This window comes from Mastigoproctus giganteus, chromosome 3 (genome assembly GCF_048544385.1).
Source record: "Mastigoproctus giganteus isolate SK-2022 chromosome 3, ASM4854438v1, whole genome shotgun sequence".
Classification (NCBI taxonomy): domain Eukaryota; kingdom Metazoa; phylum Arthropoda; class Arachnida; order Uropygi; family Thelyphonidae; genus Mastigoproctus; species Mastigoproctus giganteus.
The window spans coordinates 228,035,353-228,314,943 of record NC_143577.1 but is presented as its reverse complement, the minus strand read 5'-3'; the positions used below and the strand labels follow the sequence as shown (position 1 = coordinate 228,314,943).

The 279,591-nt window shown below is 37.1% G+C and overlaps 2 protein-coding genes across 5 annotated transcripts in view; both read left to right on the top strand.

Annotated features, from left to right (window-relative positions):
• Positions 1-83,766, top strand: part of LOC150088812 (3'-5' RNA helicase YTHDC2-like) — a 281,725-nt gene extending 197,959 nt beyond the window's left edge. For both annotated transcript variants that reach the window (XM_090369668.1, XM_090369667.1), the window contains exons 19-27: positions 4,226-4,332; positions 14,218-14,489; positions 17,697-17,950; positions 30,591-30,703; positions 34,711-35,137; positions 57,606-57,886; positions 67,660-67,811; positions 77,035-77,119; positions 83,118-83,766. In XM_090369668.1, the coding sequence (XP_090225794.1) occupies positions 4,226-4,332; positions 14,218-14,489; positions 17,697-17,950; positions 30,591-30,703; positions 34,711-35,137; positions 57,606-57,886; positions 67,660-67,811; positions 77,035-77,119; positions 83,118-83,345 (1,919 nt within the window). In that variant the 3' untranslated portion in view covers positions 83,346-83,766. The remainder of the gene's footprint in view (positions 1-4,225; positions 4,333-14,217; positions 14,490-17,696; positions 17,951-30,590; positions 30,704-34,710; positions 35,138-57,605; positions 57,887-67,659; positions 67,812-77,034; positions 77,120-83,117) is intronic.
• Positions 83,767-147,345: 63,579 nt separating this feature from the next.
• LOC150088811 (uncharacterized) lies at positions 147,346-279,342 on the top strand. Of its 3 annotated transcripts, none has more exons than XM_090369669.1 (14): positions 147,346-147,910; positions 230,094-230,345; positions 237,798-239,627; positions 242,733-243,208; positions 255,931-256,077; positions 257,272-257,427; positions 258,375-258,455; positions 260,816-260,897; positions 264,669-264,745; positions 270,094-270,231; positions 270,461-270,595; positions 272,885-273,033; positions 278,440-278,599; positions 279,110-279,342. In XM_090369669.1, exons 2-14 carry the CDS (start codon positions 230,276-230,278, stop codon positions 279,176-279,178), a joined length of 3,570 nt encoding a protein of 1,189 aa, XP_090225795.1. In that variant the 5' UTR covers positions 147,346-147,910; positions 230,094-230,275; the 3' UTR covers positions 279,179-279,342. The 3 variants fall into 3 exon arrangements, with proteins under 3 accessions (XP_090225795.1, XP_090225797.1, XP_090225796.1); XM_090369671.1 differs by lacking the exon at positions 147,346-147,910 and adding an exon at positions 198,079-198,179; XM_090369670.1 differs by lacking the exon at positions 147,346-147,910 and adding an exon at positions 199,212-199,497.
• Positions 279,343-279,591: the final 249 nt, after the last annotated feature.

Below are 279,591 nucleotides of genomic sequence, written 5' to 3'. Positions count from 1 at the left end.
CCTCTGAGGGCGGGAAAATTCATGTCTAGGAAATAAGTGGACTCATATGCCAACCATTAAATGAATTTTACTGTAACTAAAATTTACAAATAAATATATATGAAAAAATTATGTAATTAACTATAATTTACAATAAACTGATGGCTGTATATTACGGAATACTAAAACTATAATAAAATCATTTACTATAAAATATGCTAAAATTAAAAGCGCTAAAAAACCTGAAGCTTTCGAGAGCGTCAGCTCCCTTCTTCAACAGTGATAAGACTTCCTGCAACATCTCCTTATAAAACAGGCTCATGGTACCTCCACATAGAATACCACTCAGTTCCTAAAGTGTGACAAATCCCTCCCATTCAGTTATTGTCCCATTTACTTCTACTCTTTCTAAATGAATGGAGAAATTAACTGCCAACTCCTAAACTATTTAGAAACCTTCCAGCTTATTAATGAATGCCAGTATGGATTCCATCAATATTGATCCATTGGTAATATACCGGCTTATATTATCCATCCATGGACAAATTCAGTGGAAAAGTTTGGTGAAACTGAAGTAGTTGCTCTTGACATTTCAAAGGCATTTGACCTTATTTGGCATAAAGGTCTTCTAAATAAGCTACCATCTTATGATTTGGCAACTAATTTTTGTAATTGGGTATCTAGTTTTCTCTTTCTCTGATCGCTCACTGTGGGTGATGGTAGTGGCTCTCTGTCATCTAACACTTCCACTGATGACCTTCTTCCATTGACCGGAAATCCTATCCATAGTTTTTCTGATGATAGTTCATTACATTCCACCTTCCAGTTTGACAAACCTTGCCCTGCACAAACAGCTTCAACTTCTCAAATATCCACTACCAGTTCCGTAAATGCTGTTCTTCGGGTAATTCTACAGTGGGGCAAAAGATAACTTCGTTGATTTCAATCCTTCTAAAACTCAGTCCTGTCTTATATCTCACAAAAAAGGATTCTCTTGCTCCTATGCTTAACTTCAATGACACTCAGATTTCTAGACAAGATCACATATCACTATTAGGGATTACCTTGACTTCTAATCTCTCTTGGTATAAGCACATTACAAATATTCCTTTCTCTGCATCTAAAAAAATTGGTTTTCTCTTTTGCTCTTGGCATTACTTTTCTTCCAGACAGCTGTTCACTCTGTACAAATTACAATTCACTGTGGAACATTACCATGGGATAATACTGTGGAATACTGTTCTCACACGAGGAGTGGTGTCCCTAAAACCTCTCTCAGACTTCTAGATTCCATCCAGAGAGGGCAGTTAGGTTAGTTGATAATTCATCTCTAACAAAGTCTCCTTATGCTCTGTCTCATTGACATTCTGTTTCTGCTGCATGCCTTTTCTGTAGCTACTTCCATGGGCACTGTTCTTCTGAATTGGCTTCTATAATTCTCTCTCTCTCTCTCTCTCTCTCTCTCTCTCTCTCTCTCTCTCTCTCTCTCTCTCTCTCTCCCTCCCTCCCTCCTTCCCCCCAAACCAGTCCAAATGCATGCCACAATCAATCAGCATCATTTTACTGTCCAACTTCAAACTCACAGAACCAACTTTTTTTCCCTCATTTATTCCTTCAACTTCTGTTTTCTGCAGCAACCTCCCTTCATACATATTTTCTGAAAATTACAATCTACATAATATGAACAAGTATCTTCTTTCATGTTCTCAACTTACAGTACTAAGTACTGTAGGTTCTAATACCTCTCATATTTGGGGTTTTCATTGAAAAAAAAAAAAAAAAATCATTGATATGAGTGCCAGATTGCTTTCATAATATGTATGGATTGTAAAATGTTGGTTTTTTGTAAAATATACCAGATTTTATAGTTTACTGTAATTAAGATCTGTTTAATATGTTTCTGAAAACCATATAGAATTTGGGGGGGGGACCAGGGTCATGTTTAACACTCTTCATTGCCTAAGTTGTCTGTTCCTTTAATGTAACTACAGGGGATGGAGACAAGGTGATAATGGCAAGTTGTACTGTAATAACCATCTCAGAAGAAAAGGTTGTTAATATCAGACAACTTCTGCTTTAATAAAGCTGCAGTTGTCTGATATTAGCAAACTGTTAGTATCAGACATATCAAGTTAATATGTGACCAGGGTCATGTTTAACACTCTTCATTGCCTAAGTTGTCTGTTCCTTTAATGTGACTACAGGGGATGGAGACAAGGTGATAATGGCAAGTTGTACTGTAATAACCATCTCAGAAGAAAAGGTTGTTAATATCAGACAACTTCTGCTTTAATAAAGCTGTAGTTGTCTGATATTAACAAACTGTTGTCTTCACTATGCATGGCCTCCTGATTGACGGATTTTTCATAAAGTGTTATATTTGCTTCATTTAGAAAACTTGTAAAGCCATCCCAAATTTTGTTAAAATGTGATAATAGAAATCTAGCAATTATTTCTTTTTTCCGCCCATCTGCACATAATAACTCAACTCTAGGTGATGGATTTTTGTGAAATTTTGTTTGGCTCTTTTAGAGCAACTTATAGCACCTTCTGAAATTTCAATAAAATTGGACCAATAGAAATCTGCCAATTATTATTTCTGTTTTTTCATACATATCACATAGGCTATATGTATACCATATATTGTAGCTGAAGCACTGGATATTCATTTAATACAATCGGTGATGAGGTCAAGGTGATGATGGTGAGATGATTGTTACATACAAGTATGTATTGTACTGTAACAACCATCTCGGAAAAGTACAAGGAAAAAGAGCTCTACCACCCTGCCTCCTGTGTCTCATCTTAGTTGCCTGTCAATATCAGACAACTGCTGCTTTATTAAATTATTATTTTTATAATAGTTTGTTATAATATAAAAATTATAATAGTGTGTTAATATCAGTCAATTGCTGCTTTGTTAAAGCAGCTGTTGTCTGATTATTAACAACTATTATCTTTGTCATGTCTATCCATCTGCAAGTATTAATCGAACTCCTACTTAATGGATTTTTCATAAAATTTATATTTGATTTAAAAAATTTGTCGAGTTTCATTAAAATTGGATAATAGAAATCTACTAATTCTTATTTCTTTTTCCATCCATCTGCATGTAATAACTCAACTTTCAGTGATAAGAGTTGAGTTATTATGTGCAGATGGATGAATTTTCCTTAAATTTTGTTTGGCTCTTTTAGAAAAACATATTGAGCTTGCCTAAACTTCATTAAAATTGGACCAATAGGCTATCCATATACTGTATATTGTAGCCGAAGCATTGTGTTGGTTGCTGTGTGTGTATTAAAGGAATGAATGAGCAGTAAGGTGGATACACAGAAATTCTCTTGGTTCATGTAGCTTTTCTGTTTTTCCTAAATTATGATCATTTGGCATATTACTTTGCTACCAGAAACACTTATTGTTATTATATCTTGTGTTTTTCGTTCTTCTTGTTGTACCTTTCATTCTTCTTGTTGGTTCTAAATAGTCACTTAATTTACTCTCATAAGGGACTCACTGATGCTGTGTTCTCCCTATGTATAAGTCTATGAAGAACTGACTTTCCACCAACTCCAATATCATGATCATGGTTTTCCATGCTCTTTTATTTCACATTAGTTTGCTTTTAGCACTCACTGCACATAGTCTGTAACACAAAATAAATGTTAGTAAACATAATGGTTAACAAACATGCAAATATACAGAGCAATACAACAATATATCCACACAATTACTGCAAGAATGAATAGAAAGAAGTTCAGTGTAATGGGAATGAAAAAAAAAAAAAAGTATGTGCAGATAATTTTAATTTAGGAATACTCTATTCTGAAAGCTACTTATGTATATTTTAGGGCTTTTACTGCTGTTGCTTTTCATTTTTATCTATTTTTAATTTTGTTTTATCTTTATATTTGTATCTTATTTTGTGTATTTAATTGCTACCTATTTTTTTATTAAAAAAATTTGCTATTTGAACTGTGTTCAAAGCCTTTTTTCCACATATCAGAAATTGTTTGCTTATACTGTTAACATTCAGTTGCACTTGCAGAAAATAAAATTATTATTCTAATTATAATTTTCCAGTTATAATCAGACATAATTTTGACACATATCACACAATGGTGTAAAAGTGAGCACATACACCATAAGTAAATAAACACGGGAAACGTTAATTGATCAGGCTGATTATTATTTTTGATGATAAAATTAGAAACATTAAAATCCAACATTCTTTTCTATATTTTAGTTCTTCTCCCTTCCCAACCTGCAAAAAAGAGGGCTGTTATATTAGCAAAGAAAAAACTAGCTGCTGATACTAACAGTGATCATATGGCACTTCTTCGATCATTTCAAGTAAGAAAACTTATTTAATAAAATTTAGTGTAAACTAATTGGAATAGTAGAAATCTTGCCTTTCAGTTGTTTTGTATAATTTTTGTAATTTTGTATTTTGCAAGGATATTTTGGTATACTTGTGTGCGTGAGCACGTCAGATTTCAGGAAATATTTTAAGAAAATGTTTTCTTAGAATTTTGATTCATGACTGTTTGAATTGAAAGCAGCCAACATTTTCATTTTCAAAAGTTTATTATGATAGTGATATCCTATAATGTCTCTGAAATGAAGTACAAATTAGTGATGCCAAAATATCAGCCATGAGAAAGTAGAGAGAGAGAGAGAGAGAGAGAGAGAGAGAGAGAGAGAGAGAGAGAGAGAGTGTTCATAAGATAAAAGAATGCCATTGTAAACCTAAGGATTAAGGGTACATAGCAACAAAGAGCACAATAGTAGTAACATAGGAGAATATTTTGGTCTTCAGACTAATTTGCATAAATATTCTTTCTTCAAAAGAGAAATATTTTTTTATTTCATAGTCACTTTGTATTACATATAATAATTACCACCCTTTATATAAATGTGGATGAGTTTGAACAATAGGAAAATGTCTGTGGTCTTTAAAGGAATAAATTGGTTTAAATATGTTTTCTAAAATAGATCATAGGTACAGAGATATGCAAAAGTCCTGCATAAGCAGTAAATGAGTAAATGTTTTTGCCTTTGAAGTGCTATAATAAATATGGAGTTAAGCTATTATCATTCTCAGCACTGCTGTTTAATGGCAAATTTTATACATATTCAATATTTGAACAGTTTTATATCTTTATTAGATCAAAAGTTATAAGAAAAAACTAAATGTATACTCAAACTTGCAGTACTGTGGAATGTTGATTACTAGTATATAGGAATAAGCAATACTACCACTTTGAGCTGCTCACAAACATACAATCTACATTTCTTCAAACAGGCCTCTGAGGTTGGGTATATTCATATTGTAGTTTTAAATGTTTTTCACCAACCTTATGTAGAAATAAAACACAACGAAAACAAAAACTGGAATCTTGATAACTATGTATTTATAATAAATTATATTTGTCTGTATTTACAATAAATTATATTTAACTTTACAACTAAAATATATAAAATATACATTAAAATATACTGGGTTAAGACCAATAAAACCATAAAATACATTAAAATATACTAAATTAAAAGCGATAAAACCATAGCTTTCGAAGGCTCCTGCCTTCTTCCTCAGCGGTATTTTCTTTGTTCTGCGGTGCATCTTTAAATACCAGCAGGTTCGTGGTACTCATCACGTGTTTCATTCCCACGTGTTCCGTTCTCTTGTGTTATGGAACCAGAAGTGGCTCGGGAGTGGGTCATATGGAACGTTCATCCCTTCCGAGGATAGTAGCCTCGAATACGGGATGGATCCGCGTTCCTCTATCTCTATTAATGTTCACTGTGGAACAGATCCACAAACTCTCGAGTCACTTGCGGTCCCAGAACTTATGCGCCCGATCGGTGATGATAGCATCATCCGGGGAGATCTGGTACTGCTTCTCCCAAAAATGCTCGGCCATGGCGGACTTACCATACTCCGCATTTCTTATTGCCTTAGTGTGCTCCCCCAGACGATCTTTGAGACGGCGTTTTGTTTCCCCTACATAACACTCCCCACAATACGGGCATCTAATACTATATATGACCCCACTTGCATTCTCTTTTTGAATGGGGTCCTTTACTTGTGACACGATTGTGTGCAGCCTCCACCTTGGAAGCCGCACACAATGCGTCTGATAATTGCTTAGTACTCTAGTTATATGCTCGGTTAGACCCGGATAGAAGGGAATGTATGCAGTGGATACTGGCGTAAAAGATTCGCCTCTCCTCTGATTTCCTTTAATATATTTTTCTATAATCCTCTGGGGGTAGCTACATTTTGTAAGATCCATCGTGACGCGTTCATACTCTACCTTCCTATCCTCGGAATCTACAGTGTGATTTTGCCCTGTCAACTAATGTTCTAACCACACTGTTCCTATGATGGCTGGCCTGAGCTGAATTGTAGTGCGAATATTGACCTTTACACATCAATTTCCTATAGACCTTAGTCTTTATTTGTTGGTCTTCCCTACAGACAAACACACCTAGGAACAGCAAAACTCCTCCTTCTTCTACCTCCGAGGTAAATTGTATGAATGGGGAGAAGCCATTTAAAATATTCAACACCTGATCTTCACTCACCTTTCGAATAATTGAAAACATATCATCCACGTATCTTTTCCAGGGACGCATAGGGAGAACACTAACATTAAATATTCTAGCCTCGCGCTCTCCCATAGCTAAATTAGCTATAATTGCTCTAATGGAGGAGCCCATGGCTGTACCGTTAACCTGCTTATACATAATATTATCAAACACCATAGTGGTGCTTGAGCGGCATAATTCTATACCTCTCTCAATATCTAAATTTAATTGTGTTCTAGTATTTAGGGTGGTATCTCTCTGTAAGGCCATGTGTGCACAACGCACTCCATCGTCAATCGGAATACATGTAAATAGAGATGTCACATCGAAAGATATCATAATTTCATTCTCTTCTATGTGTTGACTTATAAAATGCACAAAGTCTTTACTGTCCTTAACACTAAATTCAGAAAGTCCTACTAATGGAGATAATAATTTGGCTAAGAAACCAGATAGTGCATATGTGGGACTGCCTATGAATGAGACTATAGGTCTAAGTGGTACACCCATTTTATGAATTTTAGGCAAGCCATAAAATCTTGGTATTTGGCTCCCTGTGGCATGCAGTACCCAATATTGTTCTTTGGAAATTTTGCTAGACTTAAGCCAACTCTGTACCGTTCTGTTCACTTGCTGTTCCAAGTTAAGCAGTGGACTTTTCTGAATAACCTTATAGGTTGTTTGATCATTCAATAAATAAAACATATTAAAACTACAATATACAATCTACATTGAAAACAATTACAGAACTTCAGTATAAATATTGGAATATGACTACAGTGGACCACTGCTTTATGATATTAATCAGTACAGTCAGTCCTCATATAGCACGATAGTTGTGTTCCTAGAAACCCTCGTGCAATGCAAAATCGTGCAATATGAACAACAGACCCTATGGGAAAAATAGGGTTAGGTGTCGACCACCCAAGATTGAACACACATTTGTAACCAAAACATTACCAAACACAATAAATAATCATAATAAAATACTTATGTATTTTTTAATATGACTATTATGTTGACTATTATTTAACACGACTATAAAATATTGCTGATGCTTTTGCTTCTATCGTAAGAAAACTTGTTTTTTGTTTAATTTTCTATCCAAAGAGATGACAGCCATTCCATCTCTTCCAGTTCATTGTGTCTTGATCTAATGGATTTTAATTACACTTTGAGTTGTTCCTGCTATGAAAGTTGTTTTTATTTTCTCTGCATTCTTTCTAATTCTCGGTGTTGCCTCATTTAGGCCTGAAGCACATGCAAATATCACATGGTCTTTTATTTCGCTCAAAGTGTTTCACAATTTAATATTTTTTCTCGATCAGCAGAGGCAGACTGGCCATTAGCCTTACTGAGGAAACCCCGGTGGGCCGGGGCCAGTGTAATTTTGGCCATAAACACTAGTATGAGGCCACTACAAATTTTCCTGGGTAAGAATTTTTGACCCATTCCGCCTCTGTTTATCGATATTGCTTTTCTTTTTCTCTCTGAATCTGTAGTGTCTTCACCAGGACACTTACTTTTCACACCTTCTAAGTATTCTACTCATTTTTAGGGAATAAAGCACAATTACAAATGAGGAGGCACGCTTGATACACATAAACAAAGCTGCATGCGTGTAGCAACTGAATAAACAACACTGTAAAGGCAGAGACACATTATTAACACCTCACTAGCTCACATTTTACTAAAGCACATTGCTAGGGGTTACTACCATAAAACAAGGCACCTCCGTAGCCAGGTGAGCAGGAGCAGTGTGTAGCACACGCTTCTTGATCAGACCAGGGTTCGAGCCTATGACCACCAAATACAGAGGATGTGGAAAGGTAAGGGAATGACCACCGCATATCCCCGGAGAAATATGGCCTAATTGCTAATGCTCCTAAAAACCAAATAACAAACAAACAAACATAACCATAAAACAATAAAAACAATTTCCAGTTGCGTTTCTGTTAGTGGAATCTGTTATAACCTGGTAGTATACTCTATCTAATTGCATTTGCAATAATACCAATAGCTGGAATTTTGTGGGTTTTTACATTATTATGGTGAAATGTGTTTCCCCTTCACTGATATAAAAAACATAAATACATTTTCAGAATCTTCTCTTCATTCCTACATTGCATTCAGTTGGGGTGATTCCGCATTTGACTGCCATTTCTTGTAAATACAAAGGCGGATCGTGCATAAGCGAATTCAGTTCATGTTATATACAATATCGTTCCCCTATTTATAAATCATGTATGATCGAATTCGTGTAGTGTAAACATGTGTTATATGAGGACTGACTGTATTGTGAAAATATCGTAATGTGAACCAAATAACACATTTAAGTAGACACCGGTTAACATAATCACTGGTTAGGAGAATAAGCCGCTTTATAAAATCAAATTTCAAAAAACTAATTCAAATCATTAAAATGGACTACACTTTCACCTTTATCATATGTTCCACTATAAAATTCAGTTTTGAACGTTTTTGTGATATTTTTCTAAAGCACGTTTCTGGAAGTCACTACCATAAAACAATAAAAACAATTTGCAGTTTCCTCTTTATTGGCCTTTTCTGTTAGTGCAATCTATTATAAATGGTAGTAAACTGGATCTTATTGCATTTGTGATAATGCTGATAGCTGGCATTCTGTGGGTTTTTACGTTATTATGGTGAAATGTGTTTCCACTTTCATGAAATCTTCAATCGTATAAAAAACAAATTTTAAGAATCTTCTCTTTATTCCTATTTTTTAAGCTTTATAAAACTTGTTACTCCATACCTCACTTGTGCATATCATGTTAGTTGCAATTTGTGCATGCTGTGTTCTTTGTTATTGATTGCTTATCTTTTTTACTGTTTTAAATTTTACAACCCAACAAAAAAAAAAATGTTAGTGAACAGAAATAACAATTAGTTAGTATGTACATTTTACAGTATTAATTAAGTTACGTACATAAGCATAAATTTACTTTTGTTTTGCTAAACTGTGGAAAATATTCTTCCGATTTTCACATATTTAAATTTGTTAATTGGCAAGGTAATAAAGTGTAAATTTGTGCTTTATATCTTTACTTTTATAGGCTGTGGATAGTATTCCTCCTATTTTCACTTATTAGAATTGCCGTTTAATAGAATCAAAATTCAATTTGCAAACATGATCACAATGGCCGGTGCATACTACGCATAGTGAATGGTATTTTATGGAGAGTCCATCATAATGTGATTTGATTGTACAGTGAATCAATTGTAAAGCAGGGATCTATTATATTAATATTGGATTGGCCGTCCTTTTTCTTTGATAACCAGATAATAATGATACATTTCTGACATGATGTGTACCAACTTTCTCAACAAGTTTGCTGTAATGATATGTTGCCAAATGTGAATTATATATGCATTAATTTTTTTGGATATTTTAATATGCTACTGAGATTCAAGTGTAATAACTCTAAAAGTCAGTCAACTCTTTCAGTATGATTTTGTCTGTACTAAGTTGAACACAATGGTAAACACAATGGTTGTCGTCCTATTAAACGAATGTTGCATCCACAAAGCATTCTGTAGTACTGAATAGCATTCTACTTAATAGAACATTGCAATATTGCCAGCATACATGTTACTCAACAATATACAGCTCCTTAATACCAAAAATGGATGTGCAAGACCATATCATTGCCAAATGCTTTATGGCCCAATTTTGTATGATTTGGTTTGCATTCTTAACCACAATAATGATGCATATATACTGCCCTGTGATTTGTAGTTCAAGAAAGAGTTTCTCACTAAAGAGAACTCTTTTCTCAGTTGATGCAAACATACTGGCCAGCAGTTTGAGTTGCTTCTTTTGCTATATTTCAGATAATTTTTTTTTTCTTCTTCTTTTTCCCTCTGCCAAGCCCTTAAGTCCACAGAAAGTAATCACCAGTGAACAGTAGGCCACATAGGCTTACAAATTTACATCAATTTTCAAAATAACTGTGGGGATGTTTGCTTCCTATCCTGTATGAAATCTTTCATAAGCACCTTATTGTCACAAGTTGTTGAACATCATGATCTTCCCATAAAAGGCAAGTGCATAATGGATTTTTTCTTTCTGTACCTTTTGAGAGTTCTTACAATAGTGGATTGTTTGCGTTTAAACATAAAGGAGCAATAACAGTACTGCTTTGCTTCCTCCTTCTGATGAAAAGCAGCAGCGGAATAACATTGTTCTTCCATCAGGAAAGTCCTTTTCATGAGGAGAAGTCAAGTGCCTAACTGTTGCTGCATGTTGTGAATTGATTAATAGAGAAAGAACAGTGTTCTTTTGGACCAAGTACATTTACTTTCAGGGGAACTACACTGTAAAAAAATGATAATAATACAAATTATATTAAAATTTGGCATTCTCAAATTACAAACGTTTTTCTAAACCCTTATGGTAATTCAGTTATTGAATTATCATGATTGCTGTACCTCATATGTTATTTACATTTGAAGGCAAAGAAAGCCAACATAAGAACAATAGCAAACTATGGAAAACTTATTTTCCATAGTTTGCTGTGGTAGCAGCAATAGACAAACTATTGCTGCTACCGCAGTTTCTCCCTACATTCTCAGTAAACAAACAGTGCATGTGATTGACACATAGGCATGACAGACAATGTACTGATTGGTGCATGAACACAACAGACGATAACATCATAGTGTTAAGTGATTGATTGATGTTATGAAATGCATATATATATAAAGATCCTTTCTTTTCCTATTATTTCCTAACTGAACATTTAAAGTCAGATTAGGAAATATAATGAAAAATAAAACCTTGGTAAAACTTCAGAACAGGGTACACACTCCAGTGTAACATAACATAACCTTTTTTCACTAGCCAAAAATGAATGTCTATCAAAGAACCCACACTTCTTTTGCCCTGTTCTAAAATTTTACCGATTATGGACATCATTAATTGCTTGAATCCATTCCAAATTATTGGCTTAAACTAACCTAACCTTTTTTTTTTACTAGCCAAGAATGAAAATCTATCAAAAAACCCACACTAAAAACACCCCACAGAATTGAAAAGTGCCGATAGTCTGGAGTGTGCAACATGTTCTGAAGTTTAGTCTTTTTCTTTGTTGCCTAACCTTAAGGTAGAGGTCTGCATAGGCCCAGGCCTGGACCTTGAGCCAGGTAACAGCCTTCGGGCTCGGGTTAGGTACAAATAATCGTAATGAATTATTTCAAACATTTCTGACTTTCTTGAAATAGGCCTCTGGGGTTGGGCATATTCATAATATAAATTTTTAGTAGTTTACACCAACCTTGCGTTGAAATAATAAAACAAAAAACAAAATTAATAGTTTAATAACTGATATTACTAATTTACAATAAATTACTATTTACAAAAAGCATATAAAAAGAAAAAAATATCATAAAATACAATAAAATATACAGAATTAAAAGTGCTAAAATCTGAAGCTTTTGAAGGCTCTGCCTTCTTTCTCAACAGTACGCTTTATTTTTGCAGTGCAATCTTAAATACCTGCAGGTTCACAGCACATGTCACGTGATTCAATGACACATGCATTGTTCTCATGAGTAACGGAATCGAAAGTGGCTCGGGAGTGTGTCAGGTGAAATCATTCATCCCCTCCAAGAATCACTGTCTCAAAGAGGGGATGAAACCGCATACCTCTATCTCTGTTAATGTTGCTCCCAATGGAACTAATCCGCAAGCTCTCGGTCCCAAAACCTATGCGCCCGGTCGATGATAGTAGCTTCATCCGGGGAGATTTGATGTTTCTTCTCCCAGTAATGCTCTGCCGTGGCTGATTCGCATAATCTGCATTCCTTATCGCCTAATCTGCATAATCTGCATTCCTTATCGAAGGCGATAAGGAATGCTAATTATGCGAAATCAGCCGTGGCAGAGCATTATTTGGAGAAGCAACATCAAATCTCCCCAGACAAAGCTACTATCATCGACCGGGCGCATAGGTTTTGGGACCGCAAGTGGCTCGAGAGCTTGCGGATTAGTTCCATTGGGAGCAACATTAATAGAGATAGGGGTATGCGGATTCATCCCCTCTTTGAGACAGTGATTCTTGGAGGGAATGAATGATTTCACCTGACACCCTCCCGAGCCACTTCCGGTTCCGTTACGCATGAGAACAATGCACGTGTCATTGAATCACGTGACATGTGCTGTGAACCTGCAGGTATTTAAGATTGCACTGCAAAAATAAAGCGTACTGTTGAGAAAGAAGACAGAGCCTTCGAAAGCTTCAGATTTTAGCACTTTTAATTCTGTATATTTTATTGTATTTTATGATATTCTTTTTCTTTTTATATGCTTTTTGTAAATAGTAATTTATTGTAAATTAGTAATATCAGTTATTAAACTATTAATTTTGTTTTTTGTTTTATTATTTCAACGCAAGGTTGGTGTAAACTACTAAAAATTTATATTATTTCTGACTTTTTCGGGCTACTTATATATTTTTTTTTTTAAATATTTTTTTTATGTATTTAAATTCTTAAAGGTGTTTTAGAAAAAATGTGTATTATTTGTTTGCTGACACTTTTAATTGATTAATAAGATGCACTTCACCACCGTTTCCAAAATTCACCGAAATTTGTACTCTTTTGTAGAAATGACCTGCCAGCAGTGCAAGTGCGTATAACAATTTAAGTAGCGGTAGTTTTGACTCTATTTTATTTCTGCACAACAATTCGCAATAAAAAGCGTGAAGAGAAGGTGGCTGATAGAGGTGGATATTGAGATTCGTTTTGGAATTATATTAAATATGGTAAATTGAAAATTTATTACGTTTTATTTTTTATAATTAATATCGATAATTATTTTGGATAATTATTGTTGTTATATAATTAATATTGAATTTTGAATCTGAAAGTTTTTTTTTTTTTTATTATTAATATGAAACTTTCCAAACTAATGCTAGTGATTTTATTTATATAATAAGTTTCAGTCAGACTGGGATAAAAATCAGTTTGGGTGGGTCCGGTATGGGCAAAGAATTTGAAAAACAAATTTGGGCCCAGGTGAAAATAAAAAATGCAGGCCTGTGCAGACCTCTACTTTAAGGTTAGGTTAGGAAACCTAATCTTAAAAACGCGCAAAGAAATCAGTAATGTGGTTTTTTAATAGCGAACACACTCATCAACTCCAATAATCTGTTTTTAATAATGAGAAAAAACTAATCATTGCATTGTCTTTCAGGCCTACATGTCAATCAGTGTATCGTTCTTGACTTCTACTGTCACTACCGATAACATGCACCGTCTGTTTACCGAGAATGCAGGGAGAAACTGCGGTAACAGCAAACCACATTGTCCAATAAGTTTTCCATGGTTCTTGCATTTGCTTTCTTTACCTTATCCTTACATTTTTCTCTTTTAAATATGTATACTAGATCAGAGAATGAAGATATGTAACATTGAATATATTTTATCCATGAGATGTATTTGTTATCAGTCATCCATTAAAGTTTTTAAATGAAATTGTACTGATAAATATTATTTGGGATGTATTTTTTGCATTATCTTAATTTTTATCATTTACTTCCCCCAACTTAACAGTTTGAATGCTTTATTTTACTTATGAACCGAAAAATATATATTTTATATACAGTATCTGTTTAACATTTTCAGGCATGGCAGAAAGCCAGGACTGACGGCTATGAACATAGTTTCTGTGAAAAAAATTTTCTTTCTGCCGCAACCATGGAAATGATAGTTGGTATGCGGACTCAGTTGTTGGGTCAGCTGAGAGCTTCTGGCTTTGTGAGAGCTAGAGGTGGTGGAGACATTAGAGATTTAAACTCAAATTCTGAAAATTGGGCTGTTGTGAAGGCTGCATTATGTGCGGGAACATACCCTAACCTTATTCGTGTTGATCGTGAAAGACAACAGCTGATAACTCAGTAAGTTTATGTAAGTTTATTTTTTGTTGTTAGAATTAGCAGAGGCAAACAATGCAAGAAAGCAAGCTTATACAGCATCAGCCAAAATAGAAAACACGACACCTCCCATTTCACCCCTTCATTCCCTCCATAGTTAGTCTAGTTCTTCCTTGAATTTATTTAAACTATCAACTTCCACACCAACAGATGGAAGTTTGTTCTAGCAATCAACCATCCGTTGCCTAAAGGAAAGCTTCCCACATCTATTCTGCAACCATCCTTCCTCGGTTTGAATTTGTGCCCCCTCGTGTGTGGCCTGAACAAGAGGAAGAATCCCATTGGCATTGAGCTTGCTCAATCCATTCAAATCCTTAAACACCTTAATCAGATCACCTTGCAGGGGCCTAGTCTGCAGACAACAGCATAGTAAGAGCATCCCTTTGTTCCCCTCACCATTATCATTGCCCTTCTCTGTACTCGTTCCAGCAGCTTCACATCCTTCCTAAAATGAGACCTCCAGACCTGTATGCACTACTCAAGATGTGGTAGCAGGGATAAGGAGGTGATTATCCCATTGTATGAGGCAATGGGATAATCACCTCCTTATCCCTGCTACCAAAATTCCTGTATATCATTAACAAAACCCCATGAGCTGTTCTGTCAGCATTGCTCAGAGAACTTCACATCTGACTTCACAATTACCCCCAGATCTTTTTCATTTTCCACTACCCTGAGTGTAGTACCACACAGTTGGTATGTTACTCTGGAGTTACTGCTACCCATATGTAGTACTTTGCATTTATCAATGTCAGACTTCAGTTGCCATTGCTCAATTGCCATTTATTGTTAGGAATGAGTTTTTTTGATCAGAAGTTATCATTTAATGATTTTAAAAGAATGGGAAAAAATGAATAAAATTACAAATATGTTAAAAGACATGAGTACTTAAGCTGAAATTGTAAGTGTACATGTACATGTGGTTCTCATTCGATTTTTGTAGTTTGTGCAGCCATTATGCAATCATTTTCAGAGCTTTAGCACATAATTCTTATATGTGCATCTGGGCACACGTGCACATTTAATAATCTCGTTAATAAGAATCTAGGATACTGAAAATTGGGACTTGGTGTTAAGAGTGCTTCGTAATAACTAAGAAGTTATTCCTGATTAAGCTACTTTTTGATATCTTAGGATTGACTTGTTTCTGCTGAGTGGTAAATTCTAGTATCATAATCCAATTACTGACTAAAGGATTTTTCTTAGATATTTCATCTAGTGTTAAGTTCGTTTATCCCAGGTAAGAGGTATCAGTTTTCCACCAGAAAATTGATTCTTCCCTACAAAACAGGTAAACTTATTCTTATGATACACAGTTTAAAAACACAGTACACAACATACATACTATAAAGTACACAAACACTGATACAACATGGATCTGAATTGTCTCTGCACCAATCTAACCCTTCTATAGAGTCAAGAACATCTTATTTCAACCTATAGTTGTTGTAGTACACTGGTGTGCAAAATTTAAGGACCAGTCAGGTTTTCACCTGTAGCTTCTCATAGGAGTGGCCTGGATATGGGAAAAGCATACCAAAGGAATCTTGTGAGGTATAGAAATGAAGGAAACAACACCGACACAACAACGAAAACAAAACGGTACAGAGGGACTTTATTCAAAAATGGCAACATAGCACTGGCTGCCATGATACAGATGCATCACTGCCAAAGATGGAACAAAGGGAAGAGGTGGTCCTTAGTAGGAGATATGGCCACCCCTAATGTCGATGCAGGCTTTGCACCACCTGTCCATACTTAGAACAATGTTGTTCATAAGTTCTTGCGGTAATATCGTCCATTCCTCTGTCAGAGCAAATCTTCAGCTGGTGAACATTTTCTGGTGGGTGTGGATGTGCCGCTAGGCATCTCCCCAGAGCATCCCTTATGTGTTCAATAGGATTTAGATCGGGGGAAACAAGGCCAATCCATACGAATGTCCTCACTTTCCAAAAGCATATCACAGCTGCAGTGCGATGGGGTGTGGCGTTATCATCCATAAACACGAACTCGGGGCCAATGGCACCTTGAAACAGATGCACATGGGGAAGGATTATCTCAGTACAGTAGCATGCACCAGTTACAGTAACGCCTTGCAGTATTTGGAGTTGTGTACGTCCATCCACGATAACACCTCGACCACATATCAGTCCCTCTCAGTGATGTTTGCAGGGTGATACCATGTGCCAACCTCTCGCCAGATTAGCTGATGTCCAAAATCGCTGCTGAGACTGAATCTACTCTCATCAGTAAAGAGTACCTTCAGTAAAGATTTTGTGGTTGTAACCTTTAGAAATTGTGTGTTGGTCCTAAAGTTTTGCACAGCAGTATATTAGTACTGATAAAGGAAAGTTCAAACAAGGAATCTGGGCTTATTTAGCATTAAAAAAACTTTTAAAAAAATATCCACCTACACTTTCATATAGGACACTTTCTAGTTCTAGAAGATTAGGTAATAATTTGTTTGTTCCAGCAGTTGTTGGCCCTTTCACTAATATATTTTTTTTTTTATATCCAGTCTACAACTATCTTTCCTCAATTTAAGTACATGTCCTCTAATTTATGCCATCTGCAAAAAAAAAAAAAAGATATTTCCATTATTTAATTTATTTAAGCCTTTCAAAACTTTTTTTTAAAAAATCAACCTACTGTAATTATCAAATTACTGGACTCTAACATCTAGGTTGAGCAGAAGTCAAATAAATTTTACAAAATCAAGTTGTAATTAAAAACTGAGGAACTATTTAACAACAATCGTGAAGGAAGGAAGTTTTTCTCATATTAAATTTTCTTAATCTGGGTGATTAAATCATAACTAATTATATTTATATTTCCATTTCATGGTTAAACTCTCCCCATATATTTCCATTTCAAAGTGCAGTCCTTGCATATTTTGATTTTAGAGGTGCTGCACTCATTTTACATTTTACCATTCATTATACATCCCTCATGCAAGAAAATTGGGACCACTGGGATAAATAAAATAATTTTCTTTTTAATTTTTACTTTTATTTACGCTAAAAATTTTAAAGGAAGTTATGAAAAAATATACTCTGTAGTGTGTGTGTATGTGTCTGTCTGTGCATCCATGCATGTGTGAGAAAGAGAGCGAAGTTTCAGGTTAAAATCAACTGATTCCCTGTTGTTATTTTTTTCTTTGTTTCTGCTCAGAAAAGAAAGCAAAGTCAGATTTCATCGATCATCAGTCTTAAACAAATTACCAACATCTAGCAGACAAACTGTAGCTATTATGCATGCAAAGGTTGTTTCAAGTCTTCCATGTGATTGGCTTATTTATGAAGAGATGACACGTACCGGCTGCATAGCTCATGCTCATTGCTGCACTTTGGTATCTCCTATTACTGTTGCACTGTTTGCAGGACCAGCTCGGCTACCATTAGATGCACTTCATGAACCTGATCATGGTAATTGAAATAATAGTTATTAATGTCAGTACCTGAATATTGTTTATTTTTTGCAACCATACAGAAATATCTAACAGGATTAATATAAAACAGCTGCAAGGCTCCATAGATTTTACGTTGTATTGATATTTCTAAAAGAATAAAGAGATTACCTCAGTCTAGGTCCATAGAATAACTTCAAGGTGACGCTCTCCAAATATAAACGGCTAAAATAATTTTAACGAATTCTTGCACTCAGCCCACAAATGATTCAATATACCCCTGGATTGAAGGCGAGGGACATCAAACCACCCCCACGAAACTCTGAGTGAAAGAACACTTTGTGTCACAATAATTAAAATTTAACCAAAAATGGAAGAATTGATCACAGTGATGATTATAAATTAAAAACACAGGCAATGAAATAAATGAAAACTATTTTTACGAATCTTTTCTTTCCTTAAGCCGACTAGGCTTTTCGACTGACTGTCTTGTTCACAGGTTGGAAATGAGGCGTAATGTATGTGTGTCAAGACATTAATAGGAGATTATTTGTTCTGGCGCATGCATATAAACAACTATGATTCCGAAATGAGGTACAGTTGCCAAACTTCATAGAATTTTCGTGAAGCTTCATTTCCAAGGTTTCCGCGATTAATAACGTTGTATAGTTGTGTTGGATGTTCAGGATTTTTGTCTCATTAAATAGAAGTGTTTGACTTTCGTTCACAGCGTGAAAAGCCAATTCTGATGCAGTAGCACGTGAAGCATGGACAGAGGTGGCATGTTGCTTCAATCTCAAGTACACTGGGTTGAACCTTGATAAGATGAATAACATTCGCCACACAAAATGTTGCATACAAGGCCATATACTTGTACTGAAAAAGAGGAAAGAACAGTATGATTTAACTAAAACAATTCTTTCATTTTTGGTTAAATTTTAATTATTGTGACACATCTTCTATCACTCAGAGTTTTGTAGGGGATGGTTTGATATATTTTTGGGTTGGGGTCCTTCGCCTTTGATCCTGGGGTATGTTGAATCATTCATGGGCTATGAGTGTAGCGATTCATTAAAATAATTTAGTCATTTATATTTGGAGAGCATTGCCTTGAAGTTATTTTACGGACCTAATTGAGGTAATCTCTTTATTCTTTTAAAATATTGATACCACATAGAATCTATGATGCCTTGCAGCTCTGTTTTATATTAATATTATTCGAATTTTATATTTCATTGACTACTCCATTTGCTTTTTTGTATAGTTTGGTGTACACCTATATTAAGTTAATATTGAGATATTCCACACAAAAATATATTTCGTTCTTAAAACATTGCCTCCTTGAAAATATCATTCCAAATTCGCTAGAGTTAGTTTTAGTCATAGGATTCTGAGTGTAAACCAGCTAGGCCTTTCTATGTCACACAATATTATTAAACTCACTTTAAAATTCAATTTTTTGATGAAAAGGAGATACTTTGCTCAGGTTGTAAAACTCTATAGCAAAATAAAAAAATATCTACACCCATCCGATTGGTCAGTCCTTAAGGCCTCTATAGATTTATGCCATGAGGCTTTAGCAACCTGGCACTTCCGTAGCCGGGTGGGTAGGAGCAGCAGTGCGTAGCACACGCTTCTTGATTAGACCGGAGTTCGAGCCCATCACCACCAAATACAGAGGATGCGGAAAGGTCAGGGAATGACCACCTCATATTCCCGGAGTAATATGGCCTTAGTTGCTAACACTCCTAAAAACCAAATAACAAACAAACAGCTTTAGCAACTGAAATAACAACCAGGCACTTAAATGAATTACAGGCATTATTACAAGTTCCTAACCATGCTCATACAAACATTACAGGAACCCTCACATACATGTGCAAAGTGCCCGCTAATATCCAAAATCCATTATCACTAACTTTAACACAATCACACACAGATTCTTCTAGTATTCCCATACATATGTGCAACGCAGCCACACAGGGCCAGGATGCAAACATAGCTGCTATACGTTCCTCACCCTCTACAACCGATATGTAATGTGCCCACACAGACCCAAGACCCAAATCTAGCTCAAATACATTCCTTATCCCTACAACCAACATGTCCACACATAAACAAATTATTAATCTTTCTTCATACGTGTTATTGGAGGATCAGATTTCCTTCGTAGCAAAAGGGTTAATAAATTTTAATTTGCTGCCACGTAAACTACCCAAGAAACAATTGGTGATAGATTTTGTTTTGTCTCAGAAACGTCCCACAGAAAGACTTACTCATTCAACAAGTCAACCAAGTAGTGAACAATTCACAAATAATGCATTTACCAAGATTAAATAAAAATGAAGTCATAGCTTTGAGGAAGCTTCAGGAAAATAATGACATCATCATTCAAAAGGCAGATAAGGGAGACACAGTGATTGTACTAAATAGATTGGACTGCATAAGATTGTATTATATCGGACAGCTCAACTTATCAGGAGGTAGACTCAGCTATATTTTCAAATTTAGTTAACCAATATAACAAAACACTAACTTCATACTGGAAAAGGGATTTCATTTCAATGGCTCAACTAAAATAACTGAAAGCCAGGACATAATATTCCAGTACTCTTTGGACAAGTAAAACTCCATAAACCGGCTACCCTATTCATCCGATAGTGTCTTACAGAAATTCTGCATTTTTGCAATTAGCCACACATTTGTATAACATTATAAAACCCTTTAGACAGATAATAAAATTCGGCATTCAGAGCTATGACACATTATATAATAGTCTTAAAGATTGCAAAATTGGCAGCAACGATAAGTTGTTTTCGTTAGATGTAACTTCTTTGTACACAAACATTAATGTTGAATACATGCTTGATGTAGTCTGAAATTTATTGAATAATAACATCATCGGAATAAATCATACTAAACTACCAAAAAAATAAATTTTCTATTTGATTAAACTTCGCATTGAAGTGAATTACATTGCCTTTCAGGACAAGATATATAAGCAAATTTTCAGTTTACTGATGGGTCTAAGCCTGAGCAGCCTAATTGCAGAGTTGTATTTGACTAATATCGAACACATACACTTAACAGCATTTCTTCCCCAGTTTACGTAATATGGAAGATATTTCGATGATGTGCTTATTATCACCGATGATAATGCCACTCAAGACGTTTTGCAGACATAATGTTCATACGAGATCACATTTTACACTGTAAAAGGAACATGAGGGAACGGAGTATTTAAATTTCCTAAATTTTACACTTGCACAGGATACTAATGAAATACAATTCAGCCTTTACCATAAGCGTACCAATACTGGTATGTTTCTCCACTATAAGAGTTATCACCCGTTTGCTTACAAAAGATCCATCACATTTAACCAATTCCTCAATGCGTATAAATATTCCACTACTGAGCCCACCTTACGCTTAGAAATTGAGGTATTAACCAACAGGTTTTTAAGCAGAGGTTATCCTCTCACTACCATTAGTCAAATAAAATTGCAAGCAAAAGACAGGTCACAAAATATCACACAAAGCAATAAAATGAATAATAAAAAAATGCTTTATTTCCATACTGTATGTAGAACAATGGCACAAGCAACTTTTTTAGCACAAGTAGACTTTTTAAGGATATGACTTTAAAATCGTAACATAACCTATGCAGAAACTACAGTCTATACTAAAAAATCGTATTGGCTTTTCACACCATGAATGAAAGTTATACATTTCTATTTAATGAGGCAAAAATCCTGAACATCTAACACAACTATACAAAGTTATTAATCACAGAAACCTTGGAAATGAAGCTTCACGAAAGTTATATGAATATTCGGCGTCGAAAAGCCTAGTTTGCTTAAGGAAGGAAAAGTTTTGTAAAAATAGTTTTAATTTATTTCATTGCCTTTTTTTTTAATTTACAATCATCACAATGATCAATTCTTTCATTTTTGGTTAAATTTTAATTATTGTGACACAGTGTCTTCTATCACTTAGAGTTTCATGGGGGGTGGTTTGATATGTTTTGGGGTCGGATTGGGGTCCTTTGCCTTCGATCCAGGTGTATGTTGAATCATTCGTGGGCTGTGAATGCAAGAATTCATTAAAATTATTTTAGCCGTTTATATTTGGAGAGCATCACCTTGAAGTTATTCAATGGACCCGATTGAGATAATCTCTTTATTCTTTTAGAAATATCTAACATAGCAGTAAAAAGTTATTTTTATATGTATTTTATTTTTTTATTTCATTTTTCATAATTCTCATTCTGCTGAAGTTTACTTCTAAGCACATTAATATTTTGACAACTTGGTTTCAAAACATAGATTCTCTGTGACTGCTCAAGTGGTCTGCAAGTCCTTAGAGGTGATTTTCCTGGTTTAACTAGGTATACATCTTATTTGATATGGCCAAATAAAAGTTTTTGAAGCTTGATGAAACAAAGCAAGATTTCTGTGTACTTTATAGACATGATGTGACAATGATATCCACAAGGATTCTGAAATATCATTAAAATTAGTTATTGCCTGCAATACATATTTCTCCCGAGAATTTTTCTATTTATTTTTATTATTATATTTGTTTTATTATTTTTTACTGTCTGGTTTCCATTTGATTTCTTATTACTTGTCAAATTTTTTTCTGAAGTTGATAGATTATATTAATTCTCTATGATGTTTTTAGCATACCTTTTTTCTCTGTGAGGATTTTAATTATAGAAAAGGAAAAGCAAAGAGAAAATGGTGTGGATATTTTAAAAACTTACTATAACAATTATTAAGAAGTAAAGGAAAAGAATTATTTTTTCCCTTTACTTCTTAATAATTGTTATATACAATTATTGGCTACATGGCCTTAGTTTTTAAATTTTTTTCAGTGAGACCAACTGATGATGTTAACATCTGCAAGTTCTAAATGAGAATTGTTCAGGAAAGTATAATACTACTAAAGTTTTTATACCAAATAATAAATATTGTTCATGGTTTAGACCTAATTGGATGTCAGATCAACTGATGAAACTAGTTCAGAGAACTAAAATGCATGGTGTGATTATAAATTATCAGAGGACATAGAAACCTACAGTAGGTACAAATTAGTCTATAATAAGTCAGGAAGGGATCAGACAACCTAAGGCAGGTAATGAGAACTTGGCCACAATACAAAGAAAAGTAACAAAGCAGTCTTTTATTATGCTAACTAGAAGGAAGGAGACAAACCACATTATTCCACTAGATCTTGTAACTACTGATCCTCTTCAAGTTGATGACAAACTGAATAAATGTTTTGTATCTGCATTCACACGTGAAGAAGTTTTTAAAGATGAGAATACCAAGTGGCAGAACTATAAATTATGCCCCCCCACTATATTGCCAAACAGCCCCACGCAATCTTAAAATCCATACGAAAACAACCATCAAACTCCTTGTTTCCCTCCCCCCTCAAAAGTGTATACATGTGAGAACTTGAAGTATGTGGTATGCAATTTGGGAAATCACACATTTTGTATAATTTTAATGATTTTTTTTTTTTTGCATCAATATAGTAGTAGTAGTAGTAGTAGGAGTGGCACTTGATGCAAGAAAGCAAGTGTAGGAGCTTATGCAGCATCAGCCAAAAAAAAAAAATCACACCATACCCTCCAAATGCCTGTCCAGTTCCTCCTTAAATTTATTTAACCTATCAACTTCCACAACGACAGATGGAAGTTTGTTCCAGCAATTAACCACCCGCTGGCTAAAGGCAAATTTCCGCACATCTATTCTACATCTATCCTTTCTTAATTTGAACTTATGTCCCCGTAGGTTCGTATTCTGAACAAGGGGGAGGATCCCATCAGAATTCAGCGTGCTCAACCCATTCAAGGCCTTATAGACCCCAATCAGATCACCGCGCAGGTGCCTAGTCTCCAGCCACTGCAATTTGCAGAAATTAAGCCTCTCTTGGTAAGAGGATCCCTTCATTCCCCTCACCAATCGTGTTGCTCTTCTCTGTACACGCTCAAGCAAATCTACATCCTTCCTAAAATGAGGCCTCCAGACCTGTACGCAGTACTCAAGGCGTGGCCATTTCCTTATACAGAGGGACAATCACCTCCTTTTCCCTGCTAGCAAAATTCCTATATATCATTGACAAAACCCCATGACCTGCCCTAGCAGCCTGTCTGCATTGCTCAGAAAACTTCATATCTGACTGCACAATTATTCCCAGGTCTTTTTCATTTTCTACCACCTTAAGTGTAGTACCACACAGTTGGTACGTTTCTCTGGGGTTACTTCTACCCATATGCAGTACTTTGCATTTGTCAAGGTTAAACTTCAGTTGCCACTTCTTAGCCCATCTGCCCAAATTATCTAGATCCTGTTGCAGTAGCACACTGCCATGACTGTCATTAACAACCCTGCCAACCTTCGTGTCATCTGCAAACTTCGACATTAAGCCTGATATACCTTCATCAATATCATTGATAAATATACAAAACAACAGTGGACCCAACACCGAACCCTGTGGGACTCCACTAATAACATTAGTCCACGAAGAGCAGCACCCATTGATTACCACCCTCTGTCTTCTCCCACTTAACCATCCTTTTATCCATTGTAGCAACTTACCCTTAATACCATTCTGCTCCAATTTGTACAGTAGTCTTCCATGCGCAACAGTGTCAAAAGCTTTCCTGAAATCCAAGTATATGATATCAAAATTATTTTTTGCATCCAGTTCCTTTGTGACCACATCATAATAACCAATCAAATTTGTCAGACAAGACTTTCCCTTAACAAACCCATGCTGTGTCTGAATTATTGCTGCAGTCTTGTCTAGATGATCTTGCAATGCATCTTTAACCAGTGACTCCATTATTTTACCCGGAACAGAAGTTAAACTAACTGGTCTGTAATTACTCGTGTCACCCTTCGAACCTCCTTTGTGAATTGGGGATACATTTGCACATCTCCAGTCCGTGGGAACCTCCCCTGAATCCAAGGATGCTCTCATAATTATGGCTAAGGGTTTGCTTAGTTGCTTTGCCGCCTCCTTTAATATAACTGGATAGATCCCATCCACCCCAGGTGCCTTTCTTATGTTTAACTTCAACAATTTTTCCTCCACTTTGCTCTCAGTTATTACAAAATCATTAAGCACACTGCTACAATTTGATAACCTTCTTCCATTTTCAAACTGTAATAATTCCTCACGTGTGAATGTAGATGCAAAATACTCATTCAGTTTGTTTGCTATCTGAGCAGGATCATCAACAGTCGAACCATCGATGTCAAGTGGACCAATCATATTCATCCCCTTCCTTTTAGAGTTTATATAAGTAAAGAAATCCTTGCTGTTTTTCTTAGTATCTTTTGCCAAAGATTTCTCGTAATCCGCCTTTGCCTGCCGAACCTCCTTTGTGACCTGATTACAGACTAGCTTATATCTGCCACAGGCTTCTGCGTCGCCTGATAATTTATATGCATCCCGTGCATTTTTCTTCTCTGTCACGAGTCTCATTAGTTCATTTGATAACCATTTAGGCCTAAACCTTGAACAATATTTCTTCATCAGTATGAAAAGTCTAGTAGCTTCCACAATTAATTCCTTGAATGCTTCCCACTTAGAATTTACTGTTTGTAACATCGTCAGTTGATCCCACTGTACAGAATTTAAAAACTGTCTGAGACCACTGTACTCCCCTTTACGGAAGCAAAAACCCTTTCCTTTACCCCTGACGGTAGTTACCTCTTTGAGTAAATCCCACTGCAGCACACTGTGATCACTGCCACCTAGTGGTTCCTTTATCTGCAAATTCTTAATACACGAATGATCACTGCTGATAACCAGATCAAGAGTATTACTTTCTCTGGTTGCCTCTCGAACATGCTGCTAGTAAACAAAATGAATTACATCTGCAACCACAAAGCAAGTTACAGTTATTTGAATTATCTGTAATGTGATTTCACATTACAAAATTTTAAGTCATGGAATTTTAAGTAATGATTTCAACATATATTGAGTTGCTTGGCATCTGGTGCCTACCACTGATCAGTGCAGTGAACTCATACCGGCATCTGATAATAATTTGTTATGCCTAGAGCGAGCCCCTCATCTGATAATAATTTGTTATGCCTAGAGCCCCTCATCACTGAGGATTAGACTTATTGTTTTTTTCTGTGACACACAAGTGTGGATTTAAAGTCCTGGAAATCACCTTATTTGTCATGGTAAAAAAATATTTCTTCAAGACAGGTCAAAAGAGAAAGCAATGTCAGAAATTTTTTGACAATCGTAGTATTGTGCAGTATGAATTCATTCCTCAATGTGCTACTGTGAATAAGGAATGATACATACACGTGTTGTGCTGGCTGTGAGAGACAATTTAGGATAAGTATTTGGATAGTGCACAACAAAAGATTGGAAAATTGTTGAACAATAATGGACCTACATGTTCATTTCTCATGCAACAAGAGCTTGCTAAATACAATACTTTGCCTTACCACATCTCCTACACTTGCTCGCCTCACTTCTCACTTTAAAAATTTTTCTGTTTCCAAAAGTGATATACAGCCACTCCCCGGCTTACGTAATACTCGACTTACAGAAATTTGACTTTACGTAAGTTTTTGCCAGCCAGGGCAAACTTTAAAAAATCGTGGAAACGTATTTTGCATCCCGTAGGAATAAATGGAGGTATCGTAATGTGAACCCAATAACACATTGGTTTTTTTTTTTGTAATCCTTTCCAAGACCTTGGAAGTTGAAATTTTTGCTATATAACTAAGCTATTTATCTCTCTAAAAGGTCATTTTTATAATGGAAATTGCACTACACCTTCATCGTTATCATGTTTCATTATAAGAATCAATTTTGAACGCCTTTGTGATATTTTTCTAAAACACATTTCAGGAGGTCACTACCATAAAACAATAAAAACAATTTTCACTTTCCAGTTTATTGGGCTTTTCTGTTAGCACAATCTATTATAAACGGGTAGTATACTCGATCTTATTGCATTTGCAATAATACTGATAACTGGAATTCTGTAGGTTTTTACATTGTGGTATTATGGTGAAATGAGTTCCCCTTCACTGAAATCTTCAATCATATAAAAAACATAAATAAATCTTCTCTTCATTCCTATTTACTTATAACAATGGTGAAGGGGAAAGGGACCAGTGGAAAGTACAAGTGCTGGCAGTGCTAGTAAACGAAACAAATTGATTTAGAAATGAAGATGATTATGAAGTATGAGCAGGACAAAGTTTGTCATCTATTGCATGGAATTAGGTCTCGCTGCTTCAACAGTGAATACTATTTTAAGGGACAGTGCACGTATAAAAGAACCAGCGCATTTAAGATCACCAGTTATCACAAAACAGCATTCAGGTGCTATCGAAGATGGAAAAGCTATTAATAATATGGATGGAAAATCATATTCAGAAGCAAGTGTCCCCAAGTCCAATGACCATTCAAGCAAAAGCAAGATATATTTATGAATATATTAAGGATAAGTACGGCGAACCCCAAGCCAAGTTCGCAGCAAGCAATCAGTGGTTTAATAGGTTCAAGCATCACACTGGTTTCCAAAACATTAAAGTATCTGGTGAAGTCACCAGTGCTGCAAAAAATTTTGTGATGCGTTGGAAAAAACCCTGTCTAAATCTCCACAGCTCTCAACTTCCGCAGCAGCGTGCTTATCAGCTGGAGAGTTAATTCTGGCAACGAAAGGTAAAACTTGCTGACATTATGCCTGTCTCCTCTCTCTTTGTAATTTTCTAATTTTGAAATTTTTATAATTTTGTACACTTTTGTAATTTTTCCTGCGCATGAGAAAAAAATTTGAATAAATAATTCTATTTACATGTTTGTCAAACATTTGTTTTTTGCTTCAATCAAATTTGCGAGTGCTGCAGAAGCATTTAGGGAAATTCCAACTTACATAGAGTTCCACGGAATGCAACCCTTACATAAGTCGGGTAGTGGCTGTACATTGTTTACAAAGATGTTGCTTCCACAGTGAAAAAGAAGTTAATGATGCAACTCAAGATGGTTTCCATCCTGTCCCACCAGAACAGTTACAGTACTAATAGCATAAATTGTGCCATTCATGGAAAAAGTGCATTGCTGCCCAAAGAAAGTGCTTTGAGAGCAGGTGTGTATAGGTTTAGTTACATTTCATGTGCAAATCCAAGAATTTTTTGACTGTGCCAAGTATGTATGTTTACATAAATTAAACTACATTATTAGTTTCCCCATTTCAAATTAAATTAATTGTGTAAGATATACCACATTATATACCAATCTTTTTTAAGATGATGTTGAACATAGAACTTGGAAAAGAACCTTAGTTAAAATCCTTATAAAAAAAATGCTTTTGCCAATTATATTTCAGTGCAAATTTTTATCCTTAACATTAATTTCAGAATATAAAAGATTAGATCCAAAGAACTAAATTTAACTGGAAACTTTTCAGAAAAGAAAATGGATTAGGATGAAATATTTTTGCCAGAATACAATATTAACTGTGATGAAACATATACAGTGCTGCACTTTTGTAAAATGTATTTGCAGTCTGTTATTAGTATTAGTGGTGGCAAGTGATGTAAGCAAGCAAGCTAATAGAACATCAGAAAAAAAAATATATATCCAACTTATCTCTCCATCCCCTATAATAATTTGTCCAATTCTATCTAAAATTCATTCAAAATTCACTTGCACAACAGCAGATGGAAGGTTGCTCCAGTTATTCTGTAGTAAAAGCAAATTTTCATGCATCTCTCCCACACCACACTTTTTTAGTTTGTTACCTTATTTGTGTTGTCAAAGAATGAATAAGGATGCCATCAGCATTTAGTTTACCCAATCCATTTAAGCCTTAAACACTTCAATCAGGTCTCCTTGCAGGTGCCTAGTTACTAAGTGCTGCAGTTTTCAGAACTGGTCTTTCACAGTAATAGTATCCTTTTGTGTCCTTGACTAATCTCGTTTCTCCTCTCTGCTCTGTTCCAGCAGATCTCCATCCTTCTTAAAATGAAACTTCTAGACGTATGTAGTATCTATGCAGCCTAACCACTGCCTTATACAATGGAACCCCACGAGCTGTCCTGGCTGCCTGTCTGCAACACTCAGAGAACTTCACATGGATCTTAGAGTTGCCCCAGATCTTTCCTTCTCCACCATCTTGAGTGTGGTACTACCTAAAATTATGAAAACCAATAATAACAAAAGACACATGCTATCACCTTATAGTGCCAGTTTAACTTGCCTGATTTTTTATAATTAAAGTTATCCTTTGAAATTTTAATCTGCAAAAGTCATTCATGCATGCTTTAGTGATGTTATAGTTAGAGAGGCTATAAGAGGAAGTTACTCCTGTTTTTAATAAAAAAAAAAAAAAAAAAGAAGAAGAAAACAAAACTGCTAATGTGTATAAGTTGAAAATAAAATAATTTTTAATTATTCATACTTCCTCTATTATTATTCTGGATGGGTATAAGTTTACTGTAATCATATACTACCTGGAAACAAAGAAATGCTTTGTTCCTCAGCAGACTGGCTGCTGAACTGAACCCAGGTCAGAACTCATAGGCAGAAGTCTTCCAGTTCCAGAGCTTTCTGACTAAGATGCATGTGACTGGCCAATAAGTGTTTGGCCTGTTTGCTGACACTGGGGGAGGATAAGAGAGCTTGAGCCAGGAGTGGAGGTACTTAATTTCTGTGCCTTGTTAAGAAATAGGATAAGCCAATGTTGTGGTTACTTTCTCTTATTCATCCTTACATATTATGGGATACTTGGAATATGGTAGACCTTAACAAATTCCTGTCATTAACAGTAATAATATAGTGACTATAATCCTGGACTGATTCAGGTTATCATTGTTCTCCCCAGGACCTATCGAACGGACGCACTGCCCGGCAAATTTAACTGACCGCCCAGCTAAAATTTAAGTGAGTTCTGCAGTACCGCTCACTGATCTCGATCAATATTAATTCGAACATACTATGCGGTCAAGGTCAATGCGACAGGAGTATATAATGTTAAATTATGCAATTAATTTTTGCTCTGGATTGCTTAAGTCACATTTATAAATAGCAGAAAATTTTATAATATTGCGAAGTATTACACTTTCCCGCCCGGCTACTTCATAATGCCACCTGGCTGGCAAAATTTTCTGTGGAGAACACTGGGTTATGGACATACTCACATCACTTACAGTTCTGTATTTAAAGTAAATGAAATTTTTAAATTTAATCTACTCATCATGTAATCTCTAGCCATTAATTTTTTTTTTTTTTTTTTGTCTTTTTGTGTGTGTGTGTGTGTGTAGATTTATATATTTTGACTACTACTACCAAAATGGTATTGGCATTCCTCAGGTGTCAACCAGACAATTTCTAATCTAGTGAATCATACAAAATTATAATTATAATAAAATAAAAAGCCAAAAACCACTGCAATAAAGATAATTAATTTAATAACACTAGCTAGTAAACTTCTTATGAAAATATTCTTTAATTCTTTAAATATCCAATTCTTGACTATATTACAAGAGGTTGTTTCTTTCCTGTGGAATGAATGACTGAAACTTCTAAAAATGTAGTTTGAGATATAAATGTTATGTTTTGGATATTAAAATGTCTTTCATAGTTTGTGCTTTAATGATCTTTGTAAGGTCGTATGGAAGGTTATGGTGAAGACAGTGACAGTGAAGCTGAGCAGAAGACTGATGGGCAGAAAGCAATGTTTAAGCTTGATGATTGGATTTCCTTTAGAGTTGAACCAGAGGTGAGTTATTTGTTTAATCATGCTGATGATTAAATGGATAAACAGAAAAACACATGAATGCTTTTTCATTCTAAATTACATTACTTTAATCGATCAGAAATTTTATTAAATTTCTAATTCTTTGGACTCTGCTTCCACATTTCTCCTTTTTTTTTGTTAAATACTACTATATTAATCTTTATAAAGTTGTATACTAAACTAAAATATCATTTTCATATTAATTATTTGCTAAAAAATTTCAAACCACAGTGGCTGTTTTTAAATGTGTTTTGGGTTCTCTTTGAAGCATTATAGCATGGTCAGAAGTATTAGTAGATATTTGTCACTGATTTCTAGTCAGTCAGTAATACTATAATCATTTATGAAAATAAAATATCATATTCCTAATTATATTAATACATTTTCACATACAGCCTGTGGTCATGCTGGATTATAGGCAGAGCATTATTATTATTACAGCCGACCGGGCTAGCCGAGTGGGTAAAGTACCTGCCCGGCAACCCAAAGGTCGCGGGTTCGATTCCCGCCTCGGGCTTGGATCAAAGTACTGCAAAAACCTTGGGAGGTGCAATATGGCCACAGAAGCCGATGCGCCAACAACTACCAAATCAAAAAAAAAAAAATTATTATTACCTTTTCTTCTTTTTTCCACTCAGATGGGACACATACCAAGTGGTTGTTTGTGTCTGATTATTCTTATTATTACTATTACTGTTGGTCGGGGAACTTTCTGACTATCCAACAGGTGTTCGGGATTGCGGCACTTTCTGGAGTTCCATGTAAATGTTTTCTGGAAGGCCTGTTGCTGCTAGGGTCTTATGGAAACTCTTTGGCATCATGCCAGAGATTAACATTGTGATTGGAATGGTCATTACTTGTTCCATATACCACATTTATATTTCTTTGACTTCCTGTCTTAAGTCTGTGTACTTCCTAATCATTTCCTTGTAGGTTTTCTGGAGGTTGCTGGTGTTGGGCACCACTATATTAATCAGGTGGGTAGCCATTTTCCTCTTGTCAATGAGGGTTATATCTGGTCTGTTGTGTGGGATCATCTTTTCCATTATTATGGTGCAGACTCAGTATAATTTGTGATATGGGTCTCTAGTACAGCTAGGTGTTCATTCTTGTAATACAATACACTTTCTTTGATCAACTGTTATTTTTGCAATAATAATTGGAAACAAGGAAAGAAATACTCACCTCATTCAAATTTGGCAAGACGACTGGAATACCACCCCTAAATGGTTTGCTACAAAAAGATTCATTCCTGAAGTTACCATCACCTTCCCGCAGCCACCCCCTTGGTTTTCACCAGGTCTTTATGTCATTTATCTTCTCACAGGACACAGCACATTAAACCAGAAGCTTGCCAACCTGAGCTTCGCCGACAGTCCATCCTTTGTTTGTGGCACCCCTGAGGACTGGGAGCATGTGCTCTACCACTGTGAAAATTACCACCCTTTCAGAAGCATGATGCTTCTGAAAGATGAACATTTTTTCATTATAGATGAGCGGCACTACAAAGAACTCTCCACATTTGCACAGGCAGTCTTCACACACAGATCTTCTGCAAAAGTGTGGCTTACAGACGTTTTAGGAAAGTTTACAGTCTTTTAACAAGCCGTGTTTCATGGAGGTTGTTGAACCTTTAACAGGATGTAACTCCACTTGTAACAGTAAGACATTGTAGAAATGGATTTATTTAAAGTTATGTCCCATATCTTTTCATGTCCTTGGGATGACCTTTTGAGAGCCTTGACTTGAATTTGCTGAACTTCAAATTATAGAGTTGGAAAAATTATGACATGCCACAAAAAACACCCTAATTCAATTTGAAGAAGTCAAATCCATTGCCAGTATTTCATTGGATACCGCATTCTGCAACATGTATATACACAACCCCTAAATTCTTGATTCTGTACACTACATGCCACTTTGAATAACACTGTTGAAATTTGTTTGCTGATACACTTCTTCAAATTCTCTGCCCAAAGTTAGGTTCAGGACTCCATTGACGCCATTTTTCTCTATCTTGTACTTTCCTTTTAATTCCTGCCTAATTTCCTCTTCCCATCCAATTCTCCGTCTCCCAACAGCTCTCTTCCCACATATCTTCCCCTCTATCACTTTCCTCAGCATGCTTTCTCTTCTCAAAACATGTCCTATAAAGTTCTTTTGTCTTCTTCTTAGTTCTTTTACTAACATTCTTTCTCTCTCTCTTTTCCTGCTTTCCTCAAAACTTCCTCATTAGTCACTCTGTCCACCCATTTCACCCTTTCCATTCTCCTCCACACCCACATCTCGAAAGCTTCTAGCCATCTGATCTCCTCTCTTCCCAGTGTCCATGTCACTGAGCCATAAAGTACAACAGTCCATATTAATGTTTTCACCATTTGCTTTCTTAATTCCTCCTTGAAACTTTTTCTCAATAGTTCTTTTCTATTACCAAATGCTTCTTTGTCCATTGCAATTCTTATTTTTATTTCCTCCAGGTTTTTTCCATTTTTTATCATTATGCTTCACTAAGTACAGTCGGTTCTGCTACGCGGTACATATGTTCCTAAAAATCTCTTCGTTGTGGTATTTCATGCATTAAAAACAACAGAACTTATGGGAAAAATAGAGATAGCGGCAGAGAACTCAAAAAAATGTTCAGTATGGTAAGTAAACAGTAAAAAAAGTTTTAAAATTTAAGATGTTTAAACATCTTAAATTTCTAATAAATAAATAAATATTACAGTAAATAAAGCACTTTACCATGACAAGATATGAAATTTGCTTGATTGATATTTCTGTTCACTGACATTTTCTTTTTTTTTTTTATTGTAAAATTTAAAACAGTAAAAAAGATAAGCAATCAATACAATGAACACTGGGCGCACAAATTGCACAAGTGAGACAAGTTTACGAAGCTTACAAAACAGAATGAAGAGAAGATTCTGAAAAATTATTTGTTTTTTATATGATTGAAGATTTCAGTGAAGGGGAAACATTTCATCATAATAACATAAAAACCCACAGAATTCCAGCTATCAGTATTATCACAAATGTAGTAAGATCAAATTTATTATCCATTTATAATTAGATTTCACTAACAGAAAAGTCCAATAAACCGGGAACTGCAAATTGTTTTTATTGTTTTATGGTAGTGATCTCCTGAAAACATGAGTCGGCCTACAATATAACATGTTATCTTGTGAATACATGAATGAAAACAGTGTGTCTCCAACCAATACAACTACAATAAATGGGAAATATAGCTGTCACACATTTGACGTTTAACATTTTTTAAGCTTCGTAAACTTGTATGTATTGCTGCGCAGGTTGCTACATTCAGCTTGGTGGACACCTGGTGTTACTTGCAGATGGAATCACGTTATACTTGCATAGTTCCCTAATATATCAGTCGCGTTGGAGAAAATCTGTGTTGTGAAAATGCGCATTAGCAGGACTGACTGAATCTGTATCTGTCCACCTGTTCTAATCTTATTCCATCTAATGTTACATTGATTCTTCTTACTGGCCACTTTGAAATTAACATCCAACAAAATCATGGAACACTTATAGTTATGAACAAAGCATGTATTTATTCACAAAAAAATTTCTTATTGGGATGAATTGTCCTGGAAAAGGCAGTAGGGTTAAAGAATGCACTAAGCATATAGAATGTAATATCAAGAGCAAATACAAACCCTTGTATTATTTATGAGCTATCTTCAAAAATTTTCTTTACACTGTTAGGGACTTGGAATGAAATCCATGTTTACTGGAATTTAGGAAATGGATAATTAATATTTTCCAAATGGTTAAGTTTGAATAGTACAGTTAACAAAAACCTAGACCTATAATTTATCATTATTGCACAATATTCAAATCATCATATACAGTTTCTTTATTACAGTTTCTTATTAACTTCATATGAAAAATATTTCAATTACTATATTTAAAAAAAGAAATAATTACATTTTGAATACTGTGTTATGAAATTTGTGTTATTATTGTAGGCAGCCCGGTTGACTCTTCAGCTTCGACAGAAATGGCATGCCCTCTTCCTAAGACGTATGCATGCCCCAGCAAAGCCTTGGTCCCAGGTAGATGAGGCAGTAGTCAGAGCAATTGTTGGAGTTCTTTCAGCTGAGGAGCAGTCTCTTGGGTTACAACAACCAGCTGGCATTGGCCAGCGACCCAGACCAATGTCAACCGATTTTTGCCCTCCTGTCAGTATGGGTCCACAGGCACCTTCAAGTCCTGGCTCTAGTAGTTTTGGAAATCACAGTCCTTATAGTGCATCTGATATGCACTCTGGAAGACACAGTTCTTTTGAACCAGATATTCCTGATGATGGATCTGTGAGTGTTGAATCATATTCCTCTTCTTATGCTGGTGCAGGAAGTTCATATCAACCTGTTAGAAGGATTACTATGGAGAAAAGTATGTTTATATTTCTTTTTATAATTACAGTAAACCCCCACTATTCGTAGGGGTTACGTTCCTGAGAAATGCCGCGAATACCGAAAACGCGAATACTGAGTTATGGCTCCCATAGTAATAAAGGGGTTCCGTTCCAAAGTATGAAATATATAAGAAAAACTAGTCTAAAATTTTGTCTATGAATGTATTTATATGTACTTTCATAATATGACTATGTACATAGACAGTACATAGTGAAATGCAAGCATATGGCATTGAAATGAAAATAAGAAACAATTTAATATTAAATGTAATATTTAATATTAGAAATTTCAAACAAATCTTTCAAACCAATGCCTTTGCTAGCTAAAAAACTTATCCCGCCAGTGCTATCACCAATTTCGCTAAAGTGTTGATAAAGGTGTTTTGCCTTTTCACGAATGATGAGTGAACTTAACGGAATTTTATTTTGAGTTCGGTCTTCTATCCACAGATTTAAAGCCTTTCCATTTTTTCTAATTTAACATCACGAGTTACAGAGCAAATTTTTGAAGCAATTAGCGTGTTTTCACGGACACTACAGCGGATAGTGTTGATTTTATAATGTTTGACTTTTTTTATAATGTTTTGATTTTATAATATTGATTTTATAATGACTCGTTGATTTTATAATGTTTTGCCACTTTCACCATTAGAAATTTTGTCTAATAACTCGATTTTATTCACTAATGTCGTCATCTTCTTTGATCTTTTCACATTTCCCTTGTTATTCGTAGCCATATTTTTGTACAGATTAGAAAGGACTTGTCCACAATAAAGTCACTTTCTTCCATTAACACGCTCGAAAAAGTCTGTTTTACACTGCAAAACGGTAGATTTATCACTTTTGTAAGCATATCAATTTATAAATTGATAAACTTATTCAATTTATAAGCATATAAATTAAAAGCAAACGACGAAACTTCATGACAAGTGCATAACACATACTGAACAAAGATTAGCGAGAAACATCCATGCTCGCGATTTTGTCACCCCTCTCCCCACACCCACTGGGCACTGTTTTGACCGGGAAAGATAATTTTAGCCATGCCATGTTTTTTTATGGCAGAAAATGTTCACAGTGCTTTAAAATTCACATTTTTTTAGGTTTCATTTTATATTAAATCAGCGACCGTGAATACGCGGAACTGCGAATACAGATACCGTGAATAGCGGGGTTTACTGTATATATTTTTCATATTAAGACTGTAATTCTTTGTATGGGAAAATTTCAAAGTAGATATATCAAATCATTTAATCTTTGGAGGCTCTTTTTTGCTCTCAACACTGGATTAATGGCTGCAAATATTTTAATGCAGGGCATCAATCTAGACTCTAGAAGCCTAGGTAACTCTTATTAAATATATTCATGATTATCAAGATAATATTTCATTATTATAAAATGTTATCTAGATAATCTTTTAGACACTATGGATGTAAAATGAATTTTGTTTACAGCATGATCACGGGACTGCAACAAGCTCTTCTGATCCCACAGAAATATTTCTCTGGGTTCAAGAAGTAGGATCAGCTGGCCATATGCAAAATAGAAAAAAAATATATCCAATTTACACTACACTGAAATAAATTATTTTTAGAAACACTCCAAAGCTTGCTGAGACATTCTTGTCTCCTCTGCAGGTAATACTTTCAAAAATTGCTGGATTTTGAAATAATATACAAAAGATTAAAAGAATAGCTTCAGTTAAATATAAAAAAAAGAAAGATTTCATCTATTATTGACTTCATCTCATTGGAAACTACAAGGCACCAGCAGTTAAAAAAACCAAAAGACATAGCATTTCGGTTACTTTGAAATCTGCCATAGGGCTGAGTTGAAAGACTGTGGTCCTGTGCCCTGCAATAATCATAATCACTTGAAATACTATAAAGCATTTAGGGCTGAAGCTTCAAGCTATGGAAAAGTCTAGACTATGTATAAGTATAGTGCAAAAGAATCAATAATACATCGCCAAATCTGAATTAACAGAATGTTAGCAAAACAGCTTCATTTTAAGTTATATCTCATATTGTGAATACCTTCACAACGAGTTGCCATGATATTGCACTACTTTGAATAAGTAACGTTTCACCTGAGGAGGAGACTAATGTTACTTATTCTCAGATGGATACCACCACCCAGATGGCACCGTTACACCATCAGGCATCTCTCATATTGTGGAGTTATACTTCGTAATTTTTTGCCATCATTGCATCACTCGGGTACTTACCCACCGAAGAAGGGCCAAATAGCCCTGAAACGGTGCTGTCTGGGTGGTGGTATCCATCTGAGAATAAGTAACCTTAGTATTCTCCTCAGGTGAAGCGTTACTTATATTGCACTACTTCGAGTAGTGGAATATCATGGCAACTCATTGTGAAGGTATTCACAATATGCGATATAACTTAAAACGGTGCCGTTTTGCTAACATTCTGTTAATTCAGATTTGGCTATGTATTATTGATGCTTTTGCACTATACTTATACATAGTCTAGACTTTTCCATAGCTTGAGGCTTCAGCCCTAAACACTTTATAGTCTAAACGCATCATACACTATCAGGCATCTCTCATATTGTGGAGTTATACTTTGTAACTGTTTTGCCAACATTGCATCACTCGGGTACCTACCCACCCACCGAAGAAGGGCCAAATAGCCCTGAAACGGTGCCGTCTGGGTGGTGGTATCCATCTGAGAATGAGTAACATTAGTCTTCTCCTCAGGTGAAGCGTTACTTATCCGAAGTAGTGCAATATCATGGCAACTCGTTGTGAAGGTATTCACAATATGAGATATAACTTAAAACGATGCTGTTTTGCTAACATTCTGTTAATTCAGATTTGGCTATGTATTATTGATGCTTTCGCACTATACTTATACATAGTCACTTGAAATACTTACCAGGTTGAGACTGAAGAACCAAAGAAAGTGTTTGAAGAACTTCACTAATAAACACCTTTCCTACCCTCTACCCCCCCCACTCCCAGATGCCACTGTCTTGATGGAAACTTAATCAGACTATTGGAATGACTATATTTCGGCAGCCAGGACAATTTATGAAATAATAATAACAACAAAGCCAGTAATAAAAGACTGAACTCTTAGTATTGTATGTATTTGTCAGCTTGTTGCTAAAAAATTGGATCAGGGAGGAGGAGGGCAAATAGTGACAAAGGAAGAATGATGATAATGCTAGCTTTGCTTTGGTTCCAATTTTCTAGCCAAACTGGTGAATATAATATACTGGCTTAAAGAGTTTTATTACAAGCATGACGATATGTACTGAGTGATCACTGAATTATGACCACCTACCTAATACTTCGTAGGTCCTCCTTTTGCCCTCAGTACAGCAACTATCTGATGTGCCATTGATTCAACAATATGTCGGAAGCGTTCGGGAGGTATGGCCAACCCAGCTGTGTGTAATGTGGCCAGCAATGCAGGTGATTGGTGTATCCAGACACCTGATATGCCTTTCCATAGTGTCCCATAAGTGCTCTATAGGATTGATATCAAGAGTGTTCAGAGGCCAATCGATATGCTGGAAGTCAGAACTGTGTTCCTCAAACCATTCCTGCACATCAAGTGCCCAATGGCTCGGCGCATTGTCATCTTGGAAGACACCATCACCATTCAGGGAAAAGTGTAACATAGCGGAGTGTACACAGTCATCAAGCAGTTGACGATAGTGGAGACCAGTAACACGTTGTTCCACATGCACCGGGGGGGGGGGGGTCCGAGTTCCTGCCAGTGAAACATGCTGCACACCATACAACCGCCTCCACTGGCCTGCATGATGGATGAAGAGCCTCATGTTGTTGACGCCAAATCCGTACATGACCATCCACAGTGTGGAGTAAATAACGTGACTCATCCGACCAGCACACCTTCTAACATCCAACTTTCATACTTTTTGCACCCGGTGAGTCATTTACTCTGATGAACCTTGGTTAGGAGAAGATGCCGTAGGGGTTGTCTGCTGGTATAGCCCATACGTGCAAGTGTGCGATGCATGGTCATGCCAGATATTGTTCCGGGTTGGCCCATATTGTATTGGGTAGTCAACTCTTCAACAGTGCTGCGCCTTTTCGCCTGTATGAGTTGTCTGACCCAGCACTCACCTCTAACATTAACCTTTCGCTGACCTTTGTAGTTTTGCCGTTGGGTCATTGTTTGACCATTTTGATGCCAGTCCTGGTACACTTTAACAACAGCAGCTCTCGAACACCCCACCAGTTCAACCATTTGGGAAATCGAGGCACCAGCTCATCGAGCTCTCACAATCTATCCTTTATCAAAGTCCGATAAATCCTTCCTTTTACCCATCATGCTCGGAATTTTACTACTTACTGAACCACTGACACCTTATCTATACTACGTAAGTCGACTAACTCCACACTCTCGTACCTCACATGGTCAATGGGTCATATTCAATTTTCATATGGGTGGTCATAATTCAGTGATCACTCAATGTATTTGTTTACTTTTTTTTATTTTATTTCTGTTCCATAAATTGCCCTGGTTGTTGAGATATGGTTTTTATCACAGTCTGATGATTTTCCACTGAGAGATTGCTCTCTTGGGGTATTTATAGGTGAAGTTCTTCAAAGCTCTACTTTGGCCTTCAGTCTCCAATGGATAAGTATGTTACATGACTGTGGTTTGTATAACAAAAGGCCAAACCTTTCAACACATCCCAATGGTAGATTTAGAGGTTATTGAATGTCCCTTGGATTTTTCAGATGCTGGCACCTTGTGGATTCTGACAAGATGCAGTTCCATGAGAAAATCTGTCTTTATTCTATTTAATTGTATCCTATTCTTTATCCTTTTGCATTTTATTTCACAAATCTGACAACTTTTGAGAACACTAGCAACAGAGGAGACAAGATCATCTCGGCAAGTTTTGATGTTCTTCAAAAATAATCTTTAGCATAAATTGAGTAGTTTTGTAATACGCAATAGTTTACCCTTTGCATACCATATTTTATAAAGCAGAAGCAACTGTAAAATTGTCAATGGAGCTCCACAGATATTAGTATAATTTGATATGTGGGTCACAATAAAGGTCTTTGATGTTTCAGTGAGGTTTGATCATCAGATAACATCTACAATCATTGATCACTGCTCGCAACCCTTTTGAACCTTCTGAAGCCAACTGTAGTTTTGAAAGAACAGTAGTAGCATGCCAGTCAAGAAGTAATTGGATGCCAAATGCACACAGGCATAATCCTATTTGGACATGATCAGCATTTCCCAGCATTCTTTGATTCTGCTGGTGGTGGGGGTGGAGTGAGAGTCTACCACACACTGTTCAAGTCAGAGGTGAATTTGGAGAACCTCTGTTTGCCAAATTAAAATTTTTAGTTTAACAGCACCAGAGCTTGTCATTCATGTCCATACTATGTGTATTGGTTTGTGAAAGTGTGTGTTCACAGGTTACTTTGCGTGTTGTGTCGACCAAACTCAGAAACCTATTGGGGAAAGCCTTACTTCCTCAACCTGTGATCATCTAAACTACTGCCTCAATTGAAGAGGACTTCAGAAATTCCTCTGGTCACTGATAGGAATCTAATCCAGATCTCTTCAAAAAAAGTGACAGATGATAATGATGAATCATGCTGACTAAGCTGCCACAGATACCTGTGGAAGCTTAGTTAGCAAAATACATCATAGGACACTGCTATTTATCAGTGCACATCACAACATCCAACAGTAAAATTTGGAGGGGGGCTAATTGTAAGGCAGCTTCTTGCAGTTTAGAGTGGAAGCTGTTAGCCTTAGAGCACAGAACTTTTGCAGCTATGTCTACCTGTTGAAATATTATTTTTCTCTAACCTACTGTATTGGCTTTGTTGCTTGGAGCGACAAAGTTATTGCAGAGTTTGACTGATTCTATACCTGACTATTACAGATTCTCAACCTGATTAAAACATCTTTGGAAGGTCTTCAAATGTAACTCAAGACAGTCAACTTGCCTCTCTTCGATTGCAGCTGATTACTACTTTGAAGGAAAAATTGAGCAAGTAGTGGAAAATGAAAATGACCTGGGGATAATTGTGCAGTCAGATATAAAGTTCTCTGAGCAGAACAGACAGGCTGCCAGGACAGCTCATGCGGTTTTGTTGATGATAGACAGGAACTTAACTTACAGGGATAAGGAGCTGATTATCCCATTGCACATTAATTTTTAATTTTAATTAAAAATTACATTTAATTTTACAAAGAGCATTAATTTTTTTAGAAAAGTATTAGTATCTTAATACTTTTGAGTGTAGCCTATATAATAAATAAATAAATCTGCAGCCATTGTCAATCCACTGCAGGATGGAGGCCTCCTCGACAAGTCATGTTGAGAGAATGGACCATAATCTGCTATTCTGCTCCAGTGGGGGTTGGCAGATCAACCATATTTAGGAGTCAGGAGCTTGAACCCCAGTCTACTCAAAGAATGTGTGTTAATGCACCACTCAACTACAGAGGCTGTGACATAATGTATACAGGGTGATTCACTACCAGTGCGACAAACTTGCAGGAGGTGTAGGGGGCACAAAGACGAATCGGAATCACATAGCATTGCAGGGTCCGAAATGCCTTCATCATGCAGTAGAGGACATTGAGCGGGAGGTCGCGTGAACAGCGATCCCCCTGGAAGTCAGCACTTGCGAACCATTTCTGTTGAAGAAACCAAGTAGCAAAAGTCCTCCGGACTTTTTTGGTTTGTTGACAGTATCCTCCATACAGTGGATTGGGAAATAACCAATCGTTGGCCTATCGCTTGAGTACTTGTACTCGGATTGCCTTCTGCAAGACGTAGGACATTCTCATTGTCTGGCATCCTCGTCGTTTGCTCTCGATTCATGGTACCTCTCTTGAAACAACCAGTCTCACGTAACCTTCTGTGCACATGTGCGAAAATGGTATGATGAGGAGCACGCCTGTGTGGGAAACGTTCCTGGTACAAGCGCAAAGTGGTGCACCCGTTACAGTCCGCAGCTCCATACGCAAGGTGCATGTCGGCCAGTTCAACGTTTGAATACTCGTCCATCCTACTGCCTCGGGAACCGGTTCGCAAATGCTGACTTCCAGCAGGATCGCTGTTCACGCGACCTCCCATTCAACGTCCTCTACCGCATGATGAAGGCATTTCGGACCCTGCAATGCTATGTGATTTCGATTCGTCTTTGTGCCCCCTACACCTCCTGCAAGTTTGTCGCACTGGTAGTGAATCACCCTGTATATACATATATATAAAGTGAGGGAGATAGAGAGTGATGGAAGGGAGATAGAAGATAAAAAAAATATACATAATAAAAAATAATCACAAAATCGATAAAATAATTACAAAATTGACAAAATAAGAATGTTGCCACACAACTTACAAAATCAGCTTCTTATGAGGTGTCAAGGGTCTAATTACTTCCCCATTTTTCTCTCTTCTTATTTCCATTTTTCTACCTTCTTATTTTCACTTTATTGTTATTCTTTTCTATATATATATTTATTTTAGTAATCAGGTTTTCTCTTTGGACACAGTGCAATTTAAATTTTGCATTCTTTATTATAATTTAATTTTGCATTCTTTATTATAATTGCATCTCAGGATGAAGTTCTGAGATGAAATTAAAATACATTTTGTGCAAATAAAAGGATCTTAAACTTACCTATAACATAAAGTCTTGTGATTTGTATAAAAAATTTAAATTCAATTACTAATATCAACTTTAAATAACTTTAAACAAAACTAAATCACAATTTGAAATGAATCAATGAAGTGGATCCAGTGTTTCTGGGTTTTATATGTTCCTGGATCCTAAAATCTATTTATTTGACATGTATACTTTTAGAACTTATTAGTTCACTTTAGAAAATACTAATAATTTCTAATATATTACCTTACTCCTCCATTTTGTTCACTTTGCTATTATAGTAAATCAATTTAAAAAAATCAATCAATTTATCACAGTAAGAAACTGCTAACTTTAAAGTTAGCAGTTTCTTACTGTGATAAAAATCATCTGTACTAATTAGCTAAATAATTTGATTGATACAAAGTAGTCCAAAAGGAAATTTACAAATATTTTATGAAGATGAGAAATGTAGTCTACAACTTTCATAAGAGATGTTAAAATGTATCTAGCTGATTCAACATCATCAACAAACAGTAATTTAAAATGCCATTTACCACTTGGTAGTGTTTTTTTCTCATCAACAGTTGCTTCTCTGACTATTTAAAGACGATGAATTCATGAAGTCATTCATAAATTGATATGGGAAACTGTGATGTCATGCAACAGGAACAACTTGATGTGGAAGACCAATTTTCTTGGCTCCAGACATATTCAAGGTGTCAATAATAACTATTTCGAAGCATTCAGAAATCACTGCATCACCTGCACTGCCATTCTGGAGTATCATATGGAACTTGCCAGAGAGCCATACAATATTAAAACTTCACCACCTGTTCGATCAATACTATCCATTTGTTGAAAGAAGCATATAAAGGTAAGTGATTTGCTTTTTGTCAAATGATTTAATCTGCACAATTCAAGGCAGCTTGAAGGTGTTGGATTGTACATTTTACACTGAAGCTTGGCTTTTTTTCTCAGATTACATTAACTGCAGAAACAAAAGGATCTGGATCAGCAATAATTCACAAGATACCTGTACATTGTCTTAAATTTCTCTTTTGAGATTATCTCAGAAGTTTATGACCACCATATTCTCCTGATCTGAGTTGGACAGGTTATTTCCTGTGAAGTTATTTCAAGGAATATGCTTTTGAAAACAATTCACAATCACTTTCAGACAAATGGAAAATTACCAACCATATTGAAAGTATTCCTAGTGAGACATTTGCATGTTGTTTCTAATAATACATGTTGTCAAGTAAATGTATATTGATTTTGGCAGGAGGTATTTTCAATACCTACTTTGGCTATCTCTTATAAATTTTTAGCTACATTTCTCCCTTTACAAAACAGCGTATATCTTATCTGTTATAAAAGTTTGGATTTTCTGACTTTTCGATTATGTTATATATATTGATTTATATATATAATAAATAATATAAAATATAATAAATTATATATAAATATATATTAAATCATTTGTTTGTTATATTATGTTGTATTAGTTACCTAATATTATTATCAGTGTGCCATTGAAAGGTATTATAAGTGTTAGTTACTCATTAATAGATGGACACTTTGCTGGATAGAGCTCATTTAATTTGGATGAACTCACAATTAGAATAGAATTTTTAATTAAGAGCCATGTGTTTCAGGCAGTTTTTCATGCTCTTTAGTGACCTTGTTAATAAAATGATGTATCATCATCATCTGATCAGAATATCATTGGGTGCAGTATGTATAAATAGTATAAATTATCAGATATGAATTATCAACCTTACCCATTCACTATTTACCTCCTTGCCATCCTAGTTCCTATTAGATCATTATCCCTAGAGATTGTGCCCTCATTTTTTTTTTTTTTTTCCAACATTTTCTTGATACCATCAATCCACATTCCTCTTGCTCTGTTTCTTGGCCTATTGCTTTTCATTTTTGCATTGACTACCTGTTAACTCCCTTCTTTCATGTATTCTATATACCCATAACATATTAAATGTGCTTAATTTACCTTTAATATAAGTTTGCTCTTGCTTCCATCTGTTAGTTCCATTTATTTTTCATAAAATGCTCATTTCTGAAGATTCTAATTTTTTTTTATCATTTCTTTTATTCATCACTCAACTTTCCATTTTAATTTTATCCACCTAACTGCTGTATAGTGCTTCCCACTCAGCTTTCTTCCAAATTAGTTCTAAAAGCTGAAGTTATATCTTAAATATAACTTCTCTCTCATATTCATTCTCTTGGTTTCCAGGAGGCCTGCTATTTTTATATCATATCATCTGAATTCTGGTTGTTCCAGTAGTGTGTTTAACGTGTTTAAACCTATAATTTATCCAGTCTGGTCAGCTTAAATCCCATATCAGCAGCCTATCTTTGTTCACTTAGTAACCATATGTCTGTCTTTCTGCTAACAAGTTACACCACTAGAATATAAGGAATGAATAATGAGTCTGAATACAACTCAGTTCTCTATAAATCTACCTTTAGGAGATGCAGAAGTCTCATCCTGGTAAAATAGCCTTAAGACTCTTCAGTAACCCATAAATTATTTACATAATTAGAAATCAGTTAACTTACATGCGACAGTTTTGTGGCTGCCTCCTACTCTAGTGATGCAGAGTACAAGGTTATCACAACATTGTGCCATGTAAGTTTTGTGGCTGTGAGATAGTGAAGAATTTTATTGATGTGCTAATTATGTAACTAAATTATTAAATAGACCACATTAGAAGGGCAAGAAAAATTACTTGAATTGTATGCCTATTAAAAATCCCAATTGTAAATTCATCCAAATTAAAAGAGTTAAGAGCAACAAAACGTCTTTTTTTTTCTACCATTGAGAGATATTTTAACCCTATCATTGCTAACTGAAGTTGTTTTATTAACATCCTTTTAAGTTACTGTACAAAGGGACAGGAGTTCAAAAAAGATTTGTATTCACCCAGAAGTAGTTGCAATAGAAGGTTGAAACAAACACTGTGTATTACACTTTTTCAACATGGTCACCAGACAGAATGACACTTTGCCACCTCTCAATACACTTCCACAGGCCAGTTTTGTTGAAGTCCTCTGACTATCAAATCACAACTCAGCAGCAGAAATCATCTCACCATCAGCAGAAAAGAGGAAGAAATCCGAGGGTTGCAAGGTCAGGGGAATAAGCAGGATGCAGTAATATTTCAAATCGACATTCATGGGCACACCTCACAGTAGCATGTGAGACATGCAGGGGCATTATCATGAAGTAGGTGCACACCTTTTGACAGCTTTCCCTGTCTTTTTTATTTTATAGCAGCATGTAGTTTTATGGGGAGGTTGGAATAATACTTTGCTGTCACAGTACAGCCCTTTTGAAGATAATCTGTTAATATTGCACCATGCTGATCCAAAAAAACTGACAGCATCACCTTTGCTTTTTTTTTTTTTTTTTTTTGTGGGAAGGGTAATTCTGCTTGCTTCCATTGTTTTCACATTTGCTTAGTTTAGGGATCACAATGATGGATTCAAGTTTCATCGATGATGACTTGCTGTGAAAAAAAACTCCTCTTTACTTTTCCTGACACATCAACATTTCATGTGCACATTGTGCCCTTTTCTTCTTCTGGTAAGGGGTTGGAAGTCTGGGAACCCATCTAACAGAGACTTTACTCATATGCAACTGTTGATGGATGATGTTCTCCCCAGACCCCACTCTAATTTGGAGCTCTGCAGCTAGTTCTTTTGATGCTGGTACGGTGACCTTCCCAGATCCACATTTGAATTGCTTATACCAATGTGCAACAACAGTACTGTAACCTGGGCAGTCTTCTCCATCGGTGCTTTTCCTTGCAGAAAGAGGAAAAAAATCAGTGATCTGTGTTCCACTTTATCCATTGTGACACTTCACTTTATTAATTCCTCCAAAAAAAAAAAAAAAAAATTGTCAGATCAAAACCAAAATTTGTGTTGTTGTTATAGAGATTTCAAGGTATTGAACAAAAAAAAAATTGCAACTACTTCTGGGTGAATACAAAAGAAATACAATACTCTACCTTGATATTGCTCCTGATTCACAAAACCTTCTGTCATGCTTTGTAAAGCAGCCAGAATTACCAATTCCTGTTGATCAGGAATTGGTAATTCTGTGGTAATTGGTAAAACAATTACCAATTGGTAATTGTAATTGTAAAACAAAACCTGACACTTGCACAGTGTCAGGTTTTGTTTTCCTAATTTTTTAATCCAAATTGGGGGTGATGATAACTAAATGTACATTCAGTATAATTACTATACAAGTCTCAAACCCTTAGAGCTAGCAGATCAGTGCTTTCAACTGCTTTCCTTCCACACCATTTGAAAAAGGTCCATTTCAAATCCTATCAAGACAGGATTAATGGATTAATGCCATGGATTAATGCCATGGCCACGTTAGTTGGCCTTGGGTGATAATTGCAGAAACCAACAACAGTAGCATCAGCCTCATCTGCTTATTACTTGAGTATTCTCTTCATGACTGCCTCTGCTCTCATTACTATTTGTTTAATAGATTAGAGATTAGGCCAAGAGTAAACTTTAAACCTACAGCTATATTCCTTGTAGTGGCAATTCAGATTTTCTAATTTTATGTTGCCAAAATACCTCTATAACCTATGGTGTTATCTTACACTCTTACATATGTTACATTAATAATTTAAAACCTTAAGACACTCAACTTCAAAACATCCTACTGCTTTAAGCAACTGGTCAACCAGTGCTAGGATGATAGATTCTACTTAACCACTACTGCATGCTGAAAGCCCAATAATATGGCACATTATCCTCTTGTAAGTAGCCATCATCAGAGAGTCCCCATGATGGGATTCAGCTAGTCCACAGGTAACATGACTTTTTCCTGCTTCCCTGCAAAGTCTGAGAAATTAGAATCAACTATGGAATTAAATATACAGACACAGTATATGGTATGTCTCTCCTGATACAGTCTAGTTTGCATATACCACTGGTGTGCAAACTATGGGGCATGACCCCCAGAGGGTTTGTGGGATAAATTAGGGGGATCGTGGCAATTTTAAAATAAAATTAGTTATTGTGTACGTAAAAGCAAAAAAGCCTAATGTTAAAATTACTTTTTCAATACTGTGTGTGTGTAGAGACATTACTATTCGAATGATGTCTGAGATACGAATGGACCCTATTGCCACTTTATTTTTTAGGGTGGTTTCACATGTGATGCAGGTGGCTTCTTACTGATTGTCCTTGTGGGTAATATGTCTTAATTTTCTCACTAGCTATGGACACACAGAAAGCAGCTGACTAGTGTGACTTCTCAGTACTACTCAATTGCTGAACCATAATCCATTTAGCTCTTAATTCGTACTTCCTACAGCAAAAATTTCTGAAATTGCTTAAAGGCCAATAAATAGCAAGCCTGTTGCACGCACGCTTTATACTGCTTCGTAATTTGGTGCTTTCACATCAAATTGGATGTGTTTTTCATTCTTCTGCTACTTTTTATATTATTGTTGTTTTTAAGAAGGAAAAAATATATTTTTATATATTTTACCATGGATAATTGGGTAATCAGAACAAAATAGTCCAGGAATGACGACAGTAATGTTGATACAAATACTTAAGAAGCTGAAAGGGTAAGAAATGTATTGTGTGAAAATTTGGACACTAACGTTATTTCAAATGTAGTGCAACCAACAATTTCTAATAGAGAGCCATCGTATTTCAAATGAAAAGGAATGAAAAAGAATAGAAAATATCAAGAAGAATTTATGAAGTACGGCTTTACTTACAATGTTGTTTATGATGAGCAGTGGCGTAACTATGCCAATGCCGTGCATTGGGACCCACGACCGAAATGGGGCCTACTGCCCGAAACAGAAAAAAAATGTAAAAATATAAGTTTTTTAGTTATGTTTATGGTAAAATTTACTATGTCTATGAACAGTAATTTTTTTCACACAAAGCATGTTTACTGTTAGCTAGCTGCCCAGCACAAGCGAAACTGCAGTGAATAGAGGTGAAATGATATTAACATAGCTGCTGCTTCCAGGGCAATTTTTAGCTGGCACCTCCATAGCCAGGTGGGAAGGAGCAGCAGTGCGTAGCACACACTTCTTGATTAGACCAGGGTTCGAGCCCGTTACCACCAAATACGGAGGATGCGGAAAGATCAGGGAATGACCACCGCATTTCCCAGAGCAATATGGCCTTAGTTGCTAATGCTCCTAAAAACCAAATAACATAACAGGGCAATTTTTAAAGATTTGTGACTGCGGAAACCAAAGTCAAATAGGAGCCCATTTATTGGAGGTCATTATTATTCAGTATAGTATTACTATTGCACCTATTTTACAGGGGGCCCACATTAAACTTTGCATTGAGGCCTACGTTTTCTAGTTACGTTACTGATGATGAGCAACATCCTTTGTGCATAATATGTTACGAAAAACTGGCTAACAAAAGCATGAAACTTATTAAATGAAAACAACACATACGAAGCATCCAGAGCTAATGAAAAATACTGAATCCTTTTCAGAAGACATGCCAACACCATAGAAGGTCTGAAATCATTCATGAAGAAACATACGGCAGTTGTACAGCTTTAAAGACATTGTTAGAAGTTTTGTATTTAATAGGAAAAATTTTGAAATCACATACTATTGCCAAATCTCTTGTTCTCTCTGCTGCTATAAAAATGATTTCAATTATGCATGGAGAAAAGTACAGCAACGATTTAAATACCATTCCTCTATCTAGAGACAGTCTCGCAGCATATTACAGTTATCGTGGACAACATAAAATTCAGTTTATTAAATCAATTGAGAGAAAGTGCAATTTTTGCAATACAATTAAATGAATTCACAGATATTTAAAACCCTGCAAAGCTTTTGAAGGAAGAACAATGAGCAAGAAGATTTTTGATGATATAAATATTTTCTTTCAAACAAATACTCTAACGTGGAACAACTGCTATGCGATTTGTACTGATGGTGCAGCTGCATTAACAGGATAAAATAGTTTTAAAAGGCAAAGTAAAGGAAATTGCTCCAAATATAGTTTTGAATCATTGCATTGTACAGTACAGTACATAGGGAAACATTAGTAGCAAAGGAAATTAAAACTAATTTGCACGAAGTTTTGAAAGATGTGATAAGTGTGATCAACTTTATAAAAATAGTAGAAGCTTAAATAGCTGACTTTTCACAATGCTTTGTAATGAAGTGGGATGAAATACTTCTTTTATATACGAAAGTAAGATCGTTGTCCAGTGGTCAAGTGTTGTGTCATGAAGTTTGAGGTCAAAGATCAATTAACCAGATGAAAAGTATCTTTAAACCCATTTTTTTTTTTCACTTTACTGTGTAGTCAAAACATTTGAACAAGCTGAAATACTTATGCTTTGGTTCAGAAGCAGGAGATTGGCAACAGTCATTCAGTTGTTGTTGACAAATTTTAGATGAGCATTTAATTAGTAGGCATCCCAGACATCTACCTTGAAAGACTTATATGTAGCTGATATGTGCTACAGCCTTTCAGGCTTGTACCTGCAAATTTCTGGTTAAGGAATCATTTCAAATTTTGGGCATACCAACAAAATCTCTATTTTTAGTGTAATTCTACTGTTTTAAATCAAACAAGAGTGCAGCAAAGGATACATTGAGCATCTCTTCCGTATACCAGAAATGATACAAAATCTTGTATTCTCTGTATTATGAGCTGCCCAGAAAACACCACAAGGGAAAATTATTATTATGCTGCGGATGTACTATATTGCAACGTCTGATGCATCTCTGCATGTTGAATTCAACTTTATTCTGCTATATAGTGGAATCTTGTTAATACAAAGTTCAAGGGACCTAAATTTTCACATTTTGTAATAAAGAGGTTTGTAGTAACGAGGTCCCCCAAAAATTTCAAAATGAAAGTTTTGACATTTTTGTCAAAATTTTACTGTTTTTTTTTTTTTTTTTGTACATACCGTATATCTAAGAATAATAATATATAATATCAAAAATAAATTAATAAAAATAAAATAAAATAAAAACGTCTAACAATACAGTAATGGGAATAACATTTTTTTTAAAGATTTTATTTTATTTGTAAGATAAACTAAGAGAAAAGCAATACTAACGGAAATTAAAATATTGTACAGTATATACTTTGATAGTATGAATCAGAGCTGTAATACTCAATATGTTCTACGTTGATAATAATATTAGTAAATTAATAAGAGGAGTTTACCTCAATATAGTACGTAGAACACTTCCGTATGATACCCTCCAGAAATTAAAACGGAAAAAACGAAAAAATCGACAATTTACCGGTACATTAAAGTAAAATATAAATAATTAAATAATCAAATTAACACAATTCAAAATCAATTTAAAACAATTAAAATTCAAATTAACGCAATTAAAAGAATCTAACGAAAATATTCAAAACGATTTTCCTTCCTTCTAACGAAAATATTCAAAACGATTTTCCTTCCTTAACAAAAATATTCAAAACGATTTTCCTTCCTATAGTATGAATCAGAGCTGTAATACTCAATATGTTCTACGTTGATAATAATAAAAATAATATTAAAGGAAGGAAAATCGTTTTGAATATTTTCGTTAGATTCTTTTAATTGCGTTAATTTGAATTTTAATTGTTTTAAATTGATTTTGAATTGTGTTAATTTGATTATTTAATTATTTATATTTTACTTTAATGTACCGGTAAATTGTTGATTTTTTTCGTTTTTTCCGTTTTAATTTCTGGAGGGTATCATACGGAAGTGTTCTACTTACTATATTGAGGTAAACTCCTCTTATTAATTTACTAGTATATACTTTGATATATACAGCAGACTCTCGATTAACCGGGACACTTCAAGACTCCAAATTAAAAAAAAATCAACCAGAAATCAAAAAATTCAAGTAATAACTAGAATATTTATAAACAGATATTTTGCAAGTCATAAATAAGCGACAAGCGGCATTATAAGTCGTCATTGGGAGATTAGTGTACTATTATCTTGCAACCCCCACTGTCTTCACACCCACAACTCGAAAAAGAAAAAAAAAAAACCAAATGTTTAGTTTGTTTTAGTGCATCGCAGCGATTGTTGTGTTCCGTTGCAGCTCAAAAAGACAAATTTTGTTTCGTTTTTTATGTCAGGGATGTCAGAATTTTTTTATAGTAATTTTTTTTTGTTTAGAAATCATGAAAATGGTGGGTAAACGCAAAAGGAATCCCAGAAAAAATATCCCATTTTCTTGTTAAGATACGTAAACGTTTGATTATAAATTGTATGATTTTGTGTGTAACTCGATTACTGATTTTAAAACAGCTGAATAGGGGGAAAACACCTTACCTCAGCTAAGACTCCCCCTCCTCGACAGCACAAATCAATCAGAAAGAAAACACTCTCACCTTCACCAAATTGCAAAATTTTCTTATTATTATAATATTATTTAAGTAGGTAAAACTCCAGATCAGTGATTGACAGGTGCCACTCACTGCTTTCTTCACTCACTGTCCTCCTACATTGATATGCCTAGGGTGTTTCTCCCCACTTGACGATGTTTTTAAATCACGAACTTGTTTACCGATTTTAAAACAGTTGGATAGGGGGAAAACCACCCTACCTCAGCTAAAACCTCCCCCCCCTCGACACAAATCAATCAGAAAGAAAACGCTCTCACCTTCACCGAATCACAAAATTCGACTGTACAATCAATCCATTTTATCTGGGGGATATTTTTACCGGTTACCATGCAAAAGAGTTGCGTTTTCAGTTAAACTAAAACTTGAAATTATTCCCAAGTTTGAAAACGGTGCATCCGTTAAATCTCTAAAGAACCATTATGTTGGTGACGCAACCATATGCAACATCGTAAAAAATAAAGGGAAGCTATTAGACTTAAAATCAACATCGCAAAAAATAAAGGAACGCATCGTATTGGACACGCGAGTGGTATGTGGTAAGTTTTTTCGTTTTTTTATCTATCGCCATATTTTTTACGTAGGTTGCCGAACATTTTTCGATTCAATAAGTCCCGACTTGCGCAACTACGGATTTATGTAAATTTTTTTTCGCTCAAATTTTTTTTTTTTTTTTTAGGATCTAAAATTTAAAACAAACAAAAATAAAATAAGCAATCAATTACGACGATCACGGCACACACAGATTGCACAAGTGAGATTCAGAGTAACAAGCAAAAAAATAGGAAAGAAGAGAAGATTCTTACAATTTATTTATGGTCTTTTTTTTTTTTTTTTTTTTTGCATGACTGAAGATTTCAGTGAAGGGGGCAGACATTTCACCATAATAACGTAAAAACCCACATAATTCCAGTTATCGGTATAATCACAACTGCAATAAGATCAAGTTTACTACCCATTTATAATTAGTTGCACGAACAGAAAAGCCCAGTAACCCGGAAGGTGCAAATTGTTTAAATGCAGTGACCTCAAGAAATGTGCTTTAGTAAAATATGAGTTCGCATGAGGTGATAATAATGTGTCTCCTCCTTAACCCTGTGAAATGAAATTGAAATTTCATTCATTCAAACGGTCAAAATGAAATTTTCTTTTCAGAAAATTTCATTTTGACCGTTATCATGGTGCCGACTAAGAGAATAAGTGACAGCACTACTAGTAAATCTACCAAGAAAAGAAAGGCCATCGATTTGGATCAGAAAATTAAACTAATAAGGATGTATGAAAATGGCCAAACATTAACAAGTATCGTGCAGAATTCTGATTTGTCAATAAATATAGTAGCAATATGTTATTAGTCATTCCCGAGTTACATAAAACTCGACAAAGTAAGAAGTCCCGTATCTCTTACATATGTCGGGGACTTTTGGATTAACCAGGAAATCGATTATCCGGGATTTGTTTTTTACCATCTATCCCAGAAAATCGAGAGTCTACTGTACAATATTTTAGTATCACAGTTAAAAAAAAATAACAATCTTAATATAAAAGGAGACATACAAACCATTGACTTTTTAATAAATTAATCTAATTTAAAGAATCCAATGGTGTTTGCACGGTTTTTGTCCTATATGCATTTTTAACTACAGCACAGACGTCAAATGCAATAGTTGTTTCTTTATTAACATTACTGCAGGCCAACACATTCTCTATTATGTTCAATGCATTTTGGGCATCTTTTTTAGATGGCCGTGTGCGTGCTTCTTCACTTTCGCTGTCACTGGTTTGGTACCCAGCAGCTGTTCTGGTGTTGGCGTTGCAGTGGTAGCAACTTCAAATTCCTCACTGTTGCTATCACATTCGTCTGCTGGACCATGTTTTTCGATGATGTTCTCTCCAAAGCCACTGTTTCTTATTACACTTGATGTAATACTTTCCCAAGCAATAACAAGATTACAAATAGCATCCAAGACATTCCAATTTGGCTGCAAATTGTTCCCTCCTTCTATGTTGCAGATCAAGTACCCTATCAGACGAGCTCTATTTGCTCTCTTGAGGTTATAAATAATGCCTTGATCCAGTGGTTGCATTAAACTGGTGGTATTGGGGGGTAAAAACAACAGCTGTATATTTGTCAACTTAAGTGTCTCGGCAGAATATGCTGTACAACAGTCTATAATCATCAAAATGTTCCTTTTTTCTGAAGCCATTCTTCTGTCCAATTTTGATAACCAAGACTGGAAAATTTTGACCGTAAGCCAAGCACTTCTATTGGCCTCATAAACACAGGGAAGTTGGTTAACTGCTTTAAAACATCTTGGATTGGAAAACTTACCAATCACAAGTGGGCATAGTTTTGTACTGCCATCTGAATTGCAGCATAACAGAACAGTGAGTCTTTGTTTACTTAATTTTCCACCACGACAAGACTCTCCTCGAACAGCAAATTATAAACTAAATCTGTCTCGTCTAATCCAGACTCACCACAAACATTTCGCGAAACCAAGTTATTCCAGTCTTTAAATCTTTGGAGCCAGCCACTGCTGCATTTGAAGTCGCTAATCCCATGTTGCCGAGCTAGATAATTTGCCTTTTCTTGCAAAATCAGACCTGATACTGGCAAATTAGATGCACACATTTGTTGGTACCACTCGAAAAGTTTTGTTTCAAGCTCCTCATGTTTTGCACCACGAATTCGTTTCCTGTTTTTCATTGCTGCTCCAGTGTCACGCACTTCAAGTCTTTTTCGGTTTTTCAGTATTGTAGATAAAGTAGGTAAAGGGATGTTGTGTTCCTTTGCAATGTCCATTTTGCTTCTTTCCATCCTATCAGCCTCTTGTATAATTTTTAGTTTAATTTCCAGGCTTAATTCTGTCTGTTTACATTTTGTCGCCATAATACTGCTAGATAAGATGTAATATAAACAAATTTTAAATTAATTTAAAGACAGAAGTTCCGAAAAAGATATCAGCTCAGATAAAATGGCACAAAAAATAGATTGCTGTATACGATAGCAAAAGACTCTTTGAACTGGTGTAACAATTGCGACTGACCTTATTAAATAAATTTTCTGCTTATACTCCGGGACAACCAAACGGTCAGAGGAGTTCACAGGATAGAATACAAGAAACAGCACCGTATTCAGTAGTCACGGGCTTGAACCCCGGTCACTCAAGGCACGTGTACTTATGTACCCGCACGCCTGACCACTAGGCTACGGCAGCCTTCACTAGGCTACGGCAGCCTTCCTGTGGAGAGTGAGGGAGTGCATGTAAACAACTTAGAAAAACCTTTTATTCTTTTGTTAATTTAACAACTCATCCTTCAGAGTGCACTTGACGTTGTAGCTACCATAAACTGCTTTGCTTTTGTTTACACAAAACTAATTTCTAGCAAGTCAGTGCCATCCTTCGGGAAGTAGGGAGCCAGGTGACCGGGAGCAATAATCAATCGCTGTGCCAAGATTTGTATTAAACATACAAAATGACAATATTTATTTCTCACTGGTGAAAAAGAACTTTGTAATACATATTAACTGAATTTTGTAATAAACGAATATATTTACATAGAAAAGCCTATCCTTTCGCAGGGGATGATATGTGCTTCATATAAACGAGTACTTTGTGTAAACCGAGATTGTATTAACGAGATTTTACTGTAATACATTTATATTTATTTTTTCTTTAGAGTTTTGTTTTGGTTAGTTTTAACTTTTATTTTATTATTTAAAAAAAAAGTGTGATGTCTGGTTTGAAATTTTTGAAATCATGGTTTTAGCCATCAAAAAACATTTTCAGAATCTATGTCACTGTCTGTAAATAAATTTTTCCAAAATTATTTGTGCCTGTAAGCTCCTTTGAATGGTTGTGAGTTAGTGTCCTGAATCAAAAAAATATTAATGATAAATAAGTTTCTATTTTTTCATAACAAGTAGTATGCACTGAGTGGTCAGTTTATTGGATACACTGGCCTAATAGCAAGTAGGACCTTTTTTGGTCCATGGAACAACCTCAAGTCCTCAAGGCATACTCTCCACAAGGTGCTTAGAGTATTCCACAGAGATGCTGGCACATACACACTCAGTCACATCTCACAGTTGCCTCAAAACAGCTCATTACACCTCATCCCACTGGCCTGCTAGTTGATGGAACTCTAGCTAATTGGGCAGCTAGAGTTCCATCAACTGAGCAGGCCAGTGAAATATGGTAGTCTTGAAATCATTCTCTAATGATCTATGTCTTGTGACATAGTTCTGAAAGTAACGATTACCAGATATATAAACTGTGAGCATGAAGGAATGCACCTAGGCAACAATATTCAAGTAAGCTGTGGCATTTAGGTATTGATAAGTCAGTATCAGGAGATCTAATGTGTGTCATGAAAACACTCCTCACATCATCACACCTTCACAGTGCTTGTAGTGTTGATATCCGGCAAGGTGGGTCCAGTGATTCATGCTGCTGTTGCCATACCCTGGTCCTGCTGTCACCATGGAATGGTTGGAACTGGGCTTCATCAGACAAAATGACCTTTTTCAACTCCTCAGATGTCTAATGTTGGTGTTCTTGTGCCTACTGTACCCCACAGCTGCTTATTTTTAGCTGACAAGGGTAGAACAGTGAGGTCATCTGCTATACTCCTTTTCACACCCTGTCAGCCCTTCACATCAGAAAGCTATCTCTAGCTACAAGATTGCCATTACCATTGGCTAAATGTTTTCCAGTTGTTGGACCATTCTCAGTACACTAAGCATTGTAGTGATTGGACACTTCGCAAAGTTGCTGTGTCCATGATACTTGCAGTGGCATGTCTATGGCTCTGACTGTTGTGCTGAACCAGTGGTTTTCAACCTTTTTTTGTTAACGGCACCCCTAAGTCATTTATTTTATTTTGGGGCACCCCTACTCAATTTTCTGCTTGTTAGATCCAATTCTCTCTCTGTATATATATATATATATAAAATATTAAAAAATATATAGAGGTACTAAGTAAACATCAATTATAGATTACCACAAAATTAAAAAGATACTGTACACCTTTTTATAATGAAATAAACAAATTTAAAAGAAAAAATAATAAGTTTAAGTAACTTAAACCCAAATTACGTGTCACCCCTGGAATGTTGTTGTGGCACCCCAGTTGAAAACCACTGTACTAAACCCAAAGTTGTGATGTTAGCTCATCCTCTCACTTAGCTGTGCAGAGGCTTGGTATCTACATACCTGCTGCTTTATATAGCCTGGTACAGACCCATGATACTGTCTCTAACAGAGCTTTCTTGAATGATGCGGGTATACTTAATAAACTAGCCATGCAGTGTATTTTGTTTAACATAATGCCCCTGCATGTAGAAGCATGATCTTCAAATAAACTTATCAGAAGCTTTTGGTTCTTTTTAGGACAGCAGTCTCGAGGATCTGATGAGCGCTCAGATACATCATCTGTTCATTCTGTTGGAAGTGGCAGTGGTAGTTCTCCAATAAGCCCTTGCACTAGTCCTTCACCATCGTCTTCAGTTAGTGGGTTTAAAGAAAAAGTTGAAGGAAGCTGTGCTAGTACTTCTCATGTCCGCTACTATGTCATAAAAGCAAATACACCTAGAATGATAGAAATTTCTCTGGCTAAAGCTGTTTGGGCATTCTCACCTTCTACTGAAAGGAAGCTCCTTTGGGCTGTAAAGGTATAGTCTACCAAATCATAAAGAAATGTAATGTTTTCTGTTATTCATTTTAATAAGAACAGTAAAGTATTTTTCTTTTTCATAGAAAAGAAAATGCAGTAAAGGTGTTGTATACAGGAGAGTTACATTACAGAGAGAAAGGCCTTACAGAAAATAGTTGGTTACATTTTACTGAAACAAATTCCCTATCGTTCTTAAACACAGAAAAGAAGTGTAAAATCTAAAAATATCCTTTATTGTAGAAAATTACAGCATTATAATTACAGTAATTTTAAAAAGCAAAAATGGAAATAATTTTCACAATGCATTGATATCTACTTTTATTTTTGATTGATAGTCTTTGAGTTAGTTTGCTGCTGTTACTACTAAAATGTATCATTAAGTAATACATCTTGTAAGTCATGAGTCCAGTATATTCATCATTGTACAACCAGTGGCCTGTATTCTGGGCTCAATCTGGTAAATAATCCTAATTCAACTGATAATTGTCCCATGTGTAAGGAGTGTATCAATCTTAAACTAAAACTTGAGACCTTGCTGGATGAAACTGGGAACCTATCAGGGATTCAGTAACCTACCAGAAGTGCACTCCTGATTTAGGCTTCAGAATGATTAATATTTTTGGAAGATATTATTGTCAAGGAAGTGGATAACGTTTTTTTTTTATAATATAGATAGGTGAACAAGAACCGGGGTATCTCTTTCAAGAGCTAAAACTGATACTGTCGCCAACAAGTTGTCAATTTTTAACGATGGTGTTATTATTCATATTGTGGGACTGCACATGAACTGATGGATAAGTACAGTAACATTCTTTAAAAATGCTCTAAATTAGATCAGATGTATAAGTATTTCCCATTCTGCTCAGGCACGTGATAAGAGGGACTACATGTTGAAAGTTACGTGGATTAACTCAATACTTGAGTGACTCAGCAAGGCAGTGGGAATTTTTATTAACATGACCTACGCTAATTTGTAAAAGGAATCTATTTTGTAGAGATGGAAAACACAGGGAAATCTTAAGGGTTAAAGGAAACTGCTAATCGGAGGGGACAGGGTAATACAAATATATGCACGTTTTTGATAATATAGGTCAAAATAACACTTGCACACATCTCAAGGGGGGAGAGTTAGTGTGGGGCCACAAAAGCCAAATCCCTCTGATATTGGAAAGATATTCTAAGAACAACATATATTTTTTGTAATATGCAAGAAATGGTCAGCCAGTTATTGGCCAGCAATTCAGCTGTGTGCACATTGGCCTCTCAGTTACCCAAATTCACCTTTTAATGAGCAACTCCTCCCAAGACATTTGGAGTAAACAGAGTACTATAGTAGACCATGCTATAACAGGGAACAACTACTGTACAAAAGAAATTAAAAGGGTTTATAATTAACTTTACAAAGGCAGAAATTTTGTGTAGAAAATCTTTAGATTTTAATTATAGAACTTTAGATATTTCTTATTTAAAGACGAAATATGCTAAAAAGATCCTATTATTTTGGCAAATAGCAGTCTCCATATAATGGCATACAAGCAGTGTCATAACTAGAAAAAGTGGGCCCCCTGTTTTGGTAAAAATAAAAAATCCTTAAAAATTACCCTGGAAGCAGGAGCTATGCTAATACCATTTCACCTCTGTTCACTGCAGTTTCACTTGTGCTCTGCAGCTACCTAACAATAAACATGCTTTGTGTGAAAAAAAATTATTGTTCTTAGACAGTAACTTTTATTGTAAACATAACTAAAAACTTACATTTTTACTATTATTATTAAATTACAGTCACTCAGAGTGAAACGGATACAAAAATATAGATTGTGACAAGTTTAATAATAAGAAATATACATATATTAGATTAGATACGTACAAATAAAAGCTTTCGGTTGTTTAGTCAACTTTCTTCAGTTAAACTGACAGTTAGAATGGAGCATGAAGGCATGTACTGCCAATCTCGTACGTGAAGTGCATAATTAATTGTTGGATGTTGAAGCCTGTGACTGTGATGTATGTGGACGTGCTCAGCGTTTGTCAATGGACAGGATTGCTATTTCGGTGATAGGGTGGACTTGACAACCACTGTTCCTGTTCACTGAGGTATTGAAGCATTTGATGTTTAACAACTCCAACCAGACGCGTTGTCGATAATGGCGAGACTTATCCACAATCACGACATCGCGGTGTGGGTCAATGTCATGGTGGGTTGCCCAAACGTGTTCGGTAATAGCTGAGTGCTCCACATCTGCTAAGCGGATTGCTCTTTTGTGTTCGGAAAGGCATTTTTCGAGCCGTCTCCCAGTTTCCCCGATGTAGCAGCTAGTGCAGTCACGGCAAGAGATGTGGTAGACCAATCTGCTTTGTAGTTGGGTGGGGACAGGTGTTTTTATCTTAGAGATGAGGGATCATAATTTTCTGCCTGGGAGTTGTACGCATTTTATCCCAAGTGATTTTAAGATTCTACAAACCTGTTGTGATAGGTTTGGGTAGATGGGATAAAGGCACTTGTGGCTGAGTCATCACCTTGGATGCTTCCGTGGGTCGTTACGTGGTCGCATGTCTATAGGTCACACCTGTCAAGGGTATTGATGGGATAGCAACACCTTGTAAGATCTGCCTTGACTTTAGCGATTTCGGTGCGCCTCTCATTTACAGAGATAGAGTGTGTCCAGGCATGAGTTAGCAAGGTTCGTGCAGTGGCAAGAAGATGGCTACGTGCGTGTGCTGACCGGAAGTTGGTAAATTGGCCAGCACACATAGGTTTACGATGGACAGTTGTGTTCAAGCACGTGCCCTCGCGCCGGAGAAGGGTGTCTAAGTATGGTATGGTGTTGTCCGAATCTAGCTCGATCATGAATTTTATGAAAGGTGACAGAGAATTGAGGTGGTCTAAGATTCGATCACCTGAATTTCTGGGGATAACTACGAACACATCGTACACATAACGACACCAAAAGGCAATGGGATCTGGTACGTTTGTAAATGCACGACCCTCTAATTCCTCCATTGCGATGTTTACCGTGACCAAACTAACCGGGGAACCCATGGCTGTGCCGTGTACTTGTTGGTAAATGGAGTCGTTAAACATGATTGCACTGCCTGTTAAGCACAGTCTGAGGGCAGTGGAGATATTGTCTGGTGTTAGTTTGGTTCTACTGCCAAGGGTTTTGTCATTATCTAAGAGTTGCTTCGCACATGTGATGGCAAGTTCTACTGGGATGGAGGTAAAAAGTGAAACTACATCAAATGATGCCATAACTTGATCTTGTGAGATGGATATGGTACGGATCCTTTCTATGAACTCACTACTGTTAGAGACGGTGTTGGTGGTCTTGCCTAATAGGGGAGAAAGGAGCCTCGAGACAAACTTAGCTAATTCGTAACTTGGTGAGCCACAGTGGGTCTTAGTGGTGTGCCTTCTTTGTGAACTTTCGGTAGTCCGTAGAATTGTGGAATCTGGCAGCTGGAGGCATGGAGGTGATTACATATTGATTCTGTTATTTTATTCTGTTTGAATTAATTGTTGACGAGGATGTTCACTTTCGACTCCTCGTTCCAAGGCTTTGATGGGGGAGAACAGTTAAGGGCTGGTAAACAGAAGTGCCCTGCAAGAGCAGCAAGGCTTTTGTCTCGTAATCTGTGCGGTTCATTACGACTGTTCGACATCTTTTGTCTGCCGCTAGGATGATGATGGATAAGTCTCGTAACAGTGTCTTGACAGAAATTTGTTTGTGGCTGAGATTGGAAGAAGCGGGGCGAGCATGGTGTAAAATTGCTACAGTTTTTAGGCGAATTGTGTTTGCCACATCTTCAGGGAAACGTGTTAAACACGCTTCTACGCCTAAGGCAATATCAGTGATCGGTGGGTTTCTTGGGAGTACAGCAAATTTCATACCCATAGTCAACAGGTCTACTTGTTCTGCAGATAACTGTTTGTTGCTCAGGTTCAATACAAAATCTGTGCAACTTGTGGAAGGGGTATTATGCCGATGACGAAATTGACGGGATTCACTAATTAAAGCATCAAACTTACATTTTTGACATGTACAATAGCATTCAGATTCTCTGATGGCTTGGTAGCACAAGGTATGGATTATATTGGTGTAAACAGAATCGGGAACTAGACTTCTAAGTTCGATCAGTAGGGCTGCTTTATTCGTTGAAGCATATTGTAAGTCTCGATGAAGGCAGCCAATCCATATGCTCAGGGTTTTATAGCTGAAGTTTTGACAGGCACGTCGCATACATTCATTAGGAAACAGTGGTTTGTAGAGAAATCCTTTCGGGATAACTTTGTTTGATTTGCACCTGTGAGCAAATCTGAGATGTTGTTTGCCATGGGCTATAAAGATGACATTCTTTTGCAGTTTCACGATTATAATCGTATGTTGGTTGGCCAAGAACAGTTCGAATATGATTAAAGAGGCCTGTGCGCTCTGAATTCATTATTATTATTAATAATGACTGCACTAGCTGCTACATCGGGAAAACTGGGAGACAGCTCAAAAAACGCCTTTCCAAACACAAAAGAGCAATCCGCTTAGCAGATGTGGAGCACTCAGCTATTGCCAAACACGTTTGGGCAACCCACCACGACATTAACCCACACCGCGATGCCGTGATTGTTGATACGTCCCGCCATTATCGGCAACGCGCCTGGTTGGAGTCGTTAAACATCAAATGCTCCAATACCTCAGTGAACAGGAACAGTGGTTGTCAAGTCCACCCTATCACCGAAACAGCAATCCTGTCCATTGACAAATGCTGGCCACATCCACATACATCACAGCCCCAGGCTTCAACATCCAACAATTAATCACGCACGTCACGTACAAGATTGGCAGTACACGTCCTCATGCTCCATTCTAACTGTCAGTTTAACTGAAGAAGGTTGACCTTTTGTTTGTATGTATCTGATCCGAACCGAACTGATCTGAACCGAAACCTTTTCTTTGTATGTATCTGATCTAATATATGTATATTTGCTATTATTAAACTTGTCACAATCTATATTTTTGTATCCGTTTCGCTCTGAGCAATTGTAAATTAATAATAATAATGAATCCAGAGCACAACTCTCTAATCATATTCGAACTGTTCTTGGCCAACAAACATACAATATAGTCATGAAACTGCAAAAGACTTTCATCTTTATAGCCCATGGCAAACAACATCTCAGATTTGCTCACAGGTGCAAATCAAACAAAGTTATCCCGAAAGGATTTCTCTACAAACCACTGTTTCCTAACGAATGTATGTGACATGCCTGTCAAAACTTCAGCTACAAGACCTTGAGCATATGGATATGCTTCAGGGAATAAAGCAGCCCTGCCGATCGAACTTAGAAGTCTAGTTCCCGATCCTGTTTACACCAATATAATCCATACCTTGTGCTACCAAGCCATCAGAGAATCTGAACGCTATTGTACACGTCAAAAATGTAAGTTCGATGCTTTAATTAGTGAATCCCGTTGATTTCGTCATCTGCATAATACCCCTTCCACAAGTTGCACAGATTTTGTATTGAACCTGAGCAACAAACAGTTATCTACAGAACAAGTAGACCTGTTGACTCTGGGTATGAAATTTGCTGTTCTCCCAAGAAACCCACCGATCACTGATATTGCCTTAGGCGTAGAAGCGTGTTTAACACGTTTCCCTGAAGATGTGGCAAACACAATTTGCCTAAAAACTGCAGCAATATTACACCATGCTCGCCCCACTTCTTCCAATCTCAGCCACAAACAAATTTCTGCCCTTAAGACACTGAAACAAGACTTATCCATCGTCATCCTACCGGCAGACAAAGGACGTCGAACAGTCGCAATGAACCGCACAGATTACAAGACAAAAACCTTGCTGCTCTTGAAGGACACTTCTGTTTACCAGCCCTTAACTGTTCCTCCCATCAAAGCCTTGGAACAATGGGAGTTGAAAGTGAACATCCTCTGCATAATACCCCTTCCACAAGTTGCACAGATTTTGTATTGAACCTGAGCAACAAACAGTTATCTACAGAACAAGTAGACCTGTTGACTCTGGGTATGAAATTTGCTGTTCTCCCAAGAAACCCACCGATCACTGATATTGCCTTAGGCGTAGAAGCGTGTTTAACACGTTTCCCTGAAGATGTGGCAAACACAATTCGCCTAAAAACTGCAGCAATATTACACCATGCTCGCCCCGCTTCTTCCAATCTCAGCCACAAACAAATTTCTGCCCTTAAGACACTGAAACAAGACTTATCCATCGTCATCCTACCGGCAGACAAAGGACGTCGAACAGTCGCAATGAACCGCACAAATTACGAGACAAAAGCCTTGCTGCTCTTGAAGGACACTTCTGTTTACCAGCCCTTAACTGTTCCTCCCATCAAAGCCTTGGAACAATGGGAGTTGAAAGTGAACATCCTCGTCAACAGTTGGCTCAAACAGAAGAAAATAACAGAATCAACACGTAATCACCTCCATGCCTCCGGCTGCCAGATTCTGCAATTCTACAGACTACCGAAAGTTCACAAAGAAGGCACACCACTAAGACCCATTGTATCCTGTTGTGGCTCACTGAGTTACGAATTAGTTCATGTTTGTCTCGAGGCTCCTTTCTCCCCTAGTAGGCAAGACGACCAACCGTCTCCAACAGTAGTGAGTTCATAGAAGAGATCCGTACCATATCATTTGATGTAGTTTCACTTTTTACATCCATCCCAGTAGAACTTGCCATCACATGTGCAAAGCAGCTCTTAGATAATGACGAAACCCTTGGCAGTAGAACCAAACTAACACCAGATGATATCTCCACCGCCCTCAGACTGTGCTTAACAGGCAGTGCAATCATGTTTAACGACTCCATTTACCAACAAGTAAACGGCACAGCCATGGGTTCCCCGGTTAGTTCGGACATGGCAAACATCGCGATGGAGGAATTAGAGGGTCGTGCATTTACAAACGTACCAGATCCCATTGCCTTTTGGTGTCGCTACGTGGATGATGTGTTTGTAGTTATCCTCAGAAATTCAGGTGACCGAATTTTAGACCACCTCAATTCTCTGTCACCTTTCATAAAATTCACGATTGAGCTAGAGTCGGACAACACCATACCATACTTAGACACCCTTGTCCAGCGCGAGGGCACGTGCTTGAAGACAACTGTCCATCATAAACCTATGTGTGCTGGCCAATTTACCACTGCACGAACCTTGCTGACTCGTGCCTGGACACACTCTAGCTCTGTAAATGAGAGACGCACCAAAATCACTAAAGTCAAGGCGGATCTTACGAGGTGTGGCTATCCCATCAATACTCTTGACAGATGTGACCTACAGACACGCAATCACGTAACGACCAACAGAAACAGCCAAGGTGATGACTCAGCCACAAGTGCCTTTATCCCATCTACCCAAACCTATCACAACAGGTTTGTAGAATCTTAAAATCACTTGGGATAAAATGCGTACAACTCCCAGGCAGAAAATTATGATCCCTCATCTCTAAGGTAAAATCACCTGTCCCCTCCCAACTACAAAGCAGATTGGTCTACCGCATCTCTTGCCGTGACTGCACTAGCTGCTGCTGCATCAGGGAAACTGAGAGACGGCTCGAAAAACACCTTTCCGAACACAAAAGAGCAATCCGCTTAGCGGATGTGGAGCACGCAGCTATTGCCGAACACATTTGGGCAACCCACCAAGACATTGACCCACACCGCGATGTCGTGATTGTGGATAAGTCCCGCCATTATCGGCGATGCGCCTGGTTGGAGTCATTAAACATCAAATGCTCCAATACCTCAGTGAACAAGAACAGTGATTGTCAAGTCCACCCTATCACGGAAACAGCAATCCTGTTCATTGACGAATGCTGACCATGTCCATATACATCACAGCCACAGGCTTCAACATCCAACAATTAATCATGCACTTCACGTACAAGATTGGCAGTACTCATGCTCCATTCTAACCGTCAGTTTAACTGAATAAGGTTGACTAAACAACCGAAAGCTTATTTGTATGTATCTAATCTAATATATGTATATTTCCTATTATTAAACTTGTCACAATATATTTTTGTATCCGTTTCACTCTGAGCAACTGTAATTTAATAATAATAATGAATCCAGAGCGCACAGGCCTCTTTAATCATACATTTTTACTCAATTAAATTTTTTTATGTTTCAGGCAGGAGGGCAGTAGGCCCCTTTCAGTAGTGAGCCCAATGCACCGTATTGGCTGCATTGGCATAGTTATGCCACTGCATACAAGTTTGATTATGGCATTAATACTTCCTTGAGTATGCATGTAAATTTAAAGTTTCAAAGTTTTTTTTCGGTGTGATTTCAACAAATTACATCTGTATATGTATAGATTCCCTTAACTCTACAGAGGCATACTACTATCTGTGAACTGTATTTACGAGTAATATTTGCTGTTTTTATATTTATGATGGTTTTGAAAATTGCCTTACACAAGCTGAAATTGAGAAAATTCTCTGAAATTCCTCTGGATCCAGAAGTTGATTAAACTGGATCAAATAATACATATACAGTCGATTCCGGTTATTTGGGACATATCGGGACTAGTGCATTTTGGCCCGATTAAGCGGCTGCCCCAATTATCCGAAGTTTCACGTAAAAAAAGTTAAAAATGCAATGGACCCCCCCCTTTACAATTAGTTCACTGTACAATCAGATCACGTTACAACGAACTCAAAATAGTAAAGTACCGTTCACTATACGATGTGCAGTAAGCGCCGGTCATTATGATCACGTTTGTGAATTGAATTTTAATTCTATTAAACAACGATTCTAATTAGCGAAAATAGGAGGAATATTATCCACAGGCTATAAAAGTAAAGATATATTAAGCACAAATTTACCCTTTATTACCTTACCAATTAAAAAATTAAATGATACGTGAAAATCGGAAGAATATACGTGATAAACGGAATAATTAATACTTACTGTAATATGTACATACTAACTAGTTGACATTTCTGTTCACTGACATTTGTTGGTGGGGGCTGAAATTTAAAACAGTAAAAAGATAAGCAATCAATAACAAAGAACAGGGCACACACAAATTGCAAGTAACACAACAAGCGCAAGTGAGGACGGAGTAACAAATTAGGAAGCTTTAAAAATAGGAATGAAGAGAAGATTCTGAAAATTATTTTTTTTATATGATTGAAGATTCCATGGAAGTGTAAACACATTTTACCATAATAACCCACAGAATTCCAGCTGTCGGTATTATCGCAAATTCAATAAGATCGAGTTTACTGTCCATTTATGATAGATTGCTCTAACAGAAAAACCCAATAAACAGGTGACTGCTAATTGTTTTTATTGTTTTATGGTTGTGACCTCCAGAAATCCGACCGAACTACGTGGTACGGTCGGAGACAATCGTAGGGTAATCTCCAGTGCTGAGGTCTCCTGCCCCGATTAAACGGCATTTTGTCCCAATTAAGCGAAGTAAACCCTGGCTATTTTCTCGATTGGTTTTTGTTTTTTAAGATTTGCCCCAAATAAACGGCTGCCCCGATTAACCGGTGGCCCAAATAACTGGAATCCACTGTATTAATGTAAGTGATATCTAAGAATATAAAATTAAATAATGATGATTTTTTTTTTTTTTATGAAATTTTGATTTTATTTTTATTTTTGACCATAATTTCTCTGTGATGTTCATCCATAGAGGCAAAATATGAAAAAATTAATAACATCTGAAATTAAAGTAGAGTTTATTGCATTGTAAATATCTCAATATTCTATCACTAGGAAGGAAGAGATGTTGTTCTTATTTTCTCTGTACAAGGAAGTGGACATTTTCAAGGTTATGCTCAATTTACAGGCAACCTTTGTGACCACAGGCCATCTGAATTCACAGCACCAAATCTTGGAAACTGCTACCAGATTGATTGGCTAAAAAGGTATGCGTTAAGTAAAGTTACATTTCACTGTCATAAAATAAAATTAAATAAATAAAATTTTTTTAAATCAAATTGCACAGACATTTCTAAATGCTAAGAATATGCTGTTGTGACAAATCAGTGTTTGATGTGTTTTTTTTTTATTATTGTTTTAATATGAAGTATGGTAATGTCTTTCTATAGTGGTTATTAAAAAAAAAAAAAAAGAATGAATGAATGAAAAAAAGAAAAAGTAATTAGACCAAACGTTTTCATTATCATAACGTGAATTTTTCCTTGGCTATTACAATTATATGATAGAATGTGTATACAGATTATACACCAATGAGCCAAAACATTATGACCAGTGAGTCGTTATGCAAATCGAAGCAACTGCAGGTGAACTACAGCACGGGTTGGGACATGGTACATAAAACACCTGATCCTGAGCTCTCTTAATCAGTATTACTCTTGATCTTCAGATGGGAAGGGCAGCGGACAAAGGCCAAATTGTAATGGCCAGATGACTGAGTCAGAGCATATCTGAAACGGCACGGCTAATGGCATGCTCACGGTCAGCCCCTACCAAAAATGGTCCTAGGAGGGGAAACCCACAAACCACCGGCGAGGTGTTGGATGACCACAGCTCATCGTGGCAACAGAAGGGCGACTGTGGTGCAACTCGCCAGTAACTGGAATGCTGGTGACTGGAGTAATGTGTCACAACACAGTACATCGAACCCTGCTGAAAATGGGGCTGTGTAGCCGCTCAGAGTGCCCATGCTAACCATGGTTCACCGGCGACAGCACCTGCAATGGGCACGCGAGCATTGAAACCGGACCTTGAGTGATTGGAAGGTCGTCTGGTCTGACGAATCACGTTTCCTGTTGCACCTTGTGGACGGCCGGGTACATCATTTACCTAGGGAAATGATGGCACCTGGATTCACCGTGGGACAAAACAATGTTCTGCTGGGATACCCTGGGGTCCAGTCATCCGTGTGCTGGGCACTCTGACATCTACCACCTACCTAAACAGTATTGCTGAGGTACACCCTTTCATGGCAACGGTCTTCCCCTCTGGCAGTGCCGTCTTTCAGCAGGATAAAGTGCCATGCCACACCACCCGGATTGTTCAAGACTGGTTTGTGGAACATGAGGAAAACTTCCAGGTATTGCCCTGGCCTCCAAATTCCCCAGACATCAATTCCATTGAACATCTGTGGTTTGCATTGAAACAGCAACTCTGATCTGCAGCATCTCAACTGCAAACCTTACAGGAATTAAAGGATCTGCTGGGTTTTTTTTATGACAACACCAAACATGAAAGGTATTAGAACCTATAGTACTTAGTACTGTGCTTGGATTGGAGGTTGAGAAGATGACAGAAGATATTTGTTGACATTAGACTTGAACTTCTGTAGACTGTAATTTTCAGGAAATACGTATGAAGGAAAGTTGTTCCAAAAAATGGCAGTTGAATGAATAAACGAGGAAGATGAAAAGTTGGTTCTGTGAGTTTGAATATGGACAGTAAATGGATGTTGGCTGGTGACAGCACGTGTTCGGACTGTTTTGAAAGAGAGAGCGGGAATTATAGAAGCCAATTCAGAAGAACAGTGCCAATGGAAATATCAGTAGAAAAGGAATGCAGCAGAAACAGTACATCTATCACACAGCAAGTGGAGAGACTCTTTTAGAGATGAGTCATTAATTAACCTAACTGCCCTCTTCTGAATGGAATCAAGAAGCCTGAGAGAGGTTTTGAGGACACCGCCCCAGATGTGAGAGCAATATTCCGTGGTAGGTGGATTTGCGATTTGTACAGAGCAAACAGCTGTTTGGAAGAAAAGTAACGCCAAGAGCAAAAGAGAAAAACAATTTTTTTAGAAGCATAGAAAGCAATATTTGTAATGTGCTTCACCAAGAGAGATTAGAAGTCAGGGTAATCCCCAAAAGAGATGTATCATCTTGCCTAGAAATCGGAGTGTCACCAAAGATAAGCATACGATCTGAAGAATCCTTTTTGTGAGATATAAGGCAGGACTGGATTTTAGAAGGATTGAAATCAACTAAGTTGTCTTTGCCCCACTGGAGAATTACTGGGGATCGGCATTTAAGGAATTGGTAGTGGATAATCGAGAAATTGAAGCTGATTGAGCAGGGCAAGGCTTCTCAAACTGGAAAGTGAAATGCAGTGTGCTATCTTCAGCAAAACTATGGATAGGATTTTCGATCAATAGCAGAAGGTCATTAATATACAAGAGGAAAAGAGTGGGGGAAAGAACTGAACCTTGGGAGACACCAGCATTAGTGGAGAAGTTAGAAGACAGAGAACCATCTACCATCAGTGAGCGATTAGAGAGATAAAACTTGATAACCAATTACAAAAAACAGTTGTCAAACTATAAGATGGAAGCTTGTTTAGAAGACCTTTATGCCAAACATGATCAAAAGCCTTTGAGATGTCAAGAGCAACTGCTTGTGTTTCACCAAACTTTTCCATTGAATTTGTCCATGAATGGGTAACATAAGCCAGAATATCACCAGTGGATCGACACTGACGGAATCCATACTGGCAATCGCTGATCAGACGGAAGAATTCTAGGTAGTTTAAGAGTTGGCAGTTAATTGATTTCTCCATTACTTTAGAAAGAGTAGAAGTAATTGCAATGGGACGACTGCGCCTCCATAGCCAGGTGGGCAGGAGCAGCAGTGCATAGCACACGCTTCTTGATCAGACCGGGGTTCAAGCCCGTGACCACCAAATACGGAGGATGCGGAAAGGTCAGGAAATGACCACCACATATCCCCAGAGCAATATGGCCTTAGTTGCTAATGCTCCGAAAAACCAAATAACAACAGCAATGGGACGATAATTGGATGGGAGGGATTTGTCACCCTTTTTAGGAACTGGCTGGATATGAGCAAATTTCCAAGCAGAAGGAAACACATCTTTGGAATAAGAAAGTGAAAAAAGCGGCAAAAAACAGGAGTAAGTTCAGGAGCACAGGTTTTGAGAACAAGTGGAGAAATACCATCAGGACCTGGAGCTTTCTGAACATCTAGATTCGTCAAAATCCTTCTGACATCCTTTTGATGGAAGACCACAGGAGGCATTGAATGGAGTGTGTTTGGAATGGTGGGAGGTGTTTTACCAATGTCATTAATACATGAATTGGAAGAAAAATGGGATGCTAGCAGGTCAGCTTTATCCTTGGCTGAAGTGACAATAGAACTATCTGGTTTTGATAGAGGTGGAAGCAGAATATGGGCAAAAGTTGCAGCCAATAGCTTTGGAAAAAGACCAGAATGCTCGGCTACCATTAGGGTAAGAACCAAGTTTTCTAATCTTTGCCTGTTCAAAATCTAGTTTTGACTAATTAATAACTGCTTTACAATTGTTGCAAGCTTTGGTGTAGGCAGAAAATGAAACTGAAGAATTGGAAACAAGCCAATTATGATATGCAACATTCTTCTCTTGAAACAGCCTTAGCACATTTATTGGAAACCAAGGTTTAGACAAAGGACGAGATTTTAATGTTGAGTGTGGAATAAAGGATTCCATTCCTACAAGAATAATTTCACTGACACAATCTTTTGAAACAGCAATGAGATAAAGGCTCCATTGGAGAAGAGACAATCACTAAGTTATGATCTGGGGTGCCTAAAGGACCACTCACTTTGACCGTGTACATAGGTGGGTTGCTTGTGAAAAAAAGATCAAGCGTGTTGGCTGTATTAGCATTAGTTGAGGCATATGATGCAAGAAAGCAAGCTTATACAGCATCAGCCAAAAATTAAAAATAAAAGCCCTTCCCATTTCACCCATCCGGTCACTCCAAATGTTTTTCTAGTTCAACCTTAAATTTATTTTATGGTATGATTAGGATTGTCCGGTATTCTGGTAGGTATATGAACAATCTGTGCGAGGTCATTAGTAATTGCAAAAGCCTCAGCATCTCGACCAGCTGGGCTTGTGTGAATAGAGAATGGAAGCCAACTGCAGTTGTAAACATTAAAATCACCAAGGAAAATTACCTCACTGTTAGGAAAGTTGGACTGGAGAAAGTCAAGTTGCAAAGAGAGGAAGTCGTGTGAAGAAGTTAGTGGAGTTGGGAGAATGGTAGGGACAACAGATGAATTTGACAGAATGAAGTAGAAAGATTTTAAGCCAGAGAAGGTCGAAAAGAGGAGATTCCAAATTACCAAGTCTCTGACAGGAAATATCAGAATGGACATATGCACAAGTACCACCCTTGAGACGAAAGGAATCATACAGCGAATAATTTGGGCAACTGAGATGAGCAGTGATCGAATCAACTGATAACTGAGATTCTGTCAGAAAAGTACATGGGGTTTGGCAAACTGCAGTTAGAAATGGACATCGTTGAGATTAGAACTGAGACCACGCATATTTGTGAAATGGACTAGGAAGTGTTTGAGAGGTTTAGATATTTTTGCAGATAAGCTTACTCTATTAGTTTGACAATTCATGGTGTATTCAATAGTAAGAAAAGTTTTATTTTGCTACTACTCAGACTCCCTCCAGTCACTATCCGGAAGCCTCCCAGAGAGTTACCGAGAGGTTCAGTCCGGTGTACCGATTAGCGACTGGCCTGCAAACACTGTTTTAGTGCTGAGTTACATGTTGGTACCAGATACCACAAGACACATTTAGAAATCTTGTAGCATCCATGCCTTGCCAGGTGTGAGCTGTTTTGGCTGCACATGGAGGACCTACATCATATTAGGTAGGTTGTCATAATGTTTTGGATCATCAGTGTATCTCTACTATGTGTAAGTTCAAACAATATATTTAAATTCACTGTATTGCTGAAAAAACACAATAAAAAAAAATCAAACTTGTGATTAGTAGCAAAATAAAACAAATAAAAGCACAGAATGCACAGCATACTCTTAGAAAACACAATGTTAGGAAACCACAGATCAAATTCACATTTCATCCACAGTCCACATGACCAAGACAGCACATGTGTATATGTAAAGAGTGGCTCCTAGAATATCAGTTAAACCCTGCCTCATATCTCTGTGAAGAACAGTATCACTACAAATGGGCCAGATATGTGTGTGACGTAGGTTTGTGTGTATTATGTGTGTATTCTGTTGTTCTGTTCTGGCCTCTTGGCTACCGAGAAGCATCAATCACCTGGACAGATGATTCTGGGTACTTCGTCCACACCACGGGAAAGTGGACCAGTTCCAATAGTGCTCGTACTGTCCCAATTCAAGACGCTGTGCCAGATCCCTCTAAGGGCCTACTCCAAAGGGGCGGAAAACAATTTTTTTTTTTTGTTCAGTTATACAAAATTATACATAATTAAGACAAATGAGGTCCTATTTCAAGACCAAGGACATCAGGACTACAATCTGATTGGTTCCCACCAGGAAGGTCAGTAATTATTACTATGGCTCATAATGAACTTAGCCTAACCTCCTCTTTTTCAAGGACACCTGACAGGAAAGCTTTGTATGTCAAGAGTGAGATCAAAGTCTAAGTTGGAAAATAACTTGAGAGCAGAGTTGAAGAAACAATTTTCATTTTTTGCTCCTTGATAAATTTAAATAGTGAACAGAATTGCCTCACAAAAGGTGACAAAGAATTCTCCAGTGTAAATAATTCCAGATTAAAATGTTCATCAGTCCCAACCAATAAATGGATTTCAAAGTTGTCAGATTACATATCTGACAACTCTAAAAATCCTCAGGGCCTTCACAGAAAGAATACAGATCACTCTAGAATGACACTCAAGAGTGTCATTCTAGAAGGTACAACAAGCAGTTCTTTTAACTTCCATCTTAAATCTAATATGAAAGCTGAGAATGAATTTAAGATTTGACATTGCAACAGATAACCAAATCATTGACCCATATGTCATTTTCAGCCGAATATAAAGAGAAACGTATATAGTGATAAATTAACAGAATCTGATTTTGCAATTTGGATGCTTATTTCTTAATTCCTCAGTCATTATCATTGTCATCCAATTTACATGGCATATGAGTCCTTGATAGCTCAGTCCTTTTAAATAACAAACAAACAAACAAGTGTTTGTTTGTTATTTTGGTTTTTAGGAGCATTAGCAACTAAGGCCATATTGCTCCGGGATATGCGGTGGTCATTCCCTGACCTTTCCGCATCCTCCATATTTGGTGGTGATGGGCTCGAACCCCGGTCTAATCAAGAAGCGTGTGCTATGCTCCTTTCCACCTGGCTACGGAGGCGCCAAGGATTTGAGCCGGCCACAGTCCAACTTTTTGACATTTTTCACAAATTTGTATGACCCTTGCTGTATGATATATAGTGTTTTCATGCTGATGCAGACAAGTATCATTTTTATAGTACTGTCACAGGTAATGCATAATGATCTAAAATGTTCAAGTAAGTCATGGACTCCACAGTTTCGGGAAATACCACAAACAGACCAGGTCTGACTCAACTGAAACACTCCCATACCATCAGACTGCCTCCAACAAACTTCGTGGTCAAGATGTTAGACTATAAATGGAAGTGTGCTCCTAGCAAAACACGTCCATCAAAAAAAAAAATTGTGTAGTGAGATTCATTACTCCATAGCACCTTCTGCTACTATGGAAACCACCACTCCAAATACTGTTTCACATTAGTGACCATGATGTGGGGCTTATGTGCATCTGTCCTTTCAATAAATCTATGACTATTCAGCTTGCTGTGAATGGTGGAGGTGCAAAACAGTGTACCTGTGGCTTCTTGGGCCTGCTCCATGATGTTTTCTGCAGATGACATAATGAGGCACAAACCACCCTCTTTATGATTTGTTGAGAAAAATTCCAGACAGCCTCACAAACTCAGAGGAGTTTGTGAGGCTGTTTTGACTTTTTTTTTTTTTAAACTTAAGTGTCACTTATAGTCTTTGATCATTAAATAGCATCCCCCATCCCCACAGTAGAGCTTGGAAGAAGAGTTTCTGTTGTGCCCAGAGGAAGGTTATTGATGTGGAATCCAACCACATACTCATCAAAGTCTCTAAGCTCCAATCCATGGCCTCTAACTTACTACTGCTACATAGGCAGGACCCCAAGATTTATATTGATATGTTTGAACTTGATATATTTGTGTAGGGGACTTCTGACATAGCACACACTATTTCTCCATGTCTGAACATATGCATGTTCGGATGTGGAGAAATGTCTGAACATATGTATGTTCAAATTTTTAGTTAAATCATCATTGAGGCATGGAGACAATCATAGCATCATACATCTCTTATGAGGGAAGTGCTGTTTATAGTGCTGGACTGTTGACATTCGTGGCGAGCAGACATGCCTTGTGGAGCTCTTCATAGTTATTACAAAAAACTATATATAAGAGGGGATTAGTGGAGCAGAAAAGGATTTCAGAGATTATTTAGTATATTGTAAAGTTTATTTTGATAAAAAAAATTTTTTCCTGTAATAGTTTGATTTTTATATTATAAATATAATTTTTTGAAAGTTTCTTTTATTGATATTTAGTAAATTTTACAATGGTTGACAAAGTGTTCAAGATCTGCCTTGAACACTGTGTCAGAGGTTTTGGTTTGGTTTTTTTTTTTTTTAGGAGCATTAGCAACTAAGGCCATATTGCTCCGGGGATATGCAGTGGTCATTCCCTGACCTTTCCGCATCCTCCGTATTTGGTGGTCACCGGCTCGAACCCTGGTCTAATCAAGAAGCATGTGCTACGCACTGCTGCTCCTGCCCACCTGGCTATGGAGGCGCCCTTTGTCAGAGGGTACCATGGCTCATATGGAAATCGCCAATGATGATTTTCGGGTGAGTCATGATTTTATCTTTTGCAGAACCTGTGGTATGTATTCCGAGGTCGACCTAGTGGATAATCATAGCTTACCTGCCGATTCTTTTCTTTGTCACCATTGTAAGGCGTGTACCGATCTTAAGTTAAAATTTGATGCTCGTCGAGGACTCAAGACTCTAGTAACCTACCAAGTGATGCACTCCCAATTTGGATCTCAGAACAGAATAACCAAGTGCAAATTACTCCGGTTCAAAAGGACTTAGTTCTATTAGGAAACTCCATTGTCAAGGAAACGGGAAATATTTTTGTAATAAGGATAGGTGGGCTAGAACCAGGGTATATCTGCTGGGAGCAACTATTAATGATGTCACCAACAGACGGTCAGATTTTAAGGGGGTAAAGAGAATATTATTATTCATGTGGGGACTATTATATTAAGCATACACGATCTGACGATTTGTTAGACAAATATAGGACTATGCTGAAGAAATGCCACGAGTTAGGTCACAATGTCTATGTGTCTGCAATTTTTCCCAGGCACAATAGGAGGGATTATATGCTAAAAGCTTTGTGGATTAACTCAAGACTTGAAGGACCCTGCAAGGCTTTTGGGGGGAAATTTCTGTCAGCTTGGCCTGCACTTGTAAGTAGAAGGAATCTGTTTTGTAGAGACTGGATACATCTAAACAAAAGTGGTGCAAGAGTTTTTGCTAGTATTATTGAGGATACCTTAAAGGTTCAGGGAAACTGCTAGTTTGGTGTGGTGGCAAGAGTAATATAGATACACGTTTGTCTGATAATATCGGTCAAAGTAACGCTTGCACATACCTCAAGAGTTTTTGTTTGTTACCCCAACAACATATTAACAAGATGTTCTGAGGTCAGAAAAGTTTGAAATGAGTGGGCAGCTAATGCCGGGAAAGTGAGCTTAAATAACTTTAAGGGGTGTGTCAGGGTAGTTAATTGTACAAGAACACTAAGTCTTAATTGTTTATACAGTAATGTCACAAGTGTCATCAATAAAATGAGTGAATTTGAACTGCTGGTTAGGACAAGTAACGCTGACATAATTAGGCTTACGGAATGTAGTACCACCCTGAGATAATAACATTATCTCAGGGTGGACTAATAAAATTAGTCCATGAAGAGCAGTTTTGATCATGATGTAATACTGTAGTAATTTAAAATATAGTTATCTGTAAATGTTTTTTTTTTTTTTTTTTTTTTGTGGTTATTTTTAAGTACACTCCATCAATATATCATCTACTCAGTGGGAACGTTTTTCACTTTGACAGCCGTTTCTCCCCTCCCCCAAGTAAAATTTCTGTTTACATAATTCTGGATGAGGACTTCTATTGTATTGGTTTACTGTGGATTCCTAAAAATTTGATTAAATTCGATCTTAATTCTATCATTGTACAAAAGTCTATTTTTATGTCATTATAGAGCTAATATTCCTTTTCAAAGTACAAGGCATCTTCAAAATCCATGGAATGAAAATAGAAAAGTTCAAATAAGTCGAGATGGTCAGGTAAGTAACTATTTTCTGTACATATTCTCTCTTTCATTCATTGTTTATTATGTTTATTATCCAGTTATAACTGTGTAGAAGCCCTAAATTTTCTGACTCTGATACAGTAAGTGAAAGCACTCTAAAAGAAGATTGAAAGTAATATATGAGGATAAACTGAGAAGTCATGCTGGTAGTTTATATTGTCAGTGCTGCGTGATGAAATTCCAACTAAGTTCTGCATGTGGCTGATAGTTTATAGTTAGTATATGCACAATAACATTTCCATGTCGTTGGTTGTTTTCAAGTTACAGTTTTAAATGGAAGCATCTTTGAACACATTTGAAACAGTGTGCACGGTCTGACTGCTGAAAATATTAGACCTGTCAAAAATCATTAACAATTACTAGCCATGTATAAAGATGAAACTTGATGTTGACACTGCTTGTCAGTTGGTTTTTCGAGTCAAAGGTAGTGAAATTGGTAAAGCTGTTGTCAATGATATGGGTTAAAGTAGATGGCAAGAATTTTCTCCTTTATCAAAGGAGCACATCACTCTGAAAGCTTCATTATGTGTATATTTTCATCACTTTTAATGCTTTTAACCATGTATGTAGTTTTATTTTTCTCTGTGCTATTTTAATAAAAGTTTTACTCTTCTGTATTCATTGGTTGTTTCAAGAATTTTATATTATAGAATTGCCCACTGACAGTGTAGGCCTGTTAAATGTTCACAAGCCTGCACTCATAGTTAAATAAAATATTGAAAATTGTGTCAGTGACTAAATTATGATTATTTTGTTACACAGAAAGTGCTTGAAAAAGGCTAATCATTTTCTCAAACTATTACATAAAATATCTACAAAGAATGGTGGGTTCAAATGATCAAAGAGTGCTCTGATAATACAAAGAATAAGTTAGTGTTGATATGCAACAGTGACTAAAAACTGAATTTATTTGGTCTCCTTCATTTCAATTTGGTTAACATTATTGTACATCTAGGAATAAGGCATTGAATTAGGCAGCTGAGTGCTCAAATTCACTTATTCTAGAAATCTCTGAAGTTTGTTGATGTCAGTTAAGAAATTGATCCCAACTATATTTGCCAGTCATGTTCTATGAATAAAATTATTTTTCACGACTTCTAGAATCAGTTTTTTTTGTATAGAAAATTTGCTGTTATAGGTTTGATATTGTATATTTATTGATATTAAGCTGCTCTGAAAGCCAAAATACTGATGGTTACATCAGTATTTTGGCTTTTAGAGTATTTTGGCATCACTAATGACATGAAACTGATTACATCAGTTTCATGTCATTAGTGCTTCTTCGTTTCTCTAGTAGTTGAAGCTTAAAGTATTTTCAAAGTATAGTATTTTTATGATACAAAGGTTGGCATGGTTGTTAATGACACTAAAGACAGTATGCTACTGCAACAGGATCTATAAAAGTTAGGCAGGTGGGCCGAGAAGTGGCAACTGAAGTTGAACATTGACAAATGCAAAGTACTGCATATGGGTAGTAGTAACCCAAGAGAAACTTACTAACTCTTTGGTACTACACTCAAGGAGGTGGAAAATGAAAAAGACTTGGGGGTAATTGTGCAGTCAGATATGAAGTTCTCTGAGCAGTACAGACTGGCGGCCAGAGCAGGTCATGGAGTTTTGTCAATGATATATAAGAATTTTGCAAGCAGAGACAAGGAGGTGATTATTCTTTTGTATAAGGCAATGGTCAGGCCACACCTTGAGTACTGTACACAGGTAGCCGGGTGGGTAAAGTGCTTGTGTGGCAACCCAAAGGTCGCGGGTTCGAATCTCGCCTCGGGCTTGGATCAAAGTACTGCAAAAACCTTGGTGGGAGGTGCATTATGGCCACAGAAGCTGATGCGCCAACAACTACCAAAAAAAAAAAAAAAAAAAAAAAAAAAACTGTATACAGGTCTGGAGGCCTCATTTTAGGAAGGATGTAGAGTTGCTAGAACGAGTACAGAGAAGGGCAACAAGATTGGTGAGAGGAACAAAGGGGCGTGCTTATGAAGAAAGGCTTAAGTTCTGCAAATGGCAGCATCTGGAGACCTGCGAGGCGATCTGATTGAGGTGTATAAGGCCTTGAATGGTTTGAGCAGGCTCAATGCTGATGGGATACTTCCGCTTGCTCAGACTAAGAACCTGAGGGGTCATAGATTCAAATTGAGGAAAGACAGTTATAGAATAGATGTTTGGAAGTTTGCCTTTAGCCAACGGGTAGTTGATTGCTGGAACAGACTTCCATCTGTTGTGGAAGTTGATAGCTTAAATAAATTTAAGGCTGAACTAGACAGACATTTTGAATGATCGGATGGGTGAAATGGGAAGGGGTTTTTTTGGGGCTGATGCTGTGTAAACTTGCTTTCTTCCATTATATGCCTCAACTAATGCTAATGTGTTAGAGCATTAGTCCACAATTTGTGAGATGTAGTAGTAGTAGTAGTAATCTAAGCATGTGATGCAAGAAAGCAAGCTTATGTAGCATCAGCCCATAAAAATAAAAACATTTCGCACATCCATTCCCTCTAAACGTTTGTCCAGTTCTTCCTTGAATTTATTTAAGCTATCAACTTCCACAATAACAGATGGAAGTTTATTCCAGCAATCAACTGCACATTGGCTAAAGGCAAATTTCCACACATCTATTCTATAACTGTCTTTCCTCAATTTGAATTTATGTCCCCTCAGGTTCGTAATCTGAGCAAGAGGAAGAATCCCATCAGAATTGAGCCTGCTCAACCCATTAAAGGCCTTATACACCTCAATCAGATTACCTCACAGGTGCCTAGTCTCTGGATGCTGCAATTTTCAGAACTTAAGCTTTTCTTGGTAAGATCACCCTTTCATTCTCCCTCACCAATCTTGTTGCCCTTCTCTGTACTTGCTCAAGCAACTCTACATCCTTCCTAAAATGAGACCTCCAGACCTGTACACAGTACTCAAGGTGTGGCCTGACCATTGCCTGATACAAAAGGGATAATCACCTCCTTTTTTCCTACTAGAAAAATTTCTGTATATCATTGACAATACCTCATGACCTGCTCTGGCAGCCTGTCTGTACTGCTCAGAACATTTCATATCTGAATGCACAATTACTCCGTCTTTTTCATTTTCTTTTTTCATAAGTGTAGTACCACACAGTTGGTATGTTTTTCTGGGGTTACTTCTACCCATACGCAGTACCTTGCATTTGTCAATGTTAAACTTCAGTTGCCACTTCTCAGCCGATCTACCCAAATTTTCTAGATCCTGTTGCAGTAGCACACTGCCATTAACAACCCTGCCAACCTTTGTATCATCTGCAAACTTCGACATTAAGCCTGATATACCTTCATCAATATCGTTGATAAATATACAAAACAACAATGGGCCCAACACCGAACCCTGAGGGACTCCACTAATAACATTAATCCACATAGAGCAGTGTCCATTTATTACCACTCTCTGCCGTCTCCCACTCAGCCATTCCTTTATCCATTGCAGCAACTTGTCCATAATGCCATACCACTCCAATTTGTACAGTAGTCTTCCATGCACAACAGTGTCAAAAGCTTTCCTGAAATCCAAATATATGATATCAAAATTATTTTTTGCATCGAGTTCCTTTATAACTACATAATAGTATCCAATAAAATTTGTCAGACAAGACTTTCCCTTAACAAACCCATGCTGTGTCTGAATTATTACTGCAGTCTTGTCTAGATGATCCTTCAGTGCATCTTTAACCAGTGACTCCATTATTTTACCCAGAACAGAAGTTAAACTAACTGGTTTGTAATTATTTGTGTCACCCTTTGATCCCCCTTTGTGAATTGGGGATACATTTGCACATCTCCAGTCCATGGGGACTTCCCCTGAGTCCAAGGATGCTCTCATAATTATGGCTAAGGGTTTGCTTACTTCCTTTGCCCTGATTAGAGGCACCTCCGTAGCCAGGTGGGAAGGAGCAACAGTGCGTAGCACACGCTTCTTGATTAGACTGGGGTTCGAGCCCATCACCACCAAATACGGAGGATGCGGAAAGGTCAAGGGCATGACCACCGCATATTCCTGGAGCAATATGGCCTTAGTTGCTAATGCTCCTAAAAACCAAATAACAAACAAACAGCCCTAATTAGATGTCTAATGAATATTTTATTGTAGTTTCTCTGGTTGGTTTATAAGACCTGCTGGATCAGGAGTTCAGATTTCTGATGAAAATTAAAAGTTTTGAAGCTCAAAAGCTTTCGTTATCCAGGTGCCCACATGCTTTTGTCTTCTTTGGGTGTGTGCCACAGAGATTGTCAAGCCACTGCAGGGAGTTTTGGTGATTCTCTTTTAACAAATGGTAGGCACATCACTGCTCTCATCTTCCTCAGTCTTCCTGGAGTGTCAGCCTATCCTTAACTTCAGGACAGGTGAACCTATCCTAGACCAAAGAATATAATGTAAGGCTATATTTACTAAATAGCAATATACTATTTCTAAGTTCCAGTAAATTCTTTGGCCCAGAATGATGTCGGCACATTTCCTAAATTGGAAAACATGCCCATCAACCATTATATCAGAGACTGATTAATACTGTTTGTTGATCAGGGGTTATATTTTCTGCTGAGTAAAAAAATTGCTTACAATTTTCTGTTATTCAGTTTTGATGACGATTACATTCTGTGTAGTAGTCTACAGTGGCAAACTGGCCATAAGACTTACTGGGGAAACCCCAGTGGGCTGGAGGACAGAGGCCAGTGTGATTTTGGCCATAAACACTAGTATAAGGCCACTAAAAGTTTTCCCTGGTAAGAATTCTTGACCCAATCTGCCTCTGATAGTCCATCAGAAAAGAGAGTGTTTTTATGATTGGCTTATTGAGAAACATAGGAATGCAAAGTAGCTATGATAACACCATTGAGTAGAGGAGTAACCATTAGCTATAGTAGGCACGGGGAAACTAATTTAATCAATACTCAGTTTCAAATGAAAATGACAATGAGGGGGGAAAAAATCTGGTCATTGGTATATCAACTTGCTAAAACATTATTTTTTTTGACATATAAATGAAACAAATTTCTTCCACTTTCCCATTCTTTCGTGCAGGAATTCTGAAACTTTGCAATACCACAACTTGCTAAAATAAATGAATTTGTGTGACCCTTCCCATGAATAAAATTAATGATTTCATTTAAGTTAGAGTTTGGCAAGAAATTAATATGCTACTTACTTTTAATAAGTAAATTTTAATCTATAAATAAAATAAAAGAGTAGTAGAACCTTACAACTTTATAAAATAAAACTGTTTAATTGGAAATAAAATTTAAAACATGAAACATTTTCAAAAAATGTGATCTCCTAGGGGAGTGCAATCTAGTTTCATAACCCCTGCTTTAACCTATCCACAGTACTGTAGGCTTTAACAACCTTTCGTGTTTTGGATCATCTAAAAGTACAATGCAGACTGTAAAATGAATGTAAACTACCCACTCAAGAAGAACCATATAATTATCACTAAATTTGCTGTTTACAGCATGGCATGCCAAAATTTTGGATATTTGGCGTAGCGCTATTATACATCAATTTGGCACTTGTATGTGCCAAATTGATGTAAACTTTGGTTTCTTTCTGTAATGTGTTAACAGGGTTCCATATCTTTATTGTATATGATACAAAAATATAAATAAGTGTTATGATGCCAAATGTGTATCAAGCACTTTTTAAAAGTGCAACTGTTTCTTCACTTTTAATTTTTTGATATTACAACAGGTCAAATAGATATGATCCAATATAATAATATTTTAAAAAGTGTCATCTTATTACTATTTTATTTATTTATTTTTTTTTTTTTTTTGTTTAAATATCAGTTAAATCCTCCCATCAGAAAATTTTTCAGGATGAAAATCATATACGTTATACTTACACAAGGTTTTTATTAAAATTCTGCAGATTATGTTGATATTTTAAGGCATGCAGCTAAAGGATATATTTGCAATTGCTCTACTTAGATGAACTTCTTTCAGGAATTAGAACCCTCAGTTGGTGAGTCATTATGCAAGATGTGGGAAAAGGTTCCACAGTATCTCTCCAAATCCATCTTGATGCAAGGAAGGCAAATAGGATTTCATCATGAGAACCGTGGTTCAGGAGATTCATGCATTAGCCATCCTTCGCAAATACCTAGCAGTCCATGGTCAGATACTCTGCCTTTAACAACAGGATCAAGTGTCTGGAGTACTTCAAGTACTTAGTTGTATAATAAAAATATAAATATATTTCAAAATGTAGTATTCATTTTATAATGAAGAATGAAGTCAATCAGCTACAGTGTTTTTGAAAATGGCAGATTTATGTTTTAATCACAATAATAGCAATGATATAAAAATATAAATGAGTGTTAATATATCCAGATGAGTATCAAACAGTTTTTAAAATAGCAACTACTTCTTCAGTTTTAATATTTTGGCAATGTAACATGTATGAGTAATTATGAAATAATTTCATAAAAACAGATTTGAATTGCCTTACGCGAATTTTTAGCATATGAAAAAGCATTTAAATTACTGAGTAGTAAGTCAAGCTGCTAATGCAGATGATATTTTCTTTCCCTCCATATGTTTAATATTTTTAACTTTCGCTGAAAAAAATCAGAATAGTTCCATGTCATATATATAAAAGTAAACAGACACACTAACATTGTGCATATGTCGATACTCAGTGTTACAGTTGTGTATTTTAATATTTATAAAATATTCATTTTTTTAATCATTCACCTAGAATGTTCGAATATTTTACGTGTATAATCGGTTTATGTTTTTATTTATATTGTCTTTATATTTGTGTTTTACGTAAAGTCATTGAGAATTAAATTAGAAGGCTGTTAGACTAGTTATTTTGTTTTTATCTTTGTACACAGAAGATAGAAATTGTTGTGTATAAGAAATATTTAAATTAAAAATTTGATGTAAGTTTAATACATTGTGTATTCAAACATTCTTGTGAAACAAAGTAATTTAACATTAAACTGTTTGTTACCTAACTTTATATAGTATTCACTTCAAACATTTGTTTTTAGTATACATATTCATTTCACGCATGCGTGTAAACAAATTACTGGATGATTAGTGTGATTTTTTTTTTTTTTTTTTTTTCAGATGGTTATAATTACTGTATTATATTCTAGTGGTTAGTGGAAGTTCTTCCACATCTTGTAACCTTGCCCAAGTATGATATTTATCTTAATTCTAAAAATATCAGGAAAAATGCCTAAGTAATAACTAAATTGAATGTAATAAAATGACTTATTCAATTAAGTCTAGAAAATACATTTTGATGGGAAAGGACCATAAATAATACGAAACATGATGATATGGAGTAAACAAGCAAAGGAAATTGCTAAATGAGAATGTATATTAAAATATACACACTTGTTTTTGTTTGAGATTAATACAAAAAGAAAGGCAGAAAAATATTTTCAAAACTAAGATAAAGATAAAAAAAATTCATATTAATGCCTTACACCCAGATGGAACAAATTCCAGTTGCTGTATTTTGACAGCCTGTATGTTTGTTCATTAGTGAAAAATTGATAGTAGAAAAACATATACAGTATACAAACATTCACTATAACAACAGTAGAGGTAATCTGAAAAACAGTCATTATAGAGGATTGTCATTGAAGCTAAATTAATAGCAAAGAGGCATATAAATACTAAATAAAAGCACAGCAAATTGAGAAAACCTGTTGTATATCACTTCTTACTTCCATCCATTATAATACTATTTCACCGTGCATTAACCCTTTCATGAGTGAGTTTCCAAACAGTATGCAAGTCATCTAGCGAATTTTATTTGAGAAATTTGTAAAAATTGAAAACTATGGAATAAAATGATATTAATACTGAGAAAGACACTATTAAACTACGTTAAGTAAGTTTGTTTAAATGGTTACAAAAGAGCTAAATAACCACCACAATACAGGTACTAACCATCAAGGAAGAAGCTTGATGAGTAATGTCATCAGGCTTCTTCAGATTTCTCCCTTGACGTGCATAATTGATGATCTGTACATATCAAGGGAGAAATCTGAAGAAGCCTGATTGGTACTATTACTTGTAAAGACAGTTAAAGATGGCATCATGTCCATAGAGTTTCAAGGCATTCTGTACATATTTGATGTAACATGTTGACAGTGTTAAAAAAAGCAGCCTTGTAAACATACAGTTCTTATTCCAAACACACACACAATAAAATCTGGAATTCTTTAAAATCCAGCACATTTTACAAAAAAATTTACATTTTAAAATCCAGAAATATTGAGGAAGCAATCCAGCACTGATATCAGTGATCGCATTTGTCTTTAAGAATTCATGCAAAGAAGGTTGACATTTCTCTCTTTATAAGATGTTTTCAAGGCTATCTTGTTTCTTTTGTCCATTTTTGTAGCCTGCAGGATTTAAACTACTTAGATATGGTCGTAATTCTCACAGCAGAACAAGATTTCCTTTGCAACAAGTTACTGTGTATTGCACTACTTTCAAATGGATGGCCTTGCCCAAAGGTTAATTGTCCATTTGTTTAAAAGATAAGATAATGCTATGACAACTTGTTTCGGGACTAACCAATCTCTCCTCAGATAGCAGATCTCTAGCGAATGCTCAGACAAAATTCAATGAAGTATACGAAATCAGGCATTAGATTTATACCATAACTAAAGCTATCTGTTTTGTCTGAGCTTTGCCACTAGCTGTCTAAAGAGAGACCATTTAGCATTGTCTCCCTTGACTTGTACCAGTTGAAAGACTGGTTAGCAGTGTGTCTCATCTTTTGATCATGGCCAAATTAACCTTCTGGTGAGGCAATCTATTTTGTCAACAGACTGCTTAGGATTGCCTCTGCAAGGTTGTTCTGCTGTAAGAATTAAGACCATTGCATTATCTATGCAATTTAAATCCTGCTGGTCACAAAAACAGATGAAAGGAAAAGACAGTCCTTCTGACATCATGTAATTTCTCTGAGACCCTACAGTTTTAACTATATTGTAACTTTCAATTTCTCTCTTTTAGTGCTATCTCTTATTCAGTAAACTTCCTAACTTAGCTTGAACTGCTCTTGCTAATTACAGTTATGTGGCTGGTCATAAAGTTTACGGCGCCTCTGTAGCCAGGTGGGCAGGAGCAGCAGTGCGTAGCACACACTTCTTGATTAGACCTGGGTTTGAGCCCGTGCCCACCAAATACGGAGGATGCAGAAAGGTCAGGGAATGACCACCGCATATCCCCAAAGCAATATGACCTTAGTTGCTAATGCTCCTAAAAACCAAATAACAAACAAACAACATAAAGTTTACACATATTCGTCATACAGTGCTCATGTGAATCAGTAGCCATTTGAATTCACTTTAGAACAGCTGAAAGCAAAGAAAGACAGGAAATGCCTAGTGTGATTACAGTAGAAAAAATATATGCTTCATTAAATCTGTGGTAAATCTCCTCCATAAACAGAGACTTAACTGATGTGCACAAACAGTACATTTAATTTTGCAAAATCGAGATTTTCACTGCCATTACAACTAATCATACAGCTTGTGAGCTGCATGGCTAAATTAGGAAACATCAACAGGTGGCTCAAAATCAATCAATTGGATTCCCACTCTGTACTAATACAATGAAGAAAAAGCATAGTAAGTGACCTTGGGCCACCTTGGTTTTTCTCTCTACTGGAGTTATAATGGCAACAAAATTGAACAAATAACAAAAAACAAGTTTTCATTGATCGAATTCCCCAAGAGTACATTAATAAAATAAAAATGTCATGTAAATTGATAAAGATTACATAAACCCTGTTATAATTATTCCTTAAGAAGAATAGTCATTCTAAAAAAATACATCAGAGAAAGTATTTTTTCTCTGAAGCACATTCATTGATAATCTCTCTAATACTGTGCTACTAGGCATGCATTTAAAATTAACCTTACAGTGCATTTACTGTAATTTTGTTTATTACCATTTGTTTACATTTAACACATAGAACTGTTATTTATATTTTAATCATAATGACTAGCAGATAGTACTTCCCTGAGAAAGTACTCTAGCAGGGTTTACATCAGTAAACTCCTGTTATAGCACTTTCTAGGGGCCCAGCTCTAAAGAGTACTACTGTATTTCATATTTTTCATATTTCATTAGTATTATGGTAGATAATCCCCCCCCCTCTCTGATATATTAAGCAATGGTTTTATATTGTCTCCCTAATTAGAAAACCTCGTAACTCCAAAAATTTTCATTTTACAGGAGACACAAAAAAGTATTTTATTAAATAACCTATGGCCACACTTATTCTCTCAGTTTGAGTAATTTTTAATTTTTAGGTGCCGGTTTTAATTCTATAGGCTAAATTGGGTTATATATATATATTTTTTTATTAAGGTACTGGAGTTACGTAGTTTTACTTGAAGATGTAAATGGTTTACTGGATTTACGAGTTTTTCAGTATTAAAATAGGAAAAAGTTTTAAAAAAATTTGCGTTCATATCATTTTATTTCATCAAACTTTAACTTATTGTCATCATCAGCCATTTTCAGTCCACTGCAGGATAAAGGCCTCACCAGAAACTTTCCAGTTCCTTCTGTTTCATCTGTCCATCTCCGTCATTGTCTTCCAGGTTTTCTTCTAGCTCCTCTTGGGTACCATTCTGTTATTTTCTTAGTCCATCTGTCATCGTGTCTTCGAGCTATGTGTCCTGCCCAAGACCATTTTAGTTCTTTAGTTTTGATAAATGTCCTTTACTTGAGTTTGCTGCCTAATCCATTTTTTTCTCTTCTTATCTAACAGTCTGATTACCAATATAATTCGTTCCATTCTTCGCTGTGTTTTTCTCAGCTTATCATCCATTCTTTTGGTGAGTGCCCAAGTTTCACTTCCATTATCATATTAAATAACAAAATAATAATTCTTATTCGTAGTGAATGTTATCATAATAGTAGTGATAGTCAAATGGAAGAGTCTTTTCTAGCTCCTATAAATCATCAACTTTGTATTTCTTGATTTTAATTCAAGTAGTATGTAACTGGTGCAGGTCTTCAATTTTTTTGGTGTCAAGTTAGTTTTTCTTACAGGTAACGGGGATCACTCTTCTGTGAACCTCAGTTTAAAAAAAAATTGTCCATCTGGGTTGTATTTTAATGCCCTGATGTCACAACTGGGTCAACCACTTTTTTTCCATTTCTTATGGTTTTGAAAAACTAAATTTCCTGCAAATTTTTAAAATAAGGATACTCTATAGCAGCAATTCTCACCCTTTTTGGTCTGCGGAGCCCTTTTTAGAATGAATTTCTTTGGAGGAGCCCCTTAGGCTTACCCTATGTTTTCAAGCTAATGGTATTTAAGAGTAGTGTTACAGGGGGGGGAAGAGGGGATAGATAATAAGGGAGTGTAAAGTAAAGAGATATTTAAACAATTGTACAATGTCCATGCAATAAAATTATATTTTACAACAAACCTAAATTAAGACATAACATAAAATAACGTATAAATATTTAATGAGACACCTGTGGTTGTATTTTATTTATGTTTCTAATTCTTTAATTTCATTCAATTTTTAGCTATTTTATTTTCCTGGAGCAGCTGCGGAGCCCTTAGGGCTCCACGGAGCACAGGTTGGGAACCACTGCTCTAAAGTTAAGAAAAATTGTAAATTTTTAATGTATAACTCAATAGTTGTATTTTAACAGTCATTGTATAATTGTATTCTTGTATATCATGTATTTTAATTACATTAAATGTACAGTGAAGGAAATTGGAGGATGACGGTGTTGCTATGGGTTCCATAATTTTGCGACACCCAGACACCCATCGTTCCCAATATGATTTGCATAGGTCATATTTGGAATTGTTGCATTAATATTGTGTCTTATGGTAATGCCATTGGAGCTGTTGTGCCTCTCATAATTTTGTTTAAGGGCTAAAGAATATAAGCCTGAATATGCAGACCCATACCCACTGGATCAGTTCCCATAGCACTGCACAGTAGTAAGACTACAAAATCATTTATTGAGTGGCTTCATAATTTTAACAGTTTCAAGTTGCAGGTCCTCAACACAGTGCAGTGTCGAGTCAGTTTGGTGTGACATAAGAACTGGGAAATCAAAATTGAGAGGAGTGCGTTATAGGCCTAATGACTCTGATGAGTATAATAAACAACTGTACAGAGAAATCAGAGTGTCTTATAATGGGGGATTTTAATTTCCCAGATATTGACTGGAATTTGTGGGTTGGTCACTCACACACTAGCAAGGCTTTTGTGAATTTATTGGATGATTGTTTTCTACATCAGCAGCATGTTTGGGAGGCAACTAGAGGGAGTAATACTCTTGATCTGATTATCAGTAGTGATTCTTCATGCATTAAGAATCTGCAGATAAAGGAACGACTAGGTGGCAGTGATCACAGTGTGCCGAAGTGGGATTTACTCAAAGAGGTAACTACCATCAGGGGTAAAGGGAATGGTTTTTACTTTCGTAAAGATGACTACAGAGGTTGGAGACGGTATTTAAATTCTATACGGTGGGACCAACTGATGATGTTACCAACAGCAAACTCAAAATGGGAAGCAGTCAAAGAATTTATCTTGGAAGCTACTTGGCTTTTCATACCAACTAACACATACTGTTTGAGGTTTAGGCCTGAATGGATGTCAGATGAACTAATGAGACATGTGGCAGCAAAGAAAAATGCATGAGATACATAAAAATTAACAGGTGACACAGAAGCCTGTGGTAGATATAAGCTGGGTCTGTAATCAAGTCACACAGGAGGTTAGGCAAGCAAAAGCAGATTATGAGAAATCTTTGGAAAAGGATGCAAAGAAAAACAGCAAAGAGTTCTTTATTTGTGTAAACTCTAGAAGGAAGGGGATGGATGGATCAGATTGGTCCACTCGATATTGATGGTTCAGCTGTTGATGATCCTGGTCAGGTAGTTAACAAACTAAATGAGTATTTTGCATCTACATTCACACATGAGGAGTTATTTAGGGAGGGGAATGCCAGAAATGAATTGAACTCTGGCTGTGAGCTAGATGATTTTGTAATAACTGAGAGCAAAGTGGAGGAGAAATTGTTGAAGATAAACATAAGAAAGGCACCTGGGATGGATGGGATCTATCCAGTTATATTAAAACAGACAACAAAGGAAGTAAGCAAACCCTTAGACATAATTATGAGAGATTCCTTGTTCTCATGGGAGGTACCCATGGACTGGAGATTTTCAATTGTGACAACAATTCACAAAGGAGGATCAAAGGGCGACACGAGTAATTACAAACCTGTTAGTTTAACTTCTATTCCAGGGAAATTAATGGAAGCACTGGTTAAAAAAGCACTGCAGGATCATCTAGACAAGATTTCAGTTAAAGCTCGGACACAGCATGGTTTTCGTTAAGGGGAAGTCTTGTCTGACAATTTGATTGGATATTATGATGTGGTCACAAAGGAACTGGATGGAGGGAATAACTTTGATATCATATATTTGGATCTTAGAAAGGCTTTTGATACTGTTGCACATGGAAGACTGCTGCACAAATTGGAGCAGTGTGGCATTGGAGGCAAATTGCTACTATGGATAAAGGGATGGTTGAGTGGGAGAAGACAGAGAGTGGTAATCAGTGGACACTGCTGTTTGTGGACTAATGTTAAGTGGAGTCCCTCAGGGTTCAGTGTTGGGTCCATTGTCATTTTCTGTATTTATTAATGATATTAATGATGGTATATCAGGCTTAATGTCCATGTTTACAGATGATATGAAGGTTGGCAGGGTTGTTAATGACAGTAAACTGCTGCAACAGGATCTAGAAAAGTTGAGCAGATGGATTGAGAGGTAGCAACTGAAGTTAAACATTAACAAATGTAAAGTACTGCATATGTGAAGCAATAACTCCAGAGTAACGTATCAACTGTGTTGTACTACACTGACAGTGGTAGAGAATGAAAAGGACCTCGGAGTAATTGTGCAGGCAGATATGAAGTTTTCTGAGCAGTGCAGATGGTCTGCAAGAGTAGCTTATGTTGTCTTGTCAATGATATACAGGAATTTTTCTAGGCAGGGATAAGGACGTGATTATCCCCTTGTATAAAGCAACGGTCAAGCCACACCTTGAGTTCTGTATACAGGTCTGGAGGACTCATTTTAGGAAGGAAGTAGAGCTGCTAGAGCGAGTGCAGAGAAGGACGACAAGATTAGTGAATAATAGAACAAAGGGTTGCTCTTATGAAGAAGAAGCCGACTGAGCTAGCCGAGTGGGTAAAGTGCCTGCCTGGTAACCCAAAGGTCGCGAGTTCGAATCCCTCCTCGGGCTTGGATCAGAGTACTGCAAAAACCTTGGGAGGTTCATTATGGCCACAGAAGCCGATGCGCCAACAACTAACTAAAAAAACAAACAAACAAAAAAAAAACATCTTGTGAAGAAAGGCTTAAGTTTTGCAAATTACAGTGTCTGGAGACTAGACACCTGTGAGGCGATCTGATTGAGGTGTATAAAGCCTTGAATGGTTTCAGCATGCTCAATGCTGGTAGGATTCTTCCTCTTGCTCAGAATAATCGCCTGAGAGGGCATAAATTCAAATTGAGGAAAGACAGTTGTAGGATAGATGTGTGAAAGTTTGCCTTTAGCCAGAATGTGGTTGATTGCTGGAACAAACTTCCATCTGTTGTAGAGGTTGATAGCTCAAATAGAGAGTTAGACAGACATTTGGCGGGAGCAGATGGGTGAAATTAGAAGATTTCTTTTTTTTTTTTTTTTTTTTTTTGGCTGGTGCTATATAAGCTTGCTTTCTTGCATCATGTGCCTTTACTAATGCTAATGCTAATTTGTTGTTTGTGTTAGTGTGGTGTAGGGTTGTGTTATTCTTCTGGCCGTTTAGCTGCGGGGCCCCTGATGGTAGCATTAGCATTAGTAGAGGCATTTGATGCAAGAAAGCAAGCTTATGCAGTATCAGCCAAAAAAAAAAAAAATAAATAAAATAAAATTAAAAAATTAAAAAAAAAAAAGAAAAAAAAAAAAAAGAAAGACACCACTTCCACTTCACCCCTCTGTTCGTTCAAAATACCTGTCCAGCAGAGCCTTAAACTTATTTAGGCTATCAACTTCCACGACAAGGGATGGAAGTCTGTTCCACCATCCAACCACCCGCTGGCTAAAGGCAAATTTCCGCATGTCTATCCTACATCTGTCTTTCCTCAATTTGAATTTATGCCCTCTAAGGTGATTGTTCTGAGCGAGAGGAAGAATCCCATCAGCATTGAGCATGCTCAAACCATTCAAGGCCTTATACACCTCTATCAGATCACCTCGCTGGTGCCTAGTCTCCAGACACTGTAATTTGCAAAACTTAAGCCTTTCTTCGTAAGAGCACCCCTTTGTTCCATTCACTAATCTTGTTGCCCTTCTCTGTACTCGTTCCAGCAGCTCTACATCCTTCTTGAAATGAGGCCTCCAGACCTGTATACAGTACTCTAGGTGTGGCCTGACCATTGCCTTATACAAGGGAATAATCACCTCCTTATCCCTGCTAGAAAAATTCCTATATATCATTGACAATACACCATGAGCTACTCTTGCAGCCCATCTGCACTGCTCAGAGAACTTCATATCTACCTGCACAACCACCCCCAAGTCCCTTTCATTCTCTACCACTGTCAGTGTAGTACCACAAGAGTTGATACGTTGCTCTGGGGTTGCTGTTTCCCATGTGTAGTACTTTACATTTGTCAATGTTAAACTTCATTTGCCACCTCTCAGCCCATCTGCTCAACCTTTCCAGATCCTGTTGCAGCAGCATGTGTCAGTAGTGTCCTTGACAACCCTGCCTACCTTTGTATCGTCTGCAAACTTTGACATTAAGCTTGATATACCATCATCAATATCATTTATGAATACAGAAAACAATAATGGACCCAACACTGAGCCCTGAGGGACTCCACTAATAACATTAGTCCACGATGAACAGTGTCCATTGATTACCATGGTACTCCACATTTCCTATCACCACCTCATGGAGATAGGCCAGGCAATAGTGAGGGGAAAGAACTCTAGCTAGTCTCACCACAGAGTTGCCTGAGCTTTCCTTGACAAAAAAAAAAAAAAAAAAAAAAGTGAGAGTGAGGAGATAGTTTAAGAGTGGGAGTTAAAGTGGGGAAGAAGAAAGGAGGACGAAGAAAGAAGGGATCCTCCAGTTGAGTGAGGTGGTGATGGGGGGGGGAGAAATGTCCCAAGCCTAAATAAGGCATCAGATATCACTGGATAAATGTTAGTCACACCTGTCCCACAACAAGTTATTCAGGTGGAATCCTGCCCTGGATGGGACAGCAGCTGTTCCGCATCCTGAAAAGAGGGTGCCTACAAAGTGCATCACACCTGCATACCTCAAGGTATGTAGGTGGAATCCTGTGCTACACTGGTTTGCAAAGGTCCCACACCTTGAAGACATAGTGCCAGCAGATCCCATACCTCAGCTGGTCCATGAAGGTATTTTTGCATGCAAGCGGGTGTCAGCCGTAGAGGACTGTGAAAAAAGGTATTTGAGGTTGGCAATTTGAGACATCACAACCTCTGGGGATGGAGATTTGCTCTTCTCGGTATGAAAGCATCCTGTGTGAACGTCAAGATGTGAGTATAGTAGTGCTCATCCATAACAGAGGAGAATTCCTCTCCGCATGGAAGAGAGTGGCGTTCCGTTAGCATTTTGCTTCTGGGTAGGTGATATTGATCACAATGATAGAGAACATGCTCCCAATCCTCAGGCAGTCTGCAGAAACAATGGATCCTCTGTAAGTCTTAGTTCATCAAGCTTGGAATTTAATGAGCCATGTCCTGTAGTCAGGCATGTTGCATAGAGTCCTGAAGAGAACCACAGAGGAGGTTTCAGATATGTAATTGAAACATTTGGAATGAATCTCTTGGTAACACTGCCCTTTTAGATGGTGTTCCAATTTGCCTGCCAGATGTCAGTAAGGTGAGTAGTAATATTTTTCTTTTCTTGCTTTCAGCAATTTTTAAGGTTTAGATTGTAGTTTAGGATGGATGCAGGGTAGGCCTCTGGCAATGATTTTGAGGTGCAGAGGAAGAGCCCCTGGAGGGTCAGTGTTCTGACAGTGCAGCAGGCACGAGTGATGGCTAAGAGAATATGTCGCTGAATTGAATCCAACTTGTGCTGATTTCTAGTGATGATGGCGCGATGGTGCCAAACACTAGCACCATAACACACCATTGGACAAAAAACGGCATTGTTCACTTTTTTAGCATTAGCATTAGTAGAGGCACACGATGCAAGAAAGCAAGCTTATACAGCATCAGCCAAAAAAAAAAAAAAAAACCCCTTCCCATTTCACTGATCCATTTGTTCCAAATGTTTGTCTAGGTCTGCCTTGAATTTATTTAAGCTATCAACTTCCACAACAACAGATAGAAATTTGTTCCAGCAATCAACTATCCACTGGCTAAAGGAAACTTCCACACATCTATTCTACAACTGTCTTTCCTCAGTTTGAATCTATGCCCCCTCAGGTTTGTAATCTGAGCAAGCGGAAGAATCCCATCAGCATTGAGCTTGCTCAATCCATTCAAGGCTTTATACACCTCAATCAGATCCCTTCGCAAGTGCCTAGTCTCCAGAAGCCGTAATTTGCAGAACTTAAGCCTTTCTTCATAAGTGCACCCCTTTGTTCCCTTCACCAGTCTTGTTACCCTTCTCTTTACTCATTGTAGCAACTCTACATCCTTCCTAAAATGAGGCTTCCAGACCTGTATGCAGTACTCAAGGTTTGGCCTGACCATTGCCTTATACAAGGGAATAATCACCTCCTTATCCCTGCTCGCAAAATTCCTCTTTATCATTGACAAGACCCCATGACCTTCTCTGGCAGCCTGTCTGCACTGCCAGAAAACGTCATATCTTGACTGCACAATTACCCCCAGGTCTCTTTCATTCTCTACTACTTTGAGTGTGACACTGCCCAGTTGGTACATTTCTCTGGGATTACTTCTACCCACATGCAGTACTTTGCATTTGTCAATGTTAAACTTCAGTTGCCTATTCTCAGCCCATCTGCTCAACCTGTTGCAGCAGCATACTGTCATTACTGTTATTAACAACCCTGCCAACCTTTGTATTATCTGAAACTTTGACATTAAGCTTGATATACTTTCATCAATATCATTGATAAATATACAAAACATTTACTTCATTTTATTTATACAGGTAGCTCTCGAATTTACGAGTTAATTCGTTCCTAGCGGCTCGTAAAACGAAAACTCGTAAAGCGAGAATTAATCTCATAGACATAATGTTAAAAATAAGGGTTATGTTCTCAGCAATGAAATTAGCTAATTAGTTTGTTTAGATAATGATTGATTTATCCAAAGAAATTAAAACGCAGCCTGTAAAATCAAGCAAATTATAATAATAAAGAAATTATTTATGGCTTACGAATTTTAAAGAATATTTATTCTTCATCATCAACTAAATGCACACTCGTTGATCATTGGCTCGGCACTCGTTGGTTGCACAACAGTGGCGTAGCTAGCATGTAGGCGGACAAGGCAATTGCCTCCTGGCCCGGGCGTTTTAGGGGCCCGACGTCTTTGGCTGTCTCCTGTTTTTGCAATTTTATTAATTAAGTATGGGCCCGAAAAAGGGTAGCTACGTTACTATTGCACAAGGAGTCGTCTTGTTCAGAAATGCTCCAAGATAATCTTCTATTTTCTTTATAAATTTCAATAGATGCATAAGCATTTTTTAACGGAACGCACAAATTTTAACTAACACGATTTGTGCAGAGTAACAAGTTTACGAAGCTTTAAAAATATATAAATAAATAATGAAGAGAAGATTCTGAAAATTTTTTGTTTTTTATACGATTGAAGATTTCAGTAAAGGGCAAACACATTTCACCATAATAACGTAAAAAAATACACAATTCCACCTATTGGTATTTTCGCAAATGCAATAACATCGAGTTTACTACACGTTTATAATTGCTTGCAGTAATAGAAAAGCCCAATGAACTGCAAAAATGCAAATTGTTTTTATTGTTTTATGGTCGTGACCTCCAGAAATGTGCTTTAGAAAAATGTCGCAAAGGCATTCAAAATTGGTTCTTATAACAGAACATATGATAACGATGAAAGTGTAGTGCATTTCAGTGATTTGAATTGGTAACTAATACAATTTGCACTATAAAAACAACCTTTTAGAGAGTTATATGGCGAAATTTTCAACTTCCGAGGTCGTGGAACGAATTACCAAAAAACAATACTTCATTGGGCTCACATTTACGTTTTTTTTTTTTTCACGATACGATGGTGTCTGTGAAACGGATTAATATCGTAAAGCTGGGTACACTGTATTGTATAGCTACGCGCATGGTTTGAAATGTGGTATTTATGAATGTTTAACATTCATTTTTTGCGATTAATGTTCATATTTTCGATTTTGCTGATACTTTGGAGAAAAAAATACTCGGGAACTCGTAAAGCGAGAACTGCCTGTATTTTTTATTTATTTGGACCAAAGCACTATACACATGCCTAAATTTTGTTTGATTCACAATCTTAAAACTATAAGATTGTGAATTAAAATTTTTTTTTAAAAAATCGGAATTTTGTTCCCTTAACTTTTCTGTAATTTTTGCCCAATAGCCATTCGTTTTAACCAGTTTTGACATTTGGATATTAAACTCTTCCAAGTTTGATAAAAAAAAAAATATCTTGGATTCTTGTTTTCTTATTTTTGAAGCATTCAGAAGATTTAAAAAAAAAAAAAATCACCTTCAGGAGGCCACATTTGGACCATACGTTCTGAAATAACCTAACAGTAATGTTTTAGAAAAAAAATCTTACTTGGAGATCTAGCAAGCCAATAAAACTGGGGGGGGGGAGAAATCGAATGTATATACTCAAATAATTATTATTATATTATACTAGTTTTGTATTCAACATTTAGGAAAAGGGTTTAAATAATAAAGTTTAACTTTAAGTTAATACAGTTAATACACGCGTTCTACCTTACTGTAGAACGCGTGTCGCGCCCACCCATTTTACAGTACGTACTTCTTGGTTAACAATAAATAAATTATTTTTAAATCCTACGTTTTTAGGCTTCTGGTTCTAATGCCCTATCGAAAAATTTCCCTGACTGACCCGCCCTAATTACGAATCTACTTGGCTAAATGACGCATTTCAATATCACGAGAAATATGTACGTTCATTAGCATTAGTAGAGGCATTTGATGCAAGAAAGCAAGCTTATGCAGCATCAGCCAAAAAAAAATAAAAAATAACCACTGCCACTTCACCCCTCTGTTCGTTCGAAATACCTGTCCAGCTGAGCCTTAAACTTATTTAGGCTATCAACTTCCACGACAAGGAATGAAAATCTGTTCCACCAACCACTCGCTGGCTAAAGGCAAATTTCCGCCCGTCTATCCTACATCTGTCTTCCCTCAATTTGAATTTATGCCCTCTCAGGTGATTATTCTGAGCAAGAGGAAGAATCCCATCAGCATTGAGCATGCTCAAACCATTCAAGGCTTTATACACCTCTATCAGATCACCTCTCTGGTGCCTAGTCTCCAGACACTGTAATTTGCAAAACGTAAGCCTTTCTTCGTAAGAGCACCCCTTTGTTCCATTTATATTCCAGTTTGGTTCTTTTTAAACCTTTTAAAAATGTTTTAGGTGAAGCGAGGTTCCACTGAACGTAATCTGTTCTTTATACATATGGCTGAGCAAATTCTACGTTTGCGCAGACCGCAATACGACTATTAGAAATAAGTGTTAGAATTTTACAAAAAATAATTATATCTTGGTCTTAAAAGAAAATAAAAATACTTCTCATCTAGGTTTCCCCTTGATATTGCTAAATGAAAGCAGGACCAGCTTTCTCTATCGCAAGTTTAATTTGCTTTTCTATTAAAAAATAAATTCGTAACAGCGTATGTATGTCGCTGTCCACCAATTCTTTGACTGGTTCGGATAATCGATATCTTACTGTAGATATGTAAGATGAAGAATTATAGGCAATGTAGAGATACTCTTTGTCTAAATGCACGTGTGATATTATATTTTTTTAATATAAATTTTTAATTTCGTTTGTCTTCTGTAACTCCATGCAGTCATTCTCGATAGAATTAATAATAATCATTAGTGCCCATGCCATTATGTGTGCAGTTTCTTTTAAAGTAGGAAAAACAGGGGTATAGGTAAAGTTTTCTAGCAATTGCATTAATCATGAAATTGAGTTGTTTTTCTATTTCTACTAAAATTCATCTGCTGAAATGGTAAGGTTTCTTTTAATATTCCGTTGCCATAGTTTCTAACAACGAGTTTCATTCATTATGTTCTATGGAGTAGCGCAATGTGACGTCAAGAAAGGAGTCTGCTATAATTTCTGGGAAACCAGTAAATTGGTAACTCTTTAAAGATCAAATTTATCCAAATACCACGTGTATCTTTTTTGGTTTTTTTTTTTTTTTTTTTTTCCCAAAAAAAAATGTTACATTAAAAAATTCTGTGCGCATTGTATACAGGAATTTGTATACGGGGGGGGGGGGTGTTAGGCGAAAGTGAAAAGGATGTGGCAATAAAAACAGCAATGAGTAGGCTAGTATTTATGGTCAGGTGCCACCGATGGTTTCCCACATGTGTGCCGTATGTCGTGATGGAATGCAAAACTACTGCAAAAGCCAGAAAAAAATGTAGTGTCTAGTTTATGCAGTATTGTGTTTTGTCCTGTTGTGTCTGGCTACTTGGCCGCACAGCCCCTAGTGGGACTGTACGATGTCTGCCCCCACCACTGGGAGGTGAGCCGGGCTGCCCATCATATTCTGGCTGGTCTCCGCCAGGGTCGCCTGAGCTTTTTAAAAAAGAAAGAAAAAAAGAAAAAGGAAGAGAGTGGGTAAGATAGTACAAGTGGTGGAGGAGCAAAAGTAGGAAAGAGGAGGAGGATGAGGAAAGAAGAGGTGGGAAGGGAGAAGTATGAATTCTCTAGTCTGGGAGCCCACCGAAGACAGCTTGCAGAACAAGGAAGGTCTGCAGGGAGGGGGGAAAAGTCACAGGGACAGGCAGGTGTCCCAATGTGATCGCCAGAGTCCCTTAAGCCACTTCACAAATTCACTTTTTTTTATTCATCCACTTCTTTTATTCTCTAAGAGTGTCTCAACACAACGCCGGCTTATTATATTACCCCATAGGACAAAAAAAAAAAATGGTCTGCAATCATCTGCTGGAGGATGTATTTTTCTTTTCAGTTACATTCAACACTGTTCGTTACTCATTTTGAGAAGGTCCGTACCCCCGAATTAACTTTAATGACAATGAAGGGGAAAAAAAATTACTTGATATTTAATAATACTAAACTAAAATAATAATAATGACAAACTTGATATTTAATAATACTAAAATACACTCAATAATAATGTTCGAAAAATACCTGTTTAAAGCAGTAATGATGCAAGAAGGCACTTGAAGCACTAAAGTAAAACCTTTCTTTTGTATTAGAATCCTCGTTCTCACAGTATGAGACAAGTGTGAGGAATGCTTAAAAAAATGTGAAAAGGGGAGGAAACTGAGCAGTGGGAAATTCCCTAAGCCCACTTCCTTATTTGCAGGACCAAAAATGAATTTCATGATGGTTTGAAAAATTACTTGCCAACTACACTGGTGTTCAAAAAAAGTGCATCACCCCTTAAAATTGTAATTGTCGTCCGAATAACGTAAGTATATGGCAATATTTCTTACAGATTGCATGAGATAAGATTGACACGCGTAGGTGATGACGTAATATTGCATCAACTGTTACTTTCAGCTATATAAGCACGCTCTGCAAGAGTTGCAGTCATTCCTTGCTTGTGTCAGGATGGCGCGTTACGTGCAGGTGCAGTTGACGCCACGAAGAAAGAGTGCTATTGTTCCTTTACGTGAGGAGAAATGTTCTTCCCGTCATATTGCTTATAGAGTGTCTTGTAATCAGTCGACAGTGAGTAGATTTCTTTCCAAACTCAAGAATACTAGTTTTGCTGATAGGAAAAAAGGAACCGGACACAAACGCGTCGTCCTAAGAAGAAGCCCCTCCTCACACAAAAAATGAAAAAGGCCCAATTAATTTGGTGTAAGGAGCATGTCAAATGGACCACCGAGCAGTGGAAGTCATTTATTTTCTCTGATAAGAAGAAATTCAAAGTGCATGGCTCTAATGGGAGACAAACGATTCGCCGTACACATGGTGAAGAATACCATCCAGACTGTATGGTGTCTACAGTGAAATTCCCTATCAGCCAAATGATATGGGAGTGCATTTCGTATCGCGGAGTAGGCCACCTGCAGTTTATAAAATGTTCCGTAAATGCCAATGGATACCTGGCTATATTGGAAGGCAAATTACTGGCAACCATTAGACACCATTTCAACCTGCCAAGCAGCTGCATCTTTCAGGACAACTCTGCTCCTTGTCATTGGGCGAAAAGTGTAAGTAGTTACTTCTGTAGTTACTTTAGCTTCATTTCTGTATTAGAGGTTCGACAGCAATGTGTTTACATTTGTTACAAGTGAAAAAATGGTTGGAAGAACGGTCCATTACAACTCTTAGCTGGCCAGGAAACAGCCCGCACCTGAATCATATAGAGAACTGTTGGCGTCGTGTGGAATCTGCAGTTGCCAGAAAGAAACCAAAGACCCTTCGTGAACGTCAGGAAGCTATAATTCGTGTTTGGAACCACAAACTATCAGTTGATTATCTTCAGAAATTGATCTTGTTAATGCCTCAACAGTGTGCTGCTGTCATCAGGGCCAGAGGCAGTTCAACTATATATTAGTTTGTATCTGGTGAACTTTTCATTTTGTTTTCAATTTAAAATGATAAACTGAAGCAAATTGAGAGCTTCTGATAACATTTCAGCCATAAATGTCGTTTACCAAAACTGCTGTATAAAGGTTGCAAATGCTCATTTTGGAATATTTTGAGAGCACCTGTCAAATATTACTTAGCTTTGCTTTAATTATTAATAAATATCTTGTTTATATTTCTATTTGTGATGGTAGTCATTAATGTAACATACCATCGCGAAAAAGGGTTAGAAATGTGAATTCCTAGGTGATGCACTTTCTTTGAACACCGGTGTATTTCCCATAAATAAAAATACGAGGCAGACTCGTACATAGGCATTAAATCGGGTTCGTTTGCAATAAAAAATCATACATTTAGTAATTTCCAGATATGGCAGCTTGCGGGGGGTGGCACTTTACCGAGGGATTCTTATGGAGAAGATCGGTTCACAAATAATCATTGGCACTTTACGGGGGGGCATTGTATAGGGGAACTACATCAAAGTTTGACTAGTATAATTTCTACTGAGCAATAGGACATGCTGGCTGTCCTGTGTGTGTGTGTGTGTTCGCGCAGAGATTAATGCAAAGGCAATATTGGCTTTCAAGATTGATGGGTAGTCGAAGCTAGTGTACTGTAGTGTTATTCAGTTTTTTTCTATCAGAGAACATCTCTCCAAAAGGACTTAACTAAAAATGACTTGGATCACACAATGCACTCATGTTGCATTGCGATGAGGCATGATGTACCTATAATGTAGCTCAATGTGGTGAGACAGTGCAGGTACACTGAACCAGATGGCAAGTGACAAAGCATGCAATGAAAAAATTTGGAACTCAAGACTTTTGAGAGCGAGGGGATTACTGCTGTGCTATTTCATGTGCAGAGGCAAAACAGTAAACTCATAAAATTACATGCAAATCTCCATATTTGATCTGTGAAGTGCCTTGAAAACAAGAAACCCAGATGTTTGATTGACAGTGTCATTTTGTTAAACAACGATGTATCACCACAGTTCAGGGTCAAACAGTACCAGGAGTTTCTCCCATCACCACGAGTTTACATTGTCGTGTGATACAGTACAATGTAAATGCCAGAGATTTAAAAGTGTATGGATATTGGACAGTAGTGTTGTGAACCATTGTTCATCTGGTCATTTAGCCGCTGAATCCCTAGTGGGACCCAACGTTGCCCACACTTCGCCCCGTAGAGACAGGCAGACCAGGTACACCAGTACATAATTTGAACTCTGGCAGGCCTTGCCACCTAATTTTCCTGGAATTTCAATGGCAAGGGGCTAAAAAAAAAAAAAAAAAAAAAATATGACGACTCTGTAAGGTTTATACCCAAAAAGGTGTATAAGACCAAAAATTTGGGCGAACAGAATTTTAATGCTTTTAAGTTTCGACTGTGTGGGACATATGCTGTGCGAATTAGACAGGATGGGTGGGGAGACTGAAGACTGAGGGGATAGAAGTTGGAAGTAAGGGGTCGATAGAGAGATTGACTCCTGCATTTGACAGTGGGACAGGCCTGTGTCCCACCAGAAGGAAGAGTGAGGAGGGGACGGTCCCTGTCCCCTCCCCTCCCCGGGAAGTGCTAAAGAAAACACCGTGCAAGAGAGCACTGGTATAGGTTGCCAAATGCCTTTGGTGTTGTCAGTCCAGTTGGTAATGTCCAAATCAGTGGTGGTCGATTTCAGCAGGTTTGTCTGGAGGGGGTCAAGAGTTGTCCTTACAGTTCTGTTTCACTAATGGGCATCTTGGTTCGTTGGATATATCTTTCACTATTGTGGATCATCTTGTTCAAGTCTGCCTTTGTTGTGCCAGCAGGGTTCTTCGTCTTGTGAAGAGATCCTTTGCAAAGCAGGAGAAGGCACTATTCATCCTGGGTGTCTAAGAGGTGAGATTCTTGATCCTTTGGAATATATCTGATCTTTGTAATGAAGATACAACGAAGGTCCTCATCTAGCTTGCAGTCTTACACAAGGTGATGCCAGCTCTCAAGCCCCCGCAGGTACATGTTGGGTTCTCTGTGATGCCGAGAGCGGCGAGTTTAGTATTTATAGAACCGTGACCAGTAAGTAAAAATGTGTATAGGCCTGGCGAGAGCCATGGTGGGGGTCTGGAGAAGGTTCTATTGACATCTGGTAGGAATTTTCTGGTGATCTCTCCCTTGGTCGAGTTGAGCACGGTGGCGATGTTTTTCAGCTGTCTTGCCATTTGCTGGATTAATTGTAAAGTTGAGGAAGGTTTGTGATGTTCCCTTAGAAAGATGGTACAGTAGATCAGTTCTAATGACCTCGAGGTCGAGAGGTAAGACGGCACCAGCCAGGACCTGGAGTGCGTGAGTGCTCACAGTGCAGCAGGCACAGGAGGTGACGAGCAGTATGGAGCATTGGATGGCATCCAGTGTCCTTCTCTTGGTAGCAGTAGTAGCTTTGGTATAACGGATTCCAGAGGCATATGTTATTATCGGTGTGAAAGCAGCTTTGAAGAATAAAGATAAGGTCTTCCGGTTGAGTCCCCAGTCACGACATGAGACCCTGGAAACCAGGGCTGCATAATTTAATACCTTTTTCCTGAAGTATTTCAGATGAGGTTGGAATAAGCATGTTGTGTCGAGGATAACTCCCAGGTATTTTAATTCTGTTGAAAACTTGGTTGTTTGTTCCATTTATTCTGATCAGTGGGAGTCTCCTGATATCCAGCTCGCCTTTGAGAAGGAGAAAATTGGTTTTACTTGGGGTTAGATAGAGATTGTTGTCTGAAGCCCATTCTTGTAGAGTATGGAGGGCTTGGTTTGCTAGGGCCTCGAGGCTGACTCTGCTGTCAGCAGCCACAGTGATGATGAGATCATCGGCATAAGCTTGGGCGTATACCTCTCCCAGGTCCTTGTTGAGGAAACTATCCATGACAATGTTCCAGAGCAGGGGGACCCAACACCGGACAGCCCTGGAGAACTGTTCTAGAAACACTCTGATATGGTTCTGATATCATTAACCACTACTTTCCTGTTTGAGAGGTATGTTTTCATAGTTCATATAAGTTCCTTGGTAAAGTGACTCTGCGCAACCTGCCGAGGATGTCGGCCACCAGAGGGTGTTGAACGCCCCAGCGAAGTCGACAGAAATCAGCAAAAAATATTTTTTCTCACAGTTGGCAGCCGAAGTGAGCAGGTTGCGAAGTGCATCCACAGTAAAGCCCAGGTTTAAATCCAAATTGGTTTATAGCTGCAAGGTTAGTATTTTCATAGTGCTGGAGAATTCTTTGGTATAGGAATCTTTCAGTGAGCTTACTTATAACAAGAAGTAAAACGATTGGCCTGTAGGACTGCAGTAGGTCAGGGGACTTCTTGGGTTTTTTTATAATTATTTTTAAGTTTACAACTTTCCAGTCACTGGGAAAAATTCCAGCAAGAAGGCAGCGATTGAAAAGATCAAGGATCATCTCTGGGAAGAATTCAATGGTCTTTTTTATTATCTCCGGCTCCAGAAGGTCTGGCCCCGGGCATTTATATGTTTCGAATGAATGCTGCTGCAGCATGTAGCTCTTTCAAGTTAAAGAGAAGTTCCAGGCCGACCGGGTTAGCCGGGTGGGTAAAGTGCCTGCCTGGAAACCCAAAGGTCGCGGGTTCGAATCCCGCCTCGGGCTTGGATCAAAGTACTGCAAAAACATTGGGAGGTGCATTATGGCCACAGAAGCCGATGCGCCAACAACTACAAAAAAAAAAAAAAAGTTCCAGGTTCTGCTCCCATGAAGTAGTCATGGTACCTTGTAGGGTCCTGGTGGTGGTGACCACTTCCCCCCCCCTCTGGAGCTTATTGTTGGTGACTTTGTACACCATCCACCAGGGGTTGTCATTACCAGTAGTGGACACTAGTGTTTCCCAGGAGCGTTTTTTGCATTCTCTTATCTTTGCTGTGTATCTGTTGCGGGCCTCTCTGTATAGGTTTCGTAGGGCTTCGACCTCATGCGCAGACCAGGAACGCTGTACTCATTGGAAAGCCTTATGTTTTGAAATTGTTTCTCGTTGTAGACAGGCCAAGTCCTAACACCACCAAGGGACCGCACCAGGCACTGGATTCTTTTTCCTAAATGCTTTGTCAGTCGCGTTTGTGATAATCTTTGACTTCTTGTTGGAGCTCATCTGCGTCCCTTTGAGAGCATTAATCTGGTGTCAATTGCAGTCAGCAGAGCCTTGAAGAGCTCCCAATTCGCTTTCTGGATTGCATATCTATGTATTATCTGTTTGGGTTGGCACTGCCGGGCAAGGTTTCTGTTCAGTTGGTATGTGATGACTCGGTGGTCCAATGTGGTCCACGAATCTTGGACCATCCAATCTGTAATGTTGCCAGAGAAGGATCTGGTTGAGAGCAAAATGTCAATCGTTGCCACCCACAGGGTGTTACAGAATGTTGGGAGGTTGTTTGGACGGTTGAGTATTGCAAAAGTTGGAAAGGAACTTCCATACCGGATATACGAGGAACCAGAAATGGTTCCTCGTATATCCGGCATGAAGTGGTGCCAAACTGGGAAGCGACAGTTGACATCAGCTCCCACGACAATCTCTTAATTTGGGAGTATTTGCAGGATAGATTCTATGTATCTGATGGCTGGGTCAATGTTTCTCCCCTAGCCTGCAGTACAAGGACATGATAATGTGGGTACACACTGCCCAGGTTGTACAGAGTTGGGAAATCTTGCCATGAGGTTTGGATTTCGGACTGCAATGGCAGCCCAGGGTGTGTCACCATCCGACTGAATGATTTTATATCTTAATGGGTACCCTCTAACCCGGCACATGTGGGTATATGGTTCCTGTAGTATAATGAGATCAGAGTTTTCTTCATCTACTTTTAGCCGAATTTGGTCAGGAACAACTCGTGCCCACTGTGCGTTGACTTGGAATATTTTGATCACTGTTGCAGTGAATCGTTTAGGGTGTGGTGCCATAATCGGTTCTTGTTTGGCGTCTTGATAAACTGGGCACTTGTTGTCCCAAATTGAGTGGGCACTGTCCATCTTCAGGCTTTTGCAGATCATACAGATGGGCTGCTGAACTTTGTTTGGGCAGGTGTTATAACCGTGCCCTTTCTCTGAACAGTGGCCACACGTGGAGACAGCCTGGCTACAGGTGTGGGATGGGTGCCCAAATTTGCAACATTTAAAGCACTTGGGTACAGCCATGTGCTCACGAAAGCGGCGGCTGCCCCAACTGATTTAAATTCTTGACTGCATATTAAGAAATTGCCATGAGCCTGGTCCCAGTTCAACAATCCAGTTGCAGAAGTTTCCAGTTTTGGACTTTGTTGAGAATTTTGGTGTTATGAGTTTCTGATTATTTTGGTTGGATAGGTAGTTTAGGAGGTTGCGCTGATATATCTCCTGAGTGAGTTGTTCCACAGTGATATCCCTGTCCAGGTCGAAGATTATTATGGAGGGTCCTCTGGTTTTAGAGGACTCAGCTGCTAGGCCGAGCGTGGGGATCATTGGATTTTATTTGATTCTCTCAGCCTCCTCCTTAGACTCCATCTCAATAACCACACCGATATTTCTTGTCTTACGTATTGTCTAATTCTGATTGTTTTAAATTCTTCTGGCAAATTGGTCATAACTTGGGTTTTAACCCCTTCACTAGACTGGTGAACACTTGTGTCAAGCGGGCGAAGTGCCACTAGGTGTGGTTGCTTAGATGGTGCGCATTATAGCCTTAGTTGCTAATGCACCAATAAAATCCAAACCAAACCAAGCTTAGGTGGTGGTTTCTTCTTTGGGACCTGTCTGGTTGTCACAGTGTGCTGTTTATCGGTCTTCAGCATGTCTGCATAGGTAGGGGCGTGTTGTGGCATTTGGTTTCCCCTACCTTCAAGGAATGCTTCAAGCTTGGCGGCATTATTTTCAGACTCACCTAGAGTCTGAAAATAAGGATTGTTTTAATTTTCAGTAGGATTGTTCCTAATTTTCTCCAAAGGATCACAATGTCTCCCAGAAAGACGGTGGTGATGCTGTTACAGGATTCCTTCATTAAATCTTCGAGCTGTGTTCTGAGGCTCAACACCTGCTCTAGGGCAGTACTCTCAGGCAGGGCGGGATCTAAGGTATGTGTTGACTCTGTTTGGTTGCATCAGTAAAGTGGGGGACTTCTACTTGGGAGCTTGAGTTGTCTTGTGGCTCTATTGTTATATTTGTCGTTTTGGAGGCAGGTCTGAGTCTAGTATCATACACCTCGTCATTTATTTCTGTAATAGGTCGGTCGCTCTGCCTATTCGGGCACCCAGTACATCCATGAAATGAATTTTGGGCTGTCTTATCCATTTCTTGTATGTGTGGGGTAATGCGGATAATCGTTGGGGTCAAGCAGTGAACATGGGCCTCCGTGTTCTGGGCGTGGGGTGTCAGTAGTGCTGTCGGGAGGGTTGTCTGTTTTGACTGATTGAGTCGCTTTCCTTTCCTCTTCTGCTTTTGCTTCCTGGTATTTTTCTGTAAGGCTATTAGTTGTAGTTTCTTCTATTGGAGGGCTGTCTTTAGCTTCACCTTCCCTATCGCTGTTTCTAGTAAAAGCCTTTCCAGGTGGCTCCATATTTCTGTTATGCCTGATATCAGGTTCTCTGTGATTTGTGAACCTTGTTTCAGTGTCTAGGAAAGTTCCCCTAAGAGCAATGATGAGGTCTATTGTGGAGGTATCAAGAGAAGTCTCATCAGCTCTCTGAACTCTGGGTCCTCTGCATCTTTTATTGTCGTATCTTTCTGTTCTTGTGTCCTTACCGGGAACTCTTTACATAATAGGTCCACTGGTTGGATGGAAGGCTCCTGTGATTTCTCAAGATTAGCTCTTAGGTCCTCCGGCTTAATGGAGAGTTCTTTTGGTGGGATCACGCCCAGAGGCTCACACTCCTTTGGTGCAGGGTTGTTGGTAGTTATCCCTGCATTTCCTTCATTATTAGATTTTTCTTCCACTGAGATAAGTACATTTCTTTCCCTAGCAGTGGGGTTCTTGTCACACTTTTTTGGCATTTTTGTTGGAGTACGCCACGTCCGTTTGTGTACGTAGTGTGTTTGGAAAGCTCAGTTTGGCTGCCTGTAATAGAGGGATGCTCCCCCCTTTCCAGTAATGTCCTACTGCCACTTTTCCGATCTCACTATCAAGAGAACGAAGAGAGAAAATTGCACCCAAATTGTGGAATTTTCTATCTCTCCGTTCTCCTGATAGAATATTGCGCACAAAAAGCCACTTCTCCAGTAATCGTGGCGGTAGAAACAATGGCGGAGCCTTTGTTTACAAGCAACGGCAGTCACTTGTAATCGCGACGTGTACAAGAGCAGTTAAATTATAAGCATTGCAATAAATCATATGAGACACTACAGCAGATAATATAGGCATTATAGTATATCATTGTTTCTCTCAACAAGCAGTTAATTAATTAACGCAGCAGTAAAAAGTAACCTATATCATCGCCCTAGAAATGTATGTAATGGCAACCATAGCATATGCACGATTACATATGTAAATATTTAATCATTGATTTCTTTAAATCTATCATACAGAATATTTCAAAAATTCACCTGAATGTCCTAGATGATTAGTTCTTCCAGTTGAGATCCATGGTGGGTGTTAGAATATTTTATATCCATAAATACAAATTAACTTAGCACGAACAAACACACAAACAACCATACAGGGAAAGAACAGTGGCGCCCCTACACACGGCTCAACACATTATGACAACCATCCAGAACTTGTGATCGCTAGAGGCCTGGTAGCACTGAAACCACACGCTCCAGGGAGCGCCAGCAATTCTGCACCAAGCGGTACCAGCAGTATCCTACCCTTAGTGGGGTTTCAGTTTATCCAGCATTCAACAGGGTGCTAGAAGGTGCAAGCCCACTAAGGGTCCAAACTGCAAACCCACTAAGGGTAGGACCCTTAGTGGGTTTGCAGTTTATCCAGCACTCAACAGGGTGCCAGCGAATCCTACCCTGAAACAGGTTAGCAGCTTGATCCCGCATCGGAGATGCTAGCATTTGTTCCTACTAGTAACGGTTAGTGTTTCTTCCAGCACTGTGTATTCCTGTTCTGTCTTCACTCGATCCCACTCCAAGTTGGGGGTGGTTGGGTGCACTTCCTTGTTGGACTCTAAATTCTGCGAGTTTTGTTCTTCGGGTGTTGAAGACCGACTGAACGAATTTGGTCAGAGTTTTGTACATGTTTTCATTCTGGAGCAGGTAGCTTTCATTGTTCTGTGGGTTTCATTGAACGTCAATGAAAAATCTGATTCTTTCATCCTCATAGGAGGAAGAACTCGTAAACTACTTGATGCCATGTCTCATCCTTACCACAGTAACAGTGGGGGTCAGCTTTAATGCCCATTGACGTCAGTTTTTGCTTGAATGGGCCATGAGTAGGATAAGCACTAATATCATTCTACTGATATACAGGAATTTTTGGAGTACAACATTTGAATGATCTAACATTCACAACCGTACAGGACCACTCGTTTCGGCTAGCAATTTAGTTGATAAACAATGATGGAGAATCATTGAGTTCAGCATTTCTTTTTTTTTTTTTTTTTTTCATTTAATAATAAATAAAATAAATGAAATTTGACCTTGATTTCTTGAAGGGCCTCTTTTTTCTTGAGAAAGTCTTGAAGATTGCTGGAGATAATCTCCTTGGCATCTTTAGTTGCAGCTGCGTCAACGTAGTCTACAGAGACTCAATGATTGAGCAGAACTTAATTTTATCAATATCTGAGTAGGTAGAATTGCCATCTCCATGGCAGTTCCTTTATTTTGATCTTCCTCGCCGATTTGACCTTTATGCCACTAAAATTAGGTTTAATGGTTTTGACCACCTCAGTCTTCACTGGTGGTTATCTTGCTATCCTTTTGCACTTTCAAGATTAAGACATTTTTGGGTAACATGACAGGAGCCTTGGGCTTTCATGCACTTTAATCGGAGAGAGGGAAGGTATGATCGACATCAGCTGGCAGGCATTCAGCTTTTAGCTTATCATTTTCGATCAAATAGCTCTACAATCATATTTTCCATTCTGCCTCATAATCTGGCTATTTTAGGGTAGCTGCCTTGGAGATAAGATTTTCCTTGTTTGCGAGACAGTTTTTTAACCTCCTCTTGAGAATTGTAACTCTATCAAGCACTGTAGGATATTTCTGTTTGAACATCTTTCATATAAAGTAGGGGTGGGCATCCACCTCTAATTCCCCAGGCCCTCGTGGGTAGCACAGTTGGTAGAATCCCCGTCCTCCTCACACCAGGTGACAAAGGCCTGAGTTCGAGTCCCGTCGATGACATGAGGAATGTTTATGGGCCTTTTTCACAACGTGGCTGAGTTAGTCGATCTCAGGCGAGTGTAGGCATGGGTTTTCCTTCCGGGAACTCTGGTTTTTCGCCCAGCAAACAGAAAATCAACAACAGACAGTACACATGGAGCAATATGGCTTAGTCGCTGACGCTCCTAAAACTCCACTACTACCACTAAATCCCCATCTGAGCTCACAAGAGCTCTAGTTGTGAAGGGCGACTTAGGCGGCTTCTTAAACATGGGGGCCAGGGAACGGCATCGTCGGTATCGTTACCCTTTCACTGTGTGGTCTCCCATTAATATTCTTTCTCTTTAGACTAAGGCGCATTTAGGGCTAGAGCCTCAAGCTGCGAACAAATTTAGACTATGTATATAAAGTGCTTAGCATCATAATACACAGCCATTTCTGTATAAACAGAAAATTTTTAAGGTGGCATCGTTTTAGGTTATATCTCATATTGTGAATACCTTCACAACGAGTTGCCATGATATTGCACTACTTCGAATAAGTAACGCTTCACCTAAGGAGAAGACTAGTGTTACTTATTCTCAGATAAGTACCACCACCCAGACAGCACTGTTTCAGGGCTATTTGGCCCTTCCCACTCACTGACGAAGGGCCAAATAGCCCTGAAACAGTGCTGTCTGGGTGGTGGTACTTATCTGAGAATAAGTAACACTAGTCTTCTCCTTAGGTGAAGCGTTACTTATTCGAAGTAGTGCAATATCATGGCAACTCGTTGTGAAGGTATTCACAATATGAGATATAACCTAAAACGATGCCACCTTAAAAATTTTCTGTTTATACAGAAATGGCTGTGTATTATGATGCTAAGCACTTTATATACATATTCTTTCTCTTATATTCTGTCTTCGGCTGAATACCCTCATCTATACTTCTCGCCTAAGTTCTTGCGCTACCAAAAGCGGATCCGTCTACAGGTTAGATTTATAACTACCTACCAGATTTAAAACATCGTGACGTTAAATCTATTTCAATCTACATCATTAACAGACGTGTGGGAAAACTTCGGTTGTGTTCTCTCCATCCAACGATACCTTTTTGACTCACTACCACCACTTAACTGTATATTGATCTATTTATTATTTATGAGAGCCGTACGCAGTACTGATGTCACCCTATTCTATGATCATCCGAGTTCATTTTGACATGCAAATATAATTATTCCTTCCTTACCTGAATATCTGTTCGTTTGCATGATTTGAGCTGAATATGTTAATTCTTTCCTGCAGTCCCAGTTTCGCGTAATTCAATTAGCCCATCAAAACACTAGAGACCTTTAATAGTTTAATTTAATAATGAATGTAAACGTAGAAGAGAAACCGGGTGGGTGTGGGAAGGAGGGTAGGAAAATGGCATCCTTTTCGCTCGATATCACAAAAAAGTCAAGTGGAATGGAAATTATGAATAGCGGAACTTTAACAAGTTCCTACATCAACAGTGCGTAAAAAGTTACGTGATCAGGACAGGACGTTCATTCATGATTGGCTACAGAAAATCCGTTTTATTTTGATATGAAAATAATGAGAGATTTTACGCCCAAAGGATTATAGCAATTATATTTATTCAGTCATAAATTATGACGTTGTATAAGGTTGTCGTGAAGCAACGTAAAAATGAACAAAATGTTTGTTTTAGATAACATATTAATATCCATACATTTTCATTTAAACTACGTAAAAAATATAAACAAGTTTTATTTTGAGGTCTCAATCTGAGTTTACGTGCGCTCAAAATGTCAAAACAGTATCAGTAACAGCTGCGATTCGAGTTTATAATTTTAGAGTTTATCTTTAAGTTAATTATTAATTAAATTAATGAAAGCTGGCGCTAGCGTTTGTAGCGCCTGAGGCAAAACCTTGTAACGGCGCCTAATTCATATTTATTATTAACATACAATACACACAACAGGCGTACGCCCAGTTTATTATTATTATTATTATTATTATTATTAGCATATGGTGCAAGGTAAGCCTGAGGGCTTATGCTACACCAGCCAAAAAAAAAAAAAGAAATTTTCCGAATTACCCCGAGAGAGAGAGAAGTAGAAGGGAATCACTAAGAAAAAGAAGAATGATGATATCCAGCTGAGGACCCTGGGTGTGCCAAGCCCATACTCACCAGATGTCAGCCCCTGGGGTTGATTGAGTGTATATCAGACCAGAAAATACATCAAGATACAAAGATTGTACATTAACATCTAAATAAATAAAAGAATACATACTATTTAATCATAACTTTCACCTTCAACCTGTCAATCAGCCAACTTGAACCAGATAGTTCTGTGAAACTCTTTCCTGTCCACAGCCGTATCTAGATCATATTTGTTCATAAGAGCCATAGTTCTTGGATATCTCTAACCCAAAGGAGTTCTTGGATATCTCTAACCCAAAGGATTTCCTGGATATCTCTAAGCTAGAACTACTGATGTGGAATGTCGTCTTCTGTTTAGTAGCCACCACTGGAACGTAAAGATCAATATGGCATAAAATATCAGGTAGGTAGGTAGAACCAGTGAAGATATGGTACAACAGTTTTAGATCGAGAACAGTTCGCCGAGTTTCCAATTTGCTGTATCAAATATGTATAGTGCGGGTTCCATAGGAGTAGCAAACTCTAGTGTGGGGAGTACAGTTGCTTTGAATAAAAGCACAGATAACTGAGAATCTTTGAATCGATATGTCTTTTTTTTATTTTTAATCACAAAAAAAACAGCAAAAAGCCTTACATATGTGAAAAACAGTTTGAAATATAATAACATATAAAAGTAATAACAAATAAACTTCAGTAAAGTTAAAATATAGAGAATTAATACAAAATATGAATGGGCTAAAACAACAGTTTGTGATATTCATTTTAATACTAGTTTTATTAATAAAAATATCAATTTTATTTTCATTTAACAATGCAGCTATTCTGTTGAAAATTTCAAATTTAAGATGATTTGTTCCAAATTTGGAGATGTGAAATAATTTGTTTCCTCAAAGGCCTAGGGGGACAATTGAAGTTAATACATGATAGTAGCAGTGGAGCATATATTTTGCCTCGAATAATCGAATGTAGAAGGAAGCAGTTAAACATATTCCTTCTAACCTGGGAAGGTTAAAAATTTTACACCAATCTTTATATTTACGCATAAAATAGTCTAAATCTGATTTGTAAACTAAGAAGCTGATGAGAGATTTTTGAACACTTTCAAGCGTATTAATATTATTTATACCAAAAGGGGTCCACACTTGTGTTGAGTACTCCGGAATTGGACGAATATATGATGTATAAGCAAGTTTTGGGATGTTAGGGCCAACAAAGTCAAAAGAAGCCCTTTTGATTAAGCCAAGAAATTTAGAGGCTCTGGCAGTTACTTTATTAATATGAGTTATGTACAGAGCCATTACTAGTTCATAAAATTCCTAAATATTTTATTTCATGAGTTCTATTAATGCCTGCCGTTTGATCAAGCCAATTTGTTTTTTCGCTTGGAGTAATATATTTCTAATATATTTATCAAATCCACATCCAGCGGTAAAAGTAACATCCAGATCTTTAACATCGGCAACCCTGATAATCAGAATATCCTTGATGTAGTACTGAAATCATAGATTTCCTCGAACCTGCAAAGGAAATTGAGCTGCATTTCCTAAGATTAACCTCTAGACCGTTTAAAGCAACCCAATTAGCAAAACAGTTGAGAGCAGCTTGAAGGTTATCTGCATCAGCTTGACTGTTGATCCGTGAGTAAAGTTCCACGTCATCTGCAAACATTGAAATCTTAATACCACCTCCCTCTACAAATTGCGGTAGATCATTGACAAAGATGGTGAATCCCAAGAGATGATCCTCCTTTTGATGGAATAAATTCCCTTGAAATTTCCCGTCCGTACCGTATCTTAACACGCATATAACAGCGCCTATTTTAGGGCGGTGCCTGTGGCAAGTGGCTCACTTGTGCACCTCTAGCGCAGAGCCTGCACATTCATTAAATTATCTAATTATCTATCTGTTGACATAACTTTTAAGATAAATACATAACCAGTAACTCCTCTAATTACATGTGGCATCCCAGAAAATAAAGAAAAAATTTAGGACTAACAGCCTCAGACGACAGAAAACTTGCTGACATTCAAGTTAGTGCATTGCATCAAATCTGTACGTAGCAAGTGTGGGTAAAGTGCCTGCCTAGCAACCCAAAGGTCGCGAGTTCGATTCCCGCCTCGGGCTTGGATCAAAGTACTGCAAAAACCTTGGGAGGTGCATTATAGCCACAGATATGTGGCTATAATGCGCCAACAACTACAAAAAAAAAAAAAAAAAAAAAAAAAAAAAAAACGTAGCAAGTCAACCGAATTTGATTACGTGGCACCGTTTTATTTAAATCTCATATTGTGAATGCCTTCATAACAAGATGCCTCTTCGTTATACTTCGAATAAGTAACGCTTCCAAATTGAGAAGACTATTGTTACTTATTCTGAGTGGATACCACCACCCAGACGACCGTTTCAGGCTATTTGGCAATACCACACACGGAGCAAACAAGGTTATGAATTATGCGCTATACTCCAGAACATAGTGCACCTTCAGCCTGCCATGGTCTTGGGGTGTTTATTCCCCCTCTTCCAGCTGTTTTAAAATAGGAAAACGAGTTCCCGATTTTAAAACAGCGGCAAGGGTGGGATAAACACCCTAACTAACGCTAACCATAGCAGGTTAGGCACGTGATTTTCAAAGGGGCACCGTGTTCTGGAGTTTTACCGAATTATGTAAGAAAATTATAAAAGGAAATAATAACAGAAGAACGTGCAGAGGCAGATTTACCCTGAAGCTAATGAAGCTTAAGCTTCAGGCCCTCACTTTCACGGGCATCTACAAGGCCCTGGGAGGGATCCTAGCAATATGTTAGCTGTGTTCTTGCCAATAGGGTCCATAGGGTCACTAACAGTAAAATCCAGGCCAAACTCCTTTCCATGCAAAGAACCATGCTACTTGCGACACACCGAGTACCAGTGGCGTAGCTACCATGTAGGCAGGCAAGGCAATTGCCTCCGGGCCCGGGCTGTTTAGGGGCCTGGCGTCTTTGGCTAATTTTATTTAATTGTTTTCATATTAATTTGTGACCTCCTTAGTTATGTGTTTGTGTGTGGAAAACAAATAGGAAAGGTGTTTAACAGAAAATCAAGTAAATTCATCTACTGGAAGCCACACTGGAAACGGGAAAAGCCTGGTATAAAACTGATAACACTGCAATGCGCATTTGATCAAAAAAAAAGTTTGCTATTGTTTTTAGGGAACAATATCGGAACAGCAGTTTCCTTGGATGTATATTTGATCTTCTAACGAAATTTCAAGAAAATATTTAATATTTTTATTTATAGCTGAGTTATAAACTTCGAAAACTGGTGTGCAAAAGAAGAAGAAAAAAAATCATCCGCTATGAATAACGGATTGTTTCTTGAAATGTGTCTTCTTCACAATACTGCAAGATTTCTCACAATACAAAGCTAACAGATTGCGACTAACGGCTGCTCAAAAACTATTCTTAGAAAATATTTGCTTGTTACGCTTTGATGTCATCGCAAAGGGAGAAATTCAGTTTTAGTACAGAAGCCGAATAAATCCACGGTCATATGCTGTTCTGAGCTGTAATAAAAAGAAAAACCCCGTTGAAAAATAGATTTTCTCTCCATCACTTCTCTTGTTTTACTGTGGTTTTTGGTAGATTGTGTAATTTCACACAATCAATCCGTGACTGCTAAACACGATGCGGTTTCTTGTATTCTCTCTCTATTTTGGGATCTCCTCTGACCGGGGTCGTCCAGGAGTATAAACAGAAAATTTGTTTGTCGGAATGCTGCCCACCAGTGGCACCGATTATCAACTCTTTTGCTGTTCTTCTAATTTACATTGTGTTCAGATGATCCACTTTGCGAGAATTCGAAAGTGTTACATCAATTAGGAGCATAAACCGTTTCCTCCAACATAAGGAATTACTTTAGTAGTAGTAGTAGTAGCATGTGATGCAAGAAAGCAAGTGTATGAGCTTATGTAGCATCAGACAAAAAAAAAATCACACCATTGCCTCCAAATGCCTGTCCAGTTCCTCCTTAAATTTATTCAACCTATCAACTTCCACAACGACAGATGGAAGTTTGTTCCAGCAATTAACCACCCGCTGGCTAAAGGAAAATTTCCGCACATCTATTCTACATCTGTCCTTTCTGAATTTGAATTTATGCCCCCTTAGGTTCGTAATCTGAACAAGTGGAAGGATCCCATCAGAATTCAGCGTGCTCAACCCATTCAAGGCCTTATACACCTCAATCAGATCACCGCGCAGGTGCCTAGTCTCCAGCCACTGCAATTTGCAGAACTTAAGCCTCTCTTGGTAAGAGGATCCCTTCATTCCCCTCACCAATCTTGTTGCCCTTCTCTGTACCTGCTCAAGTAAATCTAAATCCTTCCTAAAATGAGGCCTCCAGACCTGTACGCAGTACTCAAGGCGTGGCCTGACCATTGCCTTATACAGAGGGACAATCACCTCCTTTTCCCTGCTAGCAAAATTCCTATATATCATTGACAAAACCCCATGACCCGCCCTAGCAGCCTGTCTGCACTGCTCAGAAAACTTCATATCTGACTGCACAATTACTCCCAGGTCTTTTTCATTTTATACCACCCTAAGTATAGTACCACACAGTTGGTACGTTTCTCTGGGGTTACTTCTACCCATATGCAGTACTTTGCATTTGTCAAGGTTAAACTTCAGTTGCCACTTCTTAGCCCATCTGCCCAAATTATCTAGATCCTGTTACAGTAGCACACTGCCATTACTGTCATTAACAACCCTGCCAACCTTTGTATCATCTGCAAACTTCGACACTAAGCCTGATATACCTTTAGTACAATAAAGCGCTACTACTAATGATTTTACTGGAAGGAAGTATCCACAATAAAACATCTGTACATGACGAAAACTCGAAAGAAAGTAACCGTAGTCATTTGCATTCAAATTTGCCCCATACCAAAATCGGACTTATTAGTACTTCCGCATCCTAGGATGAACTGACTAATTAGAACTTCAGCATGTGTGATGAAACGTCCTGCACACCGACACTGTTGGCTACAGCAATTACGTAAAGCAACAAAGCAAAACATTGTAACAGAGCAATAATGTCAAGTATTGTTAGAAAGTAAAAATGCTAAATATTGTTCCCTGAAACAATTACAGTAAAGCAAAGTGGATTTTTTTCTCAAATTCGCACCGGACCAAAATCGACCTTATTAGAACTTCGTCATCTTAGGATGAAGCTGACTTAGAGCTATAATGCTTTTTTTTTTTTTTTTTTTTTTGTGTTTTTGTATGGGCGGCTCCTAGAACAAAAGTTCATCTCCGCTTCGTTGCTCTGTTCAGTTTTTACAGACTCTGTTAAGGTGAGGCCAGTGTGTGTCGTGTAAAATAAAAAAAAAAAAAAACATTTATTCCACATAGCACATAGGAATATCCCATGTTGGATGAATACAGATGAAAAAGAAGGCAAGAGAGAGAGTGAGAGAAAAAAAAAATTTCATCTCGCACGGGAGAAAGTGACAGAAAAGAAAAACTGTGTTTGTGAGCTTATGTGTGTGTTCTGTAGTGTGATGTTGTGTTTTGGCCTTTTGGCTACCTGGAAGTGATCAGTGCCCTCCTCCCTGGGGAACGAGTTTCCCAGGGAGGAAAGAAACTTGTATAAGATGAAGAGAAGGACTATCCCAGCCCAGAGAAGCCCCAATCCAGGATGGATTGCTAGAACAACAACACAAGCAAAAAAATAAATAAATAAAATAATAATAATAAATAAAATAGATGAAAAAAAAAAATAAATAAAACGTCTCTAGAGCAAAGTTTCCGGCATCCCCCTCCCCCCATACTTCTCCTTCAACCCATGCATGGTACTAAGTATTATAGGTTTTGATACCTTTCGTGTTTGGGGTTTTCATAAAAAAAAAAAAAAATATAGGGTGAGAGAGGAGCTGGCCTGGTCTGGGGAGCCGCAGCCTAATGCTAGGATGAAGCTGACTTATTAGAACTTCAGCATCTCTAATGAAAGTTAGAGCTCTGGAGCTTTGACAACCTCCTGGCCGTCTCCTCACCAAAAGGGTATTTTTATTTCTCTCTCTCTCTCTCTCTCTCTCCCCCCTCCCCAGGGTCGGACTAGAAAGGGTGAACTCCCTCCCCTAAGGAGTTTTTTCCCCCCAAGTGAATGAAAGGAACTGGAAATTTCAGGAAAATGAACCCAGTTTTCCTTCATTCGGCAAATAGCTACTCTGTCAGCGCAAGAGAAGTGAAATTACATTTGCAGCTCAGAATGAAATTCAGGCATCCAAACATATGACACTTTTTAAGGTGAATTTTTCCGGCGTGTGTGTGATAATGAAAATTCAATTTTTCTCTTGAAATTTTTTGATTGTATCAAATGCATATCAAGGAAATATCGAAGTATTCAGTAACAATTTTCCAATCCGTTACTCGTAGCATATATATATATATATATATATATATTTTTTTTTTTTTTTCGTTTGCACACCAGGTGAGATGCGTGTGAAGTTCCTTCGACATCAGTTTTCGAAGTTTATAACGCAGCTATGAATAGAAATATTTTCTTGAAATTTCGTAAGAAGATCAAATATACATCCATGAAACTGCTGTTCCGATTTAGACCTCTAAAAACAATTACAATAAAGCGAACCTTTTTTTTATGAAATGCGCATTGTAGTCATCAGGTTTTTTTTTTGGTTTTTTTCCCCCGTTTCCACTGTTGTTTCCAATAAATGAATTTCCTTGATATTTTGTTAGTAGATACAATACATACTGAAGAAAGGAAATGCGATATTTTTGTTTTTCAAAAACGATTCGTTGCAATTCTTTTGTACAACAATTTCGAAAAGCAGTAAAAGCAAAATGTTGGGACAGAGCGACAATCAATGCAAAATATTGTTCGCAAAAAATGATGCTCAACTTTCAGAAGAAAGTTTTCCATGAAAGTTGTTTTTACATTTTTATTTTCTCCTTGGTGGATCACCTTGGTAACGCTAATGACGTAAGCTCGAGTGAATTAATAGTTTTTGCTGCAATTTAAAGGTAGGAAATCAAAGAATATACTTCTGTTTATGTTTATTGAAAGTTACAATTTTGTAAACTGAGTAGAAACTATAGAAATTATTAGTTTTTTTCAGGGGGGGGGGAGACAACTTTCAAGTTAGGGTTAAAAATAACAATATCTATTTTATTCATTTGAATTTTCGGTGAGCCCTTCCCCCGGGAGATACCGGGCGATCGTAAAAATTTTACAGCCGTTTTTTTTTTTTTTTTTTAAACGGGGGGGGGGGGTTGTTAAATCATTTTTATTTTTAGAACAAAAATTTAATTATTTTTTTATTAAAGAAATCTCATTTCTTAATACAAAAAATGTTGTAGATAGTTTTAAAATTTTGAAACCAGAAATACTTATCTTTTAGCGACGAAGCTCTGCAACAAGCGGCTGTAGAATTTCAAAACGATACAATAAAGATATTTCTGATGACTTTCCACAGCAGCAGCAGCAGCTATTAAATTTAAGATCATCTTCAAGACAAGAAATTTCAAAAATTAATTTAATTCGGGACTTGTACAACCTTGTTTTAATTAAAAACATGTCGTTATCTGCATTTGTTACAGACATTATAACGGCATGTTTTATATTCTTGACCTTGCCGGTTACTGTGGCTGCAGCTGAAAGGAGTTTTTCAAAATTAAAACAAATTAAAACATATATAAGGAACACAAAAGGCCAAGATCGACTTAGCGATTTGTCCGTCTTAATGTGAATAAAGATTGCTTACTACCTAGTTAGCTTTATTTACTTCGTAGATACACTAAATTTTTTTTTTTCACCGATCATTTTGTATGTATTTCTGTTGATCTTAATCTGTAATTAAAGCTATTGCGTTTTGTTTTACGATAATAAAAAATAGGGTTTGATATAAATTCGATATTTATTTTTAAATACATCATTTTATACAGTACCTTCAAAAATGTATTCATTATATTTATTACAGTGTCTACAGAGGCAGAGGAGGAATTATGATGGTTTCAATTTTTTTTAATCTTCTCGTGTTTATATTTTTTACTCCTGTTTTTGCAATTTTCATTAATTAAGTAGGGGCCCGAACGTGTTCTTTGCCCCCGGGCCCGAAAAAGGGTAGCTACTCCACTGTCGAGTACCAAGAACAACCTCAACTAATGCACAGCAGGTTGTATCAGGGGCCCTTCCCCTGGACCTATATATAGCTTATAGAGCAGGCCCGGGCAAACTATGGCCCGCGGGCCGCATGCGGCCCGCCGCACATTTGTGTGCGGCCCGCGAGCTTTAATTGTATTTTCGAAAAAAGTTTACTTATTTTATGCCCTTTGCGACGCCTTTTTGAAAAATAAATTTGTACAGTCCATTCCGGTTATTTGGGACACATCGGGACTAGTGCATTTTGGCTTGATTAAGCGGCTGCCCCAATTATCCGAAGTTTCACGTAAATAGTTAAAAATGCAATGTACTCCCCCTTTACAATTGTTTCACTGTACAATCAAATCACATTACGATGGAGTCAGCATCGTAATGTGATTTGATAGGTAGCATGTAAAGTACCGTTCACTATTACAATGTGCAGTAAGCGCCGGTCATTGTGATCACGTTTGTGAATTGAATTTTAATTCTATTAAACAGCGATTCTAATTAGCGAAAATAGGAGGAATATTATCCACAGGTTATAAAAGTAAAGTTATATTAAACAGCACAAATTTACCCTTTATTACCTTACTAATTAAAAAATTAAATGATACGTGAAAATCGGAAGAATATACGTGATAATCGGAAGAATTAATACGTACTGTAATATGTACATACGAACTAGTTGACATTTCTGTTCACTGAAATTTGTGGGTGGGGGTTAAAATTTAAAACAGTAAAAAGATAAGCAATCAATAACAAAGAACACGGTACACACAAATTACAAGTAACAGGATACGCGCAAGTGAGAACGGAGTAACGAGTTACAAAGATTTAAAAATAGGAATGAAGAGAAGATCTGAAAATTAATTTTTTTATATGATTGAAGATTTCATGGAAGTGTAAACACATTTCACCATAATAACCCACAGAATGCCAGCTGTCGTTATTATCGCAAATTCAATAAGATCGAGTTTACTGTCCGTTTATGATAGATTTCACTAACAGAAAAGCCCAATACACAGGTGACTGCTAATTGTTTTTATTGTTTTATGGTTGTGACCTCCAGAATTTCGACCAAACCATGTGGTACCGTCGGAGACAATCGTAGGGTAATCTCCAGTGCTGGGGTCTCCTGCCCCGATTAAACGGCATGCTGTCCCAATTCCAACGGGCCCTTTTATAACAATATAATTTGCGATTATAAACTAACCGCGCGAAACTACAGTAACAGACAACTGGTGATGACGACAACAGCTTTGCTGAGGTGGCGGAGTAATAGGATAGAACTGCTGACTGCCCTCAGTTCCAGTCTGTTTTCTCTGACGGTCATCCCGCAGTTAGTTTTTTGCGTTATCTTCGGTTATCATCTTTGGTGCCAGTAGCGATAAAAATATTTACGTCCTTTTAAAAATGAATAAAAAACGAAAAATTCAACAAGAGCATCGTGTCTTCAATGAAGAGTGGAGCACAAAATATTTTTTTGCTAACATAAATAATAAGCCTATTTGTCTCATCTGCCGGGAGAGTGTCTCAGTGTTGAAAGAGTACAACATTAAAAGACATTTCACTACTAAACATTCCGAATATGGTGCCAATTTAACTCCGGTAGCGAGAAAGAAAACTGCTGATGGATTGATTCAAAATTTATCTAGACAACAAAATGTGTTTACGCGGGTAACTAAGGAACAAGAAGCTACTGTAGAGGCAAGTTTTGTTATTTCTCATATAATTGCAAAAAGCAACAAGCCTTTTTCTGATGGAGACTATATTAAAGAATGTATGACTGAAGCTTGTGGAATTATATGTCCTGACATTAAACACAAATTTGAGAATATAAGTTTATCTCGGCGAACCATAGTAAGAAGAATTGAATGTATCGATACAAATTTGAATGAACAATTGTTATCAGTATTAGAATCCATAACATGGTACTCGATAGCTCTCGACGAAAGTAACGACCAAAAGAATACTGCGCAGTTATTAATTTTCATACGTGGATGTACCTCTAATTTTGAAATTATTGAAGAGCTTCTTTCGATGGAATCTCTTAAAGACCAAACAACGGGAGCAGATATATTTGAAAAAGTTGAAAAATGCTTAACAAGATATAATCTACAATGGAACAAAATGGTAAGCGTAACAACTGACGGAGCACCAAGTTTGACAGGTAAAAATGTTGGAGCGTTAAAGAAAATTCAGGATAAAATTTGTGAAAATTATCCTGATTATAATTTAATTACAATTCATTGTATTATACATCAACAAGTATTATGTAAAAATGTGTTAAAAGTTGAACATGTCACATCTTGTATTATTAAACTAGTAAATTTAATACGATCGAGGGGCCTGAAACACAGACAATTCATTAATTTTCTTCAAGATATTGAATCCGAGTACACAGATATTCCTTATCATAGCCAAATTCGATGGCTTAGCTTAGGAAAAGTTCTTCGGCGAGTATGGGATCTTAAAGATGACATCATTTTATTTTTAAAACTGAAAAATATTATGGACTTTCCCGAATTAACTGATAATAACTGGATTTGTGATTTTGCGTTTACCCTGGACATCGTGACACACTTAAATACTTTCAACACCGCGTTACAAGGGAAAAATTTATACGCCCATGATATGGTAAAAAGTTTGAATGGATTTCAATTAAAACTCCAGTTGTTCCTTCGACATTTATTAATTAACAAGGTAGACCACTTTCCAACCATGAAGTTGCTGAAGATTCCAGAAAATAAATTTCAAAAATATTGTGAAATTATCAGCGCTTTGAATGACGACTTTTCACGAAGATTTGGCGACTTCCGAAAAATTGAGACAAGTTTGGCAATAGTGCGCGACCCATTTTCAATAGAAATTGATAGTGCACCGAGTGAACTACAGCTTCAGATTATAGATCTGCAGTGTGATACCGATCTGAGAGAATTGCACCGTCGTGAGGAAATCTGTAAATTTTACAATACTCTTAATTCGGACAAATTCGACGAACTTAAAGATTTTGCCCGAAAAATGTTGGTTATTTTTGGATCAACTTACATATGTGAACAAACATTTTCCATCATGAATCTAAATAAAAATTGTTTACGATCAAGCATCACCGATGAACATTTACAAGCAGTTTTAAGAATCTCAACTACAAAATTAACACCCGAAATTAAAAAAATGGTAAAAGATGTAAAACAGTTCCATTCATCTCATTAAATTCTTGGTTGTTAGAGAATAATTTTTTGTTGTATTTCTTCTTCATGATAACAAATAATATATGTATATCTAAAAATAGGAATTTACGTGCGGCCCGGCCTTCTTTGTGAATTTCTAATGTGGCCCTTCAGCCAAAAAGTTTGCCCAGGCCTGTTATAGAGGCTGCATCTACAAACACAAAAAAGCCCTACCAACCTCACTTCTTGGAATAGATTGCAATCCTGAACTGTTTCAATTCGGACTGGCGACAAATCCTCATTGTTCCTGTTGGGAAGAGGAATCGTGGAACCACATCCCATTGTCCTGCCCTAAATACGAAGAACAACGGACAACACTTAAAAATAAGGTTCAGAACATCTCAGAAGACAATCTTAAAGTCTTAATTGAAAATGAGACTAACTTTCAAGCCATTCAAATCTTCACCAACGACGTCTTCAGCAGAGGAATGCAGATGCTTCACCACACTGGATAATTCAACAAACTTTTGCTGAGCTGTTCCCTGTGTCACCTACCAGCCATCCTGGACTCGAATTCTTTTGATCACTGAGGGTGTTCAGAAATGTCAACCACTGGTGTTTTTTTATTATTATTATTTTATTTATTTATTTATTATTTTTTATCATTATCGTTATTTTTATTTTATTATTATTTTTATTTTTTTATTATTTTTATTATTTTTTTAATTTTTTTATTATTATTATTTTTTATTTTTATTTTTATTTTTTTTTTGCTAGTACTGTACTCGGGACTGGGTAGTATAGGCATCAGGCAGCAGTTGCTCAGGTGTTGGCTGCTCACATTTCAGGCCCTGTTCACACGGATTCTGTAGTCAAGACAGAGACAATTTGCAGAGATGGACCCGGGTCCTGGAGCCGCTACAAAAAGGCCACACACACATACATAAATGTCATTGAGTGTGCATACATGCATTTATTTTACTTTTGAGTCTTTGAGAGTTTTGCTGCGTTTTACAATTTTGTAAGAGAAGCCCCATTTTATGCTGGAGTTTCTTACACAGGTTCGAATATAGAGAGAATGTAAATATAGTGTGTTTCTGTTTATGTATTTTTGTATTTATGTAAATAAATAAAAAATATGTTCACGTGGTCATATGTTTTTGTAAAATTTACAAAAATAAGCTGTTTTAACCACAATTGGTTAAGACTGCTGTCTCTTTTCACTCCGACTCTCCCTCATGTCGGGTGGCGTTGGAGTGGCCACCAACTTTGGAAAAAGAATACAAAGAAATTTTGCATTCTTTTTCTTAAATTAGGGAGCTCCAAAATTTGTATAAGCTTCAGGTTTCACAAAACCTGAACCCGCCCCTGCACAGCTAAGAAAAATGCTATGCTGCTTTCTGCCTTTACACCTTGTGTATCACCAATTTTCTTGAATGGCAATACTCTCTAGTGCTGAAAACTAAAAGGCTCTTCGGTTTTGTTGTGATTCGTTTGTATTACGATGCCTTTCAATATCACATAATTTGGCTGTCAGGTGCTTTACAATATTTACAAAAACATTTTAAATAATCACCATCTAATTTGCAGAGCCACTTATATTTAGCGTCTTTGAGCCATTGATCACGAAAGTGTTGAATATAATTTTCGCTCATTTTCACAAAGGGCAAAATTACACGCTATAGTTTAATATGAAAAATCGCAAGCGGAAAAAAAAAATAGTTACCTCCTCAAAGTAATTGAATCATCACAAAGGAAAAATGACAAGTTTCGTCAACACACTGTATTCAACATATTCAGAACAGTGGTTTGCATGCGGAAACGATTTAAGTTACTGTATCTATGTTTTGACCAGGATACTCCAGTACGTAATTCAAAAAGTGAACCAGCATAAAGCGACCCTCTGTATTAGGAAAGTTAGACTGCCGAAAGTCGAATTTCAAAGAAAGGACGCTGAAGAGTGATTGGTGGATATTCATATTATATCTTTCTCTGATCTGTAAATGATCCAGCAACAAATTTTCAATAAAATAAAAAAAAATACTGACATGAGAGTAATAAAGTTACAAATCGTTCTGTCAAATTGTAACAAAATGCAAAGAATAGTAAAATAATAAATAAATAAAATAAATCTACAGCAATGAGTAACATATATTAATATCAAAACTGAACATTTGACGATCGCCGACGTCATGGATCATTCATAATTTGTGAATGGTCCATCATATGTTTACATGATGGAATAGTCCATCATGTAAATTTATGATGTTTGGAGTGACGTGGGACGAGGGCCTTACCTTCCAAAGGCACTTTCAGAACACGAGAACAAAAACTCTTGCTACCATTTGGACTGTAAGACAGGAAATAACTGGAATTCGAAACCAGCAACTAGTGACCCAATATATCCAAAGATGTATCGTTCCTGTATCCTTATATGCTTCAACAATTTGGTTCTCTGCCCCAAATGCCTATATTAGGAAATTTCTCAGCCTGGAATACTGGTTGCTCCGGTGGTTGAATAGGATTGCTGGGAAGCCCTTCACAATTTCGAAATCCATACTGTACGCAAACTTGAACACAGCTCCGTGGATTCAGATGATCACAATACGTAACAAATGCACTCTAGCACAACTTCTGACTGGGAGTTTAGATGCCCCTCAAATTGAAAATCTTGTAGTAAGGCCCCGCCCTGGAAGCCCGCTTCCACAACCCTCATAGTCTCCAAAGCGCTCTCAATAACACTGACGGATTAAGGCGGATGTTTCCTGCCAATACTCTGGAGCTGTTCAGAGACTCAAAATAGACCCGGACAGGTACTGCCATGAGAAAACTTATAGCAAGCTCATTGCAGCGGATCTGTATACGAAACTACAAATATGATCAAGAGTGTAATCCAAGAAAGACCTGAAGTGCCCTCGAACTCATAAAAATCTTAAATGAACGATATATTGTGTTTCCAAAAGACTCTTATAGGACTGAGGGTATTCCTTTTGTTCAGAGAATGAAAATGAGGACCAATTCATAGTGTAAATGCCGATGTCATTTTTCTGTATGTATAATGTTTTGTAATTTTTCTATGAATGTATGATTTCTGTTCTATGTAATTATTCCTCTATATTTATATATCTTATGTATTTACTGATATTTTATCCTATGTTACACTCTAATAAGTTTAGTGGGATGTATGTACGAGCCACCCTCCTAGATAATTTCTGTACAGGGGTGTTTGTTGAATAAACTGATAATAATAATAATAATAATAATAATAATAATAATAATAATAATAATAATGTAAACTTATGAAAACTGGAATAATAAATTTATCACAAGTTAGAAAATAATGGTTATAATAGTAAGGGGTAAATTTTTTCGTGCTGTGAGATACTTGAAAATGTAGAATCACAGAATAGTACATGATATTTGATAACGGCTGCAGAACTTTCTTTTTCTGCCAATAAAGCAAATGAAAATCTCTGTGATTGGCTGAATTTTTTTTTGTTTCATTTCCCAAGTTACTCCTTAAAGTAACTTAGCAACAAATTTTCCGACCACAAACGAAAACAGAACTGAACAGATACTGTACATCTAAAAGGGTTATAAAATGTACTATTCATGGCCAGAAAGTCGTGGTCCTGTTGGCTGTATAGAAACAAAGCAATATACAAGGGTAGAATGTTGTTGTGAAAATGGCAAATAAAACTCAAACCAAAAATTTAACGAAACTTTATGCTTTAGAGCAGGGCATTTATTTAGTATGTTATGTTAAATAAATGTTTTCCATACTATTTTTTTTTTTTTTTTTTTTCGGGTACTTTTTTTTTTCAGAACCTATAGTACTTAGTACAGTGCATGGGTTGAAGGTTGAAAAGATGAAAGATACTTGTTGACATTAGACTTCAATTTCTGTAGATTGTAATTTTTAGGAATGGATGTTGACTGGTTGCAACACGTGTTCGGACTGCTTTGAAACAGAGAGAGCGGGAATTATAGAAGCCAATTCAGAAGAACAGTGCCCATGGAAGTATCTGTAGAAGAGGCATGCAGCAGAAACAGAACTCTATGAGACAGAGTGGAGAGAGAGAGACTCTGTTAGAGATCAGACATTAATTAACCTAACTGCCCTCTTTTGAAGGGAATCTAGAATTCTGAGAGAGGTTTTGGGGGTAAAGTGTGTTAACTGTCTAACGGCACCAAGAGTTTTCCCCATCTCCGCGTTGTGTACTTCGTACAGAGGCCAGAGATTTAAAAGTGTGTGGGTTTGGTTATGTCGTGTAGTACAGTATTATATTCAGTTGTTTCTCTGATCATTTAGCCGTCGGGCCTCTAGTGGGGCCCACCGTTGCCCACACTAAGCCACGAGGAGGCAGGTCAGATACACCCAGTAGATAGATTATTTTGGTACTCTGGCAGGCCCTGCCACCTAGTTTCCAAAGATTTCAGTGGCAAGAGCCTGAAAAAAAAAGAGAAAAAAAAAATGCAGCTGAACGCTGGAAGTCAGAAAAGGCCGAAATGGAATTTAAGCGAAGATGAAATTAAATTTTTGGCTTTGGTTAAATTATGCAACATTACGTTTGGGGCGTAATCCGTCGGTTTAGTTAGAGTAGTGGGGGGAGAGACTGAAGGCTGGAGGGGCAAGCAGAAATATGGTTTTGGGGATACCGCCCAGGTGCGGGAACAATAATCCATCATAGACCGAATTTGCGATTTCTACAGAGTCAACTGTTTGGAAGAAAAGTAACGCGGAGAGCAAAAGAGAAAACCAAGTTTTTTAGATGCAGAGGAAGCAATATTTGTAATGTGCTTTATGCCAAGAGAGATCAGAAGCAAAGGTAATCCCCAAGATCTTGTCTAGAAATCAGCGTGTCATCGAAGTGGAGTATAAGAGAAGAAGAATCCTTTTTGCGAGATATAACAGAGGACTTAGTTTTGGAAGGATTGAAATTAACTATCTTTGCCCCACTGGAAAATTACCCGGAGGTTATCATTTAAATATTTGGTAGTGGATACTCGAGAAGTTCAAGCTGTTTGAACAGGGCAAGGTTTCTCAAACTGGAATGCAATGTCCTATCGTCAACAAAACTATGGATAGGATGTCCAAGTCAATGGAAGAAGGTCATTAATATATACAAGAGGAAAAGAGTGGAAGAAAGAACTGAACGTTGGGGAACACCGCATTAGTAGAGAAGTCAGAAGACAGAGAGCCGTCTGCCATCACCCGCAGTGAGCGGTCAGAGAGAAAACTGGATACCCAAATACAAAGAACAGTGGCAAACCATAGGATGGAAGCTTATTTAGAAGACCTTTATGCCAAATACGATCAAAAGCCTTTGAAAAGTCAAGAGCAATGGCTTGAGTTTCACCAAATTTTTCCATTGAATTTGTCCATAGATGATTAACATAAGCCAGAATATCACTAGTGCAACGACACTGACGGAATCCATACTGATGATCGTTGATCATGAAAGATTTCCAGATAGTTTAAGAGTTGGCGGTTAATTAATTTCTTCATTACTTTGAAGAGAGTAGAAGTAATCGCAATGGGACGATAATTGGATGGAAGAGATTTGTCACCCTTTTTAGGAACTGGCTGGATATGAGCAAATTTCCAAGAAGGAAAAACACCTTTGGAATAAGAAAGTGAAAAAAGACGACACAAAACAGGAGTAAGTTCAGGAGCACAGGTTTTGAGAACAAGTGGAGCAATACCATCAGGACCTGGAGCTTTCTTAACATCAGATTCATCAAAATCTTTCTGACATCCTTTTGACGGAAGACCACAGAAGGCATTGAATGGAGTGTACTGGGAATGGTTTGAGGTGATTTACCAAGATCGTCAATACATGAGTTGAAAGAAAAATAGGATGCTAGCAAGTCAGCTTTATCTTTGGCTGATGTGGCAACAGAACCATCTGGTTTTGACAAAGGTTAGAACATAGATGGGCAAAAATTGCGGCCAATAGCTTTAGCAAGAGACGAGAATGCTCAGCTACCATTTGGACAAGAAGCAAGTTTTCTACTCTTAGCCTGTTGGAAATCTAGTTTGGGCTGAATAATAACTGCTTTACAAAGTATAAATGATACTTAATAATAATTTGTATTATTACGCAATGTCGCTTATAAAAACGTAGCACTGTACTGGAAATATTTTATAAAAAAATTCGGAAAAATTGTACGATTTCAGAGAATATCGGCTTAGTGTTTCGCATTAAAAATATTATATTGAAAAGGGTGAGAAGGTTGGGAACCGCTGCTTTAGAGTGACTAAAGCAGATGCTTTACTCTGTCTAGTCACTGTTTAATCCACTCTCTGAACACCATGTGATAAAAGCTAATTAGAGGAAGGGTTCCTTCCAATGCATTGATCAGTTTCAGAACGTAATACGCGAGGATCAAAGGATCTGCAATTTAGTTGTGTCTCTGGTTAGCACAGTAACAACTCATTCTTAGTCCTAGTTTTTCGCTTCATATATATAAAAAAAAAAAGCCAAATCTAGCGTAAAAGGCGGTAAAACAACAACACTGGCCATAGCTAAACTGTTATGTTGCAAATTTGTGTATTGTAAAATAAAACATATTGCCCTCCGACAACAGAGTACAGAGTACGCACACACACACAAAAAAATGTAAAATTCACCAACGCTAGAATAAAATCAGACTGTGATATATATTTATATTTGACATTGGTTTTGCTGAATATTTCGCAACTATCTTTTATTTACTAATATTTCTACAAGCATGGCATCAGTCTAAACCAGGGCCCGGCAAACTACGGTCTGTGGGCCAAATTCAGCCCTTTGCCTGTTTTTGTACGGCCCGCGAGTTAGATGGTTTATACATTTTTAAATGGTTGAAAAAAATAATAATAATAAATGAAAAGAAGAATAATATTTCGTGATAACGTGAAAATTTTACGAAATTCAAATTTCAGTGTCCGTGCATAAAGTTTTAGGAAATTATTAATAGAAGAATCTAATAGAATTCTATAAATGCCTCCAACATTTGCAATCGATTTTGATGATAGGGAACACTAACTTTCAACCCCAATTAAACATAATATTTTCCCCCAAAAAAAAAAAAATTAAAAAAGAATTCCATTCTTATTAGTACACCTGTATTCCAAAAAGTTTGTACTCAATTATAATTATATTTTGAATTTCGTCAATAAAAAATTTGTGGAAATTGAGTTTTCTCTCTTATTATATAAGTACTTAATAATATCCTCGATTTTGCCTCTTGGCTCGCAAAGCCTAATCTGGCTCTTTACAGAAAGTTTGCTGACCCCTTGTCTAAAAATTACTCAGGCGGCGAGTCACTGGGTTGAAAAGAATGCGTTACATTTAATTTAAAAAATTGCTCGTTTATTAATGAAATTCGTTGTCTTGAGAAATGAATCTGTCTTCTAAATTTCACGGGCCCCTTTCAAGATTGGGCCCCCTGTGCAGCTGCATTGGCACAGTTACGCCACTGAACAAAATCATTGGTGTTTCCGGAGATTTTGCCTTTCAGTTAGCTCTTCTTAGACTGGAACCCACCCCTTGAGAGTATAGAGAAGAAGCGGAACGCCTCCTGCATTCTTTTTCTTTAATTTCTAATTTTTGGTTAAGGGGACATATTCCCCCCTCTGCCCCTCTGAGTGTCTGTATATACTGTAAATAATAATAATAATAATAATAAAACGTTTTACAAATTAATGACAATACCCTAACACAAAAAAATACAAGTTAGATATTTGGGCCCCTGAACTCGGGGGGCCAAGGGCTCAAGCCTTATTAGCTGTGCCTGGATCTGCTCCTGGGTATATCACATAGATATCATAAATTAAAAAAAAAAATCAAAAGTAAAAAAGAAGTAAAAGGTTTGAGAAACGAGAAATTTTGGCGACCCAAAAGGAGGAATGCAGAAATTTAGAAAAGAGAAAATGATATATTTTTTATCCATTTATATTATATAAAGAGATTCACGCCAATCCTTAATATATATATATATATATTTTTTTTTTATTTATTTTATATATATATATATATATAATAAAAGATAGTATTAAGAAAGTATTAAGAAGCTAAGTAATCATAGAGGGCGGAGAGTAACAGTACGAAAAGGAAGATAACGTTGATTATGGATGAGGGACACTGCATTAGCAAAACGTACCCTACAGCCATAATGTGTGTATATATATATATATGTAGAATGGGTGAAGCAGATTTTTGTTTAATCCTATTGAATCTACTGTATATACCAGAAATGAATTCAACGAAATGGATAAGGAACGTAGCGATATATGGTAGGGTGAGTTGACCAGGTAAGATATGAAAAAGAGAGGGACAGATAGTTGGCAAGAAATTAAAATAAGAAATGAAAAGGCGACCAAAATAAGACTACACTGCAGTGTTTTTCACAATTATACTGGCACGCCACCATCTTGGTCATTTTCAGTCTTACCTTGTAAGACTGAAATTTTGTTTCTTCTTGCCTATTCCTACATTCCGATATCATTACTCCAGTTTTTCAATTCTTTTTACTTGCTTCTGTAAGATCATCCATGATCTGCATGCCCTATAATATAATTACATTTATTGGCACAATTTATTAGACCTTATTCTTTCCGGAAATTTTCAAAATTCGTTAACACCTGTCTACAGCACACGTCCACCATAGCATACAAAAACAGAAGCATATCTGTACACCATAGCATACAGAAACAGAAGCAGAAACATATCGGAAACAGAAGCAAGAACATTGCCGTCTTTCTCATAATTTCGGTGGATGGCCACTGACGAAGACACTGCAATGTAGTCTTATTTTGGTCGCCTTTTCATTTCTTATTTTACTTTCTTGCCAACTATCTGTCCCTCTCTTTTTCATATCTTACCTGGTCACCTCATCCTTTAGCATTAGCAGTAGTAGAGGCACATGATGCAAGAAAGCAAGCTTATGCAGCATCAGCCGAAAAAAAAAAAAACACTCCCGTTTCACCCCTCTATTCGTTCGAAATACCTGTCCAACTGAGCCTTGACTCAAGCTTTACTAAAACCATTCACTAAAGAGAACTAAAATTGCAATTTAAAGTAAGCCAAAGAATTTAGTGTAACCACACACTCTACATTATAAAATAACAGATATTGAGATCTCAAAGACTCCCACAACAAGGGATGGAAGTCTGTTCCCCCAACCAGCTACCCGCTAGCTAAAGGCAAATTTCCGCACGTCTATCCTACATCTGTCTTTCCTCAATTTGAATTTATGCCCTCTCAGGTGATTATTCTGAGCGAGAGGAACAATCCCATCAGCATTGAGCATGCTCAAACCATTCAAGGCTTTATACATCTCAATCAGATCACCTCGCAGGTGCTTAGTCTCCAGACACTGTAATTTGCAAAATTTAAGCCTTTCTTCGTAAGAGCAACCCTTTGTTCCATTCACTAATCTGTCGCCCTTCTCTGCACTCGCTCCAACAGCTCCACATCCTTCTTGAAATGAGGCCTCCAGACCTGTATACAGTACTTTAGGTGTGGCCTGACCATTGCCTTATACAATGGAATAATCACCTCCTTATCCCTGCTGGAAAAATTCCTGTATATCATTGACAATACACCATGAGCTACTCTTGCAGCCCGTCTGCACTGCTCAGAGAACTTCATATCTGCCTGCACAATTACCCCCAGGTCCTTTTCATTCTCTACCACTGTCAGTGTAGTACCACAGAGTTGATACGTTACTCTGGGGTTACTGTTTCCCATATGTAGTACTTTACATTTGTCAATGTTAAACTTCAGTTGCCATCTCTCAGCCCATCTGATCAACTTTTCTAGGTCCTGTTGCAGCAGCGTACTGTGATTAGTGTCATTAACAACCATGCCGATCTTCGCATCGTCTACAAACTTGGACATTAAGCCTGAAATATCTTCATCAGTATCATTAATAAATACAGAAAACAACAATGGATCCAACATTGAATCCTGGGGGACTCCCCTAATAACATTATTCTACGAAGAGCAGTGTCCATTGATTACCACTCTCTGTCTTCTCCCTCTCAACCATCCCTTTACCCATAGCAGCAATTTGCCTCCAATGCCACACTGCTCCAATTTGTGCAGCAGTCTTCCATGTGCAACAGTATCAAAAGCCTTTCTAAGATCCAAATATAAAATATCAAAGTTATTCCCTACATCCGGTTCTTTTGTGAATGCATCATAGTATCCAATCAAATTGGTCAGGCAAGACTTTCCCTTAACAAAACCATGCTGTGTCCGAGCTATAACTGAAGTCTTGTCTAAATGATCCTGCAGTGCTTCTTTAACCAGTGCCTCCACTAATTTTCCTGGAACAGAAGTTAAACTAACAGGTCTATAATTGCTTGTGTCAGCCTTTGTGAATTGGGGTCACATTTGCACATCTCCAGTCTATGGGTACCTCCCCTGAGTCCAAAGAAGCTCTCATAATTATGGCTAAGGGTTTGCTTACTTCCATTGCTGCCTCCTTTAATATAACTGGATAGATCCCATCCACCCCGGGTGCCTTTTTTATGTTTATCCTCAACAATTTCTCCTGCACTTTCCTCTCAGTTATTACAAAATCATCTAGCTCACTGCTAGAGTTTACTTCACCTCTGGCGTTCCCGTTCCTGAATAACTCCTCATGTGTGAATGCAGACGTAAAATACTCGTTTAGTTTGTTAGCCACCTGAGCAGGATCATCAATATCCAGTGTACCAATCTGATTCATCCCTTTCCTTCTAGAGTTTATATCAGTAAAGAACTCTTTGCTGTTTTTCTTTGCATCCTTTTCTTTACATCCTACCATATATCGCTACATTCCTTATCCATTTCGTTGAATTCACTTCTGGTGTATACCGTAGATACAATAGAATTAAACAAAAATCTCCTTCACACTTTCTACATACTATATATATATATATTTTTTTTTTATATAACACTATCACTATTTTACAAACCTAACACTATTTTTTTTTCCAGACTTGTTTATGTATAATAAAGTCATTCATATTAGGTGGATTTGGACAAATGTCTAGGCGCCACCAAAGACTATTATAATAATAATAATAATAATAATGATAATAATAATAATTATTATTATTATTATTGTTGTTATTTTCATAGTCTGCGCGGTAGCACAGTGGTATCGTCACTGTCCACCCCACACTGGGTGGAAAAGGCCCGGGTTCGAATTCTGTCGATGACGCGAGGAACTTTAATGGGCTTTTTCACTCTGTGGCTGAGTTAGTTGGTCTCAGGCGTAGATAGCAAGGTTTTCTCCCAGAAACTGGGATTTTTTCGTCCAGCAAAACACGTGCAATTTACAGCCAGAAATACAGGTTTATATAAGAAATTACGGGTGACCTTAAAATAATAATTTGAATCCTTCTCATAGGCAGGTTGGAGAGTGAATAGGTGCCTATTTCATATGGTAACACATTTAATACAGCTAACATTATTGACGTTAAAAACGTTTTTACTGACGTTATTCCAAAAATTCTGCAACGACAAACCGACATGCGAAAAGCGTCGCGGAAGTGACGTCATCTTCAGCTTCGGCCAGAAGAGAATTATTGTAACTTGTATTGTTGCAATCACTTGTATAATGGCAACAATAATTTATCTTATACTGGACCAAATTTAATGAAATTTTAACGGATCTTCATCTTAGCTCTATACTAGAGGAAAAACTTTCAAACCTCTGAAAATTGCAGTAGTTTTTCCAGGATAGTTTAAAATATGAACATGTGATCAAGAAAATTTTCTCGGGTAATAAATGGGATAATGTGGACGTATAACATATCGTTGGAAATCTAAGGAATTTAGAAACAGAAATATTTAGGTTTTAAGATACAAAAAAACTTTCGGAAACTGGGAAATACGTTAATTCGAAGTATTAACGTATTTTCCTAGGTTTCAAGTCACCTAGTGTTTTCAGATTGAATCTAGTTTTTTTTTCTTTACCATTAAACTCTGAGGCTGTAAAAGAGTTCTGCACATTTGTGAAAACATTCTTCAACTTGGACATGTCATCAGATCTTTCGATAAATACTACACGTAATGGAAAAACTATAGATGGTGTTTTAGTCGTGAACTAAAATCTCTTCAATGTAAAAATTGTATATCCTACTTTAGTTATCACAGAGCAATACTTTCAGTAACCGATATGTAATTATTACTAATAGAATAAAAACATTGTTATGTCCATGAATTTTATTAATATCTGAAAAAACGTTTTTAACGCCTGTCGATGACTCTTAAATGTAAAACACGTTAAATATGCTAGCGGCAGGACATTATGTACCTGGTACAGAATTTTTATTAATTTTTTTAACATACCTACTCAGTTGGATCCTATGATTTTCCAGAGGCATGAATTGATTGAGGGTCGGGGAAGCTTACTTGCCTACCCTTAACCCATCCATTATACTAGCTTACTACTAACTTCTTTTTATGACAGCGCACTATGACACTTCACATGAATTCACAATTGGGGATGTCCGTGTTAATTCAACCTCATGAGGAGCTTGAATTAACACAGAGTTTTCAATGTAAAACATAATAAAAGCATTAAAAAATAAATAATAAGCAGACATGTACTCGTATGACAGACCAGATTTACTCCAAAGTCAGGAGACCTCAGGAACAATGCAATTACTGTTGGCCCAGGATCCTCGCGACCATAATTTAGGGCCTATAAGTATATATGTTTCTGAGCACAAACTACATAAATCCGGCATTGCTCTAATAAACATTTTACTGGGTGCGTATCTGTTTATTGAAGAAGTCTCTGCACCATTTGTAGAAGATCGAACAGCTTTCCGAGGCTGTGAACATCACGTTGAATTGAATCCTTCTTAAACAGTGAAAATTTTTTTTATCTTAAAATAAGGACATCGCAGTACCTATTATCTGCTGAAAGTTGCCCGTATTTCTGAAATAAACTTCGAGTCTGATTTCATCAGCTGAAACTTTGGTTGTTGTGGGGTTTTAGGCGCATCGGCAACTTAAGCCATATTGCGCTGTATAATATGTCTGTAAATTGCGTGTGTTCTGTGGTCGCCTTGCTGTATTTTCTACGAAAAACCCGAATTTCTGAGAGAAAAAAAAAACATTCTACCCTCGACTAACTCAGCCATGTTGTGAAAAAGACCCATTAAAATTCCTTGTCATTGGCAGGATTCGAACTCAGGTCTTTTCCAACTGGTGTGAGGAGTACAGTGATTATACCAACTGTGCTACCCGCCAGAGCAGCTGAAAACGTGTGGCTAGCGTTTACTTTAAAGGCTAAAGAAAAGAAAGGACAGGAACCGACATTGCGTTGAGGGTAGAGACAGTTTTTTAACGGACATAATTGAAGGGAAAGTAAAGTGGTGGGCAAGAGACCTAGAGGCAAAAGGAGAATTGAGATGTCACGATTTAATAGAGGCTGTAGAGTCAACTTGGGATGAAATTGAGTTTTCTGGCTGCCATGTAGCAAATATCGCATCCATGCTAAATATGACGGCGAGAACCTAAAAATTAAGCAGACGACTCGCTCTTCTGTCGTCTTCTATTCTTTGGATATCTTTATGGCATTAATAGTGCGATAAAAAACCTGACAACTGATACCCAATTGATGCAACATTTTAAAAATATTTCCTGGTGCCACGTCGACTTTATACAGAAAGTGACAGAGGTACGAGTCTCTGTTCAGTGACTAAAAATCAACTAGCTATCTGAGCACACTCACGGTCAGGGCTTCAAGCTCGTGACTGCTGAATACGGTGCTGTTTCTTGTGTTCTGTCATCTTGTGAACTCCCCTGACCGTTTGGTCGTCCCGGAGTATAAACAGAAAATTTATTTATTTATTTAAAAGTTATGTTACAGATCATTATTTAAATATTTGCATATTTGCATATTCGCATATATAGCAACTAAGTATAAACTTTGGTGGTAAACAGCATTTCAACTTGAAAATCAAGTTTTGATATTAACATTAGCATTACCATTAGTAAAGCATGATGCAAGAAAGCAAGCTTATATAGCATCAGCCAAAAAAAAAAAAAAAAAAAAAAATTCTAATTTCACCCATCCACTCGCTTCAAATGTTTGTCTAGTTCTGCCTTGAATCTATTTAAACTATCAACCTCTACGACAGATGGAAGTTTGTTCCAGCAACCAACCACACGCTGGCTAAAGACAAACTTTCACACGTCTATCCTACAACTATCTTCCCTCAATTAGAATTTATGCCCTCTCAGGAGATTATTCATGAGCAAGAGGAAGAATTTCATCAGCATCGAGCATGCTCAAACCATTCACGGCTTTATACACCTCAATCAGATCACCTCGCAGGTGTCTAGTCTCCAGACACTAATTTGCAAAACTTAAGCCTTTCTTCGTAAGAGCAACCCTTTGTTCCATTCACTAATCTTGTCGCCCTTCTCTGCACTCGCTCCAACAGCTCCACATCCTTCCTAAAATTAGTCCTCCAGACCTGTATACAGTATTCAAATGTGGCCTGACACAGCCTTATACAAGGGAATAATCACCTCTTTATCCCTGCTAGAAAAATTCCTGTATATCATTGACAAGACACCATGAGCTACTCTTGCAGACCGTCTTGCACTGCTCAGAAAACTTCATATCTGCCTGCACAATTACCCCCAGGTCCTTTTCATTATCTACCACTGTCAATGTAGTAGTACCACACAGTTGATACGTTACTCTGGGGTTACTGCTTACCATATGCAGTACTTTACATTCGTCAATGTTAAACTTCATTTGCCACCTCTCAGCCCATCTGCTCAACTTTTCTGGATCCTGTTGCAGCAGCGTACTGTCATTAACAACCCTGCCAACCTTGGTATCTGCAAACTTGGACATTAAGCCTGATATACCATCATGAATATCATTTATAAATACAGAAAACAGCAATGGATCCAACACTGAACCCTTGGAGACTCCACTAATAACATTAGTCCACGAAGAGCAGTGTCACTGATTACCACTCTCTGTCTTCTCCCCCTCAACCATCCCTTTATCCATAGCAGCAATTTGCCTCCAATGCCACACTGCTCCAATTTGTGCAGCAGTCTTCCATGTGCAACAGTATCAAAAGCCTTTCTAAGATCCAAATATATAATATCAAAGTTATTCCCTGCATTCAGTTCCTTTGTGACCACATCATAGTATCCAATCAAATTTGTCAGATAATTTGTCTGACCAATGAATGCATGACAAGCTTTATTTAAAAAAAAAAGTTTGGATTAAATTAGCTGAAGAGGCTTGTTGTATGTCATCAGAATTTTAAAAATTTCGGCTTCCTTCAGGTAGTTCTTAAACTCTGAGAAATAGCGTGCATGGTACGTTGTGTTCGTACACGACACAAAGAAAATAGTGCATGGCGCAAGCAAGTGATATATTAATTTTACTGTCAATATTTTATTTTTTATTTTTATTTTATTTTATTAATAAAAAGATACACAACAGGTAACCATTAACAGTGTATCTGAGATCAGATCAATAAACATAATAACAATAATGTGAAATCCTACAGGACGATAAACATTGATACAAATTCAAACAATAAAGCATATGTACAAAAGAGGATTGTATTAAGTTAAGTTACCGGTAAAACAAGTAATAATTAATCCGTTAGAGAATAGAAAAATAATATAACAAATAATAAGCTACAATAATTAGATGTGAGCTAGTCACTTTGCAGTTTAAGTGAAGAGGCAAACTTGTGGATGGAGTTCATCAGTGATTGGGAGTTGTCAAAGAAGTCAATGCGAGAGTCATTTGCTGATTTGCTGATTCTGTTCAGTGGACTGAACTTCATTAAGTCCGTGTTGGCAGAGTCAAGGCGAAACGGTGTAAGGTTCCTGACTTGTCTACAGGGAGCATTGAAGTTTATTTTACTCAGGATATCAGATGCTTCATAAATTCCAGTGATTACTTTGGCTAGGAGGGCGATGTCAGCAGTAACTCTTCTAGTGCACAGAGGCCTTAGATGAAAGTAATCACACAGCGATTCATAATACACTGAGTGATAGAATAGAGGATTGCGGTACGTAAGGTAACGGATAAAGTTTTTTTGGACTGCTTCAATTTTGTTAGTTAAAGTCTTTGTGTGAGGATTCCAGATGGGTGAACTGAATTCAAGGATTGGCAGTACAATAGTTTTATAAAGGATCACCGCATATCTGTAGTTTTTGAACTTGTATGTGTTCCGTTTGATGAATCCCAGTGTTTTGAATGCTTTGCTGGTGATTTTAAGGACATGGGCATCGAATTTAGCACTGCTGGAAAAGAGAATCCCTAAGTCGTTAACTTGGTCACACCTTTCGATGATCACAGAGTTAACAGTGTACTCCGTATTCATTAGTTGTGGAGATCTGCAAGATGAGAAAGAGATAACTTTGCACTTCGAGGGGTTAGCAGACAAGCCATTCAGAGATAGCCACAGAGAGAATTTATTGAGAGCACATTGAAGTTGTTGAGAATCGGTAGTCTCCTTCACTGCTGAGTAGATCTTAAGATCATCTGCATAGAGAGCAACTTGAACATTGGAGGTGTAGATGAAAGAAGGAAGATCATTTACGAAAACAATGAAGAGAAGAGGACCTAAGGGAGAGCCTTGTGGTACTCCGCTTAGTGGTATAAAACAGTCTGAGTTCACTTGATCGATGATAACGCTCAAGGAACGATGCGTAATATAGCTGCGTAGCCATGAGAGCAAAGGGTCACGGATGCCATACAGCTTAAGTTTTTCCAGAAGTTGTTCGTGCGGGACTTTATCAAATGCCTTAGATATGTCTGTGTAGACTGCATCAACTTGTAGGTGGTTATCAAGAGCTTCAGAGGTGTATTGCCAGAAAGGAAGTAAATTTGTGACTACTGACTTGCCACTGCAGAAACCATGTTGATTCTGATCGATAAAAGGCTTGAAGAATTCGAAGAGATGTTTGTGCACTGCTGTGTCGAAGAGTTTAGCCAGGCTGTTTTGCAAGGTTATGGGTCTGTAATCGCATACGTCATTTTTATCACCTTTTTTGAAAATAGGAACTATATTGACCTGCTTAAAGTGATTAGGATACTTCCCCAGCCTGAGAGACAGGTTGAAGATCCGCAGTATGAGGGGTTTCAATGTAGTGACAGTCCTTTTCCAAAATAGGCCTGGAATGTCATCTGGGCCTCTAGTATAGTCATTTTTCATGCTTTTTAATGCCGAGTTTAAATCTTCATCAGTGATAAAGAGATTAATGAGGATATCATCTTTAACAGGTGTGAAGTCAGGAAATGAGGCAGGTCTCAATGTATCATTTGTTTGAATTCTAGAAAAGTGTTTGGCAAACTCTTGAGCAATACTGAATTCGTCAGATAAGAGAATTCCATCTGCGTTTCGGAGTTGTAACTTTCTACTGGTTATGTTCTTATGCTTCATGAAATTCCAGAATGGTTTGATATCTCTGTGAGTAAGCAGACTATCCTGAACTGACTCTGTATACATGTTGTAGGAGTTTAATATGAGAGTTTTCACTTCTTTGCGGAGTTGGCTGAATATTTCATAGTATTGACTGTCACCTGTTTGCTTATACTTGTTTCTGTAGAATTCTTTGGATTTAATTTTACGTATTAGTTCACTGTTATACCAGTGCGGGTAGGTAGAGCGTGCGGTAAGATGGGATTGAGGAACAATGTCAGATATAACTGAATGGACACAGTTAATCAGGTTGTTGGTGAGCACATCGATGTCATCCATAGCGTCAGCGAGCTGCTTGTCTACGTTTCTTAGAGCTAGGTTGAGCAGAGGCCAGTCAGCCTTTCTGAAATTGAATCGAGGAGTACGGGAGCTGCATTTGAAGTTATGAGAAGTCACTGTGATGTCAAAAGTAATTGGTGAATGATCCGAGTGAAATATGGGGTTGTCGGTGTGAACATCTATATGAGTAGAGGAAAATATTAGGTCGAGGTAGGCATTTTCTCTGGTTGGAAAGTTGCAAATTTGTTCCAGACCATAGCTGTGAAGCATATTAAAGAGAGCCCTAGTCTGCAGTGATGGAGAAGAAGATTCTAAATTGGCCATTTGACAGTTAAAGTCACCCAAAACCATTGCTATGTCGGCAGATTGAATTAGTGGGAAGATTGATTCCAGCGAGCTTTCTAAGTACTGGAGGTCTATATTAGTTAAGGGAGGTGGAAAATAAAGCAATACTATTAAAACCTTTAACTTGCCAAGATGAAGAAGGCAGTATACTGATTCAATATTTGTGAAATTTGATGCAGTTTCACAGAGTATATGGTTAGAATGTATAATAGCTACTCCGCCTCCACGAGATCCTCTGTCCTTTCTATGGATTGTATATTGTCCATCTATAATCTCCTGATCATCAATATCAATGGAGAGCCAGGTTTCAGTGAGCAGGTAAATGTCGTAAATATGTGAGCCTTGGATTGCTCTGAAGTGGTTTAGGTTGCTAATTATACTCCTGCAATTCTGAAGGTAAACACTGAACAGTTGGGATCTGGGGATTCTATGACGAGAGGAGAACGTAGTATGTGTAGATAGCAGGGTATCTGATTGCTATGCCGGTGGAGAGGAGATTTTGGACTCCCTTGATGGTCTGTCCGTGAAGCGTTTTACTAGAGCCCCTGATAAAAGGGATCTTAGATTCAACACTTTTTCTGTTTGTGATGGAAGGCATGTTATTATAAAAGATGAGTAGGCGGGACATCGTGTCTTCAGAGAACGGACATCTACTCCGAAACCATATTCTTCTTTAATTAGGTTGATAAGATCTTCAGATTTAGTGGAGGGTCCAAGTCTAGAAAGAAAAATTCGGTCTTTTGTGGGAATAATTGTGATATTATACTTGTGTTTGAGTAACTGAGATTTTTCTGCAGTAGTTACATTCTGTGTTTGATGAGTTATGGCTGGAAGCTTGGAGAAAGTACCTTGAGATATAGATGCTTTAATATTTTCTGACGGTTTGTTCTGTTTTGATCTTTGGTGCGATATTTGAGACTGGCAATTAGAAACAGGTTTACTCACTGTGGCGGCAGATCTACAGACAGGTTTGCAGACCTCATTAGATGTGGCAGCAGTTATTTTTGCATATGTTGCCTTAACTGATGTTGAAGAGGATTCCGCTTGGTGACTCTGAGCTTGTGAAATAGAAGTACAGACAGAACTGTTCCGCAGAGGAGAGTAGGTGGGAGGAGTGGTTCTGTTTACATCAGAAGAATCATCTAACAGAGTCTGTTTGGCAATAAATTGCTCAGTTGAATGACTTGAATCATGAATGTTAGCAGGCTTGGGCAAGTTAATATTTGCAGCAGTAGAAGTATTGAGGCCGGTGGAAGGTGAAGATCTGGTCTCAGTACTGAGGGCATCGTCAGTTAATGAAGAATTCGTATTCACTTTGAGCCCATTGGTGTCGAGAGTAGGTTCAGAATTCTTCCTAGCTTCCCTTAAGTGGCAAGACATAACTGATGTGAGATTTTTAATTTGGGCGTTAATGTCAGAAATTTCAGCCTGTTGATTAGCTAATATTGTTTTTATACCACAAATCTCCGTGTATAGCTCGCTGTTTCCTTCATTGAGTGTATTAGAATCCAGGAGAATTTCAGAGTTTGCAGTATGAGGTGCACTGATTAGATGAGTTTGAATGAGGATTTTCTGCATAGTGTTAAAGAGTAGTTCCTGGAATTCAGTTGATTGCAGAATACCAAAGGTTGGATTCAGAGTTTCCGTAGGGAAGGAGTTAGCGCTGAGATCTTCTGACAGCACAGATGTTTGAGTTGATGCATCTGAGATTTGATGCGACAACAAAGAAGGATTAGAGGCTTCATCCATGTACGATTCAGAGTCGGTATTTCTAGTTATTGGCATGATATTTGTCTCAAATGTACTAGAGTACGGCATTTCAACTTTGTTAGCCGAAGAGGAGGAAAGTGACTCAGGTTCCGTGCTGTTTGGCGTTGCAACAGTTATAGGGCTTTTCTGAGAATTTCTGAGTCGACATCTATCACAACAGAATGATTTCCGCCGACTTTTATTTAATTTTTTCAGGTCAGAATGTGTACAGTCATTGCATATTAATTGTTTGCACTCAATACATTGGACAATGGGGTCAGAGCTGGTCCCACAGATGGTGCAGACGTTAGAATTTTGACAGGAGGTAGTATTTGTCATATTGAATTCAGTTACTGTAGTTTTACTAGATAATTTAATATCACCACAGTTGTGGTTTAGCAAGCAATAGGCACTGTGACCAGCCGGTCGCCTTAGTTGCCCTGCAGTGAAATCCACAGGGAGCAGGGGACTAAGTAGGGAGGGAAGAACAGAGCGGCTAAGCAAAACTCTAATGCCTGGTCAAGGTCAAGTGTCTGTTGGACACATGTATAAGTTGAACTACAAGATAATGGCTGAAAGCGCTTGTATGGAGTAGCGGACTGAACATGCAGAAATTCATTTAATACTTATCTGTTGTCCGTTCAAATAATACAGTACTTGCACCTGGCAGTCCAAGGGCCTATCCTTATGTGGTGGCACTAATAGGAACTTAATACTTTAAATAAAAAACACACAAAACAAGAAAAGTTTACGGAGCATATCATACAGACAGCCGGACACAATCATCCCCCTAGCGGAATATATATGGGACATATCACTTCATTGAAAACGAAAACTATTTCACATTAATTTGATATTGCTAAAGATATCTGACTGATAAGTAATGAGTCCAAGTAAGTTATTACGTATTTTCCATAACAAATATCTACAGTTGCAATTCAGGTTAATTAAACGGAGATTTTTTATCATACAAATCAATTTTAATGTACGAGCTCCTGTTTCTCGCTTGTAAAGTCTAGATTTTATGAAAGATGACGAATAGATAATATTGGTAAGTCACGTGTCTCATCAAAAGAAATTACATCTAATAATGTAAGTAAATTATAATATTATTAACAAGACTGAGTGAGTTTTATTCATCCTGCTTTTCTAAGGATCGAGCTAACAGATTTTGATTTCGTTATGTTTGTTGGAGTGTTTGTAAAAAGGTTTGACAATTTAATTCCGAGGCTGAGTCAATTAAAAAAAAAGCAGATGTGATATGAAAAAAAAAAAAAACTGGCAATATTTTTTAACGTAATCGCCCTGTGAAACTACACACTTGTGAGATCACTCGTGGAACTGTTAGAAAGATATATTTTTAAAAGCATTTGAACTGACTACCACCAGTTCCTTTGTCGCATTTCTTGGAGTGTGTTCTCGTGGGTAGCGTGTGGTTATTATAATCATCGTCCCCTCACACCTTGTTGAAAAAAGGTGGCTGGGATCCTGTTAGTGGCTCAAAGAACTTTTATGAGCCATTTCACACTAAGGCCGTCTCGAATACAGGAAACAGTTTTTTCCTCCTAGAAAATTGTAACTGTAGGGTTTGCGCCGTATATAATATGTCTGTAAATTGCTAGTATTCTGTAGTCGATTTACTGTTTGCTGGACGAAAAACTCGAGTTTCCAGGAGAAAAAACCATGCCTGAGACCGACTAACTCAGCCACCTTGTGAAAATGCCCATAAAAATTCTTCTCGTCATTGAGAGGATTCAAACTCAGATCTTTTCCACCTGGTGTGGGGAGGACAGTGATGTGATTATATGAACTGTGCTAGTCATGAGGGCTTAGATAATTGGGTCTTTCTTCTAGTAAGACACGCAAACTGATATAAAATGGACGCAGTCCTTCCAGTGTGGATTTGATTTTGGGCAACAAGTAGTCTGGGGAAAATAAATCAGTAAATAAGAGGGAGCTAGTTCTCTACATTCTCAAACTTTACTAAAAACTCCTTGATAATCGGTGCAGAATGAAGCCTAGCTAGTAGTAGGGTTTTCGGAGCATCAGCGACTAAAGCCATAGTGCTCTAGGTATATTTCTGTAAATTATGTGTGTTCTGAGGTCGATTTTCTGTTTTGCTGGATGAAAAACCCAAGTTTCCGAAGGAAAATCATGCTGCCCTCGCCTGAAACCGGCTAACTCAGCCAACTTGTGAAAAGAGCCCATAACTCCAGCTCAGGTTTTTTCCACCCGATGTGGGGAGGACGGCAACCCTACCAATTGTATTACCCAGGAGGATATTACGATAGGCAACGACCTTGTAGGAGGAAGCTCTCACGTAGGACGTGCTGCATCGTGGTACGACATACTTTGATGTATGTGCAATGGACTCTATTCCAGAACTTGTTAGCATCTGTATGGTTTCCAGAAGGTGCGGGTTACGCTAGAATCTCTAGCAATGTGTCCGCGTCGGTAGCGACGCATGTCGGTGATATTACTATCACCGACATTTTTTTCTTTGTTTTTTTCAACTATTCATTTTGGGTAAAGTTCTCATTAATGAATATATTTTTAAAACTGTTACATTTAAAACACAATATTTAGTAACTAACTTATAAAAACCCAATAATTAGATTGAAAATATCTATTAGTTAAAAAAATTATAACAAGAATTAGGCTACAGAAAAACATGTTTTTAAAATGAGGTGATAATTTTTTTTCTTGCAGTATAGTTTTCGAATTCGGGAGTTTATTGTACAAATTCCGATATGCACACACACACACACACACACAACCCGTCCGTGGGTCAGATTTTTATCTTTAGCAAAAGGTATTTAATTTCTCTTCCCCCATTCAGTGCGCATCTCGCTCTTCAAGTCTGAAAAAAGTTTAATCTGAAATAATTTTTTTAAAATCTATAAGAATCGGAAAATTTTATAGAAGAAACTTCATTGATAAACTTATAAAACAATGCGGTACAATTTTGCAGATTACAGAGTTGAATAATTTAAAAATAAATAAATAATCCATAAGAGAATTTAGGTTATAGAAGTTAAAAGAAATGTCTGGTAGTCAATAAAAATAAAATACGGTATTATAAAATTTAGAGCTAATATAACGGACGCTTTGGTGTATTTTTATCCTTCTGAAGAATACCACCTTGTTTATATATTATAACAAAAAGCAATTATATTTCTTCCCTCCCCTGTTTTTATTTTTAATGAAAACTGGGTGCCATTATTGTCACATCAAACACATTAAACTACTCGCATCCCTTCCCCGATCCAGTTTTAGCTCGCTGTACTTCATACCTAGTTTTCTTTCCCTCCACACTACGTAAACATTTCAAAAATTGGATATGGGACAGTGCGTCTAAATTAAAGGATAGGCCACGCTTTAAAATTTTTCACACACACACACACACACACACACACACATGCCTTCCAGGCACAAATTACTTGTCCCAGATCTAGCTGGCTATTCGCTCTTTTTAAAAGCACTCTTCAACTTCAATACGCTCTAATAATCATCTAAATTAACATTAGCCTTTCTTCAGATTCCAAGAAGTTTTTCTTCAAAGAGCGAAAACGCTGCGTTCATATTGAACAAATATTCGCCGATAGCAGACGACTCGAACGCCACCGCCTGCTGGTACGTATATGAAACTTGTTGTTTGGTCAGCTGTTACTATGACAACCAGCAGTAGTTTCAGCTGTGCGCTGGCAGGTGACAAGCTTTAACATATCGCAGTAACAAAATACATGGCGGTACCAAGACGCTTGATTTGTCAAGTTTCTTCGATTTCGTTAGCGAATGCGCATAATTCCTCGTGTGCTTAAAAGGAGACTTCGTTGGTGAGGATACGTTTATCTACGTTTAACCCTTAAGCAGTTCGCGCTTTTTCTTGGCCTTCAACGAGCTCCTTTACTGCGACTACTGATTACACTTTCACCGGCAAAAGGGGGAACCGGTTCTACGAGCCAAGACTGCCGGGAAAATTCCGGCTTTCTACTTGCAAGGTGACGAGCAGGTGAACATGTATCGTATTCCGTAAGCTCACGTGCACTTATCTACCAAATGTGTCGAAATGCAACCGAAAATCTTCTAAATGACGGTACAACGTGTAGTACTCCCCTGATTTCGGACAGTGGTGGTGTGATACGAGCAAATAATATTTTCTAAGACGGACATAACTTGAAAGAAGAAGAAAAACTCACCATCCACCTGCTTCGGCAATAGAGCGAAGGACGTGATTTGGATTTCTTTCCTCCTGGCGTTCTTGTAGAGTGCAGTGACACGTACAAAATGAAGAACTACCACCCACCCCATGTTTGGCCGTGATACTACTTCAACGAATATACTGGCTTTCAGGTAAGCCGTGTTAGGTTATTTCTGTATACAAATGATTATTCCTATCGAATATTAGTATAACGAATTGTTATTGGTTTAATTTCACGCGCACAGCCAAACGAACGTTCGTGTGGCTGTTGCGCGTGAAATCCATAATTAGATTCAGTTTTTTTCCTTTACAGGCAAAATAACGAATTTAATAGCCATTTATCGTGAAATATTTTATTCTGTTTTTCATATTTCATTAATATGATTGTAATATAAGCTTTCTTCCCAGATGTACAAATTTGTTTCAGAAAAAGTCTCGTGAAAACTGTGTAATTTTTTATTAATTTATAGTGTATATACGTATAATTTTCTGTGTAAATACTTTCGAAAAGAATTAATGTTACTTACAATTTCTAATCTTTAACTGGAAATATTATATAATCAGTAATATTTAGAGCAGGCTAAACAAATAAGTCATATGAATGAAGGGGGGGGGGGTTGCTTTTTAATCAGGGAAGACTGATATCTTTCAGTATCTTAAGTTCATCGACCCGTAGTACCTATGAGTTAGTTAAGCGTGGCATCTTCTGAACCTTGGGGTGATCTGCATGATAGTAGGGGACATGGTGATTAGTCACAGTGAAGAAGTATCACACTGTAGGAAGCGTATTTAGGAGCGTTGAGGTACAGTTTAGTTTGTGTGTATATTATATAATATTAGTTTTCTTAACTTTGGCAAGGTAAAATTATTACCATCTTGGGGAAACAATGCAATATGTATCACTGGAAACAAAAAATTAAAATGACAGATTTATATTAAATTCTTTGAAACGAGAGTAATCAAAAGTTTATATATAGATGTATAAGTAACTCTACGTATAATTTTGTCTTAAATTATATTTCGTTATTTGCAATAAAAATCTTAATTAATCTCGAGGAAGCGTATTGCAAGCCTTGATGGTAGTGTCATGTTCGCTTTTTTTTTTTTTTTTTTTCTTCCTACAATTCAATACGCAAAAAAAGCCTTGGTAAAATTTTAGTATTCGGTATCCCCTGGCTGTGGCCAACGACCGGTTTTTGCTTGAATCCCTCCCGAAGTCGCGTAAAAACCTAACCTCTTTTCACTAGACAAAAATGAAAGTCGATTAAAAACATGACTCCTCTTATAAGTGCTGTTTTTTTTTACCTTCTAATTAAACTATTCTTCTCAATTTACGTTCTTCACGCAACTTTCCGTTCGTCACGTAGCTTAACATGAGGGGTACCAGATACTAAATTTCAGCCTAAGCCTTAAAACATGCGCAATATGTAGACAAGACGCTGATGACTCGTGGCCTGAATTGCATTGCTGCTGAATAAACCAAACCTAAAGAACATCGAAATAACCTCTCCTGGTACTACTGTACTAGAAACAATTTCTCGGAATTAAAGACCACACTCTACTGAAGAAAAAAAAGCTAAAAAATGGCTTCAGTATACGATTGTCAAAAGAATGAGGCCCTCAACCAACACTATCGAACTCTTGGTGGATGGATTTATTTCCAGATTCTCTTCAGTTCCGATGGTGCAACCATTGGATCGAGAAGATCGTACTGAATGACGTCACCATGTTTTTTTAGTTTGGGAGGAACACGAGTTCGCCTAGGTACGAAGGTGGGGAGTCTGTGTACATAAAAAGCTGATTTTAAAACAGTTCAGTTCTTTTAAAAGTATTGTTAAAAAAAAACTTTATAGCTGAGGACAACAGCCATGCGCAAGTGGACAGTGGTCAGGGCCCACTTAAGCTTTTTACGATATGATTGGTCTCGATTCGATTTGTTTGATTTATTTTCAATAATTTGCTGCATATAGATTGTTCATTTAAAATCTTAATTCAAGGTCCAGAAACTTAATCTGAACAATTCGTCGGGCAATTAGAAAGAAGTACGGCTTTGGAAACATAATAATATTGACAACGTTAGAAATGATGTCTGGAATAAAAACAGAAATAAAATTAAAAGAATGAACAAAATAAAATTTAATAAGTAACAAAATATATACAATGTTAATATAATATGTATTGTATACAGACATAATTTATTAAGTCTTTTTATTATCATGGTTAGTATTTATGAATTTATAATTAAGCAAGATGATTGTACTACGAATTGGCTAACATTTTTGGTAAACGTTTGAGGGGAAGGGTTGTTGCCCTGTGAGGACGACAGCAAGTCCATCAAGACGTCGAAGACTAAATTGCTGACATAGTGCGGCTGCCAAATAGAACAGGGTTTCTTAATATTTTTGTACAGCGTCTCCTTTATTCCAATTTCAAAACTTCATACAGCGGGCCCTCCCCACGTTTTCTTACTACCGAATACATCACGAATTGTCAAACTAATAGAATAAACTTATAATCGAAATACATGATTAGAAAATTAAAAATTGGGAAGCCTTCTAACCTCCCCTAAACCTGTGGGTCGCCTCCCTAGTTTGCAATGGGATGTGGCTGTAAATTATTATTCGCACCATTGCGTTGAAAACCAAGGTTTGTTTGCCTTATTGAAAGTTTAATGCAATAGCTTAGAAATAGTTTTCGGACATATGTTTTTATGTAACTTTTTATTTTGAATCCTAATATACATCCAGTATTTATTGCACATACTTTTGAAATGCGCTGTATACGTTGATTATAAAAGTGGACTATCAGATGCCTTAATACTGTACAAATAATTAAAACCGTGGATAATACGTAAAATCTATCTCGGTCCTTACTTATAATCGTGGCTTTGTAAATAAGTTTACAGGGCTCGTCCGCTAGTATTTGTTTACTTGTTTGTTCAGTTAATTATCTACTGCTGTAAATTAATGAATCTGTCAGTAATGGAGGTTAATCGATAATTTGTATATTAAGGTGATCTAACCAACCCCAAAACATTAAGTCAAGTTATAATGATCAATGGTGATACGCCCGTTAACCCTTAGTGAAACTTGGGAAGAATTTTTCCCAGGTGGTGCATACATTGATTAATTAACATTACAGTTTTGTAATGTTAATTAATCAATATTTGCATAATGATTGGCACTAATTAGTCACTGGTAGTAATTCAGCATTAAAAAGAAAGAATTACTCCAATGATTTGCAAAGGCAAATTTGATACCACGATACCAGTTCGTCAGGTGTTGGAATTTCTGCTATTTATGCAGGTAGTTTTTTTTTTTTTTTTTTTGGCATGTTTCAGCCAACGCATGAAGGCCCAAAACTGCCAATCATCTTCTTGACCTTTGATATTCCTTCTGACTTTGTTACGAGTGTGTCACATCACTCATTCAGTAATGGACGGCTTATTATAGGTTTGCGATTTCATTTATAGAAGCTGGTAAAAATAAGAATTTTGTTATGTTTAAGGATATTAGTGAATGTCAGATCTATCAGAACTTAAATGTTCACTATTGACTACTGCTACTCTTTCTACGTGCATCCGGTGCTACCCCTGTACGTGAATGGTAAAATATTGTAATTAAATTACATAACTGAAAGCAAGTCATATCGATAAGCATTGCATTTCCTGCAGTGATTCATAGATGGCACGAAGAGCTGAAACTAAAACCTACACGTGAATGAATTCACTTCTACTGTGACACAAAATAAGTTTAAAAAAAAAAAAAAACTGTTTGGCTTCAGTACAAGGTTCGTACCCATGGATCTTTGCGACAATGAGTGATAGGCAGGTCTAGCTCCTCCAACTTCTTCACAATGATTGGCTGCTAATAGCCACGATTTTGGGTTAGAGTGAACGCCGTTTTGCTATCTATTCCTGTGCAAAATTTCGTTTGCCAATTTAAAACTATCGGAAAGGGCTGGTTTAAAATCGGGAAGAGATTTTCCTCCCACGACTAGATCTTCCAGTCACTGCTAATCAGCAGGCTGTAGCTAGACCTGCCTATCACCCATTGTCGAAAGATCCATGAATAAAAACCTTGTACTGAAGACTAACCAAAAAAAAAAAACTTGATCGAGTAATTTAGGGCAAAAGCCTCGTGCTACGATAGCCACACTCGCTAGCCAAAAAATTTGAAACGTTTTGCAATTGGCGTTAACTGATAATTAAATAGTATGCAAATATAAGTTTCCACATGGTGTGATCACAGGTTCCTTAGTATCAGATAAATGCTGTTCGCTTTCCTGATGATTCTTAGTCAGTCTGATCATGAAGACAGGTGATCTTTCCGATTTTCAGAAAGATGTTATTGTTGGAGCACGTTCAGCAAGTGCAACAATTGAGAAAACAAAGGAAATCACTGTCGAAAGTAACCATCTCAAAGGTATACAATCAATGAAGACGAAAGGAGATTGGAGCTTTAAAAGGAAGAAATTCGGCAGAAAGTTGGTACTCCAAGAGAGAGACCGCATCAATTAAAAGCGAATTATGCGTCAGAACAGAAGGTCAAATGTGCAACAAATGTTTGAAAAATTCAATTTAGCGAAAGAAAGATCTATTTCCAACCGAACTATATGGTGGGAGATGAAGAATCTAGAATTTGTTAGTCGTGTACCTATAGTAAAGCCACTTCTTTTCTGTAAAAAAAAAATCTAAAATTTCGACTGGGGTGGTGCCGCCAACGCCAAGCTAGACTGCAGAATAGTGGAAAAAGATCATGTGATCTGACGAGTCTTAATTTACACTTTTTTGCACCAATATTAGGATTAAAATGTGGCGCATGAAGCCATGCATCCAGACTGTATCGTGTCCACCACTCAACCGGCTGGAGGTGGTATCATGGTGTTACTTCCAGTGATGTCTTTTTTATGTGACCATTTACACCTTGCATTGCTTCATTTTTACCCGGATTGCTATGTCTTCTTTCAAGAAGACAACACAACTATCCACCGTCCAAAAATTTTATCTGAATGGTTCGAAGAACATTCTCAAGATTTCTAGCATGTAACCTGGTCGCGTATTTCTCTAGATCTGAATCCAGTCGAGAATGTCTGGGATATGTTAGGAAGGGCAATTTGGCTTTGAAGTTTTCTACCAATCACAATACAGCAGCTGACAAATATCCTGATGGAAGAATAGTCAAATAGTGCTAGACTCTCCCAGATATCCAGTAGAATGTGTAATTTGGGCAAAAAGGTGGTCCTACTAAATATTGAATAAATGTTTCTAATTTTCTGGCCAATGAGTTTAAAGTATTATTGTACAAGTAGGGCATATCCTCATTGTGTAGTAGCAGTGGAGACTCCAACCAGGATCGAGACCATGTTCTGGCTAGTGGTATACACTTCAAATTAAAAAATACACTGAAAAGACAGAATTCATGGGGTTTCTGGGCAACGTGCAACGTCCCAGTCGCATTGCCCAGTGGATGAACCCATTGCTTGGCAGGTATATAGGTACACTGCATTCACGTAGACGGTAATTCGATGTTAGTGTGGATAAAAGTCGTGAATTAACTGACTTTGAAAGAGGGATGATAGTGGGTGCCCGACGCATGGGTCAATCTATCGCGGATGTGGTACAGAAATTGCACTATCTCCGTTCGACAGTATCAAGTGTATCGGGAATACGCCATTTCCCGAATAACATCTCATTGTGGACAGCGCTGTGGGTGCAGAAAGGTGATGGATAAAAGTGGCCGTCGACGTCTGTATCGCATTGTTTCAGCCAACCGGAGAGCGACACGCAAATCACCGCCGACTTCAACGAGGGAGGTGCCGGAAACGTCTCTACCAAGACCAAGCGATCATTAGCCGCAATAGGTTATGGGACCCACCAGAGTCCCATTGCTAACACCACGACACAGGACTCTACGCCTCAATTGGGTGGAAGAACATTGGCACTGGGCCTTGTATGATTGGAAACGGGGCTTCTGGTCCGATGAGCCCCGTTTCCAATTATTTCGAGCGGACGGGAGGGTGCGTATCTGGCGGAAACTGCACAAAGCTATGCACCCGTCATGTCAACAAGGAACTGTTCAGGCAGGTGGGCGGTCGGTAATGGTCCGGGGTGTGTTCAACTGGCACACGCTGGGACCTCTGCTACGTCTAGACGCATCTCTGAACGGTCCAGGTTCGTGTCCAGCCTTGCAAACCATCTGCATCCCTTCATGGTCATCGTGCACCCACAGGGCAATGGACTCTTCCAGCAGGACAGTGCACCTCCCCACAGAGCCGTGATGACTAGAACATGGTTCGAAGAGCATTTCACAGATTTTACCACCATGGAATGGCCACCCCGTTCAACGGACATGAACCCTGTGGTGTGGAGCATCTTTGGGATGCTATGGAAAGGTCCGTTCGAGTTTTGGATTCTCCACCCAGAAATGCGACGGAATTATGGACATCGGTGCAGCAAGCATGGATGGAAATACCTGTGAACACTTTCGTGAACTAGTGGACTCAATGCCTCGCCGTGTGACTGCCCTTATCCGGGCGAAAGGTGGGCCTACCCGTTACTAAGTAGGTATCCCATGATTTCTGTCCATTCAGTGTATATATACTTCTCCAATGGAGAAGTGCAATACAAAAGCAACTCTTGGGAAGTACCTTCACACTTCGCTAAAGTGAGTGTTAAATGAACTTCGCTGACATGTTTAAACTTGTTCTCAACCATTCATCTAAACAGTAGCGCTGCAACCCTATTTGCCGCCCTAAATTTTGAATAGTAATAAATGATAACCAGTCGGAAAGCAATATAAAAAAAAATTTTGGCGCCCTCCTAAACAGGTGCCCGAAGCGACGCCTACCACGCACTTGCGGCGGCCCTGTATCTAAATTACATTTTTTTCTTCTCTTTTCACCACACGTTACAATTAAATTTTTGAATAAAATACATTTTATCTTGTATCCACCATTTGCAATGACTAATTAGCCTTTACTGTTATCCTTAGGAAATTGTTTCATTCTAGAGCTTCAGCATCTGTTAAAGGGGGGGGGGGGGATTACAAACAAGGCGTCGTCATCTGAACTGTGAAAGTCCTTCAAAGTAGTATCAGTGATGTGGTGGACGATTTCATTCCTCTGCTTTTCTATACCTCCATCATCAATATTCTAGTTATGACCAAACCAGAAGAGTTTAAATATTGATTGTGATTGAGTATATCCTGAATTAATTTATAAACGTAATTAAATTTAATTATTTTTATAAAAAAATCAATAATAGCCTCAGATGTTTCGAGCATCATTATCTGAAAATTTTCTCTTGAGTTCGCTGTGTAGGGGCCCGTATAAGGATATTCTGTCAAGTGCAAGAAAAATGTATAACTGAATCCCTGCTGGTCTGTTAACCAAGGAACCATTTTCAATCTCCACGCACTGGCGCACACACAAGTAATGATCAACCAAAAAATCTTAGGACATTAAAAATACTGTTGCAGACATTTCAATTGTATTTCAGCCAACATAACTACATCCGACCCTGACACACATTAATACAGACACATGGCTTTTAGGTGGTACAAGACACCTACAAAAAATTATCTAGAATAACAGGACTTGTAATTTCTATGCTGTCAGCCATTATTTCGCCCCCAATACATAATAAGACTGCGCTTTTGCATATAAGGTCATCTGCAAGTATATGAATTGTATCCGAACTTCATTAACGTAGATGACAGTTCGCTTCCAAAAACTCTGTATACTTTCCGTGCGTGATTATTTACTTTATCGTGGCCCCTTATTTTACTATTATCTATATTAATAACTGGATCTTTCTACCATTTTACTAATTTATATTTCATATACTGCGCATGTCTAAACCTCTTGTTGGCTGTTTACAAAACTGGTTTTAATGTTTCCGATTATTAAAAGCGTGCGGTTTTAATTTTCAAGGACTACTTTGTGAGTAATATGGGTGCCTGACCGAAAACCCAAGAACGAAACCTCACCTCAAAATCATTATTTTGCCAAGTTGTCCAATCGAACAATTCAATAAATGCTGATGAAACGAAATCGCGGCCAGAGGTGACATTGACTCGTTGTTACACAAACTTCTGATTCATAGCCAAATCTGATCTGTTTGTATACGTGTTAGAGGAAACTTGGGTGAAATAATTTATCAGATAAGATGTCGATAATATTGTAAGCTGCAAAATTGGGAAAAAATATTTTTATACTTCATCCTCTCCTTCTTCGAATACAGGAGTACGTGTTCATTCCATTTTTTATTATTTTTATTTTTGCAGTATATACCATCTTGTAAACTATTGGTCTCGGGCGAAGGCGACATGGTTTATCTCCCAGAACTCTGGTTTTTCGTCCAGCAAAAGAGAAAACCGACCATGGAACTCACGCAATTTACAGACAGTATATATGGAGCAATATGGCCTTAGTCGCTAATGCTCCTAAAACCCTACAACAACTAGCAAACCGACCCCAGAACACAAGCAATTTACAGACATTATATACGGCGCAACAAGGCCTAAGTTGCTGATGCGCCTAAAACCGTACAATAAAACTCTAGTAACTGCATCACATGTTCGTACCATGCGATATAAAGCAGGTGAACAGATAAGTAGGGATTATGTATGTGCGAGAATGAACACGACGAAAGATTTAAATGATTGAATGGACATGGCATTCGGCGCCACAAGCACCATTATTGAGTATCTTGGAAACTGCAATCTTTCTAGCGTTTTCACATACCATTGTAGCTAGCCAGTGGTTATCCTGTGGTTGGAAACAGCTCGTTGTTGTAAGACAGCAGTGAATACTGACAAAACTTGTGCAGCGTAAGAAAGGCTGCGGTTGGTCAACCAACTCGTGGTACCTTTTCGCGGATGAGAATGAGTGGAAAAAGATTATGGCATTAATCCATTAGCCCATCCTGCAAGTCTCAAAATATTGCTGGTGCGAGTGAAATGGTGAGAGAAGAGTTTTTGTGGTGCGTAATGGGCCCTTTTATCAGTGAAGAAACATTTGGATACCACACGTTAGCTGGAAATTGTGTCCAACTGCATTGCTTCATGGATGCAGTGTGTTCCTCTGCTAATTGGTTCTCCCAAGAGGATAATGTGCCATGTCAAAAGACCAGAATTTTACAGAATTGGTTGCAGGAACATGACACTGAATTCAGACTACTTCTGTGGCCTCCCCAATTCACCAGACCGAATTGAGCACCTGTGGATTAAAGTAGGACGAGATTTCGGAGTAGAGATCTGCAACCATTTTTTTATCTTTTATCAATCCAATTTGTGAACAACTGTAGAAGGCAATTGAGTTAATGTGGACTAGTATCCCTGTGGCATGGTTTCGACACCTCGAAACATAAGTCCATGCTATGGCGAATCCAGACTGTTATGAATAATGAAGTGGATATACTCGCTGTAAGGTAGTGGTACCTAATAAAATAGCCACTCAGTGTATAATAATAATGACCAGTTTTTCTCCCTTGACAATTTTGTGTTGGCTTCCTCTGAATCTTTCAACGTTGTAGGTTTAATCAGGCTACCCTGCAAAAAATGATTTATCATCAAAGAGATATACACTGAGTGATCACTGAATTATGACCACCTACCTAATACTTCGTAGGTTCTCCTTTTGCCCTCAGTACAGCACGAATGTAATCCGACGTGGCATTGATTCAACAAGATGTCGGAAGCGTTCGGGAGGTATGGCCAACCAAGCTGTGTGTAATGCGGTCAGCAATGTAGGTATGGAGGTGATTGGTGTCTCCAGACGCCTGATATGTCTTTCCATAGTGTCCCACAAGTGCTCTATGGGATTGATATCGGTGGCAATTCGGAGGCCAGTCGATATGCTAGAAGTCAGAACTGTGTTCCTCAAACCATTTCTGCACAACAAGTGCCCGATGGCTCGGCGCATTATCATCTTTGAAGACACTATCGCCATTTGGAAAAAAGTGTAACATAGCGAGGTGTACATAGTCAGCAAGCAGTTGATGATAGCGGAGACCACTGATACGTTGTTCCACATGCACTAGGGGTTCAAGTTCCTGCCAGTGAAACATGCTCCACACCATACAACCGCCTCTATCGGCCTGCACTTTTGATACCATGCACGATGGATCAATGTTGTTGACGCCAAGTCCAACTGGCATGCTCTTTGCACCAGGCGAGTCCTTTATGCCGATGAACCTTGGTTAAGAGAGGATGCCGTAGGGATCATCTGCTGGTATAGCCCATGCGTGCGATCCATGGTCATGACAGATATTGTTCTGGGTTGGCCCATGTTTTATTGGGTAGTCAACTCTTCAACAGTGCTGCACCTGTACGAGTCGTCGGACCTGGCGCTCACCTCTAACATCAACCTTTCGCTGACCTTTGCAATTTTGCCGTCGGGTCGTTGTTTCACCATTTTGACGCCAGTCCTGGTACACTTTAACTACGGCTGCTGTCGAACACCCCACCAGTTTAGCCGTTTGGGAAATCGAGGCACCAGCTCGTAGAGCACCCACAATCTGTTTTTTTATCAAAGTCCGATAAATCCTTCCTTTTACCCATCAGGCTCGGAATTTTACTACCTACTGAACCACTGACACCTTATCTGTGCTACGTAGGTCGACTATGGGCCGCCGTAGCCTAGTGGTCAGGCGCGCGGGTGCATAAGTACACGTGCCTTGAGTGACCGGGGTTCAAGCCCGTGACTGCTGAATACGGCGCTTTTGAGTCTGTGCTTTTAAACCGCTTCTTTTGCCCACATCTTCATAAGAATAAATCCCAAGGTTTCAGCTATTGTTGGATATGTGCCAAAAAAGTGAGGGCGACCAGTCGCATCAAAATTATGGCCTGTGCTTTCTCCCATTCTGAGACGGCCGGCCACACAAATTTTCTAACATTTCCAAATAATGACCACCATCTATTGTCTGTTAATATGAATCAGAGGTTAATATACATCTGGAGACCGGGATGTTGAAGGACTTCCATTCAGGCTGTGCAAGTACAACCCGAATCTCACGATAGTCGATTGCAGACGTTAAGCGATATGGTAACACTGGAGGAGACTGAGTAGCATGTCGAGTGGCTTGCCGCCCACTGGCACATCTGGCAAGCGCAAGGGTCTGTCAGTAGGTGGATGAGGGGAGGGAGGGATCGCATCGTACCGAACCAGTCAGGGTTGTTATCAATATGGGTTACGCAAGTGCCGTGTCAAATCAAAATGACGCAGAAAAAGGGTAGGGAAAAAGAGCAAAATGCAGATGGAGTTATGACCTATGAAAGAGCATAAAATACAAGTAATACAAAGGCAAAATAATTTGAAAACCGGATCCCATTCGCATAGGTTTCTTAATTTTTATAAGTGAAAAGTGCGGCTATAGTGAGTTTTTGTATAACTACATAAAAACCAGTAGAAATAACTGGGTATTTTGCTACACAATGAACACTGAATTTTTGGAAAACGGAACCACTTTTCCAAAAATTGAGACATTGAATAAATTCAAAAAATAATCAAACTAGTAAGCCCCAGATATACTACTTTAGCACGACAAGCGCAACCTCACCGCAGCCATGTAACATCGGTGAAGAGGTTCGATGGTGGTTTTTAAAATTGATCTGCATCCTCTCTGTCTAATTTGGCCCTAAACAAATGTTTAGGCCTGACGTAGTCGAGTGGTCAGGAGCGAGAGTGCTATAGCACGCGTTCCTTGAGTGGACCGGGGTTCAAGCCCGTGACTACTGAATACGATAAATACTTGTATTGACGATTTATTGTAAACTCTACTGACTTAATTGTCGTGCCGGAGTATAAACAGAAAATTAATTTATGAATAAATTCAAGGAAGAACTAGACCAACTGTTGGAGGGGATGGATAGGAGAAACAGGAATTTTTTTTCGTAGACAGCAGTGATGAGAAGGCGTCACTTGGGTCGTGTGGAACTCCATAAGTCTGAGTATGCGGTGCATCGTTATTTGGGATATTGTTCTTGCATTCCCCATATTGTATTGCGATGTCACCTATCGCACAGTGACCTCCCGTTGAGCCCATTCAGCGCGCTGCGCCCTTTACTCACCCCGAACCAATTCACATTGCGTAATATTGTACAGTTTTGTCGGCAGTAGGTGGTTTGATACTCTCGACACCATTCTTTGTACACCTTAACCACAGTAGCCCGTGAGCACTGTGGTTAAGCACAAGCTCCCACAATGATGTCTCTTTGATACTCCGAAATATCTTTACTACGTCCCATAACTGTTACTTTGACTTGCACGACCAGATGCAAATTACCACTGTTCTAGTGTACGAAGCTGTTCGGCTTTTTTATATTGCTAGCTATATGGTCAATTAAGGATGGGGTGGTCACAATTCAATGATTACTGAGTGTACCTATAAGAAACAGTTAAAACAGACGTTTTTGTTAGATAGTATTATTTACCTTTTTGATTATAATGATTCTCCTGTCAACCCAGCTAACCATTTATGATTCTTAATACATTGTGTTGGGCACATCAGTAGCCTAGGCCATATTTCCCAATTTCGATTTACCAAAAGGCATTTCATAACATCTCAAGCAATGATAATTGATGTATAAAGAAACTATTTCACTTATCCATGCAACAACAAAAAAGTGTTCATTGTTCAGGAATCGAGAATTAAAAAAACTAGAAAAACCTTCTTCCAGATAGGATTACATGTACGTTTGATTTAAAAAAATATTCAGAATATAGCTTTGAAAACGCCACTTTTTTTTTTTTTTTTTTTTTTCGTAGAGGTAAATGCGCACAAAAAAAATTAACATTGTTTCATAAAGGTGTGTCTGTGAAATAGGCCAAGTGTGAAATTTGTCAGATATAAAAACTGAGAAAATAGAATAAAATTAATCTGTTAACCACAACTGTCTTTGCAAACGAACACGAAACGAAATAACTCGAATATGAGCTGAGGACCTCTATAAAAATATTAGCTAATTCGTACTCTGATATAACGGCAACGCCCTTTCTTTTTCTCATAATTATCAATTGTTAAAATCGTTCCTTTATTCTTTCAGCTCTCATGGTTGGTACAGTAGTCAGACGTATGACTGCTGCCCTTTCACTTAGTGTAGAAGAGGCGGAACGAACTTTTATGGGCTTTTTCCATATCGTGACCGAATTTGTATTGTCCTATAAGTCGCGGATAGGGCGTCGAATACGTTCATGAAGCAAATATGGGACATCGGGTTTTTAAACCACTTGGAGGGAAAGCCACCTTTTAGAAATTTTTCTTCCAATGTGACAGAAGAAATATGGAATATTTTTGTCAAGAAACCTTCACCGGAGGCTGACTCTTTCATAATGAAAAGAAAGTTCGAAAACCTCTCCAATCCAGATTGACTTAATCTCGAACATTGGTTGGGAAACACTTTTTTTTTTTTCTTTTTTAATATATATATATATATATATAGGATTTTAGGCACTGGGCACATCAGTAGCCTAGGCCACATTGCGCGGTATATAATATGTATAAATTGCGTGTGTTCTGTGGTCGATTTTCTGTTTGCTGGACGAAAAACCCGAGTTTCCGGGAGGAAAAAACCATGCCACCCTCGTCTGAGACAGGCTAACTCAGCCACTTTGTGAAAAAGAATCTACTTGAACATCGCAGATAAAGTACTTTCCGTCATGTCTTTCTTTGACTTTCTGTCCACCTTGTGATATTATTTTCAGCAAGATAATTTGCCATGCTGTCGAGCTCATTATTCAGGAGTTTTATCAGCAGAATAACGCTGACCACACTAATCACTCAACCGAAAACAGCATTTGTGGAACCACGTTGAAATGGATATCAAACGTATGGATCCCTGCTTCTGTCCATTGTCCAGCCAGTGAAGGACGTCATCTGGCCTGCATGCCTGAATATACTAGAGGAATATTATTTTATCATCTCTTGCATGACAGGCAAATAGTTGTTATTTTGAGGATTTTTTGGCACAGACTACGCTGGTCATAGCCACAGATTAATACAGATAGTCAACTCCCATAGACATCCATGGTAGTACAGAAACGATCTCGGCACCGCCACCGGCTATCTAGGTAAATAGGCGGTTATAGGGGATCTTTCGGCTAAATATTGTCTTCACCGCAATGCGCTACAGACATTGCCGCAGCGCATTTGTTTCGAGGCAGACGGCTACAGTGAGATACACGTATTTAGCCACCTTCGATGTATTTTCATTTCATGCTTAGCCAAATTTTCGGAACCTAAATGTACATCAGTGTAATTATATGAAGGTTAGGTTACCGAAGTTTGCACAAGGAGAAGCTCGCAATTCAGAAATTTACTCTGTAGCCACTGCAGGGCACTATGGACTTGCGCAGCGCGGTTTGCGGTGACTACACATAGAATGCATCGACACTCGACAGTGAGCTACAGACTGCCGCGGCGCAGTTTATTTTTTTCATCTTCTGGTACTTAGCCGGTCTTTCACTCACCTCATCAACATTCCAGAAATATCACCCCCTTCTTTCGAAAATACTCGATATAATTTATTCATATTCGCAAAATATACTACTGTCGAGAGAGGCGCTGCAAACAACTTTTTGGAAGTTGACTAGCCGAGTGGTCAGCAGCGGGAGTGCAGTAGCACACGCTCTTTGAGTAGACCGGGGTTCAGGCCCCTGACTGCTAAATACGGTTGACCTGCCAATCCACACTGGACTAGCATGGCAAATTATGGTCCATTTCCTTCAACATAAATTGTTGCGTGGGTTGATAATGGCTGCAGTTTACGGTTTTTACTTACTAATCTGTGGGTCGTAGTGAGCCATACTTGTACAACAGCAAGGCAGCGTATCACTGTGCGTATACTTGTATAATAGCAAGGCGGTGTATCACTGCGCATATATAAATTAAGTCAGACGTGGGACTAATGCTTTTATCATGATCATTACTGGAGTATCCCATAATTTGACAGTTATCATTGTTGCTAATTTTAATATATCTGAGGCCTTCTCAATTGTTTCAACCTGAAAGATTGAAAACTTAACTGTTTCACCATATTGAAAGTAATTTTCTTAATTAGTATTTGTCATTATCAATTACAATTGATAATAAAAAATCACTTTAGCACGATTGACTTGGATCTTAACAGTCATCTTGGTACCTTTTTTTTTTTTTTTTTTTAAATAGTGTTCAGGGACAGTATAGTGGTTTCGCTTGTCACTCGGGGGCAGTCTGTTTTAAGAACTGAGTCTGTTTTCTGGGTGCTGTCATAGATTGGAAGAATTTCTAAAGACCTTCATTCGGAGCTATAGTGTCGATCTCATATAGAGGAAGGAGGAGTTTTTTTCCTGTGAGTTATTTCGTGGTTTTCATCCCGCACAATATTGAAATTAGCCGTGGCCGTGAACATCTTCTACAGACATAATACTGTACATAGAGGAGCAATGACCTACGGATGTATTGAATCAAGATCCGATACATCTGTTCACCGCTCGACACAAGGTCACTAATACATACAAGTATATAACCCACCCATTTCTAAAATGCCTAATCCTAAGTTCTGTCACCGTCACTGAAGGGCAACTGCCTCCCGTCAGTGAACGTGACGGTCTATGGTAAAACCCAATGCAGAGTAGTGTAATTTTATAAAACTATTTCAATTTATAATATAGTTATCTATGCAGATGACCTCAAGATTTTAACAATCATCCTTGTGAACAACCTTCTACAGGTCACAAATATAATAAACACAACCTTTGAGACATACCTGTCCTGCTTTAGTCTAAACAAATCCACTCAAGTCTGCATAAATGGTCTTCTCTTTAAAAGCCATTCACAACTGAGGAACAGACATTCCGAATGCCCAACATCGACTTCGGCGTAGTCTTTGATACCAAAATGTCATTCATCAACCACATTGACATAACTATTAGGCGCAAGTGGGTCATGAAGCAGCATCTACTTCATGTTCGAGATCCCTCCATCTTCACGAGATTCTTAGTAAATTCAAGTTACCCACCAATTCTGTATAGTCCTGAAATTTGGACCGCAGCAGCTCCCTTTAACATGAAGAAAATCTACGCCAGTGAGTGTTGGCTATTGAAGTGGTACAATGCCAAACTCCATCGCAGTCCAGCTACCACTGAAAGGGCAACTTTTTTGGCAATCAAAAGTATATCCTCCTCAGCCAAAATGCTAATAGGATCATTTTCCCGACCTAACATTGAGACTCATGCACCTGAGTGATTCCACAACTTCGACTTAGATCCTCTCCAATGGATGAGTCCGTTCATTTTTCATGAACAGACTCGTCCTCTTTGATAGATTCCTTCTGAACTGAACTAAATTCTCGAATCTCAGTAAAACGGATGCTTATTTGCACAAGTTTCTGAAAGACAAAAAATGGAGGAAGTATATACAATGATTATATACTGTGGAAATTCCTCCCCCACAACAATCTTTATGGAGTCCACATCACCGTCTTTAGGATTGCCTGTACTCTTCTATTCTGAATAGTGACGTGGCTGTGGAACCATAACAAAGTTGAATAACCTGTATGTGCTGCTACTCGTCATTTTCCCTGGGATTAAACAGCTGTTCATATTTACTCGTGGGTTACCTGTATATAAATTAGAATCCATTGTAATTAGTCTCACGCGTGTCATCATTCAGTTAAGGTAATTGTTGTTCATGTTATATTAATGCACTGTCCTGTTAGTGTATTATTGGTTAACTATGATTGCATCCGTTAGATTGTAAATCTCTGGCTTTCCTTAGCCGTGAAGGGATTATTATTATGTGAATTTTCATGTATCACAATAAACATTGTTTTATTTATAGTATGATGGTCCACTTGTCACTCGGATCCAGATCTCTCTTCAAACTATGTTTTAGACTGGGGGTGGTTGCATTTGAGTCTCTCTAAGAGAGCATTTTCCGCAGGAGTTGTTGGGTTTTTCAATGCGCACATGCAGATTGACCGTGAACACACACACACACACACACACACACACACTTGACAGTCAGTACAATATGGCCTAAGATGCTGACGCACCATAAATGAATAAATGCTACTACGAGCGGTCAAAAAGTTCTGAGAACAGGGTATATAAAATCTATTAATAAGTTATAGAATAGGTTATCTTGATAGCTTAATGTCTTATAAAAGAACATGAAAAAAATTGTGTGTCATTGTCTTATACAGTTTGTAAAACTTCTTGTGTTTGTAGGTGGAAGAATGATGAATATCCAGCAAATCGAGTTTCGCTCAGTAATCAAATTTTTGACCAAAGATGGCAGAAATGCTAAAGAAATGCACGAAAGAATAATTCGAGTTTTTGGTGAAGTATCACCCAGCTGTACTACTGTTGTAAGATGGTCAGCAGAGTTAAAAAGCTAATGAGAATGATTGGCCAGAGTCTTGTTGGCATCTAAAGCAATCAGTTCTGAAACAACTGCCGTCAGCGAAGAAAAAATATTTTACAAAACGGTAGAATTAGTGTCTGAACTTGAAAAAAGTACTTAACATTTTCCATGGAAGCATTTTAACAATAATTAGCATTAGTAAAAGCACATGATGCAAGAAAACAAGTTTATATAGCAATAGCCAAAAAAAAAAAAAAAAAACCAAAAAAAAACGAAACCTCATTTCACCCATCCACTCGCTCCAAATGTTTGTCTAGTTCTGCCTTTAATCTATTGCTATCAACTTCTACAACAACAGATAGAAGTTTGTTCCAGAAATCAACCACCCGCTGGCTAAAGGAAACCTTCCGCACATCTATCCTACAACTGTCTTTCCTCAATTTGAATTTACGCCCTCTCAGGCGATTATTCTGAGCAAGAGGAAGAATCCCATCAGCATTGACAATGCTCAAACCATTCAAGGCTTTATACACCTCAATCCGATCACCTCGCAGGTGCGTAGTCTCCAGATACTGTAATTTGCAAAACCTAAGCCTTTCTTCGTAAGAGCAACCCTTTGTTCCATTCACTAATCTTGTTGCCCTTCTCTGTATTTGTTCCAGCAGCTCTACATCCTTCTTAAAATGAGGCCTCCAGACCTCTATACAGTACTCAAGGTGTGGCCTGACCATCGCCTTATACAAAGGGATAATCACCTCCTTATCCCTGCTAGAAAAATTCCTATATATCATTGACAAGACGCCATTAGCTACTCTTGCAGACCATCTGCACTGCTCAGAAAACTTCATATCTGCCTTCACAACTACCCCCAAGGTCCTTTTCATTCTCTACCACGGTCATTGTAGTACCACACAGCTGATACGTTACTCTGGGGTTACTGCTTCCCATATGCAATAATTTACATTTGTCACTGTTAAACTTCAGTTTCCACCTCTCAGCCCATCTGCTCAACTTTTCTAGGTCCTGTTGCAGCAGCGTACTGTCATTAGTGTCATTAACAACCCTGCCGACCGTCATATCGTCTACAAACTTGGACATTAAGCCTGATATATCTTCATCAGTATCATTAATAAATACAGAAAACAACATTGAACCCTGGGGGACTCCACTAATAACATTAGTCCATGATGAGCAGTGTCCATTGATTACCACTCTGTCTTCTCCCACTCAACCATCCCTTTATCCATAGCAGAAATTTGCCTTCAATGCCACACTGCTCCAATTTGTGCAGCAGTCTTCCATGTGCAACAATATCAAATGCCTTTCTAAGATCCAAATATGACATCAAAATTATTCTTTGCATCCAGTTCCTTTGTGACCACATCATAGTATCCAATCAAATTGGTCAGAAAAGACTTCCCCTTAACAAACCCATGCTGTGTCCGAGCTATAGCTGAAGTCTTGTCTAGATGATCCTGCAGTGCTTCTTTAGCCAGTGTCTACATTAATTTCCCTGGAACAGAAGTTAAACTAACAGGTCTGTAATTACGTGTGTATCCTCCTTTGTGAACTGGGGTCACATTTGCACATTTCCAATCCATGGGTACCTCCCCTGAGTCCAAGGAATATCTCATAATTATGGCTTAAGGGTTTGCTACATAATACATGAGCATTGGGAATGTTCAAAGTTTAAGATGGGTTCCCAGAAACCTTTTTACTCATCAAAGAGTAGAGTCATCAAAAGAGAATATAAAAGTAATTCTTGCTAATCCAGATATATTTTTATTCAATTTAGTGCCAAGTGATGACACTTGGCTACATTTTTATAATCCAAATTAAAAAGCATGAATTGGAAGCACTAGGGACCTCCAACTTCGAAAAAGTTTCGGGCACAGCCATCAGCTGAAAAAGAAAAGTATTGTCTTCATTTTCTGCGATACAGAATCATTGGTGTTATTGATTACCTTGCACCTAAACCCGGAGAATATTATGCCAGTTAAAAGCTGCAATTCGGGAAAAAAGACAAGGAAAGTTGCGTCATCGGATTTTGCTTCTCCATAACAATTCCCCATGCAGAAAGTCCAGTTACACAAGATAAAATGTGAATTTGTGAACAGTTAAACCATCTCTCTCTCCTACCTCCACCCGTACAGCTCAGACATGGCCTTAAAAGTCAATTATTTCTTCAGAAACCTTAAGTCTTATCTTTGAGGAACTCATTTTAAAAATGACGAAGAGCTAAAAGCAGCTGCGGAAACCTAGTTTGATGCTTTATTTATTAAAATGGTTTATTTATTTTATTATATTATTTTTTTAAACTATTTCATTCAATAAGTGTATCAAAGTTCGGAGTGAATACATTGGAAAATAATAAAACGCAGGTGCAAAATTCTGTCTTCTATAGGTCATTCTCAGAACCTTTTGACCACCCCTTGTATCAAGTGAAACGCTTGATGTAGTTCCAAGTAAGTCCAAAATATCCTCAAGGTTTTTATAATTTGATGTTATGCAGCCAATGCGAGAGATGCTCCATCAAGGTTACAAGCATTCTTTAAATAAGCTTACAAAATGGGACAAAGAAAGGCTAAAATATTTATAATTCCATGATTATGAATCGAATTAAACAAGTAAAAACGAAAGAGCTGCGCAGTTTATGAAAAATCTCAAATAACCTCTTTCAAAACAGACCCACTTGCACAATACCTTGCGTGTTTGCAAGCTATGATTACTTGGTTCAAGGCTAGAATGGACGGAAGGATTCCTATCACGTTAAATCCTATTTTTGCAGTAGAGATGATCATTACGTTTTGTCGCGTGGCGCATGACATATATCCAGAAGGAGACGTGACTGAAGTATATAATTACTCGTGTTATTAACATCTGCCTTTTTCTTAGCTTTTTGACTACTACTGGGAACTTTCCTTAATTAAATGCAAATTAATATGTGGAAATTGAGCTGCACGACCACTACTGTCTGCTTAATAATGGCGATTTGGGAAAAGCACGTCATCTTCCAAATACCCCAGGGGCCTCACATCTGGTGAGTACGGGCTTGGCAAACCCGGGGTCCTGAGCTGGATATCATCATTCTTCTCTTTAGCATTAGCAAGGGCACATGATGCAAGAAAGCAAGCTAATATAGCATCAGCCAAAAAAAAAACACATCTCTCTCTCTCTCTCTCTCGCTCTCAGGGTAACGCGGGAATTTTTTTTTTTTTTTTTTTTTGGCTGGTGCAGCATAAGCCTCAGGCTTCCTTGCACCATATGGCTAATAATAATAATACACTATATTTATTTTTTTAAATTTAATTATACAGTATGTTTTCCAGGTGGCATTGCACAAAACATTTGATTTTATTATTATTATTATTATTATTATTAGCCACATGGTGCAAGGAAGCCTGAGGCTTATTCTGCACCAGCCAAAAAAAAAAAAAAAATTCTGAATTACCGAGAGAGAGAGAGAGAGAGAGAGAGAGAGAGAGAGAGAGAGAGAAAGGGAATCACCAAGAAAAAGAAGAATGATGATATCCAGCTCAGGACCCTGGGTGTGCAAAGCCCATACTCACCAGATGTGAGCCCCTGAGGTTTCTCAAATTCTGGAACTATTTATTGAAATGTTGCTCACTAAAGTGACGTGAAGGAAAATGTTCCGTTTTACACAACAGCAGCACGACCACATAAGTCAGAAGTTTACAACTTACCATTTAGATAAAAATAGTCTTTACCGTATTTAGTTTTAGCTTTTGGGAATTCGCAAGCCGATTTCAAAATCGCGAGGGCTCTGCAGTCATCCGCTTCGCTTGTGTTTAAAGCTGCTTCAGGGAAAAAGTCCAATAAAATGAACTTTTTTTGTAGAGATCTTATTGAAGAAGTTGAAGGATGAATTTATTTTGAGGGGAGTTATACCATACATATTGGGTTTTTCTGTAAGATACGACAATAAAATTAGTGAAATTTAACTAAATACTGTATATGAAACTTTTGATGACTTAAAAGTTCGTAGTGTTAACGTAATAAGTTGATTCATTTTATCTTTACAAAGTTATATATTAAATACATTATTTATAATCCAGTTGCAATGCACTCGTGTTTCGATTTAAAATGCAAAAAACGGGGTTCACTGACATGCATTTTAAATGTATATTCTAGCCCAGGTGTGGGCAACCTCCGGCTTGCAAACGTACGTGATCCGGCCTGCGGTGTTTTTCAAAAAAAAAAAAAAAAAAAAAAATATATATATATATATATATAATAAAAGAGCAGCTGTTTATTTTATATTTTTGAATTAATGGAACCTCTGATGTAAATTTAGAAAATACTCTGCATTGCTACGACAAATATCGATCCAGATATCGATTCACTGATAAAAATACAGTATCAAATCTCTAATTAAATATTATAAAAATAAAATATTGCAATTTTTGTTACTGGAATTGTATTTTGTTACTATAATCGTATTTTTGTAATTTTATTTGGAAGTTGTATTTCGTTTTTCTTATGAATAAAATTAATTATACGTACGTGTATGTATAAATATTACAATAAATAACATAAAATTTGTTTATGACAATATTTTCATTATACGGTACGGCATTTTAATAATCCTAAAAATCGGGAAAGCTAAAAAAAAAAAAAAAAAAAAAAAAAAAATGGCTCGCATATACTTCACAAACATTTTATTTGGTCCGCCATTTATAAAGGTTGCCCACCCTTGTTCTAGCTACAGGCCATAAGCCACTCCTTTACAGCGTAAAAATAATAATAAAGATTACTTATATATTTATATTATTTTTTAATTGACCGTGTGAAGCAAATAAATCACAGTTTAAATATAATCGACATTAATTTATATAAAAATTCATTATATTATTATTGTTATTGCAATTATTTTAAAAAGAAAGGAACGTAAATACGTATGAAGTTACCACTAAATAAAAATTTAAATTTAAAGTTCATATATTTATACGAGAGGGGGGGGGGGAATTATCTTTTCCTGTTGCCAATTGAGTCAGCGACTGATACAGCCAGACTCTGCCATTCTTCCTATCGATAAACACGTGCACAATCGTTGTCTTGTATACTGTTACGATAACATGACCAATATGAAACTGGATATCACAGGGCAGGGATAAATGCTGTAATTATAAAGCGGTGCTTAGACTAGAGTAGCACGTGGTATTTTAACAACTTTGGATATTCGACAACATAAAAACAAGTACATCACCGCATGTACCTCTAATCATTATTCTCAGAAAGCATTATAGTTCAAAACCTGAATTATGCAGCCTTTGTAACATATCTAAGAGAAATAAAAATTGGTATCCAGATTTAATACTATTATAATTAACAAAAAACATACTTATAGTCAGATTGCTTAATAGCCAATTCTAGTCTATCCTATTAAAAAGTAATCAGCATAATGCAAACAGATTTTTTAACACATTTGATGTTTAGGATCCATAATATTAATAATAATTAATCAATTTTCGATACAACAGCGCCCCCTCCCTTCTAACCTATTTCATCCCCTTCCACTGAGATGTTTATTTTCTGAATTTCTAATGATTTTCTTTGCTCTTTAATTCAATTCAATCTCTTCATTTTATGTTAAACTTTTACTTTTTCTTATTAAAGCATTTTACAAAAGGTGCTAGAGAAAATACTGGGGATACCATTATTTTATTACTCACGAAGTAGATAACATCATACATGAACCAATGGCAGGAAGCGATCACGCAGTCGTTCAGTATTGAATAAAAATCCAAACAATTAAATATTGTTTGAGCTATGTTAAGGTATTCCATACGTTTTCTTTTCTTAAACCCCATTATTTGTTTGTTTAAGATAAGAAATGAGATTTATTTCAAAACGCAAATATATGCTAAATTATTTAATAATGGCAATAAAAAGCGCCCCCTAGAATTTTAATTATCTAGGTTTGCAATAAACCAGTCCAACTCTATTACCAATGAAATTCAGTCCCGTATCCTGAGTGGAAACAGATGTTTCTGCGCACATGGAAAACTATTGAAGGCCAAAGTATTGAATGGATTTAAAATTAAGAATATATAAAAGTCTGAGTCCCAGTTGTGACATACGGTTGTGAAGCTTGGACATTAACGAGTAAAGGTGAGCAGTCGTTGAGAGTGTTCTAGCGTAGAATTTTACGAAAAGTTTTTGGGTCCGTACAAGATGTTGATGGCTCATCAACATCTTGTCAAGTTCATCACAATGAACCATGAACTTGACCATCTTATTCAGGGTGCAGACATCATCAGAATTTGTGAATAGCCAGAGACTTGCCTGGTTGGGACGTGTTATGAGAATGGATGATAGCAGAACAACTAAGAGTATAATGAAATGGAAACCTACCGGGGGGGGGGGACGAGAGGAAGACCGCGGAAAAGATGGATGGAGGACGTAGAAGTGGATTTAAAGACCATGAGAATAAGAAGTTTCATTTCTGGGAGGGCTTATTGGTGGAACGTTGTCGAGAAGTAAGACCCGCCCTGGGTTATAACGCCAGAAGAAGAAGAAGAATAAAAAGCGCTCCCTGCATTTGAACATTGAGTTTTTAAATTAAGATAATGCTTATTTCATGCTCGTACTTTCCCCGTTTGTCTGCCATGTTACTTATACTTCTGATATTATCCCATCGTTTGCGAAGATTAAGAATCGTTTGCAATTCTTACACGTTGTTCGATATAGGTTGCTGACCCAAATTTGTGTTAAGCATGGATTTGGTTAAGCACCGATAAATTCATACTTTTACGAGGCTGACTGGCTTATTTATTTCAAGCATTTAGGCGGCCAAGCCAAAAATTACAATTTATTAAATAGAATTAAAATTAAACATAACAGATTTGATAAAATTAAATTAAACATTATTAATTAACTAATAATATCATTAAAATGGAATCAATAAAATTAATAAATAGAATTAAAATTAATTAAATGTATTAAATAGAAGGGAAAGGAGCTGTTGTATTGAAAATGGGTTAATTATTTAGTAAATTGTAATTTTGGGTTTGGGCACCTTAAATTAAAGTCGAATTTCAAAAACTCTCTGATCGTATGTGGGTACACCTTCGAGGGTTGCACAATGATTATGATCGCTGTTTCAACAGGACTGTCAGACATATTGCCAGAAACAAGCAAGACCATGTTGTTTAGATTTTGTTCTTTACAGTATCCCTTGACGAGGACAGCAGCAGGAAAGTTTTGAATTTAAAATTAAAATATCGTTAAATCGGAACTGCCTGTATACGTTAACGCCAACAGATCGCGGTGTGGATATTATTAACAGTGCTTTGAAAAAAGTTACTTTTCCAAATCTCTTTGGAAAAACATACTTTTGTCTGGAAATCATGACAAAAACATTAACTGAATGTTATTATTATAATGATTATCCTTTAATTACATCTTTTGTTACTCACAGAAGTACCATGGAACAGGAATACGAGATCATATTTGAATGTTTCTATAGCTGTCTGCGTGTCAAGACATTTAGTTTTATGTTTCAGTGATGGGAGGAGTATAGCGAATTTACGAAGTGATTTAGAAATGAGCACAGCAAGGAAAAAATATGAAGTCAAGAATGAGTTCTTAGATTTAACCGATCCGGGATGTCTCTGCAGTACCTCATGTCACAAAAAGGGATCTCATTTAGGTCATGGAGAGGGGGGGGGGGGAATATACCGGCGACGGTGTTTAGCCTGAGTGGCATTGATGATGCTGATAATAAGTCTGCCAGTTGTTTTTCCTGAGATTGCTTGTTCTAGTGGTTGGACTTTTTGTTTTGGAAAGTTCTAGTAAGAGCTTTGTTAACGATATGTTTTTATTTTCGGTTTATAATGCAATTTTTTTGTTGATCTTAAAATGTATAGGGTGCCCCATAAGTCTAAAATCATAGGAAAAAATTTAAAAAAAATGCAATACAAACACAGAACGTACCCAATGTGTCCACCACTGTTCCTGATACACAAATCCAGACGAGATACCCAGTCAGCAAGTACACGGTGAATGCGGGGTGAGAGAGAAAGAGATACACACAAATCTGGGCTTCTCGCTGTCCATTCAACAGGCCCTCGACGTCCTATCCAATTATCAGGAAACTGTTAGTACAGAACCAACATTGTAAATATTCAACTCTGAATTTTTGCAGTGTGCTCCGCGTAGACCAGCGCTTACCAGTAACACCCAAGAGAAAAGCTGCTTTACACGGACAATCTTAAGGCGGGATTGGTTGAAGTGCGTTTTTTCCGCAAGTGTACTTCCCCCTATAAAGGCAAATGCAAGTCAGAGGAAAGCGTGCATGCTGTCCAGTGTTGCCATTTTAGCGGTTTTCCCGCTAGATTTAGCGGAATTGCTTCAGGTTTAGCGGATAAAAATATGAAATAGCGGATTTTTTAGCGGGAAGAGTATAAATGTTTAGCATTTTATGTATTTTGGCAATGTAACATTTAAATTGAGAAATATTAATTTAAGAAATATTAAATTAATTGTTCAATCAATTATTTAATTAACACTAAAAATAATTCATAATTGAAATAGTAGGGATATCATATTTCATAGTTTTTTTTTTTATAAAGTGAAGAATCGGTTCTATATTATTCTGGATTTCCCTGAGGAGAACCCCAACAATTTTACGTAGTTACGCTCGCGGTCAAACGACCTGATCGTTGGGTCATAACTTTAAATTGTTGAATCGAATCTAAAAATGTGGAAAAAATTCTAATGACGCCTTTTTTTGAAACCACGAAGGAATGGCATTGGATAATTTTTCTTCGTCGTATTTGTTTGGCTTCCAAGAAATGCGATCCGAATTACCGACATCTCTTTCAACGTTTCTAATAACCACAGAGCAATAAGTAATAAGAGTAATAAGTAATAATTATTTCTAATAACCACAGAGCAATAAGTAATAATTATTTCTAATAACCACAGTGTAATAATATCTTAGTATAGTCAGTCCTCGTATAGCACGATAGTTGTATTCCTAGAAACTCTCGTGCAATGCAAAATCGTGCAATATAAACAACAGGCCGTATGGGAAAAATAGGGTTAGGTGCCGACCAACCAAGATTGAACACACATTTGTAACCAAAACATTACCAAACACAATAAATAATCGTAATAAAATACGTAAGTATTTTATTACGATTATTACGTATTTTTTTATTACGTAAAGGTCGTAATAAAATATTGCTAATAGTTTTGCTTCTATCGTAAGGAAACTTGTTTTTTGTTTGATTTTATATCCAAACAGATGACAGCCGTTCCATCTCTTCCAATTCTTGTGTCTTAATCTAATGGATTTTAATTACAACTTTTAGTTGTTCCCGCTATGAAAGTTGTTTTTATTTTCTCCGCATTCTTTGTAATTCTCGGCGTTGCCTCATTTAGGTCTGTAGCACGTGAAATATCACGTGGTCTTTCATTTCGCTCAAAGCTCAAAACAAATGAAAATTTTTAAAATTTGGCGGGTCAAGTGCTAAAAATAGCGGATTTTGAGTATGCGGCTAGCGGGAAATATTATTAAGAGTTGGCAACACTGATGCTGTCCTGACGAGTTTGCGCGCGCTCAATAGTATGTTTATAAAGACGACTAGAATCTACAGACAAGAACGCAGGCATGCGTGTACGCTTGTCTCTCGTCTCAGTAATGCGACTTTTACACGGACAATTTTACCGCGCTCAAGAAGGTGATTGAAACAGTGAGGGTTTGTTATTATTATTATTGATATTATATTATTTCTCCCTGATTGTGGGTTCCACCTCGTGATGGATATTGTTACCAAGTACACAGGGTGGTTGTTGTTATGTCTGGTGTTACTGTTGGTCGAGGAACTCTGACTATCCTACAGGTGTTCAGGATTGCGACTTTCTGGAGTTCCTTGTAGGTGTTCGCTGGGAGACCTATTGCTGAAAGGCTGTTATGTAGGGTCTTTGGCACCATACCTGTGGTTGACACGATGATCGGGATGGTTGTTACTTGTTGCATATGCCACATCTCTTTGATCTCCTGTGTTAGGTTCGTGTACTTCCTGATTTTTTTCCCCATGGGTTTTCTGCAAGTTGCCAATGTTGGGTACCGCTATGTCAATCAGATAGATAGCCTTTTCCTTCTTGTCCACAAGGGTTATGTCCGGTCTGTTGTGCGCGATTATCTTATCCGTTATGGCGCGGTTCCAGTACAGCTTGTGGGTTGGGGTCTCTAGTACTGCCTGGGGTTGGTACTTATAGTACGTACACTTTCTTCGATCAACTGGCATTTCCTTGCTAGCTTCTGATTTATTATCCTGGCTACCTGGTCGTGTCTATGAGTGTACTTAGTCTGGGTGATCACCTTGCATCCCGCGTTGATGTGTTGGATCGTTTGGGCTCCTTTGCGATGTATTTTCTATAGTTTCTGGTGTTGATTACCTGGTCTTGGATGGCGAGCGTGAATCCTTCAGTCTCAGGGAAGAGCGTCTCGTTCGTGAGCCATGGATTGGAAGCAATTTTATCAGTGATCTTGATGGACATTATTGTAGTGTCTGCCAATGAGTGTCTTCTCTGCTCATCTTTCTAGCTTCGTTTGTTCCTCCTGGTTGGGGGCGGGGACTCCTCGCTTAGGTTGAGTGGAGTATATCGCTTGTCTATCTTCCTTATGGCCTGCTGGAGTGCTGCTGTGTGTTTCTGGAAGTAATCCTTCAGGTTAGCAATCGCTGTTTTCTGTTGCTCGGTGAGGTCTATCAGGCTCCTTCCTCCTTTCCGAGCAATTGTCAGTCTCTCCACGGCTGACTTCATTTGTTGTTTTCTGTATTTATTAATGATATTGATGATGGCATATCAGGCTTAACGTCCAAGTTTGTAGACGATACGAAGGTTGGCAGGGTTGTTAAGGACACTAATCACAGTACGCTGCTGCAACAGGATCTAGAAAAGTTGAGCAGATGGGCTGAGAGATGGCAAATGAAGTTTAACATTGACAAATGTAAAGTACTAAAGGGTTTTCCAATAATAACGCTCGATGTTTGGCAACAGCGCATGACGAAGTCGACAGTCACACAGGTGGTATCTTTGGTAGCCGTATTCAGTTAGTCTCTGCATTTTATTATGGAGCGTTACACGACTGAGCAACGAGTCGAAATTGTAAAAAATCAAAACCAATGTTCTATTCGTCAAACGTTTCGTGCACTCCGTGCAGTTTATGGTGTCGACGAACGTCCTTCAGAATCCACAATTCGCCGTTTAATAAACAAATTCGAAGCAACTGGGTCTGTGGCAAATCTGAAAGTGCCTGTACGTCAGCGAAACGCAAGATCCGTTGAAAATATTGCTGCAGTCCATTCCGCGTGGGGCTCAAGAACTTGGCCTGTCTTCGACGACAACTTGGCGAATCTTGCATAAGGACTTAGGGTTTCACCCTTATAAAGTGCAATTAACCCAACAACTAATCCAAAGTCTATGCTAACAAACCACGGACGGTTGCCGCCTTAAAGGCCAACATTAGGCGCGTTATTGCTGAAATTGAGCCACTTTTATGCGATAACGTCATCACCAATTGGGTATCCAGGATTAACCAAACCAGACAAAGCCGCGGCGGACATTTATCTGATATAATTTTTAAAACAATGTTAACACATATACTTCATAATAAAAATAAAAATAGATCACTATCACTCTCACAATTTGTTTTATTGCGTTACAAAAATCGAGCGTTACTATTGGAAAGCCCTGTATCTGCACATCTTAATATTTTAAATACTAGTTTACAAGGGCGAAACGAAAATAGGGGCGCACATATAGGGTACATATAGGGCGTACATATAGGGGCGCCTCCGTAGACAGGTGGGCAGGAGCAGCAGTGCGTAGCACACTCTTCTTGATTAGACCGGGGTTCGAGCCCGTCACCACCAAATACGGAGGATGCGGAAAGGTCAGGGAATGACCACCGCATGTCCTGCAGCAATATGGCCTTGTTAATAATGCTCCTAAAAACCAAATAACAAACAAACAAACTACATATAGGAAGCAGTAACCCCAGAGTTACGTATCAACTCTGTGGTAGAGAATGACAAGGACCTGGGAGTAATTGTGCAGGCAGATATGAACTGTTCTGAACAGTGCAGACGGTCTGCGAGAGTAGCTCATGGTGTCTTGTCAATGATATACAAAACTTTTTCTAGCAGGGATAAGGAGATGATTATCTCCTTGTATAAGGCGATGGTCAGGCCACACCTCGAGTACTGTATACAGGTCTGGCGCCCTCATTTTAAGAAGGATGTAGAGCTGTTGGGACGAGTACAGAGAAGGGCAACAAGATTGGTGAATGGAACAAAGGGTTGCTCTTACGAAGAAAGGCTTAAGTTTTGCAGATTACAGTGTTTGGAGACTAAGCACCTGCGAGTTGATCTGATTGAGGTGTATAAAGCCTTGAATGGGTTGAGCATGCTCAATGCTGATGGGATTTTTCCTCTTGCCCAGAATAATTATCTGAGACGGCATAAATTCAAATTGAGGAAAGACAGTTGTAGGATAGATGTGCAGAAGTTTGCCTTTAGCCAGCGGGTAGTTGATTGGTGGAACAGACTTCCATCTTTTGTTGTGGAAGTTGATAGCCTAAATAAATTTAAGGCTGAGCTGGACAGGTATTTGGAACGAATGGAGGGGTGAAATCGGAGCGTTTTTCGGGGGGGGGGCTGGTGCTGCATAAGCTTGCTTTCTTGCATCGTGTGCCTATGCTAATGCTAACAGTAGTTCTGGCTTTAATTCAAAAAAAAAAAAAAAAAAAAAAAAAATGATGAAAATGCTCTCCACTAAGTCAATGTCAGGGCATTTAATTGTTTTAATTTTTGAAATTGCATATGCCAGTTCTTCCATTGTAAAAAGGGTCCGTGTCAACTAATGATATATGAATCAAAAATACTAAGAGATGAAAATCTCAATCTATCTCCCTTTTCTTAATTATAATAATAAATATGAGCATTACTTCAATAAATTAAAATTACATTAAATTAAAAACACCGAATTTAAATAAATAAATAACCTAAAATACCTCGATATGCTCATACTTCCGTACGTGAACCCGCCAAGGACCTTGTGCTTGGAGAGTTCACTAATAGATTATTAATTAAGCTTTCAGATCCTGAATGTACAAGGTAAAATTAGAAGCAGAAAGTGATCCAAAGTTTGGAAGTTTATCGTATGAGAAGCTATTATTATTATTATTATTATTATTATTATTATTATCCATATGGTGCAAGGATGCTGCACCAGCCAAAAAAAAAAAAAAAAATTCTGAGTTACCCTGAGAGAGAGAGAGAGAGAGAGTGAGAGAGAGAAGGAAATCACCAAGAAAGAGAAGAAGAATGATGATATCCAGCTCAGGACCCTGGGTGTGCCAAGCCCATACTCACCAGGTATGAGTCCCTGGATTGTTCAAACCTGTTCCCGTTAATGTGCTTGATAGAATCTAGTGATGTCCGTTAAAGAGACTGAGCATGCGAAGTTATGAGAATTAGCAGCTACATAAAACACTGTTGCCCTATGATATTCCAATCATTAATCTTGTTAGAAATGATGTTAGTAGATAAAGTTAAATTAATGTTCGACTCCGCATCGAACTGCTAAAAGTAAACTGTTGATATGGTTTTTTACGTATACAAAGTCTGTGAGTTAAAATAAAATCTTCTAATAGGCTGCTCCGACTGTCCGTAGCCTTTCCAAACCATAGTTGTGACTTCGAATTAGCATCAGTGGAAATCATAATATTTCCAGTTCCAAGAGGATCGAACACTTTATCAAGGTACTGTAAGGAAAAATTGAGATCCCCCAGAAGAGGACAATATAAAGATATGAGGTAAAATGAGATGGATGATATTCGCATAATCCAGAAATCACTGTAACATTGAAGTATTTTTTCAAGATACCAATACAGGACTTTGGGTCTAAAGAAGCTGACCGAATAATTCTAGAGGACATTGAGTATCCCATAATTTTGGATGTTTGTGCTGCTAACTGTTTTTCAAAGTAAGGCTCCTGTATGCATATGATATCCACTTGCTTTTCTTCAGAAACAAATCTAATTTCGTCCGCGGCACAGCGGAATCGCCAGCATTTATAGATCCATTTTGATTGTGAAGAGTATTAGCTACATTGTTCATATTGTGTTCTTTGTCTTACTAGTTCTAGAGCTCTTAAACATTCGGGACAAGAAGAGTCCCGAATTGAGTGTTGGTAGCCCCGTCGCCGTTTATAATTTATTCATTTTGGGGGTTCCAGCTTGTGGGGACAGTCTGCAAAAATATGTCCTCCTGAAGCACAGTGTCCGCAAGATGGAGTATTGTGGAAGCAAGATTGTATGGCCGAAGCCAAGGCAAAGGAAACAATTTCGTAACGACTGTAAACTTCTTGTATTTGAGCGCATTCCAACCAAGGTAAATTCTATCGTTGTTGAGCATCTGTTTGTAAATTCTTGGAGTAAATCCCAAGACCCAATTGACTATTTTTTGCCTTTGCTATAGTGTTAAAACGAAAAATAGTTCCCTTAGCAACTTCATCCTGAAAGAATCCATAGCCCTGTAAGTTTTTAAAGTAAAGGTCTTCAATTATTTCCTCCTTAGTAAGATAGTTGGGTACATAGTAAATAAGTACTGTTGCGTTGGAAAGTTTCGGCCTGGTTGAAGAGAACTTCAGAAAGCGCCGCTGAAGAAGAAATGAGCGTTAGATGTTTAGCTGTTTCTAAAACATCAGCTTTATTTCTAGTCAAACGAAGGGATTGACATTTATATCTTTAAAATTCTCTTTAAGGGTGTTGGTGACTTTGTTCTTTATCTCCTGAATAATTTTCACTTCGCAAGTATCAGAAGCTTTTAATAATATTGCATTTTGTTTGTCTTTTGTATTAGGTTTTTTAGTTAAGCTTTATATAGTTCCGGTGATTTTAAAAGCTCTATGAGAGTCATTGGCAGAATAAGAACTGGAAGGAATATCCTTTTTCAACGCCTATGTATATGTTTGTACAGTCTGTTTAGCAATGTTAGAGTTCATACAGTTATCAAAATGATCTGCCCTAATTTTCAGTTCTTCAAAGCGTACTTTTTAACGTTCATTATCTATAATAAGGGCAGTCGTGATATTTTCCAGGTGCGCCCATTTGTCCATAATGAAGTTTGTAACAGCCTTTGTGACTTTATTTGAATTACAAGGACACAGAAGTATAACTGCAAGCAGCGGCGGCTAGTCCACTTCAGAACTCTGGAGTGGCATCAGAACTTTTCGAAACTCGATCGCTCCATGTCGCCACTCAAGAGAGAGTGGTACAAATGACAGTTTTTGCATTTAGACGCACTTTTTGGAACGAAAACTGAAGTTTCTATTCCAGTCGCGCACGCAAGAGTTTGTTGCAGTTTGGTTACCCGCTCTTAAACGACACAGTTTCACTTTCAACTCACTCAAAACCGCAGGAAAGAACGCGCGCAAGAGTGTAGCTGCTTTTTGACTGACCTGCATTCAATTCTGTGGGCTTGCGTGCGAGCAAACTCTCACTGTTCCAGTCACGCTTTTGCGTGCGGTTAAGATCGTCCATGTAAAGACCGCTATTAAAAATCTAGCTGTGTAAGATCCAAGCTTCTCGCTGCCCATTCCACAGACCTTTTGGTTGGTGCAGAAACTCTCTTACATGGTTGCTGTAATGTTTAGGAGCATTATCTTGCTGGAAACATGTTGGAAAATCTCCATCCTCGTTCAAGACACTGGGGAATGCTTCCTCGTTGACCATACGTAAATAGGCGTCTGCAGTGACCTTTCTTTGAAAAAAGAAAGGATCTATGATGTGGTCTTTCCTCATGCCACACTATACCGTTACATGAGTAGCACCTTGTTCCCTCAAAGGAGCAGACCAGTAAGGGTTGTTTTGAGATCAGTAGCGAGTGCTCTGTCGATTTACCTTGCTGTTTCCATAAAATAAAAAAAAAAAAAAACAGTCTCGCCACTAAACAGAATTGTGGACAGGAAATTTGCATTTTGAGCATATTGCTTCTAGCCCATTCACCAAATTCCGGTCTCGGTCATCTTTGCTTAATTTCTGAAAGAACTGAAGTTTTTCTGAAAGAACTGGATGCGAATTGCAAGTCTTAAGGATGCGGTGAATGCTGCTTTTCGGCACTCTTGTCTCGGGGGACAATCTGAGAAACTTTTCGGGACACTAGCATAAATGAGTGAGGATGGCAGTGGCTATGTCATCGTTGGTGGCCCTTCTCGAAGGTCCAATGCATGCTTTATCCTATATGGATCCTATTTCTCAAAACTTTGCAACACAGCTCTGTGTTATTGGCTCGCAGTCTGTTAAATTCTGCGGGGACCTCTCCCTGACTCCGATTTCCTACGAGAAAAATTATGTGGACTCATTCTTACTTCAAGACATGCAAAATTTTTATGCAACGATGAAAATATGACTATTTTTTCCAATGATTCCAGACTTATGGGACCCCCTGTATAAGGCAATTTCATCTATTAAGGAATTGTTTTGTTATACCTGCAATGTCTTTAGAGGTGAAGACCAATTCTACGTTTATCACTCTTACTATTTTTGAACAGCATTTTGAATTTTAACAGTTTGATTGTTGGTGATTGTAACTGAACCCCACATCGACCCGAGTTCCACCATCACTGTGGAATAGCCTAAAATGATTTAGCAAAGATTAGCCAAATATAGGAGGTAAGGAAAACTTAGAACGGGACAAGTCATACTATATATTCAGAAAAAAACATCTTAGAACTGTATATTTTGTGTAGAATAGCAATTGGGAGAGGGGGGTAGGAACTGGTCAGAAGACTGTACATCCTTGATACATCTTCCTAGAATTATACAAACCAAGGTTCTGAGATTAAGCACATATACCTACTTATTCTTCATTCAGTATCTTGCCGACTAGTCAAACATGTCTAGAAACAAAAGTCTTAAATATCATTAAAAAGAGGCCAAGAGAACGAGCTGCTTGCTAAATATAATATAATCACTTTTTCCTTGAATATTTTAAATAACAGTAACCTTGTTAAATAATTCGAAGACGGAAACCGCGTCAGTTAGAGAAGACCCTTTTGTTTATTTCTTTTATCAAATCCTTAAATGGGACATTAACAATTTGTGGGGAACCGGATTACAGATTAAGTGAGATTCTGGGCTTGAGTGAACGTAGGAGATAAACTGATTATTTCCTTATTTTGAAATAACCAAAGTACCTAACATTGCCCCGGGGAAATTTGATATTCAGTAGAATACTTTAGCATGCCCAGGCATGTCTGTGCGAATCATAATGGGTGTGTGTAACCACCAGTTGTTAATTAAAATCAAATGAAATTGGTATATAATTGTAAATTATTATTGGCGTACGTAATGAATAATTTCGCGATCATATGCTTTGTTGTAACTGGGTGTAGGCAGCCCGGCAAATCCATTGTGAAGACATGTTCAATGGCATTTCAATGAAAAGTGCAGCATATCATCTATACCGATTCTTTAAGCTCTATCAACTCAATGTAGAATGAAACTCACAATTGCCATCACCTGCTGAAACAAATCAGATCCAAACTGATCCAGCTACAAGACAAACAACGTACAGTAGTATTCTACTATCTGTACGCTCTGTGTTTAAGCTACAATAAATTCCTCAATGAATCCAGAGCGCGTAGGCCTGTTTCGTTATAGTAGTATTCTGCTGGTCCCAGCTCACTGTGGAATACTTGGAAATGAAAACGCAGATCAGGCAGCAAAACAACAAATAAATTCAAATTTAATTGGTGTGAAGATTCCCGTCCAAGACTATAAAGCTATTATACGAAAAGCCTACTACTCCCAATGGAAAAATATATGGCAAGAACATAGCAACAATAAATTTATGTAAATTGAGACCCAGCCATCCTTCTGGACTTACAGCACCAAGAAAGTAAGAAAAAATGTGGCTCTTGCAAGAGCACGCATTGGACACTCTCATATAACTCATCTTTACCTAATCAGAAGCAGAGGCCCTCAACGGTGTACTTGCTGCCATAATGTTCTTACAGTGAAACATTTTATTTGACTGCTCCTATTATCAGCAGGAAAGGCTAGTAACATTTATATCTCACAGACGTTTACAGGAGCCTATAACAATGAAGAACGTCTTGGGAAATCAAGCAAACCCAGATGAATTCTTCTTTCTAAAGAAGATAAGGTTGTTACCTCTAAAAACTTAGACTTGAAACTATATTAATAATTTGAAAGACACAATACGGCTGCTGTAGCCCTTGTGCCAAAGCCTTCAACAAATAACTTCCTGATGCATGTTATTTCTGATTAAAATGGTACAGAATACGTTTTTACAGGTCAGCCTATCAAAGCAACAGAGCTGCAGTTCTGGGAAACTGGTAAATACTCTTTCTCCCTACTTTTTCATACTCCTTTACTTTTTTTCTTTTTTTTTTCCCTGTGGAACAACATTGGAGCTTTTTTTTTTTTTTTTTCTATCTAGTTGATAAACTTTTTTTTTTTTCCATAATTGTTATTGTAACAAAATTATTGTAACAGTTATTACGCTTTATGTAGCAGCTATTTGATTTTGAGTTGCACCAGTAACTTAACTACATAAAGACTAGACAAAATAGACGCACCAAAAATAGCAGATTTCATTATCCATACCAGAGAAGGAAATCCGCAGACAAAAGGAATCAATACATTATATATAAATTTCTTATAAATGACTGATCAAATGTTCCCAGTATACAATAAAAATAGCAACCTTGAAATTTCCTCCCCGTGTTTTCGAAAACAGGAAACATAGGGAGGAAATTCTAAGAAATTCTATAAACCAGTAATTCTTAACTTTGTCACTCAAAGTATGAAAAACATTTTGTATTCGCAGCTCACTTAAAGGACGTTTTCCAGAGTATTTCGTAATCTTGCAGAATCCCAAAGTGTCTTGGCACTCCGGTTGAGAAACTCTCGATCAGAACAAAAGAGAAAAATAAGATAAAAATTTAAAATAACAACATGCAGGGCTTTCCAACTGGCGGCCTCCAGATCTCTTTATTCCCCCTTCCGAGCTAGTTTTGTGTGGTCCGCGATAGTATTCTTTCAAATAACATTTTCCTCCGATTTATGGCGGTGTCCAATCAAATGCTAATATTATAGAAAACGTTCTCGCAGTTAACTAACACTGACATTTGCCAGTATCTCATAGAAACCTGAAAAAGGGCTGTCTCTTCATAAAATGCGCCTTTCATTCATTGGCTTGGAGTGACATTATCAAGAGCATTCGTTTGCATTTCATTAGTTGACTCTTGACTTCCCTACTTTCAAAAATTTACCACTGCCACCATATATCCCGGAGCAGACTGATCCTGGCATCCAAGTTCCCTCCCACAGTAACCCGCTAAACCATCTTGAAAGGCTGCGATCCTCTTCATAGACAAATCATAAAGAATAAATTTGAAGAAAAATTGAATGTAAACTAAATAAATTTAACTACCTTTTAAAAATCCCACAAAATTAATTCCTGAAATTTCACCTAGCAGATTAAAACCGAATGAGCTAATGTTCATTTGTTTTCAGTTTGCTTTGGCTTTTATTTAACCAATAGAAAAGCCCTTGTCTTTTAGTTAAATAAACGCCAAAGCAAACTGTGAACCATTATATATCATGATTGCGCATCATTCAGAAACAGGGTTTTCAGTTTCTTTAAACACTCTGCTCTTGTTGATTTTTGCGTGGCTTTGCTAAATATTTGGAATCCTGCCATGAAATATTTCTTTAAATCTCCTCCCTCCCATAGGTACGGTGTTTTACATCCTCCTCAAAATGTCATTACTCTTGTTTTTTTCATCAGGAACACATTACATCTGAATTATCCTGAAATAATGGTGTACTTTTTCTCCGAACGTAAATTAGGCTTATCTAACTGCGCAATTAACCACTGGAGTCTTCAACTTCATGAGCAGCTATAATATGGCGATGACAACCTTGTTATGCTTGAAGGGAGATTTTTTATGTGTATTCGTAATGTTTGGAATTCCACCTGCCAGTTTTATTTTGAGAATTACTGAAATATTTCTTGATTGTTGGAATAAACTTCTACCTAATATTGTGGTAGTTGAGTAGTTTGAACAAATTCAAAGATGGGTTGTCCAAATTATTGGAAGGAGTAAACGAATTAAGTGTGTTGATTTTCTTTTTACTTGTTCTGTAATAAGCTTGTTTTCTTGCATTATTTTGCGAATACTAACCCTCCGTTCGTACAGCCCAAATTGCGTGTGTACATAAAAAGAACAGGTTACTCGAATTAGATGTAGTATATTCATGTCAGTTAAGGGAATATCATGTGTACCTAACTTGGTTAGCTGTTTTGATCATGAAGCTGGATGTAGAAATAATTTCGACATTGTTTACTTGGATTTAGCAAAACATTTGACTAGTTCTGAACGAGAGGTTACTGTGTAAGCTGGAACATGTTAGGATCATAGGGAAGAGCGTGAAATGGATCGCGGGAGTAGCTAGGAGAGGAGGCAAAGGGTTGTGATTAAGGGTTACTCTGTGGATTAGGCTAACGTAAGAAGTGAGGTTCCCCAAGGACTCTGGGACAAGAGGCGTAGCTAGGTTTTCGGCATCCTTGGCAAATTCGTGGCTACGCGCCTTCTTTCGATAATTGGTAAAATCATAATAAATAATAAGTACAGTTGGACCTCTGTTTAACAAACGGCTTTATAACGAATTTTTCCATTTAGAGATAAATGTTTTCTTTTTACCGAATTTTTTTTAGAATTCGCTAAATAGAATTTTATTCTCTACCGAATTTAAAAAAATTTTTTTTATATCTTCGTTTTATGGAAACGAAAAATTTTTTTTTTCGTTCGTAGAAAGAAGAAAATTTTCCATATAACGACTGCATTAAGAGACTTAATTGAGTACACATCGTTCGCACCCATGGCCTTCAAGCAAGCAATAATGCTGTTGTTACGCCCGAATTAAAAGATAAAGGGATTACCATCTGCAACTCAGTGGGACCCGTAAAACCTATCCTACTATCTGTCCCACATACCGAGAAGTCGAACTGGTCAACTAGCCAGTGGGCAGACCAAGGAGTATTAAACATTCGGACAATAGGCTCTGGTCAACCTTCTATTGTAAGCACACTGTTAGAGATTTAGAAGAGTGGTTTTCCTCTATCCCGACAAGCGGTCATCTGTTGTTTCGTGGAAGTGAAACGGCACCCGTTTCAAAGCTATTGGCCTATCATTGAACTCAATATCAGATCCCGAGAAAATGATGCCCCCCACGCAGTATACTATCGTAGTTTTTTCTTAAGAGTTATTATTATTAGCCATACAGTGCAAGGAAGCCTGAGGCTGGGTTTTCTATGGTGTATTTACATCGATATTATATAGAGATAAAACTCTTACTCTTAACATATTATGCCTTGTTGCATTTAGTTATTTTAAATTATTTCACTTCGTACTTTTGTTGCTAACAAATTAGTAAATTCATTCTGAATTTCTGGCGATAAATAATTAGTGTGGTGTTTAATATGCGATTCCAGAACATTTTTCATACCAACGTAAAATTGGCTGACAAATTTTATCAAGTTTAAAAATATGCCACAATTTTTTTTCTTAAGTATTGATATTACTAGCATATCCGCGAAATGCCAAATTATTTTCAGCACAGAACAATATGCATTTCAATATATGACGCCATTTCGAAATTTCACTTCTTAGTGCTGCGTGCGCAGCGTCGTCAATTAGTCCACCTTTTTGAAGACCCTTTTCTAACAACTTCCATTTTGTGAAATTGTTTGTGTTGTAATGAATTCTCATGAAAAAGAACGTTTGGATTTAGATGTTTCCAATCCTTAAATCTATCTGAGCTGCAAAATGGAACATTATTTGTGCCAGATACAAATAAGAGGGACGGAAAACAATATATTGCATCCTTGTTTTTGCAATAAAATAACCATTTCCTCTCTCTTTTTTTCGATATCTTTATTTTTTTATTTCCACGAATCATTGAAACATCGACCATTAATGACAGGATACGTATTTAAGACTATATGTTCGGGACCGTGTTGCACCATAGAAGACCTGTTTTTGTGGGTATTTATAACTTTTCAGTTTGTACACAACGCGTGAATTGCGAACTACTATGCATTCGAGCATACGCTGATGAAGCGATCGCGTGATTGGTCCATTGAAAGTTATATTCTGGACAGCAAATAGATCTATGATGCTATGCAGTATGTACTCAGATGTAAGGATGCATGCAGAGTTGAATCACCGTGTGAAAATTAATTTTCACCCTCCCTGTGCTGTCATCTTGATTCGACATCATCGAGGGGCGCCATTTCGTCAGCTGGCCTCGGGTGTCGAAATAGCTTGACACTGTACTGATGTAGTCTGTCAGTGGCGCCCTTGGCACCTGCCCCAATGCCAAGGCGTTCCTACACCACTGTCTGGGACCACTGCTCTTTCTGATTTTCTTAAATGACATCAACGCAGAGATAGCGTGATGTCAGTTTTCAGAGGATGTGAAGATTAGAAGAGTCAGTGTCATGTAGCGCTCCTTTCAGAATGACTTGGATAGGTTTCAAGGATGATCAGAAGAGTGGAAGCTATGTTTGAATGCAGCAAAATACAAGATCTTACGCTTGGAGAACAACAACCACAAAATAACTTAAAATAACTTATACACTTGATGGGGGTTGAATTAAAAACAGAGGAAGAAAGGGATCTGATAGTTATGATATGGGAGGATACAAAGTTCTCAGAATAGTGAAGATGGGCGGTAAGTAAAGCCCATGGTGTTTATATATGATTTATGGAATATTTGTTTGTAGAGACAGTAGGGTCATAATCTCTGTATAAAGCAGTTGTAAGACCGCACCTGGAATGTTGCAGTCTTTCTTGAAAGGGTACAAAGGCGGTTTACACGATTGACAAGATCTACAAATGGGTGCCCGTATGAGGAAAGACTTCAAATATTTTTGGCTACAGAGCTTGATAACTAACTACCTTAGATGGGACCTGACTGAGGCGTATACTTTTTTTTTTCACGGATGGGAAAAGCATAGATATTTTATTTATTAATACACTGTGTATTATTTGTTTTTGGAAAAAATGCCTGAGGCTTTCTTGAACAATAAAAAATAAATAAATTTTCTGTTTATACTCCGAGACGACCACATGCCCAGTATTTACAAAAATAATTAATGTAGTGAAGATCGCATTGGCTCATCTTTCTTGGGATCAGCTGAAAGGGATCACCGCTGTCCTTTGCGATGGAAGGTCAGAAATCATAAGTTGCCTTACAGAGAGACAAAGGTCGATCCAGCCTTTGTCTGTAAAAGCGGGGAAAGGAACAACATATTAAAATTTTTCTTTACAGATAATTCAGAAGTATAACATAAAAACATTAAAATCAGGACTGTTAAGCAAAGATATCAAAAATATTGCGAAGTATGCAAAGTAAAAAATGTAATTTCAAGTGGAATTTCATTTATAGTACAGAAATGCAAATACACGCGAGTTTATCACAAAATTCTTCTGTTCCCATCGCTACCGCAGAGCCTTTAGCTTTGATATATGATCTGCTTCTTTTGAAAACACTTTTACTGAAGTAGGCATCCAACCAGTAGAGTGAGCATCCATATCACGTTTTCAGTTTGCCAAACAGCCTGTGTCACTACAAGCAGAGGTCATGATATCATGCTGGGTATTTACGTCAAATTCTGTTGAATGTGAGCTCACAGACCTGTTTACGCCTGTTTACGACTTCTGGTTATACAACACATGGCAATAATTCTTCAGAACGTTACCTTCACAGTAGTGAAGATGTCGAGATATCTGCTGTATGTTGTATGCAATTTGTCTATAGCAAAAAACCCAGTAGTTGGTCTTACTAATTTGTATTTCAAGGTCCCGTTGGTTGTTTGCATATCTTTGTGCAAAATTTAAAACTATAGTTTCAGAGAGTGATTTTTTGCGCATGTGGATAGTTAGAATGAAAAAAAGGAAAAAGATATCTATTCTTCTGTTTTTAAGGCGCGTTGCACCTATTGTCTTCACTGTGCCCGTCTGTCTGTCATTATGTAACAACTCGACTCCCAGTGGACGGATTTTCACGAAATTTTATATTTGGGCTTTCTAGAAAGGTTTGTAGGGCCATCCCAAATTTCTTTAAAATCAGACCAGTAGAAATCCGACAACTATTATTTGTTATTTTTTTCCCTACATATCCAAAGGCTTTTCTTATTTGTTGTATTAGGCAGTCCCTGCCTAATATGACTGCTTCTTAAAATTAAGTTAGGAGATTCGACTGTTAAACTTCCCAAAAAGTTTCCAAAACTTTAAATGGTCATTGCAATTTCCTATGCGTGCCACACGTGGAACGCATAAGAAAATATACGGGCACACGGCCACCCATAAATAGTTTATACTATAAAAACTTTTATTCGAAGATAGTTTTTGTATTAAGGCCTATCAACAACTTCTAACGGTGAAAGCGAACCGTAAGAGTAACTGTGGAAAAATTTATACAACAACAAAGTTCTCGTAAGAAATGTTCAGTTATTATTACCTTTTTGTAATATCAACAAAGACTATTTACTGATTTTTGTCAGGGATTCCTCCTTCTGCCCGATTGCACTCGAAAATTTCTATATTTTTGTTTCGTCTTATTTTTGGCATGCATGCAGGATAGTAAAAGTTTGCCATTGCTGATCCGCAGAAGTTTACAGGCCCCTTGGGGGTATGGACTGGAAAATGGTAGCTTCGCTATTGCCCAAGGTATATTTATATAAGCTGATGTGTAAAATTAAGAATTTTGGACATACTACACCACATACTGGAATGATGACCTTTGAGATACAGTCCATGCTCGATGTCTTTGTTAGCCGTGCATGTCTCTAGAGCAGTGGTCTCCAAAGTGGGGTGCGCGAGATAATACTCAATAAAATCGTAAGGGCTGTTTTCCACGCTGATGTATAATCTAGATATGATACATTTTATCTAGATAATAAAATCTAGATATAATGCATATCATGTAATTTTTTTATAAATAAAACAAATAGTATTGCATTACATTTACTACCTTTGTTACATTAATGATTTCTTATCATTTTGTACTTGAACTTCAATTTAATTTTGTTTTGTATTTTTTTTTATATGTGATCTTTTAAAATTATTTGTGAATTTAGATATGCTTTCCATGTAAATGATTTAAAAATAAAAGATATATTAGATTTATATATTTATTTATTTTTTTTCCCGGGGTGCACGCTAGTCCTTTTAAGTAAAATAAGGATGCGCGACCAAAAAAAGTTTGGAGACAACTGATAGAGCAAGGTGTCAAACTCGAAAGTGCTCGCGCCCCATACAGACGATTGTCAGGGAGACTACGGGCGCCATTAATGTGCACACAAGCCAACCAGTAGAATTACTGAGAACAAATATTAAGAAGTATTCGCATATTTTTCGCACATCAGAATAAAATACTCAATCTCATGACCATCAATATTTATGAAGGTTTGAAGTTATGAATTTTATTTAAATTTTTTCATACATATCCATATACCGCGTATTGCAGCTGAAGCACTGAATATTATGGGGGATTTTTTCGTGGCCTGATTGGAGGAATGAATAGACAATATGGCAGAGGACGCGTAAAAACGAAATGCTTTCGGTTTATTATTATTATCCATATGGTGCAAGGAAGTCTGAAGCTTTTGCTGCACCAGCCAAAAAAACAATTTCAGAGAGAGAGAGAGAGAGAGAGAGAGAGAGAGTCAGAAGCAGAAGGGAATTACCAAGGAAGAAAAGAATGATGATATCCAGCTCAGGACACTGTGTGTGCCAAGCCCATACTCACCAGATGTGAGCCCCTGGGGTTCGCACATAAAAGTCGTCGCTTTTTGCTTGGTTTATATACACTGCCCTACCATTAATATTCGTACACCTGCCTTTAGACAAAAAAAAAAAAAAAAAAAAAAAGAAGCTTTTATTGTGTCATTTAATATTTTGTGCTGAAACCTTTTGCTTTTATGACGGCCTTCAATCTTCGCGGCATACTCTCAACCAGCTTTTTATATCAGGTGATATGTTCCTCCTCCACTCTGCCTTTAACGCAGCCACCAGTTCGGCCATATTCTTTGGGCGATCTCGACGTGCACGTACCCGACGATCCAATACATCCCAAAGATGCTCGATAGGGTTCAGATCAGGACTGTGTTAGCCAATCCAACTTTTACACACCCATGTCCTCAAACGACTCTGTTACAACTCGAGCAGTATGGCATGGCGCGTTGTCTTACTGATACGTTGCCTTCCCCCAAGTATTGCCATAATGTTGGAAGTGCATAATTGTCCAGGCTGTCCTGGTATTGCACAGAATTCATGGTTTTGTCGATAACGATTAATGGGCCCAAGCCAAACCATGAAAGGAGCGCCATACCATGACACTGCCTTCACCAAACTTCGATGTTGGGAGGATACAATCAAGAAAGAACTGTTCCCCTGGCATTCGCCACACCCAGGAACGACCACCAGACTGGTAGAGTGCGGACCTCGACTCGTCTGTCCATAGGACTATTTTCCACTGCTTTACAGTGCAGGATTCGCGCTCCTTGCACCATTTTAATCGGCGTCTAGCATTTCTTGAGGTGATCAATTCTGTTGAACGTGTCAAATATGTGTGCATATTTATAGCAGGTTCTGCGACTTGTTGCATGCATAGGACCTGTTTCCCCATTCATAGGGGGGGGGGGTGTCCGGATATTAATGGTAGGGCAGTGTATATTATTTTATAGTTCCTGTCAAGGTTCAGCGTTGCCCTCCTAAAAGCTGAACGTTATAATATTCTTTATTCTAAACAAATTACACTGATAGACTTTCGCCAATTTACATTCTGTCCATCGATTAATGTATTCTGTGAACATCTCTTTAATAATAATATCGAATAGTTCAAACGACCAGCAGATGCTAAAGTTTCGTTTTCAACAAATTGGCATTGTCATAGCCTGTTTACGTGGGGCGATGGGGGAAGGAGAATGCCGTAAGGGCATTATAACCAAGGTTCCGTGTCTCTATACAAAGTCTCGTATATAAAGTCGTGCGTGACTTCTCTACTGAAATGATCTTTGATTAGCCTTACTCGTAACCCGAAATGCCAGCGAAAGTAATTTGAGGATGGACTTGACACACCAAACACGTACAAGGAAGTGAGCGTTTCTCGTCTTTTCCTTCTTAATGGTAATTCTCTTTATTTGTAATTATATTGTGCTTATGGTTCCAACTAAATTATATTACGCACGTAATTCCAAAAAAAAAAAAAAAAAAAGAAAGAAAGAAAGAAAGAAAAAAAGAGTAACTTCAGCGAAAGAAAGAATAGCTTTCTGGTTAGCCTTAGAAAAAGGTAAACTCGCACCAGAAATGGAGAATATGCACGAAACAATGAAAATAGGGGATGGGGGGGGGGGGCTGATAAAGCATAGCAAATGAACGCAAGACTGAGTATTCAGAGAAAGTTAAACATTACTCTTACGGAACTTCTGTTGAAATTGAATTAAAGGAGATACAAAAAAAAACGTAAACCCGGTGATGGTAAAATAGAGATTGCACTAAAAGGAGAGAGAGAGAGAGAGAGAGAGAGAGATACGATTGCAGGTCACCACAATACTGTAGGAAAAAAATGTTCCGAGAGGACCAAAGCTATGCTCTAAAAACATGCACCACAAAATTGCACTACCTCCAGCAGATGGTGCTTTAGGTATACAATTGGATGGCTCCAGTGCTTCGTGCGGTTTCTTCCATATGTGCACTGTTCCAGCTGAAGAACTTAAATCGGAACTAGTAGGAGCACTGGACTGCTTCCAGTGCTCCTATGTCCATCCTTTGAGTTAGGTGCACCAATGTTGGTATCCGAGATCAGTGGCTTTGGTGCGGGTATCGATGCCTTTTGATGTTCTAGCATTAAATGCAGAGTTTAATTGTTCCGTCGTTTAGCGACAATTACACTGGATAATCCGCTCCAGACATCGAGCACTTCGTTCAGTGCTCTCGCGGTTAGCACAGTGGTTACGATCATTGTGGCGTGCTGATTTAGATGCTAATCGGATCACACGGCTTTATAGCACTTTCCTGCATACGCCATACCAATTACATGATTATAATTATACATTCTCTAGAAATCTATTATTGCATTTTTTAAAATAAAAACAGAACAGTTTTTTTGAAATAATGATTTCAATTGTTTCATATGTAATATGATAAATTAAAATTAAAAAAATAATATAATATACATATATAATTCTTGGAGGCCATTATAAGCTGAACAAATTGTTTGCTATCTTCTTCGGTACCTTACGGAAACTTTAGACTTAACACATGGCTAGTCATGAGCAGTGATTTCTGTAGATGATAAATACCCATTATCTCACAGCATGAAGTAAAAAAATAGCCGCAACATAGTACATACATCTTTAGAAGAAATAATAAATACAATACATAAAAAAAATAGTGTGGAGCCTGTCAGACAGAACTGTCTGCGTATTCTATATATATTTTCGTTATTTCGTGACTGTATAGACGCCAACATGTACTGGGACAACCTCATCTTGGGAAGTAATGGTTAATTCTAGAGGTCACACGACAGGTAGATGACAATACCAGCTAAATGGTACAGGACTTTATATATTCTTCCACTCATTTACTGAATCGATCCCAGACTTCTCCAGATGAGTGGCTGACGGTGATGTATTGTGTCGACTAAACTGCCACGAAAGACAAAAGAGGTGTGATAGTAGCTCCCACACAGAGGGCAGGTCCATTTGTGCGATAGCAGAAAGAATGGGACATCCAAAATCAACCGTTGGAAGCATCGTATGCTAATGGAAGGCAACGCGACTATTCATCCCAAACCAGATAGACTTCATTAATGACCCCAAGAGCATGTTGACAGTTTGCAGAAGGTCGGATCTAAAGGAGAAACTCAGGTTCGGCGAAATTAAAAAAAAAAATAAATTTTGAATGACGCAGTAAGGACACAAGTAGCTAATGTGCCCATAAACTTACAACAGCAGCAGATTCGGCGAGGCTGTTTGTTGCTGGACCAGTGTTGGCTCTCGAGTCCCCACGTGTATACCTAAAAGAACGATTTCACCCATTGTATTGTATCGTACCAACTGTAAAGTTTAACGGCAGTGAAGTTTGGTATTTTCATGTCTGTTTTACGTGGTTTGGATTTAGTTCACTGGTTGTCATCGATGAAACAATGAATGTAGCTGTATGCTATGACATTTAGAACAATTCTGTCTTACCTGCATTGTTCTTTGAAGAGGGATAAGTATTTCTATCAGCATGACAAAACAGGGTTACAGAATACTGATCGCGTTTTGTGACTCTGTCACAAAACACGATCAGTACAACGGTGGTTTGAGGAGAACGTGATGAAACTTATTTTCAGCCCAGATTTGAATACATTTGAGATGTTTTGAAATAACAAATGAGAGCCAGAAGAAGGCATCCTACCTCAAGCAGACAACTAGCCTTATGGGAGGACCGGAGCAAGATTTCAGTCTCCGCTGCCAAAAATTTGTAGAATATTTCCTTCCCTCCCAAAAAAAAAGGATTATCGATATCTGGAAAGCACATGAGCTTTAAGAACTTTTTTTTAAACTGGATGGTTTTTTTTTTTTTTTTCCCCATTTAGTGTCCAATTGCATGTTGTGCGTGTTAGTTTCCCAAAGCAACACATCTGTTTTGTAATATATTTCAATATTAAATGACTGGATCATTACACTCAAATTGTGGGACATATACCGCATATATATTCGCATAGTTTTACCCCGCAGTTATATAGCCTACCCCGCAACAGCACTCCATAAGGAATCGAGCAGTAAAAGTAAGATTGTTCCTTGTTTGGTGAGCCTAGTTACGTTAGGCTTGTCAATGGGCTGTCTGAAAAGAACCACCTGCCTAAATGTTTGTGTTGGAGAGCCATTGGAAAGCACGAGGCTGCTCCATGTCAATGAGATGTAACCAGATGACTCAGTTTGGTCGTGCTGTTGTAACAGACTTTAAAGATGGTCCCAAGAATCGGTAACTTGCACCAGCAAACCCAATAAAGGTAGACATAGGGAAATAACCTTACTGTAGATAGACACAGGTTAACACTATTTCGACTGCATTTGGACGTCCTGGCCAGCAAAGGATGTCCGTGTCAGCCTGCCCCACACGACGAAGAGTGAAAGTGTCGGAGCGGGGCTGGTTTGGGCAAGCGATTTTTTAGATTGTGTGTATACTTACTTTACATGTGAGACTTTATGCAGGCGCAGAAGCGGACAATTTTATCGTATAGGACGATAATATTAATCTACATAGAACAGGAGAACGTTTGCTCGCAGACTGGATGATCTGAAGATGAACACTTATCCGTATGGCGTGACCAACGCGCTCTTCTGACCTCATACTTATGGATAATGCTTCAGATACTCCTAGCCTAATCAGAAGCGTGCATCATTGTTTTAAGTTACGTATTTCGGTTGTGGTAAGGCCATTTCATCCACGATTTCACTCTTGACTATTGCATCGTCTTCCATGATGTGTGTGTATTTGTGTGTATGCTACGTTTTGGGATTGTTGCTGAAGTTTTTTTGTTTTTCAGTGTGCTGAGAAGTTTCTGATGGGGTCCTATCGAATGTTTTACTGATACAGCATAACATCTACATGAGTTACATGGGTGAGTGCTTTTATGTATTGTTTTCACTCTGTGGCCAAGTTAAGCAATCTTAAGCGAGGGGTTAAATTCTTCCTCCATTGGAGATTTTCGTCCCGAGACTTCAGAAAAATCCCACTAATCTGAGAAATTGAATGGAATTAATACTTCACGCCGGAAAAGGGGTTGTTACTAGACACTAAATTGTTAAAGCAGTTAACCTTCGAAAGATTTCTTTATTGTTTGGTGTTAATTTTATTTTAAGCGAAAAGTGTAATACAAAGAACACACATACATTCTATGCAAAATGTACTTATAGTAAAAAACGTAGTTTTTAAGGTCCCATTTTATTGGCGAAACAGCTTTTAGAATTTGATTATATAAAGATCTTTACCATTTCCGTACTTTATTCCATAGGGAGGGGGGTGGGAATAAGGAGAAAAGAAAGAGAAATGACAGCACACTTCTTTTATTCCAGCAATTACTGAGTAGCGTCCAGTTCCAAAGACAATATGTTGCTTTCGATAACAGTAAATTGAAATCGTTCTCCACTCATTAATTGGAAAACAGAAGTCGAGATAAAGTAGGAGGAAATCTAAGTCATTTGATAAACAGGAAACGCTAGGCTAACATTACTTTGTCTGCAGTTCGTAGTATTTGGCACCATGGCCTACTTAACCACCGCTGCGCTTAAAACTATTGTTGCTTATGGTTTTAAGTTTTTTTAAAAAATATTTTTCTCTTTTTGTAGTAACCTTAAGAAACAAGAAAATGTACGCAGCCATATTTATGGTTTTCCATCCTTTTGAATAAAATAAAGCATCTTAATTTAAATTCACAGGTGTCGCTACTTCTGAAATGCTTTTGATACAAGTTCCTGTGGAGATCTACAAAAGTCGTCTGTTTTACTTCTTAATCATTTAGATAGAAGGTTATGGGATGTGGATTAGAATATTTTTAGGATTGTGATATGAATTTTTTGACGTAGAATGTCACAAATTGAGCGTGATTTAAAGTTGTTTATTTGGTCAATGTAAAACGTTCTCAAATTTTTAAAATGCGGGCGCAAAATTGCTAAATGCCGGTCGAGGAAGGCAGTGTAAAAATTCTAATAAAAATATTTTGCATTGCATAATATCAAAATTAGAGGCAAGTGAAATGTAGAGACAGCTAAAGTATATTCTGATTTTTATCTAATTTTTTTTAGAACAATGTTGAAGAAAATTTTTGTTCAGATTTTTAATGTTGAAAATGGCCGTACCGCTAAACAAAAGTTAGTGTTCCCTTCTCGTTGGCTGTAAGTTCATTTTACTTTTGTTAAAATAAAACTGATACAGTTGCGTAGTTCTCTGAATATTATAAAAATTAAAAAAAACAAAAAAACTCGTCATTATAATTGTAACACCATCAAGCTATTATTAATTTTACTTATAGAATCTTAGACCATATTGCAACAGTGTATTATGTCTATATAAGTATGTGCTAACACAATGGTGGTTCCACATAGGAGCTAAAGGGGTTATGTGATCAAAAAGGGCTCCCATGATCAATTTTTTTTTTTTTTTTTACTACTACATGATGATTAAAGCTCGGCGATTTTCCCCAGAACACTGCTTCATTCCTCCCACACCCTTTTAGAAAATCCTGGGACCACCATTATATAAGTTCATTGACCGATTTGCACATGTTAGGCGGGCTGAAAAATCCTAAATTTCCGTCAACTATAGCCCTGATTGAAGAAGCCTATTCCTACAAGGCTCTGATGCAATTTTAACCCAGACCTCTCCAGAAGAAATTGTTCTACAAGTGGCGAAATCACGGAGAGAAAAAAAAAGTGCACTTATTGTGTGATATCATTATTGATTAATAATCTTACTTAAATGTGATTTTTAGTTTTTGGAGTCAACCAAAATGTGCTCACACAAAACTATATTAATTCTAATAGTTTAATCTTTTATGGCCATGCCATTTTTGCAATGGAATGCCTGTCTTGTAGTGCTGCAGATATGAGTAGACACTGGTTCTCACTTCCCCTACCCCCTAAAAAAAATCGCTTTGAAAAATAGTCTTATGGCGTTTCAACATACTCAGTCCGTATATCATTTTGTTTTGACTTTGGCCTGTAGCCGCCCTCCGGCTACGGTCATTGTGTTTCTCCCACGTGCTCACGGCAGCCTTCTCCGAAATTAGCGGATCAGATAACACTTGTGGAATTGTCAGTCTGCAGAATAAATTCTGCCTGTGGGGGTAATAGCAAAAGCAACAATTTGTCACTTGTAATAGCTATCCTGTTTCGTTATAGTGTTTGTCACAGATACGCCGATCGTATTGGGATTAACGTCTCCTTTTGCAGGTAAGCATCAGATGTTGTTGTAGAATTAAGGATATGATTTTACTGTTTAACTGCAGATTAGTAATAGTTATCCTACAACATAAATTAATCCGAATTATTGATGTTTATTTGGATTGTCTTGTGCATAAACTGACTCTTCTGGACACGTTTAAAGGCAAAAAACGTTATTTGATTATCAAAGCGAAAATAAAAAGGAGAGCTTATGTTAATTATGCCCGATTATGGTGCGTCTTTCTGAAATCAATCTTCAGGATTAAAAAGGAGAGAGAGATACAGTATTATCATGGCCCTGAAACTCGTATTATTGTATATACAGTACATTGTATTGTAGCTACAAGATTAAGTTATAGAATGCGCATGCTTATCTAGTCTGTCACTTGATTTACGCGATCGTCTGTGTGTGTGGACAAACATATTAATTTATGTCAGGTTTGTTAAATTGCACTGGTTATCTCGTTTTTCAGAATGATGTCCAATTTCCTGCAGAAAAAGTATGAATTGCACTTTTAGGGGAGTTAGAGCTGTGGTATTAGGCAGGTGTGATAATACATGGTATCGATGGTCGTGTAATTCTTCAATTTTAGTGCGTAACTATTTCTGTATTCAACTAAGCCCAAACAATGGAGTTATTTAGCAAAAGTGGTAGAAATTTTCTCCTCCTGCAAAATAACAAGTATTATTAAGAATATTGAACCAATTATGAATAGAAAGTAGTAGTGCTTGTGTTTGGAGATGCACGCCTTTAGTTTATCTAGACCGGAGGGGGGGGAGCATTTTCCTGCTTCCTACAGAAGCTGTCGACGTCATTCCCCTCATATTGATCCATCCCAAATGTTTAGCGATAATAGCATTTTATGTTAATCGCTTATAATAGAAATAATAAGAAAAAAGTTATTTTCTGTTTATTAGTCCGGGATGGCCACATGTCAGAAGAATTTACAAGATATAAACAACATGATTGTATTTAGAAGTCACGTGGGCCAATTCAGGCGCATATAATACTGTATCATCTCATCTGACCACTATGCTATGTTCACCCTTACAGAATGGATGTCACGAGGAATTCGCTGATGTCCCTACTTTTTCTGCACTAATGCCAAAAGGCGGTAATTCGAAACATTTCGAGACATTATGACCAACAGCTTACAAAAAAAAAAAAAAAAAAAAATTCTAAGCCTGTTTCCATTCTTCACAGAATGTTTTTAAATGGATTTAAATGTTTCAGGGCTGTTTCGATCCCACATCGTTTGTGATTGTAGTTAGCGTTTTTATATTGGTGATCAGACGTTCCGATTTTGTCGTGGTGGCCCCAAGAAAGGTTTGGGAACAATTTTGTCCTGATTTTCATGCAAAGCTATTTTTCGGAACTAAATATATAATGTTAATGCGAGGGGTGATCATTTAATTCGCGGACTGGTGCATGATTTTATATTTACCGCGGAACTTTCCATAACTGCCGCTAGAGGCGCTCTCCCTGATCTGAGTACACTGTGTACATGCCAGTTGCGTGAAAAGTTTTTTTTTTTAGCCGCGTGTCACTGACGATCGTTTTGAAGCAAGTATCATGTCGGACATACAGACTGAACAGCGATACGTGAGAGGCCGCCGTAGCCTAGTGGTCAGGCGCGCGGGTGCATAAGTACACGTGCCTTGAGTGACCGGGGTTCAAGCCCGTGACTACTGAATACGGTGCTGTTTATTGTATTGTATCTATTTTGTGAACTCCTCTGACCGTTTGGTCGTCCCGGAGTATAAACAAAAAATTTATTTATTTTATTGTGTCAGGCGGTGCTTAAATGCATCCGGAAGAAGTTAAAAGAGATGAATGAAGCGTATTGTAATGAGTGTCATGATAGGATGGCCATATTCCGGTGTGAAGTGGTTTCTCCATCAGGACAATGCCAGGCCCCATACGGCTAATATTGTGCAGATAGTGACCACTGCCATAGGTGCCGAGGTTCTGCTTCAGCCCCCTTATTTATCGGACTTATCCCCGTGTGATTTATTCCTGTTTCCACGTATGAAGAAAGCTCTGAATGGCGAGCGTTTCTTGTCCGACATAACGATGCTCGCAGAGTCACAACGGAAGCATTTCGCAGTCTTTCGAAAAATAGCTTGCAAGAAGCATTTTAATGCGTGGGTATGACGGTGGTGAAAGTGTGTAAAGTTCAAGGGAGAGTATTTCGGGAGGGAGAAATCCACAGAAGATTCAGATGATAATTAAGATAAGATCTTGCGCCAGTCCGCGAATTAAATGTTCACCCCTCTTATATAATTTTGTTAATTTAGCCTGGCAATCAACGTTGTCGTAATAAATAACAACATTCGTGCATTTTACATCTAAGATTAATTACTTGTTGACATCGTATTGTTTTCATCCTTTAAAATCATACACGCACAAGAAGCCTTCATAATTATCATTTAACTAGAGAATCAGATACATGTATTTTATTTTCTCTCCAATCAGTAAAATTCCCATGCGTTTTTATAGCTCCTTAATTGCTGTGAAACCAATTTTAATTGCATAACTGTAAGTTTTATAAGTTGAAAATCCTTTTATGATGTTTGACGGACCTGTGTTAATCATAAATGAAAGTATATTTGACTTTATTTCGTATAATAAAACCTCATACCTTTTCCTACAAAAAGGTATGAGAAGTTCTCTTATATTAAACAATAAAAGAAAAAAAAAAAGTAGTACAGGGGTTCCAACATTTGTTAACGTTGGAACCCCTGTACTACTTTTTAAGGGGTTCCAACGTTTGTTAACGTTGGAACCCCTTAAAAAAAAAACGTTAACTTTAAAAAAAATTAATTATTCTACCACTACAGTAATAAATCAATTGTCACTCTTTGTATGTATTTGTAATTAATTTTCATATAGTATTTTCTTCACTTGTATTTTTTTTGTGTTCGCATATCATCTTGCACAATTAGTGTAACACCAGTGGTACACCCAATTGCGTACCACGGGTTGAGAACCTCAAGTCTATCTCATCTAACTTTTCAGACTTTCCAGAGGTTGCGATTTGGCAACCTTATCACCGCATAAACATGGCGTTGTATTTATCCGCCAAGTGCTCCCCATTCAGTACTTTGGGACGACGGGTCAGACGAGTTTCGTAAGGTAGAATACAAGAAACAGCACCGTAGGTAGTTACACAAGTTAACTGCTGTCCTTCCTGCGTACAAATGCATATTGCTTAATTTAATAGGGAACACTTGGCGGATAAATACAACGCCATGTTTATGCGGTGTTTAAACAAAAAATTAACAATAAAATAGTAAGAGTTTAATTAAAATTATGTTAAAACATGTCATTTTTAATAACACTACTTATATTTTAAACACAAAGAAACGGTACCACCAAACTTGACAAGTTTTAACATAATTTTAATTAAACTTTTACTATTTTACTGTTAATTTTTTGTTTAAACATTTAAAATTTTAGTGTTTGAGGAAGGAGGTCGGGCTTATCTCAATTGGAATCTTTTCTTGTAACAGTTTTATTTTAAAATAAAATGAGATAATCGAGCAAGTTTTCTTTGAAACAACTTCGCGTATATACGAAACTCAGTGCTATTTTTAGTGTTTTTTTTTTATATTTTTTTCCATGTTAGTCGTCCATAATAATACAGAACTACTTTCTGTGGAAGCAGCATCAAAAGTTAGCTGTAATGGACTGTATGCAGTATTATACATGTATTTCTTTTGGTGGACTTTTCTGATGCAAATGTCACGACCAGCAGATATCTGTATCTTCTGTTTCCAGGATACATACACTAAGACAGTACAGTATACTTAATACTTACTTTATTATACCGTAAAAACACACATTTTAAAATAAACCAGTGGATGTAGTATTATTTTAAAGGACTTTGCATACTATATAGAAAGACACTGACACTTTCATCATAAATTTCTTATTTAGCGAGGTCTGGAATGCGGCCAAAATCACGTTTCATTATCAGAAAGTTTTTCAATGTCAACTGGTTATGAAACCGTTCTCTTTATAATCGTTTTAGAAAGAAGGTTACACCCTCAGGTAAAGTTAAGGAACGACCTTAAAGCTAGACAAATGCATTGATCATACGATAAAAATAATAGAAAGGTAAGAATTTTGGATATTAAAAAAAATCATTAAGTAAGCAAAGCGAAGATATTATCCTAATGTACTTGGGTAGCTGGAAGAATGTGGCTGCGAACTACAGAACGTAACAGTAAAATAATGTTACAAGGCTGAAGTAATATAGATAAAACATACTTATCTAGGTGCGAACGAGATGCACTTGAAGATAATAAACGGCGAAAAGGGGACAACAGGAATGGAGTGTACCCGAGTAGTCAGCGCAAGGATGCATAAGTACACGTGCCCGGGGACTGCTAAATACGGTGCTGTTTCTCTTTATCTTGTGAACTTCTCTGACCGTGTGGTCGTCCCGGAGTATAAACAGAAAATTTATTTATTATATTTGGTCGATTTTACAGTCGGAATAATAGAAACAGACACTGTACATCTTAATTATACAGCTTAAAATAAGCGTTAGACACCTATTAATCTTGCTAAATTCCAGCACGTGCTCACAGACTGGATTTCTAGTATATATTCTAACGAACCACTGCCAGCCGCAAGCATATTATGAAATTAATTGGCAGGCGAATCATATCAAAGTTTCCGGAGGGCAGATATTGGAAATGATATACGACCAGTGAAAAACCCAACTTGCATAGCAAGTTCGGTTTCCTAGCAGTAGTAATAATAAAAGTACCTGTTTCTCCAGCGTAATTTGTAGATTTGAGTAAATTAGAAAAATTTCCTTGGCCTACGTTGAAAATGAGGAGAAAGGAAAGAAACAGATTCAGAAGATAAAATAACCTGTTTTGCCAACAAATAAAATGTATTCAAACATTGCGCTGGTGAAAAGAAACATTTTTTAAATTTTCTTTTGACTGACTGACGTTAAGTGTAGATTAAAAATTTTTAAAGAAAATTAAATTTATCTTGTTTATTTTTAGGTTTAGTAAATTTGTCGTTCAGACCTTTGTCGTAGTCCGGCTGAAATTTTTGAATTTGGTGTTAAAATTGAAGTAAGTAATTGTCGTTTAGATTTTACGAATTCTGAATTAAAAATTTCCTTAATCAACTGCAACAGTATCGGTGTACTTCTAAAACGAGAATAAAAAATATATATATTGGGAAGAAGGGAGTGAAACTAATAGCGCCTTTTGAAGCGAGAGCATCACATTCAACTTTTTTTTCCTTTTTTTTTTTTTTTTTTTAACTTTTGTTTCAGAAGAACAGCGATGACGGTTTAGACTAAACGGAAAGCGGGGAAACAACTTTTCCAATGAGAAAAAGCAGTTGATTAGTCAGTTTTAATTTAGAAATAGTAAATTATAAACTTAATATTTTCTAATTTTAACCATAGTAATGATCACGTGGTGTAAGGAAGCCTGACTTATGCTACACCAACAAAAAAAATAAAATAATAAGAGAAAAGGAAATAGACAACCTATGCGTCCCTCCTCCCGTAGGTAATTATCCAGCTGACCTTTGAATTTCCCCAAACCGTCAGCTCCACCACTACCACCCATGTAAGTAACTTATTCCAGTGATTTATAACTCGTTGCTAAATTAAAACTTCCTTCAATCCAGTCTAAACATCTCTTCCCCCCCCGTAACTTGAAATTATGGCCCCTTGTTATAGAATCATTTATAACCGTGAAAATTTCATCCTTATTCATTTTGCTTATGCCTCTCAGAGCCTTAAACGCTTCAATCAAGTCTCCCCTAAGGTGTCTAGTTTTCAAGCTCTGCAACCCACATATTCGAAGTCTTTCCTCATAAGGACGCTCTTTTGCCGATCACCAGGCGAGTTACCCGTCTTTGGACCCTTTCAAGAAGCACAATGTCTTCCTTTAGATGCGGTCTTCATACTTGAACACAGTATTCCAAGTGTGGTCCAACAATATAATGGGATTATGACATCCTTATCTCTACTTGCAATTGTTCGATAAATCATCGATAGGACACAATGGACCTTCCTTGCAACCAGTGTACAATGCTATGACGATAAAGTCCAGACGATAAATGGCCTAAACTTAAAAGTAAGCCAGTTGGATCCCGGGTGCCTTTTGTTTTTTTTTAATTGAAATACCCTGTGGTCAGGCGCGCGGGTGCATAAGTACACGTGCCTTGAGTGACCGGGGTTCAAGCCCGTGACTGCTGAATACGGTGCTGTTTCTTGTATTCTGTCTATCTTGTAAACTCCTCTGACCGTTTGATCGTCCCGGAGTATAAACAGAAAATTTATTTATTTATTTATTTATATGTAAAAAAGAAAAGTGAGAGAAAAAAAAAAAGGGTAAGAAAAGGAGGAGAAAATGATAAGCTCCCATTCGCAAGAATAAAAGCCGCTATTCGTCTAGGTATCAACATCCACCAGATGTCTGAGGACGTCCGTAGGGATCTGCAGCCGTCCTGCTTGCTAGGCTTTCCAGTGTTGGAATAGATGACGTTTTTACGTATCCATACGCCTCACTTCCTGTTCCAAAACATCCCAACAGGTGTTCAATTGGATTGAGGTCAGGTGAATTTGAAGGCCAAATAAGATGGGTGATATCTTCACTGTGTTGCTCGGACCACTCGTGGCGGGAAAACATGCTCTATTTAAACAACCATTGCCACCTCCCTGAATAGTGCACGGTTGATCCGTGAACTTGTGTTGCTTGCGCCACATAGTAAGCCGTCCTTCGGCTATTACACCAGGTATTTGGACTCGTCTGACCAACACACTCGTTTCCAGTCCTTCAGTGTCCAAGCAGCGTGTTGTTTACACCACAGCATTATCCACCTTGCGTAATTTTTTACGGTTCTGTCGACGAAGTGGTTTGACCAGTTGTATACATTCTATGTGTTCCTTAACCACAGCAGGCCGAGAGCAACCGACAAGACGATTGCCGTTTTCAATATGGAAGCACCCTGAGTTAGTCGGTCTCGGGCGAAGATAGCAAGATCCCCCCCCCCCATAGAAACTGGTGTTTTTCGTTCAGCAAAACAGACAAATCGACCATAGAACACTAGCAGACATAAGACACACAGCACGGCAGATGAATTTAATTATTGGGGTGGCCTAAAAAAAAATATATATATATATTTTTTTTCAGGTATGGAACCACCCGATGCACGAACTCCCACAATCATGGCGTGTTGAAACTGATATTTTTACTACATACCATAACTGCTACTTTATCACTTTGACTTTCACGACCAGATGGGTGATATCTTCACCCATCTGGTCATGAAATACCCTATATGTGATGATGCAAATTGCCACTCTTCTCGCGTAGAAAGCTGTTCGGCCTTTTATACTGTGAGATATGCAGCATAGTCCATTACGGATTGAGTGGTCATAATTCACTAGGCCGCATCTTGAGTACTGTATACAGGTCTGGAGACCTCACTTTAGGAAAGATATAGATCTGTTGGACAGGTGCAGAGAAGGACAACCAGATTAGTGAAGGAAAAACTGCAGCTTCTGGAGACTAGGCACCTGCGGGGTGATCTGATTGAAGTGTTTAAGGCAGAGTTTCTCAACCTTTTCTTTGTTGCGGCACACTACAATCACTATTATACTCATATATTATAATATTTATTTATATACATACATTCACAAACTGAAAGTTAATTAACCTTATTTCTGTTGGGTTATACTTAAAGATGCACTTATTATTATTTGTTTTAAATGCTTTGTATGTTCTTTTTTGAACATACGGTACATGAATTGCATAAAACTTAAAAGAAATGATTTAAAAGAACATACGTGAAATTTAAAAGAAAATATGTAAAAATTAACATATTTAAATATAAAAACAAACAGATATACAATTATAACATTGATCAGTGAGACTATTGGGTTTGATGGGAGGCGCACAGTTTTTTAATACGAGGATTTATTGTGGATAGGCTTACTCTCGGCTCTTCTTCTACCGACTTTAGTCTCTCTTTTTATTTAATCTCGTTTAAACAGAAAACCTTGTATCGCACAAGTAGGAAGTGGCAATAAAATTCTAATTGCTTTTTCGAAATTCATGGATATTGATTTTGAAATTTGCTAATAATAGCGTTAAGTGAATTTCCAGTGACTGGTCACAACGGATCTCAGCCAAATTCTTCTTCTTGCAGATTAATTCTAACGTCAGAAGGTTTCTTGTTGCAGATGGGTCTCTTACCCACAAATATTTTTTGGTATCGAGGGATGGAAAGTAATGCTCAGTTTTTGTTTTTAACAGCTCCTAATGTTTATTACATTAATTATTTTAGTATAATTCGTTTTGGCAATAAAGTTTCTAATTTTTTTTTCAACTGTACTCAACTTTTCTTTAAAGGCAAACAACTTATCAGTAGAGGTGAATACTTTTTCTTCTGAGCCTTGCATACTGATATTTAATTTATTAAGCTGCGCGAATAAATCTGCTACAAAAGCTAATTTACAGCACCAGATTTCATCACTTGAATAATCACAAAATTTTGAATGCTGCAGTAAAAAAAAAAATATGAACATTTTCTCACGCAACTCGTACATACGCATAAGCACATTTCCTTTCGATAGCCACCGAACCTCAGTATGCATTCTTAAAGAAAAATGATCAGACTCCAGTTTCTCGCATAATTTTCCAAAAACATTTTTTGTGGTCTAGTTTTGATATAATTTACCGTTTTAACCACTTGATCAAGTACAAGTTTTGAATCGGTACGACTGTCTTCGCTACTAGAATTTCTGTGTTTGAAACAGTGTGTTTGTAATAATACAGTATTTGAATTGCATCGTTTTACTAAGTTTACAAAACCTCTTAGTGTTCCTGTCATCGCGGGAGCACCGTTGGTACAAATGCCGACACACGACTTCCATAAAATACCACACTTTTGGAAATAATTATTAATTACTTCGAAAATATCATGATCTAGTAGAGGCCTGTAGTCTTTTAAAATATTCCATAGTTTTGGACGATAAATTCTCGTGTTTCGTGGAAAAATGACTCTGCGATTTACTGGGCACCATTGATTCATTCGACAATTTTAAACCACATACCACACATAAAGGTTGAGGACAATTTTGGGTACCAGCATATGAAAATCCCATCGCAAAATAATCATCATCATATTTACGACAACCTGTTTTCTTTTTTGATGTTGGTGGTTGCTCGTTTTTGTTTTTGTCATTTTCTCCAAGCTCGTTGTTATCAAGTTGCCTCTTCTGATTTCCTTTCACTAAAAATTTATTCATCGCTAATAATTTCTAAAAAAATTAAAGTTACTTCTAGAAACTAATGTAGTTAATTGAAAATACCTGTTCTATACGAATTAACTGAATATGACGTTTTAGAGATATATAAAAACACAAAACGTACTTTAAAAACACAAAGGAAATTTCTTACTATGCTGCTTACAATCGCAGGGTGCCTGGGTGAGATTCTCAAGTGATAAGAATGGCCGAATAAAGGTGAACAGATCTACTACTAGGAATCAAAACGTGACGTCACATTTACCCCTGGAAGGGGCTGAGGCAGCATAAATAAACATTTCTTATTTGAATTCATTTTTATTATAAAACTTGGGTTTATTAATTTTTTTTATTTGCATTTTCCGCGGCACACAGGTTAAGAAATACAGGCCTTGAATAGATTGAGTAAGCTGAATGTGAATGGCATCTACTTTTTGCTGAGACTGTACACATAGAGGGCATAAATTTAAATTGAGGAAGAATGTTGCAGGATAGATGTGTGGAAGTTTGCCTTCAGCCAGTGGGTATTGATTGTTGGAACAGGCTTCTATCTGTTGCTGTGGAAGTGGATGGTTTAAATAAATTCAAGGAAGAACTAGACAAATTCTTGGAGGATATGGATGGGTGAAGTGTGCAGTGTATTTTTTCTTTTTTTGCCTGATCCCATATAAACTTGCTTTTTTTGCATAATTTGCCACTACTAATTCCAAGCCCGTACTTTAGTGTTTTCTGATGTGTCTAGAAGACTATCTATATACTGTAGTTAAAACGCTTAGAAATGCTACCCAAAATTTTCAACTGCTAATTGTTGCCAGCATCCGTTCACGCGGTTCACCTCGCATGACCACCATACCGGGAATTCTTTAATAATTTATGTACTAACGTTTTTCGACTGAAAAAAGGCAACCTATGCCTTGAAAACTATTGATGTAAGTTTATTTTTATACCTTCAATTTTAATAAACCGTTCTAAGTTTTAAGAAGTGTAAAATTGGCTGAACAGTGTGTAAGAACTTTGAGAAAATGTAGAAAAAATGCTAATGAAACATTAGTGGAGATATCTAATAGACTAAGAGACCGAAACGAGACATACGAAGATGGACAGAAAACATTGAAGAAAGAGAAGCAAATTGGAAATGAGAAGACGGGCGAAACGCCGTAGTACTAATCAAATAGAAGTACCCGATGCGAATAATCAACAGGCTGTAATTAATGTGGAAGAGCATAACATAGGAAACGTGTTACAACTGTGAGTATCGCGATGCAAGATATTGGGGCATGAGTTAAACACATCGAATTAATACACTAAATGCTGTCATGATGGAAAGGTTTGTCTCGACTCACTGTCTGAGACACCTACTCAATTACGAGAGCTGCTTACAGGGGGATACACGTGAGGCAAATAACTACAGAGAACATATACGAGAGTACAACTCAGCAATGGCGTTCGCATCAGTGGGCCCAAAGATTAAAGATTAAATTACCGCCTGGAATTGGTCCATACTGTTTTAGAATACACGGCCAGATTTACCATTTGGTCTCATCGCTATATCCAAACGAGGCAAATAAGCCAGGATATGGACAACTTTATATTTTCGATTCTAAAGCAACAACAAAATGGCTTGAAAAACAATCAAACAAGGGTCTATGGCCGAAGTAATGCAACGTTGGGCGAGATGCTGCGACAAGTTAACTCATTTGATGAGTCATATAAACAAATGCATCAAATAACCCAGGCCAATCCAACAATGAATTCTTCTATAAATGCATGGCATTTATAGAAGACCCGGACTTAGATAAGAGACGATATAATGCACCTACATCCAAAACGGAGGTTGATGCAATATTTGTTGAAGACTGGGAACCACCTGCAAATAGAGACATATGAATATATCCCACAGGTGACTGCTGTAGAATTATACCACCGCTAAACAAGAATGGTGAAGACTGATGGATCTAGATTAAACTATTTACGCCATAATCAGAAAGATGGCGTATGTTACGCCGGTACAACTAGTTTATATTATATTTTACTTAATTCTGAAAACAAATTTGAATTTATATATGAATCCGTTCAACCCATTTTGTCTAGGTATTCAGAAGTCGTTTTACATATCAAATATTTCATCTTTAAGCGAACAAATTTTTGTCCAGTGCGCAATTTTAAGCAACTGATGCACGCAAGTGATGACCTACATTATTTACATTTTAGTAATTGTTTGTTGAATGTGCCAAGCATGCTATGCAAAACTTAGAAATATGACTCAATTCGTGGTAATTTAAAAACTTTTATAAGAAATTTCGGCGGCATTTTCTTCTGCAAGAAAAAAAAAAAAATGCCTTCAAATCAATACATCGAAAAATTTTAATACTCGATCGATTGCCTGTTATAAATTCAACCAGCGGGCTTTGAATGTGTCAATAACTTGCTATTAGTTACGTCTTCTAAAGAACAAAATTCGAACTAGTAATGAAAATTACATCGCATCTTGAGCAATATCAACATAGCTTACAAGGCAGGTTCTGTGTAGATTTTGGGTCCATCTTTTGGCACACAGGATGGTCCTCTACAGCAGGGGTGGCCGACAAGTCGATCGTGGCTTTAATTCCTGTCGATCACGAAGAATTTTAAACATATATATATATAATAGATTAGCCAATTTAAATATTATTATTATGCGCCCCACTGCATACACTTATTACAAATCAGTTGAACCAAATGACTACTCTTGTCGGCTAAGCTTGTCTAGTGAAAATTCACGCAGTTACGTTGTGGAGAGCATAGTGTATGCGTCGAATTTTTATTTAGCTTACTTAATATTAATAACTGGACAGTACTTATACGTTAATTTAATACCCTTTGATTTAAAATGAATACTACGAAAAAGAGTAAAACGTATCATTTTCATCAAGAGTGGGAAATAGAATACTTTTTTGTAATGATAAAAGAAAAATGTTGTTATGATTTGCAATGCTTCCGTGGCTGTACCCAAAAAAGGAAATTTAGAAAGGCACTTCACCGCACTCCTGGTAAATACCAATTGGATTTCCACCTAATAGTGACCTTAGAAAAAATAAATTAAAAGAACTTAATCTAGATTATTCACACAACAAAATTTCTTCGTGACACCTAATTTACAATCTAAAGCAGTAACTGTAGCATTATTTAAAGTGAGTCATTTCTTGCAAAAAAATGCAAATCATTTTCTGATGGTCAATTCATCAAAGACGCATTTTTAGAAATAACAGATTATCTTTTTGAAAAATTTAAGAACAAAAATGAAATTAAAAGTGCTTTTCAAAATCTGAAATTATCTCGAAATACTGTGATGCGACGCATCGTAAAAATGTGTGCTAACAATGCGTGTTCATATTGCTAAATTGTGTGTCCTTTTCTTTACAACTGGATGAATCTACAGATGTCAGTGACACAGCCCAGTTGCTGGTTTTTGTTCGCATAGTTTCCGATGATTCTGCCACTAAAGAACTGCTGGGTTGGTTTCGTTAAAAGAAAGAACTAGAGGTCTTGTTTAATGCATTCAAAAATAATATTGAAAAAATTAAATCACCACTATTTAAGCTCGTATCAATAACAACAGATGGAGCTAAGGCAATGAGGGGGCATCCTAACAGATTCATCGCATTGTGCCAAAAGGATGATGAATTCCCAGATATTTTGAGTTACCACTGTATCATCCAGCAACAAGTGTTAGCCAGCAAAAGATTAAATACTAAAAGTGTTATCGACGTAGCTTTCAAAATCGTGATTTCCATCAGAGGACAATCTCTTCAAAAGGAGACTTTTCAAAATGCAACTCGATGAAAATGAACCAGATCTGACATTATACACAGATGTGAGGTAGCTGAGTCGGAGTAAGTTTCTACAGAAATTTAGAAATTTGCTGATCAAAGGGTAGATGATCATCAGCAGCTACAGGATACGGAGTGGTTATGTGATCTGGCTTTTTTGCCATATTTTACCAGTAAACTAAGTGATCTGAATTTGGAATTACAAGGAAAAAATAAAAAATGTGGATGACATGATTAGTAGTATTTCTGCATATAAATATTAATTTTTGGAAATGGCCAAAAATTGATAAGGATTCCAAAGGGAAAAATCTATCAATTTGCAAATATGCAAGATCACTTGCAAAAATATCCTATTTTTGAATTTATATAGAAAAATGTTTCTGAAATTTAGAAAGTTGTGAATGATTTCGAAACCAGATTCAGTGATTTTAAAACAATTGAAGATATTGCTTAATATATTTCTTATCCATTTAATGTCGGGTTAATGTCCATTTAATGTAAATTGCAGAAAAAAATCGCTGAGATTTTTCACATGGAGAAAATATTACTTGCGAAACTATATCTTCCTAAAAGCCGATCATCAGAAAAAGACTTTTGGAAATATGTTTACCGAGAAAAGTACCCAAATGTAAAAAAAATGCAGTGAACTTTTAATTTCATGTTTTGGTTCTACGTATCTATGTGAATCCGGCCTTTTCGTATTTGAAACAAAAAAAGACGCAGAATCGCTCTACTCTTACGGACTTGCATACAGAAGATTCTTTACTGTTGGCCTTATCACAGTATATCCCCGATTTCGAAAGCTTGGCAGATGACATTAAGACACAAACTTTACATAAATTAAAAATTTAAATACATATGAATTTAAAATAAGAATTCTGAATCGTATTTCATTTTAAAATTTATAAACAACATTTTTCAATATGTGTTGATTAACCTTTTTAACAATGTGCAATGAAGTTCTTGAGACGGTAGATCGCGGCACATTTTGAAGAAAAAAAGTCGATCGCATCACAAATTAAGTTGGCCACCCCTGCTCTACAGGATAGCACAACGGGTGCGCTAAAAATCTACACCACTAAGATTGCTTATAGAGGTAAGAAAAATATGTCCAGCTGGCCTCCTTATTTTCATAGAATATCAGGTCTTAGTGAACTTATGTGTATTTCCAGCACTAGAAAAGCGAATTTCTTTTTATGGAGTCGTATTTGTTAGATATAGTTTTGAGTTTGAAAATGAATTCTTACAAATGGTAAAATTGCTGGATTAAGCTTGTTACCAAACAACCTTGTGGGGATAGGGGGTATATACTCCTATGGCATTGTTTAAAAATTGAAAAAAAAAAAAAAAAAAAAAGAGTGAATCGTTAATAGGAAACATGTTTCAAATTATCCTTTCTTCACTTCAAGGATTGTTACGTGTAGATAACCTTGCATATCCAGTACCATTCTCGTTGGAGGAGGGGTTGGTGTTAAGTTTCGTATTGCATTGCTGAATATTTATTAGCATACTTCAATATAGCGTTATTTTCATTTGGCGTGTTCGATTAGGAACCAGGGGATTCGTGCCGATAAATAGGCGCATGATAAAAATTGCATTCAATTAATTTATCTTTTTTTTTTTGTTTTTGTTTTTCATGCCCTGCAATCTGTTAGAACAATTCCAGGGAGCGTGAGGTGCTATTGCTGTGTCTTATTCCTCCTTTTCTTTCGCCGATTTTGGCCTCCATTCCACCCACCTCCTCTGTCACCACAGTTTTGCCTAATCCATAGAAGGCTGTTATTAATGTATATATTGCATTTTATTTGAAGTTTGTCAAGCTAGCTTTTTCATTTTTTAATAACCAGTGAGCCATTAAATTTATATTTAAATTGAAATCTTACATTGCAAACTAATCTCCTGGTCTAGCTATAACTGATAAAACACTATCAGTAACACAGACTGATGCTAGCCCCTGAAAACGTGTGCCAATCAATGTATTTTATTTGTAATTGATATACGTGTGTGTGTGTGTATTTTTTTTTTTTTTCTGTATTTATATATTTTAGTTATTTTTAGTTTTCTTCTTGGAGTGAGTGCACTTGTCTTAATATACCGAGAATGGCTGGGTAAATATACCCAGCCATTCGGCTTTTTAGCTAAAATAATCTATTCCTGCCTTCCAACTTAAATAAACATTCAAGATCGATGTAATGTTCAATCGATTCTTGTTGTCATTGATCTGGTCCGCTACGGTACTTCACAGTTACTGTGTGATAGCTTCCTTCCATAAAATTATCATATTATACAGGTTCTTATATGAGAAACTATACTTTTTATCCCATTCCTCGTCTGTTCGCAGGTCAAATATAGTGGCGTATCATCCTGTGGTGCAGTTGTACAAGAGCACTGAGCTCATGGGATTTCAAAAGGAAAAGAGGTAAGTGTGTGGATTAATAATGAAATATTGGACCAGGACTGAAACATGTGATGATATGTCATTGATTCTATAACCGAGAAAAAGAAATTTTCTGTTATAGTGGGGAGAAACTTTACAGGTGGTTGAAGGTCATTTGTTTGCTGCCCTCTTTTCTCTCTCTCTCTCTCTCTCTCTCTCTCTCTCTCTCTCTCTCTCACTCACTCACTCACTCACTCACTCATTCCGTATCCCTTTCACCAATATAATTCGTGGTATCAACTGCTTACGTAAGCAGTGCGTTTCTTAGAACAGTTTGTTGTTGATGGGAAGGGGTGCAATTGTACCGTGAATGCGTCGCTAATAGCTAGTTAATGACCTTGTCAAGTCTATTGAAATTCTCTCTATTATATTCTTATTACAGTTGTTACGTGCAATATCCCTCACATTGGCGATTTCGCGAATTAAGCTTCTATTCGTTTCGGAGAGAGATTTGTCCCGAAACAACTCATTCCGCAGGTTACTTATTTGCTCGTGTGTATACACACACACATCCACGCACGCTCGCAAACACACCCACAATACAAGATCGATAAATTGCGTTATCAGCTTTTAACAGATAATTTGCAAACTTTGATATGATAGACTGTATCAGGAAACGCTAATAATATAGAAACGTCTAGTAACTCAGTTAAGTATTGTAGATTGATTTCTAACTCCCAGTAGCAATACCACAAGTTATAGTTCTGAAAAAAAAAAACAACAAAAAAAAACTAAATTCAGTATTGCCCAACTTTTTTAAGATTGGAAGCTACTTCGCGGTTTTCACTTATCTGACAATTTACAATTTGTCTTCGCGTGAATCTAAAGGTAAAGATAATAAACAAGAAAATTTTTTTTTTATTATCATTCATTAATATTAAAGGAAAATCTAACACTCGGCAATTATTTAAATAATAAGTTATTAAATAATAAAATAATAGGCATGTGATAGTTCGATTTATGAAATTATGAATGTACGTGCATCATCATACCGATATTTAACTTTCTAATGATGAAAAAAAATTTTATTATTTAATAAAGAAACGTTCGAGTTGGGCTGGAATGCCGTCCTGGTACATAACTAACGTTTTTCTCGTTACGCTGAAACAATTTCGGTTGTTAAACTTCCAAAACTAGTGTTCTAAAATACGAGGTGTGATCAAAAAAGTTCGGAGACAAACCCAGGTAGCTTGAAATTGTGGAGTTGTAAGTTTCAACTTGTCGTGACATGTCGGGTACCCATCTAGACATAATATAATGCATCAACCGTTTATCTTGCAACAGTCTGAGTGCGTTCAGTAGAAGGTGTATTCCGTGTTTCATTGCACTTTAAAATGAGTGATTATTATTTATTTATTTTTTGGTGAGCAAAAAATTTGCATAAATTTAGGGAAAAGGTGCAACAAAAATAAACCACTAGAATGTTAAAAGAATCTTTTGGAGAAGACACCATGTGACGTTCAAAGATTTTTCAGTTTATCGCAAAGTTTAAAACTTCAGCATTCTTCATTCTGATCTACCTTAAACTTCAAAAACCAGTGATTCAGTCGCTCGTGTTCGTTATCTGATAATGAGTGATTGACGTTAACCCTGAAAGTCTTGTCTGGAAGGAAGACGTCTTCTGGAAGACGTTCTTCTCCAAGTAACCTTCCACCAAAAAATAAAGACGATCTCGATCAAATATGAAATAAGAATATGCTTATCGTATATTTTGATTAATGGGACATTATTCATTATGAATTTGTCTCTTCTGGTCAAACAGTGAACCAGGAATAACTACAAAACAGTTCTGCGGCAATTGTGCAATGCTGTGCGGTGAAAACGGGCGGAAAAATGAACTTTTGGTTTTTGCATAATGACAATGTTCCTGCATCATATTCTGCACTTTCCATTCAAGAATTGTAGTTCCCCATCCGCTCTCCTCACCGGATTTACTCCCTGCGATTTTTTTTTCTTTCTTTTTACTTTTGCCCAATTTTAAAATCACAGATTTGAGGTTTAGAACAACCCAGCAAATTATTCAGAACGCCTCACTTGAACTATTAGAAAAAACGTGAGAAAATTTTGGACGTTTTGTGAAGAGCGATGGGGAGGAGAGTGGTTGGTCACTATCCCACATTTTCAGTTAAGATGCTTTTCAGAGCTGGTGGGGAGACGAGGAAGCTTTATTTACTTAGTTCTACGAAGGCAGATCCAATTCTAAGTAACATCAACGTAAGCCGCACAATAGTTCTGGAACTATGGGATGGTTTTCTCCCCCCAACATTTCCAGCTCTAGCCGTTACGGTTTCTTAGTCGATTGATTTAAGGACACAACCAGAAATTTATATTGGGGATGTGCATTGTGTATATTTGCTATATTATTTAGTATAGTTTCTAGTATAGTTTCCTTTAATATTATTATTAAATTTTCTAGTATAGTTTCCTAGTATAGTTTTTCTAGTATAGTTTCCTATTTTCTAGTATAGTTTCCTTTAATATTATTATTATTCATATGATGCAAGGAAGCCGGAGGCTTATGCTGCACCGGCCAAAAAAAAATTTCCAAGTTACCCTTACAGAGAGAGAGAAGTAGAAAGGAATCGCCAAGAAAGAGAAGAATGATATCCAGCTCAGACCCCTGGGTGTGCCAAGCCCATACTCACCAGATGTGAGCCCCTGGGGTAATAGGTTATTTTTCATAGTATCCCCGAAGTGGGCAGTGATGAAACTAACAGTAGATCTTTGTAATTATCTGAACTGTTAATATTAAAATATATGAATTTTGGGGGGTAACAGCCCCCTCCACCAACTGCAATGCTTGATTGATCCATTTGTTTATTTTAATATCACAGGCGGCCACAGGATTTTCTAAAGGGAGAGATTAAGTAATGTTCTGGGGAATCAAAGTTTTTAATCATGTAGTAGTAAAAAAAATAAAAAATAAAAAAGCCCGTATTTACACCTATTTTGGAAACCATAACTGATTTTAAAAATAAAACTTATGTTTAAAATACCAAATACCTTTTGACTTGGCGCATTATGGCCTTGTTGCCAATGCCCCATTTAAACACTAAACCACCACCATCAACAACCAAATACCTTAGTTACCTGAATGAACTGTTATCAGATAGGTAAAAACAGGCAATTCAAAATATATATTCAATATATATATATATCACTATACGTCTCTACTAACTTCGAGATTTTACATGCGTTTCTATATTTTCCACCCATTTTGAATGCCTGATTTTACCTATCTGATATCAAAACAGTTCAGGTAACTAAGGTATTTTAAATATAAGTTTTATTTTTAAAATCGGTTATGGTGTTTTCCAAAATAGGTGTAATGTGCAGTGGCCTTTTGCAAATATGATTACAGTAAAACCATCACACAGGAAAAATCAACTGTAGAGAACGTTGAATCTCTCCTGTGTGCTTTGGTTGCTGTTAGCAGAGTGGGCTGTTGTTAGCATTAGTAGAGGCATATGATGCAAGAAAGCTTATACAACATAAAAAAAAAAAAAAAACCCTTCCCACTTCATCCATCCATTTGTTCCAAATGTTTGTCTAGTCCTGCCATGAATTTATTTAAATTATCAATTTCCACAACGTCAGATGGAAATTTGTTCCAGAAATCAATTATACGCTGGCTAAAGGAAAATTTCCGCACATCTATTCGACAACTATCGTTCCTCAATTTCAGTTTATTCCTCCTCAGGTTTATAATCTGAGCAAGAGGAAGAAATTTTCTGAATTACACACACACAGACTTTTTCTTGGTGATTCCCTTCTACCCCCCCCCCCCCGGGGGTAATTCAGATTTTTTTTTTTTTTTTTTGGCTGGTGCAGCATAAGCCTCAGGCTTCCTTGCACCATATGACTAATAATAATAATAATAACTCCATCACCATTGAGCCGCCGACCGGGCTAGCCAGGTGGGTAAGGTGCCTGCGTGGCAACCCAAAGGTCGCGGGTTCGAATCCCGCCTCGGGCTTGGATCAAAGTACTGCAAAAACCTTGGGAGGTGCACTATGGCCACAGAAGCCGATGCGCCAACAACTACCAAAAAAAAAAAAAAAACCATTGAGCCTGCTCAATCTATTCAAGGCCTTATAGACCTCAATCAGATCGCCTCGCAGGTGCCTAGTCTCCAGACGCTGCAATTTGCAGAACTTAAGCTTTTCTTCGTAAGAGCACATCTTCGTTCCCAGTCTTGTTGCCCTTCTCTCTACTCGTTCTAGCAACTCAACATCCTTCCTAAAATGAGGCTTCCAGGCCTGTACGCAGTACTCGAGGTGTGGCCTGACTATTGCCTTATACAAAGGGTTAATCACATCCTTATCCCTGCTCCGTAGCCGACTGGTCAAGAGCGGGAGTGCAATAGCACACGCTTCTTTGAGTAGACCGAGGTTCAAGCCCCTGACTACTGAATATGGTCGATCTGCCAACCCGCAATGGACCAGCGTAGCAGATTATGGCCCATTTCCCTCAGCATGAATTGTTGAGGAGGCTTCCATCCTGCAGTGGGTTGATAATGGCTGCACTTTACCTTTTTTTTTTTTTTATCCCTGCTAGCAAAATTCCTGTATATCAGGGGTGGCTAACTTAATTTGTGATGCGATCTACTTTTTTTCTTCAAAATGTGCCGCGATCTACCATCTCAAGGATTTCATTGCACAAGGTTAAAAAAGTTAATCGACACATATTGAAAAATGTTGTTTATAAATTTTAAAATTAAATACAATTCAGAATTCTTATTTTTTTAAAATTCACACATATTTAAAATTTTAATTTATTCGGAGTTTGTGTCTTCATGTCATCCGCCAAGCTTTCAAAATCGGGGATATACCGTGATAAGGCCAACCGTAAAAAATCTTCTGTGTGCAAGTCCATAAGAGTAGAGCGATTCTTCGTCTTTGTTTGTTTCAAATACGAAAAAACCGATTCACATAGTTACGTGGACCAAAACAGGAATTTAAAAGTTCACTGCAGTTTTTTTACATTTGGGTACTTTTCTTGGCAAACATATTTCCAAAAGTCTTCTGATGATCTGGCTTTTAGGAAGATATTGTTTCGCAATGTAATATAATTTCATTTTCAAGTAATATTTTCTGCATTTGAAAAATCTGTGATTTTTTTTTGCAATTTGTTTTGTATCTAAGTCGACATTAAATGGATAAGAAATATATTGATAATGTCTTCAATTGTTTTAAAATCATTGAATCTGGTTTCAAAATCATCCACAACTTTCTCAATTTCGGAAACATATTTTTCACTATTAAATTCAAAAACAGGATATTTTTGCAAATGATCTTGCATATTTGCAAAATGATTGGATTTTTTCCCTTTGAGATCCGTAGCCATTGCCAAAAATTGATACTTTATGCAAAAATACTACTAATCAGTGCTTTGAAGTGCCTTTTTTAAATTTTTTTTTTTTTTTTTTTGAGTATAGCCACGGAAGCATTGCAAATCAAACAACAGCATTTTTCTTTTATCATTACAAAAAAAGTATCCTAGTTCCCACTCTTGATGAAAATGATACGTTTTGCTCTTTTTAGTAGTATTAATTTTAAATCGAAGGTTATTAAATTAACGTATAAGTACTGTCCAGTTATTAATATTAAGTAAACTAAATAAGAATTCGACACATACGCTATGCTCTCCATCACGTAACTGCGTGAATTTTCATTAGACAAGCCTAGCGGCTGCGCGGAAAAAAGAGTAGTTACATAGTTCAACGGATTTGTAATTAGCGTACGTAGTGGAGCGCATAATAATATTTAGATTTTGACCAATCTATTTTTTTTATATATTTAAAATTCTTAGTGATCGACTTGTTGGCCACTCCTGCTGTATATCATTGACAAGACCTCATGACCTATTCTGGCAGCCTGCCTGCAATGCTCAGAGAACTTCATATCTGACTGTACAATTAACCCCAGGTCTCTTTCATTTTCCACTACTACCCTGAGTGTAACACCACACAATTGTTACATTTCTCTGGGGTTACTGCTACTCATATGCATTTGCCAATGTTAAACTTCAGTTGCCAATTTTCAACCCATTTGCCCAGCTTTTCTAGATGCTGTTGCAGTCTTTTTTGACATTAACATCCCTGCCAACCTCTTTATCATCTGCAAAATTCTCTATTAAGCAGCCGACCGGGCTAGCCTGGTGGGTAAAGTGCCTACCACGCAACCCAAAGGTCGCGGGTTCGAATCCCGCCTCGGGCTTGGATCAAAGTACTGAAAAAACCTTGGGAGGTGCATTATGGCCAAAGAAGCCGATGCGCCAACAACTATAAAAAAAAAAAAATAAATAAAAAAAATCTATTAAGCTTGATATACCTTCATCAGTTTGGTTATAAGGGGAAATTGTAGTGCAACTCCACAGGTAGAATTAATTGGAGTGTAACGATGCAAGGGCAACTAAGTCCCTAAATGTGGCTTTCGACGATTTACTTGCTTATACGATGATGAGCGGCTCGTTGATGTTAATTAGATGCAGTGAAAAAGATTGGTTTGTGTGAGGAAGCTAAAAGCTCTGCAAGATTTGCTGTTTTCCTTAGAAGATGTAGATTTGAAAGGCTCTGAAATATGCTAGACCTATTATTAGAGTAATAGGGACGGTGAATTAAGAGCTGGGGCTTTCACTTGTAAGTAAACGGAGATGGGCAAGGTAAGTGTGTCCATTTCGTAAACGGGCTAATACATCTTCTCGTCTGTTTAGGCGGGAGCTAGAAATCCATTTTTCAGGTCCACTTTTTAATTTGACGAAGTTTGTTCTCTCCATATGTGCCCATTCGAGATTACACGCTTTTTTGATTATGCTCTTAAACTCCATGTAGGGAAAGGTAGGACTGACAGGTAACCTCAGAAAAACCGGACAAGTATCGGTTTCTCATATCCACAGCTTCCGGTTTGACGCATTGGCATCAATTATTTTAAAGTAGATTGGTCTGTTGGATGGTTCCATAAAAATACTGGACACACACGAGAAACGTTTCGCATAAAAAAGTTCTCATTCAAAGGGGAGTAGATTATAGTAAAAAATACAAATCTAAAATACAATAAAACTAAACTGAGCCTATATTCAAAATAATAACCTACCACTTTTTGGTTTGAATTTGATTGCGGAGCGTTTCTCAATTTAAGAGAAAACATTTTTCACATATACACAACTGAAAGCTATATTAAAAAAAAAAAAAAAAGTTACCTCGTACAGATTCATTCCACAAACTTATGTTCAATTTGTCCGTAGAAATTCGAAATTTCATTTATTAATTAACCTTAATTATTCTGGCAATGTGAGAATACCAAAGATTACGGAATAGGTTTCTGCGAAAAATAATGGTTGCAAAAAGTCAAAAATTAAACTAACAAACATAAAATAATTAAACTTTCTCAATCGGAAAATATCGGACACTTACCTGTCCGGTATTTGCTCATTTTGTTTACCGGACGGTAAACTGATATATTGGGCTTTCCGGGTCAAAACCGTACACCCGCTAACCCCAAAATAGCAATGCCACATTAAAATTTTTTTATTTATATACAGGGTTGTTAAAATTAAAGTATCCCTGTGTAGAGGGCTCTGGAGAGAGTTCTAAGGCTCGTACTGAAGAGAAATTTGGATAACAGGTACGATAAAGAATGCGCTCGCCACTTATTGGGAAAAAAAATAATTAGTTACAAAATTTGTCACTGTGTGGCGCGTAACTATCTTAGTTACGATTATGCAAATAACGTAAGTTATTGCCACAGCGCTACTACTCAGCTCTACTGTACTGTATAAAAGCAAAGCAGTCTCTTCAAAATCATACAGTAGATGTTTTCCTGCACTACAGAAGCAATGCCAACAATGTTGCAGGAAAAGGCGCTATTAGTGAAGTGTACTATCAGAACAGCAACAATGCAGCTGCGGCTATCAGAGAATTCCAGCGTCAAAGCCCATAAGGCCTGTGACTGTTTGTGCTGTCCGCAAAATGATTGTGAAATTTGAAGCGACAGAACGTCTTAGTGTTCATCCAGGTATAGTAGGTTGAAAACGAGTGGACTCCTCGTGTTGTTGGCGCCTCCGTAGCCAGGTGGGTAGGAGCAGCAGCAGTGTGTAGCACACACACTTCTTGATGTAGACTGGGTTTCAAGCCCGTAACCACCAAATACGGAGGATGCGGAAAGGTCAAGGAATGACCACTGCATATCCCCGGAGCAATATGTCCTTAGTTGCTAATGCTCCTAAAAACCAAATAACATAACAAAACATCCTCTCGTGTTGAAGATGTGGCTACAGCTGTCGTGGATTTATCAAGTCAATCTCCATGTGGTAGCGCAAGTGTGCCAGCTGTTTTTTGTGAAGTAGACATGCCGTATTCCACTGTAAGGCTAGTAATTCATCAGGTGTTGTGGTACTATCCTTACAAGATGCACATGCTATAGCAGCTAAAGCATGGTGATGCAGATATTCGTTTCACATATGCATTTCAGTTTCTGGCATGAATGACAGTGGATATCACTTGGCCATGGAACATCCTTTGGAGTGATGAAGCCCACTTCTGCTTAAATGGACAAGTGAATACACACAACTGCCGCATTTGGGCAACAGAAAACCCTCGAGTTATCCAAGAGGCCCCATTGCATTCTCCAAAAGTGCGGATTTACAGCCACATTCATGATTGGGCCATATTTTTTTTTGAACAGGTAACACCAACTGGACCCTGCACCTGTTCATTCACTGAACAGCGATATTATGAAATGTTGGCAAATTTCGCAATACCAGAGTTGCAACAATGGGGTGCCTTCACAATACCATATTCATGCAAAATGGTGTGCCACCGTTGTGTCCAAATATTGCGAAGGCAACACTTTACAGACGAATGGGTCATCAGCCATTGTTTCCAGACATCTTGGCCACCCCGATCACCAGACCTCACCCCATGCGACTTCTAGTTATGTGGTTTTTGAAGAACCAGGTGTATTGGGAAGGATGTCAAACTCAGCAGATATAAAGGACAGCATTAGACATCAAGACAGCATTAGACATCAAGTTGACATGTCACGTTCTGCTGTCGAAAATGCTGTTCTTCGAATGGAAACTGTTGTTGACCAAAATGGAGGACACATTGAACAATTGTAGTGCTGTTCAAGTGATTTGTATTGCCACAGTGCCATACAGTGACAGATTTTGTAACTATTTTTTATTATTATTTTTTTGCAATAAATGGAGATCGCATTCTTTATTGTACCTGTTATCCAAATTTCTCTTTAGTATGAGCCTTAGAACTCACTCTAGAGCCCTCTACATAGAGATACTTTAATTTTAACAACCCTGTATGTTGTGTGTGTATATATACAGGGTGTCTCAAAAATATTGGTACAAACGTTTAGGAGAGGTAGGTAACATCTAAAGAAATGTGAATCGCATAGGAACCCATAACCGGAAACGTCACCGTAAGTAGGTACACAGTGCTGTTCATCAGTTCGCGAGAGGGAAAATTTCAGGTTTACTCATTCCAGCAGTAGTTGCCGCACGAAGAGCATGCATTGATATACTGGCAGACATGCACCTAGTGTATGGATTAGCAGAGGGCCCACATGGTATGCGCCCCCATGCGGCAAAACATCGCTTCGCAATAAATGTGTGGGCAGGTATAGTCGGTGACTGCTTAGTCGGCCTATACCTGTTGTCATCCCGCATGAACTCCGCTAAATATCGGATCTTTCTTGAACAAGTTCTACCAGGGTTACTTGACAATGTTCCAGCAAATGTGAGACGCAACATTTGGTTTCAACATGACGGGGCGCCTGCCCATTATGGAAGGTGTGTTCGTGACCATTTGAACAGGCGTTTTGGGCGTCGATGGATTGGCCGTGATGGACCCGTTGCCTGATCCCACGCTCATCTGATTTATCGAGCCTTGATTTCTTTCTGTGGAGGACCCTCAAATCTATCGTGTATGAATCGCCTGTGGAAATGGAAATGGATCTCATGGCGAGACTAGTCTGCGCTGCTGCTACTGTCAAACTCCAGGTGTGTTCGACCATGTCCGTCAATCCCTGCTGCGCCAGTGTCACGCATGCATCGCGTCTCATGGTGGAACCTTCGAGCATCTGTTGCAACATCATGAAATGCATCCATTTCATACTCCATTGTTAATGTTATGTCAAATAAATATTTGCCACTAATTACTGTCTTGTGTCATTTCTGCTTCTTGTGCCTCTGCTACTATTTTCCCGTGACGTTTCCGGTTATGGGTTCCTATGCGATTCACATTCCTTTAGATGTTACCTACCTCCCCTAAACGTTTGTACCAATATTTTTGAGACACCGTGTGTGTGTGTGTGTGTGTGTGTAAAGTACATTGTATGAGGGGTGAAGCTCATAATGATACACCACTGTTTTTAGGCTCATTAATGTATACTGTTTGCATAAAGTGTCTATTGTTTTCACTATGTGTGTCCGTCTGCATGCAGTAACTCAAATCCCGGTTGACGGATTTTCATGAAATTTTATATTGGACAACAGAAAACCCTCGTTTTCTGCTGTCCAATATAAAATTTCAATTATTCTTACTTTTTTTAAGGAAGATCCTAAAGTTATGTCTTTTGTAGATGTTGTTAGAGGTCACACTGGATTTTGGGCACACATTCTACTGAGCGGACCATCCCTTCAGGAATTATTACTAAAGAACACAATGGTGTGTCTGAATCAGAACCCAGGAACGAAAGTGTAGTTAGTAGCGATCCTAATAATATAATAATACTAAGGCCTTCACCTGACAGTTAAATATCTAGTGGTCAGGACATCAAAAACAAGGTCATGGACACAATAAGGAAAGAGCGTAGAAATATCAAGATTAAAATCATTAGATTGTTAAGAAACAATGGTGTTCTAGTCGAAATGACTAATTCTGCAGATGCAAAAACCATTTGCAGTTCCACAACGCTGACTGGTGTTGGCCTGGCTATGGATAAACCCTGTTTGCAACACCCCATGATTATGATTTATAATATCCCCAAGGATTATTCTAAAGAGGCCATTGTAGAGGATCTCCTCATTAAAAACTTGAAAGGCTTTGGCTTAAGTTTTTAAGAGGTGAGGCAAGGCATTATGTTTAGATTCAGTTCTGGTGCCGGAAATCGTGTTACTAACTGGGTCATTGGATTAGCACCAAAAATATACAAGTATATAATGCAAAATGGCGTATTTTTCTGAGGTTCTCCTTACATAGGTTTTGTCGTTTTACAGTTGTTTCTAAATGTTTTTGCTGTCTGGGGTATGCCATTCAGCCCAAAACTGTTTACACAAAACAGTCGTCTGGCTATTGTGCCAATGGAGGTCACATTTTCTCGCAATGCACACACAGAGGAGCCACCAAGATGTGTCAACTGTAAGAGGAGAAATCGAGATTTTCAACATTCTATTTGTGATAGCTGCTGTCCCGAATACATAAAAATGATGGAATTGACAGAAAAGAGAACACAATATGAGTAATACGGCTAATCTAAATCCTCTTTTGAGTGTATATTATTCTTACCAGGGCATTAAAATCCTACAAATTAACGGCCAAAGATCTAGAGCAGCTAAAGATGAGATAAGGGTAGTGGCATTTGAGAATAAAATGGATATTATTTGCATTCAGGAACCTTACTGCTCTGCACAAATGAGTGGTGGAGCATTTCAGGTAATGGGTTCCCCAACTTCTGCAAGAATTGTGCATTCACTTGACAGTTTGCACAAAACAGCTATCGTCATTTTCAATAATGATTTGGTGGTCACCTCTATTTCTGGTGAGTATTCTCAGAACACAGTCTGTTTGCTTGTCTCCTCAACATTTATAAATTTCTACATTGTTTCTGTCTATTGCAAAGGATGCAAAGAAAAACAGCAAAAAGTTCTTTACTTATGTAAACTCTAGAAGGAAAGGGATGAATCAGATTGGACCACTTAACATAGATGGGTTGACTATTAATGATCATGCTCAGGTAGCTGATAAATTGAATGAGTATTTTGCATCTACATTTACACATGAGGAGTCATTAAATGAGGGGAGTGCCAGAAGTTTATCAAACAGAAGTTACACATAGGGAAGGCACCTGGGATGGACGGGATCTATCCAGTTATATTAAAGGAGGCAGCAAAGAAAGTAAGCAAACCCTTAGCCATAATTATGAGAGCTTCCTTGGATTCAGGGGAGGTCCCCATGGACTGGAGGTGTGCAAGTGTCGCCAATTCACAAAGGGGGTTCAAAAGGTGACACAAGTAACTAAGACCTGTTAGTTTAACTTGTGTTCCAGGGAAAATAATGGAATCACTGGTTAAAGAAGCATTGAAGGATCATCTAGACAAGACTGCAGTAATAGTTAAGACACATCATGAGTTTGTTAAAATAATTTTGATATCATATGCTTGGATTTCAGGAAAGCTTTTGATACTGTTGCACATGGAAGACTGCTGTACAAATTGGAGAGGTATGGCATTAAGAGTAAGTTGCTACAATAGATAAAGGGATGGTTGAGTGGGAGATGACAGATAGTGGTAATCAATGGACACTGCTCTTCGTGGACAAATGTTATTAGTGGAGTTACCCAGGGTTTGGTGTTGTGCCCATTGTTGTTTTGTATATTTATCAATGATATTGATGAAGGTATATCAGGTTTAATGTCCAAGTTTGCAGATGATACAAAGGTTGGCAGAGTTGTTAACGACAGTATGCTACTGCAACAGGATCTAGAAAAGTTAAGTAGATGGGCTGAGAAGTGACAACTGAAGTTTAACATTTACAAATTCAAAGTACTGCATATGAGTAGCAATAACTGAAGAGAAACGTACCAACTGTGTGGTACTACAGTCAGGGAAGTGGAAAGTGAAAAAGACCTGTGGGTAATTGTGTAGTCAATTATGAAGTTTGCTGAGCAGTGCAGACGGGCTGCCAGAGCCGGTCATGGAGTCTTGTCAATGATATATAGGAATTTTGCTAGCAGGGACATGGAAGTGATTATCCTGTTATACAAGGGAATGGTCAGGCCACATGTAGAGTACTGTGTACAGGTCTGGAGGTCTCATTTTAGGAAGGATGTAGAGTTGCTAGAATGAGTACAAAGAAGGGCAACAAGATTGGTGAGGGGAACAAAAGGGTGCTCTTACCAAGAAAGGCTTAAGTTCTGCAAATTGCAGTACCTGGAGAGTAGCCACCTGCGAGGTGATCTGATTGAGGAGTATAAGGTCTTGAATGGGTTGAGCAAGCTGAATGTTGATGGGATTCTTCCTCTTGCTCAGACTAAGAACCTGAGGGGGCACAGTTTCAAATTGAGGAAAGATAGTTGTAGAATAGATGTGCGGAAATTTGCCTTTAGCCAGCAGGTAGTTGATTGGTGGAATAGGTTTCCATCTTTTGTTGTGGAAGCTAATAGCCGAAATAATTTTAAAGCTGAGCTGGACAGGCATTTGGAACGAATAGAGGGGTGAAAAACACGTGCACCACTTCCGTTCTTGGACTTCTTCCTTAATGAAGAAAGGAATGTCTTCGAGGAGCTGTGTGTATTTTGCTGATTTATTTTTACTATATATAAATCTTGTATATATATTTCGAGAATGTACTTAAAATTGTGTGTGTAAATGGAAAAGGAATGGAATGGCTATTTATATTTACAAAATCACCAGAAGATCTGAAGTATTTTGTTGAATTTCAATTTTTGATTAAAAAAAATCCAAGGCGAAATAACTAAAGCATTAGTGAATGTTGTTAAGAGGTACATGTAGTGAAATGAAAAGTACTTTTATATATTATTAGTTAATTAATTGGTAATAAGATATAATTTATTTTCACTTGTAATAATCACAGAAGAAAAAAAAAAGTGGCAGATGATTTTATGTGAAAAATCCTTTGCGTTTCACATAAAACCATCCATCTAGTCATTTCTTCCAGCTGTTGGGGACACCTAACAATGGAATGTAAAGAAAATTTGAGACGAAAAAAAAGAAAGTGTTAACAAATATTTGTATTGTTGCAATCATATGACAAATACTTGTATTCTTACAACCATATACTGTTCTAAAAAGTTGAACTTGAGACATTGTACTGGTTGCGAAAAATGCGTCACATGCTCTAATCACACTACTAATGGTGTGAGCTTGGGAAGTGCCTCTGGCGGAAGCTGCAGATGATGTCACTTCCGTGACGCATTTTTCGTGACCGATCAGATTTACTCAGTAGGTGCTCCCAAGGATGTTTCACATCAAAAACCAGTTAATTTAAGAAATAAAAATCAAATGTGTTAGCATACATACATACTAACTTTTTAGTCATATTAAAACCTACTTCTTAACATTATCAAAGAATTGGAACTCTGACTTGAACTTATCAGCAAACCAGCCCTTATCTTTCACCATTTTGAGCCCAGCTGTTCTAGTACGTGAAACTGATGTACTAGATTAATGAACTTAAAAATGGATTTAATAGTTGAAGTCAAGAATCAAGAGGATTAATGCAATGGGCATAGTACTCTATAACCTAAGCAGAAGGAAAATTGAAGTATTTTTCCAGCAATTTTTACCTGACATTTTATGGTTATGGCCATTTCAGAATAATATAAATGGAAGATAGATTTCCAACCAATATCTACAAGCTTATTGAAACATATGATCCAGTGGTTCAAAAGTGTTTTTTTTTTTTTTTTTTTTTTTTAATACCCATGTTATAGAATGTAGTCTTCTGTAATGTAAGGAGTTGTATATGATATTTTAAATGATTCCATATGAAATTTGCAGATCTGCATTGCCCTATTGTTAGTCGCCTGTTGTTTTGAATGGCAGCATCTATGACAGCAATGTTTTCTAGAGGTACCATTTTCTGTTGATCAGACCTTTATGCATTGTTGACCATCCATTTTTGAACTGCTCACACTGCCAATTTATTGTTTAGAATGATAGACATTTTTCCCATATACAGGATCACTGAAAATAAACATCACTAGGTGTTGACATTCTTGGATGTCTCACCTTAGTGACACCCTAATTTTTCTGTTGACATGGATACTGACTGGAGAGATAACGTGATTGGGATGACACAACAGCTAGTTCAGAGCCACCACCTACCATGGAGAAAAAAAGGATACAGAAAACTTTAAAGGATTATCTTTTTATTTTTGTATATTCTGAAATTTTCATAATTCTAAAATGTCAAATAAAAGAAATTTTGGCAAAGACTTTTTGATTTGCCTTGTATATATTTCTATGAAATGATGCCAGCCTGTATAGATGTACTGTATAATATATATAGATATACTGTATAAACTTCTTGCATAAAACAACAAAAAAACTCATCTTTTAGAGGAGTCAACTCGAAGCTGTTTTTTTATCAGAAAAATACATCCAGAATGTATTTTTGATATGAGAGTTGAAGGGTGCAAAATAATTTTTATTTTATTTTATCACATTTAATGTAGTGTTGCAAAATGTTTTGAACATAATCCAAGTTTAACATAATCCATATTTTAAGCTAGTCAACGTGATGTTGTACCGGTATATAGGTTTGATTCTTTAGTTAACCAACATCCAAATAATTTTTAATACGCTATCAGTCTGTTAGCCATTTCAGAGGTAATTATTGTGAATTACTCAACCCACAGTGACATCTTCTGTGCACAAGATTGTGGGTTAATAAAAGTAGCCAATAACTCTGCTCAAGCTTATGAAACAGGCATGCATATGTGCATACCTGTTTCTTACTATGCCCATTTCTACAATGTTTTCCAGATACCTTTGGTATGAATTTCATAAAAAAAACAAATCTTGCAAAATCTTGCAGATTAGCCATATCACTAGAATCATTCAAAATGAAATGCTAAAAAAAAATTTTGAAATCGGCATTAGAACAAAAACCTTAAAAAATGATCAAAGTTGATTAAGATTTAACAAAAAATTGCTTAAAGCAATGAAATATAAAAAAAAAATGTATTCAGAAATTTTTCACTAGAATGATTTCTAAATGAGTGGAATGTACAGTAAAATATTAGTATTCCAATTTTTTTAAAAAAATTTATGGTTTGATTTTTACTTCATTCAGCTAATGCATTAGTATTGAAATATGTGTTATTTGAAAAACATAAGTTGTTCAGTCTTTTTTAGCTCTAAATTTTTGAATAATTAGTTAGCACTATTTTTGCAGGTGATGGGCATAATTGGATGATTTCCATAATTGAATGATTAGTAATTTCTTTACTAATCATTTGGTTATCTCATTTGAATGATATAATTGAACGATTTTCTATAATTGAAATAACCGATTATGACCTCTTGATTATGCCAACCACTAATTTTTGCACACTGTTTAATAAATATCCTAATCAAAAGGATGGAATCTAATGCCAGTTATTTTATTTACTCTAATTACTTTCAGATTAAATTTCCTTTTTGTGTCTTAGAGTAGCCAGATAAGATATGCCATTTGTAACAATTGGAATTTTCACAACTGCATTTGTCATATATTTATTTGAGACATTGGTGCCCTCATGAAGAATAAAATAAAAATGGACTGGTGGTCAGCGTTTGTTCGGCAACAGAAACTTTTGTAAACAGGCCATGGTCTTCAACAAGAAACTGCGAATAACAAATTCTTGTGCAGTTGTTGGTATTGCACTGTTTTGGATAGGTAAGTTATATTTCATGTTTTATCTATACAAAAATATTAACTGATATTAATTTGCAGAGTGTTCTACAAATACCATTATTATTGCAAAAATAAATAATATGGGGTACAAGGTTTTTGCATTATTTCATTCTGATCTCATCATTGAATCGTCGGGTCATTCACTTATGGTGCCTACATCTCCACTGATGAGGGGCCCCAAAAAATGGGGAAACCAGCATGGTATTGGGAATTGCATAGATTTTAAATAAATATCAATATACTTCTTCATTGGAGCAGTTCTTTTTATTTATAGTGTGTAGTGCAATATCAAGGCAACTTGTGAGGAATTTCCTCCATAATGAGGTCAGTGCACTTAGTACAGATGTAGTTTGCTCAGTGTTACTTATGGATTAAGGTTATGCTCTATTGTACAACTGTTTCACAACTTTCATAGCATGAGGCCTTTTTCATTTATTGATCAGTCAGTAGATAGACACTAAACCACTGTACTTCATAATGAATGTATTCCAATGCCTTAGAAATGTCTACTGGAATTCATGAATCTGAGTATAGACATGGTCAACTCAAAAGTTTTAAACCAGCTTAAAAATATCATTTTTAAAAATACAGAAATTTTTATGTCTTATCACTATAAAACTTGTTTTGCCTACTAGAAAATAATAATATGGCCTTTAGAAATTGTAGCTGGTGATAATTCAGGAGAAAGCACACAAGCATTTTTTGGTTATCAGAGACCAAATTACGTATTTTAATACAGAAATTACTGCAACGTGCAGAAGGGAAATCCAAGTGTTTAGGATATGATGCTGGGTAAAGAAATTTAAAGAGAATAGAAACATGCAGAGGGATAGAGTGGGCTTCAAACCTTACTTCTTTCCATGACGCTCATACAAGAGGAATTCAAGAAAAACCCAGCTAAATCTGTCAAGTGATCAGACCAAAGTGCAGAACTAGTACAGTGTACCTCTTACACCCATCTAAAGTAAATCCTTTTCTCAAATAAGGAAAAAAAAATTTAGTGGTCTCTGGTATGAAGATGTTTAACCCAGCAGCTGGTGTGCCCCCAATGGTCACACACACACAGAACCTGATAGGTTTCCAAATTTGTTTTTTATTTGTGGAAAAACTTTAATTTTTGAAAATTATGCTTGCAGTATACGAATGCTGGACCTTTTTGTGAATGAATTGCATTATTATTTCTAATGAAATAAAACTTTTATTAGTTCCACTCAAAATAACAAGAACACCTCATGAACATAAAATATTAGCATGAAAATATTAGTTTCTTCCATTTTAAAGTTTATAAAACTGATAAGGGAGCAAAATTTAATATTTAAATTTTGCTCCCTCATTTCTGCTTATATACTATGTGTAGAAATAGAAACTTTTAATTTTACTCAAAATAAAAAAAAAAACTGTATAAACATAACTATTGGGCATTTCCATTTCGTAGTTGATAAAATTATTAAGCACATAAACTTTCGAACTTATAACAGCTTAAAACCAGCTGGTATAAATACCTGTGCACATATTTCTGCTTGTATTATGCATATATTAAGGAGAAATATGCAGAAACATTTATTAATTCTGCTCAAAATAAAAAAATAAAAAAACCAACTTTATGAATATAAAGTATAAGCATGAAACTGCTCAGTACTTCCATTTTTGAGTTAATAAAATTGTTAATGTACAAAATTTCAAATTTATGCATGTGAATATATTTCTGCTTAAATACAGTATTACAGGGAAAAAATATACACAGACAGATAAATAAGATAGATAGACATATGAATATTAGATGCTATTAATAACAGAAACATAATTTAAAAATTATGCTTGTGTACTCTTCTCCATGTAGAATTCTGTTTTTTTCATACTGCTTGAAGTCTACATCCTATAATGAACTCCAATAAAAGTTAAAAAAAAAAAAAAAAAAAGTTACAGTAGAGTATGAAAATATTCTATAGTTTTTGATAAAACAAAAAAAGTTTGAGTACTATTAGTTTCAAAAACTCTACACAAAAATAATTACTAGAATAGTTGAAAGGAACAAATGCTATCAAAAGTTCTCATGTGTTTTTAGCTAGTTCCTCTTGAAAAGCCCTGAAGTGTTTCTTTCAAGGACAGATGATGCTGTATTTACAAAGTTACTGAACTTAATTGGTGTGTAACCTTGAACTAGAACAGCAGTCATTCAGCATGCAATTGAAATATAAACATGAAATATGAGCACCACCTATGAGGTGCTGCACACTTACTAAGCACAAAAGTTACAAAAACAGGTGTGTGGCATATGTCACATTCTTTCCTGCTATTACTCTGTGAAAAACAAAAATATTACTCGAAAAACAACCTGGATAAAACTATATCTATATTTAGGAAGGTAAAGAAAGTTTCAGAAATTAACTTTGAACCAATAATTAATAGACAACTTTCTCGTGAGGTACCAGGTTAGGAGTTCTACCAGGTTACCATCCTCCTACCAGGTTAGGAGTTTGTTACATTTCATGTACATAAAATTCATAAAGATGTTTAAGTAAGCAAAGCTTTCAAGAATAGTTTAACCCCCCCATCCCTTTATAAGAGACATCAACGACCCAAGATGGTGATGGCGCATCCTTACAAGCATTATTGGCTGATTTTTCTTATGGAGAACATTACTCTAACACTGTACTTAGACCAGAAGGCTGCATTTTGCCTCTTGTGAATCTGCAACCTATTGCAAATGTCTTGCTCTTCTAAATGCAGGATTAAGACCTTTTGTAGTAACAAAAATACTTCATTATAGTGTCTATCACAAAAATGGGTGCTGATGTTTTTGAACCTTTTTTCCTCCCCTGGACTATTGAAATTGTGACTCAAGCATCACACCTTAGTACTTATTTTTAATGTCTTATGATGTGAAATGGACAGCTATTGGACTCTAGTAGTCCAGTATTTCTCCATTCCACATTGTGCCTAAAAACGAGAAACAGTGACTTCTCCTAATATTACCAAACTGTTTGCATCTTATATTGAGGTATTTTCAATTAAGTAACATTTTCAATAAAATAGCATAATCTTTACATATGGTAGATTTTATGTCACTCACTATATTCATAAGATGAATAACAACACGACACTGCTCCTCTTTCGTGAATGAGAAAAATTTTATCATTATTAAGGGGGGAGCATATTTATAACTTGTCTCGGGCAACAATATATATGGGTTGGACCTTGGTGTTACATACAGTGTGTGTGTGTGTGTTGTTTGGTTTTTAGGAGCATTAGCAACTAAGGCCATATTGCTCCGAGAATATGCAGTGGTCAATCCCTGACCTTTCCGCATCCTCCGTATTTGGTGGTGATGGGCTCGAACCCCGGTGTAATCAAGAAGCGTGTGCTACGCACTGCTGCTCCTTCCCACCTGGCTACAGAGGCGCCTATTACATACAGAAACCATATTGTATATTATCTATATTGCATGGCCACTTTATTAGAACCATGGAGTTTTGGGCTATATGCTTCAATCTACACAAAAATCTGCAAATCGAAGTGGTCACCTGTGTGATGTGTGCAGGAAAGTGCAATAAAGCCGTGTTATGTGACTAGCACCCAAATGAGTTCATCAGTAATTGGGAATGGACTTCCAATGAGACAGGATTTTCAGTGTATGTTTAGCAGGTGCTGCAGAAGAGAGGATTTGAACATTTGACAAGGAGGATTGCCCTTGTCAAATGTTCAAAGACCAATACCATTCAAATCTTTAATGAATGGAAAGATATCCAGAAAATATCTACAAAGAGATGAAAATGCAAGGTGATGTGAGGTTGATGTCTGGAGCTGATGATCAGGTGTACAGGTACACTAATACCTCTACCATGCAAAGAATCCTACAAAGAATGCACTATTTGCATTCTTTGAATGCAGGAGGATTGGAGAGAAGTTATATGGTCCAGTTAGTTTTGATTTATGCTTTTCAGTGCTGATGGAAGCGTACACATTTGAAGGAATCCATTTGTGCACTCTTCCTTATGGATATTTTTCAAAGTAGTCTCCTTTGCAGCATGTATGCAGATCCAGTGCCTCTGCAACTTCTAAAAACATTTCTGATAGGCTTCTTCTGGAATTTTTAATAGTTCCTGTGTCACATTCTGAATAATTTCCTCAGTCATTGCAAATCTGTGACCTCTCATGGTCTGATTACTGATGAACTCATTTGGGTGCTAGTCACATAACACAGCTTTAAATGTGGCGGAGACTCAGAGAGAGCTGAATCCAATGAGTTTGATGGATAAGGGACCACAGTGATGGAGTGCTTTGAATAAATTTTTTGGTAGAAAGCACCAGTTGTGCAGGGAAATTGCCACAACACAAGTGCCAATTCCCTGAAGCCCACCATTTCCACTGCTTTCTTCAAACAGCATCATGTAATCACTGTAGAACTGGTTTTTAGTATTCTGGTTCACTCTTTGACCGTGAGGGATAAATTCATAATGAACAATGCCCTGGGCAAACACCATAAGCATATAGCAAAGAAGAAAAATGCATGGAATGCATATAAATTATCAGGTAGTACAGAAGCCTATGGTAGATATAAACTAGTGTATACATGAGTTTATACACTAGTTTAAAAACTAGTGTATATAAACTAGTGTATACACGAATGGAAAGATATCTACAAAGAGATGAAAATGCAAGGCAATGGTGTGCGGTTGATGTCTGGAGCTGATGATCAGGTGTACAGGTACACTAATACCTCTACAATGCAAAGAATGCACTATGGAGGTCAGGCAAGCTAAGGCAGATCACGACAAGTCTCTGGCAGGGAATGCAAGATAAACAGCAAAGACTTCAATATGTATATTAACAATAGAAGGATGGGATTTAATCGCATTGGTCCACTTGATGTCGATGAAACAGAGGTTAAATTGTTGATGATCTTGCTCAGGTTGCCGACAAACTTAATGTGTAATTTCACATTTACACATGAGGAATTCTTTAAGGAAGGGAATGCTAGAAGTTTGTGAAACTCTAACAGGGAGCTAAATGATTTTGTGATAACTGAGAGGAAATTGGAAGAGAAATTGTTGAAGCTAAACATAAAAAATGGTGCCAGGGGTGAATGGGATCTTTCCAGTTACATTATGGGGGCAGCAAAGGAGGTAAGTAAACCCTTAGTCATAATTATGAGAGCATGTTTGGATTCAGGGGAGGGCCCTATGGACTGGAGATATACAGATGTATTCCCAAAGGGAGATCAAAAGGTAAAATGAGTAATTACAGCCATTAGCTTAACCTCTGTTGCAGGGAAATTAATGGAATCACTGGTTAAAGAAACAATGCAGGACTATCTAGACAGAAATGCAATTAAACCACCGTCACAACATGGATTTGTTAAAGGATGATCTTGTCTGACCAATAAGATTGGATGCTATGATGCAATAACAAAGGTAGTGGATATAAAAAATAATTTTTATGTCATATACTTGGATTTCAGGAAAACTTTTGATACTGTTGCACATGGAAGACTGCTATACAAATTGGAGCAGTATGGCATTAAGGGCAAGTTATTGCAATGGATAAAAGGATGGTTGAGTGGGGGAGAAGACAGTGGTTATTAATTAATGGCATTGCTCTTTGTGGACAAATGTTATTAGTGGAGTTCCCCTAAGGTTCCCTGCTGAGACCATTATTGTGTACAGAGGTTGGCAGAGTGGTTAACAACAGTAATCACAGTAAGCTACTGCAACAAGATTTGGAAAAATTAGGCAGATGGGTTGAGAAATGGCAACTGAAGTTTAACATTGACAAATGCAAAGTACTGCATATTACTATATGCATAATGCATATAGTAATCCCTGAATGTAGTATTAACTGTGCAGTACTACATTCAGGGTAGTGGAAAATGAAAAAGACTTGGGTAATTGTGCAGTCAGATGTGAAGTTCTCTGAGCAGTGTAGGCAGGCTGGCTTCCAGGACAGTTCATGGGGTTTTATCAATGATATACAGGAACTTTGCTAGCAGGGATAAGGAGGTGAGATTATTCCATTGTACAAGGCAGTGGTTAGGCTGTATCTTGAATATTGCATACAGGTCTTGAGGCATCATTTTAGGAAGGATGTATCAGCTGGAATGGGTGCAGAGAAGGGCAATGAGATTGGTGAAGGAAACAAAAGGATAGTCTTACCAAGAAGGCTCCATTTCTGCAGATTGCGGCATCTGGAGGCTCTTCACCTGCAAGGTGATCTGATTGATCTTAAGGCTTTGATTGGATTGAGCAAGCTCAATGCTGTTAGCGTTCTTCCTCTTGCTTAGACCAGACATGTGAGGGGCATAAATTCAAATTGAAGTAGGTTTGTTTGTTCGTTTGTTTGTTATTTGGTTTAGGAGCATTAGCAACTAAGGCCATATTGCACTGGGATATGCGGTGGTCATTCCCTGACCTTTCCGCATCCTCCGTATTTGGTGGTGACGGGCTTGAACCCCAGTCTAATCAAGAAGCGTGTGCTACGCACTGCTGCTCCTTTCCACCTGGCTACGGAGGCGCCAATTGAAGTAGGATGGTTGCAGGATAGATGTGCAGAAGTTTGCCTTCAGTTATCAGGTGTTTGATTGTTGGAACAAACTGCCACCTGTTATTGTGTAAGTGTGTAGTAGTTTGAATAAATTCAAGGAAGAACTAAACATATTGGAAAGTATGGACAAGTCATGTGAGAAGGTTTTTTTTTTTTTTTGGCTGTTCCTTAATCAGTTTTCTTTCTTGCATAATTTGCCACTACTAATATTAATATACTTATTTCACATTTGATCAAGATTATCTTCCTTTTTTGGGACTTAGAGAACATGGAGTCTTCCACTGAGAGTAATGGGCCTTTGTTTCTGTGTTGTAGCCATACACCTACAATTTATTACCAATAATAATAGAACAAATGAAGTGTGGGTCACAGCAACAGTATGTTAATGAAGATCCTAACTGCAAGAACATGCTGCTCTCTGAACATCATTGATTATGTGAAGCAGAAACTTGGCTCAAATGAGGGACTAAATTTTGTGTTTGGATTTCAACCTTTTCGGGGTCATAAATATTGGCAAAACTGTATTCAGTGCACTTATGCATAAATGCAGCATTGGAGGGATAAAATCATCCCCAGAGACGGAAGTTGAACAGATGGGTGTACAAATATTTTAATACTTTTCCATATATTACATATACGACAACTAAAAGAAAGGTCTGAAGGATATTTTTTTCATTTTTTTATTTCTGGGTATGAGAAACTGCTTGTTACAGGCAAACTTTGAGAATTACACATAATTTTGAAGGGTAAACAATATTCCTCAGATTCTGCTTGTTTTACTGCCTATACAAGTAATTATTTTTCATGAATTTAGTCTTATATCTAAAATAATATATTAAGTAATTTTTTCATTAATTTTCAGTTTCACATGTATTTTTTTTTATGTTTTATTAGCATTCACAACTACGACCACCTCCGAATTTTTGACTGCAGAAGGTGATCCTCGCGACTTCAAGATTACTCATGCTCCACAAGAAGGTGATTTCCATTATAATAACCCATCAGATGAGAATGAAAACCCAAAGAATGATGGGGTTGAGCAGTTTCAAGAAATCCTTAACTCAAGTTCTACTAACATTACACAAAATTTTCACCAGCAAGATGGCTTTCATGAAGGTGAAGAACAGACAAGCAGTCAGAAGCCAAGTGAGGAACTGATCCACACAGACAGAAGCCAAGGCAATATATACTCTGGTACTACTGAAGAATTTGAAGAAACAAGAAATCCAAAAGAAGCTAGTCGTGTTCAACCACTCTCCACTATTCATGAGCAGAATGAAATTTTGAGTAATCAATCTGTTCAAAGTGAAAGTAGTGAGAAAGATATTCCAGTAAACGTTACAGTTGCACAAAATGCAAGAGCTCTGGATTCCAATCATGAAGATCTTCTTAAAGTTAAAATGCCTGCTGTAGACTCTACAGACTCTTTTAATGTATTGGCATCATCAGTAAGTGTTTCTCCAAACAGTGAACTGCAGAAAGTGCATCAAATATCGACTACTTATCACAATCTTCATTCGTTTAATTATAATGATACCACTGTAAATGAAAACATAAGTGTACTCAGTACACAGACAAATAAATTTATGGAACTTAAATCAACGTGGTTTGCTGTCGAATCAACATGTAGTCATTCACATTGTCATATGAGTTCCTCGGCACTTAAAAGTGCAACAGCTGTGCATAATTTGGACAGTGAACAAAAAGATCAAAATCTGGATCAGAATCAAATTTCATTCATTGAAAGGACTAAAGATGTAAAAGAAATAAAATTCAAACCTGATGATAGTACTAGTTATATATCTGGTAGATCATTCACCAGTAGAACAACAGGGGTTAGTTTATCTGAGCTACCGTCTCATCACTATGAATCACTAATTCCAGGCACCTCTACCTCAGTTTTTGTACACACAGAACTTTCAACCAAATATGAAGAAGTTCTTGAGTCAGATTTACATACAAGCTTAAGCGATATAACCTCTACATATTTTCCCATACAATCTCAGCATACACCATTCATTGAAAGTCAGATTGAACTAAGTACAGTAGCAAGCACAATTGTTCCTCAGGAAGAATGGAGCACTTCAAGATACACAGATAAAGTTAATAAAGATTCGTCACTCCATATTAAACCAACCAAAGTAGTATCACCGACTGATTCTTTATCTACTACTTTTTATAGTTGGCATAATACACAATTTCTGACCTCTCCTCTATTCCTAAGTGAAGGACCAAGTGAAAACCTTAGATTTTCTTCATCTGTGGAGTATCTACCGTCTGGTGAAATTCTTCTCACTGAACCAGTCAATCAACATTCTCTTGATCATGAGTTGAACTACACTACAGAATTTGAAATAAATGAAACCGCATTAGTAGTTTTCCCAGAAGAATTAATCTCCTCAACAGTTGCTCTATTTAACATTTCTGATTCAGTTCCTAGTGAAAAAGTGATATCTCGTGAGTTTACTTCTGAAACATACTACAGTGTGCCTGTAGGTACAAGTCTTTTGAGTGATATGACTGTTCAGTCATCCTTCATGCAAGTTCCAAATAGTGTGCATTCAATTTTAACACACTATAATTTTACAGTTATTCCCTCCTCATTGTTGACGTCCATGACATCACCTTATGTTACTGAAAAAGTTAGTATTCAAACGGGTATCGATTTGAACCATTCAACTGTAAAAGTTGTGTCATTACTTTCAAGTTTTTCGAAGACAGCAGGTGAGTTTGGCTATACAGTATGAATTTTTTTTTAAAATAAAATTTATCTTAAAAGTATTTTATCATAAAAATCTGTTGTATTTATTATATGCAAATTTTTTACTTTTGTATGTTGTGGCATATGAATCTACCTTTGAAGCACTAAAAAATCATCATAATTTTAAGGTTGAGTTATATCAGAGTTTAATATCCTAAAATTGAATTAAATTTGAAAGGTTTTAAAAATGGTAAGCAATAATGTATATTATTGCCTACCATTTTTAAAACTCAATTTCTTCATCTTCTTTGTCAGACAAAAACAGTTTATGGAATTCATTAAGCATTATATTTTTTAGTTTACTTTGATTTATTAAAAAGTAAACTTTTTAAATTAGCAAATGTGCTTTCATATTGAGGCATTGTTTACAGAGGAACCAATTTACAGTACCATACTAAACAGGCAACAAGAAAGTCTAGGCTTGATTTGGCTAATTAAAAAAACATCTCATGTACACATATAGAGTTATATCAATAAGAATGATGTCATGTCACCACTTAAACCTGTAAGTTTTGGTTTTGTGACCTACATAAGGGGTACTATATATGCTTGATGCTTCTTTACCATTTACTGTGTAGTATCATAATATATACCGAGTGATCACTGAATTATGACCTGACCATCTTCCTAATACTGTGTTGGGTCACCATTTAACAGCTAGCACAGATAACAGCTGCTGTTTGCCTAGGCATTGACTCCACTAGATGTTTGAAGATGTCATAGGGATCTGCTGCCTGCTGATCTCATTTATCTGAAATTTTTGTTTCCTCCACGTGCTGTGTGGCTGAGCATCCTTCCCCAGAAGTACAAAGGTTGTGGAGCCACTTCCTTCTGAAACTTTCCCCTAACTGTACTTTCCCTTAATCCGGTTTGTTCTGCTTGTAGTCAGAAACAGAAGCCTTTCTGATTCCCAAGTGCATTCTAGAGTAGGTTTCATTGTATGTACCTGAAACTAAGTTATCTTCTATTACTAGGTTCACAGTCCATTACTCTACCACGATTAATGGATAATTTTGGACGGTGACTTTATTGCTTCCCCAACATATCTTTCTGATTCCCAAGTGCAGAAGCCTTTCTGATTCCCAAGTGCATTCTAGAGTAGGTTTCATTGTATGTACCTGAAACTAAGTTATCTTCTATTACTAGGTTCACAGTCCATTACTCTACCACGATTAATGGATAATTTTGGACGGTGACTTTATTGCTTCCCCAACATATCTTTCCTGCCATTGCCTGCATTCCGAATCATTATTTTTAGAAGCAAACTTGCCATCAATTGTCACTTTCCAATTGTTCTGTACTTGCTCACATTGGCATAACTAATCAGCAATCTGCTTTAGATGAATATCTGTGCGGATTTAGATGCAAAAGCAGTTAGCTTACCCTCTCTGTTTAAACATAATTAATTTCAAAAGACAAAAATTTATTATTTTTCTGGAGTTGTAAGATTGGGATCTTACAAAGTGTTAATTTAGAAATGCTGCCCCAGATGGCTGCTTCATTTTTGGATACCTCAAAGTGTTGTCTAACTGTTTTTTGAATACCATGAGAACCTGCTAGGCATGTTCCTGGCCACTGGATAGAAGAAATGAAATTTTGAAGCAGATTTGTACTTTTTAGTTATTTGTTCTAATGAGACCTTGAGGTCAGTTAATCAAAGGTTAACTTTTGGCTTAGTAAAATTAAATAAGAAATAATGTGTAGAGTGAGATATAGTCATCTTGCTGCAGTGAGGGCAGAAGTTTGCAACAATTAGCCAGGCAAATGCAATAGACATATCCTATTTTGGTATGTCTTGACACACCATTAACGTAATGCTCAGACTCTTAAAAACAGTTTGATGATAGCTGTTTTCACTAGTAACTTTTTTATGTCAGTTTTTCCTCCCATCTTTGTGCCATCAGTGATTTGTTAGAAATATATTCTTATAATTATCATGTGAATTGGTGTTTTCATACAATGTAAGTATTGAGGAACATAAAATCTATGGGGTGGTTGTGAACTTCTAAGGAAACCGTTGACTAGCAGAGGCTGACCCATACTTGATATCTAAGCCATGGGTAGCTGCCTGCTCCCCCAATACTTGAAGAGGACAGTACAATTAATTAATGACCTTTACTTACAAATTCTTTTCATTCTCCCACATAGATCTGCTGCTCTTTGTGTATCTTCTCTACTTCTGTTCTTTGGAACAGCCTTCCTTCAGTTATAATTTGCAAAAAAAATTGCAAATATACAGAAATTCAAATCCAGTGCCACCAAGTATTTGTGTTTTCTGTCATTTCAGCCTTACACCTATACATGGTCCTAAAGTACTATAGGTTGTTATACCCCTTAATAAAAAAAAAAACCTGATTGCATTTTGTCAGTTAATGATGTAATTGCTTTGTGAATATGTAAATTACTGAAACAAACTAAATTTTATTTGTCATTAGAGCTCTACTATTTCTTTGGGGAGTATTGTATTTGTAACTTAATGTGACAATATTAATAATATAAAGTTGGCTATGTACGAAAACTAAAACCACAAAACGAGACCTCTCTCTCTCTCTCTCTCTCTCTCTCTCTCTCTCTCTCTTAAAAAGGAACAGGATGCTTATACTATCCTAAGTGTTTTTTGTGTTGTTTATAAGTATGTTCTATTTATATATCAATAGTTTGTTTTTATGTATCAGCCAGAGTCTAACAATAGCATAAGTGCAAAATTAAATTGTTGCCCAGTTATGGTTTCCTTTTATTGGTGCATTTTTATAGTTTTGCTTTCCAAAACCAAAAAGCCTGATTTTACTTAATGTCTTGAAATACATATGTATAAATACATATAATATCTGAAGTTATTTCGTATATCCCAAGATAATGTTAGTTCTGGACCTCTTGAAGGGGGCAGGGGAATCAGACCATTAGAATATGAATAATAATAGCAGATAAGCTTCCTACATGAATAACATATATCATCAATTAAGTTTTGATGATTTATATGCATATTTTTTTATTCAGTTTTTTATGAGATACTGAAATCTTATTTTAATATACTTATTTCATGTTTTCTTTTTTTTTTTTTTTTACAGAAATATTTAGCTCATTTTCTACATTCATTTCTCCTATATCAAGCTCATTTCCTACATATATATCCAAAGTGCATAAGACAATGGACCATGATTTATCAACTGAAGGGCCACCTACAAGTGTGCCAACAACCATAAGGCAAAACTGTAGTAGTCTCCCAGTTTGTATTGCACTTACACTTAGTATGAGCTGGGTTGAATTCTGTGCTAACCAGGAAGAATTCAGGAAACATTTATCAGAATCTCTGTCCCAGTATACCAAACCTATTCAGCCTTACCAAATTATTTTTAGTAACTTGCAAGAGTGTAAACCTCGTAGAGATAATGACATTTTAGTACGTCGTCGACGGCATCCATCTATTGTTGTAAATATATTTGTGACTGATAAAGATGGAGCATATGATGACAAAATGACAGAAATCTGTGGTATCATTCTAAAAAAAGGAGTGCCAGCTCAGGGAACAACTTTTTATAATAAGGTAGGGATAATTTTATGAGGAAAAAAAGTTAAGTTCAAATTCTTATGCAAAATTTTTCAGTCGGTATAGTAACTACATTTTAAAATTTTTCATTTAGTACTATAAAGTAACAGGGAACAATAAAAAGTTCTTTACGTGTAAGAAGTAAAGAGCCTTTCATGATGGTAAAATAATCTCACATTCTTTAAAAAAAAATTAAAGAATGTGAGCTTATTTTATATAACTGTTTAGAATATTGTGCATAACGTCATTTACTTGCAATATACAAGTAATGTGTTTTTCTAAAAACACATTTTATATGAATTAGCACAGTGATCACTAATTAATTTTCTTTATTGTCCATATTTTATAATATGTAACTTATTGCATTTTTGTACTACAAAAATACACTGATGAGATAAAACATTACGACCACCTACCTAATGTGATGTTGGTCCTCCCTGTGCAGCCAAAACAGCTTGTACCCGGTGAGGCATGGACGCTACAAGATTTCTAAATGTGTCTTGTGGTATCTGGTACCAACACATAACCAGCAGATCCTTTAACTCCTGTAAGGTCCATGATTGAGATGCCGCAGATCAGAGTTGCTGTTCCAACAGAAACCACAGATGCTCGATGGGATTGATATCTGGGAAATTTGGAGGCCAGGGCAATACCTGGAAGTCTTCCTCATGTTCCGCTAACCAGTCTCGAACAATCCGGATGGTGTGGCATGATGCATTGTCCTGCTGAAAGACGGCACCGTCAGAGGGGAAGACTGTTGCCATGAAAGGGTGTACCTGGCCAACAATGATGTTTAGGTAGGTAGGTAGGTAGTAGACGTCAGAGTGCCTGGCACATGGCTGACTGGACCCAGGGTATCCCAGCAGAACATCACCCAAAGCATGACACTGCTGCCACCAGCTTGTTTTCATCCCACAGTGCATCCAGGCACCATCACTTCCCCAGACAAACGACGCACACGTACACAGCCCTCCACATGGTGATTCAACAGGAAACGTGATTCATCGGACCAGATGACCTTCTTCCAATTACTCACAATCCAGTTTTGATGCTTGCGTGCCCATTGTAGGCGCTGTCACTGGTGAACCGTGGTTAGTATGGCCACTTGGAACGGCCTGTGGCTACGCAGCCCCATTTTCAGCAGGATTTGATTTACTGTGTGTTGTGACACATTACTCCTGTCACCAGCATTCCAATTATCGGTGAGTTGCACCACAGTCGCCCTTCTGTTGCCATGTACCATCCGGGAGAGCCTTTGCTCACCTTGAGCATCGATGAGCCGTGGTCGTCCAACACCTCGCCGGCGGTTCATGGGTTTTCCCTCCTTGGACCACTTTTGGTAGGTACTAACCACGGCTGACCATGAGCATCCCACCAGTCGTGCCATTTCGGATATGCTCTGACCCAGTTGTCTGGCCATTACAATTTGGCCTTTGTCAAACTTCCTTAAGTCTGCTGCTTTTCCCAACTGAAGAGCAACAGTAACACTGATTAATGGAGCTCAGTATCGGGTGTTTTTTATACAGTGTCCCGACTGCGCATGTGGCGTAGTTCACCTGCAATTGCTTCGACTTGCATAACATCTCACTGGTCATAATGTTTTGGCTCATCAATGTATAACTCATTGCATTCAGCATCCCTTTTAGACATAAAATTAATAGAACATCAATAAATATTATAACATATTTTTATTTTCCTTTATTATAGAACATGAAAGGTGTATTCAGTATAACATATAACTGATTTTTTTAAATGTCACATTAGCATTAGTAGAGGCATGATGCAAGAAAGCAAGCTTACGGCATCAGCCAGAAAAAAAAAAAAAACACACTTCCCATTTTACCCATCCATTTGCTCCAAAAGTTTGCCCACTTCTTCCTTGAATTTATTTAAGCTATCATGTCAGACTAAAGGAACTTTCAAAAATGCAAAAACTAAAATAATTACTAATTAGTTGCTTTAGAGGATCAGCAATTGACAAAAAGCAAGGGTTCTTCTTCAATACAGCATAATAAGGTTTATTCCAACAGTAATTTTGTCTAAGGTTAAAAACCACCTTAGATAAAATTACTTCAATGCTTTGAGCCAGGAAACAGAATCATAAGTTATCCTTCAATATTCATGCTTCCTTTCTTTTTACATATCCTATTCCTTCCCCCCCTTTCCCTACATTTACTCACTTCTTCCCATAAGTTATATTTCATTATCATTAGCTTTCAGCCAGATTTTCTTCAACTGCAAAATCATAATTTCTTCCTAGTTTAGTCTATGGTCTTTGTTTACGCTTGTAATCCATTAATCAATTATTATTTTAGATCCTAGTTTCAACCATATTTTGGTTGCCTCAAGAAAATCCTTCCTGTTTTCCAATACCCTTGTTCTCAGAACATTGTGATCTCATTTCCCATTGGCTCACTCAGGACTTTCCTAATCTTTCCACAGTACTTCCACATGCTCTCAAGGTCCAGTATTTCATTCCACATCAGTCCAACAGGTAAATCTTCACCATATTTTCTGTGGTTATTAAACTGTGCTTTCTTCATAATAATAAATTTTCCATTTTGTTTCTGATCCACAGTTAATAATCTCCTTAAGGAGATTATTAACTGTGTTGTCATCACTGGAAATTACTGTTTTAGTCGTTTTTGTAGTTTGTACTGCTATTTCCTATCCATTCATAGTCTTGAAAAAAATTGAATTTTTAATTTAAAAGTGTCAAAAGTTATTTAAATTAACTTCACCCCATTCCCCCAAAAAAGATTAACTCAATTATTTAATTTTTTGTAACTTATACACTATTTGACAAAATTAACAGAACACATAGAAAACATGGTGTAACTTGTATAGCTTGTGATGAAGTGGGACAAAATTTGGTATGGTAGTGTACTATAGAATAATGATTAAATGAGGAGACAGCAAGAAACTTCATACAGGTATAAGGGACATTTATAGGGATTGTATAAGAATTACAAAAAAGGTCCCATTACAGAAGTTGATACATGAGTATGGCATATATGATTCCTTCTAACAGCTAAACAGGCCTAACAATGGAAAACCATGCTCGATATAAGGGTGTCTATAAAATTTTGTGGTAACAAATACCATTCTTCCACTAGTGCGGACCTCAGTTAACCAAGTGACCGAGGAATTTGCTGTCGGTGTGCATTTCAACGTCCAACGGCATTCCACACATGTTCAATCGGATTTCAGTCTGATGATCGTGCTGGCCATGACAGTCGTTGAATTTCTTCAGTTTCAAGATATTCTTCCACCACTTGAGCTCTATGTACAGTGGCATTCTCGTGCATGAAAAGAAAATCTGGGCCAACCGAACCCCTAAAAAGTTGCACATAGGGTTCAAGGATCTGTTCTTGGTCCCTATCAAAAACATGAAGCAGGTGCAGCCATTAATCGCTATTCCACCTCCACACGAGAACACTGCCTCCACCATAAGTGCCATTTCTCTGATGTTGGAGGGATAATACCACATTCCTTGTTATTTGAGGATCCTGCTCAGGTGGCTAACAATCTAAACGAGTATTTTGCATCTACATTCACGCATGAGGAGTTATTCAGGAAGGAGAATGATGTAGGTAAAGTAAACATTGGCAGTGAGCTGGATGATTTTGTAATAACTGAGAGGAAAGTGGAGGAGAGATTGTTGAGGATAAACATAAAAAAGGCACCTGGGGTGGATGGGATCTATCCAGTTATATTAAAGGAGGGAGCAAAGGAAGTAAGCAAACCCCCTAGCCATAATTATGAGAGCTTCTTTGGACTCAGGGGAGGTACCCATAGACTCGAGATGTGCAAATGTAACCCCAATTCACAAAGGAGGATCAAAGGCTGACACAAGTAATTATAGACCTGTTAGTTTAACTTCTGTTCCAAGTAAATTAATGGAGGCACTGGTTAAAGAAGCACTGCAGGATCATCTAGACAAGAATTCAGTTATAGCTCAGACGCAGCATGGTTTTGTTAAGGGAAAGTCTTGCCTGACCAATTTGATTGGATACTATGATGCAGTCACAAAAGAACTGGATGCAGGGAATAACTTTGATATTATATATTTGGATCTTAGAAAGGCTTTTGATACTGTTGCACATGGAAGACTGCTGCACAAATTGGAGCAGTGTGGCATTGGAGGAAAATTGCTGCTATGGATAAGGGGATGGTTGAGTGGCAGAAGACAGAGAGTGGTAATCAATGGACACTGCTCAACGTGGACTAATGTTATTAGTGGAGTTCCTCAGGGTTCAGTGTTGGGTCCGTTGTTGTTTTCGGTGTTTATGAATGATATTGATGATGGGATATCAAGTTTAATGTCCAAGTTTGCAGATGATACAAAGGTTGGCAGGGTTGTTAAGGACACCACTGATGCTATGCTGCTGCAACAGGATCTGGAAAGGTTGAACAGATGGGCTGAGAGGTGGCAAATGAAGTTTAACATTGACAAATGTAAAGTACTACACATGGGAAACAGCAACCCCAGAGCAACGTATCACCTCTGTGGTACTACACTGACAGTGGTAGAGAATGAAAGGGACTTGGCAGTGGTTGTGCAGGCAGATATGAAGTTCTCTGATCAGTGCAGATGGGCTGCAAGAGTAGCTCATGGAGTATTGTCAATGATATACAGGAATTTTTCCAGCAGGGATAAGGAGGTGATTATTCCCTTGTATAAGGCAATGGTCAGGCCACACCTAGAGTACTGTATACAGGTCTGGAGGCCTCATTTCAAGAAGGATGTAGAGCTCCTGGAACGGGTACAGAGAAGGGCAACAAGATTAGTGAATGGAACAAAGTGTTGCTCTTACGAAGAAAGGCTTAAGTTTTGCAAATTACAGAGTCTAGAGACTAGGCACCGGCGAGGTGATCTGATAGAGGTGTATAAGGCTTTGAATGGTTTGAGCATGCTCAATGCCAATGGGATTCTTCATCTTGCTCAGAATAATCAGCTCAGAGGGCATAAATTCAAATTGAGGAAGGACGGATGTCGGATAGATGTGCGGAAATTTGCCTTTGGCCAGCGGGTGGTTGGTTGGTGGAACCGACTTCCATCACTTGTTGTTGAAGTTGATAGCCTAAACAAATTTAAGGCTCAACTGGACAGGTATTTCGAGCGAACGGAGGGGTGAAATGGGAGTGGTGTGTTTTTTTTTTTTTTTTGCTGATGCTGAATAAGCTTGCTTTCTTGCATCATATTAGCATTAGTAGAGGCATTTGATGCAAGAAAGCAAGCTTATGCAGCATCAGCCAAAAAAAAAAAAAAAAAACCCACTTCCACTTCACCCCTCTGTTCGTTCAAAATACTTGTCCAGCTGAGCCTTAAACTTATTTAGGCTATCAACCTCCACCACAAGGGATGAGAGTCTGTTCCACCAACCAACCACCTGCTGGCTAAAGGCAAATTTCCGCACGTCTGTCCTACATCTGTCTTTCCTCAATTTGAATTTATGCCCTCTCAGGTGATTTTTCTGAGCTAGAGGAAGAATCCCATCAGCATTGAGCATGCTTAAACCATTCAAGGCTTTATGCACCTCTATCAGATCACCTCGCTGGTGCCTAGTCTCCAGACACTGTAATTTGCAAAACTTAAGCCTTTCTTTGTAAGAGCACCCCTTTGTTCCATTCACTAATCTTGTTGCCCTTCTCTGTACTCGTTCCAGCAGCTCTACATCCTTCTTGAAATGAGGCCTCCAGACCTGTATACAGTACTCGAGGTGTGGTGTGACCATTGCCTTATACAATGGAATAATCACCTCCTTTTCCCTGCTGGAAAAATTCCTGTATATCATTGACAATACTCCATGAGCTACTCTTGCAGCCCGTCTGCACTGCTCAGAGAACTTCATATCTGCCTGCACAACCACCCCCAAGTCCCTTTCATTCTCTACCACTGTCAGTGTAGTACCACAGAGTTGATACGTTGCTCTGGGGTTGCTGTTTCCCATGTGTAGTACTTTGACAAATGTAATGTTAAACTTCATTTGCCACCTCTCAGCCCATCTGCTCAACCTTTCCAGATCCTGTTGCAGCAGCATAGTGTCAGTAGTGTCCTTGACAACCCTGCCAACCTTTGTATCATCTGCAAACTTGGACATTAAGCTTGATATACCATCATCAATATCATTTATAAATACAGAAAACAATAATGGACCCAACACTGAGCCCTGAGGGACTCCACTAATAACATTAGTCCACGATGAGCAGTGTCCATTGATTACCACTCTCTGTCTTCTCCCCCTCAACCACCCCTTTATCCATAGCAGCAATTTGCCTCCAATGTCACACTGCTCCAATTTGTGTAGTAGTCTTCCATGTGCAACAGTATCAAAAGCCTTTCTAAGATCCAAGTATATAATATCAAAGTTATTCCCTGCATCCAGTTCTTTTGTGACTGCATCATAGTATCCAATCAAATTGGTCAGGCAAGACTTCCCCTTAACAAAACCATGCTGTGTCTGAGCTATAACTGAAGTCTTGTCTAAATGATCCTGCAGTGCTTCTTTAACCAGTGCCTCCATTAATTTAACTGGAACAGAAGTTAAGCTCACAGGTCTATAATTACTTGTGTCAGCCTTTGATCCTCCTTTGTGAATTGGGGTCACATTTGCACATTTCCAGTTTATGGGTACCTCCCCTGAGTCCAAGGAAGCTCTCATAATTATGGCTAAGGGTTTGCTTACTTCCTTTGCTGCGTCCTTTAATATAACTGGATAGATCCCATCCACCCCGGGTGCCTTTCTTGTGTTTATCTTCAACAGTTTCTCCTCCACTTTACTCCCAGTTATTTCAAGATTCTGTTGCTTACTGCTAGAGTTGAATACACCTCTGGCATTCCCCTTGCTGAATAACTCCTGATGTGTGAATGTCGATGCAAAATATTCATTTAGTTTGTTAGCTACCTGAGCAGGATCATCAACAGTTGACCCATCAATATCAAGTGGACCAATCTGATTCATCCCCTTCCTTCTAGAGTTTACATAAGTAAAGAACTCTTTGCTGTTTTTCTTTGCATCACTTGCCAAAGATTTCTTGTAATCTGCCTTCGCCTGCCTAACCTCCTTTGTAACTTGGTTGCATATCAACTTGTATCTATCATAGGCTTCTGTGTCATGTGTTAATTTGTAAGTATCCCATGCATTTTTTTTCTCTGCCATATGCCTCATTAGTTCATCTGACATCCATTTTGGCCTAAACCTTGAACAATATTTCTTGGTTGGTATGTAAAGCCTAGTAGCTTCCAAGATAACTTCTTTGAATGCTTCCCATTTTGAATTTGCTGTTGGTAACATCATCAGTTGGTCCCACTGTATAGAATTTAAATACTGTCTCAGTCCATCGTAGTCGCCTTTACGGAAGCAATAACCCTTCCCTTTACCCCTAATGGTAGTTACCTCTTTGAGTAAATCCCACTTCAGCACACTGTGATCACTGCCACCTAGTGGTTCATTTATCTGCAGATTCTTAATGCATGAAGAATCACTGCTGATAATCAAATCAAGAGTATTACTCCCTCTAGTTGCCTTCCGAACATGCTGATGTAGAAAACAATCATCCAATAAATCCACAAAAGCCCTGCTAGTGTGTGAGTAACCAGTCCCCAAATTCCAGTCAATATCTGGGATATTAAAATCTCCCATTATAAGACTCTCTGATTTACTGGCCCACTCTATTTCCCTGTACAGTTCCTTATTATACTCATCAGAGTCATTAGGCCTATAGCACACTCCTACTCTCAATTTTGATCTCCCAATGCTTATGTCACACCAAACTGACTCAACACTGCACTGTCCAGCGATGTCGACTGGCTTCACTTCCTTGGTTTTTATGTGTTTCTTAACTAATAGCATAACCCCTCCCCTCTTCCTATCCTGTCTATCCTTTCTGTAGACGTTGTACTCCCCAAATTGCAGTTCTGCATCCCTTATATCTGTGTGACACCACGTCTCTGATATCCCAACAATATCTGCCTTTGATGTTTTGAGCAATACCTCAAATTCATCAAATTTATTTACTAAACTCCTAGCATTGGTGTACACGCAAGTATACCTGCACCTGTTTTTATTCTTAGCTACCCTAACACAACCCATGTGTTTACTTGTACCGCAATGGCTCCCAGCAGTCTCTGAAATACCATGCATCTTGTTTTTCAGGCTTCTGCTCATTCTAATAGAAGCAGTGCAAGAATCTCTTTCACCTCTGCCAGTAGCTACTGTCAATCTATTGGTCTTTGTCTCCCCCCAAGCTAGCAGTTTTCCGACCCACCTAACACTGCCTCGATAGCATCAGCAAATATTCTTGCACCCTTTCTATTTAAGTGTTCTTTTCTATTCTTGCACCCTTTCTATTTAAGTGTATCCCATCCCTGTAGAAGCAATCTCTCCTGTTAACAAGTACAGTCCAGGCTGAAAAAAATTCTACCCCTTGAGCCTTGCACAATCTTTCCAGGGCCGAATTGATCGACAAGGCTCTCATCATATACTCCCTCCTATCGTGTCTGGACAGAATTGCAGACACTTTCAAATTCAACCCTAATTCTCGGCTTTTGTTCAACAGTGACCTGTACTTGTTAAGTAATTCTGCCGGTCTCCTACTCTTAATATTATTAGTGCCAACGTGTACAACTATATCACCTTTTGTGCCCTTAAAAGATGATATTCGCTCCACAACGTCATCAACCTTTGCCCCTGGCAGACATACCCTGGTCCTGTTCCACCTATCTTTTTTACAAAGCATGTTCCCCGTTTCCCTGACAATAGAGTCACCAACAACTACTAGTTCCTTCGGGACCAGCGCATTCTGCCTTGGGGGTTGTCTCTGTGTCACGCGATGCCCAAGTGCAAGCTCTGGCGTTGATGTGGGCAGCTGAGAGCTTGATGGGCCCCTCAATTTAGTTTCTTCGAGGGCATCCACCCTGTCCTTCAAGCTCTCATATAGGCCCACAAGAACGCCGAGTTGTTGCCTGATATCGATACACTCCTTGCATCGCGCACACACACAAAGACATCCCCCTTGGCAGTATCATGTCCCGTACCCGATTGCTCTGCAAACATCAAGCAAACAGTGCATTTTATAAGGCTGTGAGTCAGAGGACAACTGCCCCCCTCAGTTCTGCTCTGAGCCACAGCACTTCCATTAGCTTGAGCCTTTTGCTTTGCTGCTCTGGTCTGAGTCATGATTCTATTAATTAATTAATTAATTATAATTAATTATATTACGTTTGTAATCTAAGTCGTTATGTATTTATTTAAAAAACGTACAATTTAACTGCTAACGAAGTTCAACTAACGCTATCTAGTACGGTATATAACTATCGTATCACAAAGGCGGGAAAATTACGAACGGTTAGCCGAGTTGAAACACGTGGAAACCTTTACCGATACTTTTATGAATGCCTCTACTAATGCTATATGCCTCTATATATATATAGAGGCATATAGGCCTCTATATATGCCTCTACTAATGCTAATTTCCAGATGAAATAACATCTATAATCTGTTTGTAGACTAAAACAGGACTTATCAGAGAACAGAACTGTACCCCATTTGTCACGGCTCCAAGTGGCATGTTCATGGAACCAGTTTTGACGAGCTCTGTGGTGTTTTGGGGTTAATGGAATACAAAACACTGGTAGAGTCCACTTGAATTGAACCTCTTCTTAACAGTCTTGATTGGAAATGTTTTCACCTGTGGCTACAACCTCAAGAGACAGTTGATGACAGGACATTGTAGGATTCCATCTTGCTGTTAGAGCCAGATAGCCATCGGTCCTGGTTGACATAGCCCTCAGGTGACCTTGGCCAGCTCTTCTTGTAATGGTTCCTGTCTCCTGAAACAGCTTCCTTAGTGCTGAGACAACACTGCATGACACATAAGCCAATGTGCCACCTCCAACTGCTTGGCTTCAAGTCGTCCAGTGGCCCATCATCTCAAAGAATCATCTAAACTACAACAATGACTTGCCGTCCTGAGTACTGGAGATGTGGCTATCCCACTGAGCAAGCAAAAAAAATGGGAATGAAGTGATGTGGTTGCAACCTGTATTTTTATAGACATGAATAATTTGCATAGTGTGCAGCTGTGTAAAATGGTAGATTGATTTCTGTTGGATACTCGGAATTTGCATGCCAGGATGCCTATTATAGTCAGAACTTTTTTTTGTATGCTGATCAGCTGCATTTCTGATTTGTTTACAGCCAGTAGCATTTCTGTAGTAATTAAACATCAAATAATTATTAATAAAAAGTGGATTTCATTTTTTAACTGCTTTTATTAAAGTTTTATAATCTGCTAGTTTGTTTTTTGCATTGCTGAGTAGCATTTCTTTTCTGGTGAACCTGCCTATTAGTACAGCGTTAGGAATTAATATGCATCAGGAAACTTGTTACTATCTTTATTTATGTGACATGTGAAATATAATCAATATTTGGATAAAAAATTTGGATGTTATTTTCATTGTGGTACCACCAAACTCACTGTCTCATAGACATACTGTTTCTGCTGCATGCCTCTTCTACAGATACTTCCACGGGCACTGTTCTTCTGAATTGGCTTCTATAATTCCCGCTCTCTCTTTCAAAACAGTCCGAACACGTGCCGCCACCAGCCAACATCCATTTACTGTCCAACTCCAAACCTTACAGAATCAACTTTTCATCTTCCTCGTTTATTCATTCAACTGCGTTTTCTGGAACAACCTTCCTTCATACGTATTTCCTGAAAATTACAGTCTACAGAATTTAAGTCCAATGTCAACAAATATCTTCTTTTGTCTTTCCAACCTCCAACCCAAGCATGGTACTAAGTACTATAGGTTCTAATACCTCTCATGTTTGGAGTTTACATAAAAAAAAAAAAAAAAAAAAAACTCCAAACACGCTGCTATTTCAATGAATATTGCCATATTATTGGTGGATTCCCATGTATCACATCAGTACCTCTCAATACAGTGAAGATATCCCACAAGATGTAGAAAATAATTTTTGTATTTAGCTTTCAGTGGGCAGAAGAGCTTAAACTAGTGTTTTTGATACACCAGTGTCAATTTCTAATTTTGCGATTTATATCCTATGGGTTATTGAGGTGCTGTATTGGTGAAAGGCCTGGTTATTCACCAGCGAGACAGTAATAGTTCTGAAACTAGAAGTAAATATCTACAGGAATCTTTTGGGTTCTGGTTGTTATTTATTTCTAATAAAGGTGTTTTGATTAAGAAGTGTTGGAATGCCATTTCAGTCTAATCCAAGCACTGATAATAACGTGTGAAATGGCTATTTAGTTGATGCATCACCTACAAACTAACAGCATCATATAGACACTTTCAGAACATATTCTTTATGTGTATTCTGACATCAAGGAAACTTGTAGTAATACATTGCAATGCAAGAGGAAAAAGTCTCTTTTATAAATGGGTAAAAAACAATACAATTTAAATTTGTAATGGTCTGAGTTCACTGAGAAGACATCTTGTATACTGAAAAGCTGCTGTTCCTAAAAGTGATTTAAATTTTCTGCTTCCAGTATCAAAACATTTCATTAAGAATTTTTTTTTTTTATTGATGAGAAGTTCTCAGTAGCAAAGTGTCTTTTGGGGAGTGATTTAACATAATACCCCTTTGTTTAGTGTAAACAAGCATTATCCATGTTTTGTATGAGCAAAAGCATTTGTATCGTATCTAACCATGGCAAAGTCATATAAGATGGTGCCCACGTATACAAATTAATAGCATTAGTAGAAGTATTTGATGCAAGAAAGCAAGCTTATGCAGCATCAGCCAAAAAAAAAAAATAAAATAAAAAAAAAATAAATAAATAAAAAAAAAAATAAATAACCACTTCCACTTCACCCCTCTGTTCGTTCGAAATACCTATCCAGCTGAGCCTTAAACTTATTTAGGCTATCAACTTCCACGACAAGGGATGGAAGTCTGTTCCACCAACCAACCACCCGCTGGCTAAAGGCAAATTTCCGCACGTCTATCCTACATCTGTCTTTCCTCAATTTAATACTAAGATCACAGTTCAAAAAGGAATAAATTTCTACATGTATCTTAGATGAACTGGAATAAGATGATTAAGATTTATGATAAATTCATATATTTATGAATGTATATAAATTCATATATATATATATATATATATATGGTATGTATGTATGTATGTATGTATGTATGTATACATAGATTTATGATAAATTCATATTTATATTCATATGCCATATATGAAATATTTAAAATTGCTTCCTCCAATAGAGGACAAGTTTTTTTAAAAAATATATTTTTTTGTTTGAAAAATGTTTTTGGAAGTTACAAAATCATATTAAGAATCTGTTTTATTATGATGGTTAATGGAAAGTTCTAAAATCCATCTTCAATTAGCTAGTGTTGTAAAATTAGTATTGAATTTAGATTGCCATCTTCCACTGACAGCACGGAATTATAATTTTTTTTTAATATGCAGATTATATATAGGAATGTGTTATGTTGGGGGAGACATTAGTTTTAGTGAGGAACTGGAATATCCTCCTGAAACATAATTGGATTCAATGCTGAATGGAATTAAAGGTGTAGTTAATTTAATATGGTAATTCTAGCAATTGTAAACATTTATTCCCAACTTTTACTTATTTAATTTTCAGTAATTATACTGATCTTATATTTTTATATACAGTTGCAGTTCTACAGTCATTATTTTTGTCTTATATTATTTTATAGGTTATTGGAGTTAAAATATCTCAGATAGAATATGATCCTCCTGCTGCAGATACAACCATTCCGTTCCATGCAAATTCGGGAATTATAGCAGCTGTTACCATTTCAGCTATAGCGGGCGCATGTTTATTCCTATTATGCATTTTGTTGGTAAGTGACTTTAGCCATTAAAATGCAAGAAAAAAGTTCATTTAACATAGTATATGAAGGTGAATCAAATTAAAATGTGTTAATTTTAGTATTAAATGGCAAAAAGGTGCAAGGAAGCAAAGTTTACTTCATACTTAAAAAAAAAAAAAAAAAAAATCCTATTTAAATGTTTTGACTACTTCTTCCAAATACTTAAATATAAGTGCCTATTTATATTTAAATCTGCAAAAGCTTTCTGATTCTACAATACTTAGGTAGTAGCTCATTTCAATAGCTGATACCCTTTGATTAAAAGCAAATTTAATTATGTCAGTAATTATCTTTTCTTGATTTGAATCTGTGTCCTCTTGTTTGCATCATCCTAGAACTTCAAAAATATGCTCTTAGTCCATATGTCCAGCATTAAGCTAACTAAACCTTTAACACTTAAAACTTCGTTAAAATCTACTTGCAGATGCTTGATTCTCGACTCTGTAACTTGTAAAACTGGAATCTTTCCCTGTATTATTATTATTAGCCACATGGTGCAAGGAAGATACCCTAGGCTTTTGCTGCACCAGCCAAAAAATAAAAATAAACTAATTAAAAATAATAAAATAAAATAAACCTCTTACTCCATAATTTATAATAATGAAGATTTCACCTTCATTTATTTTACTGTCACCTCTCAGAGTCTTATATGCCTCAATCAAATTCCCTCTAAGGTTCCTGCCTAGTTTTCGAGCGCACTTTTGCTGATCTTGCCAGGCACTTTGCCCATGTTTGGATCTTTTCAAGAAACTTTCTTTTCAAGTCTCTTCTTTTTCAGGTACATTCTCTATACTTGAACATGGTATTCAAACTGTGGTCTTACAATTGCCTTATACCATGGAATTATGACCTCCTGTCTCTATGAGCAAATGTTTGATAAATCATTGATGGGATACTGTGCGTTTTCCTTGTTGCTCTCAGAACTTCATGTCTGACCATATTGTAACTCCCAAATACCTTTCTTCTTCTACTGTCTTTAGTTAAACCCTACTGAATGTATAAGTTATTTTGGTGTTGCTATTCCCCATGTGTAAGATCTTGCATTTTTCTCCATTAAAACATAATCTTCGGTAGATAGACTTCATCTCAAAGTCTATCTATCTAAGATAATGATGTATTAAAGCTGATGATACTTGATTCATTTGACATAATAACTTTTTACAGGTGGTTATGAAGCAAAGACTTGTTCAAGCAAGAAACTGCAATAATCCCACCCATGATGCTTACAGTCTAGATTCTTTTTCTGTAAATGCTAGTTTCCAAAGAAGAAGAGCACGGCAATCCATGCGATCATTTCTCAATCATGGTTTTGATGATCCTGTGAGTGTTATTAAATTTTGAATACATTAATAAATTAGGAATTATTAAAATTTAAAAGTTTCTTATTGTTATCCATATACATATTATTCCTACTCAAAGCATACTTTTTTCAATCCTCTCCTTCTCTAATTCCATTTTCCAGTTGCGCCATAAAAAAAGTATGATGTATAAGCATTCCTTTTTGCTCTTTGTATTTTAGTTCATAGCTTTCTTTTTTACCTTCTCTTATTTTGATTAGCTAAACCAGCTGATTTTTATTTACCACAGCTCATTTGTGTAATTATGTAAAACCTCATAAATCCAGCATTCAAAATTCAGGCTTTGAAAAGTTTACAAAAAAGAAAAAAACTCCAGTAATCTAGAAATTACTCTCCAAGTCCCTCACTTCCAGTGCTTTTTTTCTTCAACTATTATAAATTACATATGACCAGTAGTGTGTTTCTGATGTCTGTTAAATTCATATGATTGGATGATTTACTGGTAATCAGCTGCATGACACATGCACAGTTATTGTCATTCAAACTGTATACCCTATAAACATGAAAGTAAGCCAGTTTTTTTTTTTTTTTTTTCTGTCAAATTAAAATCTTAGAATACGACATGGGAAGTGGCTTTGTACATGCAATTCTTGATTTCTGGCTTGGTAATTGTAGCATATTATTCACTTCAGAAAACTTTCATATACATCATGCTCTAAGTCTTAAATTAAAAAAAAATAGTGTGAATAACAGTATCGAGCAACCAGTGAGATACATATGCAGTTTGATTATCAGTGAATTGTCAATCATGTCATAGTATGAGTTTGATTGCCACCAGAAAGCAAGCTGCTTTGGAAAAATTTAATAAATTGTGATTGCGATTTTTTAATTGCAATTCCATTTACATTTAAAAATTTACATTAACTGCATTTACATTTAAAAAAATTTTTCTTGTTAAATATTTGATAGGATCTTCCATCCCATCCACTGAATTTTGTTGGACTCACAAATGCCATCAATAAGAAAGAATCCCTTGAAGAAGAGTTTAAGGTTAGTTAAATAAAGGTATATTTCTTCATTTATAAATATTGTATAAGGCAAGTTGACCAGAAAGTCATTTGGAGCATGATTTTTGAATATGTTTTATCACCCATGCAATATAGTTATCAGAAACATACTTTCTCTTGGGCAGTGTGCTCAAAAGCAGGTGATCAGTTGAATGATATGTGGGAAGCAATAAACAGAACATGTCAGATTCCAAACAGAACCAGTATGTTACATTTTTAGTATCTAATATTGGCAAAATGGTGCATGGAAGCAAGCTTATCCAGTATCAGCCAATAAAAAAAAAAAATAATGTAATGAAAGTCATCTTCCCTCACTTCATTTACCTATTTCTTTCAAGTATTTGTCCAGTTCCTCTTTAAAGTTAGATCAGCTTCTAACCTCAATTTCATTTTATATCCCTTGTGCTGTATGTCACATGACTAAGTGTAAAGGCCCTCAGCATTTGGTTTACTCAACCCTTTTAAATCTTTAAACAGCTCAATCAGGTCACCCCACAGATGTCTGGTTTTCAAATATCAACTTAAATGTAGAACCCCTTTATGCCCTTTCACCAATCTTTTTGCTCTTTTAGGATGCAGCCTCAACCAGCAAAAGATTTATTGCAGGATGGTAATGTACAGTAACTTGAACATTTTTAAAACAGCTATAGTGGACTGTTGTAGGCAGTTCCCTGAGGATAGGCCATGATCCATCATACATGGCCACAATACCTATTAATATTTGCCATTGTGGAAGCAGACATGTCCATTAGGACTGTTGGAATAGACAGTGTTAAAATTAGTGTAGGAATAGCATATTCCATCATTTCAGGATATCATAAGGTGTGTGGTGCCTACTGCTTACCCAGTGAGGATAAAATATGGAACTTGTGGAACTATTCCTGTAGTATTTGGTATGATTTAATAAAATTAAAAAATAATAAAAGTGGTGGCTGGAGATGAAGCATTATGTTTCATCTCCAGCCACCACTTTAAGCAAGCTAGAGAGATTCAGCATGTAGTGGAAATATCTGCATTCTTCCAGGGTTAAAAGTTGATGGTTCCAACTATCTGACAGTAAGGCAAAATTTACTGTCTTTAGTCATCAGGGACTATACTTTTGGACATTAAGTAACCTGGAGTTTCCACCAGTACAGAGGAACAATGTATCACTTGTATACAGTCATTAAGAACAAGTGTGTATGCATGCGTACAGAAAGAATTGTCCCTTTTGTCCCTTCACGATAACATTCATCTACATGCATAACAAATCCAGTTAAGACATTGTGTAGAATGGAATTGGAGGTATTGGGGCATACCCTACATACAGCCTAGAACTCTTCACTTCTGTTATTTCTGGAAGAAATTGCTGAAGGGATGCCATTTTTATTTAGTGCTGGAATGCAGTAGGTGTCTGAGTTTCATCAGCAGTCAAAAGCATTTTGGGGTTTTTTTTTTTTTTTTTTTTTAATGGCGAAACAACAGGATGCATTGTTTCCTCCTCGCTTGGATACTTATCCAGCTGACATTTGAATTTCCCCAAACTGTCAGCCTCAGTTACCCATGGGGGATGACTTAATGCAGTAATTAAGAGCTTGCTGGCTAAAATAAAACTTCCTACAGTCCACTCTAACCTCTTCCCCTGTAATTTCAATTTATAGCTCTTAGTTTTCTGAAATAATTTATAATAGTAAAAATTTCACCTCCACTCGTTTTACTATTCCCTCTCAGAGCCTTGTAGGTCCTAATCTTGTTCCACCTAAGGTTCCCAGTTATCAAGCTGTGTTCACATATTCAGTCTTTCCGCATATGGGCACCCTTTGCAGATCTCACCAAGTGGGTTGTCCATGTTTTGATCTTTTCAGGAAACTTGATGTCTTGTTTTAGGCTTAGTATTCATAAACCACAGTTTACATTAAATTAAATAATAGCAGTAATTTATAAACCAGAGTTTGCTTTCTTTAGAAAAAGTGTTTTTTGTATTGTATTTCATTTCTTCTTTATAATATTATCACTATGAGCTGCTTCAGTATTATTATTGATAGTTATCTCAAATAAGGTACCAGCATCCTTAAAATTGCTTTAAATTATTATTACAAATTATTCTTTTTTTAGAACTTTTTTTTTAAACAAAGGTTACTATACAATGTTTTTATGTTATTACAGTAATAAAATGCAATGTCCATTTGAAAGTTTGGTTTTTTTTTAATGGTATAGTGAATGATCAAGTGTAGTTAGAGATAGTAGATGGTGTGCCTAAACACCTTAGAGAGACACTTTCATTTATGTCAAATTAACTGTCAATTAATTAAATGTAATTTAACAGCCTCTGCTGATTAAGTATTTCTGATTATATTTAACTAGACAATTCCAATGAATATGCCACGTGTAGATCAAGTACCAACAGGAGCTGAAGTAAAGAATCGATATGCTAATGTTATTCCAAGTAAGTTTTTTTGTAAGTTATTTGTACAGTAATTTTCTTATTTGTAAGCCCCCTTCCTTTGAAGGAGTATGTAAATTAAAAGTTCATAAATTGAAAGTGGTTATCATAAACAAATTTCCATATCTTTGTTACAGTACTGTTGACATATTCCTTATTTAATGCATATATTTTTCTTTATTTTATGTATACAGTACATTAGATTTATCACAAAAAATAAAGTATAATACAGTACAATAAAGCCATCATACAAAATGTAATACCAATTTAGAGTGACACCATGACTTTAAAAGGAAACAATGCATACAAATAATCAGGAATTTTTTTTTTCTTCTGAAAGATATCTAAAATGGTTCATACAAATTTGAGTATATGTAACTGAACTGTTTTACAAGTTAAAAGCAGGGGGGAAGGAAATATAATTTAACACTAAAATATATTATCACAGAAATAAATGTACAGTGGTAAGCAAAGTGAAACAGTTGATAAGAAATGGATGTGAAGGATACAAATGCAATACACTTATATTGAGACTTGAATTTTATAAGTGTTTATAACAAAAAAAAAAGCTTGTATGACAAAGCTTGTTGAGATGATCTTATTTCCTCTGCAGCTAGTGCTTTCAAAGGTTACTAGATTTGTGAATTGAAATAAAAATACAAAAGAATAAAGAAGCATTTCATTTGCTGTGGTCCCATCTCAACAGTTGCCCTAATTCATTGTCATTCTCCTGGTTTATGGTTTATTAAATAAACCATAAACCAGGAGATATAACATTTCAGTAGCCTCTAAACCTGCCTAAGACTAGGTTTGAAAGGCTATGGTTGTATGCAGTGGAAACTTTAATTGCACAAAATACTTATTGGGTTAGGATTGAAGAAACAAAAAAAGGAAGGCCTTGGAATGCTGTCAATAAATACCTCCAGATAGTGCCCTTTTGATGGGGAAAAAATTAATCAGAATGATGGAACCAATGCCAGCACACTGGATTATTTGTGGAGGGGAAAAAAATTATAAAATGAAATAAATAACTAAACTTACAGTAGAAGACTGTAAGACCTAAATATTATATATTCATCTGCTTCGCTAAAAAATTGAAACAGAAAATAATTCTTATTCTTAAGAAAAAATCAGTATTTAAAAATACATAAATCAAACAAGATTGAACATAAACTTGTAATAGGAATGGAGATAGATAAGATAGATATTCCTGGGTAACTAGCTGGAGAAGTAATTAGAACTGCAAATTTTTACATTAGATTGTGGGGGGGGGTGTAAAGCAAGGGAAGGTTGATAATCCCATTTATGTAAGCCACTGGTATTGACCTCCAGTGGACTGAATAATTCTGCTAAAGATACTGTCTACAGCAGGAGTGGCCAACTTAATTTGTGATGCGATCTACTTTTTTCCTTCAAAATGTGCCGCGATCTACCATCTCAAATTTCATTGCATAAGGTGCACAAATCGAGGGATGACTGTATATTTAAAATTCGTCGTGATCGACAGAAATTAAATCCGCAATTGACTCGTTGGCCATCCCCGGTCTACAGTAAATGGTGTAATGAGTATATTGTGTGTCTCTCTGCTCTGGTGAGCCAATTTTGCAAGCACAGAAAAAAAAAAGAAAAAAAAAGAAAAAAAAAAAAAGCCATATGCCTATTGAAATATTTTTGTCTTTCCTATATAGAATTACAGCCTTTCATCTTACCTCTATAGCAGGTTTTGGTGTGTGTGTGTGTGTGTGTGTGTGTGTGTGTGTGTGTGTGTGTGTGTGTGTTCCAGTCATGCATGTCTTTATGGTTCCTGATGAGATGGCATCCAACAGACAAAATCCTTCAAGTTTTTTAATTTTTATCCTTTTATATTTTATTTTATTTCACAAATCTAGTAATCTTCACAAGCACTAGCTGCACAGGAGACAAGACTTGGTTAACAAGCTTTGTTGTACCTTTTGTGAGCACTTCTAAAATTTCTAATTTCATTGCAGTGTAGTATAAAACGAATATATATATATACTGTCAGTGAGGTTTCATTCCAAAACCTGAAAATGGTTTAGACTACAGTTACTGGAATTTGAGAGTTTGTACTTTGATATATATATATATATATATATCAGTGTTCTCCCCAGGACCTATCGAATGGGTGCACCGCCTGGTGAATTTAGCTGACTGCCCGGCTAAAATAAGCAATTTTTGCAGTACCATGTGGTACTGCTCACTGATCTTGATCAATATTAATTTGAACATACTATGCTAAGTGTTACACTTTCCCACCTGGCTGGAAAAATTTTCTGGGGAGAACACCATATATATGTATATATGGTAATATATTTGTGCAAAAGTTTTAAAGATCAAACTTTGAATTCATAAATTGAATTTGTGGTGTCAAAAAAAATTCATGCTCATAAAGCTGCAAGTTCATAAATCAGATTACTGTTAATATTATTCTTTTGTGTTAAATCTTTGAATGTTAAATCAAACTCAGTTTGTGAAAATTTTTGATCACCCTTTACTTAATTAACCCTTTCAGCAGTGAGTTTCTCCAACAGTTGTGGACTCCCTAAGGTTGAGTACTGTGGAGTGAGTTCACAAGTTCTTGTCTGTTCTTGTCAAAGTAAAACCTTTGTACATAAATGCTCTTGAATATTAATTTCTTTTTAATTTGAGTAAAATTTGATAGCATTAGAGTAAAACTATATTATCAAAAATCAAACCATAATTTTAAAACAGAAATAAAAATTGTAAAAAAAATCACAGAAAACCTTGTTGTTATATATATATATATATATATATTTTTTTTTTTTTTTTTTTTTCCAAGCAATAATATCTTCTGCATCTGTCCTCACCAATCTGTGTATTACTTGATTTGGTTTCATCAAATTCTAATTTTCACAGAAATTTCAGCTTTTGCTAGCTGAAATTGGACAGCAGTGGCTGACAGGTGCTGATGCCTTCCTCTGATTTTCAATGCTATTTTTATGTAGCCATCAATTAAAACTGTCTGTCATAAGTTGGAAGCTAATAGAGATTCAAAAACATCCTTAAAAACAACTCGCCTCTGTACTTTGCTATATATAAATTTTCACGTAGTAAAATTTTAATTAAAAGAACAGACTAATAAGTTAAAGACCATTAAAATGCCACCTCTCTTTGAAATGCATCTTATCAAATCAAAACTTTCCAGCTGGCAAAAGAACAAATTGAATACAGGGACATAAATACAATGGCAAAACTGATCTTTTCATAAGAGCGCACTGTCAATTGCCATATTATATAATGTGCAAGTAGAAGATAAGGTTTTTTAAAAGCTTTTTTTTTTTTTAAGTATGAGGAGGAGGAATTGCAATGAACAGAGAGCTCATTTCTGATTGGCTAGTAGAGAACTTTTTCTTGAGACACCAGACATTAGAAAAATCAACTGGGGTTCTGGTATTTATTGTGTATGAATATTTCTGATTTATATTTCATTATAGTAAGTGCTTCCATGGTGTGAAGTTTATAATCATTATTGAATTTAATTATGATTTCATCATTATTATATTGTGGCTTATGTTCATTATTACGTGTGTCATAAGTTCTGTAACTCCATTTCCAGTAGTATGCTGGGGTAAATGTAATCATGGAAGTAAGTACTGTGTTTGATAAATCGGAGTGGCCATACCTTGATTTTTTTATCATGTTTAAACTTTTTGTAAGAATTGGTTGCCTTTATATATGTTTGAACTCTATTTATCATTATTATTTTTTTTTATTTATTTTTTTTTAACTCTGTAGTTCCAGAAACACGTGTAATATTGTCAGCAGTGGAAAGTAAACCAAACTCGGATTATATAAATGCCAACTATGTAAGGGTAAGTGTAATGCCACTTTTTTTTGGATAAATACCATATTTGATGAAAAGTTTAATTACACAATTTTGAACTCCTTGTTGAAAAATTGGTACAGTATTTTGAAAAAATGCAATGCTAAAATATTTAAATGTAGTCTTCTGAATTATTCAATTTGCAGTATCCTTAAAATGGGTTATTGAAGTTCATATTTAGAAACAACTGGATTATGGCCACAATCAGTCTATAAAATTATGTAAAAATTTTATAATATTTAAGATTTAATTATTGACACAAGGTGATTATAAAGAAATCTGGCCACTTCTGGGTTGACTGTTCAACAATGGCTGGATGTAGACATCTGAAATTTCATACATATGTCACAGTAACCATTTCCCCAAAGAACATTTTGTTTTAAATGCTGTAGCCATGTGTTAAACAAAATCGCATATTTCAGTAATGCTGGAGCTTCAAATTTTTCTATCAGTGGCTCTATTGTTTTACATTCAGTGGCATAGTCAGGGTAGGGTCAGCAGGTATATTGTGTCCCCTGATGCTGAAATCCAGTATTGTGGCCCTTTTTAGCATTAGGCAATTGGCACCTTTTTTTTTTTTTTTTTTTTTTGTGAATATACCTGCTGACAAAAAATCCTGGCTATGCTACTGATTACACTTTAATTTAAAAGCTCAGTGTATTTCATTCCATTATCCAGGAATAGCAGCATTTGGTGGCCAAATAGCATTATAACACTGTGTACCACACACACTGGATCAACTGATTCACTGATGTTTAGAGTGACCAGATTTTTAGGGATGAAAATCAGAAGAAAACAAATCCTGAATTGAAACATTTTGCCTATCTTTAAAGCCAGAGTGATGTGATTTTTACCTCCCTGGCTTTTCTAGAGCACCTTATTATCAGCAACACTATCATTTCATATGATAGTGTTGCTGATAATAAGGCACAAAAATTCTGTAATTTTATTTTTGGTTCAAGTATATTTATCAATCAGTTAACTGTATAAACAAAAAATCCTACTCCAAATAGCCAAAATATTTTTTATATAAAAAAACAACATATAATCCTATTCATAACTGTTACTCCTATTTTGTTTAGCTTTTTTATAACAAAGTTATAATATTCCAAACAAGTCAGTTTGTACTTGCAGAGTTGCTTCCAGTGTAGTGACTTCTATTCGATTTCTGGCAAGATGTGAACAAGTCTGACCCGCTGTGGACTACAACTTTGGCCAAATGTAACAGTTATTTGATCCAGCGAGGAGGCCATTTCTAGAAAGCCAAAATATAAGACAGCTTCATGCTGCTCACACCCAAAATTATGATCAGTATAATCAGATGTGCGCTGATGGTTCAAAAACAGTAGGTACTCTGTCTCTTACTGTTCACTGTTTCTGTCTCTCTACCAACAAAATTCTGCAGTTTCTCTGCAGAACCTTTTGCTGTCTACTTAGCTCTTAAGCACTTAGATTCTCAAACTAGTACACCATATCATCTATTCTGACCCTTTAAGCTCCATCAACTCAGTGCAGAATTAAATACATATTCATACCCTGCTGAAATTCATTGAACCAAATTGATCCAGGTACAAGACAGACAACATATTGTGGTATTCTGCTGGATTCCAGCACATTATAGAATACTCAGATATCAAAGCAGATCGGGCAGAAAAGCAACCAACCTGCTCAAGAGTACAAACCTATCGTACAAAAAACTTGCTACTTCCAGTAGCAAAATATGGCACAAATACCAACAACAAACTTATGGAAATTAAGATGCAACTGACATGAGGGGGTATAAATTCAAATTGAGGATGGATGATTGCAGAACAGATAGGTGGAAGTTTGCATTTAGCCAGTGGGTGGTTAATTGCTGGAACAAACTTCCATCTGATGTTGTGGAAGTGGACAGCTTCAATAAATTCAAGGAAAAACTAGACAAACTGTTGGAAGTGAAATGGGAAGGATTTTTTTTTTTGCTGATAAGCTTTCTATATTGCATTATTTTCCACCACTAATACTGTCTTTCTGGGATTCTGACACCAGGAAAATATGACAAGAGATGGTTTTTGCTCTAGCAAGAACCACTTCTTATTGTTTTATTTGTGCAATGGAATACATTCATATAACTCATCTTTACCTTCTAAAGAAGCAAAGATCCTCTACAATGGGGTGGGAGATATTGGTACAGGGGCAAGAATTCTGACTATTGCACTATTCATCATATTTTTCTTAGTAGCATTAAAGAGTAGTGTGTGAGAAAAATTGCCACAATTTATTTTAATTCTTCATTGGAATAAATATTGTTCAGTAAAAAAAAAAAAAAATTTATTTTCAAAGAACCACAGTCAGGGCAGGCATGTTAATGTGCATCCAGACACCAGCTCCCAGAGGCCTAAAAATAGTAGTGTCTGTGTTTATGGGTTGATTTGTACATTGTGTTGGCTGAAAACCACAGAATAACTTGCAGGTACAAAAGTTTAGAAATTCCTACTGATGTCAATGGGAACCAACACAGACTTCTCCAAGAAAAGTGACAAGTAGAAAAATCACTATATTGTCATGGATGATATGAGTGGCAGCATTTGCCTGTTTGTGTCCAGGTGCTAAGATGACTTGATATGGTCCTGCCTTTGCAGTGGTGAAACTATAAACAGCCAGGTCTGCTACTGCAGAGATGCACAAAGAGCCAGGGACCACTTTATGCATATAACCATACTGAATACCTGACAGTTGGTGTTCAGTATGGTTATTAAAGCGCATGGGATGGGGATAAGGATTTGTTGTTTTGCCTCTGCAGTTGTGCTTGTTTTTTTTACAATAAGCAAGTTTTTATATCAGTATGATGAATATGTCTAATACTTAAAATGCCATATAATACTGAAAGTCAACTGCAATTATAATGCATTTGACTTTGTCATCAAGGCAATATATTTTTTGATTATTCTTCATCATAACAACATTTACATATTCATTTTATTGAATGAGAAAAATATAAAATATGTGATGCCCATATTTTATCAATAATTATAAAAGGCTTTTTACGAGTCTTCATTATTTTAGGTACATAAAGAGTACAACACTATGTTAATAAGTGCATGAGCAGGCAAACATACAGTTCATATTCATGTTTTATTATAATCCCCTCCCACTTCAAAAATGTTAGATGTAAAATGTACAAGTGTTGCTATTTATTATGGTAATGTTATTGCCATGCTGAATTAACAAAGTTATATTTTTTATTTTAACTTTGTATATTTAGTTCAGAAAATAGCTTTACATGAAAAACAGTATCCCAAAACACTGGACATTATACTCTCCCAAATTGGGACAATCCTTGAAAAATGGGATATCTAGTCAAATCCTTCACAAAGCCATGTGCTTTTTGAGAAGAAGCATGAATTGCTCAAAAATCCCCTGCTACCTCACTTTTAATGATTGTCTGTCTTGTACACACTGTACTTGCCTTACTCAAATTCTGCACCCTTTATATCAGAATGACTCCAGGTTTTGTCATTTCTGTTACATCAACATTTATTGAATTGCCCAGTAATTCAAATTCATCCAAATTTCTTTACCTACTTTTGCCATTTGTGTGCCAGTACTAAGAATATGAAGGGCACAGGAGAAGATTGATCAGAGGCCCATTTTAGCTGATTTTAAACTAATAGTTCCATCTGACAGAACGAAATTTTTTTTCCCCCTTGTTTTTTTAACAATCAGCAAAATAGGAACACCACACTCAAAATGCTCAAGGTATATTTAATATGCTGCCTAAAAACAGTCATAGTTTACACACTGCAGAGCAAGAACAATCAGATTCCATTATTTACATAAATATTACACCACTCTTCCTTGTTTAGAATTGACACATAGTTGAAAAGAAGAAATATGAACAAGCAAGAAGAAATTATTACCATTTAATCATCAAATAATTTTCTAATATGTTTCCTAAGTTGGAAACTTGTTGGTAATTAAAATTTTTTGCTTGTAAAAGAACTAACAGTATGATAGTTAATGTGTACCATCTTTTTTTTTTTTTTGAGGTTTTCGATTGTGCTTTTTCACTTTTATAGCAAAAGTACAGGAATACCTTGCATATGCAGTTAATTCGTGCCAAAAAAAATACCGTGCTGATCGAGGTATTATTAGTATGTATTTTAATGTAATGCGTTCCGACAATTTGATTATATGGGTCGAGTTGCAAAAATATATAGGTGTTTGTTTACCATAAACTGATGCATACGAAGTTCTTGCAAAAAAAGAAATTAAAATGATAAAAATGAAAAATACTAGTAAGTACAGTACAAATGATTTTTATTGCAGTATGTATAAACCAAAAGAATATAAGTGAAGTAGGTACTGTATTTTTATCTTGAAAAATAACTCATCAGCTTTGTTTGCACAGTTTTTTTTCTTCTTTTTATCTGCATACATCTCTTTATAACATTGAATGTCATTTTGCAATGCCTGCCTTACTTTCATACCTCATTCGATGTTTCGATATAGAAAAACTCTCAGCACCATTACATTTCTTCTTTCTACTCATATTTGCATATAAAGGTGTAACATTTCTAAAAAATAATCTTTAATAAAAATACACAGCGAAAAATATTTGTACAGCTTACACACAGTGAACGACCTCACTGCTCGGAATCTAGAGTGTTTACTAATGTATGAATGCTAGCAGAGTCTGTATATAATGGGAGTTGCGACAACAGTCAGCATGGCCTTGAATCCATAATGCATTGGCCTACGTGCTGGCATTATAATACATACATACATATCAAATGTATTGGTGCGTAATGCAGTTAATTTTTTTTTCAATTTGTAAACCGTGCTATAGCGAAACCCTCGCTATGCGAGGTATTCCTGTAAATGGCTCAGTTCCACTGTTCTGTATGAATTTATAAAGGAGTGACTTCTACTCCTTCTTACTCGAAGCTTTATCAGTTTCCACAAGTAATATCATCTTGTTTTGTGTTCTTTTTTCCTTGTTTTGGAAAAAAGTTTTTACAGCAATGTGATTTACACGTTCCCATGACTACTGTAAATAAACTAAAAGCAAAAGTCAAATGTTTAAAAATACAAGAGACAGCATAACTTAATAAGGAAATAACACTGTCTGTTTTAATAAAATTGCATTTTGGCATTGTAATTTTTTAAAAATTCCTTCTGATATATGTGGAAGATTTGTTTGTCATTTAAATTTTATTTGATTCATTTTTAAAATAAAATAAAGTTTTAAAAATTTTATTTATCTAAATATGAATTTAATGAACAGTATAATGTCTGGAAATTACCTTCTGATTTTATGTTATTATTATTTTAAATTGGTAAATTCATTCTTTTTAGGGTTATGGAGGAAAGCCTTCTGTCTATATTGCTTGCCAAGCACCTTTGACAGAAACAGTAGAAGACTTTTGGAGAATGGTGTGGGAACAACAAAGCAGAGTTATTATAATGCTTACAAATTTGGAAGAAAATAACATGGTACTTTTGTTTTGGTCATATATATATCAAATTACAATTTCAGTAAAGTATAACTGTGCATATAGCTTCTGTAGTAATGTTGTAGTTTAACAATAGGAATATTGAAGTTAATGGCAGGAAAAAAATCTTAATATCTTTTAAATTATAAAGTTGTATATTTTGTATAATGTAACACTTTTCACTGTTTCACAAAGAGAACCAGTAAAACTCAAATTTGCTTCTTTTATAGCCACGGTGTGCCCCATACTTTCCTGAAAACACTTTAGACTGCCACAAATTATATGGAGATTATCAAGTTTCTCTTCAGAAGAAGGATGTTAGAGAGCATTATATAATGTCTACATTTCGTCTGTATGAACTTGAGGTAAAGAAATTGTTACATTTTATAATTATTTTACTGTTGCTTTTTTATTTAAAATAAGTTGCTATATATTAAAAAAAAAAAAAACTGCAGTAGGTCTTATTAATACATTGTTTTGCAATTCAAATTGTCTAAATTAAAAAAACAAACAAACTACATGATTGTATTATACCGTATTACAAATGCATATACACTCACTTTATTTAAAATATTCGATAAGGAGTTTGTTTTATAAGGCAACCACTTGTAAAACAAACCTATCTTATCTGCACTGAATATACTACCCTCCAGAAAGTAGCTGGACACCCTTGTAACCCATTAGATCTTCCTGGATAAACAACCAAATCAAGCCTGTATATAAGAAAGGTATTTGAGCAACACAATTTAGTTGTTCTTGACATAGCACACAGAGCTGGATAGAATGATTTTGAGAATGGTGTTACTGTCAGTTGTTGCTACTGGCTTGTCAGTTCACACAGTTGTTGACAGCCTACACCATTCAACCATTGGTGATGTTATCAAGAAATGAAAGCAAAACAGTACCACTACCATCCAGCAATGCGCAGAAATCACACTCACTCCATGTGAGCAGAGGATAATTGGAAAGGCAGTACAACAATCTTGTCAGATATCCCTGAAAAACATCAGCCAAGTTTAAGGCAACTAGGGCTTGAGGTCTATGTGAATGCATTATGTACAAAGCTCCACAGCCTGTTTTCTTGAGAGAGCAGTGGTGCATAAGCCAAACATCACCAACCACATTCAGCAGTCTCATTCTGCATAGTGAAATCAATGCCATAATTTTTGTCCATAGACCAGTGGAAATTGGTTTGCTAGCATGATAGACCTCGCTATACCCTATTCTGATTGGATGAGTGGGTGTGGAGGATGCTTGGAGAATGTCTGCTGCTAGAGTGCATTATGCAAAAATGAAGTCCGGAAGAGGTGGAGCTATGGTGTGAAGCTGTTCTTATGGCATGGCCTAGGACCTACGATGTACAAGAACCAATGTCTACTTTTATACCTCTGACAATTCCATGCCCATGTGCAACAGTTGTTTGGTATAGATCCATAGATCGAACATCTGTGGGATGAAATGGGACATCAGGTGAGAACCAGATCAACACAATACCACAGTAATAGCTCAACTTTTCACAATTCTGCAGGAAGAATAGACGCTGCAGTCTATCATTCTTTGGCTGATATGACACACTCCATCCTACTGAATAGGTTTTTGCCAATCTGGACACCAGTTTTACAGTGACACACTACTGAAGTGAATAGCAGCGATGTCACTCTAAAACTGAAGTGTCCAGATACTTTTTGAAGGGTAGTGTATGTCGTTAGGCCTGTAATCTTTTAGAATTTCAGAAAGTTTTCTGCCATTCATTACAGACCTCGTCACTAACATTTGAACTTTCTCCGCAAGTATTTTTAAAAATGATGTCTTTTATTTTTCTTGGAAATTTATTTATTGGAAACTATCACAAACATTATGAAAATAAATTGACATGAATAACAGCCCATAGCTTAATCAGTTACAGAAGAGACATACATATATGTACAGTACTATAACTTTGATCTTTTTGTAACTCTTGGAATGCTGAAACAGCCCATTCTATACAAGCAGAATTACTGCAGCTGTAAGTATACACAGTAATTATGTGATCTTATTATCAATAAATCTGATAAAGTCACACTTGTTTATCAGAAGATATGGAATATGTCACTGATTGGGTAAGGAAAAAACGTTGAATGTCTCGTGAATTTAGCAACGCCTTGCTCACTTCTGCTTGGATTCAGTCTGCAGAGAAATTGTGTTGACCCAGTTTTACAGGGCTGAATCACAAATATGTTAAGTTATCAAAGAGCAACATTAAAATATTGAAGTTGACAAGGATTTTAAAGTATCGTTCCTGTGGAAGTTTTGATGAAAGAGTGTTTATATTGAGGAATTTGACTTATCTGTTTACAGTAATAACTCTAAATATTAAGGCCGACCGGGCTTGCCAGGTGGGTAAAGTGCCTGCCTGGCAACCCAAAGGTCGCGGGTTCGAATCCCGGCTTGGATCAGAGTACTGCAAAAACCTTGGGAGGTGCACTATGGCCACAGAAGCCAATGCGCCAACAACTACCAAAAAAAAAAAAAAAAAAATCTAAATATTAAGTCAATGGTGATGCTATTGTATTTTTTTTGGTTAACTGCAGCTTTCATACAATTTTCATATTAACACCATAGTTTGTATTTCATCTGGAAAGTTTTATTTATTATTTTTTTTTTTTGTGTTTCAGAAAAATTTATTTCGAGAAATAATTCATTTCTGGTATACAGCATGGCCTTCGCAAGGGGTCCCCCAGGATCTTGGAATTTTGTTGAATTTTCTATTACATACAAGGTGCTATATAAATTGTAATTCTGGTCCAGCTATTGTTCATTGTAGGTAAGTTAATGCTTTTGAGACTAATTTCTCTCAAAGAATTAACTCTGATAAATACATAATCAGAACTAAGTTTATTAATGAAAGTAATTTTTTATAATTTATTAAAATTGATTGCAGAATTAATTTAATGTCAGTGATTGCAGAATACATGGTTCCCTTATAATTCTAAAAATTAAGGCATGATATATCTCATGGATCAAGTGCAGCATGGTAGACCCTGTGCCAGAATTGTAAAGAATATGATGAGTCTTTACATGCAAATGGAACGAGCAAGCAAGTATGAGTGTCTTATGGGTGACTTCAAGATTGATCGGATTAAGTGGGAGGGGAAACTCACCTTGGGGAAAAAATTTTCTAAATAAACTAGATGATTATTATTTGTACCAGCATGTCAGAGATGATATTAGTGGTGAGAATATTCTTAACCTCATCATTGGCGCCTCCGTAGCCAGGTGGGAAGGAGCAGCAGTGCTTAGCGTTCGCTTCTTGATTAGACCAGAGTTCAAGCCAGTCACCACCAAATACGGAGGATGCGGAAAGGTCAGGGAATGACCACCGCATATTCCCGGAGCAATATGGCCTTAGTTGTCAATGCTCCTAAAAACCAAATAACAACAACAACCTCATCATTACTCATGAATTAGATGACATCACAGGGCTTAAAATAAAAGCACCATTGGCAGGTGGTAATCATGCAGCTGTCAGTTTCAAGATGAAGAAAGACATTGCAGCAGGTAAAGGCAAGGGTTTTAATTTCAGAAGAGGGGACTTTGACAGTTTAAGGCTCTATTTGGCATCTATTAATTGGGTGGATTGCAGAGTGAGGATGAGCACACTTGATTATGGATTACTTTTAAAGCAAATATCACAGAAGCCATGAATGTATACATGCCATTAAAAAATATTGCAGGAGGAGGTTGCCAAAATGGAAGAATGCAGAGCTGGCTGGTCAAATAGAGCAGAAAAAGACAGCATGGGACAGTTACAAAGTGATGAAAAGTACTGAAGACTACAACAGCTACAAGTTTATTTGTTATAGTACCACAGATAAGGTTAGAGAGGCCAAGGCTGCTGCAAAGAATCTGTTAAGCTGTCTTTAAAGATACCGAATTTAAAATTGTGGCCAAGCCAATACAGAAACTACACACTATACTGAAAAATCGCTCAGTCCTTTCCTCGTTTACAACACAAATAAATGACCTGGTATACAACATTTCTTGCGGGGATTGCAACTCATTGTACCAAGGTTCTACGCGTTTTCCTCTGAATTTTCATGTAAATCAACACGCGGCCTCAGTTCGTGCTTCTTGTTCAGCAGCGTCAGACGTAGCCTTTCATGCCATTAACGAAAAACATACTTTTTTATTTAATGAGGCCAAAATACTTAGTGTTCAACGTAATTATACCAGACTATTAATTGCAGAAACTGTTGAAATTAAATTACATGAGAATTCTGTTAATGATTGCCAGCCATTTCTAATCTCCAATTCGTGGACTTTTACGCACATGCAAGAAGACAAATAATCCTTATTTAAGTTTCATGCTCACCCCTATTCGGTAATTTTCATTCCTGTGATCACGACATATGGTTGAAAAGCGTTGCGAGCTTCAGGAAGGGAAATTGTATTTGCAATTTTTTCGTTAAATTTCTTTTAATTAATTTAATTTTTAATTGCGTTAGATTGATTTAATTGTGTTCAATTGATTTTTAATTATTTTTTATTTTTTACTGTAATGTAAGGTTTTCAATTTTTTTTTTAAATTTTAATTGCTGGGAAGTATCCTACGTATTATGTTAAGGTAAACTTCTCTTATTATTTTACAAATATATATATATATATGTTCTTGGCAACCAGGAACATCAGTGGTGACTTGATTGAGGTTTATAAGGGTGTGAGAGGGGTTGATAAAATGAATAAAGGCAAAATTTTCACTGTTATAATGAATTCCAGAACCCAAAGGCATAAATTCAAATTACAGGGGAAGAAGACGTTTAGACTAGATTATAGGAAGTTTTCCTTTAGCCAGCTAGTTGTTGATTGCTGGAACAGGTTGCCTTCACAGGTAGTTGAGGCTGACAGTTTGAATAAATTCAAAGGTCAACTGGATAGTTACCTATGTGAGGAGGGAAGCAAATAATTTGCATTTTCTTATCTACTCAGTTTTTTTTTTTTTTCTTTTTTCTTTCCCTCATCCAGTGCAGCAAGCTCCTGTTTCTTCCTTGCACTATATGGCTATTACTACTGGGATCCGGAAAAGTTGCCCGCGGCACATTTCGCCCCAACACATTTTGCCCCCAGTAGATAATGAATAGGCTATAGAAATGTAAATAATACACCTAATTTTTTATTAATTCTAATTTATTTTGTTTCAATAGAATGAATCAAATCAAAGGTGATCAATCATAGAATAAATGCACATTTTTAAACAATAATACTCTAAGTTGTATGCAATGCCTCTAAGGTAATCAATCACATTACGATTTTGAAAATCTTGGACTAGTCTTTTGATTCTAGCAGAAATTGCAGCACACTTCTTGTTCCATCAGAAAACCACTCCTGGCTACGCGCCAATAACTGAAGATTGTTACTAGTGGAAAAAATAAGCATGCGACCCGGGAGCAGTTCGTCCTGAGAATCATACATTAAAAACTGTTTAATAGATTTGATAATTGAGAGCTATTAAGTGCTCGATAATTCCTATATTCTATTATATTATAAATCAACAGGGATTACCTTTATTTTAGATATAGGAAGCTTCTTTTCCAACTCGCTAATAATTCCTAAGGATGGTGATATCAATTTTGCAAAACAGGTGGGACATCTTCCCCACTGTCAGAACCGTAGTATTCAAACCGTGCGGTCTCAACAATGAGCGCTCAAGACTTCTGTCTTCAAACACCATACCTCTGGCAGCAAGGAAACCATTACGTGGATTGGCATAAAATTAGATTTTTGAAGGTCTAAACTGTTTAATAAATATGGACTGATTATTTCTTTTGGTCCTGTAGCTGGACTTTAGAGTTAAATTTAGGGGTCTAATAAAATTGGATAATATGGGGGGGGGGGATTATTCTCTACATTCCTTAAGTCGGACTAGAACTTTTTGGGCGTCATGTTCACAGGAATAGAGCAACTCACAATTAATCATTGATATCGCCATCCTCAAGAATTATTAGTGAGTTGGACTAGGAGAGTTGGAAAAGAAGCTTCCTATATCAAAAATAAAGGTAATCCCTGTTGATTTATAATATAATTAAAAACTGTTGTACATTGCCATCGATAATAATTTCTTGATAATTTTGTGGAATTACTAGGTCCTAGAGATTGCTCGGTAAAGCAGGAGTACCATTGTTGCATCGAACATGACGAATGGTTCGTTTAAGTGAATCCTTTTTAGGAAGTAATGCCGTGACATTGGTATGAACCTCTGCAATAACTGATACAACAATTTGCTGTGGTCGTTCGTTCGTGGTTGTTGCATGTTGCCGTATTTGACCAATCAATTGCAATGCTTCCGACCTTGCAGCTTGGGCTGCATGGTTATGTTTAGTTAAGACTTTCACAACTGGGCCTTCCAAACCCTCTGTCCAAACACGCCCTTTGCAGGTGGAACATTTTTGAATTGAGCAAGAGTCTACTCTGTATCTTACTTCTCTGTGGAGGCGGCGAAAACAGCAAATGCGCACTGTCAACTGCGCCACGAAATGTGAGGAGAGCCAGATGCAGGAACTTTTCTTGTTTGGATTTAGACAAATCAGAACAAGATTCACTTGTTACTGAAAAGACTCCTATAAGATTAGTCACTGTTCCCTCCCCCATGTCCGTCACTAACCACGTAACTATCGCCCTCGTGGTCAAGTATGTATTCTTTCCATTGTGAAAGGATTAACAGTTCCAGTTAATCCTTTCACAATGGAAAGAGAACCCTGAAGACATACAAAAGGGGAGAAATTAGTTTAAAAGCTACGTGACAATTTGTACACGAATGTCATTTTGAAAATTTGTTCGGAAAAGTTAAAGTTATCGGAAGTTCAGTTCAAGTAATCGAGAGAGTTTAACATGGAATCTCCACTAAAGGGGCTGGGACTTCAATAAAAATTTGAGTTATCGAGAGTTGACTGTACAGTATTTACATTTCTGTAGCCTACTCATTATCTACTGGGGGCAAAATGTGCCGGAGGAGAAATGCGGGGGGGGGGGCACTTTTCCGTAAACTATTACTACTATTATCTTTTACTTTATTGATTTCTCATTAAGTTATTATACTCCCTTTGGTTTTTAATCCTTGACCTATTCTCCTCCCTCTGACTAGAACAAATCTGCTTTGAAATAATGTTGATACAGCAGTCATAAAACTTTGCTTGACCATGTACCTCATATAATGTTAAATTAGTGTTGTACCACATTACATAACACAAAATGGCCTTGTACTGGTCTCTCAGACCAGTACAGTGCCATACATTAACTGAAAAATACTTTAATATATTTCACTTTGGCATCCCTAGCAGAAATGCACCTGGGATGAGCAACCCCATTCATTCATGTTTTAGCATGGCCCTAGCTCAGTGTGGTGATGGGCAATGTGGGCAAATGTCATATGTGGCTCTGTCAAACACTAGCCAGATTTATTATTTAAACTGCAAGCTTTTTTTTTTCTTTGAGAAGAAGGGAAAGGGGCAATATCAGGTGTTGTTCACACTATAAAATTATGAATTATGACAGACTGTCACTGCCCACAGTACACACTAAATTTTGTTATTCCAAAAACGATACAAGAACTGACAGGAGTATCAAATGGGAGCCTACACTCGGACTTTGCGTAACAGTTTACTGAAAGTAGGCTGACCAAAGAGTGCCACCTGACTTGCACATCTCCCAGAAGTGAACTGCTAAAAGCTGAGTTAATCAGAAAAGCTCAGAGTGCTGGGATGTTTCAAGCATAGGCAAGTCGCAACCAAAGACTGTTGACCTCAGTCTAGCAAGACTTCCAAGGTGCACATTTATGATAGCCAAGGCTGTGTAGGGTTAACAGATTGTGTATCCAGGAAGCTGTTCTGCAATGCATTACAAAGTTAGTGATGATATTGCACTTTATGAGAAAAGGTAATCTTTTCTGGTAAGGAATAACATGCATCTTGTTGTGTTCTTGTCACTGACTGATATTTGTTCAGTGATAAATAATGCTGTATTTACTTTTACTAATACAATCCAGCTGATATCCCTAGCTTTTCCATCCTGTTGTGGAGTTTCCCACAGAGTATCAAACTATTACTTCATTCAGTGAATGGGCCTAGTTTTTGTTTTGGAAACTAGGAATAATTTTAAATTGTTTATACAAATTATTAGCAGTAGATATCAGTATTTTTTTTAAATTAATTTTACTAATTATAAAAATATCTTGAAGTCCTGGAACAGGAAGAACTGGTGTGTTCATTGCCTTGGACATCTGCATGAAGGAATATGAAGAAAGTAGAAGCGTTGATATTTTAAGATGCATAGCTAAATTGAGGATTGACAGAGGCGGAGCTGTACAAACCAAAGAACAGTATATATTCATACATGAAGTAAGTGTTTTTTTTTTTTTTTTTTTTTTTTTTAACAATAGTGTAACTTTTTGTAGGTGTATACTTATGTTTTCCAGACTACATAGGTTTTAGAGGATGAAAGCTTCCACTTAAAAATCTAATATGCTGGCATTTACTTGTGTGAGCCTGAGACAGTGACATATAATCATAAGCCGCACTAGGGCCCTAAGTTTAGGGGGGGGCCCAAAAGGAAAAGAGAAAAATTAGAAAATCACATTAAAAAATTGTTTTGCACCAGGGCCCAATCTCATGATGATGGTGATACACCACTAGCCTGAGATGAGTATGGTCCAGTTAGTATATGATAGTCAAGTCTGTGGCTAATGCCATGCTCTGTAATCTGTTAGTTGTTTGTGGATTAGCATTAGTTTATTTTATATTTGACCAGTTGCACATTAAATTTATTTTTACTGCATTAATTATAAATTAATAATACTTCATTGTGAATATACTTTATTAACTTGCACTTTCTTTTTACTTTTTCTTTAGACAATGCACGAATACACATCTAGACTTGCCAGTCATTCTCACCGACCATCTTTGAAGTCCATTGCATAAGAAAAAACAATTGTTTGCAAAGCTTGTTATGAAATAAAGTAATTCGGCTATAGAATATATTTTACCACTTTCATCTACCTCAAATACTCAGTAAGCATTTTGCACTTGTACCGTTTTCACACAATTGTTAAATAACTCAATGATCAGCTCAGCTGTAAGAGAGAAAACAAAATTTCCAAAGCTTAGAAAAGAAAAATCTGATAAATATTTTATCTTAATTATTTTTATTATCATAAATTTTAAGCAAATTTATTTTTTGCTAGAAATACTATGTATATAGTTAATATTAAGAAATTTATCATGTATGATAAAACATTTTAGGCTTAAAATATTTCCTTGTTAACATATTCATGGGAAAATATTTTTATTTCTTTGCCATCATTTACAACATAATATATATTTTTTAATCAAAA

Bases quoted from the DNA above. Each gene is read 5' to 3' on its own strand.
- LOC150088811 (XM_090369669.1), top strand. From the start codon at position 230,276: ATGGTCTTCAACAAGAAACTGCGAATAACAAATTCTTGTGCAGTTGTT. The intron at 230,346-237,797 runs GTAAGTTATATT...ATGTTTTATTAG, and splicing joins TATTGCACTGTTTTGGATAG to CATTCACAACTACGACCACC. The intron at 257,428-258,374 runs GTGAGTGTTATT...AATATTTGATAG, and splicing joins ATCATGGTTTTGATGATCCT to GATCTTCCATCCCATCCACT.